At 43.4% G+C, this 270,613-nt stretch overlaps 42 protein-coding genes, 4 long non-coding RNA genes, 3 other non-coding genes and 2 pseudogenes across 67 annotated transcripts; 33 read left to right on the top strand and 18 right to left on the bottom strand.

Moving 5' to 3' along the window:
- Positions 1–326: 326 nt before the first annotated feature.
- LOC100839935 (rho GTPase-activating protein 2) lies at positions 327–3,538 on the top strand. The gene is made up of 5 exons (XM_003575786.4): positions 327–1,215; positions 1,966–2,086; positions 2,172–2,291; positions 2,454–2,684; positions 2,794–3,538. Exons 1-5 carry the CDS (start codon positions 851–853, stop codon positions 3,298–3,300), a joined length of 1,344 nt encoding a protein of 447 aa, XP_003575834.1. The 5' UTR covers positions 327–850; the 3' UTR covers positions 3,301–3,538.
- A 2,006-nt stretch (positions 3,539–5,544) lies between these two features.
- On the bottom strand, positions 5,545–9,284 carry LOC100838409 (VIN3-like protein 1). Its single transcript, XM_003575782.4, has 4 exons — positions 9,097–9,284; positions 7,908–8,547; positions 7,037–7,347; positions 5,545–6,940 (listed from the first exon to the last, which is right to left on the bottom strand). Exons 1-4 carry the CDS (start codon positions 9,137–9,139, stop codon positions 5,844–5,846), a joined length of 2,091 nt encoding a protein of 696 aa, XP_003575830.1. The 5' UTR covers positions 9,140–9,284; the 3' UTR covers positions 5,545–5,843.
- A 2,474-nt stretch (positions 9,285–11,758) lies between these two features.
- On the top strand, positions 11,759–15,171 carry LOC100836893 (syntaxin-132). The gene is made up of 13 exons (XM_003575778.4): positions 11,759–12,064; positions 12,540–12,656; positions 12,798–12,854; positions 13,206–13,254; positions 13,363–13,451; positions 13,589–13,662; positions 13,755–13,797; positions 14,052–14,112; positions 14,208–14,233; positions 14,324–14,401; positions 14,496–14,576; positions 14,663–14,728; positions 14,843–15,171. Exons 1-13 carry the CDS (start codon positions 12,047–12,049, stop codon positions 15,014–15,016), a joined length of 933 nt encoding a protein of 310 aa, XP_003575826.1. The 5' UTR covers positions 11,759–12,046; the 3' UTR covers positions 15,017–15,171.
- A 341-nt stretch (positions 15,172–15,512) lies between these two features.
- On the top strand, positions 15,513–19,734 carry LOC100836276 (phenylalanine--tRNA ligase, chloroplastic/mitochondrial). Its single transcript, XM_003575777.3, has 10 exons — positions 15,513–15,883; positions 16,333–16,526; positions 16,885–17,091; positions 17,173–17,290; positions 17,384–17,460; positions 17,544–17,723; positions 18,293–18,337; positions 18,779–18,883; positions 19,289–19,402; positions 19,487–19,734. Exons 1-10 carry the CDS (start codon positions 15,619–15,621, stop codon positions 19,535–19,537), a joined length of 1,356 nt encoding a protein of 451 aa, XP_003575825.1. The 5' UTR covers positions 15,513–15,618; the 3' UTR covers positions 19,538–19,734.
- Positions 19,735–19,972: 238 nt separating this feature from the next.
- On the bottom strand, positions 19,973–23,962 carry LOC100835040 (mitochondrial substrate carrier family protein ucpB). Of its 2 annotated transcripts, none has more exons than XM_003575775.4 (8): positions 23,526–23,962; positions 22,727–22,788; positions 22,323–22,559; positions 22,080–22,244; positions 21,920–21,969; positions 21,705–21,837; positions 21,108–21,145; positions 19,973–20,613 (listed from the first exon to the last, which is right to left on the bottom strand). In XM_003575775.4, exons 1-8 carry the CDS (start codon positions 23,647–23,649, stop codon positions 20,517–20,519), a joined length of 906 nt encoding a protein of 301 aa, XP_003575823.1. In that variant the 5' UTR covers positions 23,650–23,962; the 3' UTR covers positions 19,973–20,516. The 2 variants fall into 2 exon arrangements, with proteins under 2 accessions (XP_003575823.1, XP_010237212.1); XM_010238910.3 differs by having other exon boundaries at positions 22,727–22,811; positions 23,526–23,652.
- Positions 23,963–24,046: 84 nt separating this feature from the next.
- On the top strand, positions 24,047–24,118 carry TRNAP-AGG. The gene has a single exon. It is a non-coding gene; the product is annotated as a tRNA-Pro (tRNA).
- Positions 24,119–25,383: 1,265 nt separating this feature from the next.
- LOC100836274 lies at positions 25,384–26,421 on the bottom strand. The gene has a single exon (XM_010240618.1). The coding sequence runs from the start codon at positions 26,419–26,421 to the stop codon at positions 25,384–25,386; it is 1,038 nt and encodes a 345-aa protein (XP_010238920.1).
- A 3,537-nt stretch (positions 26,422–29,958) lies between these two features.
- On the top strand, positions 29,959–32,243 carry LOC100835963 (annotated as a pseudogene).
- Positions 32,244–33,226: 983 nt separating this feature from the next.
- LOC104584386 lies at positions 33,227–40,281 on the top strand (annotated as a pseudogene).
- On the bottom strand, positions 40,194–44,781 carry LOC100830448 (bifunctional 3-dehydroquinate dehydratase/shikimate dehydrogenase, chloroplastic). Of its 4 annotated transcripts, none has more exons than XM_010238907.3 (11): positions 44,427–44,780; positions 44,065–44,170; positions 43,262–43,480; positions 42,386–42,732; positions 42,184–42,247; positions 41,978–42,083; positions 41,756–41,896; positions 41,190–41,338; positions 40,937–41,099; positions 40,785–40,832; positions 40,194–40,554 (listed from the first exon to the last, which is right to left on the bottom strand). In XM_010238907.3, exons 1-10 carry the CDS (start codon positions 44,675–44,677, stop codon positions 40,789–40,791), a joined length of 1,590 nt encoding a protein of 529 aa, XP_010237209.1. In that variant the 5' UTR covers positions 44,678–44,780; the 3' UTR covers positions 40,194–40,554; positions 40,785–40,788. The 4 variants fall into 4 exon arrangements, with proteins under 4 accessions (XP_010237209.1, XP_010237208.1, XP_010237207.1 ...); XM_010238906.3 differs by having other exon boundaries at positions 42,386–42,741; positions 44,427–44,778; XM_010238905.3 differs by lacking the exon at positions 40,785–40,832 and having other exon boundaries at positions 40,196–40,554; positions 44,427–44,781.
- A 1,081-nt stretch (positions 44,782–45,862) lies between these two features.
- LOC100828014 lies at positions 45,863–47,477 on the bottom strand. Of its 2 annotated transcripts, XR_732082.3 has the most exons (3): positions 47,189–47,477; positions 46,150–46,532; positions 45,890–46,097 (listed from the first exon to the last, which is right to left on the bottom strand). XR_732082.3 is itself a non-coding variant. In XM_003575760.4 (2 exons), the coding sequence occupies exons 1-2, from the start codon at positions 47,444–47,446 to the stop codon at positions 46,263–46,265; spliced, it is 528 nt and encodes a 175-aa protein (XP_003575808.1). In that variant the 5' UTR covers positions 47,447–47,477; the 3' UTR covers positions 45,863–46,262. The 2 variants fall into 2 exon arrangements, 1 of the variants encoding a protein (XP_003575808.1); XM_003575760.4 differs by having other exon boundaries at positions 45,863–46,532.
- Positions 47,478–49,685: 2,208 nt separating this feature from the next.
- On the top strand, positions 49,686–52,893 carry LOC112268924. The gene is made up of 3 exons (XR_002960470.1): positions 49,686–49,915; positions 50,008–52,031; positions 52,409–52,893. It is a non-coding gene; the product is annotated as an uncharacterized LOC112268924 (long non-coding RNA).
- A 958-nt stretch (positions 52,894–53,851) lies between these two features.
- Positions 53,852–59,212, top strand: LOC100825534 (putative disease resistance protein RGA1). Its single transcript, XM_003575755.4, has 2 exons — positions 53,852–57,738; positions 58,743–59,212. The coding sequence occupies exons 1-2, from the start codon at positions 54,069–54,071 to the stop codon at positions 58,808–58,810; spliced, it is 3,738 nt and encodes a 1,245-aa protein (XP_003575803.1). The 5' UTR covers positions 53,852–54,068; the 3' UTR covers positions 58,811–59,212.
- A 3,474-nt stretch (positions 59,213–62,686) lies between these two features.
- LOC100823600 (acyl carrier protein 1, chloroplastic) lies at positions 62,687–65,783 on the bottom strand. The gene is made up of 4 exons (XM_003575749.4): positions 65,579–65,783; positions 63,816–63,926; positions 63,225–63,365; positions 62,687–63,134 (listed from the first exon to the last, which is right to left on the bottom strand). Exons 1-4 carry the CDS (start codon positions 65,645–65,647, stop codon positions 63,006–63,008), a joined length of 450 nt encoding a protein of 149 aa, XP_003575797.1. The 5' UTR covers positions 65,648–65,783; the 3' UTR covers positions 62,687–63,005.
- A 5,657-nt stretch (positions 65,784–71,440) lies between these two features.
- Positions 71,441–72,965, top strand: LOC104584385 (protein RTF1 homolog). Its single transcript, XM_010238904.3, has 2 exons — positions 71,441–71,592; positions 71,695–72,965. Exon 2 carries the CDS (start codon positions 71,732–71,734, stop codon positions 72,863–72,865), a length of 1,134 nt encoding a protein of 377 aa, XP_010237206.1. The 5' UTR covers positions 71,441–71,592; positions 71,695–71,731; the 3' UTR covers positions 72,866–72,965.
- Positions 72,966–78,797: 5,832 nt separating this feature from the next.
- LOC100821735 (protein RTF1 homolog) lies at positions 78,798–81,564 on the top strand. The gene is made up of 2 exons (XM_003575746.4): positions 78,798–78,931; positions 79,034–81,564. Exon 2 carries the CDS (start codon positions 79,074–79,076, stop codon positions 81,048–81,050), a length of 1,977 nt encoding a protein of 658 aa, XP_003575794.1. The 5' UTR covers positions 78,798–78,931; positions 79,034–79,073; the 3' UTR covers positions 81,051–81,564.
- A 339-nt stretch (positions 81,565–81,903) lies between these two features.
- LOC100846025 (probable 2,3-bisphosphoglycerate-independent phosphoglycerate mutase) lies at positions 81,904–84,919 on the bottom strand. The gene is made up of 5 exons (XM_003575740.4): positions 84,551–84,919; positions 84,019–84,164; positions 83,639–83,915; positions 82,822–83,094; positions 81,904–82,742 (listed from the first exon to the last, which is right to left on the bottom strand). The coding sequence occupies exons 1-5, from the start codon at positions 84,854–84,856 to the stop codon at positions 82,263–82,265; spliced, it is 1,482 nt and encodes a 493-aa protein (XP_003575788.1). The 5' UTR covers positions 84,857–84,919; the 3' UTR covers positions 81,904–82,262.
- Positions 84,920–95,715: 10,796 nt separating this feature from the next.
- LOC106866785 lies at positions 95,716–98,261 on the top strand. Of its 2 annotated transcripts, XM_024462878.1 has the most exons (5): positions 95,716–96,037; positions 96,761–97,057; positions 97,127–97,189; positions 97,313–97,369; positions 97,939–98,261. In XM_024462878.1, the coding sequence occupies exons 1-5, from the start codon at positions 95,954–95,956 to the stop codon at positions 98,038–98,040; spliced, it is 603 nt and encodes a 200-aa protein (XP_024318646.1). In that variant the 5' UTR covers positions 95,716–95,953; the 3' UTR covers positions 98,041–98,261. The 2 variants fall into 2 exon arrangements, with proteins under 2 accessions (XP_024318646.1, XP_024318645.1); XM_024462877.1 differs by having other exon boundaries at positions 95,716–97,057.
- Positions 98,262–108,257: 9,996 nt separating this feature from the next.
- On the top strand, positions 108,258–111,119 carry LOC112268923. The gene is made up of 3 exons (XR_002960464.1): positions 108,258–108,392; positions 108,967–109,416; positions 111,104–111,119. It is a non-coding gene; the product is annotated as an uncharacterized LOC112268923 (long non-coding RNA).
- Positions 111,120–115,920: 4,801 nt separating this feature from the next.
- Positions 115,921–121,483, top strand: LOC100843284. Its single transcript, XM_003575733.3, has 3 exons — positions 115,921–116,247; positions 116,515–116,735; positions 120,614–121,483. Exons 1-3 carry the CDS (start codon positions 116,052–116,054, stop codon positions 121,208–121,210), a joined length of 1,014 nt encoding a protein of 337 aa, XP_003575781.1. The 5' UTR covers positions 115,921–116,051; the 3' UTR covers positions 121,211–121,483.
- On the bottom strand, positions 117,568–119,198 carry LOC106866587. Its single transcript, XM_014901898.2, has 3 exons — positions 118,975–119,198; positions 118,301–118,420; positions 117,568–117,888 (listed from the first exon to the last, which is right to left on the bottom strand). The coding sequence occupies exons 1-3, from the start codon at positions 119,083–119,085 to the stop codon at positions 117,778–117,780; spliced, it is 342 nt and encodes a 113-aa protein (XP_014757384.1). The 5' UTR covers positions 119,086–119,198; the 3' UTR covers positions 117,568–117,777.
- LOC100835658 (G-type lectin S-receptor-like serine/threonine-protein kinase SD2-5) lies at positions 120,825–152,519 on the top strand. Of its 3 annotated transcripts, XM_024454690.1 has the most exons (5): positions 120,825–120,828; positions 122,516–122,522; positions 146,866–149,224; positions 149,788–149,892; positions 152,417–152,519. In XM_024454690.1, the coding sequence occupies exons 3-5, from the start codon at positions 146,892–146,894 to the stop codon at positions 152,502–152,504; spliced, it is 2,526 nt and encodes an 841-aa protein (XP_024310458.1). In that variant the 5' UTR covers positions 120,825–120,828; positions 122,516–122,522; positions 146,866–146,891; the 3' UTR covers positions 152,505–152,519. The 3 variants fall into 3 exon arrangements, with proteins under 3 accessions (XP_024310458.1, XP_014757256.2, XP_024310459.1); XM_014901770.2 differs by lacking the exons at positions 120,825–120,828; positions 122,516–122,522 and adding an exon at positions 146,438–146,665 and having other exon boundaries at positions 146,785–149,224; XM_024454691.1 differs by lacking the exons at positions 120,825–120,828; positions 122,516–122,522; positions 149,788–149,892; positions 152,417–152,519 and adding an exon at positions 146,439–146,665 and having other exon boundaries at positions 146,785–148,993; positions 149,097–149,264.
- On the bottom strand, positions 124,443–126,853 carry LOC104584383. Of its 3 annotated transcripts, none has more exons than XR_002960061.1 (3): positions 126,432–126,853; positions 125,389–126,269; positions 124,443–125,310 (listed from the first exon to the last, which is right to left on the bottom strand). It is a non-coding gene; the product is annotated as an uncharacterized LOC104584383 (long non-coding RNA). The 3 variants fall into 3 exon arrangements; XR_002960060.1 differs by having other exon boundaries at positions 125,411–126,269; positions 126,432–126,852; XR_732080.3 differs by having other exon boundaries at positions 125,486–126,269; positions 126,432–126,851.
- On the top strand, positions 130,096–132,391 carry LOC100842366. Its single transcript, XM_003575731.3, has 3 exons — positions 130,096–130,400; positions 130,614–130,837; positions 131,572–132,391. Exons 1-3 carry the CDS (start codon positions 130,175–130,177, stop codon positions 132,166–132,168), a joined length of 1,047 nt encoding a protein of 348 aa, XP_003575779.1. The 5' UTR covers positions 130,096–130,174; the 3' UTR covers positions 132,169–132,391.
- On the bottom strand, positions 132,256–134,086 carry LOC106866780. Its single transcript, XM_014902582.2, has 2 exons — positions 133,443–134,086; positions 132,256–133,330 (listed from the first exon to the last, which is right to left on the bottom strand). Exons 1-2 carry the CDS (start codon positions 133,599–133,601, stop codon positions 132,959–132,961), a joined length of 531 nt encoding a protein of 176 aa, XP_014758068.1. The 5' UTR covers positions 133,602–134,086; the 3' UTR covers positions 132,256–132,958.
- LOC100835349 (caffeoylshikimate esterase) lies at positions 135,311–136,584 on the bottom strand. The gene is made up of 2 exons (XM_024454692.1): positions 136,421–136,584; positions 135,311–136,339 (listed from the first exon to the last, which is right to left on the bottom strand). Exons 1-2 carry the CDS (start codon positions 136,548–136,550, stop codon positions 135,477–135,479), a joined length of 993 nt encoding a protein of 330 aa, XP_024310460.1. The 5' UTR covers positions 136,551–136,584; the 3' UTR covers positions 135,311–135,476.
- Positions 136,751–137,961, bottom strand: LOC106866797. Its single transcript, XM_014902608.2, has 2 exons — positions 137,625–137,961; positions 136,751–137,179 (listed from the first exon to the last, which is right to left on the bottom strand). Exons 1-2 carry the CDS (start codon positions 137,904–137,906, stop codon positions 137,063–137,065), a joined length of 399 nt encoding a protein of 132 aa, XP_014758094.1. The 5' UTR covers positions 137,907–137,961; the 3' UTR covers positions 136,751–137,062.
- MIR7784A (microRNA MIR7784a) lies at positions 140,559–140,681 on the bottom strand. Its single transcript, NR_127075.1, has one exon. It is a non-coding gene; the product is annotated as a microRNA MIR7784a (primary transcript).
- Positions 142,994–144,324, bottom strand: LOC100837808 (glycine-rich protein A3). Its single transcript, XM_003575723.4, has 2 exons — positions 143,975–144,324; positions 142,994–143,362 (listed from the first exon to the last, which is right to left on the bottom strand). The coding sequence occupies exons 1-2, from the start codon at positions 144,264–144,266 to the stop codon at positions 143,121–143,123; spliced, it is 534 nt and encodes a 177-aa protein (XP_003575771.1). The 5' UTR covers positions 144,267–144,324; the 3' UTR covers positions 142,994–143,120.
- Positions 150,899–152,755, bottom strand: LOC100834127 (stress response protein nst1). Its single transcript, XM_003575717.4, has 3 exons — positions 152,502–152,755; positions 151,523–151,629; positions 150,899–151,271 (listed from the first exon to the last, which is right to left on the bottom strand). The coding sequence occupies exons 1-3, from the start codon at positions 152,698–152,700 to the stop codon at positions 150,984–150,986; spliced, it is 594 nt and encodes a 197-aa protein (XP_003575765.1). The 5' UTR covers positions 152,701–152,755; the 3' UTR covers positions 150,899–150,983.
- Positions 152,756–153,475: 720 nt separating this feature from the next.
- On the top strand, positions 153,476–159,212 carry LOC100831973 (conserved oligomeric Golgi complex subunit 8). Its single transcript, XM_003575711.3, has 12 exons — positions 153,476–153,681; positions 153,793–153,945; positions 155,752–155,900; positions 156,076–156,153; positions 156,232–156,325; positions 156,513–156,587; positions 156,865–157,161; positions 157,274–157,341; positions 157,419–157,473; positions 157,867–158,005; positions 158,108–158,292; positions 158,488–159,212. The coding sequence occupies exons 1-12, from the start codon at positions 153,529–153,531 to the stop codon at positions 158,878–158,880; spliced, it is 1,839 nt and encodes a 612-aa protein (XP_003575759.1). The 5' UTR covers positions 153,476–153,528; the 3' UTR covers positions 158,881–159,212.
- A 3,111-nt stretch (positions 159,213–162,323) lies between these two features.
- Positions 162,324–164,190, top strand: LOC100829827. Its single transcript, XM_003575706.4, has 4 exons — positions 162,324–162,758; positions 162,899–163,079; positions 163,224–163,442; positions 163,631–164,190. The coding sequence occupies exons 1-4, from the start codon at positions 162,436–162,438 to the stop codon at positions 163,877–163,879; spliced, it is 972 nt and encodes a 323-aa protein (XP_003575754.1). The 5' UTR covers positions 162,324–162,435; the 3' UTR covers positions 163,880–164,190.
- A 1,771-nt stretch (positions 164,191–165,961) lies between these two features.
- Positions 165,962–170,826, top strand: LOC100828315 (E3 ubiquitin-protein ligase MIEL1). Its single transcript, XM_003575704.4, has 12 exons — positions 165,962–166,184; positions 166,445–166,532; positions 167,630–167,674; positions 167,763–167,795; positions 167,893–167,970; positions 168,048–168,091; positions 168,168–168,208; positions 169,056–169,138; positions 169,208–169,299; positions 169,421–169,490; positions 169,763–169,801; positions 170,148–170,826. Exons 1-12 carry the CDS (start codon positions 166,078–166,080, stop codon positions 170,319–170,321), a joined length of 894 nt encoding a protein of 297 aa, XP_003575752.1. The 5' UTR covers positions 165,962–166,077; the 3' UTR covers positions 170,322–170,826.
- Positions 170,827–173,343: 2,517 nt separating this feature from the next.
- Positions 173,344–178,724, top strand: LOC100835039 (DNA (cytosine-5)-methyltransferase DRM2). The gene is made up of 8 exons (XM_010238895.3): positions 173,344–173,588; positions 174,763–174,876; positions 174,969–175,077; positions 175,168–175,214; positions 175,309–175,467; positions 176,280–176,379; positions 176,470–176,561; positions 176,640–178,724. The coding sequence occupies exons 1-8, from the start codon at positions 173,583–173,585 to the stop codon at positions 177,777–177,779; spliced, it is 1,767 nt and encodes a 588-aa protein (XP_010237197.1). The 5' UTR covers positions 173,344–173,582; the 3' UTR covers positions 177,780–178,724.
- A 6,064-nt stretch (positions 178,725–184,788) lies between these two features.
- Positions 184,789–190,607, top strand: LOC100825229 (putative glutaredoxin-C14). Of its 2 annotated transcripts, none has more exons than XM_024462717.1 (2): positions 184,789–185,346; positions 190,020–190,607. In XM_024462717.1, the coding sequence occupies exons 1-2, from the start codon at positions 185,082–185,084 to the stop codon at positions 190,082–190,084; spliced, it is 330 nt and encodes a 109-aa protein (XP_024318485.1). In that variant the 5' UTR covers positions 184,789–185,081; the 3' UTR covers positions 190,085–190,607. The 2 variants fall into 2 exon arrangements, with proteins under 2 accessions (XP_024318485.1, XP_024318486.1); XM_024462718.1 differs by lacking the exon at positions 190,020–190,607 and adding an exon at positions 188,829–189,452.
- On the top strand, positions 186,890–191,730 carry LOC100822774. 3 transcript variants are annotated; one of them, XR_002965929.1, is made up of 4 exons: positions 186,890–188,235; positions 188,829–189,275; positions 190,953–191,015; positions 191,449–191,730. XR_002965929.1 is itself a non-coding variant. In XM_010238894.3 (2 exons), the coding sequence occupies exons 1-2, from the start codon at positions 187,636–187,638 to the stop codon at positions 189,186–189,188; spliced, it is 960 nt and encodes a 319-aa protein (XP_010237196.3). In that variant the 5' UTR covers positions 187,582–187,635; the 3' UTR covers positions 189,189–189,452. The 3 variants fall into 3 exon arrangements, 1 of the variants encoding a protein (XP_010237196.3); XR_002965928.1 differs by lacking the exon at positions 190,953–191,015; XM_010238894.3 differs by lacking the exons at positions 190,953–191,015; positions 191,449–191,730 and having other exon boundaries at positions 187,582–188,235; positions 188,829–189,452.
- A 3,763-nt stretch (positions 191,731–195,493) lies between these two features.
- On the top strand, positions 195,494–196,429 carry LOC100821839 (putative glutaredoxin-C14). Its single transcript, XM_003575691.4, has one exon. It carries the CDS (start codon positions 195,783–195,785, stop codon positions 196,092–196,094), a length of 312 nt encoding a protein of 103 aa, XP_003575739.1. The 5' UTR covers positions 195,494–195,782; the 3' UTR covers positions 196,095–196,429.
- Positions 196,430–206,833: 10,404 nt separating this feature from the next.
- On the top strand, positions 206,834–207,550 carry LOC100821530 (glutaredoxin-C15). Its single transcript, XM_003575690.4, has one exon. The coding sequence runs from the start codon at positions 206,945–206,947 to the stop codon at positions 207,257–207,259; it is 315 nt and encodes a 104-aa protein (XP_003575738.1). The 5' UTR covers positions 206,834–206,944; the 3' UTR covers positions 207,260–207,550.
- A 2,944-nt stretch (positions 207,551–210,494) lies between these two features.
- On the top strand, positions 210,495–211,233 carry LOC100846741 (putative glutaredoxin-C14). Its single transcript, XM_003575688.4, has one exon. It carries the CDS (start codon positions 210,644–210,646, stop codon positions 210,953–210,955), a length of 312 nt encoding a protein of 103 aa, XP_003575736.1. The 5' UTR covers positions 210,495–210,643; the 3' UTR covers positions 210,956–211,233.
- Positions 211,234–214,211: 2,978 nt separating this feature from the next.
- On the top strand, positions 214,212–215,165 carry LOC100845517 (putative glutaredoxin-C14). The gene has a single exon (XM_003575684.4). It carries the CDS (start codon positions 214,479–214,481, stop codon positions 214,791–214,793), a length of 315 nt encoding a protein of 104 aa, XP_003575732.1. The 5' UTR covers positions 214,212–214,478; the 3' UTR covers positions 214,794–215,165.
- Positions 215,166–218,967: 3,802 nt separating this feature from the next.
- Positions 218,968–219,988, top strand: LOC100844910 (glutaredoxin-C15). Its single transcript, XM_010238893.3, has one exon. It carries the CDS (start codon positions 219,096–219,098, stop codon positions 219,408–219,410), a length of 315 nt encoding a protein of 104 aa, XP_010237195.1. The 5' UTR covers positions 218,968–219,095; the 3' UTR covers positions 219,411–219,988.
- Positions 219,989–223,697: 3,709 nt separating this feature from the next.
- On the top strand, positions 223,698–229,860 carry LOC100835870 (acyl-CoA-binding domain-containing protein 6). 5 transcript variants are annotated; one of them, XM_024463239.1, is made up of 18 exons: positions 223,698–223,837; positions 223,913–224,091; positions 224,620–224,734; positions 225,231–225,300; positions 225,411–225,569; positions 225,681–225,758; positions 225,851–225,955; positions 226,102–226,168; positions 226,261–226,322; positions 226,403–226,542; positions 226,772–226,898; positions 226,994–227,108; positions 227,242–227,330; positions 227,659–227,742; positions 228,087–228,437; positions 228,511–228,957; positions 229,036–229,095; positions 229,524–229,860. In XM_024463239.1, exons 3-18 carry the CDS (start codon positions 224,688–224,690, stop codon positions 229,602–229,604), a joined length of 2,082 nt encoding a protein of 693 aa, XP_024319007.1. In that variant the 5' UTR covers positions 223,698–223,837; positions 223,913–224,091; positions 224,620–224,687; the 3' UTR covers positions 229,605–229,860. The 5 variants fall into 5 exon arrangements, with proteins under 5 accessions (XP_024319007.1, XP_010237192.1, XP_003575710.1 ...); XM_010238890.3 differs by having other exon boundaries at positions 223,913–224,141; XM_003575662.4 differs by lacking the exon at positions 223,698–223,837 and having other exon boundaries at positions 223,876–224,091.
- Positions 229,861–230,308: 448 nt separating this feature from the next.
- On the bottom strand, positions 230,309–237,908 carry LOC100832173 (golgin candidate 6). Its single transcript, XM_003575654.4, has 19 exons — positions 237,750–237,908; positions 237,563–237,638; positions 237,208–237,260; positions 236,940–237,067; positions 236,642–236,841; positions 236,477–236,550; positions 236,323–236,392; positions 235,749–235,802; positions 235,550–235,645; positions 235,402–235,452; positions 235,234–235,323; positions 234,995–235,108; positions 234,842–234,913; positions 234,544–234,729; positions 234,213–234,313; positions 233,920–233,968; positions 233,180–233,245; positions 231,871–232,629; positions 230,309–231,039 (listed from the first exon to the last, which is right to left on the bottom strand). Exons 2-19 carry the CDS (start codon positions 237,623–237,625, stop codon positions 230,464–230,466), a joined length of 2,802 nt encoding a protein of 933 aa, XP_003575702.1. The 5' UTR covers positions 237,626–237,638; positions 237,750–237,908; the 3' UTR covers positions 230,309–230,463.
- A 1,799-nt stretch (positions 237,909–239,707) lies between these two features.
- On the top strand, positions 239,708–242,463 carry LOC100842781 (lysine-specific demethylase 6B). The gene is made up of 3 exons (XM_003575677.4): positions 239,708–239,962; positions 241,668–241,795; positions 241,935–242,463. The coding sequence occupies exons 1-3, from the start codon at positions 239,782–239,784 to the stop codon at positions 242,220–242,222; spliced, it is 597 nt and encodes a 198-aa protein (XP_003575725.1). The 5' UTR covers positions 239,708–239,781; the 3' UTR covers positions 242,223–242,463.
- Positions 242,464–243,572: 1,109 nt separating this feature from the next.
- LOC100834733 (acyl-CoA-binding domain-containing protein 6) lies at positions 243,573–248,317 on the top strand. Its single transcript, XM_003575407.4, has 15 exons — positions 243,573–243,926; positions 244,285–244,470; positions 244,567–244,644; positions 244,851–244,961; positions 245,068–245,134; positions 245,219–245,280; positions 245,407–245,546; positions 245,853–245,979; positions 246,076–246,190; positions 246,317–246,405; positions 246,706–246,789; positions 246,860–247,009; positions 247,085–247,240; positions 247,762–247,821; positions 247,925–248,317. Exons 1-15 carry the CDS (start codon positions 243,921–243,923, stop codon positions 248,096–248,098), a joined length of 1,605 nt encoding a protein of 534 aa, XP_003575455.1. The 5' UTR covers positions 243,573–243,920; the 3' UTR covers positions 248,099–248,317.
- A 299-nt stretch (positions 248,318–248,616) lies between these two features.
- On the bottom strand, positions 248,617–252,474 carry LOC100838621 (tryptophan--tRNA ligase, cytoplasmic). The gene is made up of 11 exons (XM_003575670.4): positions 252,147–252,474; positions 251,938–252,057; positions 251,254–251,439; positions 251,090–251,141; positions 250,831–250,983; positions 250,430–250,522; positions 249,913–249,993; positions 249,667–249,738; positions 249,285–249,353; positions 249,067–249,177; positions 248,617–248,871 (listed from the first exon to the last, which is right to left on the bottom strand). The coding sequence occupies exons 1-11, from the start codon at positions 252,371–252,373 to the stop codon at positions 248,821–248,823; spliced, it is 1,215 nt and encodes a 404-aa protein (XP_003575718.1). The 5' UTR covers positions 252,374–252,474; the 3' UTR covers positions 248,617–248,820.
- Positions 252,475–252,631: 157 nt separating this feature from the next.
- Positions 252,632–253,873, top strand: LOC100840951 (riboflavin synthase). The gene has a single exon (XM_003575674.4). It carries the CDS (start codon positions 252,714–252,716, stop codon positions 253,587–253,589), a length of 876 nt encoding a protein of 291 aa, XP_003575722.1. The 5' UTR covers positions 252,632–252,713; the 3' UTR covers positions 253,590–253,873.
- Positions 253,874–255,245: 1,372 nt separating this feature from the next.
- Positions 255,246–255,316, top strand: TRNAG-CCC. The gene has a single exon. It is a non-coding gene; the product is annotated as a tRNA-Gly (tRNA).
- A 2,011-nt stretch (positions 255,317–257,327) lies between these two features.
- LOC112272446 lies at positions 257,328–258,751 on the top strand. The gene is made up of 2 exons (XR_002966230.1): positions 257,328–257,492; positions 258,704–258,751. It is a non-coding gene; the product is annotated as an uncharacterized LOC112272446 (long non-coding RNA).
- An 844-nt stretch (positions 258,752–259,595) lies between these two features.
- LOC100834035 (GPI ethanolamine phosphate transferase 3) lies at positions 259,596–265,257 on the top strand. 2 transcript variants are annotated; one of them, XR_002960168.1, is made up of 21 exons: positions 259,596–259,918; positions 260,020–260,054; positions 260,161–260,282; positions 260,457–260,546; positions 260,631–260,750; positions 260,854–260,937; positions 261,030–261,107; positions 261,227–261,352; positions 261,419–261,508; positions 261,824–261,859; positions 261,933–261,988; positions 262,074–262,221; positions 262,296–262,749; positions 262,847–262,938; positions 263,050–263,602; positions 263,739–263,871; positions 263,973–264,016; positions 264,095–264,136; positions 264,237–264,405; positions 264,684–264,767; positions 264,879–265,257. XR_002960168.1 is itself a non-coding variant. In XM_003575659.4 (20 exons), the coding sequence occupies exons 1-20, from the start codon at positions 259,674–259,676 to the stop codon at positions 264,972–264,974; spliced, it is 2,853 nt and encodes a 950-aa protein (XP_003575707.1). In that variant the 5' UTR covers positions 259,597–259,673; the 3' UTR covers positions 264,975–265,257. The 2 variants fall into 2 exon arrangements, 1 of the variants encoding a protein (XP_003575707.1); XM_003575659.4 differs by lacking the exon at positions 263,973–264,016 and having other exon boundaries at positions 259,597–259,918.
- Positions 265,258–265,419: 162 nt separating this feature from the next.
- Positions 265,420–270,118, bottom strand: LOC100830349 (respiratory burst oxidase homolog protein B-like). The gene is made up of 12 exons (XM_024454828.1): positions 269,511–270,118; positions 268,963–269,407; positions 268,634–268,793; positions 268,409–268,457; positions 268,192–268,305; positions 267,641–268,072; positions 267,168–267,554; positions 266,962–267,060; positions 266,748–266,863; positions 266,528–266,630; positions 266,354–266,427; positions 265,420–266,252 (listed from the first exon to the last, which is right to left on the bottom strand). The coding sequence occupies exons 2-12, from the start codon at positions 269,384–269,386 to the stop codon at positions 265,643–265,645; spliced, it is 2,568 nt and encodes an 855-aa protein (XP_024310596.1). The 5' UTR covers positions 269,387–269,407; positions 269,511–270,118; the 3' UTR covers positions 265,420–265,642.
- Positions 270,119–270,613: the final 495 nt, after the last annotated feature.

Genomic DNA, 270,613 nt, shown 5'->3' with positions numbered 1-270,613 from the left:
GAGATGATTGATGAGGTACTTAGCTATGACTAACAGAAAAAAAAAGTAGATCAAATATGCGGTTAGGAAGGGGGTGTAGGCAGTGGGGGTTGCACCACCTCCGCGTTGCACTCTCTGCCCACGGGCGAGCGGCCATGCCTCCACGGGGGTAGCAAAAGCTGGCTCGTTATCGTACGGTGGATATCCGATCAGGCGATGGATAAGGCTCACCATCTGACCATCAGTTCCCGGCTCTCCGTACCACCGTTGACCCGCAAACCAAAGCACTCGATGTTTTTTTTTTCTGGTGTGTTTTTTAAGCAAACGAAAATTCTCCCCTGCTATTAAATGTGACGTGGAAAAGGCGGAAGGCCGCTTTTCAGTTCCCTGCCCTGGCTGCTGCTGCGGCCGAAAAAGGCATCCTTCGGTCGGGTCGTCAGAGTTTGAATCCGGCTGATGCCTCCTTTTGCGTTTCGCCCCCTCTGAGTTCAAAACTATTTGCGTTTCTGCCCTCTGCGGTCCTCCTCCCCCTTCATTAATGCTTCTCTCTCCCCCTGAGCCCAGCCGACCGCCACAAGTTTTAAGAGAGAGAGGGGGAGAGAAAATAGGGGATTTTGCGCAGTTCCAACTTCCAAGAAGAAGTCGAGAGAGAGAGGCTTGAGCTTCGATCCGTGTGGTTGGAGTCGCGATTTCCAAGTGTAGACGAGGAAGGGAGCCGGCAAGGAGCTGGTGCAAGGAAGGGTGTTGTAGGATTTTAGAGGGTGGAGCCGTGGAGCTGGGTGGGGGGCGACGCCCATGTGCGCGAGCTCGGCTGCTGCGTGAGGAGGGGAGAGGTGGTGCTGGTGGTGGGAGCGGCCCAGGGGGAAAGGGGATGACGGGGGTGGTGGTGGTCTCGACGGGGTGCAAGGGCGGACGCGTGGGGAAGAAGAGGAGCGGCGGCGGGGAGGAGGAGGCGGAGGAGCAGGAGCGGCAGCAGCTCTCGGTGCTGGCGCTGCTGCTCGCGGCCGTGCGGCGGTCGGTGGTGGCGTGCCGGGTGGAGCGGGAGCCGGACCGCGTCACCGGCGGCGGCGGGTGGGGCGAGCACGACGAGGACGCGGCGGGGCTGGGGGAGATGGAGATTGGGTGGCCCACCGACGTGCGCCACGTCGCGCACGTCACCTTCGACCGCTTCCATGGCTTCCTCGGCCTCCCCGTCGAGTTCGAGGTGGAGATGCCTCCCCGCGTCCCCAGCGCCAGGTACCCTTCTTCTCTGTCCCGAATTAGGTCCCAACATTCTGGCGAAGAAGAAGAAAAAATTCCATGGAGCTTGCTGATTTGGGGCACTGTCTGTCTTCAGCAGCGCTGAGTTGTTGGCTGCTTGCTTCAAGTGGGATCTGCAGATGCTGTCAATTTTTTTTGTTACTGATTCCTCGCCTATTGAAGCAAACTTCACTTCCTGATAGATAGATCTAGAAAAGAGACAGGAGTTTCAGTTGGTTTTAATTCGACAGTTTGAACAACAGTAGATGCCTTTAATAGATTCCCTTATAAAACCCCAAGGATTTAACTGAGGTAAAATGTATTTTGGTCCTAGTAACGTAGGATTCACTCATGGGATGATAGAGCAACATTTTTGGAAATGTAGTTAGGATCTTTGATTTTTAGACAGCTATACTTTTTTCCGTTTCAGAATGTTTGTTGTCATAAATTCGCCCTCTGCTTGCTGCAAGTTCAGTATGCACATAGAATAATTTGGAAGTCTAAAACTTATATTTAAACGTGATTCTGTACAAGATTCTGTATGCAGATGGAATTAACTGAAGGACAAAAACTGATATTTTAAAGTCACTTTGTGGAATTAACTAAAAGACTAAAACTGGCATTTTTAAAGGTGACTTTGTCGAAGATTCAGTACGCAAATGTAATTTACTGACTTTGTACAAGATTTCTACATATGAACTGAATCACCGACAATGTTTGATCAAAGATGCTTATTATTTACTGCAGTGCGAGTGTTTTTGGCGTCTCAGCTGAATCGATGCAGTGCACCTACGATGGCAAGGGAAACTCGGTCCCCACGATACTGCTGCATATGCAGGAGAGGCTGTATGCTCAGGGAGGGTTAAAGGTGAGACAGTATGAGCTGGTGCATTTGTATTCCTGTAAGGCCCAAGGCACCATGAATTTACTCTCTTGGAGTTCTGCATTTTCAGGCTGAAGGGATCTTTCGCATAAACCCAGAGAATGACCAGGAAGAGCTTGTGAGGGACCAGCTGAACAAAGGAATTGTTCCTGAGGACATTGATGTTCACTGCTTGGCAAGCCTGATTAAGGTACATTTTGTCCACAACTCCTATCAAAATATGACACAATCATGGAACTGTGTTGAATGTGTGCTATCACGTCCCTGTTATCATAACCATTCACAAACAAATGTTAAATAAAGATTGTCGGTTTTACAAAGAACAGGATTATAACTTATATGCATTGGCCAGGCATGGTTCAGGGAACTTCCTGAAGGTGTGCTCGATAGCCTCTCCCCCGAGCAGGTGCTGCAATGCAATTCTGAAGAGGAATTCCTCGAGCTTGTGACGCTGCTACGCCCCACTCCGGCAGCTCTCCTCAATTGGGCTGTTGAGCTAATGTCTGATGTGGTGGAAGAGGAGGAGCTGAACAAGATGAATGCTAGAAACATAGCCATGGTGTTTGCCCCCAACATGACTCAGGTAATCTCCATTTCAGTATTCCTGCAGGGTGGCAGATGTCTGTACTTCCCTGACCTATGGCAAATTGTCAATCACGTCAGCCAATATTTACCCTTTTATTCTATGGTAGATGTCAGATCCTTTGACAGCCCTAATGCATGCTGTCCAAGTCATGAACTTCCTGAAGACATTGATCTTGAGGACGCTTCGAGAGCGTGAGGATGCAGCTACTGGAGATTACACTCCGTACTCGTCTCCAGCATCTTCTGGTCGGCATTCTGATGCTGATTACTATGGCAGCGAGAGAGAGATGATGGACAGAAGCTGTGAATTGAGTGATATGCATAGCCAAATTAGCAAGTCCGGGGGACAGGCAGATTATCTTGTGCGGTACAATACCTGTTTTGACAGCGAACAGGAAGCCGATCATGACATCACCGAAGCTGAAGAAGGGTTCCTGAATATGCTGGAAAGCCAACTTGAAGATGACAGACCAGAGGTAAGCACAAGCAAACAGTGTGAAATAAGCTCGGAGATTATGGCCATGGAGGATGTCCATCCTGAGCTGAAATCTGAAACTAAGGCAATGGAGGTCCTGGAGGATATACAAGAGGAAGAAGGCGCAGAGTTGAAATGATCAGAAGTCTGTATTTCTAGCAAGTTGATCCTGTGATTTACTCTCTAATGCATTGTTTTGTCAACATCTAGTTGAATGTACTGCTTGCTTGTAGTGTATGAAGTAAACATTGCTGATCCTTGGATATGGCCATGTGGGTCATTCATATCTGCCCTAGGACACCACCGAGATTCAATGATGTATGGTCAGTACTGTATGGAAATATCTCATTAGTGTGCAGTCAATGTTACTATGCCCGTGTCTAGTTTTGTACCTGCTGATACTTCCTTCGTTCAGAAATATAAATCGGATCGTGTAACGAAAAGATAAATTATTTAGTTTAATTAATACTCCTTTGTACGTCGGCCAAGCCTGCCTCCCTTCACCCGTTCCCTGATTTCTCATCTTCACAGACCACAGCCGTCCCTACTCGCTTCCCCCGTTCCCCGATTTCTCGTCTCCACAGACCACAGCCATCGTGCGCCTGCCCCCTCCCGACACCACCGCCCTCGCGGCCCTGTCTGCAATCCTCACGCCGCCCCATCCCTCCAGCGCAGAGACCAACTCTCTCGCCTGCTGCCGCCGTCACGGCTTTCCTCGTTACTCGGTGGCCGCCCCTCCTGTCCAGGAGCCAGCGCGTCGAGCGGCCCCTCCACCGCTGTCTCCTCCTCCGGCAAGTTCCTCGCGAGACAAATTAGCCCCTAGGACGTTCCATAGCCTGACTCCAGCCGCAATTTCTCCCAAACCGGATGGCACGCGGAGGCCCAGGCAGACACGGCGCAGGGCGGTCCGCTGCGGACGACGCGCGGCAGCCCCTGGCAGGAGCGGTGGCGGACGAAGGCGACGACGGGCGGGTCGAGCTTCCCAGTAGCTGGAGCGTCACATAGGGGTTTGGCGTCCTCGTACGCCTGGACGAGCCGCACCAGTGCATGGCCTTGGCATGTACAGCACACGCCTAAATCCGGGTACACACGAAACACATCGTCCCGAGTCCTTGCCTGCATGGCGGCACGGACGGTGACGAGGGAGATCAGATGGAGCGCGGCCACGAGATTGCGGAGCTCCGAGTTCTGGTGCACCTAGAGGCTGCCAAGCGGGGTCGCAGAGCAGAGGAAGCAGCAGCGAAGAGGGAGGAGCGCCGATGGGAGGAGGCGGTGGCACTGCACCAGCCATGGATTGTCGACGGCGCGAGGCGGTAGAGAGCGCCAGGAGATCGCGCAGGCAGAGCTGGGCGGAGATCTGGGCCAGCACGTCGTCCGGGAGCAACAGCATCAGTTTGCCACCGTCGTAGCCGGCTATGGACATCGAGGCATCTCGTTCGTGGGTTGGGGTGGCCGTTTGCTTCCTTTCTCCTTTTCTTTTCTTTTCTCAACCTCCAAAAAGCTTCAAGCTTAAATCCTACGGAGTATAAGGAGAAGAGCGAAAAGTGACGAGCTCAGCTGCTTTTTTTTCCATATCTCGAGCAACTGCGCGAACCCCTTTGGATACATCCTCCTTTGAATGTATCAGCTTGATACAACAAGTATTTATAATAGAGCTTGGTGTGTTAACGGATCAATGATGAATATTGTTTCGTTTATTTCAATTGAACGTCAAATTATGTTGTTGTTTTTATAAACATGAATTTTTGTGTGCATATGTTAAGAGTCCGTGGCAAAGCACGGGCATTGTACTATTAATACTAAAACATGTAGTACTCTCTTTCTCTACATTCACGCATCTCGAGATTAACTTACCATCCGTTTAGGTTGCATGGCATAAAAACTAAATCATTTGAAAACTTTTTTTAATACCAATTCCATGGCATAATTTTTGTGGCAGAATATTACTGATCTAATTAACGATCAAGCTTGAAGCCCGAAATATGTGCATATCCACAAAAAATCGACAAGGGAGTAATCTCTTATGGCTGTGATTTTACAGCTTTGACTAAAATATTGTCAATTTGTCATAGCAAGGTCAACGCCTGAACTTAAAGAGTAAAAATACGTCTTGTATTTCTGATGGAGTCGTGATGACTGCCAAAGGTGATGGTAACCAGACAATTAGTACTACAATATTTAGAAATAAAGATTGTACCAGTAACAGTCACAAGAAGATGGATTTGCATCTGCTTGTAACTTTTCATGAGATTGAATTCCGAACACCAGCAAGACTCAGTATCACAGTTGCAATGTCAAGACTCAGCTCTAAATACGTTGCTGAACAAAGAACACATTTTTGTTGTTAATGGGATCAAAGAAGCATGGAACTCGTATGCACGACTGCAATAACTCCCTGGTGCTTTTGATAGTAGCATAAACATCCAACTAACTGGATACAGACATCACTTTAGCATGGTAGACCTCAAAGCACAGAAGTACAAAATTAACTAAGCATACATTTATCAGCATTTAAAATTGGTATTACAAAGAAGTGGACAGTTAATTTCAATGTAAGAATATTATACTAGCAATTTCGGGTTTTCCAAGCCAGATTAGTGCCATCGCTTGAAACAAGTGTTACTTTTCCCCCTAGTAAGAATTGAGTACTATATTGGTGGTTTTGGTTTTCACCTATCTGGATTAATGCCATAGCTTAGTGCAGAAACCAGTTCTTGGCTTTTTACCGGCAACAACTTCTTCAAAGGAATCCAGGAGCTGCCCTGCCAAACTACTAGGGTCATCAAGGAGGGTGTGGATAAAGGTGAACACAACCCTCCGCTCCTGTTCCGTCGATCTCAGGCTAAACCAGGTTAGAAATTTCATTCTGAAACCCTTCTCGATGTGGCCAGAACATTCCAACCTTCGAATCATCTTCACACAGTACTCATAATTACCATCTAGTTGACCTAACCTATGGGAGAAGTGCCTCTGTGTGCCAATGACCAAATTGACATCCCCTGCACAGGTTTCCTGCTCCAAGTCTGATGTCTGCTTCCGACTTTGTGATCGGGATTCCATGGCAGGTGCTTCCCTGACATGCCCCTCGGTGCAGGTCACAAAATCACTACAACCAGTTGACTTTCTCATTCCATTCTTTCCTGAACTACACCCATTGTCATTCTGGAGGCACTCTGTTGGCATGATTACCTCGGCGTTTAGATCTGGAACTGAGGTTTCGTTAAGATCGAGTTTGCATGAAACGGCATGTTCAACTTGATCCTTGTCTGGCATCATTGAATCACTCTGATCACAAGAATCTTCAATCTCGTCTTTACAAAACTCGTTGAGGCAACCATCCTCCTCGGCACATGCTTTCTGCAGTACTCTACCCAGCTGGCGCACCTTGAAGCCTGACGGCATGCCAGTCTGACTCTTGACATCTCTCTTGGCAGTAGATGAGCAACCTTCTGTACCGTGCTCTATGTTCTTGTGAATAATCTCCACACTCCTGGTAAAGCACTTAGACTCGGAGTGGCCAAGTTCACCATCCTCAGTAAAAGAAATGATCCGAAAGGCATACTCTGTGCAGGGCTGCAGGTTGGAAATCAGTATCCTTCTTTGATCTTTGGGGAAAATGGCAGGCTCCCTAGTGGAAGGTGGTTCTCTGCTGTTCCAGTACCAGAGTTTGTAGCCTTTGATAGTATGATACAGTGAGGAAGCAGTTTCTTTCAGAACAACCACTAATGATGAAGCTTTTATATCTTCAAATCTAAACCTGCAGGCAGTAGGAAGTGTATCTGCACCATGACATGAAATTCGCAAGATTTGTGAAATTCGTAATCCCATATACACCACTAGAAAGAAGTAAAATTTACAAGATTGAAATCAATTACCAATTTGTTTAGTTTCTTCTTGAGAATTCGACCTCAGCCACTCATCTGCCTTCTCGATTGCTAGATTGCAAAGCTTCTGCACATCGGCACCAACAGGCAGACGGCCCACAATGCTACGGCCCATCTTAGAAGACATACCATCAAGCGGACCAACTTCAGTCTCCAGCTTTGCTTTTGCATCCACTACAATCTGATGCAGCTCTTTAAAACGAGTTGTGCCATCCAAAAGTCTATGACTCAGGTTTATGCGATAACAAAGAATATCAACCCGGCGAGCATCTTTAGCAACCACCAGCTGCCTTTTCCAGCACCTGCTCAAAATAACCCAAAGGTACCAAAAAACCGATCATCACTCTAACTCAGCTCTTGGTACAATGTTATGACTTATGAGGAATAACAACTTGATATATTCCATGGACTCAAAGACAATATATACACGTGTATGGGAAAGGAGAAAAGGTAGGAAACCTAACACAAAAACAAGCGAGAGTCATACTATGAGTAAATTATCAAAACTACAGAGCAAATTACAAAGGGAGAAGACGAGAAAAAGGTTCGCTATCAGCTCATGTACAGCAAGGTGACAAATGGGGTGACATCATGATAATCTAAGTACACAGTCATATTTCTGATGTATGTTTCAGGCAATATTTAAAAACAGGTTAACCGATGTTGGCGAACATCCATAATTAAATATTTAAAATCCAACAAGACCCAATAAAATGTTCCCAGGCTAACTGCGGGGAAAAGGAGAAAAATCGGCATCTCAACATTTCAAGCATTAGCTCATAAAACAAGGGAAATGCAACATACAAGAAAATATAATGTTAAAAAAAGTGCCAATGTACCAGTTAGATGCAAAATTACTCACCCAAGTATTCTAATAACCTTCCCGCATGCAGCACAGCAGTAGCTACCATCTAGGTGCATAGACTGCCCAAGATCAACGCACCCTGCCTTTCGGCACCGGAGTGCACACTCAATGTGGGAGGACGATTCACAGCAATCCCTATCGCCAGTCTCTGATGAGCAGACCAGCCAAAGGCTAGGATCTTTATCGTCATCGAAAAGATGACAAATACAACATGAACACCTCTTACAGAATGTATTATCTGAGGTGAGCACAGCTCTGCAAGCTGAATTATTGCATATCCAAGTGGAAGGAGGCCCTCTGGCTTCACTCTTGTTTAGTTGAAGACCGTGTGCCCCCTTTCTTGGCGGCTTTGTTAGACCCTGGATACCAATCAGGCTTGAAACATTGTTGTTATTCGAGGAGACCTTCCTGGAATCAATGTTCTTACATCTCTTTACAGTTGCTACTCTTGGAATTTCTTCCACCGACTTGCATTTCAATATGGTATACTGTTTCTTTTCTGTACTAACACTAGCATCGTTCGATTCTTGTCCAGGGAGAAAATTCAATGGTTCCTGGGCATTTTCTGAAACTGTGTTGCTGTCATCAGCATGTCTGATTTCTTCAGGTGTGCTCACATCACTAGAAGCATGTAAAGCTAGCATTGCAAAAAGACAAAACACATAAAAGCCATCAGTATGAACAGAAAACAACAAAAATGGACAACTAAACATCACCTACCTATGTACCAAGAATTAAATAATAATTGTAGATAACATGGTTACACTTGCTGAATACTTGAATATAAGCAAAGCTTAGCCTAACTCCCAGCAATTGAATAGCACGTATCAAGTTATCATGTGACGTGGTGATTAATTAAACCATTAAAGATGGAAAGTAACAACTACTAACTAGATACGCTACCACTTGGAAGAAATTCATGAGAAGAAAGCAAGCAAGGGATAAGAAGTATCCACTATCCATCCATGCTTGACCAAGTGTATGGTTTACCCCCAACACCCGCCCACTGAGATCGAGCTTGCGCACAAGGCGGCGGGAGAAGAAGGATCGGATCGAACCATTTACGGGTAGATGGACGGATTGACGGATTGGAGGGAATCAAAAAATGATTGGGGGTTTGATTGCTCGCTACAGAGAAGAAAGAAGGAAAGAAAATACCCAACGGAGCAAGGCAGGGGCGGCTCACCAGCAGCTGGGAATTCGGACGGATCTCCTCCGGTCGACGCCATCGCGGTGGAGGCCTGCCGCCGCCGCCTCGGGCGAACAGGAGGGGAGAGCGGATGGTTTACTTGGAAGCTCTCCGGCCGGCGTGCTCCGCTTTCTTGGGTGGGAGGAGAGGGTTTTGTTCCTCTTCCCAACTTGCACGAGAGCGACCAGAGGGGTTGGGCCGAGGCTTGGCCCAGGTAACTTCAGGGTTTTATTTTACAGCTTTTTTTAGCGTCAGCGCAAAAATGCTCTTTCTTATAGTTTTTGAATCCCTCGAAAAGAAGCTTCTCAAAAAAATATATGGACTCCTCTAAAATATATATATATATATATATATATATATATATATATATATATATATAACTATAAAGTGGCCTTGCCGGTTGGCCACCAGTTGGATTCGAGGGTGTCCGGTAAAAGATTATTACTCCGGTCCATAATTCTCGTTTCAAATTTGTCTAAAAATAGACGTGTGTATTTTTAAAAAGCGTCTAAATACATGTAATATTTCGACCAGAATTATGGACAGAGGGAGTATTTATTTGTCCGATTTGCCGCCATTAGCTCGTAGGATGCTAGTGGGTATTACGTATTTGCCCAGCAGGGCGCAGTTGGCTTGTAGGGTGATCGATGCGAACTGTGTCTTTTGTCGGTTTGAGTTTAGCGGGCTGGTTAGTCAACTTCTCATCTTTGTTTTCTCTCTTTCTTCTTCCTTTTCCGCTCTCACCCGTGATATCTTTTAGATCAAATAACATGGTTCTTTCTAGCTGAGACAAAAGAACGAATATTTAGAATGTGGGTTTTTCGTTAGCTATTAATGTAGTAAGATACAAATTAAACGTCAAAAGAAGAAGTTTCAAGTCCTCGCAAAAAGAAAAGAAGAAGAAGTTTCAAGAGTAAAAATTCAAAGATCCATTTCCTCGACAAAAAAAAAAAATCCAAGGAACCATAATCACTGAGGCCCTAGTAACAAAATCTTAATTTTTGAAAATCTTAGTAAATGACCATAACTTTTTGGACAAGATGTCACACAACTCAAATGTTCTTTCCCATAAAAAAAACTAGCATAGTCCGTATGGCAGTTCCGTCTGGCATTGGCATGTCACCCAACTCAAAATCGACGATGTCCCAAAGATTGGAATTCCTTTTGCACTCCGTATTTACTCAAGTTTTGATATGCTACATTTGTGCAAGGGCAAAGGCAAGCTAGCATAAAAATGGGATTTTGGAGAATATGTTTTGACCGAAATTTTGGAGAATACTTTTACGTTTAAAAACCTTAGATGTTGACCATGTTGCACATTACTACTCCCTCCGTCTCATAATTGGACTAAAACCATGAAACTAAAACCATGACAAGAATTATGGGACGGAATAAGTAGCAAAGAAGACAATGTGATCGACCATTGCTTGGTAGAGATAGAGTGGCTTATTAGTTGGTCAATGAATAGCATTTGCCGCCTTGGACGTACGTACTACGGCCCATGAATCTTTCCAACCAAGATTTTTCACCGTGTTTACGCGTTTCCATGTGTTCATCGATCGGCCAATTCGCGTGTTGTCTCTAGAATCAATGCGCTTCCTTTCCTTAGCCTCCAAGAATATTTCCAACATTGGAAATCCAGCTCCATTTCTCCATGCGTCGTAACCAGAAAAGAGAGATTAGATAAGAGTGACAAGACGACCGTTCTTAATCTCGTTTCATTAATTCACCGGCGGCCGGCCTTTGTCCGTTAATTGCCGTACGGGGTTGTTGGAAGTCTGGCCTGTCATGTCATGATCCATTTTAATTTATCGTGTTGAGCGAGTAGGCTACCTGCAGCTGAACTTTAATTAATCAACAATGTGGCGGCGAACGGGAGTACTGCTAGTTTGGAGCAAAACCTTTTTTTTAGGGATAGTTTGAAGCAAAACCTGGTCAAGTGTTCTTCATGTTTGACGAGATGCCTGGCTGGCTTTGCCTTTGTGCAAGAGACCTTTTCTTGTTGCTGTAAAAAAAGAACTTTTCTAGTTCAATCTGGACTCGTGATTTTCGCTTTTGTTACGTGTTTTTCTTCGTCACCTAAAATCACACATTGGTATAACACTAATTAATTAATTTTGCACTCTTTGAAAACATGCCGCTTTAGTACGTTGTTAGTGTAATTTCACATGTGGAGTGACGTGATAATCAATACTCCCTCCGTTTCATAATTCTTGTCGAAATATTATATGTATCTAAACGTTTTTTAAAATAGATTCGTTCATTTTGGGACAAATTTGAGACAAGAATTATGGAACAGAGAAAGTATTAGACAACGATTCAAAAACTTAGTTAGAACAATGACCACATTAAACAAACTTCGGGCAACTTACAAATACCTTTGGATTTTACTACTCCCTTCATTCCAAAATAAGTCATACGTTGGATATGGTGATTCCAAACAGAAAACTAAAAATTCATCTACTCCCTCCATCCAAAGATAACTGATGTTCTTTCTCCTCCAACGGCAGTTAAAAACCGGCCAGATCCATCTCTGTCACCAACCCAAAAGAAAACAAAACAAACTGAAAAAGAACATGAAAGCTAATCCATTTGGCACACGTACACTGATTCAACGAAACGCAACATCCATTGGTCACCCAAATGGTGTTTCGTGTTGTGCGGAGCCACAGCGGATGGCACAAAGTCTTTCTTCTCCTTCCAAGTTCCAATTCGACGCCAATAAACCCGTAATCAAACCCCCGACCAGTTCTCTGCTCGCCCGATTGTTTCTTCCCCTTCCCGGCGCGAACTTTCCTTCCTTCCTTCCGACCACCAAAATTTCCAGTTAAAAGTCCGCAGTTTCCCGATCCGCTCCCGCCCGCCAAAGAACCCGCGCATCCGCCTCCCTGACAAGGAAAAGCTTCTGGATTTTTCTTCCGCGGCGCGCTTCTCGCCGGCTGCCAGGATGCGCAACCTTCTGTCGGTATGATCACTCTGCCTGTCGTTATTCTGCGTGTTAAATCGGTGGTTTGGTGGGTAAAGACTAAAAGTTGAAGAGTTCTTGGTCTTGCGGTTGTGGTTTTCTTTATCCAACTTCGAGTCCTTGGAGGGTTTTGTCGAATTTGTTACGGCAGGACTTCGACTCTTTTTTCTTGTGAGCTTGTGGATTTGTTCGTGCTTGGATCGCTTCTGATAAACTCTGTCCCAATCAGATGTACTGCGGATTTCTGTTTATTTAGTTTTTTTTTTTAGATTTTTATTTTCTTGATAGTTAGTTGCTGTACTTTTTATGTTGAGATATGTATGATCTTCCGAAAAATGATTATCTTGCTGACACTTGGCACAATAAATTTCAAGCAAATTGTTCATGACTTCTTGCGTAAATTTTGGCACAAAAGCTTTTAATATCTCTGACTTAAGGAAAATGATTTCATATCTATATTCTCCAATTTCAACAGGATTCGTTTGAGATCAGCAAAGGGGAGCAAGCCCCCGGAAATGTGGATATTGAACTAGGTTTGCAGGGCGATACGGCGAGTTCCGCGCAGCCTGGTTTTAAAGGTTTCTTCGAACAGGTGCCTCTTTCCCCCCTTCTGTATTTCAAGTCTCTCTCCGTGATAACATAGCGCATATAATTTCTTGAAGTAGGCATTCCTGTAACATAATTTGCTTCAAAAATACTCTGGTGAGTAAATTTGTGTTATCATGACTTCCAGGTCAGGGAAATCGAGAAGCTGCTCGAAACATTGACAAAGCTACTGAAGGATCTTCAGGTGATCACCAATACCGAATTGGAGTTGCTGTTGTTGTTGAATTTACCCACGTGCACGTATTATGGCCTTTTCTAGGAATTAGGACGACAACAAACCTTTTAACAGTACTTCCGAATCTGCAGTTATTTATACTTCCAAGTGTTACATACCGTCATATGCCAATAATATAATATAATATAATATGTATAGAGTGCTGTTTTTTTTTACATTAGAGGGTGTATCTGGCTTCCATTGCATAAATGGAAATTAGATGATATTTAAATAATGTTATTTCCCCCTGTATCTGTTTTATTAAATCATTGTTTGTAGAATTATGGCCTTCATCTCTAACATTATTGGATCTTTATGTAGAACTCAAATGAGGAATCAAAAGTTGTAACTAAGCCTGCAACTATGAAAGGTACCATATGGAATTTTGGTTGTTCTCTTCAAACATGACAGGGCAAACATTTTTTTCCTTGCTACAGTTTGTCGCCATCATGGATACATTTTCTTTTCTGAATTACAGAGATCAAAAAGCGCATGGAGAAGGATGTTAACGAAGTGACAAAGGTTGCACGGCTAGCAAAATCAAAACTAGAGCAATTGAATAAAGAAGTGAGTTAATTTGCACTCTGCCTGGGATTTTTACCAAACATACACCAGAAGTGCGCATAGTAATCAAATTAGTATTGATTTGATGTGTGCTTTTTCACTATAAATAATCACATGCTCCTCAAATTTCCTTTTACCAGAATCTTGCAAACAGAGAAAAGCCAGGCTTTGGCAAGGGATCAGGTGTGGACCGATCGCGGACCACAACGACTGTGTATGTTCCTCCCATTATTATCTTGCTAGTTTTTCTCGTTCTTCTGTTCTAGTTTTCACATGACCAATTTCCGCTTGATAATCTCATTGCAGTGCATTGACTAAGAGATTGAGGGAGCGCATATCGGAGTTTCAGGTACAAATTTCATCAATCTGTGTACACACTCGACCTGCTAAACATGTTATCTTCTTGCTTATTAGTCATAAATGTTGATAAAAATATACAGTAGTTTGATAATGCTTATATTGGAAACTAAACAGAAGTATTGAATATTTGGTCTGATAAAACCTTGAAAAGAGCTTCAAAATGGCAGTTTGTACTACTTCCATAAGACCATGAATGCCTGTTTGTAAATGAACATTTGATTTTACAATGAAATATATTTTCAGGCGCTGAGAGAAGTAATCCAGACGGAGTACAAGGAAGTTGTGGAGCGGCGTGTTTTCACCGGTCGGTTGTCTTAAACTCTCAACATAGAATTATATATTCTGCTTATCAGTCTCACCTTATTTTGATCATTCATTCTGCAAATTCTTGATGGGCAGTAACTGGCGAGCGTGCTGATGAAGAGGTAAAAAGATCCATGTATCCTTTACTTCAAGCCACGGCGCTAAATGAATCCACATATTCTACGTTACTAACTTCATTTTGATATTTTCAGACAATTGACAGGCTGATAGAAACAGGCGACAGTGAGCAAATCTTCCAACGAGCTATTCAGGAGCAAGGCCGTGGAAGGGTGATAACTCTTCTCCCTCTGTCTTGTTCTAAACACTCAAAAGCCTAAGACTAGCAACAACACATGGTTTAACCTGAACTCCCCGGATTCGCAGGTGCTCGACACACTCCAAGAGATCCAGGAGCGGCACGACATAGTGAAAGAGATTGAGAAGAAGCTCCTTGAGCTGCAGCAGGTAATGGCTAATGGACGACGAACACTCTTCCAGAACTGAAAATTTCGAGGTTTGGCTTTAGCTCACCTGGTACTCCCTGAACGCAGGTTTTCCTTGACTTGTCTGTGCTGATCGAGGCTCAAGGCGATACCCTGAACAACATCGAGGCGCAGGTATACGGAAGACCGGCGCAGAATTTCTTCACATCCTCTTTGCAGTAGTGCTTGTTTCCGAGATTCCTTAATTAGATTCCTGACTTTGTGATCTTTGTCTCTGCTACTGCACAGGTTACCAATGCAGCCGACCATCTTCAGACGGGAACGAACCACCTCCAGAAGGCGAAGGTCCTGCTGAAGAGCAAGCGGAAATGGACATGCATCGCGATCATCCTCCTCCTGATCGTCGTCCTCATCGTCGTCCTCTCGTTGAAACCGTGGTCGTGGGGGAACAAAAATGCATGATGTCATCCTGGTCAGGTTGGCTTTGGTTGGTGATGTTTATTGTATATATAGTTCCAGCCGTGTATATGCCATGTGAATTTTTGGGGTGTGGACTCTGTTCCATTTTTGTGATTCCAATAATAACCATCACGCAGCTTGTGAGACAACTCCCACAATGTGTTTTTGTGAATTTACTCTGATTAAAAAAGAGCTTGGATTGGAATTAAAAAAGAACAACAGTTTCGAACTTCCTAGCTGCCCCTCACGCGCTGTGTGTGCTTGGGAACATGGCCCGCCCACGACGGCGACCCAGCTAGTTAGTGTGCTCTCCACTGCGCTCGAAGAACAGCAGTTCTGAAATAGCCGCCCCTCACGCGAGCTGTGTGCTTGGAATCTTAGCCCCACGCGACTGGGGCCAGGCTATCTCGACTGCACTCTGGCCACTGAGCTCTTGTAGCTAAGCGCAGGCGTCCATCTTTTTAAATCGGTAAAAACCATTGTAAACTGGCGGTGTGGTACTATTCTTCCTTAACCCCCTCTCCTCCTCCCCGTCTGCTGTCTTCATCCCCCTTTCGCTTTCCCTTCTCCGGCCCGAAGATCCGGCCAACGCCAACGCGGCAGCCATGCGCCCGCTTATCCGAACCGCCTGCCTCCGCGCTCGTGTCCGCGCCATGGCCACGCTTCCCACGCCCGCCGCCGCCGCCGCCTTCTCGTCCACCCGCACCCCTTCTTCCCCTTGCGCCTCTCAGAGCGCTCGTCGCCTCCTCCTTGCCGCTCGCTTCCTCCACTCCGGGCCGCCGCCGGCCGGGGCGAGGGCCCTCCGGACGTCCGCCGCGGCGGCGGCAGCGGCCCCTGTACAAGTGGGCGGCGTCAAGATCGCGCGGGAAGGTGAGTTCTCGGCTCCCATGGGGTTATCTGAGGAGGGTTTAGGATTTAGCAGCGGAGAGAGAGGTTCTTGGGAATGGTTGTTGTGGGCGCTTGCATTGCTGGCAGTCTCTGGCTTTTTTTTTTAACTTCAACAGGGGGTGAAACTAGTTTGATAGTTGGATTTTGCAGTTCTCATTGGCGTTGCATGGGGCGCAATCAGTATATGTGATGTGTGTGGGTCAGTGGGTGAAAGAAAAGTTTGGAGCCTTGGGTTCAAATCTACAAATTATCGCTTTTTTTGGTAGCTTCTCGGCAGTGTAATTGCTGCGTGCTTTAACTGGAAATGTTGCATCCCGAGATCGATTTGTGATTGATTGAGGTGCGCTAGGAATCGGTCCGAATTGGATCGCAGTGTGTCACATTCTGTGTTTAGTTAGTAGCCACTGATTTTTTTTCCATGTCCTTCCTAGATGTTGTGAAGGATGATGACCCGACGAACAATGTGCCGGACACGATTTTTTCCAAGATTGGTCTCCAGCTGCACAGGAGGGACAACCATCCTCTAGGAATTCTGAAGAATAGTATATATGATTACTTCGACAAAAGTTTCCCTGGGCAGTTTGTCAAATTCGATGACCTTTGCCCTCTTGTTTCTGTCAAGCAGGTATGGGTTGCCAATTAGTTTACTGCTTCTATTAGCTTGAATATATGTTTATAAGCTTAATGCTTGCCAAGAAGACCCTATGCAGCTATGGTAATACAGTAAGTATGGTAAATACAGGTCAACACTTGTGACTAAGTAAAAACAATTCTAATCATATGGTTCTGGCACTTGGGTTGGAAAAGAGTGGAAGGAAATGCTAAACATTGTCAAAGAGTTAAATTGCTGTTCCTTTTCCTCTTCTGGCATCCTCCCTTTCTAGTGAATGGTCACTTGTAATTGCCGTGTGCTTGCTCTCCAGATTCATACATCCTCGATTATTGTTGACTTCTTGCTGACCTTGAGTTGATGCTTGCTGCAGAATTTTGATGATGTTTTGGTCCCAGCTGACCATGTAAGCCGGAGTTACAATGACACATATTATGTTGATGCTGAAACAGTCTTGAGGTGTCATACTAGCGCTCATCAAGCAGAGCTGCTAAGAGAAGGACATACACACTTTCTTGTGATTGGAGATGTTTATCGTAGGGATTCTATTGATTCAACTCACTACCCTGTCTTCCATCAGGTAACTGTGTTTTGCCAGATTCACTTAAATGTATCTAAAGAAAGGTTTGTTATTAATTCTGATGATCTTTCACTCATACAGATGGAAGGCTTTCGTGTCTTCTCTCCAGCCGACTGGTCAGATTCCGGCATGGACGGGACAGCGTATGCAGCTACAGATCTGAAGAAAACACTGGAAGGCTTGGCAAGGCACTTATTTGGTAAAACACTCAAGGCCTGTTCCTTGTTATCAATGGAAATGATAAAATAGCTTCACATGCTAGCTAAAGAATAGGGAAATATGTTGTCTGCAGGTGCGGTGGAGATGCGATGGGTTGATACTTACTTCCCATTCACTAACCCATCCTTTGAACTCGAAATATATTTTCAGGTAGTTGTGGGTGAATTGAATTACATGTTACACAACTTATGTTGACATGATACCTGGTTTGAAGAATCTTTTCATGTATGCAGGGTGACTGGTTGGAAGTTTTGGGATGTGGAGTCACCGAGCAGGAAATTTTGAAAAGCAATGGTAGGACAGATCATGTTGCATGGGCATTTGGACTAGGCTTGGAGCGCCTAGCAATGGTTCTCTTTGAAATTCCAGATATTCGACTTTTCTGGTCAGATGATCAGCGGTTCACATCCCAGGTATTGCTACTATTGTTGGATTATTGGTTATCTCACTATTCGCATAATTCTATTTTATGTTTGCACATTTAACAAATAATGCAGAATCATAAATTGTATGGAAAGTAGTTGTTCATGTTGACTTGTTGAGGTTATATGGCCTTCTCACTCTCTCTGCAACCACCTTTTGATTCTTTTTGTTGTTGAGAGAGCCACTATTAATTCCTAGGATTACTAATTTACTACATTTATAAATTTTAACGGACCATTATTATTTAATAAACTTGAAGTTCTGATATAAGCAACTTATGCTTTCTATTGTTAAATAGAGTTTAACAACAACTTCTGTTTCCTGCTGTAGTTTATAAGTAATACGAGTAACTTGTTTCTAGGTTCTAACATAAGCTCACAATCCATGATACTTTTTTGGCTTACTTAGTATACCCTCGCTTTAGTGCTATTGCAGTATTTCTAAAGGATCTAGTTAGTTAACAAAACAAAATCTAGTTCATAGCTTTATTCTGACCTAACTTCTTCATATGTACTCTTATAAACTTTATAGCTAAGATGTGCATATTCTTGTTATTCAGTTCTCTAAAGGCAAACTTGGAATCAAGTTCAAGCCATTCTCGAAGGTATGTAAATTCAGTTACCATGTATATCTAATTATCTATGCATTCATCTGTTGATAGGGTAAATTGCTCCAGTATTGCCAGTGGTTATGCATCTTACTAAAGGCTAGAAATCACTATGATGCTGGATATATTTGCCGTCATCTGCTTTAGATCCTTTGTCGATGCAGGCATGCCTAGTGGAACATATTAAACCAAATCTCTGTACATGAATCACTTTAGTTTGGATCATCTAGCATTAGAAACTGCAGCTTACATTCTTTGTGCCATCCATCTATCGGGGAAATGTGGTCCAAATAAATTGCATCTGTTCATCCTATATGATTTGATTGATTGCCACAACTCATGTATATAAATTTGCAATAAGGTCAAGCATATCCACCCTGTTACTGATGTGAGTTTGTCTATTGATTTCTAGCTGACTCGTTTTCTCCTGCTGTACAGTTTCCACCTTGTTACAAGGATGTGAGTTTCTGGATAAATGATGAATTTACAGAAAACAATCTATGTGAGGTTGTCAGGGGAATTGCTGGAGATCTTGTAGAGGAGGTACTGGCTCGGTTATTTCAATGCATAGCTGTATATCAAATTTTTGTTAAGCACTTTGCCTTGGTTTCCTATATGTCTCTGTAAGCTTAGTGCCTGTCTACTGTGTTAGTGCCAGGTTTCTCTTGCATTATTATAGCTCCTTCTGCTAGTTATGGTATGTTATGCTTAGTTTATTTCCATGGGTCACAACTCGTTTCATTGTCCACAACTCCACATAACATGCATGCGGATTAGGCAAGCTCTTTCACTGTGACGTGATTATGTGGTTTAATCTCCTTATATTGGACTACTGGTATATATTGGTGATATTTTGGAGCCTAACCTTCTGTATCTAACATTATTAACTTGTGATATCGTGGAATTCGGTAGGTCCATAGCTCAAGCTAAACTGTTGTTCTTTTGCAGGTAAAACTAATCGATAATTTCACAAATAAGAAAGGCATGACTAGTCATTGCTACAGGATAGCCTATAGGTCAATGGAACGTTCGCTTACAGACGAGGAGATTAACGACATGCAGGTACGTGCAGCGACTTCCATGATATTACTTTAGATGCTATATTGGTTTGGTTGGGTTCTGATGATAACTTCAATTTGATTGCAGTGGAACGTCAGAGAAGAGGTTAAAAATAAATTGAAAGTTGAGCTGAGATAAAACAGAGCTAGCCCACATGTTCAACCAGGAACTAATTTTTGCCTGTCTTTGTATGTGTAAATTCATTGGTAAATGGTAAACATATTGATCTATGGAAAAAGTGGGGTCATTTTGTTCTTGTGTTGACCCACGTCTTCTTTGATAATCTGACAGATTGTTCATTGCCCCCCAGTATGGAGTCAAAATATTTTCTACCAGGACTTGCTTTTCTTACTTCGTTTGTACATAACGAGAACAAAAATATTTATATATGGGCATGCCCAGGTTGAGAACATATATTCATATACCATTTGTTATGTTTTTAAGTTGCAGTGGATTGTTCAATCGTCTGCACTCTGTACAAAGAGGAAATGTGCGTAGTCAAGAGGTATAAAGCTTTACAGTGCGGAGACTATACAAATGGATATATCTTGACTGAAACTATACGATTGAGTATTTGGGTCAAAGCCATACATTAATAATATTGTGATCTTTCATAAATGAAAAATCATGATATGGGTGCAACTGTCAACCTCAGAAGAAAAACAATCTGACGGACTGTAAGTCAGAAATAAGCTCATGCACAAGTGCAACGCAAACTCATCTATGCATAGAGAAACAATTTGTAACACTGAAATCTGTTTTCTCTTCACTGAACTTTGTTTGTGTAACAATGGGTGAGCTGACAAGAAAATATGAACTTGGAGCAAGTACAAGCAAACCATTTAGGCTGACAAATCTGGAAGGAGCTCTCAGTTCTGATGATCCCCATGAATTTTTCTTCGATGAGTTGATACTTTTGGTGTGCCTGGGTTGTCAGCAGACTCCGAGGTTCTGTCTTGTTTCTCGCCAACCCTTGCCTATCAAAGGAATGACCCTTGCTGCCATAGGAGCAGGATTTACTGAATGTGCAAAAAATGTCGATAATGGGTGGAGTAAAATATGCCCTCCAATCCAACTAACATATACTTGAACTGCACTTTGTCAATGTCAGGTGGTACTAAATAGCGGTCATTCCAGCAAGTCCGCGCAGCTTCTCACAGACGACGAAGGTGATTGCTGTTTGAGGACCTAATCTTGCGAAGGTGGCAAACCCACTGAAAAAATTGGAAGAGGCTGTTAGAAAATCACAGTGGAAGGGCTCAAGCAGAACCTCATGCAAATGGGTGAATTCAACAAGAATCAGCAGTAGCTGTAAAGCCCATAATAACAGTTAACAAGTTTCACCTAGATCCTGCAACTAAGTACTTCTGCAATACATCTGGATGCACAACCAAAACTTTAAATTTTATAACTTCCTATACTAATTTTTTTTGAAATTTGACAGGGATGCATAAAACTAGATAAATGATGCTTCCATGTAAAAAATATGATAAATAAAGCTTTCGACAGTTCCGAACAAAGAAAAAAAATGTAGCTGATATTCTTCAATACATACATTTCAACTGACATTTGACTAGCCACAATTTTCCATAAGTAGCATGGTAAAGTGTTATTTGTACGTTTTCGTGTCTGAAGACGTGCAAGTTAAAAAGAGAAGCAGATTCAAATACAATGTGGAAATTGTATATGTTACAAATGGAGCCCTCACCCTTTATAAAGTGATTTTACACCCTCTGTCCGCACAACCTGTGAATCAAGAGAGGAGTGTATATAAGATACATCAGCAACCAGGACAAAATTCAGATTAATCAACGTAAGTTTAAAAATATTTAGGTATTCAAAGCTCCAAATAAAAGAAATAGACATGGCATGGGGTCCTAGAAACTGAGCTTCATCTAGTGATTTGTGGGGATCACTTTTTATATTGCTGTTTTACATTTCTTGCCGCTTTATATTGATGTATTTCTCCTCTTCCAATATGCTCCTTTTTTTATCTTGTACCACTACTATCTAGTAACTGGAGAACTGTGTGATACCCAGTGGTGGGAGCGCAGTAGCGTCACTTGCGACCTAGGTTCGACTCCTGTGGGATGAATGAATTACTATCTCATTGTTTTGTGAATAACCTCGGTCTTGTTATTTTACTATCAAGTAACTGCACAACTTTTTTAGGTAAGTAATTGCACAATTTGGTTGTGCATGAAGCAGGAAATTTTTAGTTTTTCCCAGAACTAACTGATTCATACATGCAGGCACACAGCAAAACATAAGTTCACAGCTTAGGATTAAGGAAGAAGATAAATACCTGGTAAGCACAGTGGAAACCATTCCTGTATACTCTAGCACCTTTGGCCTCCCGTTGAAGCATTAATCTTGTTTTGATCATGTCAATCGGCGCTGTCACAAGTGTACCAGCTGTTCCAGCGATGCAACTCGACCTTTCAGGCACACAGGAAAATAGCTGTCAACTCATTTCATCGAAGTATAGACATGAAAATGTAGGAAGAGAATTCACAGTACATGAGATGTAATTGAAAACCTTCTTCAAGTCGTGTCCACTTCAGCAAGGCCTACAGTAAATAAAGAAGAAAAATAATAATCCAGAAGTGATGCACTGAAATATGCAGCAACTTCATTCCTTTCAAGCAGAAGATAGATAAAAAAAATGGTGCGTACGTGCCTGCTTGGTCTCGTCATAAGTTGCCATCTGTGATGCCGTGAGGCAGCCTGCTCTCGCCATTGCTGGGCCAACTCCCTTCCAAAGCGCTTTGAGCCCTTCTTCTGCTACAATTATCCTCATCACGCCGATTGTAGTAATTCTGCTTGTACTCATCTGTGACCTCACCTGTAGGATGTGCCCAGTCCAGATCAAGTCAAGAAACCTAGTCATACTTTGAATTCAGTAAACGTCACAATAGTATACCTTTAAAACCTCCATCGGATTCGTCAATGCAGTTGCTAGGGCACCAGCAACTATTCCGGATGCAGATTTGAAAGCAAAGTTTGTTGAACCAAATGCATAACTGCAGACATGTTTGCAGGGCTCATACAATCCTAATCGAAGGCCACCATAGATGAGTGATCTGGTCAATGCTGGTGAAATTCCCAGGTAGAGTGATCGAGGCCCTTCCCTTTCTATCATTTGCGTAAATATTGTCCCCTAACAAGTTTCGCAATAACAGGAGAAATAAAGCTAGCATCAAAATAGGTGATAGATGAGAAAACATAAAGCTAGCATCAAAAGAGGTGATAGATGAGAAAACATAAAGCTAGCATCAAAAGAGGTGATAGATGAGAAAACATTAGATGATGCAAGACAATGGGTACCATTCCAACTAAGTTTCCTTTTTGCCCAGCAAGCTGCATTTGGAGCCTAACTTTCATAACATCTGCAGGATGAAAATGACGGTACCTATATAAAAAGTCACTTATTGACCAGAGAAACAAAATACTCATAAAAGGAAGAACATTCTTTTGCCACACTAGCAGTATAGCTGAACATTTCAATGTTACACAAGTTAATCCGGTGAGGTTGTGACCTCAATTTTCAGTCCAGGTACTAGTTGTCAAATATCTCCAAAAATTTGCCGGTGCCACCTTGTAAGTCTCAGTCAAACATTTTACGTTTGTCGTAGATGACGGTTATCCATTACCGTCCAGATAAAAAGGATCATTTGTCGCATTCGTTTTTAAAAAAGAGGCACCAAACCACACTAAAATCAGAACGTCGAGAAAATGCGTTAATCTCTTAACTCCTTTCCCAGAATAAGCATAAATATGTTAAGAAAGACACACCAATAATCCTTCACCGCATCACCATACAGACCATCATCCATGAGCATACTCATTCCCATGGATGATATGCTGCTGTGGTCAGGAAATTATAACTGAAATACAAAACTCGTTTTTCCTGACATTTTTATTTTCTGCATGAAAAAAAACTCTAAGCTTCGGCCAGATTGCTGACTCATTACAAGGCCGTGCCGCCGCGGCACTTGGATTTCGCGTGCCAAATTCCATGGTACTACATGGGAGGGACAGGCGGATTTCAGACTCCCCGCGAGTTGCCAACCAAATCCAACGACCCAACCAGACCAAGTTCCTTGCAGGAAGCAGTTTAACTGACCGAGCGGGTGGGTGACGGCGGTGGCGACGGCGACGGCGGCGCCGCTGGTGCCGAACTGGTACAGCGCGTAAGGCGTCCCCTCCCGCGGCGCTGGCCGTGCGTCTCCGGACCTCGGCTGCGCCATCGCTCCCAGCCCCGCCCCGGGCCCGGGATCCCCCTCGCAGAGTGCGCGAAGGAAACGATGGAGGCGAAGCGGACGATGAGCTCGGCAAGATGGGACTTTGGGGACGAGGAAACGTGGGGATGGGATCAATATGAGGAACCGATGACGGAAAGTATTGATTTCACGGTGGCAAGAAGATTTGGCGGGGGCACAGCAAACGGAGAAGGATTTGGATCTCTGTTTTCCAGCGATTCCTGTTGCAGTTCCCAGGTGAACTGAAGAACTACAGCGGATTCAGAACACAGGACCATAATTCGTGCACTCGCAATCGCCACGTATCGTCGAATCAACTTGGGTGGTTGCATCGTGCATTAAAGACATATATTGAATATTTTAAGTTTAGATAGTTTGCATCGAAGGGCATTTGGTCTAGTGGTATGATTCTCGCTTAGGGTGCGAGAGGTCCCGAGTTCAATTCTCGGAATGCCCCTGTTTTTATTACTCCCTCCGTCCGGGTTTGTTAGGCCGATTTCCTCCGAAATTGAATTCGCATTTGTAAGGCCGTTCTCCACAGTCCCCGATCCGAGCAAAGCTCGTTAATTGAAGCGCTCCACGCGGCAACTGCTCGCGATTAATGCGGTCGCAAAACTCTCGTCCCGAAGCGTTTCTCTCCTCGCGGCTTCTGCCCGCTCTTTCTTCCTCGCCTCTCCCCCACGCGGCTCGCTGCTTCTTCTTCCTGTTTATCTCCGCCGCCTCTCTTCTCTTCTCTCTGCTTGAAGACAGACTCGGCTCGCTGCTTCTTCTTCTTCCTGCCTCGCTCTCCGCCGCCTCTCTCCCCTTCTCTTCCCCGGCTCGCAATCTCCCCGCTGCTGCTTCTTCCCACGGCTCGGCATCTCCCGCGTAGGTCGCCGGCGGCAGCCATGTCGTCATCTTCAAGTTCTCTCCCTGGATTAGAAGAGTGGACGGAGTCGGAGGCAGGATCGGACGCGAGCGGCGGGGTAGACGAGATTGACTATGATGCAGAGACAATAGACATGAACTCCACCGTGAATTCTGCTGCTCACACCGTCGACGGGGCCGGGGTAGACGATGAGGCAGAATCAGCGCCTCCGGTGGCTGCACACGCCGGCGACGGTAGGGTAGACGAGGCTGTTCCGGTTGCTGTGCTTGCTGTCAGCCAGGAGGCAGACGAGGCTGCTCCGGTTGCTGTGCTCACAGTCGTCCAGGAGGTAGACGAGGCTGCTCTGGATGCTGTGCTCGCCGTCGGCCAGGGGGTAGACGAAGAGGCTCGGGATGCTGTGCTCCCTTGCATAGTGGGGGCAGACGACAGGGCTCTAGTGGCTACTGATGTCGGCGGCGTGGTGTCCATGGCTGCCCGTGCAACGGAGAAGGCGGGCTGCTGTGGCCAAGATGTTGATTCAGCATCAGCATTGCAGGCTGCCGAGAATCAGCTTGCTTCCAGGTAAAAAGAAATTAGGAATGTGAACTCTATTGCTATGAAACTATCTTGATTGAGCATCAACATGGCCAAGAATCAGCTTGCTTTCAGATTTTATGTTTGAATTATGCTGTCAAACTTTGTTCTGTGAAGTTGGATTACTTGTGGCAAATTGTTGATTTCTAGAGCACTTTGGAGTTTGAGTGGATTTATTAGAAAAACTGCGAACAAACGTAACTGAACAAAGAGTACAATGATGTTGAAAACAAAAGATAACTGCCCCATGGACAATGAGGTTTTCATGATTCCATTACAACTCACGCACCCGTGCGAAGATATGCTATGGCAGCATCAACAAACTCACGCTCACATGAATATACTACTGGGAGTGCACCTCTACGTTGCATTGCCTTTTTCTTCAAATGAGGCACGCTGTAGTGTATTGTTCCTTTCTGTCGTATGATCTCTCGCATGCATGATTGATGAGTAAGAAATATTCTGTTTGAGCGCTCGGCAGGATACTCAGCGAATGCTTCCTCGACTTTGGAAATCATTTCATCTACGGTAGTCGGCATCTTCTTTTGGAACAATGCTTGAATAGCTGCAAAATAGCCAAGATCAAGAACATTTGTATCCGGTGAATTCGGTGGCTGAAAAACTATCCTAATGTCCCAGCCACCTGATGTTGCAGCCTCATTGACCTCTTGGTCATCGATCCGAACATGCGTCTTCGCATTATCTTGCTGGATAAAAATGGTGCCATGACGATCTTCTTGCGGCCACTTCTCCTTGATAGCCAGAATTACTTTAGTTATAAGGAACTCGCGGCTTTTAGACTGATCCACTGGGCATGACTTGATCTCGAGTGTACCTTTCCCCCTTCTCTTGCTACTTCTCTGAGCAGGAACTAACTCAACAAAAGGCCAAACGCCAACCTTTCCATCAAAAATCATTTCACCCGCACTGTTGAATCTAGGTCTTGAGACAGCAGTGAGAAACATGAACTTCTCTATCCATCCCTTGTTCTTGCAATGCCGAATGGGAATGGGTTCATTAGGTCCCAAGTAGCATTTCAGTCTAGTCTTCGTACGATAGTACCACTTCTCATCGATGTGCACTACATTGAACGCTGGTTTGAATGTTGGATCATGTGGCAAACTAGCTGGCTCCAAGTTACTCAATGCGTAAGCCACACGTGCCTTCAAGTTGTCTTCCGTAAGTGTGGGCTTCATGTCGCTGGAGTGGCGCCGAAATTCACCCTCTTTCAGTCTCTTCCAAACAGTGGTCTTCGTCATGAACAATTTATCGGCCAGATCTCTCAACGTTGTCCGATCTTTAATCGGAATAGCCTCCATAGCTGCTGTATCGATGTGGATCTTCTTTCTACCGCATCTTTTCTTTCTCTTGTTAACCACAGCATGAATTCCTCCTCCCTTTCTGGCATTGTCCCATATGCGCGTAAGGCACCTAGGCGCCACACCTGTGTTACGCGATACAGTTTTGGTGACTCCATGTTTCAGGTTGCGACGTCCTCCATTCAAGGCTAGCATCATGCCATACAAGGCACGTTTCTCATCGTCATCATAATGTTCTCTTATCCTACCAATTTGATCTGTTAAAAGAATTAAGCAGTGTGTTAGTGGAGTAAAAAAATTGAATATGTACATTCAAATGAACTCAAGTTTACTGATTTGATGGCTGAGAATTAATGAAATAAACATGAATGTGTGCACATATAGTATTGAGAGTCATAATCCAACGAGTAGCACATTATAGCTAAAATACTGATGTGTATACGATCAAATTTAGCTAAAATTTGCATGGATGCAGTAACATACTTAGATCCAGTCCGGTTGGCCCGGTTGCCCCCAAATCTCCTGCATGAAAAATCACGCATGTAACTCGAATAATCATGTAGTCAATCTACTGAAACAAATCACCAATTCATCTACTCGAAATATACTAATGGGAGAATTGGGTAAACTCACTCTGATCCGACGACGGGGCGCCGCCAGCTGCTGTGGACGACGGGGCGCGGCTTAAGCTTGCTGCTCTCGACGACGTGGAGCCGCCGGCTGTGCCGTGGCCGTGGCCACGTCCACGTCCAACGCTGACCCCTCCAGCTAGGCCGAGCCGTCGCTGCTGAGACTCTAAGGAGCCGTCGCGACCGCGACCGCGACCTCGACCGCCCTCGACGTCTATGCCCCGACCTCCACCATGTTGCCGGCGCTGAGCAGGCGCTCGAGACACGCCGCGACCGCGACCTTGACCGCCCTCGACGTCGATCCCCCGACCTCCACCGTGTTGCCGGCGCTGACCAGGCGTTCGAGACACGGTGCGACCGCGGCCAGCGCCGGGGTCGGCATTGCCCCTACCCATACCGCCCTCACGGTGACTGCGGCCTGCAAGACCGAGATGGCCGCGTCCCATAGCTGCACCAAGGATGACGCCACTGCCCTCCTCAACGTCGCCATGGCCAGCACCTCTCACTACAGAGAGTTCATCTGATTCCGATGGAAGATTTAAATCGAATGGTCTCATCGAGCAGAATTGGCAGGAGAGGAAGAATAGAGAAAGCTTGCAAGATTACAGGGATTGCCGGACTGCTTTTATAGGCAATTTGAATTGTTTCTAAACTGGCACGGACAGCGCGCGAAGCAAATTGCCGAAAATATGGTGCCCATATCACTTGCCGAAAATATGGCGCGATCAAATCGAATTTCCTTCAAAATTTCGCGTCCAAATCTGCTCGGCTTCGGCCACGATCCGCGTGACATATCAATCTACGGCCAAGATATGTTGCATGCGCGAAAACATGGAAACAACGGCAGTGATTAGCAATCGGTGGAGTAGTTGCCTAAAACAACGCCGAGTAGTCAAGGAAAAAGATCCGGAGCAGTTACTGAAGCGAGAAACGAGGAGGAGGCATTCCTTTCTCTCCCGATCGCCCCCTTGATCTCCGCACTACCTTGGTTAACGGGAATTTGCAAATCGGCCTAACAAACCCGGACGGAGGGAGTATGTTATTTCTTACTCTCCGTCCCATAAATAAAAAAGTGGTTTTTCTAGACATGTGTCCCAAATGTCAGTGGTTAATTTTTGCTTAAAATACGTTTAGATACATGTAATAAAAAGTCACTTAATATAAGACCAAGAGAATATATTTTTTTTTATTTTTCTCTTTCAGACCCGTCCACTCGCAAGTCTTAGTTTATTATTTATAAGACCGAAAAAGATCTTTGTTGAATCAGTTCTTATAATCTTTTGATATTTTTGCTTGATTTCATCCTGTTGACCTTGAAATAGTCGGCCATCCTCCTGTGCTTATGATATGCTTTGTTTTTCATCTTCACGGGCTTAGATTTCACTACTAGCATCCCATGTACTCCTTCCGATCCATAAAAACTTATTGATCATCATTCTCTGACTTTAGAGCAAGATAAATACTCTCTCCGTTCAACAAAAGATGTCTCAAATTTGTCAAAAGTTTGATGTATTTAGACATGATTTTAATGTATAGATGCATCCAAATTTAATCAAAGTTGAGACATCCTTTGTTGGACGGAGGAAGTATATGAATTTGTTGATCGAATTAGCACGTCAAAAGATCATGGTACTTTTTTTTGCCATCTAACATTTTTTGATTGCGTGAGTTGTGTCAACGTTTAATCATCAGTCTCTGACTTTGAGCAAGATAAATTCTTTACACAAACATACGTTGATCGAGTTAGCACGTCAAAAGATCACGATACATACATCCACTGTGAAGAATGTATGACGGTGACGGTAACTTTTTAGCAAGTCAAAACGTAAACTAAGTGAAAGTGATCCGAAAGCCACCACCTTAGATCTTTATAGGACTAAAAGATATAGAACATTCTTGTCATTGCTGCATACCTTATTTAATATCTATACTCGGTGAAATTTAGTGTTCCCAAAAGCCGCTAGTCTCATGGTATTGCTCATCTATGACTCATCAGCATCTTATTCGAGTCGTAACCAAGAAAAACATTCATCACATTTAGGTGCCAACTTTGAGTAGTCTCGTTTACTAAGTATATTACCACTCCAAAATATTCGGATAAGAAAAACAGGCAATATGGTAAGTTGCAGAAAGGAACAAAAAAAAGTATCTGGAAAAGAAAACCCAAAGAAAATGGAACCATAGAAGGCAGGACAACTATTCCCTTTAGAACTTTGCAAAACTACACCATAACTTGACTTGTGGGGTAGAGTTTTGGGAGATTATAAATATACTCTAAATACTCGAAAAATAAAAATGGAAAACTGGCCGATCTTTCGAAAAGACCAAAAGAAAAAAATCCCAAAGAAGGTGGAGCCGCAGATGTTTTGAAGGTCTTTTTGAGAGGCAAATGTTTCCCTTAACCTTTTGCCAAAAAGAGGCCAATGATGATTTTTACGTCAATTTTGTAATCAATTGTCATAAAATAATATTTGATATATGCATATAAAATTTACATCAACAAAAATATCCTCAATAGAATCCAATGTAACAAATTTCATCACAATAACTCATAATACTAGTTAATAGTTGATCAAAAATTGATGTACAGTTTCAAATTGGCAATGTATACCTGGAAAGACAGAGTACTCCATCCGTCTCATCTTATGTGCCGAAATATTACATGTATCTAGATGTATTTTAATATATACATACGTCTATTTTCAGACAAATTAGGGTCACTTAATATGGAACACAAGCAATATATTTTTCTTGGTTGGACAACACAGTTTAGAGTAAAAAATTGTGCTCAACAAAGAACAATGGGAACAAAAAGCTGATCGGAAGGTAAGATAAGAATTAAGAAGGCCCCAAGTTAAAACCCTACCCAACATGGCCTAAAAAAAAACTACCCAGCACAACAGACACCCCCGCTCCGGTTGGCAGCCGCTTCCCTGAGACGGCGAGCAGGGTTTGAGCCCTCCACTGCCGCCGTCTTCGTCTCCGTCCAGCTGAAGTCGTCGCCGTTTCTTGATTCTACCCCGAGGAAACACCTCTAGGTTATATCCCCTATCCTTCTTCAGCATTTTTTTTGTCCTGGGGTTTTCCCCTTCCTTTCCTTTCGATTTGTATCCTTGATTTAGATGAAACGAGTATCCTGATCAAGTTGGTTACTTCTGTGAATAAAGTGAACCTCTATCTTGTAGAAAACGTTGAGCGAATAGACAGATATGGCTTTCTATTCCGCTTGATTGTCCGTGAGATTAGATTGGTGCCTCCAAACGTTTCAGTTCAGCCGACGGGAGTTAACAGTATCTACAGAGTTTTATTTTGTTTTACAGACTTGCACCAGTTCCAGATATTTTGTTCCTACATTCGTTCTTTCTTCAATTTCCCATGATTCCAGGTGCCCTAGTGACCAGGGTTTTATTTTGTTTTCTTGTTGCTCGTGCGTTTCTTGGCTGTTAGCTCTGTGATTAAGAGGTATGACTTCTTGGCTTGTTAGTACTAAAATCTGATTGGCTTCATGTGCTTCAGGAATTGGATACATTTACTTCTCTGTCAATGTAGAAAAGTAAACCTTTTAATTTCAGAGTATCTTTTGTTAAACCAAATAGTTTTGGTTCTATTCATGCAATTTACCCAGAAGTAACAAGGGTGAAATTTTATGGTTTGTTTGTGATCAGTCAGATACCCATATCTGTGTTACCTTGTAGCTCTTATTTCTAATTTGTTTGTTTGTGGATCTCTTCTTTCTTAATTGTTCAAGCAGTTTCAGAATTTTATGATGATAGTTCAGTTACATCTGCTTTTTGCCTTTACCTTCATAAGTTTGATACTAATATCGTTAATTTCAGCTCAGCGCTATTTGTACCTGTTGAACTCTGAGATTACCCAACTAGCCTAGCTGCATTTCTCGATGGAAGATCTCCCAGAGGCACTGTTGGTAGAGATCATCAATAGGATTACCCGGACAAGCGATCTGAATTCTCTTTCCCTTGTGTCAAAGCAGTTCTACACCATTGAGGCATGTCAAAGGAGTGCTATCCATGTCGGTTGCGGCCTTTGCCCTGCCAGAGAAGCATTGACATCACTCTGCTCCCGTTTCCCTAATTTATGGAAAGTAGATATTGATTACTCTGGTTGGAAGAATTTTCATGGGGATCAGTTGGACAACAACGGGCTCAGCATGATTTCATCTTGCTGCTTGTCACTGACTGAACTAACATTAAGATTCTGTTCACACATAATGATTCTGGTCTTGGTTGTGTAGCTTATTGCAAGAAATTGGTATCCCTCAGACTTAACTCTGTACCAGAAATAACGTCAAGTGGGCTTCTGTCTGTGGCAGTTGGTTGCAAGAGTCTATCTGGTCTCTTCCTTAATAACTGTGAGAAAATAGGAAGTGTGGAGTGGCTGGAGCACCTTGGCCAGAATGGGTCGTTGGTAGACCTTGTAGTAAACAATTGCAATGGAATTAGCCAGTATGACTTCCTAAAGTTTGGTCCAGGATGGCTGAAGCTCCGGAAGTTTGATTTTGAGGTCAAGGGTGGATTCTGGGCAGTTTATAAGTGTTTTGTGGATCCCGGATTTGATCCCCTGTACAATGCTCACAACCCGAGTAGATATGATTTCTTCTGTGAGAGCTTGAAGGATTTGAGGTTGGCCTGTTTTGAAACTGGGACAGAAGTAGGACTTCGTTTTCTCTTTGGGAAGTGCAAGGCATTGGAGAAGTTGCGCATTCAGTATGTTCATGGTCTAAATGACAACGACCTGATTGTGTTATCTGTGAGCTGCCGTAACCTTAAAAGCATCTCACTTTTGCTCACACCTATGTTCTATCACCATCAATTCAGGACAGCATTTACTGACAACGGCCTTAAGGCTCTAGCAGTCAATTGTCCTATGCTTGAGTCTGTTGAACTCACATTTGCAGGTTGCGAGGCAAGTTATCCAACAGAAATAGGCTTCACACAGAAGGGCCTTGTGGTGCTCGTTCAGTCTTGCCCGATTCGTGTTCTCATCCTAAATGGTGCCAACTTCTTCAATGACGACGGGATGACAGCCCTCTCATCTGCGCCATTCCTGGAGACATTTGAGCTTGTGGATTGCATGGCAGTAACTGATGCTGGTTTGTGTTTCATTGCACGTACCCCATTTCTGGTTAATCTCATGATTCGGATCTGCGAAGGTGTGACTGGGATCTCTCATTGAAGGCTATGATCATGAATCCCTAGACTGCGAAGGTGGCCGAGCTTGCACGTGCAAAGAAGTTCGAGTCTATGATCATTGAAGGCTACGGGATCTCTCAGCAGGCTATGCAGGGGGCTGCCAGGTCAGTTCAATACTCCGTTGAGTCTGCACGCCCGGGCGAACTAAAAAGAATGTGCTAATGCTGTGGATGAAATGGCCCTACAAAGAAGATACGCGCATCCTCGCTCTTGCTTGGACTTTTGGGAAAGCATTATATAGGCTAGAGAAACCACTAGCGTGTTGTAGCTGCTTCTTTGTGTAATAACTACAACTTGTAAGTCTGAAGAGTTTTGCGCTTTCTCAGCGATCCATGTCCGCCTTTTGCTCAAATTCAAATTGTCCGAGTAGGTTGGATGGTTTTGCTTCCCAAATGGAGTTCTGGCTGTCTATGCAATCTTGTGTAATATACTGCTGGACATTTCGAAACTTATAATGCGTATTTTGTTGCATGGAAATTAATATGACGATATCTCTAGTGTTGATCAAATTATTCACGTGAGCCCATATTGTTTATGATTGAAGTTGAAAAATAGTTTTCATGCTTGTCAAACTAAACTTGAAATGACGCCTTGTATATCAGTAGGACAGTATAAAATGCATATAATGATGATTAATAAAGCAGAACAAAAATCAAATCAGTTTACGTTCAATATATTAGTTCTAATCATATGACATGCTCTGCAAGCATGCAATCATTAAGCCGTGTCTTATTTCTTATACGGAGTACTATATATGTTTCAAGTATGCTTAAAAGTTTTGCTTTTGTTCCTTGACATCATGCTATGCAGGGTGATTTATCCAATTCCATCTCTGTCCGAAAGTACCTGTTTTGATCGAATTTGAATATGCTTGGTCGCTAGTTTGTGATTGCCTTTGTTCCCCCCACTTATTTTGTCAACTGATGATTTAATTGTGGACAAACAAACCTTTTCATATATGAACATGTGCTCCTTTTCGAAAGGAAAAAAAAAACACTTGTGATTCTGTCCGGATAGAAGTGTGGATTGAAATTCGATACAGTTTACTGAGAAAAACCTTTTTTTGGAAAGGTGTTCGAGAACAGAGGTTGAGACTTCAGGAGACTCCGCATCCTCCGCCGCCGCCTCGCCAATGTCCGGCCTCCGCATCCTCCGCCGCTCCTCCTCCTCCTCCTCCGCCGCCGCCTCCCCAACGTCCGGCCTCCGCATCCTCCGCCGCCGCCGCTCCTCCACGTCGACCACGCCAACGTCCGGCCTCCGCCGCTCCTCCTCCACCACGCCAATGTCCTGCCTTCAGCTCCTCCCCCTCTCCTCTTCCACCAAAGTCTCCCCCTCGTCCTCCACTTCGCCGCCCGCACGCTGCTGGGATCCCAAGGTTGCGTTTTCCGCGGCCATAGCGCGCGTCCGCGCGGGGACGTTCAGCCCGGACGACGCACACCGCCTGTTCGACGAATTGCTGCGGCAGGACACTCCGGTCCAGGGTCGCCCCTTCAACGGCTTCCTCGCTGCCCTTGCCCGTGCGCCGGATCCAGGCCCCGCCCTCGCTATCGCCTTCTTCAACCGCATATGCCGAGCAGAAGCCGGCCCACGGCTCGCGCCTCTCACGGTCCACACCTACGGCGTCCTCATGGACTGCTGCTGCTGCCGCGCGTCGCCCGGACCTAGGGCCTGCCTTCTTCGCCCGCCTCCTCAGGGCAGGCCTGCAAGCGGAGGGGACAGTGATGGCCAACACCTTCCTCAAGTGCCTCTGCTGCGCGAAACGGACAGATGAGGCTCTCAGCATTCTGCTTCTTCGGATGTCCGATCTGGGCTGTGTGCCGAATGCCATCTCTTACAACACAGTTATTAAGAGCTTATGTGATGATAGCAGGAGCCAGCAGGCACTCGACCTACTCCCGAGGATGGCATACAGCTCGATCATTGATGGGCTGTGCAGGGCCAGAGCAATGGACAAGGTAGAGTTGGTCCTCCGGCAGATGGTTGATAACGGTATTCAACCGAATAAAAAGACATAATACCATCATCCATGGATATTCCCGTTTGGGCCGGTGGAAAGAGGCAGGTAAAATGTTCAGAAAAATGACAGGCGAGGGTGTCATACCAGATATTGTAACTTTCAACTCGTTGATGGACTCCCTTTGCAAGCATGGAAAAAGCAAAGAAGCTGCAGAAATTTTTCATTCAATGATCACCAAGGGCCACAAGCCAGATGTCATCTCATACTCTGTTCTGCTACACGGGTATGCTACCGAAGGAAGATTTGTTGATATGACCACTCTCTTTAATTCAATGGCAAGCAATGGGATTGTAGCCGACCGCCATTGTTTCAACATATTAATTGATGCACGTGCTAAATGTGGAATGATGGATGAAGCTCTTCTCATATTTACTGAAATGAGGGGACAAGGAGTGAGTCCAAATGTATTCACCTATGCAACTGTAATAGCTGCACTTTGTAGAATGGGTAGGCTGGCTGATGCGATGGAAAAATTCAGTCAGATGATTTCTATCGGAGTAGAACCAAACACAGTTGTTTATAACTCCCTAATTCAGGGTTTTTGTACACAAGGTGATTTGGTAAAAGTGAAGGAATTGGTTTCTGAAATGATGAACAAAGGTATTTCTCGTCCTAACATTATGTTCTTCAGTTCAATAATACAAAAACTATGCAGCGAAGGAAGGGTTAAGGATGCACAGGATATCTTCAACTTGGTGATACACATAGGTGAAAGGCCTGATATTTTTACATTCACTTCACTGATTGACAGATATTGCTTAGTCGGCAAAACGGAAAAGGCATTCGGAGTACTAGATGTCATGGTATCAGCTGGCATTGAGCCTGATGTTGTTACATATAGTACACTTGTTAATGGCTATTGTAAAAATGGAAGGATCGATGATGGGTTGATGCTATTCAGAGAAATGTTGCCGAAGGGAGTCAAACCTACAACTGTGACATATAACCTCGTACTGGATGGGTTATTTCATGCTGGGAGAAGTGCTGCTGCGAAGAAAATGTTCCATGAGATGATCGAAAGTGGAACAACCGTGGGCATTGACACATACAGGATACTTCTTCAAGGACTTTGTAGAAACGATTGCATCAACGAAGCAATCACCCTGTTTCAGAAATTGGGTGCAACGAATCTGAAATTTGATATTGCAATACTCAATACCATGATTAATGCATTGTTCAAGGTCAAAAGAAGAGAAGAAGCTAAAGATTTGTTTGCTGCAATATCAACCAGTGGGTTGGTACCAAATGCTTCTACTTACGGAGCAATGATAAGAAATCTTATAGAAGAAGGATCAATGGAAGAAGCTGACACTATCTTTTCATCAATGGAGAAGAGTGGTTGCGCTCCCAGCTCTCGTCTTCTAAATGATATCATCAGGAGGTTATTACAAAAAGGTGAGATAGTCAAGGCCGGATATTACTTGTCTAAAGTCGATGGCACTATCATCTCACTTGAAGCATCAACTACTTCGTTGTTGTTGTCTCTCTTTTCAAGTAAAAGGAAAAGTCGGGAACAAATAAAATTTCTCCCTGCAAAGTACCAATTTTTTGATGGGGTCAGCTGATGCACTAGACCCAGCTGTTAAGACTAGGCACGGTTCGGAGCTCCCTCTCAACGTTGTGATCATGTGTCTCTTGAGTGCACTCTCCTAGATCGAGCTTGCTGATGGTTCCACCACGGTGTTTTGCTCCAATGCGTGACTGCTGGGGATACATCTTATTACATCGCTCCTAATCAGTATGCCGTGTACGTTACACAAGGAAAATCCGGTGCACGTAGCGTTTATTAACGGCAAATAGATTGCAGATGTTTGGGAGCATATCACGGCGGATATCGTCCCTGAGTTTATTGAGCTCTTCCTTTGGGTGGAGTGGTGGACTCCGTCTCGCTAGGCCTTGATGTGCCGATGGTATAGTTTGGAACCCAAGTTTACATGTTTGCTCTTTGGCTAAATTGGCATATGATGCACAGTTCTACAGTGACGTCGAGATACCATTTGTGTTCATCATTTGCAACTGCGGGGCTTCGGAGGAAATTAAGTTCTTTGCTTGGTTTTCACTCAACACAAGGTGCTTAACGCGTAAAAATTTGGTGTGTCAGGGGATGAAAGTAATTTCTAGTTCCCCCTTTGCAAGCGGCAAGAGGGAAACCCGATTTGCTAAGGTTATCTTGGAGTGTAACGTGCCTAAGCTCAAGGGATTCCGCACGAATCCTGTTAAAGTATAAGTGGATTGCCTGGTCCTTTCCATCAGATCAGTCTTTTGGTTGCGTTGGCTAGTGCATGAAGCTCTTCATGGTATCAAGAGCCAAGAGGTCTTGAGTTCGAGACCCAGTTGCCGCAATTAAATTGCGACGCACTTTCGATCCACGTTTAGGCCTGCGAGAACCACACGTGAGAGGGAGTGTTAAAGTATAAGTGGATTGCCTGGTCCTTTCCATCAGATTTGTCTTTTGGTTGCGTTGGCTAGCGCATGAAGCTCTTCAAACCCCATCCACATGATCTACATGGCGTATGTTCCCACACACCAAACTGCTGACTCTCGCTGTCCAGATAATTGAGTAGCTATTTCGCTACCATGCATCAGCCAGTCTGCGCACCTCAGGCAATGAAATCATCAAGGGCCTCCTCCCACTCCATGTTGCGATCAAGAACACTTGCTTGCATAAGTATCTGGAGGACAATCTATTAACGGACAAAAAGTTCAGTCATGACAATGTTGACCTCATCTACAAGCTTAACGGACAAGAAGTTCAGTCATGACAATGTTGACCTCATCTACAAGCTCATCTATCTTCTTTGCGGTCCTCAGATGGTTTGTAAATTCCTCGCAACTCCAATTTCCACTTTGGTTATATAGAAAGAATAAAAAGAATATTTTATCTCATTAGATATCTCAATCTACTGCTATAATAATTTTTGAGACCTGCATTTCAGAATTGTTTCCCTGTGTTAGTTTGTACTCCCTCTGATCCTAAATTGTTGACTCAAATTTACCCAAATATGGATGTATCTATTTTTAAAAAGCGTCTGGATACATGTAATATTTCGACAACAATTTAGGATCGGAGGGAGTATTTTTATGTATGTGCAATACTCAGGGGACAAGTTTTTATTTTTAATTAAGAGGAAACAAGTTGTGAGTTTCTAGCTTTCTATGTGGTTACAATTTTTTTTATTAGTTTTTTATTTGATTATCTTTTGTTGCTTATTTGAAATCAACCAGTACCATGTTAATTGTGTTCTACTTCGGTGGATTTGGCAGGTTGTCATCTTAGACATGGCTAGAATGTTCTCAAATTACACAGATAATGTAGTTGATGAGCTTTGGAATTATATCAAGGATGGGGAGATTGTCCGCACAGGTATTTTGCTCCTTGCAGCTCAACAGGAATTACAAAAGTTTTAGGCTACTTATGATCTTTGAGACTGACATGTGGTTTCTTTGGTCACTAGCGCCACATATTGATAGATAGGTAGCCTGAACTCTGAATCTTACATATCCCATATGTGGTGTTGAAGGAATTTGTACATTTCCCTAAGAGATTGTGTTGTTGCTTCGACAGGAAACAGAGGGTGGTATTGAGTGAAGAAGTGGATACGCTTTTCTGAACAGTCAAATGCAGTAGAAGAAAGGACACCAAAGTCTTTTTTTCTAGGGATCAACACTCCCAGGTCTTTAGTGCTTCTGCCTGGTCACTATCCTTGACACGGCGCATAAGGTTAGTCTAGAAACACAAAATGAAAACTTCTCGCTTCATATAATGTTCCGCGTTATTTGTGATTTGTAAAAAAAAGGGCCAGCTTTGGCCGCAGGTTTGAAGAAAGAAAAGTTTTGGCTTATATTCAAATCTTCCTTCTCCTCTGTAAGATTGACTCTGCATCTCTTGTGTAGCCATGGCGCCCAAACACCACATCAAACCAAGCATTGGTCTTCATATCTGTTCTACCAAGTTTCGGACTTACGTCGTGTAATAAGCTGATGCACAGCGTGTTCGGTTTAATGTCCAAATTGACCCCACTTGTGGTAAACTGTAGTTGTGCTTGATGACATTATGATGTGGATGTCTGTGTAATTGGTTTCAATTTGGCATCTTACCTCATACAGAAATATTAGATAGGGTAGACATTGTGCATCTAGCTGTGGTGTAGACAAGGTAGCAGAGTGAAGAAACTGCATCCAAATATCCAATATATGTACCTTGTGATGAGATATTTGAGCTGACACAGGGGCCAAATCCCATTGCTTTTTTTTATATAAAACAGCCATGGTGTGCTATTTATTGCCAAAAAATAGTCAAGAGAATCGACCGACAAGTACAGAGTAAAACACAGAAAAGATTTAGATGCAATGCTGGTAGTTTTGAGACTCTAGTTGTAAGGATGAACTAGTCATTGTGGTTGGGTAAAATATCAAATATGCGTTTGTGGTTTCATGAGCTTCATATGTTGCTACATCTGCTACAAGTATTTTTGGATATCTCTGTTCTTAGGTTTGAAGATGAGAATTGGGTGGTCAATTTGTATTGTGAAGGTGTTGATCCAGTGCAAAGAACAATAGCAAGGTCTGATATGCGTTATCTCAGATTTGTGTAATTGATTGTCGTGTACTATGTGAAAGAAGAAGGAATAGGTTTATCCGGAATGGAATCATTGGAGAGCGACGAGAAAATACCTGTAATGTTGATTAAGTATGACAATGCAAAAATTGTCAACATGGCCATAATAAGGAGATTCTTGCCAAGTACTTGTTCAATGTCCCCTCAAGTTGTTCCAATACAAGAGAAGGAGAAAAAAAAGAAGCAACCGATTTTTTCAGATTTGCTAACTTAACATAGTGTGCATGTTGGCAACATGGTTCGTAAGGACAAGGGAAAAACCATTGCAAGTGATAATGTTGAAGGAGTTCCGGTGGTGTGTCTTGCAAGTGAAACAGAATCTGACGAGGGAAGCATTGAGGAAATTGTAGACACTGATGGCTTTCAGGGAGATGCTCCGATTGGGCATTATGAGGGGGGCATGGAGGTTCCTGGCATCTTTGAACTTGTAGAAGAGCCCGTTCAAGTTGTTTGTTCACTTCGTTGCACACTTGCACCTTCCAAAAAGCCATGGCAGCTAGGAGATTAAAGCCAGAAAAGGAGCTAGTTTACTCTTATGTTTGCACTTAACTAAATTCACGTAAATCAGCCCAAGATTCAGCATTTCAGGCCGTGTTCAACTACTTATTTGGCTGCTGGGTTTTGCTGTTATCCGTTCACAAACTATAATATCATGGAGTAGTTTTGGAGACAGCTGTGAACTGCTGTTCCTCCTGAAATTTTTATGCTGCCGAATATATACCAATCATCCATGTTTTGAATATTTGACCTGTTCATACGGAGAACCAACAATAGCAGGTCATTTGTGATTTGTCTGTTTTGCTTTTTGATTGAAAACCAATTGACATGGCATACATTTTGTAGTATGACATCCCTCTGACGAGGTAGAGAATCTTTCTTTACAAACTTGAATGTGACAAGGGTTATTTTCTTAATTTTGTACTGCGCTTTTGCATCTGTGTCTACTGAATTTTGGTTACAAAGTTGAATGTGAACAAGGGTTATTTTCTCTCTTTCCCTTTCTCTTTGATTGCACATCATCGTCTAGCCTCAAGGTCGAAAATGCATAATGAGTACGATATAACTTCGGATGCTGTCTTTTGTTTTCTTTTTTTGAAGCTATAGCTGCAATCTCTTCCCATTTGGGAATAATCTATATTCACATAAATGACATGAGAAAATCTTACAATAAGCTGTAGCATGACAAAAGGGAAGCATATCTGCTAGGACAATGGAACATGGCAAAGTGGTATTATTAATCTGCTTGGCAAAGTGGAACATGGCAAATCGGATCTGCTGTAACATGCTTGATACCAACAGCTGCATATTATCAATATATTATTATCAACTTCTCATGCAGAGTGGTGTAGGGTCTTGATCCAATATATATTCTACAAGCTCACGCAATCTGGCAAGCAAGCCTCCTTGCTGTTCTTTGACGCACTCATTTGGGCAAACAAACACTTGAGGCAATATGGCTATACAATGCAAAGTTTCAACCGAGGCCATCTCATAATCTACATAAACTGACCGCTTAATCCAAATCCAAAAAATACACGAAAAACTGCAGATATGGATGCATCTCTCACAAACGAGGCTTCGGTACTGCGCCCTGGGTTCTCTTTGCGGTGCAAGGATTCTCCAAAGAATTTGCCAGTGCTCGGAATTCATTATCAACCACTGAAAATAAGGGAAGAGTTATTTCAATATTTTCCTTTATACTCTGGAGAACTAAAACTATGGCCAAGCAAGTCTAGGTCCCAAAAGATATCTAGCCAGAACTGAAAGGTAGGGTCTTGCACCCATTCTGGTATCTAACTGGAAATCTAGGAAAGATGCAAAAAGATAATGGCACTGGACTAATTTTTTAAAACTTATGATGGAAAAGGAAGGTTGCATTTTGAACAAACCTTATCATGTCTTTGTCAGAACAATATCACGCATCAAGCTATCTGGAGCTGTATGACGGGTCATAGGAGAAATGATGTAAGACGTACTACTAGGCGAATTCTTGGGTAATGCAGGAAAAAGAGAGCAGGAAAAAGAGGGCAGAAAGAGGTACCTGGCGTGCCCGTGAAATGCTCAAATTGACCCATTGCTTGCCTTATGAACATCTCCAAACCACTAACAACTGTGGCTCCGCATTCCGCAGCTTCCCTGAGAAGTCTAGTCTCTTTCGGTGTGTAAACCGCATCGAAGACAACAGCATACGACTTCAGTGCTTGCTGCAAAATTATATCGCTGTTACATGAAACTAGAAAAGGCGGGAGATATTGATTACGGTTAAGACCGAGCAAAACAGGCAAGTTTAAGACCTTGGATAAAGGAGTGTCATTAACATTTGGATGCATTCCAATGGCTGTCGTGTTTGCAAGAACCATCCCTTCCTCCGGATGGTAATTTTCCAACTCCGACAGAGTCAAAGCAGGCCCGCCAATTAAGTTGGCAAGTTCTTGAGCACGTGCTGGTAAGTACAAAAATCATTGAACTCACAAGATAATGTTTTTATCTCAAGGAAGCAATTACCAAGAGAAGTTTCAGAACAAAAACATGGTACCTAACTTAAATAGAACATGATGAAGTGAAATTTTGAATTAACTTGCATTAGTCTTCAAGCTAGGGTGGCCAATAATTCTGGACATGGAAAGGTCAAAGGTTTTGAGGTTTGGGCTGCATGCCTTCTTTTTGTCGTGTAAGGGTTTCCAAAGTGAATGCTTACTTTTGACTCTTTTGAGAAACAATGCGGCTAGAACAATAAAAATGTAATTACACATTTGTATGGTTGCCTAAAAGATGACGTGTTGCAAGGACTAAACATGAAAAGCGATGTGATTAAATTATTTTATTCAGTAGCACAAGAGGCTCCAGAAGAAGTGCGTACCAAAAGTACGGTTTGCTATTACCACTCTTGCTCCCTTCTCTTTTGCACCATAAGCAAGTGCTTTCCCTGCACCACCAGCCCCTATAACAACGAAAAGCCTTCCAGCCAGCGGTGAGGCAGTGGAGTGCGTTGATTGTGATGCTGCAAATTGGTTCAACATGCACTTACAATTTAATACTAATCGCCAATATACATTCATATAAAGTAGTGGCAAATAGAAACCTCTTATTCCATCCTCAATAGCAGAAATTGCACCAACATAGTCAGTATTGTAGCCTACAAGTTTTCCATCAGATCTTCTAACGATTGTGTTAACAGCTCCAATGTCCTGCAAATAGTGCCATACTTCCAAATGTTACTATGGGTATTTTTAAGGGCTAAAACTATCTAATAAATGGAGTAGCAGAGGATATGAAGGGTGGAATTACCCTGGCAATAGGATCAACCTCGTCACAGCACCTAACTGCTGCTTCCTTATGGGGAATTGTGCAACTAAAATCCAATTAATTGGATGCAAATAATTAAGAGTTAATGTCTGATAGCATGGAGGAATAGAGTATTTGATTGCATAAGTGTATAAAAAATATAACAGATTGCCTCTCACTGAGAGTAGATACTAAGATCGGGTACCTGAAGCCAGCAAAGTCTGGTGAAGAGTAGGTAGTAAGAAATCTAGCCAAGTCATCCACCAAAAATGGAACATACACAGCATCCATACCCACCGATCTGAAAGCTTCATTATGCAAAATTGGGCTTTTACTGTGGCCGACGGGCTTTCCAATAATACCGAACACCCTAGTATCTGGGCCTATCTGCCTAATGTTGTACACATTAATCAAGTCTGCGGCAGTTGGTTGTGCAGGTGCAGATTCTTTTCCTTTTGCAAGAGAACCAAAAGTAAGGTATCCGCCAAATTTTGGGCAAAGAACCCGAGAAATAAAACCTCTGTCATTCATCACCAGTCCTATGATTGGCACCTGCTTTTCCTAATTCATTATTCAAATACAAGATAATGTGAACTAGGAATCATGCTAAAGCACCTGAGCAAGAAAATGTGGAGTCATGGACATCACCAAATAGCATGATATCTTTCTCAAGTGTGAGAGAGCCCCTGAATCGATATATGGGCATAGAAGGTGCATTCCTAGTCTATCTTGTGTTAATGTTGCTACACCACAGTGCACTATCACTAACAAAATATACTAACAGTAGCAATATTCAGACAGGATGATCTAAATTTGTTGCGTATGAGAAATCATCGCACCCATACTCTATGTAAAATTGAGAGAGCCTTACGAGTGTAAAGAATCTTCAACAGATCTACTAAAGCAGATTTTGCATCGCCAACATTATCCTTTTTAAGCTTATTCCAAGGGATTATCACTAGATTGCATGCCAAATGAGGTATATACAGAACTGTATGGACTAATACTATTAAACAAAAAAAGTAGCAAGAGGTAACACTAGTGGACACAGAGCTTGCATAGAATCAGACATAAAACTCACTTGGCAGTGTACAAGTATTTGAAACATCCTTGACACATCAACAATTTCAGTAGCAGTGGTTGCAATTTTCACTATATCAGCTCCTGTTGCTTGTATCTGAGCCAACAAACTTCCAAGCTCTTCTGCTGATGGAGTATTATCATAGTTATGGGATGAAACGATGAGCTTACATTTTTCAGGTTTCTTTCCGGACATGAATTTCATAAATTTGTCAGCGACCTGCACAATAACAAGATTATGCTAAGAAGCTGCAAACTGCTTCATAGCCTCCTAGGTTCAAAAGACAGTATTATAACATTCATGATAAACAAGGGTTCATCTTACCCCAAGTCTCTAAAGTTAGGAACTTGGTAGCGGAATTTTAAACTGGTACATGCATACTACCTCCGTTCCCAAATATAAGACGTTCTAGCTTTGTCCTAATCTAAACTTCTTAAAGTTTGACAATGTTTACAGGAAAGTACATTAATATTTACGATATCGAGTAAGTATTATATGAAGATATATATCATAAAGGATTTAATAAAACTACTTTGGAGTTGTAGATTTTTTATAAAGTTGGTCAAACTTTGACTTAGCAGAAATCTAGAACATCTTACAAAAAGGAACGGAGGAAGCACCTTATGGTGAAGTCTTAAATGTATAATTAACCATCATAGCAACAATAGGCACAATAGCCTGAAGTAAATATGCTAATTGCAGTAGAATAAAGAAGATCTACTTGCGTACTACTAGTGAAGGATAGTGTTGTGATTCAATTATCCAAGAGAAAGAGAAAAAAAAAAGGTTTTCACAGCACTAACCTTAAGCTCAATATCGACATACTCAGCTCCCAGTTCCATTGCTAATTGTAGTGCCTCGAATCGCGGTTCATCATCACCATCGTACTCGCCTCCTTCCCACTTGGGCCTATCAAATCAATAGTAAACAACATACATTTAGCTTTGAACGACGCAAAAGATCAAATTGTTACTGCATTTTCCTGTGACGATACAAGGCCGAGTTAAAATCCCCCCAAAAGAAAGATTATTCAGTTAAACCCCGGCAATCCGGCATAACACGAGGCCACAATTCCCAACCCAATCCCGATAGGAATCCACAGAGAAGCTCTGTGCCATCTCAGGCCTCTCCTCGAACCCCGAGGGGGGCGGCCGCGAAAGCCCACCTGTAGGTGACGAGGGCGGGGAGCGCGCGGGGCTTGGCGAGGAGCGCGGGCAGGTCCCTGCGCGGCGCGAACCCGGAGAGCCGGTCGAGCCGGAGCTCCGCCACGTCGGCGCCGAGCGCGGCGGCGGCGGCCACCTCCGCCGCCATCTCCCGCGGCGCCCGCGCCGTCGCCGGCACGCAGAGCAGCGTCCGCGCCCGCGCCACCGCCGCCGCCGGAGGGACCACCGCCGACACCGACATCGCCGCCGCCATCGTCGTCGGAGGAGGAGGAAGAGGAGACCGGCGGCTTTTCCGGTGGTTGGTGAGAAGAAGGGAAGGGGATGTGTGCTCAGCGTGATGTTGGACGCCTTCGTTCTTGGAGCTGGGCCGGCGGCTGGTGGTGACTTGGGTGGTTGGTGGACATTGATCTGACGTGGCGTGCCACGCCACGTCGGAGCAGGCCGTGTCCTACGTGGAGGGGATGCCATGTACACGCTGGATGAAGAACGGTCCACGTGGGTCCCACACTGAATGGCATAGCTCGCAGTGAAGACGAGAGAGACTTGTTGCACAAAAATGAATCCATGCAACATCTGGTTTCTGAGTGTGGTGCATGGCGTGCACTACAGAGTTTATAGATGCGAAGTTTTACCACAGGCCGCTTGTGCGGTTGTGCCTACATGGCTCATGGAAATAGTCATGATATATAAAGTTTACTTCTGTGAAGAGAGAAAAATATTTTTTTCCAGCGCATCCACAATTTGTTGCAAAGATTGTCCACAAACAATAAAGGAAGCGGCTCTTGTGGGCTGTTCATATGCGTTGTGAGAGGTTACCACTTACCATGAGCCTAAAAGCTCAAGGATAGCCCACGAGGAATTTAAAACTTTACTTTCTTTTTTGTAAAAGTTATACACAAAGTAGTTAAGGATGAATTAGTTTTTGCTTATATGTGTACGTTCGCTTATGGACTACACAGAGCATAGATTCGGATATACTGGTTCGCTTATGGTCTACTTGGTGAGAAGCATTTTATGGACAAATCTGGCCTTAAACATTGGAGAAGCCCTGATTGCTTATGGGTTGTTCTACAAATGTTTATGATTCCTTAAGGTTTTGCTACATGGGACTCACGAACAACCCTTTTACATGCCATAGCTTCTATCACAAGCAGGGACACACATCTAAATAGTCACAATGTTCTGGGAAATATTAATATATAAAGTTGCTTTTGCTATAAGTTGGGACCTCCTACATGTCTAGTTGGTATAGCTATATATCTAGAGGATGATTATGCCAAGAAAATACCTTGTGTTAGGAATAGGGCCTTTTTTAGGAAATGCCAGGTGTTCTGCCGTTCATTGTTCATATTGGACGGAAAGGAGCTAGGTCAAAAATATATACGGAAAGGAAAACAATAGCCAAAATGAAAAACCAACAAGGAGAAACACCGTGATATTTCCAGGTTGTTTTCACTTCTCAGTGTCATCAGGATAAGCACTCTGTGGCTTGGATTCAGGTTGGTATACACTACTGCTTAGCATTCAGTTTCACAAACAGACAACGTCAGGTAATTAACAAACTCATTTTGGGTCAGTTTGTCCTTGGCAGGTATACTTACAATATCAGAATTACACCATTCCATTTCACAAAGCAAGCAGATTGCGCACCCATGAACGTACGTCGGATCAACCTCGGTCCACTAAGCACGATGATGTGTATGCTAGGGCCAATCAGATCCGAACCTCGGTCCACTAAGCACGATGATGTGTATGCTAGGGCCAATCAGATCCGAGCACCCGCATCCCAATTGACTAAAACAAGCTTCGGTTCAGAGCATTGCATTGTCTTTCAGTGATCACTCACCAGATGATGAATCCATCCTCTGTGTTATCAACCGAACCGCAGCATTGGCAGCCGAGAACGCCCCGTGGAAGCTCTCCTGGTACGACAGTTCCTGCAAATCTCCGACCATCTTCAGCAGGATCTCCCCCAGATCAGACTGTTTCGTCGTCAGGGACTCATGGTACGATCTCGCGGCGGTGTTGCTGATGTCCACATTGGCTGGCTCGGGGCAGTACTCGTCGTCGAGCCACTTGTGCAGTGTCACTCTAAGCCATTCGGATTCCTGGCAAGGGGTAGAAATTGGAGGTGTCCTCTTCAGTCAGTGATTGTACAAGTGCCATATATATATCAATCAACAAGCATAGCGATCCATATAAACAGACGCAAGGGAAAGATAATATAGTTGTATACTGTACTACGACACAACATATTTGGAGCTGCACAATAAATAGTTTTCTCTTTCTGCAGTTCAAAAAACAAATACACGATCTACCTATACAACAAAGCATTCGAGATACGGAGTAGTAATCTTCACTTGTGTGCCTATCGCAAAATTTCAGGAACAAGCTCATGACCACCGTGTTAAGTGCTGATTTCTTCGAACCCGACAGTGCGATACTCGAGCTTCTACTTAAGTTGTGAATTCAGAGACCTCAAGCTACAGATAAGTGTACATCACTCAAACAGAGGATAAAATAGGAGCACTATATGCTTAGCATTCTACTAAGTACAAGACTACAAAGTAATGCAACTACTCTGACATACTGTACCATGGACTGATGGACATCTCTCCAAAACGCATCAAATTTGAACCTGAGATTAGCCTGTTCAACCCTAGGTTGGTGTGCAAGAACTGGAGCACGACCACATACTCAATCAGCACACAGCTGCTGCTACAGGACTACAGGGGCGAAGAGAGGTGAAATATTGGGACCAGACCTGCGCTGCTCCTGCAGGCGTGAGCCAGGAATCGGGCACCCTCAGCTCCTGCACATGGTTGTCCTGCTCCCCTCGGCTGGCGGCGGCACGAGCAGCCTGGGGAAGGGGCAGCTGTGGCGAGGAGGCGCAGATGGAGGTGGAAGCCGAGAACGGGGAAGGGGTGACGGGGAGAGCGAAGAAAGCTTGCGCCTTCGAGGGAGAGGAGGAAGCGAGGCCATGGAGCAGGAGAGGGGCAGAGGATGAGGTAGAAGATGCCATTTTCCCCTTTCTTTTTCGTTTTTCTTTATTCTCCTTTTTAGAGAGGTCGTTGTGTTGTGCTCTTTCGAGGACGATTTTCCAATTTTTCCATCCCAAATTCTTTTGTCTCAAAAATAAAGTTGATTTTCCTTTTGAGGGAATAAAAAAAAAGTTGATGTGTGTTTTCAGTGTGTTAGAGCATCACCGGTAGACTAACTAAATGTGAGCCCATAAATCTTCACATGAGGACTCACTACTCCCTAGTATAGATTCCCTCCTCAAATTTGTCATCTCCCTAGCAGACTACCCAAATCTCACCTCCTATAATTCATTCATCCATATTTTATTCATATAAAAACTCTATATTTCAAACGACTTGACTTGAAATTATATATTTGGAATGTTTATAATTTAAATCAAATAGTTTTATTTTAATATTCATTTAAGTAAATAAACTATAGTATTATAATTTAATTATCAAACGGCTATATTTCCGACGGCTATATTTCCAAACGGCTATATTCTCAACGGCTATATTTTCAAACGGCTATATTTCCAATGGATATATTTCTTGGTCTACATATATGTGGAGCTCTGAAGCCATTGTCCGTTCACTCTCTACCACATCTCTCAGTCTCATCTCACAAAAATGAGTCGTAGCTTACTTTGGTAATACGTGAGTTCGTTGGATGAGAAGGAGGAGGAGCAGGAGCAGGAGCATGAAGACGACGGCCATGAACTAATGGTTGCTACGGCGGCCATAGTTCTCGACGCGAACACGCGGTTCAATGCTCGACGCCATCGCGGTTCAGTGCCGTGTCATCAGGTAATTAACCGTGATACGTCAGCTGGGCATGCTAGATTATTCGAAGACTACTTCGCGCAGCATCCTGTCTATGGCCCCTCATATTTTCGCCGAAGGTAAGCAATGCGTACATATGGTTTTTACTTGCATTTATATTGTTCCTCTAGTGTTCAACTAATTACCTTTGTTTTCGTAGGTTTCAAATGTCTCGACCGTTGTTTTTTTGCATAGTGAAAGCTGTGCAGGAACACAATACCTATTTTGTGCAGAAAAGAAATGCTGCCAGAAAACTTGGGTTATCATCTCTTCAGAAGGCTACCGCAGTGTTCCGAATGTTGACTTATGTTGTAACAGCGGATGCTACAGATGAGTACGTTCGGATTGGAGGAAGTACCGCTTTGAAAAGTATGAAAGCATTTGTTAGAGCTATTGTTGAAGTTTTCGGAGATGAGTATCTTAGATCTCCAAATGAAGCCGATACCGCTAGATTGCTTGCAATTGGAGAGAGCAGAGGGTTCCCTGAAATGCTAGGGAGCATCGACTGCATGCATTAGGGGTGGAAAAATTTCCCTTCATCATGGCAAGGTATGCATATTGGCCATGTGCATGAGCCCACAATCATTCTAGAAGTTGTTGCTTCACAAGATCTTTGGATTTGGTATGCCTTCTTTGGTTTACCTGGATCTCTTAATGACATCAATGTTCTTCACCGTTCCCCGATCTTCGCAAGGCTAGCAAAAGGGCAAGCTCCAGAAGTTAATTTTACAGTAAATGGTAACAATTATACAATAGGGTACTGCCTTGCCGATGGCATATACCGGCAATGGGCAACATTGGTGAAGACAATACCCTCTCCACTAGGGCAGAAGAATAAATATTTTGCAAAGTGTAAAGAAGCGCATAGAAAGGATAGCCACCGGCGTGCACGAGCTGGTGGAGGCGGCAGTCAGGGCGCGCGACGGAGACGCGGGTCCGCAGCCGCCTTCCGCACACGGATGTCCCTGACGCGCACGAGTTGGTGGAGGCGACCAAGAGCGGCGGCGGGCGTGGGCGAGATCCGAAGGGCGGCGGCAAGATCCGGATCAGGCAAGGGGTGGGGGTGAGATTCACAGGAGAGTAGGAGGAGCGAGGAGGGCTCTTTTTTTTATGCGGTACGTGTTTTTTCTGCGCTTGAGGACTGCAGAAGCCGGGACTAAAAGACGCGTGGGTACCGTGGTGGCAGATTCGTAATTTTGGTGAAGTGACGTACCGCGACGGCCGTACCATCACCACCAACTCCAATTTAATATATTGGTATAGATATGAATATATGTATTTATTAAATTACATCTAGATAAATGTATTATTTAGACACTTAATACGAGACGAAGAAACTATTAAATATCACACAAAAATACAAAATATTCCTAATAAGTGCCGTAGCTTACATCTAAGTATCTAACGGCCAACCTGCACCAAGAGCCCCACGCGTCCTCCTATGCAAAGGCTCCGCGATTCGTGTTCTTCTCTCAAGTTCGCAACGCCGCCGCCGGTTTTCCCTTTCTCCTTCTCGCATGACGCACACCGGCCCCAGCTTCTTCCTTCTCGACTCCATGGCTAGCCGGCGGACGGCCGTTCCCAGAGCCGCTAGGGGATCTCCTGCTCGGTCGTCCGTGCTGCCGCCGCCCGACATGCCCTAGCGCCAGGTAACCAACCCATCTCGGTCACGTACTCAACTCGCGTGCCGTTGCCCTCCTCTAGCGCTTCTTCTCCTGAACGCCCCTGTACCTTACCGCAGCTAGCCATATCCTGACGTCAATGGCTGGGGCTCCTTGTGGTGATCTTCCATTGCAAGCCTTCCATGTTCCCTCAATCAAGGGACTAATTACTGTTTGTGTGGATGCACTGCTGATGTGCTGCAGTATCATCAGAGGAGAGAAGCCTGCAAGTGTTTCATCAGAAAATTCTTTGACGATATAACTTTTTTTCTACGATAATACAATTGTTAATTCCTTGCATTGTTTGATCAAAAGCATGGTATAATAAGTTCTCCTTAGCAAACATGGGCGTTTCCTTCTATTGAACATTGGCACAAAGGACAATCTTGCCATGTAAATTAACTAAAGCAGCAAACGTTCGTTGCGAAAAATTCAGGTTCTGGGGCCAAATGCATTATAATTACATTTTTACCATAGCAGTATAGCATCATGGGATTGTAAATGATATATGTATCACATTCATTTAGGTGCTCTCCAGATAAGGCTCAACCACTGCTTGCTGTGTGGATTAGAGTTAGCCTTTTCATCAATTCTCATCCAATGGATAAAATATACATATCCATATAGGCAGAATTGGGTCAGATGGCATGAAACCATTGACTAGAGCGAGAATAAACTGCAGCATCGATCCGATGGACTGAATCACACTTGCAGTGGTGATGTGTGTAGATTAATTACATGAGAAGTAAAACAAAACAGGTCCTAAGAACTGAAGTGCTGTTGGCTACTATACCATGACTTGAATATATATTTTTCCTCTATTATTGCAGCACATTGGCTTTCACACACACCATTATGAATATAAATCACTTTGGACATGTCTATTTCCGAAAGGATATGCCATATATACAAATGTGGTGCTGGACATTTTGTTCTATCCCTTATGTCAACCGGCCTTTAATTAAGTATCTTAACCCACATGTTTCAGTCCATTATGCTGATAGACTTTATTTCTCTCTTCTGAGCGTTGCTAAAACAGGTGGTGCTTGGATTTGTACTTTAATTATGCTTACCGAAATGATATCATACACAATCAACACATAAAATTATAAATTTGTATATGTCTTAATGTCAAACATTACAATCATTAGTGCATAAATGATAAGATGTTATTCAATTTCCATCCTTAAACAAGACATTTCCTGTGCTTGTGATATTTTATATGATAATATTTGCAACTTATTTCTGATTATAATATGTAAATATCTATGAAATCATAAATTAATATGGTAACATTTGCAACTTATTTCTGATTACACTATAAATATTTTTGAAACCATAAATTTATTTCCAAACACTTTCAACACATTAAAAATGACGCCCTCGCATTTGTGAGGCCATTATGCTAGTTGTATTAATTTGAGCCAATACAAGATATAAAATTTATTATTTATACATCTCTTTCTTATTACTGCTCCTCTCTATTCTTCCCTTGTCACATAAGCATGCGTGCAAGAGTTGTGTGTTAAGCAATTAATTATCTCTCTTATATTTCCATCTCTTCTCCTCCACATCGCATTAGATTTTGCTCGGCTGCCATGAGCTATACATAACGATGACATGGTCTTATTGGTTTATTTATCCACTCTTGTGTCCTAATAAACTAAAAACACAGACAAATCCACCCACCCACCCAGCCGTCCTGATTTTTGATGCACATTCCTCGCAAAAATCCAGCCTACCTGCTACTTGTATTTTACTTCAAGTGGGTGATTTTTTAATTGCAAAGGCATTCTAATCAGTTGAGATTTCTCCGGACACTTTTATAATTTTTTTATTACAGTATATGGTACTACTAATATAATTTTGCAAGGTTTTGGATACCGGACTGAACATTTTTACCGTGGAGGGCGGTAAACGCGGTTACCACGGTAATCAAAAGTTTACAGATGAGTTGATTTGCAGGGTCTTAGATGAGTTTTCTCATTTTTGTACCGTGCTACGCCTCCATCTACGCCTGATGCTGCTTGTGCATCGCTCGTCAGCCTCCTGCACTTGTTCACCACCAGTCCACCACCCTGCGCTTTCCTCTGCCTCGCTGCAGGTAAGGCTTGCGGAGGATAAAGAAAATTTCCATTTCCGCGTTGCCCTTGCTCTCTCCCGATTCGACCCCAAAGTTGGAAAATACTGCTCCCTCCGTTTCATAAAGATTGACACGGTTTTGAACTATCTTTATGAAACGGAGGGAGTACAAGCATTTTTCCGTAGTAAGACCATTCAGTGGTATAGATGAATCTGATCCTTTGATCGATAAATATGGACGGTCCGTTTATTAGATGTACCGTGAAAGTTTTTTTTCTCCTGTATGTTAGATGCTGTGAGTAACCGTAATTGGCCGAGTTTGTGATCGGCCCCTGGTGTTTCTTTTTAGATGGAAATGATTGCATTAGCATTACTTGACCGTGCCGAGCTGAATCGCAGGCCTTGCACAACCTGGCCATACGGTTTGTGGTTCGTGAACCATCTTTGCACGGCTACCGCGAGGGCATCCGCAACCTTATTACAGGGATGATTACAAAGACTAAAGGAACATTAAGTAAATTTAAGGCTTCGATCTCTCAGAACAGGACACCACACAGTGCAAGATCATGAGAATCTTCATCGACAGCTTTAACGAGCAGCAGGGCATCAGACTCCACCTGAATTGTTGAGCTGCCGTCAGAGCATGCAAACCTGCCTCAGCTTCGTCCTGAATACCCCCGATCTCGAAGGTCCGTCGAAACAACCATCAGTATTGATTCTGAGCACTTGAGGGTGAAGCCTTATCGTCTCTTTTTTTTTTCTTGCGGGGAAACTGATCGTTTTTTTACTTCCTAAAAAATCCTGAAACTCCCCCACATGACGCATTATGCAATAGATAATCTCATTGGTGTCAGGCCCTTTTGCCCTCAGCGTTACATTTGTTCCTCACATCCCACCACACCCAAAGCAAAATGATACAGGTCATTTTCTCCTTACTGTCCAGCCCAAGCACCTGACCAAGCAATATCTCTTGCGCATCGTTGCACTGCATGAGGTTCGGCCGAACTCCCTCTAGCTTCATGGCACGCCACACTTGCCGTACTTCCTTGCATCTGAAGAACTGCAGACTGCATCTGAGTCTCACAATCGACACCCCTTTTCTCCAGACAAACTGATGCAGGGCAGGGCAACTTCCAGATATTATTCCAGTCGAACTGGAGAGCAGCAGCAGTACCAGAATCTCCTGCTTCACCTCCCCGAGACAGATCTCGACTCAGTTTGTAGGCCGATTTAACTGAAAATTGTCCTTTAGTATCATAGTGCCACGCCCAAATATCTTCCATGTCTTCACGGATCGGCAAAGCGGGAATAAGCTCGGCATCTTCTGCCCAGAACAAATCGCGCACCAACTGCTCGTCCCACATGCCAGTCACCGGATCGATGAGATCGGACACTTCTGTCAAGCACAATGTTAACGCCTCGGCGTGATTGGTTGCTGCGTCCACTGCCACGGCACCCAGGGTTCAGCCAAATCAGGATAGATGAACCGTCGCTCCATTCTTGAGCTGTTCAATTCCCTTCAGGCGTACATCAAATATTTCCTCTGTCTAAGAAAGGATGTCTCAACTTTGACTTAAATTTGAATACATCCATACACTAAGTCATGTCTAGATACATTCAAATTTTGACAAACTTGAGATATCTTTTGTTGGACGGAGGAAGTACTTTGTGGATCAGTACAGGGTGATAGAGAGCACAATTAGCAGACATAAATCAACTACATCAACCACTCTCCTACGTGAAGGAGTAGGCGTACATAAAGTACTTTATCGATCAACCACTCCCCATAAAGCAGTGTGATACCCGCTGTCCTGGAATCTGACGCATTATAAATTTAGTAACACGTATGATTGCCTCCGCGTGAGAACTAAAATATGTTACGATGGACATTTGAACCTTTTTCATGTCGCCGGCCATTGGGGAATGGTGATAAACAAAACTCACCAATCAAAATCCCTCAGACGGTCAACACGCTCCCATCCATCTCTTCTCAAGCTCTTTCCCATCGGAGCTGTGCTTCACCACTGTGTTCTCCGTGTGCTCTGTTGCGAAAGCAACCATGGCTGAGTTTGTGATCGGGCCACTGATCTCCTTGCTGAAGGGGAAGGCCTCCAGCTACCTTCTAAACCAGTATAAGGTGATGAAAGGCATGGAGGAGCAGCGTGGGAAGCTAGAGCGCCAGCTGCAAGCCATCCTTGGCATCATCAAAGATGCTGAGATGGGATCTTCCAGACAAGAAGTAAGCGTATGGCTCAAAGCTCTCAAGAAGGTTTCCCATGAGGCGATTGACGTCTTCGATGAGTTCAAGTACGAGGCTCTCCGGCGTGAGGCCAAGAAGAAGGGGCAGTACACCACTCTCGGGTTTGATACTGTAAAGCTCTTCCCTTCTCATAACCCAATTGTGTTCCGTCACAGGATGGGCAAGAAGCTGCAGAGGATTGTGCGGACAGTTGGGGAGCTTGTCGCAGAAATGAACGCCTTTGGGTTCAAACAACTGCAGCAAGCACCGCCGTCCAAACTGTGGCGGATCACAGATTCCATCATGAAGGACTCCGAAAAGGATATTGTTATCAGATCTAGAGATGATGAGAAGAAGAAGATTGTGAGGATATTGATAGATCGAGCTAGCGATGAGGATCTTATGGTCCTTCCCGTTGTTGGAATGGGAGGGCTGGGCAAGACCACCTTTGCGCAGCTTATCTACGATGACCCTGAAATCAAGAAGTATTTCCAATTCCGGAGGTGGTGCTGTGTTTCAGATGATTTTGACGTTGCTAGGATTGCAAGCGACCTCTGTCAGACCAAGGAGGAAAATCGTGAAAAGGCATTACAGGACCTTCAGAAAATTGTAGCTGGAAAGAGGTACCTCATTGTGTTGGATGATGTATGGGATCAGGATGCTGATAAATGGGAAAAGCTGAAGACATGCCTTAAGCAAGGTGGCAAGGGCAGTGTAGTACTCACAACAACTCGTAAACCAGAAGTAGCTCGAGTTATGGCTGCAGGTGAGGCTGTCCATCATCTGGAGAAGCTGGAGCACAAGTATATAAAGGAAATGATCCAGAGTAGAGCATTCAGTTCGAAAAATCCCAACACTGACGAGCTTGGTGATATTGTTAATATGGTTGTGGACAGATGTCATGGCTATCCTTTAGCTGCCAAAGCATTTGGCTCTATGCTGAGTACCAAGACTAGCATGCAAGAATGGAAGGATGTATTAACCAAAAGCAACATTTGCAATGAGAAGACTGAAATTTTACCTATACTCAAGCTCAGCTATGACGACTTACCATCACACATGAAGCAGTGCTTTGCCTTTTGTGCTCTGTTCCCCAAAAATCATGAGATTGATGTGGAAGATTTAATCCGGTTATGGATGGCAAATGACTTCATATCCCCGCAGGATGAGGACCGTCTTGAGAGGGAGTATGTAGAAATTTTTGAGGAGCTAGCATGGCGGTCGTTCTTTCAAGATGTGAACCAAACCTCTCCAATAGGGACTCATGGTAAGAGAGAGCAGCTCCGTCACAGGACAACATGCAAGATACATGATCTTATGCATGACATTGCTCTATCTGTTATGGGAGAAGAATGTGTCACTATAGTTGCTGGTTATGATCGCAAAAGGTTGTTTTCAGGCTCTTCTCGCCACATATTCGCAGAATACTATAAAATTGGCAGTGATTTCGATACTTTTTTGAAGAAACAATCTCCAACTCTCCAGACACTGCTGTATGTTGATTCTAATAGACCGATGCCATGTTTATCAAAGTTCAGTTCTCTGCGAGCATTACAACCTTTGATATTGAAAGAACTTCCGTTCAGGCCTAGGCACGTGCAACACCTGAGGTATTTGAACTTCTCAAGAAACATGGAGATTGAAGAACTTCCTGAGGAAATAAGCATATTATATAATCTACAGACTCTAAATCTTTCTCATTGCAACGATCTTCGTCGACTTCCAAAGGGTATGAAGTATATGGCAAGTCTCCGGCACCTCTATACTAATGGATGCCAATCACTGGAATGCATGCCCCCGGACCTTGGGCAGCTGGCTTCTCTACAGACTATGACATATTTTGTGGTGGGTGCTAAACCTGGTTGCAGTACTGTCAAAGAACTGCAGAACTTAAACCTTCATGGTGAATTAGAGTTATGCGGTCTACAATACGTATCTGAAGAGGATGCAGAAGCAGCGACACTTGGAATGAAAGAGAAACTTACACATTTATCTCTTGAATGGAGTGGTGACCACCATGAGGAACCATTTCCAGATTGTCATAAGAAGGTGTTAGATGCTCTTAAGCCTCATGATGGACTGTTGATGCTTAGGATTGTTTCCTACAAAGGCACTGGATTACCAAGATGGGCGACAAATCTTACCGTTCTAAAGAATTTGGTCGAGCTCCATTTGGTTTGCTGTACAATGTGTGAAGAATTTCCTTTATTTTGTCATTTGAGGGCACTTCAAGTTCTTCATTTGAGAAGGCTGGATAAATTGCAATACTTATGCAAGGACACAGTATCTGCAAGGTTCCCAGAATTAAGAGAACTCCAGTTACACGATTTGGAGAGGTTGGAGAGATGGGTGCTTGCGGAAGGAACAGAAGAGGAAGAGCTAACGTTTCCTCTGCTGCGGCACCTTGAAATTAAGAACTGCCCAAAACTGACAACTCTGCCTGAAGCACCCAAACTCCAGGTTTTAAAGGTAGCAGAAGTCAAAGAACACCTATCATTATTAATTGTGAAATCAGGATACATGTTTTCTTTGTCCGAGTTAGAAATGTCTGTCAGTGACACGAAAGCAGTACCAGCATCGCAGGATTTGCAGCTCTGTCAGGATGTTGAAGCAACCCTTTCAGAAATGATTTTGTCTGGTTGTGACTTTTTCTTCCCGTCAAGTCCACCTCAACCACCAATTGGGATTTGGAATTGCTTTGGACAACTTATAATTTTGGCAATCAAATCATGCGATACGCTTATCTACTGGCCTGATCAAGTGTTTGGAAGTTTGGTATCGTTGAAGCAGCTTCGCGTTGCTAGTTGCAGTAAGTTAATTGGCCCAACACCGCTGAAACAAGACCCAACTCAACTGAGATATCAGCTCCTGCCACATCTGAGAAATCTAAGCATATTTGACTGTGGAAGGTTAAGAGAGCTCTTCATTCTCCCCCCATCTCTCACATACATTGCTATTCTGAACTGCAGTAACCTTGAGTTCATATTGGCAAAGGAGGATGCAGAGTTGGAACACCTTGATAGATTCACACCGTCTGAACACTGCAACGACCTCGTATCCACAAGCATGCCAAAGCAGTTTCCCTTACCAAGGCTGGAATGTCTAGCCATCTGCTCTTGTCATAAAATGGAAGCACTCCTGTATCTACCACCGTCACTCGAGCACTTGCAAATTCAATCATGTCATAACCTTCATACCGTGTCAGGGCAGCTGGATGGACTCATGGGTTTATACGTTGCGAACTGCAATAAGCTTGAGTCACTGGATTCTGCTGGAGACTCGCCATTACTGGAAGACCTCAACGTTAAGCATTGCAAACGGCTGGCGTCCTTATCAATTGGTCTCTATCGTTACTCACAATTTCGTACCTTTGCAATTGAATATTGTCCAGCTATGAATATGAAGCCCATTTATGAACGCCAACAGCAGGTTGGTAGCCTTGAACACCGGTGGAATATGTCACGTGCTCATTCAAGCGATCCAGCTGAAGGTACCTTCCGATTTCCACTCCTGTTTTTCTATCAGCACGTCATGTATTTTAGTCTTACAGAAATGTGTTTCAATGGTTGATTACGTAAAATACGATGTAAGTCCTAAGTTTTTGAGCCATTCTACAGTACCTTGTAATTAATATGAACCGTCAGTTTTTTTAATCTAAGGGCTCAAATCAACTATTACTCCCTAACACTCCACGTTTGATGAACGGAGTATCAACGCAAAACTAGATGGAGTATCAAGGTACAAGGGTACAAACGTAATTAGTCCGATACTGAGAAAAAGAAAAGACGTCACAGGGATCGGTGGGAGAGCGGCGGCGGCGGCCGCTGCGAAGACGGCGCCGGCGAGCAGCGACGGCCGCTGTAGGAGGACGTCGGCAGATGCTGCGACGAGGGCGGGAGCACGCTGGAGGAGGGCAGAGAGGAGGGCGGCGGCAGCGAGGGCGGCGCCGGCGCTGGAGGAGGGAGGCGGAGGAAGACTGCGCCGGCGAGGGCCGTGCCGGCGCTGGAGGAAGGCGCCGGCGGCCGGGCGGCGCTGGCGCTGGAGGAGGGAGGCCGCGTCAAGGGCGGCGCCAGCGCGGGAGGAGGGCAGCCGCGGCCGGCGGCGCCGGTGCTGGAGGATGGTGCCCGCGGCGTGGGCGGCAGCACGAGGGGGCGCGAGCGGGATCGATCAGGAAACAAGGAAAGGAGTAATTGATTCTTTTAACGTGAAAAGACTATAACACCATTGAAGTATTGGGTACCGTAAAAAATGTCTTTTTTTAACGGATTCTTTTTATGTATCTGAGACCACAAATGCATTTTTTTTTTCGTCCCCTAGCTTGTTAAGGACAGGGATGAGACAATTTTGGTCGTATAGAAATAATTCTCTTGTATACACGGTTCACGCTCATATGTGTAACCCAGTCTTGTTAATTTCTCAGGTTCTGTAGATTTGACTTTGGTGTACTCCAGCTAATTTACATATGGATATTCTGATATGGTTTTCCATCTGCAGGGCCCAAGTGGAGGGATCCAAAATCTTGGAAGTATGCTATTCCTGGACATCGTTACCAACGTTATTGATTTCCTAAGTGAGATTTGGATACCATGAAGGTCACAAAGATAATTCTCACATCTTGAATTATCACGCAAATGCATTGATCTTGGTTTGTGCTTCTTTGTTGCGCTGATTACTTCGGGGATAGTTGATCATCAATTTTCCTTATCCTCTTCAAGTTAAACATCTTCCTTAGTTTTTATGGATTGCATGTTGGCATGAGTAAGGGTTGAAGACTTCAAGTTTCGTCAATATGAATTCCAAGCTGCAATACTGGAGGTCTTGTTAAGGTCCATTATTTTGAACATGCGTGTCCTGGAATAATTTACTTTATCAGTTGCACAGCTGCTCTTGTAGTTTGCAGAGTTGTAATCACGTGATTCAGTTCAGCATATACTGTTTGTTATACTACTATTATCTCTTTCTTTGGTTTTTTTTTTTGGAACGGGTAGGCGCACTGCGTTTTTATTAAGAAGAGAGCAATAAATATTTACAGAGAGGTGACGTTACTACTATACAAGGGGAAAACGCACAAAACCCCGTGACAACGCAAAAACAACGCCTAGTCTGGTTCAAGGGCAAGGCTAGCGGCCGGGAGGCCGAAAGCCAAACGACGTTGTGTAATGTCCTCAAAGGCGAGGTGGGCGACCTCGACGTAAGTGAGGCGCGCGAGGTTGAAAATGCGGCGATTGCGCTCCTTCCAGGCATTCCACCAGATATAAATTGGGTGGCCACTCATCCTCCTCTTAGCAGCCTTGTCGTCGTGGGGAAGGGAGGCGTCCCACCACTCGTCAATGGAGCCAAAAGGCGTCGTTGGGGCAGTACCCTCACCCGTCCAGGCCCTAAGTAGGCGCCCCACACCTTTGGTAAACGGGCATTTCATGCATAAATGAAGGGCGGTCTCCGGGGCGCCCAAGCAAAGCTGGCATGTTGGATCATGAAGCCAGCCCCGGATGGCGAGTCTATCGGCTGTGAGGATACGGTTCTGAAGCAGGAGCCAGGCGAAGACACAACATTTGGGCTCAGTGTCAGCCTCCCAAATCTTGGAGGATGTAAAACGCAGGAAGGAGCCATGGAATTGCGCCCGGTAGGCGGAGCGGCAGGAGTACGCGCCATCCATGGTCCAGGTCCAGGTGACGGAGTCCGGTCTTTGGGGGTCAAGGAGGGTGGAACCAACAATCCTGGCCAGATCCAGGAACTCCCTGAGATGCTCTAGCGAGGAGAGGCGACTTAACCCACGGATCCAGTTATCATTGAGCATTTCCTTAGACACCGATCTGTTCTTGCGGGTCGCAATCTTGAAGAGCTCCGGAGCGCGGGAGCAGAAGGCCCCATAGCCCGACCAATCGTCAAGCCAGAATTGGGCCGTGTTGCCGTCGCCCACCGTGATGCGAGTGGAGGCCTGGAACAGGGCCATGTCCGAGCTGTCGCAGGGTAGAGGGGATCCCACCCACGGTCTGTCAGGGTCGTTCCATCGAAGCCACAGCCATCGGAGCCTGATAGCCCGCCCAAAACGCTCAATGTCAGCAATACCCAGCCCGCCCAAGCACTTCGGCCTACACACTGTTTTCCAGTTGACAAGCGAGTGGCCACCGCCCGCTGTCTCGCTGTCATCACCTTTCCAGATGAACCCCCTGGAGATTCTGTCCAGCTTGCCGCGAACCCATTTCGGAAGGTTGATCATAGAAAGATGGTAGGTCACCGTGGATGACAGGACCGCCTTAGCGAGAGTGACGCGGCCGGCACGGGAGAGGTTTTTGCCCTTCCAACCCTTGAGGCGACCTCCAACCTTATCGATGAGGGGTTGGAAGTCAATCTTGCGAAGCTTGCGGAAGTGGAGGGGAATACCGAGGTACTTGCCTGAGAAGTTGGCGATCCTCACAGGGAAGTCGGCCAAAACATTTGCTAGGTCGATTCCTTCGCATCTAATCGGGAAGGCTTCAGACTTGGACACGTTCGTGATGAGGCCGCTAGCCTCGCCAAAGAGTTGCAAGAGTGCTGAAATGGTGACGATCTCTTCCTTCTGGGGGTTGGCGAAAATGCCAATGTCGTCAGCGCACAAGGAGATTCTACAACGGACCGAGCGAGCACCCACGGGCAGAAGAAGACCACACTCCTCGGCTCGGCGCAAGATGACTTGGAGAGGGTCAATGGCCAAGATGAAGAGCAGCGGGGAAAGGGGGTCCCCTTGACGCAGGCCGCGTCGGTGAAGAAAAGGGGTCCCCGAAGAGACGTTGAGGAGCACGCGCGATGAGGCCGAGGCAAACGAGAGACAGATCCAATCCCTCCATCTCTGCCCAAACCCAAGTCGCTCGAGCACCTGAAGGAGGAAAGCCCAGTCCACGGAGTCGAACGCCTCGGAAATGTCTAATTTAAGGAAGAGACTTGGCGTATGAGAGCGGTGCAGGGCCTTGATGGAGTTTTGGACCCAAAAAAAGTTGTCGTGGATGCAGCGTTTTTTAATGAAGGCGCTCTGACAGTTGGAGGCAAGGGATCCCAACTCCAGGGCCAGCCGCAGGGCAAGGATCTTCGAGAAAATCTTGGACATGCTGTGGATCAGGCTGATGGGTCTGTAGTCGCCGACCCGCGCAGCATCAGGCTTCTTGGCGAGCAGAACAATGTTGGCAGAGTTGAGGAGGTGCATGCAGTCTCCCCGCAGGTCGGCCATCCTCGTAATGGCCACTACCACATCGCCCTTGATGGTCTCCCAGCAGGATTTGAAGAAGGCGTCAATGAAACCGTCAGGGCCGGGAGCCTTGACCGAGGGGATGGAAAACACGGCCTCCCCGATCTCCGTCTCCGTGAAATCAGCGTCAAGGGAGGACAAGTCGGCGGGGAGATACCCCAGCGAATCCCAGTCTAGCGACACTGTTCTCGCGGAGGCTTCCCCGAGGTGGCCCCGGAAGTGAGAGTGCAAGTCAATTTCCTTGTCGGCCTGTTCTTTGGTCTTCCCTAGCAACTGTCAGTAGAGTCGACCAGATCTTCTTAAGACAGACAAACTATCCACTATATACTCCATGCTAAATTAGTCCATATTCTAGATTAAGAATTTGCTTGTGTATACAATTTATGTTTTGAATATTCAAGCATTGGGTTTAAAGCAAGAATGATACTTAGGGTTCTGTGGAAAAACTAATGCTATCACATTGTGATTAGCGTTTGCATGGCTATAAGCAGTACTCTTTAATGCCTTCCTATTTTGTCTTAGAAATTCTATAACGTAGATTAATTTAGCATGGAGGATGTACATCCGAACTTCTGGTTGACATCTTATGGTGTTTTCGTTCTGCATAAAAACAGATGTAAACTCATTTCCTTTTTAAAAGGGAGAACAATTGTTGTGAAATATTGCAATGGCTAGGCGCACACTGTAAAACGGAGAGGATGGGGCACAATCAGGCCCGCGAGACGGATTACAAGCTATCAGTTTAAACTAGGGTTTATAACTACCTACTCCCTGATACTAGGGTTTATAACTAGTCTAACAGATCACGGCTAGGATGTGATTTACATATTTCAATAGCCGCCCTCATTCTCAGCCGCAGGGAGGGACGAGGTTGAGATTGCGCGAAAAACGAACAAGCGACGGCAGGGAAGACGAAGCAGCGCAGGCTAGAGGTATCGGGATCGAGACAGACTGCTCGTGGGCTTCATACTTGGCCCAACTATGAGCGGGCTGCTCGTAGGCTGCGAACTCGCCAACTCGGACGGGATCGAGACAGACTGCTCCTGGGCTTCAAATTTGGCCAAACTACGGGCGGACTGCTCGTAGACTGCAAACTCGGACATATTCAGGGGATTAATTTGTTGAATGGTCTAATTTCAAGCTGAAACTCGGCTTCTGCCAATTATTCTAAACAAAACCTGATTTAGACATCATGTAACAGCTGTATAATTTCTCAGAAATCTGAAAACCCAGAAGCGACTCACTGTAGGTTCATTATTTTCTCTATAGTACTCGTCACATATAAATTCGAGGTCCAAGACATGGTCCTAACTTGCTCCATGAAGCCTCTGGACAATTAATCTTAGCAACAGAAACAACAACACAAAATCATGGGAGGATGAAGAAAGAACAAATGGGTAAATGAACATACAACATGGCCTGAATGCAATCTTGGACACAGAATGTTTTTTCGCCCCAGATGCATTGAAAAATCACAAGTCCGCAGATCCAGGAAGCATCTTTTCCTTTCTAAAGGGGCCATCGAATCAAGGTGCCTACGCAGTTTTCTCTGCCACGAGCTTCTCGATGAGGTTCGCTGCATCCTGCACGGTCGCAATGTCCTGCGCGCTTGTTTCGTCGACGGTGATGTTGAATTCTTCCTCAAGGCCCATCACAATCTCAACCTGCAAGAGACAATCAGCGTTATTGCTCCATGAAGCCTCCATGAAGACATGGTCCAACTTGCTCCATGAATGGTGTTGCTTTGAGACTACCGTATCGAGTGAGTCAGCACCGAGCTCAGAGAATTTTGAGTCTGCTGTCACAGCAGTGCCATCAGGGACTGCCAGCTGCTTCTTGACTATCGCACAAACCTTGTCGACTGTCTCTTTCTTGGCCTGCGTCTCTTGCTTAGCCTGCTCAAGAAACAAATGTACATCATTGACCTTGTCTAAGGAACTTTTTTTTGCTTCATTTACAGTATCTAGCCAGACATTTGAGAAATGCATTTAATGTTGATGAGTGTACATCAGAGAAGGCACTGCAGAAGTTATTAGCCATGTTGAATGAACTAGTTGCTTGGCCCTCAAACCACAAGAGAACCATGTGGAGACTTGCCCATCTTTGGTCCTTTGAAAAAAAATGTTTGATGCTTTAATTACTGCTAATGCACACAATCCACTCACCTATTTAGTCTCAACTTGTTTTATATCTTAATAAATTAATATGTTAAGATACAATTAACACAGGATTTCTTTTGGGTATCTACAGAGGTTCAGAAAAATGATACATATACCAGAAATACATGGGACTAACTTGTAGTATTTACAGAACCACTGTGAATGACAGAGATCAAATGTGCATACCGAGCAGCAAATCTTAAACCGAAGCGGACTTGGAACTGAACGAATCGACACAAAGCTCATCCTCTGGCTGCTGAAGGAAACCAAGCTCTGACACGAAATTACATTAATCACCTGAAATGGATCAATAAATTGTCTGCATAACTGAATTGTTCACATGCACAGATCACAGAACAAGATAGTGCTACAGTACTGCAGCAAGAAAGTATGAATGGCAATCAAATTAATAATGCTCAGTTGATCACGCAAACACAAGTTTGTGTGAATGCCTTGAAACAAGATTGATATAGGGGATGTACTGCACTAACTTTTTCTTCGGACTCATAGGCCATAGGCTCATACCGTTGATGAATCAAACATCGGATTTGGCAGGTAAACTCATTTTTTAATAATGCTAAGCGCATTTACGTTCTAAATCTGAAAAGGAAAATTGACCCATTGAAAGATAAAGCAGCCAATGTGACACAATGACACAATGAAGCTGATTAAGCTCACAGATTTTAAATTTCTCCACAAGAACTCTTATTTTCTTATTTTCTGTAAAGCATGTTCCTGGCGAGAACAAAGTATCCATAACGGCGGTAGCAACTGGAACATGGGAGCCACCCATCACCAAGTATGGGGTCTCAAATATTTAAGTTTTTTTACACTTGCTTACATTGTACACTGATATATACAAGTGACTTGAACAAATTAGAGGCAAGCTGTAGACCAAAAAGGAACGCAATACTACCGCCTTTCAGATATCAAGTGTACTGCCTCCTGGCTGCCAACTAGAACTGGAAACTTTCAAGAATTAACTTGGTCCAGGATTTTGAATTCAAGCAGGACACTACAATACACAGGGACCACAGTGCAACCATATGTCAACCAAATTTCTCAAACTCTTGGCCTAACGTCAAATCAGTCATGTTGAACCCAAAAATACATCTGGAAGTGAAATCCGTTGATGCTGAACACTCCAGGTCAGGCTGGACGAACATGGCAGTATACACTTGTAACAAGAAAGGTCGGCATTTTCTATTCAGTTAACGCATCAACATCAATGTGGAGAGCAAAACATTGGTAAAGAATTGTTAATTTACTTCGGCAAGATCTGAAGCATGCGAGGCACTTGGGTAGCTCCAAGAGGTTTGCATCTTCTCAACCAGGGTACACTAGAATATTAAATTCTAAATCCTAAAATAAGCCCTGCTGAGCCATCGCGATCCAGTTGAGACACCGGTTACGTTAATCGCAGCGGCTTTGGAATCTTTGCAGTTTGTACTAAAATAAACAAAATTGTCAACATCTGTTCATCAATATAGTACTGACAAGTTTCGATATGCACATACACAAGTTTCCACACCAACCCAATGTTAATTTAGGTCATAGGTTATGGATCCAACCTTTTGCACCAATTCTAAGCATACTTATACCAGTTTAAATGAACCTAATTATCTGAATATATGAATATGCTGACTGGACGCATGGACTCATCTTATGCTGTGTTCAACACGTACTAACTATAGACATTTTTTCAAAAATTAATATGACAAACTGCAGACATAAGATGTCCTCCATCAAGCAGAGGAGGAACCTCGCCAAGGAATTAAGAAAAAAGGCAGCATATGCTACTGGGCGAACTATTGAATTGAACCAATAAAGCATCCACCCATCCAGCTGAATGGACCAAAAACACAGAAGAACCGCCTAAGACCTCACAAATCGCAAACTAAAAGCAAGCAAATGACCAAATCTGTGACAAGACAGTCCAAGAACGGCACCTGGCTGGAGAGCCGCCGGCGCACGGCGGACGGCGAGAAGGAGGAGACGGCGGCGAGGGAGTGCGCCATGGGTTGGCTTTGGCTGGCCGAGCTGCTCGCTGGAATTGGGGGGCGGTGGGAAGAGGCTGTGGCTGGTAGGTGAGAGTGGTAACGCTGCTTGGGAGGTCTGTTCTTGGCTCAGCTTAGCTACCAACCAATGGTGGCAATTATAGTGTCGAAAGGAGATAAAATAGATAAGCTTGGGATATGTGTCCAAAACACCCGTTGATGCACTTTGCTCAAAGAGAAAACATGGAAGGAAGAAAAATCAAGGGCATTATTAAGGATTTCTCAATTCGTAAAGATGGGACATAAATATGACATTTCATTTGACATCAAAAAAAAAGTGAGAAAAGCAAGTTTGGCTACAATTAATTACCCATTAACTTAACTATAAACAACAACGAAATCTGTCCCACAATTAGTATACTCCACAACGCTGCCGGACTCATCCGTCGTCCATCGTTTGTAGCTATCGGATCGGCGTTAGTTCTTTCTGTTGTCTGTCTAGCAAACTGAAATCGGACTTGGTACTTGCCACAAAAGTGCAACTGACCCCCGCGTCGCCCTCCTCCGGCGACACGGGGAACCCCACCTCCCCGACCTAGCTAGGGCCGCCTCCTTCTCTCCTCCGCCTCGCCGCCACCAGAGGGAGCGTCGGCGAAGCCGCGCGCGTCCGGGGATGGTGGCGGCGGGGCGCTATCTCCTCTCACATGGCGCGAGGTGGCGGCGCGGGTTGGCGGTGTAATGTGCAGACGGGTGGCGCGGGATCCGGCGCGGTCTGCAGCGGGCGGCGCCGGCGGCATGGTGGGTCACCGGATCCATGGAGGGGGCGGCAAGATCCGGTGTGGGCCCCTCTCCTGCGGCGGGGCATCAGGGCCGGGGCGCCCGATTTGCGCTCTCCGGTGGCGGAGGCGCTGGTTCCTTCGCCTGTTTGGCCGGATCCGTCCATGGCGGCGCTCTCTGCGGTCTGCGTGGACGGATCTGGCGCGGGAGCGTCCTGGCGAGGTGGTTCGTTGCGGACCCGATCTGGGCCTGACGGGCCTGGCCATGCTGCCCTGTTCCACTGATTGTGTGGCCAGGATGGCGTGGTCTGATCCGGTGCGTGCGACAGTTGCGGCGCCCTGGCCGGTGTCCGGTGGTGGTTTGGCGCGTGGCGTTCGGCGAGGTTCGCCGGCGCTCGCGGTAGTGAGGTGGCCTCTGGTCAGACTCGGCTATTCGCTCCTGTCCATGGTGGTTTTGGCGGCTGCGGGGGAAAACCCTGCATCGACGTGGTCGGTGCCGACGACGACGGCGTCCTCGGACGTCGCTTCCTTCTTGAAGGCGTCGTTGCGCAGCTCCGCCACTTACCACCCTTCGCAAACGAGGTGACTTCGAGCGAAAGCTCTGATCCGGTTTCCGGGTCGGGTAACGGCGACGTCCTCGGACGCCGCGCCCTTCTTGGAGGCATTGCCTTTGGAGACCTTGTTTGGCGGCGGAGTTTGCTTGCTCTGGTCCTGGCCAGGGAGGACAACTCCGTGCTACACGGGCTTGCCGATGCGCGAGCCGTTCCCGTCGGGGCAACCTCTTCTGGCTCCAGTCGTCGAAGAAGACCCACTCTGCCTACCTTCTTCTGGCGCAAGGAGCCGTTCCCTGTTCGGCGTCGTTGGAGCGAAGGAGGTCTTCGTCTTTGCGGTAGCGGCTTGTTTTTTCGGTTCCTGTGTATGCTCTTTGTTAGGGTTTTCCGCACGGCTTTCCTTGAATAAGCCGTGCATTTGTATCGGTTTTTGGGCCCGGTTTCCCTCATAAACTGGGCCAACTCTATTCTTCTAATCGAATCGCGGGGATCGACCGTTGCGTCCTCAAAAAAAAATCAGACTCTTGGTAAAAAAAAAGTGAAATCAGACTCTACTATCGCCATGAGATCCAGGCGTCGCACAAGTGGGTCCATAGGACTCACGGATTACAGCCCGAGTCACAGAAGGACTCAAATAAATGGAAAACTTACATCCGAGTCCGAGAACATGCATCTTGCTCCCAGGCAAAGCAACTAACACGCGTCCAACACTAACAATCGGGCTAACACATGTCCTAGTTTTCTTCGTCCTTTCACAGACCAAGACTTGCACCTCTGAAGAGCAGGGCATGCCGTCGGTCGCCACCAGCGAGCAGGAGAACCATTGGAACGAACGGCCTCCGAAGAACTCGAAGGAAGGAGGGGCAGGCAAAGCCAATGATCTTGGATGAGCTCTTGCTTCGTCCACCGCTAAGGGCCCGAGACAGGGCAAGAAACAACGCCCCTAGAATGGGCAACAACCTCCGGCCGAAGAACAATGCAAGGCCATCTTTTCCACACAACAAGAGCCTTCTCCCGGAACCGCCTGGCGGGCCTCTGAAGGGGAGGTTGAGGGGAGCAAGTGCCAACCAAGGAATGGATCTGATGGCCAAGGCTGGTCCTGCTCCGATCCATATGAGGTGAATAGGAAGAACATCACCGGAGCACAGAAGAGAAGGGACCATGGGATTCAGAAAGATTTCATGCCCCGCACTCCAACCAGCCCGCATGAACTCCAAGGAGATGATGTCGGTAAGATCACCTCAAGATCTTCGGGGAGGAAGATTTTTATGGAAAGTATCCAGCAGATCAAACATGCAGGGAACAAAGAAGAAAATAGAGGCAACTGCAGATCTGACGCCGGAGATTATGGCAAGCAAAACAAGGACAGCCAGATCTGAGTGGAGGCTTTTATTTAGGGGGGGGGGGGGGGGGGTCATAGGATGAAACCGAATTCCAGCAACCCAAGCCGAGAAATCCGGCCAAGGCTGCGGCAACTCGAAAGTTTCTTCTGAGATTCCGCCGAGGCCTCTTCTCCCTTCTCCACCAGAATCGGTCCACAACGACAAGTCCCTAAGACTACAAGGATAATATACATAACAAGCACAAGGGCCGACCCAACCTCCACTCCCCTCCCTCTCCGGCTGGCCAGGCCGCCGGTGAGGAGGAGGAGAGGAGGCAGCAAAGGGGGAGCTCGGTGCTGTAGCAGTAGGGAGGGGGGGGGGGGATGAGCTCCCGAGGCCACTCCTGGCCTGAATATATGTTTATATGTTGTGAGATCTATTAAAACGTATCTAGATCCCTCTCTCGTGCCTAATCGTGCCAGGCGGTTGATTTTTCACGCGAAAAATCTGGTGTGGGCCCCACTCCTTCCTTATTCTCTCTCTTTCTTTAACCCTTCATTCTTTCCTCCTCCTAACGCTTCTCCTTCCCTCACACTCCCGAGTGGCAGGTGCAACGAACCGAAGCCGGTGGCGCCACGGCGATGGCACGGGTGAATCAAGACCAAGCTAGAGATGGCGACGCTGCTGCGCGGCGACGATGGTGGAGGCGAGGAGGTGATGGAAGAAAGAGGTAAGCCCCAAGAATTTGACTTAGGGTTAGGGGGAAGGGGGCTGGCCGGCGTCGGAGAAGATGACGACGTTCCCAGGCTTAGATGGATGGCCGGTGTGGTGGCGGACCGGCGGCAAGGGCGGCTGGAGCATGGCGGGGCGGTGAGGCGTCACGGGAGCGTACCGGCCGCAGGTGGCGGGAGACCCCTGTTTGAGCCAGCCCTGGCCGGCGGGTCAACGGTGGCGGCTTAGCTCCTTCACTGGTAATTTGACCGCCCGGGGCACATGACCGCCAGATAGCTCTGCCCAAAACATATGGAGTATATGTCCTAGATCTTCCAACGCATCAAAGATATCCAAGCGATGACCCCCTTGATCCGGTGCCGCAAATGCAAGATTTAGGTTGTGTTTCTCATGATCCAAAAGGGCACCAATAATATCCAAGTCTCCTTGTGTTTGATCTAACATGCAAAGATCTAGGTCACAAATAATACAAGATTTCCCTAACATCGCAGGAGCAAATCGATGCAGCAGCCAAGCTGCGGTGGCGGGCGTGACAAGCCCATCACGGATGAAGGTCATCACTGATGAAGGTCATCACTGATGAACCATCATGAGTAACGGGCCTCTCGCCCCCGTCACTGATGAACCCTCATCAGTAACTGGCACGGAAAGCCCGCCACTAACGGTCACATATGAAAAATTGTAAAAATCACAAAAACGCACATCAGTGGCGGGCTTTACATCTGTGCCCGCCACTGATGACCACTTGCGCGGCTTGGGCCCAACCCATTTGCGGCCCAAACTGTCCATTCTATATAAGCAACTCCCCCAAACACTAGACTTCATTCCCCTCCTCCTCTCAGCCGCCTCTCTCTCTCTCTCTCTCTGCTCCGAGCGCCCCTCCTCCCCCTTCTCTTCTCCACTGGCCCGAGCGCCTCCCCCCTTCTCTTCTTCTCCACTGGCCGCGAGCGCCCTAATCCCCACCCAATTCTCCCCCTGGCGCCTCCCTTCTCTATCCTTCCTTTCTCTCCCGAACTCCCTCGTGGCCTCCCCACTCACCCAAACAGCGAACTCCCTCCTCTCCCTCGTCTCTCCTCCCCTGCCATCCTACATCACGCTGACCATGGATCCGAGGAGGGCATCACCGGATCCGCCTCCGTGCGCCATGGATCCGAGGAGGCACCACCAGATCCGCCTCCCTGCGCCATGGATCCGAGGAGGGCACCATCGGCCGCCACACCACCTACACTAGCGGATCCGGCAGCCACCTCTCGCGGTAAGTTCTCTCTTCCTCTCTCCTTCTCTCTAACTTTCCCTCTCTAACTCTCTCCCTCGCAGGTGACGTGGTGGCCATCTCCGCCGGATCCGGTTCCCCCAACCACGCGAGCCACCGGTTCCCCCTCTCCCTCTCTCGGTTAATCTGTCCCTCTCTCAGATTTCTCTCTCCCTCTCTCGGATTTCTCCCTCTAACTCGCTTTCTATTTGGTTTTCTCTGAGAGGAGGAGCTCGTCGGAGAGCAGAGGAGAGGAGAGGAGGAGGAGCTCGTCGTCGTTGGAGAGGAGAGGAGGAGGAGCTCGTCGTGGTCGGATCGGTTTTAGTTTTAGGTTCATTTTCATTAGTTTGGATCTGTAATGCTTCTGTGATTTTTTTGATCGTATGAATTCTCATTCTGGCGACGGGAACGGTTACTTTTTTCATTCTATGAATTCTCGTTCCGGCTGGCGATTGGAACGGGTGGGGTGCCTGCGAAAGTGGGTGCTTTTTTTTAAAAATCGTGAAAAAGTTTTTAGTGTCGGTTGTGGTGTTGTTGCCCGTTACTGATGTATAACGGTTGCCCGCCAGTGATGCTACCCACATCACTGGCAAGAAGTTACTGACGGGCGACCCGCCCGTTAGTGATGGACTTTTTCGACCGACACTAATAAGCGTTTCTGTAGTAGTGGAGCCGCATAGGCCTTAATCTATTGACGCACCATGAGATCTAATGCACGGAGTGTTCGATCTGGGGCACGTCAGCAACATATGAGTTTCAATAAGAGATGCATCTATGAGATTAAAGTCATGATGTCCTTGTGATTCGGTCACACAAGACACAACTCAGCCATTACCAACCGAAATGACGTGGACCTCATCATAGGTTGTGTCCTAAGACGAGAACGATGAACATTCTAAATACACGGGCATGCTGATAGACGGATCTATGTGTGTGTTGTTGTCAGGAGTTATCTCTCTCGCTAGCTCCGACCAGGACTCTAATGAAGCCACGGAAGAACGATCAAATCCACTTAAGAAATTTTTGTTTTTGGCATACTCTCCTGTTTTTTTAGGAAATATCCTCTCCTGTTAGTTGAAAGTGGATCGGAGTATACTTTTTTTTAACATAATAAAACCCCCTAATAAATATATTCCTAATTAAGTTACATGGGCTGGAACAAGAAAAATAAAGAGGCAGCATAAAACGGGGCCAGTCGAGTTCTTAGGTTCCGCAAAGCCCAACAACAGAGAGGAGAGCTTCCTTTTCGTCTTCCCATCTCGTTCTCGACGGTTGTCTACCATCGAACCCTCTCCGCCGCCACACCCGTTCTTCGTTTCGTCGAAGCTCCAAGGTGACCCAGATCTTTCTCCCCCTCCAATCCATCCACTTTTCTACCCTCTGGAGTTCTCACATCAGTTGATTTACCATCAATTTTCTGGATTTGTTCGTGCAGGGGTTGTTGAGCGAGGAGGAGGAGCGACCTCGGCGAGATGCCGGATCCCAACCTGGACGATCTGGTTACCAAGACGGGCTCACCGACCATGCGTAGGGCTGGAAGCCCCCCGAGCGATGGTAGCAATGATGGAGACAACAGGGGGAGGATGAATGACCATGGGGGCATTGCTGATGATGCCCGGGAGGATGAGTTTGATGAATCGCCGAGTAGGCTTGTCCCTCTCAAGTTCGACGACATCAAGAGTATAACCCTTCGGAGGACAAAGCTGGTGAGATGGTTCATGGAGCCCTTCTTTGAGGACCTGGTATCTGGGTGCTTTGTGCGGATTGGCATTGGGAAGACAAAATCAGGCCCCAAGTACAGGCTATGCACAGTTAGGAACGTGGACGCCAGCGACCCAGATCGGCAATACAAGCTGGGCAGCTACACAACATGCAAGTATCTCAATGCTGTGTGGGATAATGAAGCTAATGCTGCTCGGTGGCAGATGACCCAGGTGTCTGACTCCCCTGTTCTTGAAGAAGAGTTCAAGGAGTGGCTGCAAGACGCTGAAAAGAATGGTGTGCGCATACCAACCCGGCAGCAAGTGCTTGAGAAGAAAGAAGCCATTGAAAAGCAGATGCTGCGTGAGAAGAAATCGGCTGTCAGACGTCCAATGAATGTTGCTGCTGAGAAGACAGGTTATGCGAGGTTGGAGGCTGGAGAGGCTGGTTATGATCCTTGGCAGGAGCTCTATGTCTCCACGAATGGGAAGAAGCGGGAAGCCAGCAGCATCGACCTTGAGGCATCTGGCCACAGCGAGGCAGCATCACGTGCGGTCCGGCCGAGGGAAAGGACCAACTCCAAGGGTGATGCCCAGCGTGACGACTCCAACCTCGCATTCAAAGACACGATCAAGAAGATTCTGGCCTACGAGGAGGCGAGGAGGGAGAAGTTCCAACAAAAGGAGGAACAAATGAACAACTACCTCGCCATCGAGGAGGCCAATGCGGCGGCAAGGATCAAGGAAGCCGAGGCCGCTATGCTCGTCGAGGAGACAAGGATCATGACCGCCGACTTGAGCCTCCTAGACCCAGAGAGGCGATCTTGGTTCGACGCCAGGAGGAAGATGATACAAGACCGAGATGCGCCCTCGCAGGATCGAGATGCAGCCTCGCCATCTAGTTGATCGCCCTCATTTCGTGCCAAATCCGGGATTTTTTTGTTTTAACGAACTATGTTTGTCTGCCGGTTAGGTCTAAACATTCAAATGTTGATTTGCTTGCTAATTTGGCCATGGATTGGCCGCAATTGTTGCCGGTGGGAAAATAATAGGGATCAGCTGCGCACAGGGGTGGCATTTGAATTCGGGTGCCAATTATGGGTCGCCCGAAATGAATAGCAGCGTTGGGGAGGTGGGCGACCCAGACGGACCAAGGCCCGGCACGAACGCGATTTGCGTCCGGCCCGCGACCCAAACGGACCACTTTGGTTTATATTACCTGTTACAATGGACATAAGGGTTCACAAAACGAGAAAATGAAACCCTATTGCCAAATCAATCATGTACACCATCCGATCCATAATAAGTGTCTTAGATTTATTACAAAGTTAGTACAAAGTTGTACTAAGTCTCAGGCAATTGTTACGGATCCGAGGGAGTATTAACTATTGTTTTCAATTTTTAAATCTAGTAAACCAATGCTTAATGACACATGTTGATTTCACACATAAATATCTCTGACTATATTTTATTTATATAACAATAAAAACACGAATAAGGTTTTCATACAAACGATCTTATGAATCGTATAAATATTGATATTTATATTTATCTTTTGTATTTAGTTAGATCTAATGACTCAAACATGAATAGACAACATCAACCCCAAATTATTCAAGCATTAACTACATTTAGCTATTTCCTGTTTTTAAGTATAGCCAACCAATGATTTTAAATAGCCCGTGAAATGCTTGATGACACATTGATTTCTTGGGCAATGCTCGACGACACATTGATTTGATTTCATGAATTAACAAGCTAAGTCACGTGTAGAATTATGAATTCACCCCCCTCATCTTCCACAACCCTATGACGCAATCACTTCGCAGTGTCTCACTTGATATGACATGCTAAGGATATCTCCAATAGCTTATTGGTTAAAATGTCCATGTCATCCACTAACAATAGATGATACTGATAATTCATTGGATTCTATCTTAGGCCCCCCTTCTTTTGGGCTTCTAGGCACCAGGTAGCTGAAGGCCAAAAGAAGGCAAAACTTCTACCCGGCTCTTTCTAGAAGCCTCTCCAAAACGTAGTGCAAATTAGGCCGTGGGGAGAAACTGGTCAGTTTCCTGGACTTCTCTGTGAGCACAAATCCATTTTACCCCCATGGCGAACTGATATTAGACTGAAAATGCCACTGCCGAGTTCCGCCGGAAAAAAAACCTGACCCCCTAGCGCTCGTCCTCCTCTTCCGTGATGCCGCCGCCCCACCTCCTCCCTCGGAACCGCCGGCCGCCACCCTGCAGCTTCCGCATCTCCCTTGCAAACGATGCCCTCTCTTGGCTGGATCTCGTCGCCCCAAGACCAGGAGCTCCTCGCCGGTTCTTCTTGGAGTCCGTCGCCGGCCCTTACTGCCTCGTAGGACTGACCTCGCCGACCCACAAGAAAGGTGAGCAAATCAACCTTTTCTTTGGCTAATGGTTGGTGTGAATGGTGGATGTATGGATAAATGCTGGATTTGCTTGTGTATTGTTTTGCATTTTATGGATTTGCTTGTGTATTGTTTTGCATGTTGCATAAAGAGATTTTGGCTACTGATTTTGGTCATTTTGCTTATTATGCAAATGATATATGAGTAGATTTTGTTGTGGTTGTAAGGCAGCAAGGAATGGAACTAAATGGGAAATGGAAGCTATATGGGATCTTGTAGCTCATAGAGTTTTTCTTGACGTGTGCATCGAAGAAATGAAAACTAATAACCGTCCAACTCTTTGTTTGAATGCCGTTGGGTATGCCAATTTGATATCCAAGTTCAACCAGCGTACGAAGGAAACTATGACCGCAAACAAATGAAAAGTAGATGTGAGACACTAAAAAGGGATTACAATACATGGAAACAATTGACCCAACATGCATCTGGTTTAGGAAGAGATCCCAACACCCATACCATTGCGGCTAGCAACGACCGGTGGGAAAGTGAGATAAATGTATTCTCTTTTTCATCTCATTTCCATTCCTTGTGATTTTTCCAAAACCTATGGAATGTCAAACTGATGTGCTGCTGTTTAGGAATGCTCCACTTCAAGATGAGAAGAAGATGGCCATTACTTTGATAAGCATTGTGTGACAAATGAGCTTGTTAGGGTGCCAACTCGATCAGCTCGTGTTGGACCATCTCAAGATGCAAACGTTGTGACGGGTTGACGGCAACGAGGAATATTGGTTGTGAGAGGAAACAAATAAATTTTGAAGCTGAATTTAAAATATAGTGTTACAAAAACCGGATGCACGATCAAAGATGACACCGAGGCACGATATTTGTTAACGAGATACGGCCGAGCCTACATCCCCGGGGCATGACTACGGATGCATAATACCGCAACACCGGCCACCCTGGGTGCCGCTGGTTCCCCCTGCGAGCCTATTGCTATTATGTTGTCATGATCTCTTTGGGCTACCCCACGGTGCCTTTATATATTAGACCCAGGTTACACGTGTTCGACTCCAACACCTAACCCTCTGCTAATTCCAAGTCCAACCGTAACCCTACTCGTACACATATTCGACATATATCTCAACAAACTTCACCTTGGCGAATATGTCCCTCGCCACCTTGAAGCCGTCATGCACGAACCTCCGTGTACCTTGGACTTGAAACATCAATCATGAGCTCCACTGCTACTTCCTTGACATCACATGACTCCACCTGCAACCGTAGTCCCTTCCTTTTCATTAACAGTCAATGCTCCCGCGAAAAATAAGTTCCTCCACACTCCCGCCTTGTGTTCCTAACTTCCCGGAGTATCCGTTCAACGCCATCACACACCGATCATGAAGTCACCATATTCGACAACACCGATGTATCGTCACCCTGGTTGCTTCTTCCTTGATCTATGTGAAAGTCGAACAACTCACATGTTAGGTGCCACACATAAGAGTTACCCGAATTCATCATCCTCGCTATCGTTGACTGCCCGCATGAAATTTGAAGGAATTTCGCCGTCACCCTTGAGTCACCTTGAGTCAAATTCACGGTTGTCTCATCCTTTTTTCTGGATAGTCTTCTACACACAGCTACAACACTCCGGCTCCTACTGCATACCGTCACCTGCACTTTGCCATGTGCACCGAACGTCACAGAATATACGGCCATGTGCTCTCTAAGCCTTTGACAATCCGGACTTTCCAAACACACTTTCTCAGATTCCCCATGGCTGACTCTTGTCCATCACTTCAGACCGTCCTGATAGACCCAATCACCAACTTGAACCTGGTACTCGCCAACACTGCTTCAGCACCCCTGCACACATGTCAAACCACTGTTTGACCGCATATGCCCTGGTCTGTTGCTGTGTCCCGTGTTTAGCGCACACCTCGCCGCTATTACCGCGTCGAGCATCCGCAATCTTGGCCAAGATCTACCGCGTAGCTAACCCACACCATCTCGGACCCCACTGCAGATCCATCAGTCATACCCGACCGATGCCGAGTTCCACGCCTCCTTCCAGGCCCTGAGCTCTAGCCTGGATCCACGTGCCTCTCGCCTTCCCTGCTGATATAAGCTTCGACTCTTCGCGACCTTACATCGTAGCCTCCCCATCAGCCCGAGTGGAATCTTTCGTCGGATCCTTTCTCCCCTTCAACATGACTCCTTGGTATATGATCAGTCCACCCTGCGCCTTGCCGACTTCAAGTTCCCGTGTGTACACCTTCTTGAATCAACCCGCACACTACATGTCGAAGCACGCACCCCTCAGGCATGCGCCACGTGTTGCCATGCCACAGAATTCGGAGACCATCAGCCCTCACGTCCTACGTCATTGTCGCCGATCTTCACCGTCTTCTGTTTCGACCGACATCCCCGTCGATCCGTCAGATTGTCGTCTGACCCTAGCCGAACTTGTCCGACTGCAACCGTGCTCCACCTTGCGTCTGCCATCCTAATACCAAGTGTATGGCTCGATGCCTTGTAGATACACGATCCTCACGACTCGCTCCAGGCTACTCCAAGCTTTATGCGCGTGTCGTCTCTCGTCGCCTGAAGCCATGCTGCACGCACCCAACGTCCTGCCAAAGCTCCTGACAAATCAACACTAGCCTGCTCTCCAGAAAAAGTCCTGAGATCCCTTCACCTCCGTAGTCCTTTTTTTTCTTCCTGCGAAACACCACGCTCGAAAAAAATATGATCTGTGCAACGAATGAACTTGACCTCTGTCTCTAGCCTGCAGCTGGCTCTCCGTGGTCTGTACCTTGCTTTGCCCAACGCTTGCTTAGCAGCTCCGTGGATTACTTATCTGAGTCATCCTGCACTTCCTTTTTCGTGTCCTACTCGGGCTCCGGTCTGCCCCTGTTGCACCGCAATTGGCAGAAAAAAATAAAACCGTCGACCACGAGCGCCTGCACCTAGCACAAGTCGGCCTGGAATCCGTCCTCAGCCCAGCACCGAAGCTCCTGTCGGCCTCTGCCCGTGCAACACACGCGCCTGACCGGACGCTGCACCTAGCCTCCTTGTCCTCTCCCTGTTGGAATCGGACCCGATGCCAGCTGCAAATCTCCTGGCCAAGCACGGCACGCCCTGCTGCCTTCTGCGCTTACAAGTCCGTCGGCCAGCTGAGTGCCTCAGCACCTCCGCCAAACGCGCATACACAGCCTTACAGCCAGCTGAAACACCTGCCACAAGCTAGCACCGTACCTTCTCTTCTGAAACTAGAATCCGAGCCGAAGTCCAGCGGGAAAATTTCCTGGCCAAGCTGAACACATCACGTAGCCTCCCATTTCCCTAATTGGAACTCGTCAGCTACACGTGATGGCCTGCAGCAGCCCTCTTCTTTTCTTTTCTTTTTCTTCCTTTGGGTTCCGAGTAGTACTGCTGGCCCTGCTTACGTGCTTGCGATTCTTTTTTCTCTGCCGCGTTTGCTCTTTGTTTTGCCGTCCTAGGACCTTGACTCAGACTTCCAATCCATCTGTCGCAGCCTCGTCCAACGAGTTAATTCCGGTGTCTGTCACCTGCTGCGGACGTCGGCATTTTGTAACAGTCGCATCCTTGTGCAAATTATATGCACAAATCTGTGTTGCACCCTGGTCAATTGCATCGTCGACATAACTCGTCCACCGTGCCACAATGCCGTCCTGTGCTACACCGATCAACCGCTATATACCGCGATGCATCCTGCCCCGATCTATCCGGTCGCACTTGCGTCTGGTCGTCGGTCTGATTGCAAACCAAAGCCGTCGTTCGATCTGCGACGTCTTCCCGGCCACTGTGTCGGCCCGATCACCACGCCTGGTCGATCCTTGCCAACTGCAGCCCATCGAACGGTTTAGGCCGCCTGAAGTGTCCGACTCCACCGATCGGAGTTCCGATCACCGCCATGCTCCACGTTGCGCCGAATCGGAGGTTCCTGGCACCCGTCGATCATGATCCTCGCACCTCCAACAAGATGTTCCGCATCCTCCAACCTTGCTGCTGATACCACTTGGTACAAAATCCGGATGCACGATCAAAGATGACACCGAGGCACGATATTTGTTAATGAGGTTCGGCAGAAGCCTACATCTCCGGGGCATGACTACGGGCGCTCCTCCCCCCATAATACCGCAATACCGGCCACCCTGGGTGCCGGTTCCCACTGCGAGCCCATTGCTATTATGTTGTCATGATCTCTTTGGGATATCCCGCGGTGCCTTTATATATTAGGCCAGGGTTACACGTGTTCGACTCCAACACCTAACCCTCCGCTAATTCCAAGTCCAACTATAACCCTACCCGTACACATATTCGACACATATCTCAACATATAGCAATAATGTTTTCGTAATCCTTACTTTCATGTTAAATGGGCTGGACTAGGAAAAAAGAGAGGCAGCATAAAACGGACGGCCCAGCATAGCCGTCGATTTCTTAGGTTCTGCAAAGCCCAACAACAGAGAGCAGATCTTCCTTTTCGTCTTCCCATCTCGTTGTCGACGGTGTCATCGAACCCTCTCCGCCGCCACACCTGTTCTTCCTTCCATCGAAGCTCCAAGGTGACTCAGATCTTTCTTCCTCGTCCAATCCATCCACTCTGCTACCCTCTGGAGTTCTCAATCAGTTGATTTACCATAAATTTTCTGGATTTGTTCGTGCAGGGGTTGTTGAGCGAGGAGGAGGAGGAGCGACCTCGGCGAGATGCCGGATCCTAACCTGGACGATCTGCTCCTGCAGGCCGCGGGGCGGACCGTGGGCAAGGGAAGCCAGTCCCGGCCGTCGAACCAGCGCTGGCAGCAGCGCGGGCGCCGCGCGGGGGGCCCCTACTCCGGCGGGAGCGGCTCCGACGACGGCGACTCCGACTCGGACGCCGCGCCGAGCTACCCGAGGAAGAGGCAACCGTCGGGGTCGCAGGTGCCGCTCAAAAAGCGCCACCAGACGGAGAAGGGCGGCGGCGGCGGAGGGTACGACGACGACGGCGACCTCGATGACGAGGCGAGGCGGTGCGGGGGTGAGGACTCCGACAGCGCGCCGTCCGTCGGGAGCGACCTGTACAAGGACGAGGACGACAAGGAGCAGCTGGAGAACATGACTGAGCTGCAGAGGGAGATGATCCTGGCCGAGCGGAGCACCAGGATCGACGAATACAAGCTCAAGAAGAAGCTGGCGCGGACTGCCACCACCTCCAAGACGGAGGCACGCAAGGACAGCCCTCCCCCGCCGCTCAGCAGGTCGCGGTCCTCCACCAGGACCGACAGGTCCGCCACCAAGAGCGCCCTTGACGAGCTTCGGGCCAAGCGGATGAGGCAGCAGGATCCGGAGGGGTACCGCAACAGGTTCAAGGATTTGGTTACCAAGACCGGCTCACCAACCAGGCGTAGAGCTGGAAGCCCCCCGAGTGATGGTAGCAATGATGGAGACAATAGAGGGAGGATGAATGACCATGGGGGTATTGCTGATGATGCCCGGGAGGATGAGTTTGATGAATCGCCGAGTAGGCTCGTCCCTCTCAAGTTCGATGACGTCAAGAGTATAACCCTTAGGAGGACAAAGCTGGTGAAATGGTTCATGGAGCCCTTCTTTGAGGACCTCGTATCTGGGTGCTTTGTGCGGATTGGGATTGGGAAGACAAAATCAGGCCCCAAGTACAGGCTGTGCATCGTTAGGAATGTGGACGCCAGCGACCCAGATAGGCAATACAAGCTGGATAGCTACACAACATGCAAGTATCTCAATGTTGTATGGGATAATGAAGCTAATGCTGCTCGGTGGCAGATGACTCAGGTGTCTGACTCCCCTGTTCTTGAAGAAGAGTTCAAGGAGTGGCTGCAAGAGGCTGAAAAGAATGGTGTGCGCATACCAACCCGGCAGGAAGTGCTTGAGAAAAAAGAGGCCATTCAAAAGGCATATACATTTGTGTATTCAGCGGCTACTGTAAAGCAGATGCTGCGTGAGAAGAAATCAGCTGTGAGACGTCCAATGAATGTTGCTGCTGAGAAGGATAGGCTGAGGGATCAGTTGGAGATGGCCCTGGTTCGGAGGGATGAAGTAGAAGCAGAAAGGATCCGTGCAAGGCTGAATCAGCTGCAGAAGATTGCTCAACCAATGTCAAACAATGAGAAGGCAGCAAAGTTGGAGGAGATGAACAGGAAGAATCGTGCTGAGAACTTCAAGACTGCATCAGAAATGAAGGCTGTCAATACAAGTCTGAAGGCTGGAGAGGCTGGTTATGATCCTTTTTCAAGGAGGTGGACAAGATCGAGAAACTATTATGCGGCAAAGCCCGAAGGAGAAGCAGAAGGAGATAATGCTGAAGCTGCCAATGGAAATGGTGATAGTGCAATTGCTAGCACCAAAGATGTGAAGGGCGCTGTGCAAGTTGGATCGACAGTCACAGCTTCAGCTCTAGTTGCAGCAGCTGAAGCTGGGAAACTAGTTGATACCAATGCACCTTTGGATCTCGGGACAGAAACAAATTCACTCCATAATTTTGAGCTTCCCATATCATTATCTGTTCTGGAAGAGTATGGCGGGCCCAAAGGTCTGTTCGAAGGCTACATGGCAAGGAAGCAGAAGATAGAAGCAACGATGGGGTACAAGATCCCTGACAACGACGGAAGGAGGCATGCTTTAACTCTATCGGTGAGCGACTACAAAAGGCGACGGGGTCTCCTCTAAAGGATATGCTGCTCGATTCATCTATCTGTCCTCTCGGAAGCAAAACTTGTGCATCGCTGTGAAAGCGTATGAACCATTGGCCGTTTAGCCTTACTTTCTCAGAACTAATACGGGAGACAAGCACATTGCACATTATTTTCATTAATATATAAACCTGTTTGACTGATCATATTTTCTTGGGGAGTGACCTTTTATGTTATGTTCTTGAGGGTAATGACATTTCATGTTTATATTTGGGTAGTGTATCAGTTCTTCAAATTTTACTTTTTGATGCTCTTGAATTAAAACAGGGAATAGTGTCATGTGGAAGTGTTCTGTTTCTGTGTATTTGCCATCTTCCTCTTCTGGGAGAATATATAAGTGTTTGTTAGTCTGCAAGTTGTGGTACATTAGTTCCAATGCTGTTTTTTTAATGTACTTCTGAGCTGGTGTTGATGATATTCTTGCTTGGTGTTGTGCTTCCTGTAAGGCTCAAAGCAATTGTAACTCCCAGAGATATTGAGATTTCTATAGACGTGCAATGACTTCCTTTTAGATTTTTGGTCTTTTTCGAAGTAAACATTGTACTTCCTCCGTCCAACAAAAGATATCTCAAGTTTATCAAGATTAGGATGTATTTAGACATAACTTAGTGTATAGATGCATTCAAATTTGGTCAAAGTGTCGAGACATCCTTTGTTGGACGAAGGAACTAACAAATTTCATCTTCAATTTCACAGTTACAATACCTCTGAATCTGTAACAAATTTCATCTTCAATTTCACAGTTACAACACCTCTGAATCTCTGATTCAGCGTTGCCACGTTGAGCGCGTTCTTTTTACAGGACGGAAGATAGTGGCGGATTCTTCTTGTCACGCTACAACATTTTACTAGACATTGCTGATTCTTCTTGTCACGCTACAAAGTTTACTGGACATTGCTGCCTCATTTACACTGGAAGCACATCAAATTCTGTAAAACACTAAGTATCAAATCCAAAGTTTCATAAGTTGGATTCCTCACAAACGGAATGTAGAAAAATGCTTCCCCAGGTTCCGGGCACAGGGTCATTATTGCCTTTTCACTTTGCACGCATGGTCAGGAGTCAGGACTAACATGGTAGCCTTTATTCATATCAGATTAAGCTGTTTATGCTATGTTTCTCCATTTTCCATTATTACAAAGCTTCAGTGTCAAAAGATCGAATACACGGTTAGCACTTGAACCGGCATCAGTCGTTCTTCGCTTTCATGAACTTCTTGATGATGCCCATCATCTCACTTCCAGGGAATCGCCCAAGGCAGCCCCTTGCAGCAGCGATCTCGGTGTACTCATACACAGTGTCACCGCTAAAAGCTTTACAGTGATCATGCTTACGTTCTGCTAATTCTGTATTATCAGTTAAGTCTTCTCCAGATTTAACCGAAGGGAGCGGGAAATCGTCTAGTGGGGTACTCATCACATTGTCCTCCCCAAAGGCTCCCACAAAATCTCTCAGTCGGCATATCGCAAACGGGACAGGTTCGAAGCTATGGTCCCCATACTCAACAGGTGTAGAGTGATCTCCAGTGACACAGATGAAGTACTGGTAGTGCCCCGACTTCTCTGCTTCCCACAGGAGCCTTGCAAGCTGGCCAATAGCCTGGTCGACAGCTTCCAGACCTCGTACCTTTAACTTGACAGCCTTGTCATGGCCAGCATCGTCAATAGCCTGCATTAAAATTGTAATCAGAACTATCAGCATCACATGTTCAATGCCAGTTTAAAGAGAGCCTGGGTTGTATTTTAACCTTGATGTGTAAGAACCCGAAGTCATATCCATTTTCCCTTCCGGCCTTATATTCATCCTCCCCAGGTACAAAAACACGAGGTGGTGTCTCCAGCGGGGCAGAGAGTGCCTTGGCTATAGCTTTAGCTTTGGAAGTTAACAGAGTTCGATAATCTCCAGTTGCTCCAGGTGCTTCAAGGATATCAATGCCCAACGACAGCCCCAGCCCGGCTATGATCTTGGTCGGAGCTACCATGCATGGAGCAAGTCCATGCTTGGTTTCGAAGGCAGGTACCTAGTGTAGCCACATGGCACTTCATTATCAAGGAAGTTGCAGTAGGGACAAAACTTGTTGGAGCTTAAACATGGATTCTTGTGATTTATTAGATCCGAACCTCTTATGCTTGCAGGAAGTAACTTTCATACAGAATTGGGGAGCCAATGCAGAATTGCAGATATTGACCAAAAGTACATTCCTAGTATATATACAAGATTCTAAATTGATGCTTACAAATATATATAACTGCAATGTCTTGCTTCAAGGCCATCAGTGCACTAAGGTCTAACTAGGGTTGATAACCCCAGAAGTATAAGTTCTGTATAAAAATCGAACATAGCAAGATGGTCTAAGCTTAAGTTCCTAAAATTCCAAAAAAAGGAACTTGAGAATCAGATCTGGATTATGCCCATCTTCATGGCATTGGAAACCACAATACATGTAAGCAAGAACACTGTACACATTTCTCCGGACCTATCTCTCATATTGATATTGCAGTCTCCAGAGAGTTGCAAAAATGAACAATTAGTGAACATAAGAGACTAATATTGGGTCCACTAACCTCAATCCGGATACCACAGCCTCGCAATAGCACAACATTGGCAATGTTCTTCCCCTCGGCTGCACGCTTCGCGTTGATGGGTTGAGAAACCAATATACGTGTGATCTCCTTAGAGAGCTCATTGACCACAGCTGCAGTGTTTTTAGCTTCTTCTGAATCATCCAAAGGTTCAGCCTTTAGATGCAAGCGGTTGTCCTTCAGTGGATCGGTCCCAGAAATGTTCCCACTCAGCCTTGGTCCTTTCACAACCACACCACATCTGTGCTCAGTGGCGTACCTGCAGAGAAGAGGCGTCAATCACAGTATACTCAGTGGCGTACCATGGTAATAATCCGAAACAATAAGAACGCATCAATATGCAGTCTGAATAGGTGATGCACCTGACTCTCACTTCATATTCAGGAAACGATGGGAGCTTCATCCCATCTAATGCAGCACACAGGATTGGGCCTTCCTCCTCAAAATGCCTATCTGCCCTTCTGCTGACAATGACCCCCGTGCTCTCATCCAATGTAGCAAAGTTCGACTGCGTGCGATTTGTGCACATAATTCAGCAAAGAGAAACAGTTCATATCATCAATTCATACATACTGTTTACTGCAAGATCTAATGACCTACAGGCTATTATTAACAAAGAGAAATATGGGTGTAAGATCTAATGAAAAAGGTCTCCAACTTCATAAAGCAGGTACAAGATCATTCCATGATCTGAGCCATTAGCAACTACTCCGTACTAACCAGCTAGGAATACTCTATGACATAAACTAACTAATGAGTCCCGCGCAAAAAAAAAAAAAAAACTAACTAATGAAAAACACAGAAGCACAAAGGAGATACTTCAAAAATAATTTTAAGGCTGATCTGCTACTGAAAGAAGCAAGAACTGCATTGAAGCGTCGCTAGAACCCGGACCTTGAAGGCGATGTCGCCGGGGGCCATGGCGAGGCCGGCGCCCATGGACTCGAACGCGCCGCGGCCGCGGTAGTAGACGCGGGGGTCGTACCCGAGGAGGGAGAGGTGCGCCGTGTCGCTGCCGCAGGCGAGCCCTGGCTCCACGGGGTCCATGAGCCCGGCCACCCCCGCCGACGCCACCGCGTCCAGCCGCGGCGCCGCCGCCGCCTCCAGCGGCGTCCGCCCCCCAATCGACGGGATGGTCACGTCCCCGATCCCGTCCACCAGCACGAACGCCACCCTGCTCGCCCCCGCTGCCGCCGACATCGCCGCCGCCGCAAAGGTGCCTTCCCTCTTCTATTCTCTTTTGCTTTCCCCTTCTCTCCTTTGCTGCTGCTCTGCGGCGAGCAGCTTAGCGACGACCGACGAGAGCGAAGCCTGGTTGGGTCGGACCAGGTTCGGGTCGGTTCAGTTCGGTCGGACCCGGACCAGGGTCCGACCGTCCCGGTCGGTTCGCTCGATCCAAGGGCCGACCGAGCCCGAGCGCCTCCGCCCCAAATCTGCAAACGCTTGGCGCTCGCTTCGCCTCCGGCTCCTCCCAACCCCCGCTCGCCGCCGGCGATCGCCGTGGATCCTGCGCCGAGCGCCGGAGATCTCCCCACGCCGCCGTACCGCTACTCCTCCCGCGTCTCCCTGTGCCTCTGGCCCGCTCTGTTCTGGCTCCTCTGCTCGCGGAATTTCGCATGTGACGAGTGGGGTCGCGCGGGGGAGGAGGTGCCGCCGGCGAAGGAGCCTGCAGCGGCGGCGGCCCACCTGTTGGCACGGAGATTTTTCGCTCCTGATTTTTTTTGTGGGCATTTTTCGAGGGCTCGGCGTCCTCCAGGAGCTCGGCTGTGCAGGTGAGACGCCTGTAAATTCGAAAGGAAATTTCCTGTGGGGGAGGATTTTACCGAATCAATTCGTGAAGTTTTAGTTGTGACTCGAATCTCAAATTTTGTCTGTTGTAGTGAAAGCGCTGACTTGTGAACTATTTCGGAAATTTGATCTCAGATTTTCAAATGCATTTGTGGTGTAGTGGAGAGATCATAATAGCTGCGTGTATAGTCAGAGTGTCACATTGTATTGGGCGCTTTACCTGTTAGTTCTGCACTTATTGCTGTTTGAAACGAAATATTTAAGGGTACTCTGATCTGATTATCTGAATTTAGGAGAGGACATAATGGTGGGGAGAACAAACTTGGAGTGGCCGAATGGGGGCACATTTTATGTCTTATTTTTGTTAAATTTGCCGCAATGTGAGCTACTGGAACTTATGAGATACGGTAACAAACGCTCGTGGGTTCTTTTTCACAGTTTCAGTCTGAATTCTCAGGGAGTGTGATAAGATTGAAGCCACACATCAAAATGGAACTTATGTAAACACTGGCTGGCAAATCCTCCAAGAGGAGAAGTCTTGCCAAAGTTTTATGAGTGACCTTAGAGTTAATAGTACGAGATGCATAGTGGAATGTTGCAAATTGCAAATCCCATGGTGGTACTTAGAGACCTGGAGTTTGAATTGTAAGCATGCGCACGTGGTTATTTATTTATTTTGGTTTCAGTTTCATATTTAGGATTACAATTAAAAAAAATATTAGCATATGATTGACCAGTTGAATTGTGGACATCAGCTAAATGAGAGCAGGTGTATAATCAAACTGCATATTTGGATTAGCTAATGCATCAAAAGCTTTCTTTTAACATGATATCACCCATTGCCAAATTCCAAACTGAGATGTTTGAATCAAATATTAACTTTAACTGATATCCTGTACGTTTGGCTGCAATGTAGGTTGCTGTTCCAAAATGGTTTGCATGTCTGGACATTTTAAAATGGCTTCTGTGTTGAAGCTTGTAATGATGGAAAATCATACTATGCCAGGTAAACGATAACAAATGTATTAGCTGCTTACCCTGAGCTTTCATTTAGTTTATTCATAAGATTTAGTTAGAGGATCCTTGAAACCTATATCCACAAGAGTAAGACCAACAATATGGATTTATAAAGTTGGTGATGCACTATCTAAGTCATGTTGCATTTTAAAGTATCTAAGTCATGTTGCATTTAAAGCTATTTTCTTAGTTCCAATACTATTGATTTATTTATCTATGTAATATGGACATTGACATGACATTAATAGTTCAATATCATTTTCATGTTAATAAATACCTATAACTTGTGTAACTACTGTGTTACATTATCTCAGTTTAAAGGTAGTGTATTTACTTCAGACACTCCCATCATCTGGGCAGTTGAAATGCCACTTTTTTATATCAGATTTGGACAACTAATTTCTGATTGTTTGTCTTCCATTTCCTGGAATTTTTACCCATAGCTCTTTTGAGGGAATAAAATGAAACTTCTTTGTTGGTAAAAAGTATAACATTTGTAACATCTGGGTATTTGAGAATGCAAATAACATCCAGCCCCTCCCCTGTCTTTTTGCCAGATGAGGCAATCAATGAGAAGAGTTCTTCACATATCCTACAAAAGCAACTTCTTGGTGCACATGAACCAAATTTACTTGATGAAGATGGTATGTTCTTCCTCTTTCTGGAACCTACAGATCACAATCACTTTCTGTAGGACTTCAGAAGTGCTCATTACCAAATCATATAATATATGTGGAAAATCATATTTACAACACAAACGTACTCATTACCATATTTATTTTAGCTAGAAAGCTAACATGCATTAAATCATGAGCTGTAAACCAGAATTTACGAGGTAGTTAGTAGGCAGTTTTTATTTATTTTTATACATGCAATTAAATTGACAATTGTTATAGGAGAGATTAGGGGGCAAGGTTCCAACTAAAATTCTCCACGATTAAATCTCAAGATTAAAATCATAAATATTATGAGTGGCAAGGATTGTGCAGATCAAACCCTAACTCGTGCTTTTGATATTGGTATAGGTATATAGATGTTTACTTTGTAACAGACAGTGCTATTATTTCATAGTTACCATTGTAAAGTTTACCAGATGATGCCACCATTTATCATTTAGCTATGTGCAGATATGCATATATTTGGATCAAAACCTATGGCGGACCCACTCGAGCTGGTAACTTTTGATGAACCTACATTGTATGATTCTCCCTTTCTGCCGCTTCCAATTTGAGCTGACATCTTATATTGAAGGTCCACTGTAATACATGCACGAAGCCAATTAAGGCCAGCGAGTATGCACCTCATGCAGGTATTATACTACACGTTACAGTAAACATTATCTTTGTGTAAGCTCGATCTGAATTAATTCTGATGTGCTTGAAACATCGACACAATCATAATTTAACATGAATCCAGGTTAGTCAATACATAAACTACATAATTCGCAATGTGAATGCAAAAGGCCTGGCCCAAGATGTTACCTTTTCATTGTTTGACTTCATCAATGAGTATTTGAGTACTGGCACAAAATTATTGAAGGCATATTATTCATTTATTGGAAGATGCCTTACCTGCATGACAGTGTATCTTGTTCTTAGAGCAGGAGTGACAGAGTGTGTTTGCTATTTGGTACATTTGCCACATTACCATTTCATTATTGATTGCACAACTCGCCGATAGTCTTAATCAACATTCTATTGTATTCTGAAGTCACTCATTTGTTTTCTTAACATGGAGCTATATTCGTGTTATGTGTGCTATTACTAGATTACTTCAAATCGGACATGCAGCTATATACTAAAATTTAAATCTTTAACGGGGTTTTTTGCCTATTTTTTGTTCGAACTCCTTATTACTCATTTGATGGGTGTGATTTGCAATCAGTTACAATTTCCTTCTTCATTCCTTAAGAGGGGAGTCCATGGAGTAGATCTCGAACTTCATACACATTTATTTTGACTTCTGCAGAGCGATGTAGCTCAGGAAAAGTAAACCCAAACGTTTCAATGGGTGTATATGATGATGCCGATCCTAAGAATCCTCCAAAGAAGGGCAGAAAAATAAAGCTGTCAAGCAATGGAAGTATCCCTATTAATAGTTTATGGAAAACAGCTTGATATTCTTGTTTATTTACTTCAAATATTGATATAGTGCATGATACTAGATGCATTCTCTACATGGGATGTTTTTCCTTTATATCCATTCCTTTAACTAGATTCCTGTTGAAAGTTTTGCTGCCTTGACCTCTGATAGATCAAAAAGAACACACAAAAGTGGAAGCGAAGTCTCAATCTCAAAACAGGAACACCGTCAACGATTTTGAGCTGAACAACGGAAATGCGACCAAACCTTTAGATTGCACTGCTGATCCAAGTAAGTGACACTCCTTTGTAATTCAATGTTACTACAAATCTGACGTGTCATTTATTATGTTTTCTTTGTTGTTAATTACTTTATGAAACATTTGTAAGTTGTATGTAATCCTTTAATGATGTATTAGTATTGCCACTACCAACAACATGTTTAGTTAGCACTAGTTTGTGCTCCTAATGGTACAAGTTACTTGGCCTGTTTTTGTATACATTTGCGATACGACAATCTAAGTCTAGAGAAGTGGATAGTACAGAGGTGGCTGAAATGGTTGACTACTGCATCTGTTTCAGTGAAAACATATAAGTCGCGGCTTCACTGCCAGGATAGATGTTTCAATTGGTAGCCATATGATGATTGTGGGACCAACTTTTTGTTGTTTTTTAGTCATGCTATGGCTTATTTTATTCTTTTTATTTATATAGGGCTGAAAATATTTGCTGATAATGCAGCTTCTACCAATGCACCTGAAAGTTGCTTTAGAGGTACAAAGTCTATGCTTCCCCCTAATGAGTTCTGGTTTTGTGTTGCTTATGTTTTCACATGCACAGGCTTGTAGGTGTGCTAATGGATATTCTTTTGTGGCAAAATTTCCTGTTAAACACTGACTTGGTTGGAGTTTACAGAAACCACAATTTAAAAGTTGATATTTCTCTGATTGACACTACAATTGTGGTCATTTCCTGGAACAAATCGAACCATTTAAAATATTATATTTTGAAGGCGCGTGTACGGTTCTATATGCCATTCCAGAGGGATAAAATAAGTGGGAGATACTAGAGAAGATACATAATTGGTGAAGACAGATAAGCTCGTCTGACTTCCAAGTGCAAACAAGACTTCTCGTCCCACTTCTCTATCCTAAATTGAAAATAATAATATTTTGATAACTCCGGTGTGTTTTGGAAAATGAGATGATTTTACAGGGTCCATCAGCAAATTGTTGATTTTGTGCTGTCTCAGCAAATGCCAATGCAGTGTAGTGTCTGAGCGAATTCTGCATATATTTTTCTTCTGGGGTTCAAGCTAAGAAATGCAGCAGCATGTTTCTTAGTTGTAATCAGACATAGTTTAATCATCTCTATCTGAGCTCCTACACTGATGCGCATCCCACAGCTTTTTCCTTGTGGCGTTTTGAGTTTCAAATTTTGTTCTTGGGGTACTTTACAAATATAGAGCATACTTAAGGATTTCGGATTGTATGTGATCAATTCTGCTTTGATCATCACATGAAGTTATGTTTAATATTTTTTCCAGTAGTATTTTGTCGATCCTGGAAATCTTCAAATTGTTAGAAAGGTGCGCATTACAAAATATACTTGAAATATGTGAGACTTCCATGGGAAATCAAGAGTAGTTGGCCTGTCACCTCCACAACTTGTACATGCTAAACAAGTTGACAAAATATTCATGGAAAACCTAGGATTCGGATACAGTACAGTTTCTTGTTCTGGTTCTATAATATTTCACATTGGTTCGGGTGTAAAACTTGCAACATTGGCGAGTTGATGGCACCAATAACCTGGCCAATGCGAAGCTTAAGGCTAACATTTCCACTCAGTTTGTACATATTAAAATGTTTGAATTGTGCTTTTCTAAAAGGAGAGCCTGCTCTCACAATTCCCTCTTCATCCACCGAAACAACCGAAAGTTGACTGCATATTTTTATAGAGTAGTGATTGAATGTCTGATCTTCAGCAATGTCGGTGTACTTCCATTTTTTCCAAATCCTTTCCTCCTTTCATCATAGTATTTTCATTTTTCTTTTTACTGTTAGTTCTTATCAGATGGTAATTTGATTTCCTCATTTAATTTGTATCAGATGTGCCAGCTCCCCTAGCAACAAAAATATATCATTCACAGGGCAACTATCGGCTTCGGTTGGAGCTTGGACAGCTTTACCGTGAATCATGTGCAGAGCAGTCACACAGCTACGCAACTAATACAACTATAAACTCGTCACAGGATAATGGGTTGAAATTATGTGATAGTTCAGCATTACATGGCGCTCAGAAGAGCCTTGTTCCTCAAATAAAGGTTTGATGCCCCCTCCTTGTGAGCATTGGTACGATATCTTAACCTTCTCTTACTGAATGAAGCATATTCCTGTAATGCTTCTCAGTATCTGGATCAGCTACCTGCAAGCACATCAGAATTGTGCTCAGGAGTCTCTCAGCAACTATTAGCAAGTGGGCCAAACCGTCTACAGGCAACCAAATCTCAGAGAGCTGACACTCAAGTATCTGCAGTTAGAAATGAATTGGCAAGAGGCAGAGGCAACAAGGCGGCAGCTCCGTCTTCAAAAAGCACAGGTTGGAATCAGGTGTTTCACTCCTTTCTTTTTCCCTTAAAAACAATTCTTCTCTATATTATGGTGCTGAACGAGTAATTAATTTGCTCCTTGCTATTCTGTTGTACATCTTTTGTTTATGCTGAAATGAATATATGAAGAGGTATTTAGGGGAGAGATGAACATCATATAATTCGTCATCCAAATTTACATGGGGATAATTTCAGGCATTAGTTTTGGTACAGTTCTTCAACAACTAAAGCAATTAAACTACAGTTCTTCAATAATTTAGGCCTTAAAGAAAGCACTAAAGTACTCCCTCGGATACTAAATTCTTGTCGTGGTTTAGTTCAAATTTGTGCTTCAGTTCTGATCTAAACTGAGAGCAATTCATCTTTAGTCTTCGTCACTGCAAGTCTGCAAGAATGTGTGATTTAATTTTACTGGAACGCTTTTGCACCTGTACCTTGTGTGATGACCGTGGAGAAGCAAAAGGTGTTCTTGTATAATCTAACTTCTTGGTATCTCTTTTCTAGGCAAAAAGAAGACTCAAAAGCAGGCTCAGCAGCAACCTGCGATTAAGTCCTCAGTAGAGTAGCCCATTGATTGGTATTTGCTTGGACATTATTTTCCAGTAATTGGACAGGTTACACAGTTTGCTAACCTTAGATCCATTTAGCAGGTAGTTCATTGGTATAGCGGCTCCATCAGTAAAAAGTAGTATTTAATTTGTTCTTCCGACATGAAATTCGTTCTAGCCAGGATAATTTTTCAACCGAACGATCTGAATACAAGGTCATTTTGGTAAGTATGGATCTCTGGGAATCAGGCTAAACAAGTTGACAAATGACAAGTATCCTTGCATGTATATATCTCTTGATTTGATCTCATCTGTTTTTTCAGGCCCGTTGACTCTTGGTACAAGCTAACAACCCCCTTGTTGTTCTGCATCTGGTGATGGAACTTCATGTAGATATCGCACCTGCAAAGTCTTATCTATGTGCTCCCCTTATTATAAATGTAATGATAAATATTTCCAAGAACAGTGCTCCCTTATTCTAAATGCAATGATAAATATTTTCCAGAACAGCAGAAGCAAGTTCCTTCTAGTGAAATTAGCATCTGTTGTTGACATTACTCGTGTTTTGTGCTAAAAAAAGGGGTGTTTATATGTCGCCCAGGTTTTGCATGTAATAGGACAGTAGAGTACCTGGTTAGGCGAACGCGTCGTATCACGTCCTCTGTGTCTTTCCGTTTCTTTCTCTCCTCGATGGCTAGTTGAGACACGGGCTGTCACAAGAACTACAAAAAGTAACAAAACTGTGGAAGAACAAACAAAACTATGGATTCAATGACTGGATAATATCATATATCCATTTTTATCCTAATTTGCAAACAGATGTGGCGGCCAACTCGTCTTCCTCAAGACCGTTCAAATTATAGGAAGCTCTTGAATTTGGAGTTTCAATTTTCACCATCAGTTAGACAAAGTAAGAAATATTTTGAATTCAATGGTATAATTTTTGTGACACATAACCTACATTTTGTTGGTCAAAGTGAATAACTGATGGTCAAATTTTAAGCTTGAAATGCATGGGTGTCTTATAATTTCGAACTGCTCTTAGTTTTAACCACTTTCTGTTTTGTTACTGGTTTTCCTTCTTTCCCTCATTTTGGTCTATGCACTCGTCCATAGATGTATTCCTATTCCATGTATCTTTGCTCCTAGCCACCACATATTAGAGAAAAGTATTATTTTTTCTCCTCAATTGGCAGCAAAGTATCGAAACTGTCCACTCGACTCGAAATCATACATACTTGGTCCCTCAATTCGAAATGGTGTGTGCTTAGTCTCTCAATTGGCAAAACCGGATATTTTTTGTCCCTCTCTCAAATTTGAATGGTTTTGACTCGAGATGCCCCCTGGATTTTCTGCAAAGGATGCCTCAATGGTGTCCAGTTCCTCTCAGAAATGGTCCATGAACACAAAATTGTATACACTTGGTCTCTTAGCTATGCATCGTGGCATCCGACGTGAAAAATTCTAAGGAAAAAAATACACCACATGGAGTAAAAAACAGTCAAAACCGCCCAAAACCGAGAGAGGGACTAAAACTATTTGGTTTTGCCATTTCAGGGATTAAATTTATACGATTTTGAGTTGAGGTACCATTTCTAGACTTTGATGCTAATTGAAGGACCAAAAATATACTTCTCTCCACATATTATTATTGAGTCTCTAGTCTCGACGCTGATTTTTTTTTTTGAAAATGAAAGTTTTATGGATCTCAACGCTAGCTATACAACCATTAGAGTAGTGACATCATTGAAACAAAAGTAATTAAAACAACCACCCAACCATGTTAGGTTCTTCAGATCGTTCCAAAGGTTCGGCAACGGAAACTGTGGCTCCAGGACACTGGTCATTAGGAGCACGTGCATGAAGACTTCCTCGTTGTCATCGACAAGATCATCGGCTTGTTCAGGCGGCGGTAATAGTCATCCAATGGTGCAGTGATCTTGATGTAATTTTTATTATCTTTTGAGATGTTGTACTTATGGTGAACCTTTATACTAACAGATTTGTGTCCGTTTCGACCATTTCACAAAGATTTTTTTTTCTAAAAGATCCAATCAACCCACCACAGAATTAAAGCAAAGGATTAGGGTTTAGAATTTGCATGCGAGAAGAAATATTTCATTAATTATAACATCATATCTGCGTAGCCACATCGACAAGCAAAGTGATGTGCGATGCTCCCACAAATATTAGCGCTCTCATCTTTTGGTGCCTCGCAATTAACCACTTTCCAAACATGTTGGTACTGCTAGACGGTAAAGATTAGATGCAACCTTAGATGACAAACTATACAAAACGGGAGAAATGACAATCAAAGAACAAATAACTAAGAAATATTGTTTACTACCTGCCGATTCCTTTTCAAAAGATGGTCCTTGAGAAAATGATACATTTGCCATAAGTCCATATTACAACCCTAAACACCGTTTAAATTACCCCTCTAAACTCTAATACTGGTTAGAACACAACCTCGAACTATTCGTCCCGTCTAAATTACCCCCTAAACTCCAATACGAGCTAGAACACAACCTCGAACCATTCATACTGTTTAAATTACCCCCCTCACCCAGTCGAAAGATGTCTTTTGTATACGTGATAAATTTTGACCGAGTCAACTTACATGTTCCAGTCCAGAAAATTCTAAAAAAATGCAGAAAATAAAAAAATTATGTTCTTATTAGCCTTTCAGCTTCATTGGGCAAACGGTTGGTAGAAAATTGGCATATTTTGTTTGAGGCCCAAATTTTGAATTCAAAAATAAAGATTCGCAGAATTTTTTGAAAAAGTTACAGAAAATCATAAATATTATCAGTAACCTACTGTTACAATTTTAGCGCATTTTGACTAAGGATTGATGAGAAAATGTGGCAGTCGATCAACTCGACAAACCTGCCATGTGTGCGAAAAACCATCTCTTGCCTACTTGTGTGGGGTAATTTGAACGGTATGAATAGTTGGAGGTAGTGGCGTAGCCAGCTAATTAAAATTTCCAGGATGGTCTAGTAGTAAAAATATTCAAAAAAATTCACTTATTTTGATCTTTTAATATTTTTATCTATGTCATATAGATGATTGGTAAATCTCAGTTAGTTAAGAGTTGTAAGTTGGTTGGAGGTTGGAGGTTGTGTTGGCGGTATTGGAGCCCGGGTGGTAATTTAAACTCCGTGGTTAGTTAAGAGTTGTAATATGGACTTATCTCCAGAACTCTCTGCCATACGCTAAAAAAAACATCAGCAAAACCCGCAGCAAGCAACTGTAGATGATAGAAGATCTGCTTCATGATTTGTGTTTTTAGGGAGCTAATATCGTGTTGCCGAAAAGCAGTTAAGAAGTTGTGCTCCAGCTCGGTCAAATGCATAAGCTACCTACTCCTTCCTTGCCAATTTAAATGTCGCCTTAGAAAAAACTCTAATATACTCGAGTTAGTAACTTAGAGTAGTAATATGTGCATGTTACTATGCCAAACCTCCCGGTGCCGCGATTTACACCCAGGGTACTGTCCACGCACGTGTCCACGCAAGTTTTAATCCTCTGGCACCTAGTAATTAGCAATCTCTCTCTCCTCACATCCCTCCCGTTTTCCTCTCTCTTTCTCTCTCGCATTCCTCTGATCTCCTGATCTCCGCGCCGCCACCGCCTCCAGGCGCAAGGCCTCCGCTGCCGTGCAGGACGCGGTCTCAGGAACCTCTGCCGCCGCCGCCGCCGCGTGCCGCTGTCTCTGGATCCTCCTTAGCCGCTGCTCCGCGCCGCCGGCGGCGGCACAATAGCGCTACCGCCCGCCGGCCCGCCGGCCCTGCGCCATGAGGTTCCGCAAGATCCAGTCAAGGCGCCAGACCTCCGCCGCCGACCAGCGCCACCCCCGTGCGCCGCCGTCTCGGCCTCCGCCGGCCCCCCTCCCCCTTCGCGGTCTCGGCGTCCGCCTCCGCCCCCGCGCGACCCCGTCTCTGCCTCCGCCCCCGTCCTCGCGCGGCGCCGTCTCGGTCTCCTCCGCCACCGCAGCCGGCCGTAAGCTGGGCCACCCCTTATCTCCTAGATTTCTTCGGCCCCATCCCCATCGCACGGATCGTGTTTGTGATTTGATTTTGCTATTTCCATAGTACCTTGATCTATTTCCATTAATTAGCTCTACTAGGAATCTAATTTTTCCCGACAGGGAATATAAATAGCCGACAGGTTTCAGTGAACCGTCGGCCTTTTCACCCATAGCAGACTGTCTATTAAATCCCCTGCAGCTGAAGTCATCCACTCAACTATGAGTCCTAAATACCGACGGTTTTCTGCAATTCCCGACGGGCAACAAAATGCACACATTTATAAGATGTGTTACCCGACTGTGGTGAGTATTAGCTGACAGTGGAAGAGTAGCACTCCGTTATTTGACTAAATAGCCGACGGTTGAAGGTGACACACTCGGCTATTTAGCTAGATAACCGACAGTTAGGGTGGAACACTTGGTTATTTGTCTAGTTAACCGACGGGTTCACCAACCACTAGGGCATTTGATTTTATAGCTGACAGTGGAAGAGTAGCACTCGGTTATTGGACTACATAGTCGACAGTTGAGGGTGACACACTCAGCTATTTGTCTAGATAACCGACAGTTAGGGTGGAACACTCGGTTATTTCTCTAGTTAACCGACGGGTTCACCAACCACTAGGGCATTTGACTTCATAGCTGACAGTGAAAGAGTAGCACTCGGTTATTGGACTACGTAGCCAACGGTTGAAGGTGACACACTCGGCTATTTAGCTACATAACCGACAGTTAGGGTGGAACACTTGGTTATTTGGTTCATGAGTCCTGACTATTGCAATATTTAGTTTGCATGTTCGTTGGGAGAAAATCATAGAGAATCTAGAAGCACTCTTTCTTTTGCGACTCGCCATACTTATTTTTATCCATTAATTTAGTTATATGGTAAATTATGCTATGCCAATTCCATTTATCATTACTGTTTTTCCAATTAATCATGTTACTAACATAACAATGTTCTCTGGTATTAAAAAAAACACAGCTATGTTCAATACACTAACTTACAGAATATTTTCCTTTGGAAAGGAACGATTTGAGACTGGAATGGAAAATACTTACAGGGAAAATTGGCAAGAGGAGCATCCAAAATTGGATGGATCCATCATTTATGAAACAACAGTAAAAATGCCACATGGCAGGCTTGGAATTGCCAATGAGGCATTTAACAAAATCGACAAATCTATTATTAAGTCAACAAGTATCAAGGTACCACGGCCTGTAGAATGTGGTACCAATGAGCTTGAGTGGCGCCGTCTGGAGAATGAAAATCGTCATCAGCGGCAGGACAACAAGAAGATGCGATGCATGGAACATGTTCTACGGGTAAATTCATTACATTTTCAAATCTGAGCATGGAACAATGGAATTGTGCTTATGTGTTCATGTTTATAGAATCTTGGGTCAGACCGAGGACTGGACTTTGATGGCTTAATGGAGGAAGCAGAACATGAATATGTAAGTTTAGCACATAATCAACCGTCGGCGACACACTATTGATGAGTTTGAATGGAGAAATTTTAATTATGAAGTAATTTCAGTTGTTCTGTTGTTGACTATTCCTTTTGTGCTTGTGTACAGGACAATTCAGATCCAGAATATTTGTATAGAGATGATAATGATGATGGAACTGAACCGGTAAGAGTAGTTGAACACTGTTTTAGATATTTAGAGTAATATAAAAGTCCCAGAAGGCAACTAAGTAATCCAGCAACTTCACAGAAGTGAGAAAAAAGTGCATTTCTTTTAGAAATTAATTAACTGTACGTGTGTTTCAGTGTTAAAAGGAAAGCTTCCTTTGCAAAAGTTGTTGTACTACAACTTTAGCACTATAGCTACTAAGACATGCATGTCCACTCCAGTCCACACATACAGAGAAATAAAAGAGAGATGCATGCAGTAGATTTAATTTGCATTGCTAGAGATAACAAGCTAGTAAAAGTGATATTTACAACTTAGTCGATCTGGTGCACCAAGGACCTTTTGAATGGTTACATGCATGAATATTTGCTCTGTACAGTTATTTTCTCAGCCTTCAAGTACGAAAAAACAGAGCTGGGCACACCATAATGTGACTCTCTCTCTCTCTCTCAAATGTGCAAACAACAAATTTCTCATCACTATATATCATGTATATCTTCTATATTTCCAGACATGGTATTACCATGAATATTTTATTTCTTACAACTGGTATTTACATTTCTTAGGGCACTGGAAGCAGAAATGGAGGTGGTGGTGAGGATGGCACTGGAGGCGGGGCTGATGATGGAGATTTCTTAGACTTCTTGGACGAAGATGGCGCAAACTGATCTTATCACGGTCCATCTTGCAAAGGGATCGATGTTTCAAGCTCTTCAGGATGAACTGTTGTTTAATCAGCTACCTTATCACATTTCCACATTGTCAAGACAGACGATTGAAGATTCTATGTAGTTTTTCATGATGGAACCAACTCTCATTAGACTTGTGAGACATATGTACTTCGGTTATTTGGGCTTCAATTATATCTTTTGCTCAATTTGAAATGTGACTAGAAGTGAGCCTATTTGTACACTACGCCTCTAGGATGCATGTATTATAATGTCATGAAATTTAATCGTTGATGGTAGTTTCTTAGCTCTCAGTTATCCATAAACCAACAGGGATAAAACTCTCAGTTATAATTAACACCGACAGGAGTGCAAACCTCTCGGTTATAACTTAGACCGATGGCAGTACATACCTCTCGGTAATAACATAAACCAACGCAGTACATACCTCTCGGGAATAACATAAATCGACGGTAGTACAAACCTCTCGATAATAACATAAACCGACGGTACGACAAACCTCTCGGGTATTACCTAGACCGACGTTAGAATAAACCACTCGGTTATACTTAATGCCGACGGTATTAGAATATACTCAGATATAACATAAACCGATGGTGCACATACACTGTCGGCTATACACATGCCCTACCGTACACTCGGGTATTTATGATAACTCTCGGCTATTGCAATGACCGACAGTGCCCACTCGGCGTGGACAAGAGCATTGTTGTTTTGGTTTTGGATCCGGCGGTGTTTCTTTGAATAAGGAGTACATATTCTTTGTTTGATGGATTTTAATGTGAATTTTAGTGATGTACATCAAATTGAGAAGGTACTTGTCGTGCATTTATTTTTGCATGGATTGATTTTTGTGTATGTATTGACAATGGCTGATTTATGTAATTGAAACGACGAGGTACAAGGTACTAACATGATGTACTAACTTTAATTACCATGATAGTGATGTACTTATTTTGATGTGTCTTTGTGTACATTTAACATGTACCGTATTTTTGAATTAAACAATGGCTGATTTTTACTATCATACACGACAATACATTTAGTAGAATTTTTACTAAAAAAATGTTTATGTACCATCGTCTAGTGTACGTGTACATGTACCTGTCGTACTGTAATACGTACCAACTAGTCAAATTAATACAAAAGATATAGGTGGCCCTCTAAAATTATTGTACAAAAGAAACATATATATTAGAGAAAAAAATGCTTGGTCTTTACGTGAGACCGTGAGTGACTAACACAAAAGAGAGAGAAGAAAGATAAAAAATTGACTGACGCAAAGGAGAGAGAAGAAAGAAAAAGGTAAATGCAAAAATGTGTGACCTGACACAAGCAGTGCCTTTCCTGTTAATTAACTCTCTCTAATATAACACAGAGTAAATTAATTTGGTGGCCCCGGGTAAACGAGTGGCTATGAAGCTAGGGGTAGATCACGTTAGCGTTACCGCCTCCGCTTTAATGTTACTACTCTAAGTTACTCACCACTATGACCAGCCTTAGTATATGCCCAGTGTGTGCCTGCCTATCTGCCCCTAACACGTTAAAGAGCACATCATAGCTAACTAGCTAGAGCCCAGCATTTTTCCACACGTGATTGACTACTAGAAATCTAAGATAAGCCGGCGGTTGTATTAAATGGCCGACAGACCGTCGGTAATTATAATGATAGCCGACAGTTGTTTGCATAGTCGACCGTTCGATGGAACCACTCGGCTATTGATTGCTATAGCCGACGGTTTTAGTCATACCCGAGAGTTTATCTATGCCCGTCGGCTATTCTACCTGACTGGTCGACGGTTTTTGAACTACGGTCGGTTATCATATTAAATGGCCGACGGTTGTAGTCATACCCGAGAGTTTCTTTGTGCCCGTCGGCTATTCTACCTGAATGGCCAACAGAATTGTAATTTTCCAACATCTTATTGGGGACATGCGGTTTTACATGTCGCGGAATTAATACAAATTCGTCCAACTGCATACCATACGGCCTCCCCGTTGCAGTTAGTACGTGGAAATCAACCAAATATTTCCCATCTGTGACAATTCGGTTGCGCTGTATACGTACCAATATCACCACCGCAGCGTACATCAATGGTCCCCCATAGAAAACTGGGGATATATGTAGGCTACAATTCACCGTCAATTATAAAGTACCTAGAGCCTCTAACAGGAGACTTATTCACGGCCCCATACGCTGATAGTATTTTTGATGAGGGCAATTTTCCAGCATTAGCGGGAGATAAGAATCACAATGAATGCCGGGAAATAGATTGGAATGTCAAAGGCATTCATTCCCTTGATCCACGTACAAATGAATATGAATCTGAAGTTCAGAGAATTATCAATTTGCAGCTTATTGCAAATAATCTGCCTGATGCATTTACTGACTATAAAGGTGTCACTAAATCATATGTTCCCGCAATGAATGTGCCAGAAAGAGTGGAGAAAATTAATAAAACCACTCAACCACCCAAGAAGGGTAGGACTCTGGACACAAAAGACAAAACTTCACAGAAGCATCCGCGGAAAACAAGGAATTCTCCAATAGTAAATGCAATTCAACCACGACTTGATGCTCAACCTACTGTTGAGAGACACCAAATGGATGTTCAACATTCAGAGCCCAGCACATATGAGCACGGAAAAATAAACGCTGGGACACCGAAACACATTGACTCAATTAGTATGGGAAATCATAACGAGTCAGAAGATATTAATAAAATTTCCACAAATTATATTGATTCAGGAGAATCATACAATAGAAAGACTACAATAGTTGACATTTATTTTTCACCCAAACTTGCGAAAAGCCTTGAATTGGATCCAGAACCTAAGTCCATGGCAGAGTGCTTAAGCGCTCCGACTGGTCCAAATGGAAGGCTGCAATTGATGATGAATTGCGCTCGCTCACAAAAAGAGGTGTATTTACTTCAGTAATACCTACTCCTCAAAATGTTTTCCCAGTGGGATCAAAATGGGTTTTCGTTCGTAAAAGAAATGAAAACAATGAGGTGGTGAGATACAAAGCGAGGCTTGTTGCACAAGGTTTTACGCAGAGACCTGACATCGATTATGATGACACCTACTCTCCTGTTGCAACTTGAGCATATTCCCTCTAGAATACTAGTACACCAGTCAGCTTATATCCAAAAGTTACTTGAAAAATTCAATATGGATAAATCATATCCTTCAAAAACACCTATGGTCGTTCGATCTCTTGATAGAGAAAAAGACCCATTCAGACCTAAAGGCGATGATGAAGAGATATTGGGACCTGAATTTCCATATCTCAGTGCTATTGGTGCACTCATGTACTTAGCAAATTGCACTAGACCCGATATATCATTTGTGGTCAATCTACTAGCGGCCGCGTCTGTTCGGGAGATTTGCACACGAGGACGTCCGGCGGTTTGCACGTAGGCAACCGTCCGATGCTAATTACAAGATAATGGTTAAACTAATTAATTTCGAACATACGAACGAAAAAAATTCAGGCGGGGGGAGGTGCCCCCCCCCCCCCCCCCCCCTCCCGACTTACATGTAGCTTTGCTGGCCCGTGCTTACTTGTATTATACTAGATGGATAATCGCGCTTCGCAGCGAGACACTTCTGATACATGAGTGTAGACCGTTTCTTTGGTTGCTATCTCCTATTCTCTTGGTAATAGGGTCATTCAAGAAATATGAACTGAAGGATTTTTCTCGAACAACACACTAAAGCTAGTATTAGTTATATTCAACCTCATTAAAGGGCACAAGATTTCTTTGGTAACTTTTGTTCCACAAATCTTAAAACTGGAGTATTAGATTAAACAGCTTTAGTTTTTGGTCTAAATGACCACTCCCAGGTCCGGGACAACTGAAGAAGAGGCTGTAAGGTAGCAAATCCAAAATGTATTCACATGAGCATCTGACAAATATGACGGGTTCATTTCAGACTAATCTGTGCCACCAAACCGAGGTAATTATCTAGCAGAGCCGACTCTATGAACGTCCTAGTCCGACAACACACAACACTAAAACGGGAATTCATCAAATGTTGATAATTTAGTCCTATCAAGTTTTCGCGTCAACACTGCCGTTGACAGACATGCTGCACTAACTTGCATATATTTCCTGCAGAACATCCATAAGTAGAAGGCAACCATTGCGAAGATTAGTAAAGAAATATCAGGACAAAAGAGACTGCAGTCCAAATGCCTCTTCAATTAAAGCATATCATGCAAGTACTGATGGTCCTGAATATATCTATGCTGCTGTGGGAGAAGAAGAGGACGATGAAAGAGTACCGGGAGGGAGGTGGCTGAGGGACGCGGCGGAGGAGGAGGCCACGAGATGGAGGCAAGAGGCTTCTGGAACACACCCGAACGGCCGAACCCAACGACAAACAAAAGAAAAAGCCCACCAGGCAACAAACTTGACGGCCCATAGAAACCACAGCCCAGACGCGGAAACAAAAAAGATATCGAACGACATGGCAGCTTCAAGCAACGGGGGATTTCTCCGCCCTTTAGTAGAGAGAAAGATGTTGCATCCATGTCTGTCTCATCATACTATATATTTTATCCATGTATACGCAGCAGATTAGGGTACGTAGGTACTCCTTCCGTTTCATAAAGATTGACGTGGCTTTGAACTAGATCTAGTTCATGCTATTCCTGCATTCTGCCGCATCAATGCTACTCCCATTCTGCCGCAGGAGTAGCATTGATGCATGCATGTGTGACCAAAACACGTCTTGGTTCATCAGGTGCCGTCTGCTTCGCTAATGGCCGTCATCGGAAGAAGTGTATTTTTTCCCTAGAGCAAGACAAAAGGTACAATTGAGGGGACTGGGCTCATACGCGATTATATTACTAAATATTATAAAAGTTTGTTTGGACTGCCCGTGGATAACGATTCCTCCTTAGATGAGGCGGAACGTTTTGACCTTCCGCGGGGTGAGTGCGGCTGAAAATGCAGCTTTGGTTGCTCTGTTCTCGGAAGAGGAGGTCCGAGCTGCAGTCTTTCAGATGGAACATAATAAGTCCCCTGGACCGAATGGCTTCCCTGCGGAATTTTTTCAGGTGTTCTGGGATGTCATCAAATCGGATTTGATGGCTTTGTTCCAAGCACTATCCCGTGGGGAGCTCCAGGTGTTGAAGTTCAATTTTGGTGAAATTATTTTGCTACACAAGGTTAAGGATGCAAGTCGGATTCAACAATTTCGGCCAATTTGCCTTCTTAATGTGGTGTTCAAGATTTTCACCAAAGTGGCTAATAACCGTTTCAACAGTGTTGCAAACATGGTCATCCGTCCATCCCAAACCGCTTTTATACAAGGTCGGAATATTTTGGATGGGGTGGTCATTCTTCATGAAACGATACACGAAATGCACCGTAAGAAATTGAGTGGGGTAATTCTCAAAATCGATTTTGAAAGGCGTATGACAAAGTTAAGTGGCTGTTCCTGTTGCAAACTCTGAGAATGAAAGGTTTTTCTTCGTAGTGGTGTAATTGGGTGGAGAGCTTCATCTCGGGTGGAAGTGTTGCAATAAAGGTCAACAAATGTCGTGGGTCACTTTTTCCAAACAAAGAAAGGACTTAGACAGGGGGATCCACTCTCTCTGGTTCTTTTCAATGTGGTTGCAGATATGTTATCGGTCCTCATTGGGCGGGCTCGCGCCGATGGTCAAATCAATGGTGTTGTGCCTCATCTTGTTGATGATGGCTTATCAATAATTCAGTATGACACTATCGTCTTTCTTTACCGAGACTTGCCAGTGAACTATAGTGAAACAGATAATAAAGCTTCTGTACCAACTTTACTACATATTGGTGGAAACGTAAACAAAGATATAAACAACACACAGTACAGTACAATGATTAAGTACAGGGCGGCATGAGTACAAGCAGCACGCAAACATAGCAGCACACCAAGTCTCCAAGACTCGATAATCCAGAAAAAAGAAATCATCATCTCACGGTCCACCATTCTTCAGCTTGGCATCCTCTCATATCAATCTCTTCGAGCACGCTCTAGAGCTTGGGGTCTTCGTAGTCCTTGATGATCAATGAAGCTCCGGCATCCAGAAGCGACTACTCTGGGTTCTTGGTTAGCACGGCGACGACGGGCACTCCTGCGGCGACTAAGCCACACAAGTCAAGTTTTTATGAGATAGATGGTAAATTTTCATTGCCAGCATGAGAAAGACCAAACAGAGCACATAACATATACGTCATGAAACCCACTCGTCTGAGGCTCTGTTTGCAGAATATCAAAATGGAGAACTTTCCGTCAGACAAATTTGTTCCAGATTAAAAAAAAATATCAAGAACTTCCGACAATACACAAACAGAAATTATAAGAAGTGCTATTGATTAAGAAGCCGCGCTGAGATGAAAGAGAAAAGGGACTGAAGATTATCAGACATATGTAGTCCCAGTCTGGTTATTATTAACACATGCATATAATAGGCAAATTAAAGTAGAAAGATATAATAGAAATCTGAGTGACTGCCCCACAGACATGAAAAGGTGAGTTAATATCTGTTGCGAGCAACCAATTCATCCAATCAAACTGAATTTGCCAACACAAATCTCGTGGTGAGCAGTGTGATGTCAATATCAGTTGTTGACAGAAATGCAATAGAAAAGAGAAAGGTACAACCGTTTCAAATAAAGCTATCAAGTCATGAGCTTCTAAAAACAGTATTTTATCATTCAGATGATGGTAATGTTAAGCAGTAAACAGTAAAGAAATCTGAGTGACAGCCCGCGCCCACCGCCTCCGCCATTAGCTTGGGGGGGGGGGGGGGGGGATGGAGTCGGGTTAGGGTTACAATATCGACCCATATGGCCCGGTCGGTCTGTGCCACGCTGGAGGACACGGTGGCCCGACATGTGAGCCTAAACGGTCAGAAACATGTTTATTCGCTAGCGACGGTGGGGTAAACTGAAACCGGTGGTTTTTAGCAACCAAAACAAAAACTGGTACCAAGTTGAAGCCGAGCCACTAATGTGGTAGTTTTCTGTAATTTACTCAAACATCAACACATAGAATGTCAAGTAAGCATATACTATGAAAACATATATCACGATGATTTACTAAAACTAATTTAGAGTCATAAATGTGGGTAGATTTTTCTATAAACTTGATCAAAGTTTGAGAAATTTCACTTAACCAAAGATAGAACTTCTTAAATTTAAAAATTTAAAAATTGCAAGGAGTGGCACATTTTTTTTTAGGAACGTGGCACATTTTTTACAAACTGAGTTCAAGAAGTTTACGTCGTATTGTAGAAAGAAGTGAGAAGCGCTGTATAAAATAAGAAAAGGGACCCAATGCGAAGGAGGAGTGATTAATGGGGAAATTTTCGAATATTGGTCGACTATAAGTGCTTTTGCGACTTTGCGTATTGGTGAGTCGGCTTGTGGACCTCCACGAGGACCCTTTGTTTCGTGATGAACGGCTTGGATTCGGCCCACAACGCGACGTCCAGGATACGTTTCCGCTCTTTGCACCGTCTACCGTCTAGAAAGTGTGTTTAGATCAAAAGCTCTTTAAGATCAAGTACTGTATTTACTACTGCTGCAAAGAGCTGCTGTCAAAAAAAAAAAATTACTACAGGAGCACGTGCACCGGCTCTCAAGGCGGAGCTCCCGCAACTGTTGAGCATAACGGGAAAGGGTTTAGAGCAACGCGAGTGGGGGAGGGGATCCCGTTTTCCGAATTCCCGCCCAAAGAGCCATCCGCTGGATCCGTTATTGAAGTCTCGGCCGACTCTCCTTTCCGCCCGCCTCCCCCCGTCCCATTCGATTCGACCCCCTCCGAAACCCTCGGGCTCGCCGCCGACGCGCAGCTTCATCACCGCCGTCGAGGCTCCACCCACCCTGCAGCCAAGCTTCACTCGGTCGCCCGTACGTATCCGCCGGAGAGCTCCATGAATCCACGCAGCCCGATCAACTCGCCGCCCCGCCCCCTCCTGTCCTAGCCCAAGCATCGGAGGTTCGAAACCCTCTCGGGCTCGCCGCCGTCGAGCCTCCACCCACCCTGCGCGCAGGCCAGCTCCACCGGCCCGTATCCGCCGCGCCGGAGAGCTCCGTCAGTCCACGCCCGATCAACTCGACGCCCACGCCCCCGTCCGAACCGAAGCACCGCAAGTTCGGAACCCTCGGGCTCGCCACCGAGAAGCGGCTTTCGCGAGACGAGACCCCCCCCCCCCCCCCCACCGCGGCCATCGGGTTCCCCCTGCAGAGCTTCATCTGTTCTCCTTCGACACCGACCTGGTTGAGGTATTTTGCTGCGTCATGCGCTTCTCTCGGTTGCCTTTGCCGTGCAGCGTCTTGTCCCACACATGGCCGAACGGGCTCCTCAAAATCACCTGTGAATCTTGGCCCGCCGGGTTCCTATGATGCCCTACTTTAAATTGTTGCATTCTGGCGACGAGTTAGCCAGTACGTATGTAGGAAGGGAAGCTGGGACCCATCCTTTCACGGATTTGCGCTTCATGAGGCTATGGAGAAGGATTTCAGTCCTTTAGGACGAATTTGTTCTGACCCAGCACTGAACATCGCTTTGCGGTGCATTGAGTGTCTGGGAATGACTGTTCAGTTACAAACGTGTCGTATCTGGTGCAAACTTAAGCAGGAATCCTTTGGAGCAACTGCATGATGCACATCCATACCCACCTATGAAAGACACCAAAATAGGCAATGTATGTGCTAGGAGTACTTATTAGCACTGGTGGTTTGCCAACACTTGGCTCAATCAAACCCAACAAAAAAATTCTTTCAATGTCCATTAAGTACCATTACACAAACGTCCGTACTGCAAACATTTTGGGTGTTGAGGTCTGCAAATAGCTCTCGTAAAACTCCATCTCACCACTCAGATTTATGCCCTTCCGTTCCATTTTTGTAGATAATGGAAAGCTTTATTGTCTTCCGGCCTCTGCATTAAAATGCATACAAATTAGTGGCCATCCATTCCAGTGTACATGCCATTAATTTAAAAGCAGCTGGGTATCTCCTTGTCACCTTATTCACAGCAAGGCATATCCCATTTCCATTCCACTTGTTAGATTACGGATAACTTTATTGTCTTCCGGCCATTGCACATCAAAAGAATGCATACAAATTAGTGGCTTTCCACTCCAGTGTGGTGTTACCTTATCGCTTTATTCACAGCAAGATATATTGATTCCATTTCTTTTTCGTTACCTCCTGATCAATTAAGTGAATATGGGTACGAAAGGTCCCGCAAATATAGAACTACACTGGCAACCAGCATCATTATTTTGGTAACTTCCCCAGGTTTGATTATGGAACATGTGGCAGTCTCCAATCAAAAATGGTGCTGGAGAGGCTGCAGACAAGTCATCATACTGCATAAAAATTTGTGGCTTTCCACTCAGTGTATATGCCATTCATTCAAAAGCAGCATGGTGTTACCTTATCACCTTATTCACAGCAAGATATATCGATTTCATTTCTTTTCGTCACCTCCTGATCAATTAAGTGAATAGGGGTACGAAAGGTCCTGCAAATATAGAACTACACTGGCAACCGGCATCATTGTTTTGGTAACTTCCCCAGGTTTGATTATGGAACATGTGGCAGTCTCCAATAAAAAATGGTGCTAAAGAGGCTGCAGACGAGTCATCATACTGCATATATGTATTGAGCCTTGAGTGAAGCATAATGCTTGTACCTCTATGCCATTTTTCCTTATCTTCCCACTAAAGATGACATAATGGCAGCATATTATTGCATTTTTTTTTATGTATTATTGTATTTAAAAGCATTATATTTTATAATTATGATTTTGCAGGCTCAAGGAAATTGGAGAAGTAATTAATTGTGACATCTGCACTTATACATGGAGGTACCTAACACTACAGCTCATATATATTAGTGTCACTAATATGTATGTTTCATATGTGTGTTTAAGGTGTAGAATGTGGGCTTACCAATAAAAAATATATACTAATCTGAAATCAATTTATATGTGCAGAACATACCGGTTCGGAACATAGACTTGACATATTTGACTAGCGAAGCTTACGATAACCTCATCGATGAAATAAGAGCTCTATTTGTGATCAGAGCTGACTATACCTACAGAGGTGTTCCTGTAACCACAAATGAGGAAGGCTTCCATATCATCTCTTTGGACCACGATGGATATCCATCAGTTTTGTTAGTGATTGACCAAAAGAATGGTTATCTGATTGGCTTTCGGGACAGCAGGGGTCAGTGGTACCGCTTTTCTGATCAGGGTGCATTCCCTGCTCATGCAGAAGTAATTCGTCACATGACGTCAAGCTACTTTAGCCTCGTCGATGATTGGTAAGTTATTTTCATATTACCGAAGTACAGCATGTTGGCACTTGGCCACTTCCTACTAAAGTCCATGGAATCGGAGTTATTGTTCTTTTCTAATCAACGGCTTGCTGCTTTTAATTGATCAAGTGAGCATATATCAAAATGGAAAATGTAATGACGTATAAAAGAAATCTGACAAACTCAGGTCGGAGATGACAAACAAGTGAAAGAGAAAGTGTGAAAAGGGAGTGAGGGAACACCGAACGCGCAAAATTGAGTCATTAGAATGACTGACTAGTGGCTGTAGAGAAACTGAAAACTGGACAGTCGCCTCTGTTTCAAAAAAAAAAAGCTGGACAGACTTGAAAAGGGTGGAATTTGATCACTAGTGTCCCAATTAAATTACAACTAACTTGAAATCTTGCTTTCCAACCTTGCACCAGGTCTTCACTTCTACTAATGAAAAATGCGTTCCTTCTTTTTCTTACAGGGTGGTTATTTCCTCTTTTTCGTTTGCGCAAATACAGGGTTCCGTTTGATGCAATTTAAAGGATTAGACTGGTTAGGAAAATCTAATGAACAGTGTGGAATTTTGCAGGCAAGATGTTGCTGTGTGACCACAATCTGCATTGGATGCATATCACATACTGCGAAACTTCAATAACCGTCAGATCCAACGGCGGGAACTCAGAAGAGGGCCTTAGTACGGCTCATCATAATGCTATGTGAAGCTGTACGGTTAAGGACAGTGAGAACTTTGGTATCCCGACGAATGGCCTTGTTCACTAATGCACCTATAGACCCTCTCACACGTAAAAAGATCAGAAGCTGGTCCCTCATGTCTGGCTTTGCTGGACATTGTTGGAGGCGAGAGCATGACGAAATCAACGGGTATGAGCAGAGCGAGCTCGATAAACTTGCTCAATGTCAAGTGTTCAGTCCAGAAGAAGTTGCCGGTGATCCTAATGGGGAACTGATGCTCATTCTCTACAGTAAGGTTCATTTCGGAGGGATTGAGTAGCCTGACTGGCAAGTGTGCAGATATAAGGTAAGCTAACTCAGTCATCCCTAGCAAAAGTGCCTTCAATTAAGATAACCATAATATAATATAAGCCTAGGGTCTCAAGAAATCAAAACTGCATATCTGTATAATTCATATCTATACTTCTTGTTTTTTTCCTTTACCCTGTTTTTTTGTCTATTTAATTTATATTGGTGATTGATTTCTTCTTCTCTGATTATAACTTGATGTCCTAATTTTATGACCATGATTTCTGTGGAAAGAAAGATACTATTGAATCAGATGAGGTAACTTGATCTCGTCTTCCTGTGCCATTGTTGATAAGGCTTGTGCAGCCTCCGTTCTTTTTTCTTTTTCTTTTGCACTTTCCACAAAAGGACCAGTTAGTGGTAATCCGTCTTCTAAAATGTATCTTCATATGTGCAAGAAATATAATAATATGCCAATCAACCCTATATCTTTTCAAGATAATTATGAGTTCAACAAGTTTGCTACATTGGTCTGCATGCAGTCCATATCTGTGTATTAATTCGTTAGTGCAGTTGAACCTAGGTTAAAAAATACTCATCTCTTCGCAATTTATAGTAAAACTTTGAGATCCGGAGGCTGGAGAGTGAAGAACAGGAAATCCTTGCACGTGAAGTTGATTGGTACGCACCCGCAAAAAAAAGAGTTTATTGGTACGATGGGAAAGCTATAGTGGTTCTCTCTATGTTTAATTTAGCTGGTTCGGCAAGAGAATCTGCTCCATTCCTCTGGTCCATGGAATGTGCACGAATTAAGCATAAGTATTAGCCAGCACAAGGAACTCACCATGAATCCTATCCACTACTAGCTGATTTTTATCGGTCCAAGATAATCGGCCATATTGGAGACAGCGAGTGATAGCACAATTGCTAGATTCTCAGATGCTAAAGCAGTCTTGAATCTGTATCTCTGCATGCAAACCTGAATGTGCACTGCGAGGAGCAGGCTGATCAGAGTCTGAATGAATAGTGGATAGAACATTAGTTTAGTGTACTGAATGTGAATATCTGTGCTTGTGGGTATACTAGGAGCATTTGCTTGAATAGTGATCCCCATTACAACTTTGCTTGACTCTTTGATGGAAGCATCAGAATAACATACGTAGCACTATTTAAATCGGCGTTGCTAGTCATACTGAACACTAGTCAGTACAAAATGTAGTATGCATTCTCCTTTTTGTTGTGTATTTAACATTTCAGTTTACAATAATGATATACTCTTCTTTTTATTTCATGAATACAATGATACCCAATTGCTCATGATTACCTTGCAATGTTCATTATCTGTTCAAGCAGGCTTCAATTTCTTTGACATGACTTTTTTTATGAGAAAGATATCTCAAGAATCACAAAAGTGAAAGAAAATATTACCTCCAGAAAGATTGTTCATATGCATCCTCCTTTTTGTTGTGCATTTAATCTCTCATTTTCTGCAGTTGTTCCTCTTTATTTTCACGACTTACCTTGCAATGTTTACTGCTCAATGTACAACTTTCTAATTATTATTTTCCAGCAATGACACAACTCAATTTCTTTTATACAAACTTTTGACGTGAAATAATGTAACAAGACACCATAGAATGGAAAAGAAGAATTTACCTCTAGAAAGATTGTGAATATGCATTCACCTTTTGTTGTGTATTTATTCTTTCATTTCTCTGTAATGATGACATTCTGTTTGTTTTCAGAATACAATCAGTCAATCACACACTCCTCATGACTTGCCTTGCAATGTTCACTAACTGTTCAAGGTACAGACCAATTTGTTTTATACAAATTTTGACATGAAATAATTTCACTAAGAAATGGTAAAAATAGATAATAAGAATTTGCCTCTAGAAAGATCATCAATATGCGTTCTCCTTTTTGTTCTGTATTTAACCTTGCATTTTATGTTTCGGTGATATTCTCTCTTTCGGTCTTTCCAGAAACACAGTGACACTTCTGCCTTCATGACCTACCCTGCAATGTCTACTAACTGTCAAGGCACGTCGCCATTTCTTTTAGACATTTCTACATGGAATTATGTGCCATACACATACCAGTGGTATTCTGGAAAAAGAACGCCAATGGGCTGATACTCTGTCTCTGACATTATTTGCAGCACAATGAATGAGTTGGTTCCAGAAGTTCAACAGCTCTTATGAGAGCTCCACGGCCAGGAAATAGTTTCCCGTATGCGCAGTATGTTCTTGCGTCAAATCTGTATCAATAAGAGAGGGCAAACTCTTATGTCTTGGTAACTGAATTTAGCAGCCCTGTTTCTTCTTTTTATCAGTGTAGAGTTACAAATTACTGCTTCATTAGATTTCAAAAAGCAAAATTAGACACAGGCAAAAGCCGAACCCTTAGAGCTTATTACTGAACTTGTAGCTGTTATAGCCTCTTGGATTGATAACTCTTTGTACTTAGTCTACTTACATATGTCTGCCCCAGGTAATGTTTTCATGTCATACATGAGTCGTCACTCCTGAGGGAGCATATCCCACATGCAACTACCTGCAAGCATTGCATGTTTACTTTGGCAACTGAGAGTCTGAAAGCAAGCATGCTTGCTTGATTCAAACCATCTTGCTTTAAAAGCCAATATTGATGTACTTCCTCCGTCCAACAAAAGATGTCTCAAATTTGTTAAAATTTAGATGTATCTAGACATGACTTAGTGTATAGATGCATTCGCCTCTGAGGCGGATGTCTTTAATCACATCCCAGTCCACACAGCTAAGTTGATGAGAGCGATCGGTGCCGAGGCGGATGCGTGGACCCGTGCGGGACTTCTAAACGGACAGGAATTCGTGTCGTTACCTAGCGAGTGGAGAGATAACGGATAGACGTCTTGTTCCGTCCAATATGGGCTTGTAGCTGCTTTGCAGCAAACTCTATTCCTCCTTTAAATCGAATGGGTGTATTCTTGAAAAAAAAGTATAGATGCATTCAAATTTGGTCAAAATTAAGACATCTTTTGTTGGACGGAGAGAGTAACTTCATTTTGTTGCGCCAAATATAATTTGTGAGCGTGTTTCGTTTCTAAAAGTGTTCACTTCTCTCTCTCCTCCCGAGCCCCATGCAACTGGATGTAACTTTTGTTGAATTAGATTTAACATCTGAGATGTTGGCCTCTTATTAGATGCTATTTCTGACTTTTTTTGAGTGTAAATTTGTTTCGCAAGATATTGTGGCTAGGGAGGAAGAAAGATGTTGCAAGAGCATCTCCAACAGCATACCCATATTTAGGTGATATATCCAAAAACTGTCAATATGTGTATTTTGACCTAAAAAATAGATCCAGCAACATATCCATATTTGTTCGATACCCAAAAAATACGAGTAACTATCCACATTTTGTTCCTCAGTAACCAAATATGGGTATCCACAGCCAGAATACCCAAACGACCAAAAGCCACGCGGGAACCCCAGTTGCCAGCTTCCAGACTGTTCAGGACCGAAGCCCATGCGGTGTGCTCGCCGGAGTCTTGCCGGAGTGGCTTGCCAGTGCGTTTGGGGCCTGGCCCAAAGTGGAAGCCTACAGAGGGCAATTATGAAACCCGGGGATCGCCGAAGAAGGAGATCGGGAGGGGGCGGCGCATGGTCGGAGTCGAGGAAGAATGGCATGGCAGCGGCGATTCCAGGCACTGTGAGTCAATTCATTCGGCTAGAACGTTCACAGCGAACGGCAAGGTGGCATCGCTTGGTGCGGAAGTTGGCCGCGACGGCGCAAGGCGGGGACGCGCATGAACGCCATTCCCCGTCGAATCCACTCGCCACCGACGGGGTCCTGCTCGACGCCGTGGTCCTCGCGCAGGTCGACGAGCTGCTGCTTCTATTCCTTGACGCCGGCGTGCTCCTCACCTCGTGCGACGTGGTCGCCATCCTCTGCGCCGTGTGCGCGCATGGCCGTCGTCGCCTCAAATGACAAGCAGCAGGACTCGAGGTCCAGGTTTCTTCCTTGCGTTCCCTCTGTCTGGGCCTCGGGTGCGCCGCCTGTTGTTCCTCTTTGTTCGGCGGCGAGGTTGGCGGTGGTAGTTGAGCTGCTGGGTCTTCGATCTGTGACAGTTCTCTTGTTGGTGCCGGTGAGTTTTGGTCGGGTTCGAATTGCTTTTTTTTTTTGAAAAATTAGGCATTTTCGATGAACCTATAATTCAGAAAATCATGCCATAAATCATGTAGCAAATTATATCATGCGAACTAAACAAACTAAACAGCAACGCACAGCGATAAAACTCATCTAATTCCACAACATGAACAATATAACTACTGATTAAAATTAACAAGAAAAAGAGCAGATTACGTACGGTATGTTGCCCTTCTCCTGATTTGGTTGTTCTTTGTTGATGAATCTGTTGAGCCGCGTCGATGTTCACGCTAGCTGCAGCTGCCGCCTTGGCAACCGCGTGGGCAGCCGCCCCTGCCTGCGCTTGCATTTGAGCAGCAGCAACCACCTATTGTTCGATCCAATGCTTCTAAGCCTGAGCCTGAGCGTTAGCGGCAGCCAAAGCCGTTGCGTTGTTGGTGGTGTCGGCCATTAGTGATGACAAAGCCGACGAAGTAGGAACGTGACGAGTGGATCGGAGGGAGTACTTTTCTGATAGTTTTAGATGTAATTGTGACGTTAAAAGTTACATCTACTTGTGAACTTGGACAAAGAAAAAAAAAATGTGTGTGGAGTTACTTTTCAAGCTACTAGGATTAGTTGTACTTTTTTCTACGTGATCCGTTATTCGATTGGATGTAGTTGTGTAGTCAATAGATGTAATTATGTGTGCACACGATTAGTTCTCTTACTGAGATGTAGCTTTTTTAGTTAGTCTGATTTTTTTTCTTCTGTGACTTAACTTTTGAAGCATGGCCGGTGACATTGAACTGCGATGCTCTGCTTGTGGTTATAATTGAACTACCTGAAGGCTAACATGCATTTCTTGCTCCTTGCTTATTACATGTAATATATATATGATTTTCGGTGGATGTAGTTTTTTAATTGTTAGAAGTACTTCTTTCGATCCTAAATTTTTGTCGTGGTTTTAGTTGAAGGGGTAACTTTTTGGTTAAGTTCAAGTTTGGGTCATGTGCAGTTATTGTTAGCTACTTAAAGTGTAAAAAAGTTCCAAGCACAACAGCGGAGTGTTTTTCATACATAAAGGCATATATCGTAAACTATAATTCTTCTTACTTGAGACATACCAGATTCTGAATTTTACATCCTAAATCCTAATACTCTGTATTATGTTCTAGAATGATCGTAAATTAAGTTTTGTTATTCTCTCTGCAGAATCTATATCTCAGCGTTACTAATTTTGGGGACCTGTTTTGTTCGCCAGGTTTCAAGCCAGGTGGATGTACAAAGCTGGATGGGTTGTAGAGCTATGCAGAGTTTTGTATGGATGTAGGAGGCGCGTGGAATTAGTTCTTTACTCGTGCAATCCGTGCTTTTATGCTAACGTTTATATGTGAAATAAAAATCCAGCTGTAGCAAAATTTGGAGATGTACGTGTTCATTTTTTCGATTGAAGTAAATTTTGTTGCTGCTGAGAAATGTTGTGAGCACCGGAGGAAGAAAAGCCGGGCACGGACGTGTATATCATGTGCGTACGGCAAAACGACAAAGAAAATCAGTGCCCGCAAGAGCCCGTGGGAGCAGTTGCGGGAAAGCACAGGGCTGCAGTGGACGGAGTTTCCTAATCCGGTCCTGTCCGGATGTTAGAAGGGGGCACCGCGGAGAGCTAGAAGGTGCGCGCACACCGCATTGAGCTACCTTTTATGAGTAAAATGTATCAAAAGTTCTAATTCTTTCGTAAAAGTTCTAAGTTAGTCATAATTTTTTGAAATTGCACGTTTGAGTCTCAATTGTTTCATAAGTGATCCATTGCATGTACTATGGTGGTTCGGACGCGTGTTTCCTGCCGACGTGGTTATTTCACCTGTCAGATGCCAAGGTGGACAATTTTTTGCAAAAAAATTCTGCCTCATTCCTTTCTCTGACATGTGGCCCTCAAATAGCCACGAGGAGAGGGGGCATGGGGAAGAAAAAGAAGGAGCCAGGGAGTTTTTTGCAAAAAAATGTTCACCTATGCACCTGACATGTGGGTCCTAATAACCACGTCAGCAGGAGGCACGCGTCCGAATCACCATAGGTCCTGCGCTGAATCACTTATGAAATAATTGAGATTCAGATGTGCAGTTTCAAATAATTATGACTAACTCAGAATTTTTAGAAAAAAATTAAGACCTCTAATGCATTTTACTTTATTTTTATTTAAAAAACAGCCCGGACGGGTCTAACCGGGCACGTAGGGCTTTCAGGCCTCGAGCCAGGCACAAAACTAGGCCGGACCGGGCTTTTTCTCCATCTAAGGCCCGTAGGTCGGCTCGGCACAGCACTAAACCATTCCAGGTCGACACGGGCCGCATTTCGGGCTGACTCGGGCCGTTCCTGGCCCATTTTGTGCCCGGGCCGGCCGGATGGGCAGCATTATATATAGCCAGCATTACTGGGCTATGAGTCGCCTTGAACGACCCGTGTGCACTTGGCCCGGTTTGCCCGTCGCGTTGTAAGGGAAAATATCCCCACAGTGCCTAACCTTAAGTCCAAGCGGCGGCGGCGGCGGCGGCGGCGGAGAGACCACGGGAAGAATAGGGAGGATGTTGGATACGGCAGGTATCGAGAAGATTACGGGTCAGAAGAGGTTGGCGGCAGAGCAGGAGGAGGGGAACGAGGAGCCCAAGAGATCCCGCGAGGACGAAGCAGAAGAGGAATGGATGCTCCGCCGGCTTGCCAACTTTCGCCTAGACTGGACAGAGACATGGTCCGATCATTTCGGCGATGTCGAGAAAAGAAGTTCGTAATCTCATCCATTATCTTCGATTATCCCTTGAGTTTTGCATTTTGCTAAGCCCGAGCCTGATGATTTTTAATTTCGTAATCGAGAAATTTTGTGTATTACTCCCTCCGATCCATAATGAGCGTGGAGGGAGTAGGTTTTTGTTACCCTTCTCAAATTCGTGTTCCGACTAAGTCTGACACTATGCAAAAGCAAAAGTTAAATACTCCCTAGATATTATAAATTTGGATACCGCAACTATGAGTTGATTTTTATGGATGCAGCTGAGGCGCCACCCATGCGGTTCAGTCAAGATCCTGTGCCGAGCTATGCCAAGCTTGAAGACGCGCTACAGATATTCTCCGTCAGTGTGCTCGAGCTGAAGGGTACAATGTGCTGGCCGATAGATGTTTTTGGCTTCATTGCTACGCGTGACTCGTTGCACCGGAACCGCAATTATATCTTTGAGCGCACGAGAGACGAATGCCAGACGCTCACTGCAGAGGTACCTCCTCATTGGTCTAAGAAATTGTAATTTTACATTCAAAGTTGTCAATTCCTGGAACTATTTAGGATAGAGTGAATCGGATGTTCATGTGATAGTCTGAATTCTCAACTTGTACTGCAGATAAATTAGAGAGCAGGCCAAAATTAGAGTCCTGCAGATTGGCAGTGGACTAAAAATTGCAGATTTGCAGAATAGTTTTGTGTGCTAAAGTCCCTAAAAGGCTAAAACTCTTACAGCTCGTTTGGCACCCATGCTTTCATTTCATTTGGCAGAAATGAAATAAAATCCAAATTTTGATAGGATTTCATTTGGTTGAATTTGAATTCCGGGTTCAAAAATCATGTTTGTCTACCACATGGATTTGTAGGATGAGAGACAATTCCAAAGAAATGATGGTTTTTAGAGAGGAATTGGGGTTAGTTATAGTGTGATTCCATGGAATTGGAGATTGAATTCCTGAGGGCAATTCCGTGCCAGCCAAACAAGCTGAAATCTGAAATCCCAAATGAATTCCAGAATTCTAAACCCAAATGATGGGATCCAAACGAGCTGTTATAGCATTAAGTTTCTTCCAACCTTTTAAGGGCTTTTGTGGTTATCTAAACACAAAAATAGAAAGTAATCACTCCTTCTGTCCAGAAAAGGATGTCGCATCCTTCCACCCCTCCAGTGTAATTGAATTTTTCCAAAAGATCCCTCAAATTGAAATTCGTTTGAAATTCGGGCTGGAAATTGAAATTCAAATTGAAATCCAAACTGAAATCTTCACCCAGAAGCAAGCGGAGCTCCCGCCGGCCCGCTGCCCTCGCGTCGCCGAAGGCAGGCGGAGCTCCCGCCGGCCTCCCGCCAGAGCCGGCAATCCAATCTCACGGAGCGCATGAGATCCATCGCGGATGCCTGCCTCCCCAACTCACTGCCCATCCACCTGCTCCGGCCAGTAGGTCGCCGCCCCACCACCGCACCGCCCCCGGCATCTCCAGGTTGGCGGCCTCTGCTCCAGGCCAGGGAGCTCCCGCGGCCGTCCCTCTGCTCCAAGTCGTCAGCGCTGATCCAGGCGAGCTCTAGGCGAGGAAGCTCCTGTGGCCGTCCCTGGCTTGGCCAGCGCCTCAAGTGCCTCCTGCGCCCGCGCCTCCGCCTCACCACCCTCCGCCTAGATTAGAATTAGGATTAAAAAAGGAAGCAATCTCAGGATTAGAATTAGGAAGGGAGCAATCTCAGAATTAGAAGAAGGAAAGGAGCAATCTCAGGATTAGAAGAAGGAAGGGAGTAATCTGAGGATTAGAAAAGGAAGGTAGCAATCTATTTCTACCGAAAATAAAAGCTCAGCCCTACAATTACATCATAATTTTTTCCCAAGTTTGAAATTACTATTGCTCCATCATTGTTAATATTTCCATTGTATGGTGTCTTAATCACATGAATGTTAAACCAAAGTGTCAAAATGCAAAATGAGATTGTAGTCGATAGAAATTCAATCCTATAAATCAAATTATTGAAGCTAGTCGATAGAAATTCAGTCATACACTATAGAATGGAAACTGAAGAAGGAAAGTGCAGAATACTTGAGAATGACAGAAGAAGGGCCAAGGCTCCGAGGAGTAGTGGCATTTGTCAAGAACTTCAACTGAATCAAAACATCTGAACCTGAACCTCAAACTGCAGAGTATATCCCTTTCATGTACCTGAACCAGAACTGAATCAAAACATGGCATGGCACAGAGATTACAATAAACCAAGGGCAGAAGTTGGATGGCAAGGGAAATTTTGAGCTAGAATAAAACAAGTTTCAGAAGCCAAAGTTAATGAGATACACAGGCCATGTGTCCTTGATCACACAGGCCAATGAGCTACTGTACTGTTATTTCAAATTTTGTTGCAATCAGTCCTTTCAAGAATTGAACAATCTTTCGATTTTTTATATGTTCATGTGTAACAGACATGTAGGCCTTCAAATTATAAATGCTTCAGTTTTATTTGCCTTACTTTCTTTTCTAAAGCAAAATAACAGATCATGTTATGGAATAAGGCCATATGTAACCTTTAAAAGCAAGTATGTTCAGTTAACAATTAATGGATAACAAATCAGCAAATTTCTCCTGCACTAAAATAAAAAGCAAAATATGTTTTTGCCCAATAAACATTCAGTGCAAACTGATTATCAGCTCAATAAACATTCAGTCCAATCAGGAATGTGTACAAAGACAAAGGACAATTTATGAGTACAATAGGTATTTACCTTAAATGATGAGAATGAGATCATTCTCAACATTTCAGTATAAGTCATTCCACGGCCATCATCGATTACAGACAAGACATGAACTTTTCCTTCTTCTTTCTTTGAGAACATAGTTTGGATGGAAATGTCCAACCTTGCAGAAGGATAAAGGAGAATAAACAACAAATAAGCTGCAATAAAATAACAGGAATAGCTCCAATTTGGCTTCTAACCTTGCATCAAAATCGAAGGGGTTGTTGTTACCTCGGCGATCTTGCAGACCATGATGTGGCCCTCCGTACCCCATGCGTCGGCGCGGCCGGCGGCCAACAGCGGGACGAGGAACAGCGGAGGCGGTGCAATCTTCCCGGCCTCTCCCTCTGCTCTGCTCGCACCGCAGCACCAGCCCATCGTCGGAAAAATCAAATCTTGGACAGAGGAGGGGGAGCAGCCCGGTGGAGCTAGACGGCGAAGGGGGAGTAGCGAGGACGAGCTATCCGTCGGGCGAGGGGAGCATCGCCGGGGATCTGCGGCGTGCGAGCACTGCGAGGAAGAACCCGCGAGGAGGAAGATGAGCGTGCGAGGACTGAACGTTATGTCGGGAATTTCTCAAGGGGGTTTTTGCAAATTTGACCGCGCGACATCCTTTTCTGGACAGAGGGAGTATTTGAAATGATAGGACCAAAACTTAAACTAAAGAGTGGTTATATATATGAAGTGATCATGCTGGCATATCAAGTGTGGATTCGATAGTCAATTGTCACCATGCAAGGATATGTAAAAAGCTTTTTTGTTTTACAATTTAGGAACTTGGCTACCAAGACTCTGAATTTGTACCATTTTGTCTATCAAACTCTAAATCTTTGGATTGCTAGATCACACACTACAAAATGTGGCACTTTGATGGAACACGCTGCACCCTTAATTTGGCTTGGAAGGAGAGAGGGAAAGGGAAGGGAGGGAGAGGGTCTGTTTTGCCATTGCGTGTACAAAGAAGGCATAAAAATCACAGCATCGTGCCATAGCATGCATCAGGTCCAGTAGTACATATGCTGGACATATCAAAAACACGCTGTATGCCCTAGACTCAATTCTACTGTGCTTTCGGATAATAATTCAAGTGTTAATCTGGATAATATTCAAGGTTGAATTCTGAGTCAAGAGGTGCATGATCTTGTGCTTGGTTTCATGGCTGTAAGTGTAGCAAGACCTATTTGTTGCTGATCTTGTAATGTGTGGCAATGTAGCATGGATTGCACATTTTAAACTATTGTCAAAAATGTTTAACCCATTTTTTTTGTAGAACATATTTAATTTCACCAACAGAACGTGTGCAGTTGTCAAAATATTGTAGGGGCATGTTATCGGACTGCACCAATAAGTGAACAACTGACATTTTACATGTTCTCCTAGGCCGGATATTATCATTATAATAGTAGGTGCGATGTGATTTGGCCTAATTGACAGTTTGGATCGTGTATTTGGCAAAGCTGCAACTTTAGATATGCCTAATTTTTCATTGCCAAGTGTGCTGTGCTACATTCTCATCCAACAAACTGTGGAAGACTCGCCGACCTCTTACAGTGGCAGTTAGATAAGTTGCAGATGGTATATCATATATCTAATATTCCTGTCTCGATCATGTAATGTTTGTTTGCAGCATTCATCTCTGGTCCTCACTGGCCCATGCCGTGCAATCCTATTGGATGACCCTATCGCAATCGAGGTTGAGCTAAGAGTGAAGGGGACAAGGCCCTCTGAAGATAAGGTGTTGAGCGCGCAAATCTTTGAGTATAACTGCATCACTTGGATAGGTAAAGCCGGCTCTCTCCTGAAGGACATGGCTCCAGACCTGCGCTGCACGCTGGAGTTCAGGTATGCACATCTCCAAATGGCACTGGAGGCGGCAATAAAAGTCTGGATTTCTGAAGGGTTGACTGATTTCTATGGGAAGTTCGTCGCTCGTACAGCCAGTATCGACGAGAACGTCACGCTACTCGACTCTAGGGACGGAATGGTGTCTGTCTCGGATGATGGGCTTGTTGAGTTTTCACGTGATGTTGTATTCGTAGAAGGACGTGATGGCCATGGGAAGCTGATCGTCGGTGTTCAGGCAAGGCAAAGCGGCGACGATGAGGCCAGCAGCGTTTGCAAAGAGGTCACCTTTGTCCCGGCAAGATCTGGTGAGAGCCATGGCATCTTTGATGTGGGGTTTTGCAAGATGAGCATTGTGGTTGCATGGTCGCTGCTGTTTTGATGTGAAAATGTCTATGCAAACTGTTTTTCTTGTTTTGTTGATAATTAAAATGTTAATCTGGTGTGAGTATTGGTAGTAGATGTGACTAGCTAGCTCTTACTTCGTACAAACTGTTCGTACGCATGTCTCAGGCTGCTTCATTTCAAGAATTATGCAAGTCTAGTGCTTGATGTTGCTGGGATGACATGAAATGTTTTGCTCTAGCTATATGTTAATTATCCATACATTGTGTGTTAAAACTAGTGCATTCTATTAAACTCCATCCGGATACTACACCATTGTGTGCACCTTTTTGCAAGTAAATTATTGGTGATTAAATGATCTCTTGAGTCATGTCATCATTTCCTTCAGGAGATTTTTCCTGAATTATCATTTCCTCGATTTGACCATCTTGATTCTTTGCTCCCTTTCGCTTTTGAGGATTTTTATCTTTGGAACCCAATGGTCTACCTCGTTTCATAGTAGGTTTTGATTCATTTGCGGTAGATGCTTGCCTATGTTGGACATCTATTCTTTCAGGAGCATTAGCAGCTAGAATATATGACTTTGTCACTCTTTTTAAGTCTGTAAAAGTGTCTGGCAAGTTATTCGCTAAGCTCTGTAATTGAATTATCCTTTGAACTTCTTGCTCACATTGGTTTGTACGAGGATCAAAGTGAGATAGTGATAATTCATTCCAGCTAATTTCTTTATTTAGCTGCTTATCCCCTCCCCCTGTTGTTGGGAAAATTGACTCATCAAAATGTCAAACAGCAAATCTTGCTGTAAATACATCTCCTTGATGGTTCAAGATATTTTATTATAGAAGGGGACTCATATCCCACATATATTCCCAACCTTCTTTGGGGTCCCATCTTTGTGCGCTTTGGTGGAGCAATTGGGAGGACATACACCGCACGTCCAAAAATTCTTAGATGGAAAATATCGTGCTCTTTGCGAAAAACCAATTGTAGAGGGGAAGAACTATGGTAACTTGTTGGCCTGATGCGAATTAATGCCGCTGCATGCAAAATAGCATGTCTCCAAGAAGAAATTGGGAGTTTTGACTTCATAAGTAATGGTCCTATTAATTGAAGACGTTTAATAAATGATTCTGCAAGACCATTCTATGTATGAACATGTGCAACCGGATGTTCAACACTTATTCCAATCGACATGCAATATTCACTGAAACTATTTGATGTAAATTCACCGGCATTATCCAAGCGTATAGCTTTGATCGGATTATCTGGAAACTGAGATCTTAACTTGATTATTTGAGCCAACAGTCGCGCAAACACTAGATTGCGAGTTGATAGTAAGGAGACGTGTGGCCATCTAGTTGATGCATCAATTAAAACCATAAAGTATCTAAATGGTCCACTTGGTGGATGAATTGGTCCACATATATCTCTTGTATGTGCTCTAGAAAAGCGAGGGACTGATGTCCAATTTTAACCGGTGATGGGCGCACAATCAATTTCCCTTGAGAGCATGCGATGCATGGAAAGTCATTCGATTGGAGAATCTTTTCCTCCTTTAGTTTATGCCGCATGAACTATTAATAACTTTTCGCATCATTACTGATCCGGGATGGCCTAGCCGGTCATGCCATGTAATAAAATTGCTATGGTTGGTGAACTTCGGTTCCACCACCATATATGACTTTCTTTTTGAGACTTGTATAGTATAAACCAGAAGATAATTCTGGTAATTTCTCCAACACATACTTTTTCCCCGATGATATCTTTGTAATGTTGAGGTACTCCACACTATCCTCACACATAGTCTCTATATGATAGCCATTTCGGCGTTTATCTTTAAAGCTCAACAAATTTCTATGAGACTTTGGGGAATAAAGTGCTTCGTTTATGTCTACCTTTGTCCCACAAGGTAACATTTGTGGCTCTTCCAGAGCCCTCTACCAATTTAGCACTTCCAGATATAGTATGAACAACTGCATCTTGTAATGTATGATAGGAAAAATGCATTTTACTCTTCAATATGGTATGTGTTGTTGCACTGTCTATAAGGCATATCTCTTCTTCCTTCAGAAGATCTTGAGCCAAAGAATTTTCCATATATACTTCAAAAGAAACATGTACCAATAAATACTAGTTTATTAGAATAAATTTATTAAATACCAAACAGTTAAATGCAGTAGTACTAAACACAAAGATATGGATTTATTTTGTAGCAAAAGAAGTTACAACATACTTAACTCTTATTCTAATTAAGACATATTTATTCTTATATGGAATAGGAGGTTACAAATATAAATTATTCTTGAATGAAGAAATCAGAAACATCCAAGTGGGCAGCATCATTGTTGCCATGTTCTCCATTATCTGCCATGCCAGGAACATCATCATTGCTATTTGCAAAATTTGTCTCTATATGTTTCCCTTTCTTCTCAATTGATTGTTGATAGAGATCAACAAGGTACTTTGGTGTACGGCAGTTACGTGCCCAATGGGATATTCCACCACAGCGATGGCATGCATTTTTTGTTTCATCAATTTCGCCTTCATATTTATCTCCCCTTTCTTGTATTTCATGAGGTCTAGCTGTGTTCTTGAAGCGAACACTATAATTTCCTCTCCCGCAACCTCGTCCATATTCATAGCCACGACCACGACCACGACCATGTCCTCTATTTTGGTAATCATATTTTGTCGCATTCGATTCAGGAAATGGACTGGAACCACTTGGACGTGACTCATGATTTTTCATCAAAAGCTCATCGCTTTAGGGAGGATAATTGATTTATGATGATCAAATCTTTCTTTTAGTTTGTTCCTAAGAACAAGGGGATCCTTATCAATAAGGTATTCGGCCTTTAGACCTTCATGGAGGTGGCGAATAATGAAAATCAAAGCCTTAGCTTTATCTTGGCTAGATGCATTATTTTTTTCTTTGATCGCATCACCAAGCCCATGGGCACTCAGGTGAGTTTCAGCATCTAGCACCCATGACAAGTAATTCTTGCCCGCAATATCCAGAGTCATGAAATCAATCTTGGCAAGATTCAACATGGTAAACTACCAAATATATAGATTGCAAAATTCAAACAATCGTGCAAGAACAAAATATAGAAACAAATACAAATGATAATGTCTTACCACAAAAATAACATTATGATCAATGTAAAGTTTCTTACCTAGGTCTTGATAGCTTTAGAGACAGTCGTGTTGATAACGTGTTATAAAATAACTACTTGTAATGTAAAGGAATGTATAGAATGGAGAGAGTGAGAGATGAAATTGGAATTTCTTATATCTCATTCCAATACATAAGCTCTCATATACATAGTCATACATGTGAGATGGAGTTACAAGAATTGATACTATGAGAGTTACTCCATTGAATTAGAAGGTTATGTCTTTGATGGTATATGGGTTATGGACATCCACACTAATATTTCATAACAGAGGGAAGAGACTGCCTGGGGAGGGAGATATTTTGGAGCTAATTGGCAACGGAAGGCTGAGACAGAAAAGGAAACGGCGCAGAAAGAAAAAAGGAAAGGAGAGCGCGCGTGGTCGGCTTTTCGTCTGCGCGCCGCGGACGAGCGTTAGAGAGGTGTTTCGGTTTTCTCTTCTACTCCCTCTGTTCGTAAAAGGATGTCGCATCCTTCCTCCCCTGCAGTTCAATTTAATTTTGCTAAAGAAAAAAACCTAAACATCCGGAACATTTGAAATTTGGGCTTCAAATTGAAATTCAATCTGAAATCAAAATTCAAATCTTCCCGTCGTGCTACCCTCCGTTGTCGTCGCGGTGCCCTCCGTCGTCGTCCTGCTGCGATCCAATCTCGCGCCGCGGGCCTCGCGCATGCAGTCCAATCTCGCGGGCGCGCAGGAGCTCGCGATCGCCTGCATCGCGGACGCAGAGGAGCTCGCGGACGCGGAGTACCTGGCGGGCGGCCGGCCGGCCAGTTTGCTAGCGCCGTCAGTCTCCCCCGCCTCCGCAGCTCCCTCGCCATCTGCCAGCGAGGAAGGAGGTCGTCGCCGAGGCCTGCGCGCCGGATCGATGGTCCGGCTGAAATAAAAACTTGATTGATTGTTTTGGTACTTCTCTGCTGCCGAACAACTTACCGTAGACAGATTGCTCAAGAAGAACACCTGCAATTTGACCAATGAGAATTGTGCTCAGTTAGGTCCTAACTAGAAGAACACCTGCAATCCAGGTAGTGTTTTGACCTAGAGATCACGAGGAGAATACATGAATTGTGTTCCTCATACTCAGCAGCAATAAGATTCAGAGATTAGCACCAAGACAGGAGTTAGACAGCAGCACCTGCAGTTCATAATCTTCTGCTCCTGAACTGAAACCAACAATACAGTGCAGTTCATAATCTTCAGAGCACCTGCAGTTCATACTCAGAAGCAACAAGATTCAGACCTTAGCAAGATAACAATCAGCTCAGGCAGGTCATCTATTCAGTTCAGAAACAAGATTCGGTCATCTATTCAGTTCAGAAACCACAGTTAGCAAGATAACAATCAGCTCAGGTCACTTACTCACCTGGAGTACTGTACTGTACTGTACTTATTTCAATCAAATTCTGAAGACTTGAAGTCAAACAAATTCTGAAATTATTTCAGTTAATAGTTCTAATGTAACCAAACACTATTTTGTTGTGAAAAAATTTCAGTCAACAGTTCAAAGTTGAATTTGCTTGCTGAGTTTCAGTTATTAGTTCACAGTTGAGTTTCAGTTAACAGTTAATTGAAAGAATTTCAATGTATTGTATTGCTCAGGTGTTCTGAAGGTTACTGAGTATAACTTGATGTTCTGTTTGGATGGTGATGGAAATATCAGTACCTACTGAGTATAAACATCTGTGGAACAACATTATATGTTGCTCTAATTCTGCAGTAAAATAGTTGAGTAAAATAACCATACAAACTGTCACCCTTGAGTACAGAATAGGCCACACTTTACAAATTATTGTCTTTGACATGCATGTCATGCTGAATTTTCAGCTTCGGATTGCAACAGATCAAGGACGGTTTCCCTGCAATATTTAGCAATTATAGCACCAATATGAAGCTACTCCCTCGGTCCCTCCGTCCAGCATCTGAAAAAATACAAGTTCTGCAAGTTCAGCTCCAATATTCAGAAGTTCAGCAATTATAGCAGCAATATTAAACTACAGCACCAATATTCAGAAATTCAGAAAACACTTGCAAAACATCAGAGATTCAAAAATTGAGAAACAGGGAGGCTTGTCTTTCTTTACCTATGCTGCAAGGAGGGAGCATGACCATTGTTTAGAGGTTGCCATCAGCACCACAACAGCATGTCATCAGCCTCGGCCGCAGCAGTTGCGGGGCGGAGGGAGTCGGCGCGCTGGGAAGCACCATATCTCGCGCTGCAGCACCAGCTCTCGCCTCCCTCATCCCCATTCCAAGAAAAACCAAATCTTTGGACGGCGGAGGGGGAGCAGCCCGGGGGAGCTGGACGGCGGAACGGGAGAAGCCCGGTGGAGCTAGACGGCGGAGGGGGAGTGTCGAGGGCAGCTCGCCTTCGGACCTATACGGCAGAGGGGAGCGGCGGCGGCGTGCGGCAAGGAAGAAGAGAGCGGGAGGACTGCCTGTTAGTTCTGGAATTCTCCGAGCTTTCTTTTGCAAAATAACCGGCGCGACATCCTTTTCTACACGGAGTGAGTATCAGATTTTCCCGGACAGCATACCGGCTCAATCCTCTTTCAAGTCCACTCGACTTGATCTGAACCGCTTACCTGCCCGATCAATTCCCTGTCCACCGAACTTGACCGGAAACAAGTCGCTTTTTACGAATAAATACATTCATTTTTAGACAAATTCGAGATAAGAATTATGGAACGAAGAAAGGACAACCAAAACAGTAGATATACGTATGGTTTTGATCAAGTCGAAGTCGAGACGGATTGAGAATTGGATCAGGCAGGTAAAATTGGTTGGGTGGACCGGGTAGAAGAGAAAACACCATGAAACTTTACTCCTTCGCTTTAACTTGCAGCCAACTGCTATGTTAGACTGACTAATAGCCAGTAGGATGCCCGTGCGTTGCTAGGAACAAAAGAAAAGACTTTCAAATGCATTGGTCGGTGATTCTACTTCATGAACACGTGCAAAATTAAGCATGGTGCTCTCACGTTGCGATTTGATGTGTGAAAACTGATATACCTCTCTACTTAACCCTCTCTCTACTCGTTTGCATTGATTCTATTCTTTCTTTTTCTAGCATCTATCTTTCTTCATCCAACCTTATTCTTTCACTCGCTTTGTCCCTCTTCATTTGATCATTCTGCATCTCAGTAGCTTTGTTCTAGTCGAGAGACACCTCCAAGGCTCTAAACCACCCTAGTATTCATGCCCTCCCAAATTTCAATGTGCGCGCATTGAATATCCTAATTCCAAAAAGGAAGGCGCACATTTTTTCCTCCTACATTTTTTTTTGCGAGTTCCAAAAAGTAAGCCAGGGTCTCGTTTCTTTGGCCGATCTGGCCAAAGCGCCCCTGATTTCTAGCACCCACCTCCTCAACCATGATCGCGTATTTAGCAAGGCTACAACTTTAGATCCATTGTCAAGTGTGGTGCATTCTTCTTATCCAACAAACTGTGGAAGACTTGCCATCATTTGATAGTTCCGTGCCTTATAGCAGTTAGATAAGTGGCAGATGGTATATCTTATACTCCATCCGATCCATAATAAGTGTCATCCAATCTGTACTAAGTTAGTACAGAATTTGTACTAAGTGGGCGACACTTATTATTAATAGGAGGGAGTATGTAATATTCCTGTCTCAAATCATGTTGGTCTTTTGCAGCATTCATCTCTTGTCCTTACTGGCCCATGCCGTGCAATCCTATTGCATGACCCTGTCGCAATCGAGATTGAGCTAAGAGTGAAGGGGACAAGGCCCTCTGAAGATAAGGTGTTGAGCGCTCAAATCTTTGATTATAACTGCATCTCTCGGAGAGGCAAAGCCGGCTCTCTCCTGAAGGACATGTCCCCAGATCTGCGCTGCACGCTGGTGTTCAGGTTTGCACATCTCCAAATGGCACTGGAGGCGGCAATTAACATCTGGATCTCTGAAGGGTCAACTGATTTCTATGGGAACTTCGTCGCTCGTACAGCCAGTATCAACGAGAACGTCGTGCTGCTCGACTCTAGGGACAGAATGGTGTCTGTCTCAGATGATGGGCTCTTTGAGTTTTCACGCAGTGTTGTATTCGTAAAAGGATGTGATGGTCGTGGAGAGCTGATCGTCGGTGTTCAGGCAAGGCCAAGTGGTGATGATGAGGCCAGCAGCGTTTGCAATGAGGTGATCACCTTTGTCCCGGCAACATCTGGTGAGAGTCAGAGTTGTGGTCGCATGGTCGCTGCTGGTTTGATGTGAAAAGGTCTATGCAAACTGATTTTCCTTGTTTTTTCGATAATATAAAATATTAATTTGGTGTTAGTATTGGTAGTAGATGTGACTAGCTAGCTCTTACTTCGTACTAACAGTTGCACCTAGGCATGTCTCAACTGTATTTATTTATTTTGACACCGGATGTCTCAAGTGCTTCAATACAAGGATTAAGCAAGTCTAGTGCTTTCTGTTGCTGGGATGGCTCGAAATGTTCTGCTCTTCGTTGGATATGTTAAATATGTATACATTATGTGTTAAAATTATGCATCCTATTAAACTCAATCATCCGGATAGTACCATTGTCTGCACGTTTTTGCCAAGTAAATTGTTGACGATTAAATGATTTGGATAATAAGTAAATACGTTTGAAAGTCTAGAAGGGAGTGAAGTAGAAATTATGCTGCACGAAAAAAAGATGATTGTGAAATGTTTGTTGACAGGTTACCACTTTGCTTAGAACTTGTACATTTTGAATTTATGAATATTGGTTCAGAACTATGGTACTTCAAATTCTCAGAAGATGGTTTAAAAATAAATTTTGAATTCCACAACTTCCAAGTGTAAAGCTTGTGTCTCTGAACTATACATAATTTCTAGATAATTTCGAATTATGTACTATAAATATGTTGACTTGTTTTGAAGTTGTTGAGAAGTTCAGACAACACAACTGGAGTACCTTTGTTCCGTTAGAGGCCAACCAAATGTTTTCATATAATTATATTCTTTGGATTAAGGAACGCACGCTCCAGATTTTATTAATGAAATCAATATTACAAGAATCAAGGTGTGAACAATGTAACAGATACGGAGAAGTTTATTTTTCAGTTTACGAAATTTACGGTATTGTAACAAAGATGGGGATAAATTCTTTTCTTCCGAGATTTTCTTCGTGCGTTTTCAGGCTATATAAACATGGGGTAGAGAAAATTGTCTCTACATTATTTAGCCCACATGAACATTAAAAAAATTATTATGACTAAAATTATTCAAAAAGAGGAGCTCTCCTAGGAGAAATAGTTAGTTGATAAGGACATCCGCAAAAGTTCACTCTTAAACGACTATTATTTGAAATTTGGTGATGTAGAGGAAAGAGAAATATGAAAGCAAAGAGAACTGACCTTAAAGAAAAATCGACTAAGAATCAGTTAAGAATTAACCTATTTACCATTGTAATCGTTGCATTTAGTGTTAACAAATTATTTATAGTAAATATAAAAACACAATCTATTGTATGTGTCATTTAGTTGTCGACTCTAGATGGAATGAAAAATCAATATTTACTCTACTATTGCTAATGCCCTAAGTTTTCAATAACCCGCCTAGAAACCCATATATTGGGTCGGAAACTCACGGGAGTTCTATTTTCTGTTTCCTCCCCTCATTCTCATTTTTAAAAATTTAAATTGAAACAGATGAATTTGAAATTTTATCGGGTACAAAACAAAGAGAACACCTGTCTTATCTTTCACTTAATTAAAGGGAAAAAAAAGCTGTCGAAAGAATTGTTGAAGGGGGAAAAAATCCTCACGAGAACGGTGGGTGCCCAACCCTAAGTCTCAGCGGGGCGGCGGCAGCGGCAGAAGATGCCGGAGACCGCGGGAGGAATCGGGAGGGTGGTGGATACGGCGGGTATGGAGACGGTTACGGGTCACACGAGGTTGGCGGCGGAGCAGGAGGAGGTGAACGAGGAGCCCAAGAGGTCCCGCGAGGACGAAGCAGAGGAGGAATGGATGCTCCGCCGGCTCGCCAACTTTCGCCACGACTGGACACGGGCATGGTCCGAGTATTTCGGCGATGTCGAGAAAAGAAGTTCGTATTCTCATCCATGATCTTCGATTATCCCTTTAAGTTTTACATTTTGCTAAGCGCGAGCCAGACGATTTCACCCAAAAAAAAACGACAATTTTGCATCAAGTTTTTAGCTTTTGTGTTACCCCTCACAGATTCTTGTTCCGGTTGAAAAGTCCCTGGAAATTAGGAATTTGGATACCGCAACTATAAATTTGATTTTTATGGTTGCAGTTGAGGCGCCACCCATGAGGTTCAGTCAGGAGCCTGCGCCGAGCTACGCCAAGCTCCTAGACGCGCTACAGATTTTCTCCGTCGGTGTGCTGGAGCTGAAGGGTACAATGTGCTGCTGGCCGATAGATGTGTTTGGCTTCATCGCCATGCGTGACTCGTTGTACCAGAACCGCAATTATATCTTTGAGCGCACGAGAGAAGATTGCCAGACGCTCACTGCAGAGGTACCTCCTCTCTTCAGGCACTCCCCCTCTATTGTTTTCCCTTCAGTGTCACTGAATTTTGCATTTTGTTTTCCTGTGTGTGTCTGTGTGAGTGCTCCACAAAATTGTAATTTTACATTCAATGTTATCAATTCTTGGAACTATTTAGGTTAGCTGAATTGGATGTCCATGTGATACTCTGAAGTCTGAACAGTTTTGTGTGTTAAAGTCCCTAAAATTCTTATAGCATTAAGTTTCTTCCAACATTCTAAGGTGATCAACAATTCGTTTACCAAAAATTAAACTAGAGTGTTGATAACTTGATATATATAAAAAGGAGACCATGCTGGCATATCAAGTGTGGATTCGATAGTCAATTGCCACCATGCAAGGACATCTAAAAAGGTGTGTTGTATTACAATTTAGGAACTTGGCTACCCAAAGACACTAAATTTGTACCATTTTGTCTGTCAAACTCTAAATCTTTGGATTTGCTAGATCACACATTTGAAAATGTGGCTCTTTGATAGAACACACTGCACCATTATTGTAATATTATTTGGCACTTTGACAGAACACACTGTTTTCCAAAAGTTAAACTAAAGTCTTCATATCTAAAGTGTACCCTTATAAGATATATCTAAATGCCGCTGTGGAAGACTTGCCCTCCTTCAACAGTGGCAGTTAGATAAGTGGTAGATGGTATATCTTATATCAAATATTCCTGTCGCAAATCATGTAATGGTTGTTTGCAGCATTCATCTCTGGTCCTTACAGGCCCATGCCGTGCAATCCTATTGTATGATCCCGTCGCTATCGAGATTGAGCTAAGAGTGAAGGGGACAAGGCCCTCTGAAGATAAGGTGTTGAGCGCTCAAATCTTTGATTATAACTGCATCAGTCAGAGGGGTAAAGCCGGCTCTCTCCTGAAGGACATGGCCCCAGATCTGTGCTGCACGCTGGAGTTCAGGTATGCACATCTCCAAATGGCACTGGAGGCGGCAATAAAAGTCTGGATTTCTGAAGGGTTGACTGATTTCTATGGGAAGTTCGTCGCTCGTACAGCCAGTATCGACGAGAACGTCACGCTACTCGACTCTAGGGACGGAATGGTGTCTGTCTCGGATGATGGGCTTGTTGAGTTTTCACGTGATGTTGTATTCGTAGAAGGACGTGATGGCCATGGGAAGCTGATCGTCGGTGTTCAGGCAAGGCAAAGCGGCGACGATGAGGCCAGCAGCGTTTGCAAAGAGGTCACCTTTGTCCCGGCAAGATCTGGTGAGAGCCATGGCATCTTTGATGTGGGGTTTTGCAAGATGAGCATTGTGGTTGCATGGTCGCTGCTGTTTTGATGTGAAAATGTCTATGCAAACTGTTTTTCTTGTTTTGTTGATAATCTAAAATGTTAATCTGGTGTGAGTATTGGTAGTAGATGTGACTAGCTAGCTCTTACTTCGTACAAACTGTTCGTACGCATGTCTCAGGCTGCTTCATTTCAAGAATTATGCAAGTCTAGTGCTTGATGTTGCTGGGATGACATGAAATGTTTTGCTCTAGCTATATGTTAATTATCCATACATTGTGTGTTAAAACTAGTGCATTCTATTAAACTCCATCCGGATACTACACCATTGTGTGCACCTTTTTGATAGTAAATTATTGGTGATTAAATGATCTTGGATACGTTTTCAAAGTCTAGAAGGGAGTGAAATTAGAAATTATGCTGGACGAAGAAAAAATGATTATGAACTACAGTGCCTTTGTACAGTTGGAAAGGCAACCAAATGTTTTCATGGAGATCTATTTTTTGGATTACGGAGCACACGCTACCGTTTTCAGCTGATTCAGAAAAATGAAAATTCCAGAAACATGCACGCTCTATTTTTGTTCGTTGCGTTGCCTCTCCTTTTTATGTTTCAGTTGCGGTGCAATCGAAACAGAAGATCAAACATGGACTGCTGAATCAGAAGAATAAAAATGAAAATGACTCTGAGTGATTCAACACTTTCCATAGCTTTTGTTGATCATCCGCCTATCTAATTCTACTCCATCGTCAATGGATTAGACGACGGACGGAATGTAATTCTAAAGAGACCGCAAAAAGGTTAGTGGTAGCTCAGAATCGAATCGAGCATCCACGGATCAGGGCAGCCACTCGATGCCGGCGATGTCCGCCTTGATGCCCTCCACGACCTCCGGCGGCGCGGCGTCCGCGGTGACCGTGATGACCTGCTGCCCTCCCGTGACGGTGGCCGCCAGGACCTCCACCCCGCGCCCCTCGAACGCCTCCAGCACGCGCCTCAGCCCGCCTCCGCCTCCGCCGCCCGCCGGAGCCGGAGCAGGAGGCAGCCGCACGGCGAAGCAGACCGCGTCCCGGGACGCCACCTCGGCGCGTGGGCGCGGCGCGGGGTCAGACTCAGAGCGCAGCGCCCTGTAGGCCTCGAGCACCGCCGCCGTGTCCTCCAGCACCTTCACCTGCGCCAACGCCGCCTCCAGCACCTCCACCTTGCTCGCCTGCACGCACACGCCGAATCAATCGGACCAAATTCGCCATTGCCGAGAAACAAGGAGGTCGGGCAGAGAGCAGGGGAAGAAGAAGTGAAGAACAGAGGACGAGCGTGCGTACCCGAGAGGGGATGCCGGGGAGCAGCGCGGCCAGCTCCGCGTAGAGCTCGGACGCGGGCCGCCCGCGCTGCTGCGGCCTCCGGGGAGCCCGCGCCTCGGCGTCCGCGCCCGGAGATTCTGCGTCGGCGAGGGACGGCTTCGGTGGACGGCCTCCAGCCATGGCAGAGAGCCCTGGTCCTCCTGGATTCTAGCTAGCTCGGAACAAGTGGTGATGGATGAGAAGCTGCGGCCGGGTTGGGATTTTGCTTTGCAGAGGGAGAACCGGAGAAGCGATGCCTTGTAGGCGAAGAAAGAGTTTTGCAGAGCCATGTGAGGGGGCAGCTGGAGCTGTTGGGTTGGCGGTGACAGCGGGGCGGCCGAGAATGGCAACTGCGGCCATGGCCGGGCAGGGCGCGGAGACCGAAGGAATTCCCCTGTTTTGGTTTGGGTATGCTGGTCAGCGGCAGGGTCTTGGTCAGCGACAGGGTCTTCGGAAGAGACAGGACCGAAAGATCACGTGGCTCTTTTCATCTTCTTCTCTTTTTCTCTTTTTTGACTCTTTGTTGTCTTTCTCGATAAACTTTGCCCTGACATGCATATTTCTGACCCGACCATTGCTACGATTTAATGGCGTGTCAAACTGGTTCCGTGTAATCCAGTCATAGCAGTAGCACCACTATCCTTATTACTGTAGCATTTGTTCGAGTAGACGCAACAAATGCTACTTCGATTCATAATAAAGTAGCCAGGGATTTAGTACGAAGTCAGTACAAATTTGTCCGACATTTGAGAAATCTAACTCGGCATCTTGCAAGACCATATTATTTGAGTTAAATTGAATTTGCACGCTCTAGACTCACGCCACTAAATCAATTGGATGGAAAGCCTATTTTCACCGAATCAATGAATTAGGCGGGGGCTTTCCAAAGACGGATGATCCAATCCTGCTTGGAAGAATTTTACCATTAGCCATTACTACATTTTTCTACAGTTTTTCGTGGTTAATTCATAAGAACAGGTTCTTCATCAATGACAGACGATCCCATAGAGGGCTTTCCTCCTCAAACAAATGCCCCTCCTCTGATCTAACAGAAACCGTGTCCCATGTACGGGAAGTTGTGCCTGACCTGTGAGGCTCTCAGGGGGGCATGACAAGGTGCAATCCACGATCATTATCTCTTTTATCCGGAACTTTTGGAAAGGAAAAACGTTATGATCTTCAACAAAGACGTCGATGGCCTCCACATTAAGGTTCAACGATGCGCAAACAAAGTCTTCCTTTGGGTCTCCAGATGTAACTCTCAGTTTCTAAAACTCTTGTTAACGAATTGGCCTTTCATGTTGTCTCACCTCCCGTGAGTATTGTAATTTCTTTTTTACCTGTTGCATATTCCACTCATCCCATAAAAATCTTGTATGTGACCTTGGCTACTTTGTATAAAATGTGATGCAGGCTGGCATTTGCTTCGTTGTAGTTTTTTCAAAAAATAAAAAATCAATGAAAAGTCATGAGGAGGTATCAAGCAAACGAGATTTTTTAAACTTACGCATCACACATTCTATCACATTTATCCATGGGACTTAGTCTACATTGATATGAGAGCATAATTATCACAAAAATCACGTGTCTCTTCACCTATGGGTCCCACCGCTTCATCCTTCCTCTAAAGCCACCAAGCCATCCAAACCTATCGGCCCTCGTGATATTTGCTCACCACGAGTCCACTCTTTTTTCTTAATCTAACTGTCATGTGATTAGTAGATAGAGCCAGCATATCCCGGCTTGCCATATCTCTCTCACCTATAAACACATTTACCTCTCTCATCTTGCCATTGAAAAAAAAAATGAGAGAGGAGCCGTAGCATCGAGTGTACTAAAAATTGATGAAGTATGTCAAACTGACAACCTTTTGTAACTTCTCATAGAAATATCAACACCTATATATGCAATTACCTACTCCATAAAAAAAACCTATATATGCAATTGTAGGAGTACTGGAGTAGCAGCAGCACGAGCAGCGCTAACCCAGCGATAATAAAAAAAAGTTGGACTAAACTAAGCAACCGTAGATCCAGACACGGCCGGCGACGAAGAAGACGATCTGTGGTCGAGCCAGTCGACGATGTCAGCAAACACGGCATCGATATTCTCCTGCAACTCACCCGACGTGAGCGCGTGCCACATCCCAGGGTAGAGCCTCAACGTCTTGTCCTCGCTCGCGGCGGTGCGGTAGAGCAAGGCGCTGACGGCGGGGTCGGTGACGGCGTCGGCGCCGCCATGGACGACGAGGAACGGCAGCGACACGAGCGGGAGCACCTCCTTCTCTACGCGAACGCTGGCTGCCAGCATCTGGTGCGCCGTCCCCAGGCGCGGCCGGCCCTTGTAGCACCACGGGTTCCGCCGGATCTCCGCCCGCTTCGCCGCCGTCCGGTACGCCGCGTCGATGACGTCCTTGGTCGGCACGATCTTCCACTTGGGGACGAGGGTCGCGATGGCTTCCAGGATGCGGATGACGGGCCGCGGCGGCTTCATCCCGTCGGCGATCTTGCACATGGGGGCGACGAGGACGGCGCCGGACCAGTAGGACGGGCGGGACCGGTGGAGCAGCAGCGCCACCGCGCCGCCCATGGATTCGCCGAGGAGGAACCGGGGGAGAGGAGCAGGAGAGGGGCAATCATCTGGATCTGCATTTGAATTTGAATTTGGAGGGTTGTTGTTGTTGTTGCGGGCGGCGGCGGAGATGACGGAGGTGAAGAAGGCGTCGCAGTCGGCGACGAGGGCGTCGATGGAGGGGACGTAGCCGCGGAGGCCGTCGGAGCGTCCGTGGCCCTCGTAGTCCATGCCGTAGACGGCGTACCCCGCCGACGCCAGCCGCTCCCCCGTGCCGCGCATCGTCACGCTGCACTCCACCGCGTACCCTGCCATTGCCAGTAATCGCCAATGCAAATTCATTCATTCGTTAACACTACAGAGTAAAGACGAAGACGGAGGTAGAATACCGTGGCAGATGAAGACGAGGGCCTTGATGGGCTGCCGGGGATTTGCGGGGAGCCATCGGCAGGTGAAGAGCCGCATCCCGCGGGCGTTCTTGATGTACCCTTCCGAGTACGAGTACGAGTACTCCATCATCTGTCGATCTGTACAAGATCCATCTCATGCCAGGCCGGAGACGTGTATATATACGGTATTCTATCGTACAAGGTGCAGACTGTGGCGCACGCCTTTTCTTTTTTTTTGCCTTTTGTTATCAAGCATACGTCCATATCTGCAGCGCACGTTTTCTTTTTTCGTTTTAAAAGGAGGATAACCCCCATATCTACACGTGCATGCCACATCAAATACAAATTCAATTTATTTGCCATGCATATGTATGTACCAACAATTTATTAATATTTGTTCCCGACTTATTACCAGCATTCATTGGTTAGTTATCCATACATATCCAGCCGTCGGGGATAGTACTGGAGTGCACATATTTAGAAGAAGCTTTCCTTCCACATTATTGGAAACTCATTTCCGCCTCTTGTGTTTTCCATGAATGAAGCCTACGCCTCCGAAGAACTTGCCACGCTTGAACTTGCCGCCATAGTGTCCTCCATGGTGCTTCTTGAACTTGCCACCGTAGCGAAGGCATCCAGCAGCTACTGCAGGGCGATGTGGGTAGTATCCACCGTGGTGATGGCCGCCGCCATGGCTCCAGCGATGCGCGCCATAGGCAACTGCTGCTGCACCGCGGACAACGAACATTGCTCCGTGGCCTGCATGTATGTATATATACATGTCCATGATCGATCGATCCATGCTTGACACATTAACACTTCCTCTGTTTCTAAAATAGATGTTCTAACTTGGTCGAATTAACTTTGTCTTATGTCAAACTTTTTCAAATTTAACAAAGTTTATAAAAAAACCTATCTACAACTCTTAAAGTAATTATATTGAATCGTCATGACATAACATTTTCATGGGATACTTATTTGATAATATAAATGTGCATGTTAGCTACTTCCTCCGTTCCATAATTCTTGTCGAAATATTACATGTATCTGGACGTTTAAAAAAAATACATACATCCTTTTTTTGGTAAATTTGAGACATGAAAGTTATGAAATGAAGGGAGTAGTATATATTTTTATAAACATTAACAAGTTTGACTTAAAACAAAGCCTGAACATCCTGTATTTATTTAGGAACGGAGATTACCATGATAGCCGGTTCTGCCGTAGTCATGATGGTGTGGATAAGTAGAGGCAGCATAGGACTGACCATGTCCATTGATCCATACCCATAACCTTGGTTTGGAAGGTAACAAGAAGGGGGGCACCCATGTACTCCTGGTGGAGGATATGCGATCGGAGGGCACGAGTAGTACGCGGCAGCAGGGTCGTAGGATCCATGGCCGCCTATTCCTCTGCTGTCATGATGGACGTCAGCAATGTTGTCGTTGGTGTTGGTGCAGCTCAGCTCCTTGTTACCCCCTCCCATGGCTATGGTCTGATCGTGCTAGCTAGTTAGGCTAGCTCACCATCCATCTGCCAGTATACTCTTCAATTTATAGCCTTAAGAACTTAGCTATGCAGCTGGGCTTGACACGTGCTTTTTTTGGTACACTCCACACTAATTAGTATAAGCATCTGCTTTGATTTTCCTTTTTCGACCGACCGGATAGAATCACTGGCTTAGCCTTTTGCTTTCGATGGACGGAGCAAATTAACTGCATGCGGATCAGAGCTGGGCTTTATCTTGTGCTGCGTGGGATAATGGGATTCGATTTAATCCATGGATCGTGCAATTCATATTTCATATATATCACCTGCATGCCAGAGAGTGTATTATTATATGTGCATGCGGAATCTATTCCAGTTACCATATAAAAAGCGCTGGTGCCAGTGAGGGCAGGCCGGAGTGGAGAAGATGCTCCAATTCTTTCTTGTTCTAAGGTAATGCATTGCTGCATCAGAGTTTAGCCTCAACTGTTATTGGATATATCTCGAGGCCAAGAGCTTCTTGTAATTTTTCTTTTTACTCTTGTTTGCATGCTTAGTTCCTCGGCGGATATCACAGAAGAATTTTTTGGTCTTTCTCTTCGATTCATCAGTAAGTCACTTGAATCGATCAACTCCAGAAATATTTCACCTACGAAAATACCCCTCTCCCTGCCAACCGCCGAGCTATAACTTTATCCTTTTTCACTGGAGTCGTTTATGTGATCAATCCTCGGTTTTGTTCGAGTTACACTCCCTCGACTTGCGAAGGCCCCCTAGAAAGGGTGATAGGCCTACTTTTGCTTTGAGCTTTATTCTCTCAAGGAAAACAACCAAACCGCGTGATTTATATATCTAGCCTAAACTTACCAGCGGTTCTCCTTGGACACGTGTCAGATAGTTATGACTTGCTCTCCCACAGGGCCTCCGAACTCCTTCTAAGGGTGTCACTTAAAGCGATTGCGACCTGAGGATCTCTCCGAGTAGGATTCTTGGACCTGTCTTACTTAGGGGAATTTCTCCCTAAGAAGGAACTTGCCACATTGTTACATTGACACTTTCTTTCCTATATAGGGGAATTTAATTCAGCCCTAGATGCTGCCTGGACCGTCTAGCTGAGATCGAAGCCAGGCAACGGAGGAATAGGTGATCTCTACCGACATCTATATTCAAATTTGTTTTATTAAATCTGTCATAACATATATTTTATAGTATGTTTATTTTATATTGTGGACATTAGTAGATTTTTCTACAAATTTGATAGAACATCTTATATTTAGAGACGAAGGTGGTACATCATAATTTATTTATTTTTGTGTTTAAAGGACTATCAGATCTAGATTTTAGATCGAAGCCGGGTAACGGAGGAATTGGTGATTTCTTTCTTCGATCAAGACATTACATCAAGGGCAATCTGTGTAGTTGATGATTTTATTCCGGTGTGCGTATATTTGCTCTAGTGTTCAGCCAGCGGACAGAGAGAAACCAACCAAAAATTTGCACCTTCTTCGGTACGTTTGACATGGATACGATATCAAATTTGTAGTATGAGGCTTGAGGGGGCATGAGAGCTGAGTAGGCACCCTGCGAGGAGAAGGGCTTCCTATCGGCCAAAGCTCCGGTTGACTCCCCCCCGATCTAGCGCCATCTTGGTAACCAACCACGTGTCCCTTCATTCTCTTTAATCATCTTTCCTTTTTTTTAATTCTCTCTCGTTTACTCCCTAATTAACTGCACCTTTCCTTTATCTCTCGTCTCGTCTCTCTCTCCCCCTCGCAGCCTCTCCCTCGCAGCCCACCTAACCTCCCCACGACGCTGCCGTGCACCTCTAGGCGTGCTCAGGCTCAAGGCGGGCGCCGCCCTTGCGTGCCTCGGCGGCCGCCGCCCCTGCGGGCCGTCGCGGACGCCAGCCCCTCCTCCAGCGCGGCAGACGAGCCGCCCTCCTGCGTCCTCTTCCACCATGGCCGTCGTGCTGGGCTCCCATTCCTCCCCTGTGGCGGCTCCCTCCACTGCGCTGTTCACGTTTGGAGCAGCAGATTTCCACGTCTCTCGATCTGATTCTCTTTCTGCATCTCTCGATCTGATTTTTTGTCCCGGTACATGATGTTCCTGCTGTGATTTTTTTTTGAATTGAGATTTTTTCTTGCATCTCAGTGCTTTAGGTATCTTCTAAAATTTATTTGATCTATGTACTATTATTTGTTTCTTGGTGATTTTGTCAAGATATGATGATGTACTTAATAATTGTCGAGGTACAAGTGATGTATCATGGTACATGACGAGGTACTGTGATTGTGATTGTGATTGTGATTGATGAGGTACTTACGAAGGATTTTCTATCTCCTGTGATTATGCTTTGTTGAATTCGATTACATATGTACTTACGTACTTGGTTTTGTTGAATTTAAATTTGAATTCGAGTTCTTCTCTTCGATCCCTTCTCTCTATCTCTTTGATCCATCGGATTGTTATGATGTAAGATTGATGAGGTATCTGCGATGTAGCTTAATGTATTTGTCATGTAACTTGATGTATCCGTGAGGTACCTTGATGTACTTGTCATGTAACTTGATGTATCTGTGACGTACCTTGATGTACTTGTCATGTAACTTGATGTACTCGTCATGTACTGTGTTTTTTCTGAATAAATGTGATGTACCATACGATGTACTCGTCTCATAAGTCTATGTACACGAGGTACTTAAAAACTAATAAGATACATGTGATGTACCATACGTTGTACTCGTCTTATAAGTTCATGTACACGGGGTATTTGAAAACTGATAAAATGCAATTAATTATCATAATCTACTAAATATGTACTTAAAAACATGTCATGTACCATAATGTACTTGAAAATAGGACAGAGATGCAGAGAACGAGAGAACAATGTACTTGAGGACAGAGATGCAGAGAACGAGAGAACTAGAGAAAAATAAAGAGTCGTCAGTAAAAAAATAAGTGCTTGCCGCAAGTACTAATTTCCCTACTAATCTCTCTGTAGTATAGGACAAAATAAATTAATTTGGTGGCCCTGAGGTGAAACATGTGGCTGTGAAGATGGTGCTAGATAGCTCCGGAGTCACCGTCTCCGCATTACTTCCTATCGAGCAATTGTCCGAGATCCGGTCCAAGAGCTGAGGAGAAAACCTGCAACAGAGCAACTTCGGTCAACATTGGTCAGAACATGGAGAACAAAAAAGAAAAGAAGAAGAAGAAGACAAGTTGGGCTCTTGTCGGTACGGACAACGAATTTGACTGTTTATTTCTTAGATTTTTAAAAAAAATCTTGATATACGTGTTGATTGTAAAAATAAATAAAAATGAGAACATGTGAAAGCTTATACGTCCTCGCGACATTTGCATCGCCATTCGTGAGATGCATTCTGAGCCTCGGTTGCCTTGCCCCTGCCAAACTTTTGCTGAGACGATGAAACGAAAAGAGCCTCTGTGGTATTTTGGTCTTGTCTCTTCCAAAGACCCTGCCGCTGACCAGCAAGACCAAAACCAAAACAGGGGAGGTGATTTCTTTGGTCTCCGCGCCCTGCCCGGCCATGGCCGCCCCGCTGTGACCGGCCAACCAAAAAGCTCTCGCTCCCCACCCAACAGCAGCTCAACGCCGAGCTGGCCGTGCTTCTCCCCGAGGCATTCCCTCTCGAGTACACACGTCCTCTGCTTCTACTCTGCACTCACTGCAGCGGAAGCCATGGAAAGTGTTGAAACAGTCCTTTTTATTTTTTTATTCCTAATCATTTTTATTCATGTTAATCTTGTGTTTTGATTGCAGCAATTGATTTGCGGTGGACGAAAAAAAAAGAGAGGCAAAGGAAGAACAAACATAGAACGTGCATGTTTCTGGAATTTTGTTTTATGTGCACCGTCTGCCGCATGCCTCATTTTGTTTCATCAATGTTCTCTCCGATGCTCTCGACTCTTCTGGCTGTCTAGCCAACTCCTGCTGTTATAAAAAAATGTACTCCCTCCGTGCCGAAAAGATTGGCATGACCGGTCGTTTTGCAAAAACAGCCCTGCATTTGTTCGAACGTACCCGCAACCCTCTCGTATAATCAATTCGTCTCAATACCTGCTCGTCTCCTCCCTTATCTCCTCGTCACCGCCGCCCGATACTCCGCGTCTCCTCGTCTCTGCTCGGCTCCACCCCTCTGCCACTCGCCTCCGCCGAGCTCCTCCATCTCTCATCTTTTGCCCGCATCTTCCCCTCCCCTGTGCTGCTCTCCCCTTGCCAAAGAATCGCCGGCAATGAAGTTGGCTTTGATTTGCCAAGAATCCCCGGATCCAGCGTCGGCGAGGCCGGATCCGATTTCGCGGGACGCCATGGTGTCTGGGGAAGGCGGGGGCGTCGAGTGCGGCGCCAAGCACGAGCTCGCCATGATCCGCCACCGCCGCCGCAGCAGCAGCAGCCCGAGGAGGAGAAGCAGCAGCGGAAGGGGGAGGAGTGGGCGCTCGCGGCCTTCTGTGGCTGGATGCAGCTCGGCGAGAAGAACGCCATGCTCGGCCGACGAGTCCATCGCCTGCTATGCGAAGGGGTTCGAGATCCAGATGGGCGTGCTTGGCTAGCGCGATCCCCGCGTCGCCTAGACCTGCAAGTCGGTTTCCGTGATTTGGATCTGCGGCTGTAGCTCTCCTCTGATCTGTGTGTTTTGAATTTTCGGCTATAGCTCCTCTCTAGGATTGTGATTTGATTTTGCGGATGTAGCTCGTCTGTGAGATCGTCTAATTTGCCTTTCGGCTGTACCTCCTCTCTGATTGTGTAATCTGAAATTGCTGAGATCATAAAGTGTAATTGTAATCAATTGTTGGACTTAATTGGAAATGTGAATTGTGAAGGCCTCCGCGCCAGCCTTTTCGGCACGTAGGGAGTAATAGCTAGACTACAATAAAGCGGTGCATCGGCGATCTTTATGCTTAATTCACTTCCATTCTCTTTTTGCTCTTGGAACGCTAGAGGTCTTGGGGACAGTGATAAGTGTGGCGATGCTTTTCCCAAAACATAGATCCTTCCTTCCTCGGCACCTTGATTTAGTCGAGTCATTGCCGTCCACCGGTTCCCAACTTAGATCGCATGCATATTCCCAAATTATTCCCAACATTCATTCATCAGTTTATTCATAGCTATCCAGCCGTTGGGTACAATGGATTATGGAGGTACAAAGACTAGGAGAAGCTTTCCCATTATTGGTCTAGGTAGCTGCTTCTATTTCCACCTCTTGTGTTTCCCATGGAGGAAGCCTACACCTCCGAAGAACTTGCCACGCTTGAACTTGCCACCATAGTGTCCTCCATGGTGCTTCTTGAACTTGCCACCGTAATGATGATATCCAGCTGCCCCATGGCGATATGGGTAGTATCCACCCTGATGATGGCCGCCATGGCTCAAGTGATGCACGCCATAGGCAGCTGCTGCTGCACCGCCGGCAACGTACAAAGCACCATGGCCTGCATGTATACACACACATACTTGCATGCTCAACCCCAAGTTGGAATAAAACAATAGAAGTGCATCTCACCTTTTACCCACTCTAATAAAATTTGTCATATTTTTTTACCCACTCCATTAACTTGTGACATGGTTTTATCCTTTTAAAATTTCCTGTCATCCTAAAGTGGTGCCACATGTCAGGCCTCTGGCGGGGTTGCCTCCAGAGCGGAGGACTTCGGATCAAGATTTAAAATTTTGACAATCCTACTTTTTTAATGCAACTGAAATTTGAAAAAACAATAACAATTTCTTTTACCAAACTTAAATTCGAGGATGCAATATAGAGTGGTCCCACGTGTCACCAACTAGGTAGTTTGGTCAATATAATACATAAACTGAATTTTAAAACTTTCTTATTTTTTGTGACTTTTCAAATTTCAGGGTTGCCAAAGTTTTAAACCTTGATAGGAAGCGTATTCCGAAATATGCGTAAAATTGTGTCATAAGTTTCTTAGAGTGGGGTGAAACGAAGGATTTCTTTCCCTAAAATGAAACTTAGAAGGGGTAAAAAGTGAAGTTCACTCAAATAATAATTCTACTCATCCATCATCAATCCACGGTTGACCTACCATGATAGCCGGTACTGCTGCCGTAGGCGTGATGCTGTGGATAAGAAGAGTGATAGGCCTGGCCATGTCCATATCCATGGCCATATCCATATCCTTGAGAAGGAGGGTAATAAGATGGGGGGCATCCATGAACTGCTGGTGGAGGATAAGCGATGGGAGGGGAGGAGTAGTAGGCGGCAGCAGGGTCATAGTATCCATGGCGGCCTAATCCTCTGCTATTGGTGTCCTGATGATGATCAGTAGTATTGTCGTTGGTGTTGGTGGAGCTCAGCTCCTTGCTACCACCTCCCATGGAGATATGTATGTATGGTAGTGCCTACTAGCTCATCGTCCATCTGCCCGGTACACTCTTCTATTTATAGCCTTATTGGGTGCTTACTGTAGCTTGCCACTGGCCGGAGACGGACACGTGCTTGGTACAATCAACAATAATTGGTATTAGCATCTACTTTCTTGTTTTATTAAGTGATTCAAATTTATCCGAATATGAATTTATTTATGCATAAAAAACGTCTAGATACAAGTAATATAAAATCATTTAATATGGTACGGAGGACGGAGGGGTATCTATTTTGATTTCCTTTTTCGACCGACCGGATCGAATCGCTGGTGGCTGGGCTTTTGCTTTCAATGGACGGAGCAAGTTAACTGCGTGCAGGGAGAGCTACTGAGCTTTTATCTTGTGCTGCGTCTGCGTGGGATAATGGGGTTTGATACTTCGATTTGATTCTCCGTTTAATTAATTCATATCCATATATCCCCACTCCCCAGTCTATATATATTTCCTCCTCATGCATGTCTCGTCTTAATTATTATTCCATCATTACCTCCTCAAGTGCTGCCGTGGAATCTATTCCGGCCCGTTTTAGCTTTCAGGACGGAGAGAGTGTAGTGGATTAACTCAATCCGAGTATACATAGTTTCTCATAATATGATTTAATGAAACCATCATAATACTTTTTCTCAGTCATTAGTTTACTCCAAAGTAAAAGATCAACAAGACAAAAAAAAACATATAGTATTCAATGTTGCTTAACTAACAATATATACACTCCCTCGGTTCATTTTTATAAGATGCTCTAGCTATGTCATAAGTCAAACTTTTTAAAATTTGGTCAAGTTTATAGAAATGTAAACCAAAATCTGTAACTCTAAATTAGCTTTACGAAATCCGTCATGATATACGTATTTGATATTGTAAGCACTAGAACATTTTTCTGTACACTTTATTTTTCTGAATGAACCATCAATCTTCCCGAAATTCCTGCACTACTAATTTATATAAATCCCTTTATTTTCAAGAGGAATCATTAATAGCTACTTTTGACACGATATGAAGTGTGTAAACTAAAATGGACAATCAATCTTTTTTTAATCTATTGACATACTCCCTCTGATTCTAAATTCTTGACTCAAATTTGCCCAAATATGGATGTATCTATTTTCAAAAAGTGTCTAGATACATGTAATATTTCGACAACAATTTAGGATCGGGGGGAGTAATTTATATAAATCCATGTATTAATAGTTACTTTTGACACAATTAGAAGTTGTTTTGGACAACGACAAAGTCAATCTCTCTAACTTGGCTGCTGATATTTACATCGGATGCAAGAAACTGTTCGCATGAATTTATCTCAAATGGCATACCCCTTTATGACAAAATATCGGGCGAAAACCACACTTTCGGTGCAAACTTCATACTAATCATATTTAGAAGTTTCAAAAAATTCCGACAAAAATATAGTATGCTGAAGGTGTGATGTTCTACAAACCAGCAAAAATTTCAGATTAAAACTCAATTGCATTTAAAGAGACAAAAAAAAGCGATATGCAAATGGATAGTGCCAAACAGTGAATAACCACTGTTCATGTTAAAAAAATCCCTGCAGATAAACGCAATTGAGTTTGGACTTGAAATTTTACAAATATGTAAAACATCACTTCCCTAGCATATGCAGTTTTTTCTAGAATATTGTAAACGTTTTAAGATGGTTTCCAATGAGTTTACCCAGTAAAGTTGGTTTTCATGGATACGCGACGCCCCTTTATATAGCAAAACAATTATGATAAAAGGGAAAACATGTTTTTCTTCTTATTTTCCGCAATTTGTTTTGGCTTCTGTTAGGTGTAGGTTATAGATTCAAATTTAAAATGCCCAGCAATTCTAGGGCACCACCCTGTGCAGTCTTCAATAGATGGTCGATCCAGACTACCCTGATCTAGTCCTCTTGAGCATCTTCTCCCGATCCCAAGTTCGTTTACAAGTTGGAGACCAGAAATCAACGTGAGGCTGAAAGTGAGTAGCTCAGGCATCAACCTTCGAAAATTGAAAGTCAAAGAGAACAAAATAGGACACAACTAACTTCCACTGAGAGTTGAGAAGCAGTCAAAGAGAACAACGACCAGCCACTAAAAGGCACGGGCTGCACAAGTTAATCACGGTACGTTGCCGTTGATGGCTGACCAAAGAATAATGCCGTTGATGGCTACCTTTGGACTTCTTCATATATTAGTGGTTCTATATATCTCTTCAGCGTATCCTGTCCATGGCCTTCCTGCATCGAAGAAACTGTGTAATGTATCAGGATTCAGGAGTATGACGCTTCTTCAATCATGGCAATCAAATAGTGGATTACGCAACAACTCTGCTTTCTTTCATGTTCTAGAGAAGCACCAATCTTTCACACGGTACGTCCTGCGATCCAATTGACATTCTCAGATGCCTTGTTTCATCTCAATGTTCCTTGGCGCTTCGTAGTTTCCAAAGTTTACACTCTTATAGTTACGATGTCTCTTCTGCCTGTCAGTTTTCATACACCAGAGTTGAGATGACAAATAATACCTCAGACAGAGGAAGCGGACCAGGATCCAGTTGCTGGATGCACAAGCTCTTCCTGGTCACAAGTACAACAAGATGATCAAGCAGTATTTTAACATGGTGATGGCCATCATTTTCCTTCTTGCCTTCCCTATCCTGCCCACAGTTGTTGCCTACCTCTCCACGGCAGCTCCCTCAAATCACTGGAAAATCTCCAGTATGCAAAGCAGACTAAACATGGCAGGAAGTTCCAGTGCCCTTGTCATACTCGAGAGTGGCAGTAGCTCATATAGAATTTACTTTGGATTCTACACCACGGATGGGCATGCATTCACTCTCTCTGTGTTACTTTTGGGGCCCGAGAATCCAGTCATCTGGTCAGCCAACCCTGATAGTCCTGTAAGCCAGGACGCCACCTTGAACTTCACCAAAGAAGGTAACCTGCTGCTCAACGACGTCAATGGCACTGTGATCTGGTCCACAGGCACAAAGAACAAGTCAATTGCCGGCATGCGGCTAGATGCTTCAGGAAACCTTGTGCTGTTTCATCAGAACAGCTCCTCTGTCTGGCAGACGCTTGACCACCCGACAGATACGTTAGTACTGGGACAATCACTCTGTAGGGGCATGAACCTCAGCGTAAAACCTTCCAAAACAAAATGGCCATCTGCTCGGGTTTATCTTTCTGCAGAGTTGGGAGGGCTGCAGTATTCATACCAACCAGCAGCCTATTCACAATTATTCAGTACAACTACTAGTGAGACATCAAATTGCTATAGATTTGTCAATGGCAGCTTTGGGTTCCCAAATCAGGTCTTCTCACTGCCACTAGCAAGATCTTCACAATTCATGCAGTACATGCGGTTAGAGTCAGATGGGCATTTGAGGCTTTATGAGATGCAGGGCTACTCAAACCCACGGCTGCTGTTTGATGTATTAAGCATGGCCATGAACTTTTGTGATTACCCATTGGCCTGTGGTGATTATGGTGTTTGCAGTCATGGACAGTGTTCTTGTCCTAGTTTGAGCTACTTTAGGTCCGAAAATGAACGGCATCCAGATGCTGGATGCGTGCACTTAACCACCATCTCTTGCAACCATGCGCACGACCACCAGTTGCTACCACTCAGCAACATTTCTTACTTCAGTAACAGCATGTTCCGGTCATTAGCCACTCCAAGTCCATCAGAACAGGTCTGCAAGCAAACTTGCTTGATGGATTGCTCTTGCAAGGTTGCCCTTTTCCAGAATTATGGTTACACTGATGATGGTTACTGCTTGTTGTTATCAGAGCAGAAGCTAATTTCTCTGGCAGAAGGTTCGCCGTTCCGCTTTTCAGCATACATTAAGATACAAGGCAATCGATCAAGAGGAAGGAAGATCAGAACTATAGTCGGCTCAATAATTGCAAGTTTCTCTGCACTTGCAATCTTATGCTCTGCTGCCATATGGAAAAAGTGCAAGAAAGAGGAAGAACAGCTCTTTGATAGCATACCTGGGACACCAAAGCGTTTCTCCTTTCACGAGTTGAAGTTAGCTACTGGCAACTTCTCTCTGAAGCTTGGGGCTGGTGGCTTTGGGTCAGTCTTCAAAGGCAAGATAGGCAGGGAAACAATTGCCGTCAAACGTTTGGAAGGTGTTGAACAAGGAACGGAGGAGTTCTTAGCAGAGGTCATGACAATTGGCAAAATACATCACAATGATCTCGTCAGGTTGATTGGATTTTGTGCCGAGAAATCGCACAGGCTTCTCGTCTATGAGTTCATGTGCAACGGTTCACTGGATAAATGGATCTTTCATGCATGTTCAGTTTTCACTCTGTCTTGGAAAACTAGACGTAAGATCATAATGGCCACTGCGAGGGCTCTGTCATACCTCCATGAAGAATGCAAGGAAAAGATTGCCCATTTGGACATCAAGCCACAGAATATTCTCCTTGATGACAGGTTTAATGCAAAGCTCTCTGATTTTGGATTGTCCAAAATGATAAACAGGGACCAGAGCAAAATTATGACTCGGATGCGGGGAACACGTGGATATCTAGCACCCGAATGGCTGGGCTCAAAAATTACTGAGAAGGCTGACATCTACAGCTTTGGGATTGTGGTGGTGGAAATTATCTGTGGCAGAGAGAATTTGGATGAATCGCAGCCCGAGGAGAGCATCCACCTTATAAGCATGCTCGAAGAGAAGGCAAGGTCTGGTCAGCTCAAAGATTTAGTGGACAGTGCCAGCAATGATATTCAATTTCATATGGAGGAGGTCATGGAAGTGATGAGGCTTGCAATGTGGTGCTTGCAGGTTGATAGCAACAGAAGGCCCTTGATGTCAACGGTCGCAAAGGTGTTGGAGGGCGTGACGAGCTTGGAGGCTACACCAGACTACAGCTTTGTCCCTAGTTTTGCACCAAACCATGCTGGTGTTGCAGGGTCAAGTTCTTCCTATGTTCCACCTGATTCACATTTATCAGGGCCTAGATGAAAGCTTATTTCTGTTTAGGTTTTCTTTGACCCGTATCTGCTTTTGCATCCTTCAATTTTCACATTTTTGTCAAGAATTTGGTGATCATCAATTCATCATCTACAGCTCATAAAATTTATAGAGCAAATCTTAAGGAAACATCTTAAGAAATGAAGGCAACACAGATGATGAGATAATTTGTTCTTTGCCACAGGTTCACAATAATAAGTGAGGCTTTGCAATGCAAATAATGATGATTTTACCTGTATTGCATCTATTAGCATAGCACTCACATTCGACATCAACAAGAATTTAGGATGTACTCTTGGACCTTGTTTGGAACCAATTGTACAAAAAAAAATCATATGTGTTTTCCTGGTAGTTTGTTTTAGCTTCTTCCGCATGCAGAATAGGCTGTGTTTGACATTGCAGTGGATGCTCATAATTCCGTCTGCCCCACCCACTTATGCTTATTTTATTGTTTGGCTAACCAATTTTTTCCTATTTCCATGTGTATTTTTCCTATGTTCAGCGCCACACAGTTTAGCAACCACAAACCAAGGCTTAGCTACTGGATAATGGATTTCTGGATCATGTGCACTCAGAAGAAAGAAGAAAAGAATATATGCTTGTGGCCGTGAGTACTTGTGATTTCAAATCGTGCACTTGTTTATCTCGAACAAAATTTATTTTTTGTAGATGTGCAACATGTTTGAAAAATATGCCTTACAAACCGATCCATGCTTCATTTGTTTTTTTCGAGAAGATGTTCTTCTTGAATTGAGATTTGAGAAAACACACATCTATGAAAGTGTGCCGTAGCCATTACTAAATGCAATTCTTTTCTTCTCTTCTCTATCTAACAAATTAGCATTAGGTCATATTATTTGGGAGTTTTGGTTTGTCACATTATCTTTGCATTGATCAGATTGGTACATAAACCTTCTTCTGTTAGACAATTATGTCATCACATTCTTACCAAGTACTGTAACATGGTGATTTTGTGATGGCGAGAACAAAGTGCAAGGGATGTTGAGATTTGTCTGACAAAGTAGATAAATTTCCCAATCAAGCAAGAAAACGTCAACAAAGTCCATTATCCTGTAAGAATGACCCACGTAGCTCGGGGCCATCGCAATTGTACGGCATTGGCACCCTCGAGCACCCACGGCACAGCGACAGCATAACAGCATCGCCCCGATTGAAGGGCGTGGATAGACGGATTATTCATCAGTATATTTTAAATGGAGGACAACCAACCTTAGTATAACATATACGATGGATGTACAACACCTCGTCATAAAACTGTTCAGATACGGGTCAAAGAAAACGTAAACAGTAGATGTCACTAACCCTACATTGTGTCGACAATAAATATTTACGTCAATTGCCCAGTTCTACTCACTTGTATATTCTGCATTCATTTCTCTTTTCTTAATCTGCAAAGACGGGCAGTGTATGAACGGGAAGGAAGCATAAATCTCAGACTACGGACTGATGTCATGGCTCAATAAATCCAATGATTTTATAACTCTTTTGCAACTACCGATTGCATGGTATGAATGCACTGAGGAAAAATCGAATGGAGATGATCAAAACTAAATATGCATTGCCAAGATGTATAAACTGAAGAAACAAAAGCCAAATAAAACAAACTTATCACTGCATTGAACTAGATTTTTATTGCAATTGTGGCATTAGTCATAGAACATATCAATTTATCACCACTCACTTGTTTGAGCTTTCCAGTGCAGTCTCCAAGAGATGCTCGATCCTGTATTTCATCACTGGCTGCCCTGATCGCGTCCTCTTAAACATCTTCTCTCTCAGCTCCTTCCGCTTTGCTTCGGACTTCTCTCGCTCCTCCTTCTTTGCCTGGATTATCGCATCCCGCTCCTTCTTTGCCTTCTCATCCTCCAAACGCTTTTTCTCGTACTCTACTTTCAAGCTTTGTGAAGTGCGCTTCTTCCTCTTATCATGTGTCTTTGGCTCATCCTCTGCATCAACATCTCCTTCCTATAAATGTAAATTGGATCAAGACGTGGAGCCTACCTGTTAACTTTGTAAAACTAATAATGAACAATTTAGAGTTCTGACAAGTATTGGATGTGGTCTTGTCCTATAAAAACTGTCCACATGTCTTTCTATTATAAAAATAAAGTAAAAATAATGCATAAGCCCATCAAAAGTTCAACCTCAACATACTATCAGCATTGGTCGAATTATCGCTTAAAAGGCAAAACAGTCTTGGTATTGAAGAAAATTACCTCACAGGTTGGAACTTGTGGAGTATAGTTTGACTGATTTTGTTGCTTCCTTGACCTTTTGTACTTGCTAATCAATTTAGCATTCCTGTAGAACTCTTTCTGCTTCTCTGAAGATGAGAATAATGATGATTAATACACAAACAATTATGTAGAAACTTGGACTTCTACTACAACACAAACCAGACGACACAGGAATCAGCACATATCATAGAGACATATGATTCGAAATGGACAGAAATTGTTTGACAGACAAGTCAAAACTACATGGCAGGTTCCAGCAACAGATCCTGTATTAAGCAGCAATTACAAGCATGATGTTTAGTGTTCCATTATTAGGTAATGCACACTCCGTTTTGGTAATACATAAGTTGTAAGAGAATATGAACAGCTGTCACAGTAAATTTAATTTCCCATGAGTAAATTATCCAGAATAAAAACTTGAGGTAAGGACTAAGGAGTACAGTTCTAGTCTAGTCACAATACATCGCTGAGCATGAACAACTTTTTCCTTCCCCTAATTCATCAATATATCTGAAGCACACAGTTCATATAAACCTTAATTTACCTCCTCCCCAGTGTCATCGGATTATTAATTAGTTAAACACTGAGCTTTAATCAAAGTGCCATGACCAAACTAAGCTAACTGGGCACATAAAAAGTTCAGGGGACAAAATCAGAAGATAATATCGGCTATCATCGAATTCCTAAACAACAGATTTACTCATAGTCCCAACAGGGCAAGGTAACGCAGATGCTATATGTTAACTATAAAATTACTATTGGCGCTCCAAATTAACCCAAGCTCTCGAGCATTTTGGGGTACGAAATCTTGTCCCGTAATCCAGAAGGGGAAATAACTCACGCTGTACGTTTTTTACAAGCTTGTTCTTGCAGATTAGAAGCCAACCAAGCCAATTTGAGCAAGAGACAGAGAAGCTGCGTGTGGTTCTGCACCCGCAAGAAGGCAGTAGTTACTCACTGATGAGCGCCGGGTTGTAGCCGGTGTTCCTGGACTTGGCGTTGGCGAAGGCCGCAAGGGAGAGCGCCCCGCCGCTGCCTCCCAGCCGCTGCTCGTTCCGCTTCTTCCCGCCCCACCTTCCGTTCCCCTTTTTGAACCCTCCGCCGCCTCCGCTGCTGCCGGCCGCCGCCGCGTCGTCGCGTGGTGGTGGGCGTTTCATGGTGGGCTACTGACTCGTCTGCTTAATCGAACCCTAGAGCCAATTGCCCGAAGGAAGAAGACGAGTTATCCGACGCTCTTTTGGGCCAGCTACAGGCCTACAAGGCCAACGTGATAAATTTGTTGGGCTTTTTTATTTTCTGAGTTTTTTTCTCCAAGAAAAAAATTCGTATTTTCTGCAATTTTTTAGTTTCCAGAGAACTTTTCTGCGAATGAACCATCAATTCTTCTCAGAATTCCTGCATTAATAGTTGACATAGATCCCTGTTTCTCAAACTTTTGATACAGGATGTAAATTGAAACATTTCCTCTGGTCTTCTAAAAGTCGGTGTCTTCGAGAAGGATAGAGTCGAACTTCAACTCACAAATACTCTCTCCATCCCAAAATTAACTGACGTTGATTTGCATAGTAGCAGCTACCATCAATCAACAAACTCACATGCACTCATTGCAAACTTATCCCTGAAAACTAACCTTGCTACGACCAACTTAAGACAGATTGCAATTTGTCACAAAAAAGTGTGATGGACAAATAGTCACCATAAGCGTAAACACATTTGGCACAAAATACCCAGGTTATATGGTCGGTGATTAATGTATTTAGCCGATTTCCTTTCTTACTGTAGTCGGCAGGAGTTAGTTTCGAGCAATTAATGTTTACTCAAGTCTCAAAGTGTGTCAAAAAAACAAACATATTCGGTATGTGAAATTCTTGAAGTTTTGAGGACTAATTTGCAAAGATAAACAAAACCCCGAGGGCCTCAACCGCTAAAAATCCCCAACCTCCTTCTCCACTCTCTTCTTCCTCTCCCTCCAGATCTCGCTCGCCATGGACCTCCTCGACGCGGGCCAACGCCACTCGCTCGAACCTTCCTCCGCGGGCGCCGACATGGACGGCGCCTCCGTGCTCCCGCTCTCCGGAGCCGCCTACCAGCCCTACGTCTCCGAGCTCCTCTCCTTCTCCATCGAGCGCCTCCACAAGGTACGCCCGCGCGACCATGGCCGCCGCTTCCGGCGCCCCCATAATCCTTACCATGATCCATGGTGTCTGTGACCTCTTCATGTGTTGGTGGTGGCGTTCGTGTTGGCGCAGGAGCCGGAGCTGCTGCGGGTGGACGGGGAGCGGGTGCGGCGGCAGATGCAGGAGGTGGCCGTGGAGAACTACGCCGCCTTCATTGCCGCCTCCGAGGCGCTCTCCTTCGTGCGGGGGCAGCTCGAAGGGTTTGACAAGCACCTCGAGGCACTGGTAATGTCAGCTGATCTCAGCTCGTAGCAGCCTTTACTTCACCCCTTTCTAGTGCCCCTTAGCATAAAAAACATGTGTTGCTTTATGTGGATGCGTAAGTAGATCTCAACATAATTCATGCGAAAATTGAATAATGCTGGGTAGAGTGATCGGTGAATGATGCAATTTGAGGTGGGGTGATCAAGGAATCTAGCTAGTAGATCTCGTCTTGATCTTGCAAACAGAAATGGGGGTGTGTACTTTTTCTTGTTTTCTCGTCTGGTAATGAGAGTTTGCTGTGACTTGTGCTAGTTACTTGAGAGGCGTGATGAGATAAGTTTGCTTGCTGTTGATTCCTTGCCTGTCAGTTTTCAGCCAGTGCTGATTCTGACTCTCAATCGTTGCCATTAGATGTCTGTTAGGAGTGCATCAGGTACGAACTGCCCTTACAATTTTACTAGGTATGCCAGCAATGTTAGCTTCCCAAGCTCAAATGCACAAGGATCCTTCATGGGATCAAGGGGTCAATCATATAAGATATTCTTTGATCCGAGTCCAACTTAGCAAACAAGCCTAGTAACTCACTTACGGGAATTTGTGAACGGTATTGGGTAGACTAAGGAGTTAAGTGAACTGTATTCTACTTCAGGGGGTTAAGTGAACAAGTGAGATACTCCGGGGACTAAAATGGACTTCTTTCTTTTCCTAGATATGCTACAAATGTTAGTTTCCCAAGATCAAGTGCACAAGGATCCATCCTCGTGGGATGACGGGGTTTATATAAGATTTACTGTTCTTTTACTTCCAAGGGTATCTCATGTCAGTTTGATACATTCTCTGATTGATATTGTTTGTTAGGACTAAGGAGCATGTCGAAAAAAGTGATGTTTCAGTAATTTGTCCCTTCACTTTCTGCTGCTGAGCTCATTGCTGCACTGTGCAATTCCCATAGATTTGTTTGTCAGGACTAAGGAGGATGTCGAAAAAAATCATTTCGACATCAGCTGTACATAACTCGCAGGTCTCTTTTTCATAGTCACTTACTCACTTTTAGTGCTAGACATCAGACACTGGTGCATGCTTTCTGTCTGCTAACATCAGCTGCATGTACAGTAGATCTCACCATTACATGCAGTTTATTCCCCCCTTAGAAGTTAGAAACTGCATGGAAATGCATCCCTGCGTTTTGCTTGCGAGTGGAATTGACTCCAATTTTAAACATCAACATTTAGCTTAAGGTGTTCTTTTGGCTGTAAATGTTGGCTTGCTGCTCTCTTGCGCACTTCATAATTTTGACCGGATCGTTGCAGACTTGCAGTATGTTCTAATCTTCTCCCCTAAACTGTTCGCTATTTATATGTTTCTCCTGTGATTGATTTCAACTTTAGTTGTATGACCACATTTATATGCACTGCAAAAAGAATTTGATCTAGTCCACATATAGATTCGGTGATGTTATGCGTCACCTTGCTCTGAAAACCAACACAATCTGTTTATTTGTTTGATCAGTGTTTCTCATTAATACTGCAAAGTGGAAATTAGAAAAGTGATGTTTATTTCAAACTTCCAACAGTGGAAGGTGAATTAATCACCTCTTCCTTGTTATGTACTCCCTCCGATCCATATTAATTGTCTCAAATTTGCCCAAATATGGATGTATCTATGCCTAAAAAGCGTCTAGATACATGTAATATTTCGACAACTAAGATGGATCGGAGGGAGTAGTTTTTACTTCATTCCAGTGTGATATTACATTTGTACGTGATCAAGGTCATGTTCGAAGTAGGAAATGGAATGTTTGACAAAATTATTTTCTTACTTATGTAGGTAGAGGAGATACCGAATTTAACATCTGGTTGCACCGAGTTTGTCGAGTCTGCGCATCAAATTTTGGAAGAGAGGAAGCTCAATCAGACATTACTAGCCAACCACAGTACCTTGCTTGACTTGCTTGAAATCCCACAACTTATGGACACGTACGTGACATGTTCTCTTATTATTTCCTTGAGTTGACTGGTGTTGTTGATATGTCATTTGGTCTTTGCTTAATTTGTATAGACTATAGACCCATGCTCTTGTTCTATACTACATAGCTTCAGGTGTTGTATGAAAATGATGAATCGTGTGTAACAATAAAGCTACTGTACACAGATGCATACGGAATGGGAACTATGATGAGGCACTTGATCTAGAAGCTTTTGTTACTAAAGTCTCGAAGTTGCACCCTGAGTAAGTCATGTAACATATACTTGATGTATGTGGACCCTGTCATTGAATATCATTGACCATTTACTGTTTCAATTGAAGTTTACCTGTCATCCAAGGATTAGCTGCTGAAGTCAAGAAGACAATACAATCACTAATTTCACAGCTGCTCCAGAAACTGAGATCAAATATTCAGGTGATGATGCCGAGATTTTACTTTCTTGTCTTCGGTGCAGTTGACTGATATACATATTATATTTCGATGCTGTGGTATATGTATTGCCTTGTGTTCAATATTTGTTATATCTTGCGCCAAATTGTTTAATCTGCCTACTCTATTCAGCACATATGTATCTAAGTCGGGTCCATTTTATTGCCAACAGTTGCCCGAATGCCTCCGTATTGTTGCACATCTGCGTCGGATAGGAGTGTTCAGTGAATCAGAATTACGCTTACAGGTATTCTGAATCTGTCATGTGATTTTGATTCATCTGTTTCAACTTACAAGAGATACTGCTTTTGCATTCAGATTTGACATGTATGAGTAATCTTTTTGGTTAACATGTCTCCCAAGTGACCAAGTATAGGTTGTACATCTGTTGTAGAATCTAGATTTCTATGAATATTGCAGACATTTTAATTATGATGTTGCACTATTTTATTTTTCTTAATTCATAAGAGCAGTCAGAATAAAATTTGTTTGTCTTCGCCTCCTAACTCTGATATAACTTATAGTTCCTGAGATGCAGGGAAGCTTGGCTTTCTGGGATTCTTGATGATCTGGACCAAAGAAATGCATATGATTATCTAAAAGGCATGGTGAGTTGCCACAGGACACATCTATTTGATGTCGTCAATCAATATCGAGCGATATTCAACAATGATAAATCTGGAAGTGAAGAGAACTGTGATGGTGGGCTGCTTTTCAGCTGGGCAATGCACCAAATCAGTAATCACCTCACTACCCTTCAAATTATGTTGCCAAATATAACAGAAGGCGGATCCCTGTCAAACATTCTTGAGCAGTGCATTGTGAGCATCTACTTTCGCTTAATTTTCTTGTTGAGTAGCAGTTCTTAGATAAGAGATTTAGCACAAATGGTTCAAATCTTATTTAAATTTTGATTACTTGATTATCTTGCAGTATTGTGCAATGGGTCTTGGGTTGGTTGGACTGGATTTCCGTGGCCTGCTTCCACCAATTTTTGAAAGGTAATTGGTATTTAATTTAATTTTATTGTTTTTGCTGGGAAGAGGTTGTGTTAGCTGATGTTATCTGCTTCTTGCAGTGCGGTTTTAAATTTGTTCTCAAAGAATATGAGCACGGCTGTCGAGAATTTCCAGGTAACATATTTATGTACTATGTGCTATTTTGGACTTGCGGTTTGTTCATGTCTACATAAACATAAAAGGGTTCATGTTGCTCTGCAGCTCGCTCTTTTGAATTACTAGCACAGCACCCTGCGTTACAGTGGATTAAAAATAGTGATGCATGTTTAATATATTATTATACACATCTTTTGTGCCAAATTAAACCATCTATAATTCACTCTCATCTCAAGTATGTATGTCAAACTCAATATGTGAATATGTGATGGCAGTAAGGTGACGGACCGCCACCTATTGACATCTTTATAGGAGTAAAGATACCTTGTAATTGTCTCCACTCTTTCTGCTACAAATACTATCGCAGCGCCGTATTAAATTAGTATCACTAATATTTTATTACCATTCTAGGTTGTTTTGGATTCACATCGTTGGGTTCCGATGCCATCTATTGGCTTTGTCACAAATGGAGTTGTGGATGATGCTTCCGATGATGTGACACCGCCCTCTGTTTTAATGGAACATCCACCACTCGCAGTGTTCGTTAATGGTAAGTTTTAGTGGTGTCACAAATTAACTTCTATTCATTTACTGTAATGCATTCAGTGTGTATACAAGTTGACATGTCCTTGTTTCAAACTGTTGGATGCAGGTGTTTCAGCAGCAATGAATGAGCTAAAGCCATGTGCACCATTAAGCTTGAAGCATGTCCTTGCTCAGGAGGTGGTGAAAGGATTACAATCAATTTCCGACTCCCTAGTTAGATACAATGCAATGCGAATGCTGCGTGGAAATGAATCCTCCCTTTTCCTTTCGCTTTGCCAGGCATTTATTGAGGTAAGGTTAGCTTCCTATGATAAAGCACCATGTATGGAAGTGACAAAAAAGGGTACCTCTGGAGAAGGGAGAAAACAGAAAGTGCTTAAGGCCTCAAACTCAACGAATCTAACATACAGTCATTAACGTTCTCTCTCGACTCAGGGAAGTCTAACTCAGGGAAGTCTAACGTACAAATTTGCCATCTCATCGCAGGTCGCATATCCTTATTGTGCTGCATGTTTTGGACGATGCTACCCCAATGGAGCAGTATTGATCACAGAGTGCCGGAGCACATTTGACGCGGTCAGCCAGCTGTTGACCGTACCTGTAAGGTCAATTTCTGGGATTAGCAGCGTCGATCGAAGGCAATCAGGCGGCATCGAAAGAAGGCGGTCTGGAGGCATCGAGCGAAAGCAGTCAGGGGGCGTTGAAAGAAGGCAATCGGGAGGCATCGAAAGAACGCAGTCCATTGAGAGCGCGGGGACTGCAGTCTCCATGAACGGGATCCTACCTGATGGCCCCGAGCCAGTGGTATCTGAGGATGCCAGAAGCACTACTGCACCGGCTCGGGCTGACACACAAACTGTCCCACCAGCACACACATAGCTTGGACCGGACAATTGAATCTGCCCAAGTTCGCCGTGAGGCCTGGTTATCTTCAAGCAGCACGTATGGAGACGTTGCTGCAAGATTATGTTGGTAGAAAATCTTGTTATTCTTTTTGCTCCTGGTCTTACATTACAATGTACACAAGACCATTGGAATTTTAGTTGTTCCTCACTAGCCCATACCTAGACGCTGCAGATTGTTGATTGTTCCGAACTGACAATTATAGTTGATAACACCAGGCGAGTGCGCTACATTGATGACTGCGCTTGTCCTGATGGAGGATCGATTTGTAACTATCTGGACCAGTTTCGTCGTGGAAAAACATTAAAGAAAAAGAAGAGAAGAGTCGTGGCAGGACTGCAAGCAAATCTGCAAATGGATCTCATCTCCTGAATAAACAAGGGCGAGGCACGTCAGTGATGAAAAATATGGAGGGTAGATCTGAAAAGTTTTAAAGAGCCATTAAATGCTGTAGCAACGATTTTTTATTTTCTTTGTAAGAGTCTCTTCTTAGTTTTTTTTCCATTTTTGAGAGAGGAGAGTCTCTGATTAGTATTAAAAGCAAGTGGGTTGCAGAACCCACAAATTACAACCCCATACAAGTATACAACTATTGAAGGACACAAAGAAATTAAAAAAATTTACAACCAGACCCAAGGACACAAGCCTTTCATTTGGCCCAACAAGGACCACGCGTCAAACAGCCAACCGTCACCACTCACCAGCTAACAAGTAGATCTTCGGAATCAAATGCCTCCACGAACACCAGAGGGAGAAGACGTTGACGACGCCATCTGCGTCAACAACCATAAAGAGAACACCAAAGCCCCTGAAATGGACAGCAGCCACCATGCAGGGTCATAGGAAGGCCCCCTGTCTTGGCATCGATGATTTCTCATCGCTGAACCGCCGAGCGGGCCTCCGATCTCGAGGTTGAGAGGAACATCGCCGGTGACGAAGGCCGGTCCTGCTCCGGTGCAATGAAATGAAATTAAGAGCATCACTAGAAAAAAGAAGAGGGGTGACCACCCCCAACCAACCTACATTCCTAGCATTTCTTGGTACTGAATTATAAGTCGGTTGATTCAGTGCGAATTTGTGTTTCTTACTCCTATATACCACTAAATTAGCATGAGAATGAGCCATTGCAGGGCCAAGGAGCTACTTAATCTAACGGGTGGGACGTATACCGGTCGGGAAGGAGGTAATCGGACGGACAAATTAACACTTTTTTTAGACAGACAAATTAACACTTTTGCTAAACTAGTGTGTACTTGAGATCTCACCCAAAAAAGGAGAGATCTCACCAACCGCGGACCGACTAAAATATGTTGTCCCGACAAGTCGCCATATCGGCAAAAATCTATGCTATCAAATCGAACAAAGACCGGCCGACGGTCATGTGGATCTCAAGTTAACAATGGCTTTAAACAACGAAAGATGCTACACGAAAAACAATATCCTCAAAAAATTTACTAGTACTAAGATGCTTCACGCAGTCACGTTGCTTAATTTGCACATAGAGATGCCTTGGTTTTTACAAGGAATGCACATGTGCTAGATCATTATCTGACCAACAAAATATACTCCGTATATATAGAGAGAGACTATTATACATAAAAGTAATACTCCCTCCGTCCAACAAAAAATGTCTAAGTTTGTCAAAATTTGGATGGATCTAAACATGACTTAATGTATAGATGCATTCAAATTTAGTCAAAATTGAGACATTCTTTGTTGAACGGAAAAATATGTTTTTAAATTTGTTTCGAAAGAAGGTTTTAATGGTATATTTTCCTGCATATACTCAAATTCTATTGATCAGATTGTTGAGCTGAGAATACGCGTGCGTCTTATATGCTAAAATTGAGGGGGTACTGTCTCTCTTCTTCTCAGAAAAACGAATGCGTCGATGATATCAAAGGAATGTCTTAATTATGTATTCTTCACTCGCAATACAAAAGAACATATGAGGACGCAAATCATTGTAAGTGTAAACTCTCTCTCTCTCTCTCAATATAAAGATGTACTCCCTCCGATCCTAAATTGTTGTCGAAATATTACATGTATCTAGACGCTTTTTAAAAATAGATACATTCATATTTGGGCAAATTTGAGTCAAGAATTTAGAATCAGAAGGAGTATTATATTTTACCTTATGTTTCTACGTTAGGCATATATTTCACTAACATGGTTACTTTGTTAGGCCGTGTTTCGCATTAAGGTGGATTATGATAATCCGGATTTTCCAACCAACTTCTGGCTATTTTTTCGTTTGGCTAACCAACTTTTTCTTGTTTTCGTGTGTATTTTTTCACATCAGTTCTAAAATAAAATAAGTTCAGCACAACGCAGTTCAACAATGCCAAACTGAGCCTAAATACATGGTTTATGCGGCTTACAATTGATGCCATTGGATTCTTATTGAAAAAAAATGTCTATGACTGTGATTTTGTACCACATCAAACCATATATCAAAAGAGTAAATGTTGATCATATAAAACATTACCTCAGTTATATGTCTTTTGGACATGCAGGGCCGACAAGATGTTGTGATGGAATCCTAAAACCGAACTAAACCCAAATAGACCGAATTGAATTGTCGGTCTATTCGGGTATCGGGTTCGGTTCTTTTTTATCTTAATCAGGTTTCAGGTTCAGGTTTCAACATCGAAAACCTGAATAGACCATATAAACTGAAATTTATGTGAAATCCTTAAGCACGCGAGCAATTGAGCCTAGTTCACTATCATGTATATTGTTGCATGCATTCTCAGCTAGTTATGATTGGCTGATTGTGTATTTATTATGTATTATTGCTGTATTTTTTCGTGATTACTTCATTAGTTTGTTGTGTTTAATCTAACATTCGTGTTAAAAAATCGAAGGGCAATAAGGATCTTCATATATTCCGGTCTATTCGGGGACCGAATAGACTGAACCGAGTTAAATTGTCAATTTGGGTTCAGTTCTTGTTTTTCTCTTTTCTCATTTTTTGGAACCCGAAATACCCAAACACCAAATAGACCGAACCAAAAAGACCAAATGCCCAGGCCTAGATGAGAGAGGGTGAAACAAATAATATTCCATACTTATAAACACATTCGTTCTCAAAATTAGTGATGAAAGTACGAATAGAGTTTGATGATCCAGTGACCATGATCATTACAATATCACCATGTGCTCAGTGCCGTCACATAGTATATAGTAGCAACAACCGCGCAGATGATGAATTTGCAGATCGACCGGCCAACTTTTGATTAAACATAAGCTTGTCATGATGCACGGGGCATGTAAAAGCAAGCAACAGCAGATGATGAATTTGCCAGACCGAAAGACTTTAACTAGTCTTGTTTAAACTTGCCATGAGATGCATGCAAAGATGACAATACAGGTACTACTATATATTCCAAGTGTAGATAAGAACAGTCTGCTGGAGTTGATGTATGCTATAAATAGCCCTTTGCCACACATCAATTCTCACACAGCGCAGGGCAGGGTCGACTACACTTGTTGATCTCCTCTCCAAATTAAACTTGACCCATACTCCAAATGGCCAACCCTTCCTATTTGGAGATGAGCCCCTTGGGCGTCCTTGTCAGGAGCACCGAGTTCAAGCTTCGGAACCTCTACTTGTCCCACGTCGATTCACCAGCTTCAGCAGCACCAAACACAAACAGGTCCAAATTGTTGGGTGTGGGTGTAGATATTAGCATTGGGCTGGGCTCCAAGACCAAGAATGCTGCCGTAGTTCATGATTTGGCGGTGTACGATGGCGTTGGCCCTGATAAGAAGCTAGTGGCCCGGGCACAGGGCCTGCGTGCTTCCGCTGGTAACTGGCACAATTCCTTCTCCATGGTGTTCGAGGACGAAAGGTGAATTGGGTACATGTTATCATTCTTAGTTCTTTTGGTACACGTATCCTACGATCCATAAAAAATGTCGTCCACTTAGTACAAAATTTTAGATGGGAGGAAGTATTATTTAACGTTTGCGAATAGTACGGGCACTGCAGGTTGAAAGGATCGACGCTCGAGATAATGGGAGCATCCGTTGACAAGGAAGGCGAGTGGGCTATCGTGGGGGGCACCGGTGTGTTTGCAATGGCACAGGGTATCGTCGTTAGGAAGATTCATGACAAGGATGCTGCAAAAGATACCGTGGAGCTAACTATTACCGGGTTATGCACCAAGAAGGTAACATGACATGAGGATCATATCGATCTGATAAGATAATTAATTCGATCGACCCAACAACATTGTTTCCAACAAATCACTGAAATATATACTTCCTCTGTCCCGAACAAGTGACATTATATATAATTGCATATGCACTTGCAGGTTGTCCCAGCTACTGATCTGACCAAGAACGGGCCGTGGGGTGGAAACGAAGGCTTTCCTCGTGACACCAAAGAGAAGCCGATGCGTCTGGAAAGCGTGACCATCCACTACGAGGGTCTCATAGATTCCTTCCAGTTCTCTTACACGGACCAATCTGGGAACAAGCAGACCGAAGGCCCTTGGGGCGCTGGCGGACCAGTGGGTGCCACCACTGAAACGGTGCGTGTAGTGTACACCGTTAATTTCTCAATTTATAGCACTACAATACTCGCTCCGATTCATATTAATTGTCTCAAATTTGCTCAAACACGCATGCATCTATGCTAAAAAGCGTCTAGATGCATGTAATACTTCGACAACTATGAACCAATCAATTTAATGTTTTCTTTTTCTCTGCACGTATGCAGATTATCTTGGGCCCTTCGGAGTTCGTCAAGGAAGTGAGCGGGACCTACGGCAGCACGTTCAACACCACTAACGTGAAATCCCTCATGCTGGTCACCAACGTCAAGTCCTACGGGCCCTTCGGGAACCCAAACTACGATAACGTGCAGGGGACCCCTTTCAGGTTCACGGCGGAGGACGGCAGCGCCGTCGTGGGCTTCTTCGGCCGTTCCGACAGGTTTCTCCACTCGTTCGGCGTTTACACGCTCTAGATCATTATTTTTGATTTTTCCAGCGTCGTCGGCGCATCGTACGTGTGTTTTGTGTGGATTTTCATATTTCCCTTCGTTTTGCTTTCCAACGAATGATTTATTTAAGACAAGTGTGTGTGAGTACGTCCGTGCTGCGACACGTGTTTCATCCTGTTTTTTTTCTTCTGCACTGATTGTGCCGCGAGTGTTTATATATTAACCCTCCTGTTGTATTCTTCTTTCTTCTTTTGTGTGAGAAATAGACCTTCCTTAAGGTTGCATTGTTTTCTGATCTTGGGAGTTAAAATGATATAGCTAAAAATGGATGCTGAGCATTGTTTTCTTGATTGAGAACATGGAGATGATATGGATGCTGATGAGCATCTCCGTATGCACCACGCCCTGCTCCGTGTGTTGATCGGTGTACACACAAGAATCCCATCTCCTTAATGTGTATCTGCACTGCACAACGCACACTATCGAAATCTTTTTTAACTTTTTTAATTGTTCATCATTAGCCCATACCTAGATGATGTTATTGTGTAAACCGCTGTTGCAAACCGATAACAAGTTGATAACGTGAAGCGGGTGCGCTACATCTGTTGACTGCAGAGTTTAGGAACAAGTCATCCATTGCTGTATGTGCTTCTTCGCCGGAAATATTGGAAAAAGAAAAGGAGGCGGAAGTGTGCAAGCAAATGATCCATCTCATCTGGGGAATGATAAAGAACGGCGACCGGAGGAAGATGAAGAAATGGTGATGGGATCGTGCTGACTGCATCTGGTGGCGTGCCGGCGGCCATGTGCGCGTCTCTCTCGTCCCGTTATCTTTCCTTGACGAGTTTGACGCCATCCAACCAACAAATCCCCACAGCCACAGGGATGCGGTATGGAGCAGGACTCGCTTGCTACCGTGACAACAGTGTTTTGCACCAGAATTCCTCTGTCCCATACGGAATTTGCACGAACGGGATCCTCTGATAGCTTTTTCGATGGAAAATCCACCGTTTTTAAACGGTCTGAAGACTAAAAGTGAGTGTGGAGTGTGTGATGTTGATAAATCGGCAGACCGTCGGTGTTATCTGGTCACAGCAAAAAAAAAAAGGCTCGTTGGGTAAATTGGTTTTGATTATGCGTTGAATCATGTCTCTCTCTTCTCCTATGTGCCCGTGGACTGATTCTTTATTTACCAAAGTGCAAAAATAAGATTACATTACTAGCTATTTTTTACTTGAAACTGCATCTAAATTTATATCCCTACTACTGATCCAAAGAAACTTGGCCATCAAACTGGCTAAATCCAACGTCACGTGTTGCTCCAACGATTGTTGCATTACACATTTGAAGTACCTCCAAAATGACGGAAACGCGGTGATAACAAATCACCGCAATTAGGAGTATTTTCTTAGTTAACAACTATGGAAACTCTTGATTAATTACAAATGAACCCATCAATTGAAAATTACTTTAATTGTTCAACAATTTATCTCATTGATAAAAATTTAATGCATTAGTGGACACTTCTTTTTTGTAAAGAGCCGATATAGTTGGCGGGCAACCTTCTAAGTAAATAATTTTCAACCGGTGTGAATGCGTCTGTTCTGATCAGGCGAGCTGTTGCGGTCCTGACCCAAACGATGTTTTCCCGCCGCCCCGCCCTGCCTCATCCGCCACCACAGTCGGTCTGATGTCGTCCTGACTGTTCCTTTAAGACCAGGAAACTGGTGGTCTTCTATAGCGCCCTCCACCCTGACCTGGTTTCGTTGGGGCTTACCTCTTCACCGTCATCTTCCTAGCCTCTTCCATCGCCGCCGATGCGGCTCAGCCCGACTCCTTCGCCGTCGTTGGCACGTGATTTCGCTCGGCTTATACAGTCATTAATAAATTATTGAAAAGTAGACGGGGCTAAGATTTGACCTGATTTAACCATTCTTCGATTTCAGTCGTATATAGTCTGCAATTTTTTCCGTACAAAATATCGGAATTCTCTCCCCACAATTTATGTGCTCAGGAAGGGGACAGTTAGCAGTTAAGGCAGTGGGCCCAGCTGCAGCTTCGTGACGCCCTTTCCCCTTCCGGACCAATAAAAGGCCTATCTCCGGCGCCCGGCGGCCTCCTCCTACCCATCGTGCCATTTGACCCCTAGGCCCCTTCCGTTACTCATTTCTACAACCCTACCATCCACCCCCCCTCTCTCTCTCGCGCCGCCGCCGCCGGGTATGGCCATGGGAGGAGCGCAGTTCCACGCTGACGAGGGCGTCGTCGCCTGCAAGGTGGCCGGCGACGGGCACCAAAACCGGCGCGACGTGGGGAAGATGGAGCACGGGTGAGGCAGCATCCTCTCTCGCCCTTTTTTTTTTGTTTTGTTTCGTGTGCTGCGGGTTCGTGATTTGGGGATCAGAATTTGCCCGGATCCGCGTGGTTGCCCTCTGGGGCGTTCCTCTAGGGATTTCGCTATCGCTCCTTCCCTTGGCTCTAGGGTTTCCTTCCTTCTCTCGTTTCGTTTAGGGTTTCGTGATCCGTCTCTGGTTTTCCTCACGCAGCGGGCGATCCCGCCCCGCCTTTTGTTTTTGTCATACTGTGCAGGTGCGAGCACTACCGGCGGAGGTGTAAGATCGTGGCGCCGTGCTGCAACCAGGTGTTCTCCTGCCGCCATTGCCACGACGAAGCCACGGTACGGGTTGTTCTAGCATGAGATTTTTTTTCCGCTCACCATTTTTATTTTATATTCTTGTAAACCTGTGCCTTGTCATTCCCCTTTAGTTTTCACAACGGGGATAATAACAGTCGTTGTTGCTAGCAAAGCAAGGATGCAGGGAACTTGCTCGTCCACTTAGAAGGCAACTCACTCATGGCCGTGTAATTAGCACCACTTGCTCCCTGTAGAGGTTCACTGCGGGTGCTAAGCAATTAGCTAGTGCACTAGCACTATAGCCTACTTTTGTTTGTAGCAAGCGAAATGAGATGCATGATTAGTTCAATCGTTCATGCCAAGTTGGAGGCTTAATTGAGTCCCCCGGAAATACCTCCTCACCCAAGCATCAAGTCTTTCATGGCAGCCTGAATCTAGTTTAGTATGGATCTACAATTGTGTTAGTTTCAAATCTGGATTTTGTTTATTTTGATACTTTCGGACAGCTTGCTTGGTTGAAACTTGTGCATGATAAGATTTCAATGACTGGTATTAATATGTGAGCGCTTTAGGGTATCGGCAAAAGAACATGTGGAAACGTAAGTTAGCCCTCTTAATAGATCTAAATGTAACTTAGCAACATTGAGCTTGATAACTCCTTCCTTCCCAATTTATAGGTTGCATTAGATTTTTCCCAGTTTATAAGTGTAAACTGGTGGGATGCGGCATTAATTTCGCGGTTCAAAATGCATCCGCTTTAGCGTGCGCTAGCGAGCCGGTGATTTGATGAGTCTGCTACGTCCAGTGACCTAGCACACGAGCGCCCTTTCTCCCTATGTCCAAGGTTACAACTATTGCAAGCCATGTGAGAATCGAAGTGATGGCGGACGGATCTCACTTAATTAGCATTAATACCACCTCTGTTATGGGAAAAACTTAAAAATCTAATATGACCTATAAATTGGGAAGGAGGGTGTACTTCTCAATCATTTGAGAACAATTACAAATATTGGAGTTTTAATACTTTCCATTGGAAAAATGAATATGCTAGATGTTGATAGTTTGCAAAGAGCAGCTAACGAACATCAAACTGCATCTATTGAATTCAACTGGCTTTTGATGCATCGTCTTCATTGTAGGCTTTGGGTGATCGGCATAATATATCTCGCCAGGATGTTGCAAAAGTACAACTCTCAACCTTCCTTTTTTATACAGTTTATAGACTTCAGTAGGTTCAGAAATCACGAACACTGATTTCCTTCTTTACTGCAGGTAATATGTGTTCTCTGTGATACCAAACAACCGGTACGACTTAAATGCTAGTACTTGGTACTCATGTCAAGTAGGATGTGATTGTGCTTGAACTGAAACTTTAAGCTGTGGAACTTCATTTTCTCTTTAGGTGTCACAAGTGTGCATAAGCTGTGGAGTCAATATGGGAGAATACTTCTGTGATATATGCAAGTTTTATGATGATGAAGTAGGTCTCATCTTGTTTCCTTTGGCTATGTAGTTTGTGTGGTTCCTATCGGCTGATGCATTTATCTTTTGCTACAGACAGTGAAAGGCCAGTACCATTGCCATGCTTGTGGCATATGCAGGTGAGCAGGAAACAATATCTTTCACCTTTAGCTTACTAAGCAAAGTTCTAATTCTGTATCTACTCAATTTAACCAGGGTTGGTGGCAGGGATAACTACTTCCACTGTGCAAAGTGTGGTATGCTTTAATCATACTGGCTTTGTGTTAACTGTCGTTCCAGACTCATGACAATGCCATGATAATTTCTTCTGTTTTAACTTATTGTTTTGTAAATACAATGGTTTTGCCCTGATAGTCACGTGGAGTTTGACAAGATACTCTAATGATCATATCTGTATATAATTAATGAGTTCGCCGTCTAGTCTTGCTCATGTAATTACTAGGTTCTAGAAAATAGCAATGAAGAAAGTGCTTGTGCTATAAGTTTTTTTGATCGGATTGTGCTATAAGTCTTTAACTGAGGAAATCAAAATAGAGTTCCATAAACTTGGCAGGTCGGAACAGTTTAGTCCGTAAACGTGTAAACCGTGCATTTGACATCCTAAACTTGGCAAACAGGAACACTTTTAGTCCAAATTGCGTTTTATTAGTCAAATGTGCCACATGGTGGCTGACGTGGCACGTGGCTATTAGGAAAGTTCTGTCTTTCCCAAATCGCTAGCATTAGAGTCCTCAAGCTTGTTTGACGTGGGTACAAGAGTTCGGAACACAGATTTTGCAAAAAACGAAACATTCTCAAGTGTTTCTCCTTTTCATCTGATGAGCTCGTCGATGTCATTGGCTAGCTCGCTAGTTAATGATTTGGATAAGAGCGGGGAATTACTATAGCTCGAATGAGGAAACAAAGACAGAAGGAGGCCTGGACCGCAGTAAAAGTAGGAAAGCTTTAGGAGGTTATTTTTAAAAAAATAGAGCAACAAGTTTGCTGAAAACCCCATTTGAACTTTCCTAAGTGCCAAGCATCTTGTACGCTGCTGTTACACTCTTGTTAATAGGCACTTGTTTATTTTTTCTGCAAAAATAGGCTCTTGTTACGCTGTTTCGCTGCGTGATAACCATCAGTGTGTGGAGGACTCAATGAGACAGAATTGCCCTATCTGTTATGAGGTAATATTGCTAACTTGTACTGTTTCACTTGGAACTATTGAGATGCTAAAAGTAAAACTTCCTGTGCAGTATCTATTTGATTCACTAAAAGGAACAAGAGTTCTTGACTGTGGACATACAATGCACATGGACTGTTTTGCTGAGATGGTGGACCATAATAAGTAAATCCTTTTACTCGTTTTGACATGGATATATCTTTGTAGTCAGTTATTCATTTTTTTTAAAACCTCCCTGAGGTGGTGGCATTTGTGGTAACTACTTGTTGGCTTTTGGATGCTACAGATACACATGTCCGATATGCTCGAAGACAGCTCTTGACATGACACTTCACTGGGACATGTTGGATCGAGAGGTATCATCACATTTATGTTCGACATTTTAGTAATTACAGCTTTGCATCAGAAGGTGTGCAAGAAATGAGTTGAGACTATCAGAGCATAGCAAAACTTAGTTCTATCAGGAAAAAAGTCTGTTGGAGATGAGATATGGATAGAATGAAATTAGCAGTCACTCCACAAATGTTCATCATATTCTAACTGTCATGCATTGATGCTCTGGGCGGCTCTTAATATTTTGACATACTTTAGAGCTTACTTGAATAACGGATGGTTTTTTCTTTTGTAGATTGAAGCAACATTAATGCCTCAGGTGTACCGTTACAAGGTATCTCTTCTGACTGAACTATGCACTGCAACACACATAGCTTCCATTGTGACCATTCAAAATCACCTTCACTCTGTTTTACCAAAACACAACAAAAGGCATTTTCACTAGCAATACTATCAGAACCAACCTGGGAATGTTTTATCTGCTGCTTACTAGAGTATAGAAAAATGTCTATTTCACATAAATAAGCATCCAAGGGGGAAGCCCCAATTGTTCATTATATTGTGTTTCTAATCTATCTGAGGTAACCTTTGAAGAGATGAGAGTCCATCATCATGCAAAGACTCATACATTAGTCAGACTTGGGCTAACCAGTACTTCGTCCTTGTGCTAAAATTTTCAGGTTTGGGTTCTTTGCAATGATTGCAACCAAGTCTCAAAAGTGGGCTTCCATGTGATTGGCCACAAGTGCGGCCACTGCAGCTCATACAACACTCGATCGACATCGCGGCCTGCAGATTCATCGGGGAGCAGTTCGCCATTGATGACAGACTCCTCTGAAAACAACAACCTGTAGAGAATACTTCGTGCTGGTGTAACATGTGGTCTGCGCAACCAATGCCAGAACCACACATAGAAGCATTGTTTCGTGGCATTGCCTGCCTAAAATCAGCTCCATACCCCTCGGCCCTTGCCGCTTTACCATTCTATCAAGATTCAATTCATGGTTTGAACCGCCAGCTACTAGCACATTACTGGACCCATGACTTTATATATAACTGTGGGTGAAGCCCTCAGCATGTTATATTCTGCAGGAGATTAATATTGATACTATAGTAATCCCATAGAAACTGGTTATGCTGCTCAGTCTGTGAAATACCTGATTGTTAGTTGGTGTGTGAGCGACAGATTTGATAATATGGCTCGCTTTAGTTTGCATTTTTATCACCTTGTGTCATTGACAGGTGGACCCAGACCCTCACCTTTCAATGACATAAGATGGGGTGTTTTATCAAAGTGCAAACTAAAGTGTGGCATATGAAGATGTGTTTATTCCTAGAGGTTGAAGAAAATACCATTTATTTGTGGCATCAGGATGGTTTGATCAGAGGTCTGCAACACCATACTGGTAGGCATTACGGTATGTTTGGATTGTGACCAAACGCCTTGCCAATTTTAATTTGGTTCTTGTTTGGATGAAAGTAAAATTTTGGCAAGCCAATGGCTCACTAATTCTAGTTTATTTTCTTAGCCAAAGTTGGTCAACTCATGAGCAAGATAAACATCAACCAATATTTTGGCAACTAAATTTTTGGCATGGCATTTGTGGGTTCAAAACAGCCATGTAGTAACTGTGTGATATCTTCCTTGGCATCTCTACGCATCAGATAGCCGACGATGGTGATCGTGACAAGGGTGCAAAGCAGAAGCAGCTAAATCTACAGAACAGAAATGCAGGCAAGTTGGACTGTCTGCAGAAGCCTATAGATAACGGAGCGTGACGAGAGACTGAGAGCACAGTGGATGCAATTCTGAACCACAATTTTCAGCTTGCTTTGGTTAGCAAGGAGCAATGCCAAGGGCATGTGGGCTTCATCGTCGCTGCAAGAATTTGCAAGGCATGGCTGATCGCTTCGCAGTTGCACTGACGGCGGCCGCTTCATGCAATCCTCGTTTTTATAACAAATGCAAGCGAATCAATACTTGCAACATATCATAATCATGATGGCGTATGTATATGATCCGATTTTTCCTAGGTAAGATGAATCCACTTTTGTCACATTTTTTTTGGTCATTGTTGTCACGTTAGGTTTTGCTTGGAGTTCACAGTAGATTGGAACATTTGGTACGAAACGTTATATGAGGAAAAAGAGAGAGGTGATCTTCAGCAGGTTTCCAGACGGCTAGGGTTTCTACGTGCCCTTCGCCGGTCGTCTCGTATCCGATGGTCTTCCTGGCCTTGCGGTGCCGTGTATCTCGGCCGCTAGCCAGAAATTTTTTCCATTTCTTGTTTTAGCTTTTTCAGTGTCTTCTTCGAGATGGCGAGGCGGCCGCTCTGTCCTCGCTCCGATGGTTCCCCTCGCACGCCCGGAGTGCGCATGGAGCTGTCTGTTCAGGGAATCCCTTGAGATCCAGTCGGTTTTCTAGGTTTCTAACGACGCGTTCCTTGGTGCCGTTTCAGGTCTGGCTTCTCCAATCTGCAGTTCTCATCTCTGTCAATGGTTGCTGCTCAGGTGTGTGTGTTTGTTCTCTACGGGCTTAGCACGATGACTTCCCTCCGTCAACTACGACAAGTTCCACTTAAGTAAGTTTTGTTCGCTTCCAATAATGGAAGGGCGCTCGGCTTCAGCTCATTCCAGTGCTTGTCGCCGCTGCTTGTTGGTCTGTAAGACCTATTTGTAAATTTGGATTATTTCTTTTAGGGCTATTTGATTTGTAGTTTGGTGATTATTATAGATGGTCTAACCTTTCAATCTAGAATTGATTTGCTAAATGATAGGCGACGGCTTAGCCAAACTTCTAGTCCCAACAAATTGATGTTCATTGTTCTTATCAAACAATTGGGACAACCATGTCTCTTCTAATTTGTTACTAAAAAAAACTAAAGTCTATGACTTTTATATTGTAAGATACGATCTTGACCACTTAATAGTACTATTATTTGTCACAATACTCTCTTCGTGCTACAACCACCATTCCAAAATAATATACCAAAATTTACTCCATAAGTTAAGTACTTTTGAATACAAACACAATGATGTTAACTTTATATCATAAAAAAGATATATGGTGGACAAATTATTGGTCAAAATCTTGAAATATTTTGGAATCATGATGCTCACAATTATACTTAAGGGTTTCCCTACAGTCTTTCCATCAAAAAAAATATCTTCAAATATGTTTTATATTTTGAAATGAAGAGAATAAACCGCAAGTCGTATAAATTTTGTTGGCCTTCAAACTTGTAAAGTTGAAACGCTCTTATAGCAAAAGACAAGTAAAAAACCAATGTCTACCATGCCAAATCAAGATCGCTATAAATTATTCCCTCCGATACATAATGAGTATCTTAGATTTAGTACTCCCTCCGATTCATATTAATTATCTCAAATTTGTCCAGATATGGATGTATATATGACTAAAAAACATTTAGATACATGTAATATTTCGACAATTAATAAGAATCGGAGGGAGTACTAATTTAGTTAAAAAATGTACTAAATCCGGATGGAGTATCTTTTTGTAGACTATTAATTTCATACGAAAAAAATATTAATTTCTATTACTACAAGTAACTATTAAAGTTTGACAGTCAACAAAATTTATTTCATAGCAAATAATATCTTAAAACAAAACTGATTCCTACCAACCATCTCCACAGTTATGGCAAGAAAGAGCGGTGGAAAATGTCGACACATCTTCCACCCTCTCTCCTCCCACTTGCCCTGCCCAGGGATTTGCGCTGCGCACAAGAAATCTGCGGCCGTTCTTGTGTGCAGCGCAAACACGCACGCTAGAAAGCTCTGTCCGGCTCCGATGACACCCGTTTCTCTTCGGGCGACCACTTCCCGCACTAAACGAACACAGTCTCTCCCTCGCACCGAATCCTGAAAGCCGGGACCCACCAAGCACAGCCTCGCATCGGCGGAAGCCTCTGTGTCTTCCCCGTCCCCTTCCCCTCGTCTAAAGGGGGGCAACGACCGCCGTCGGGCAGCCATTCCCCTCGCCTCCAGCTCCGCCTCGCCCACGCTGCTGCTCTTCCGAGTGCTCTTGGGGGCGCGGACGAGGGCGCCCGCGCGAGGGGGAAGAGGCAGTGAGAGAAGGAGGCGCGTCGACAATGGTGGTAAAGCTCTCCTCTCCCTCCATCCTCTGTGTCTGCCGCCGTTTCATTTAGATCATAGGGTCTCGGTTCTTGAATTCGCACCTGTGCCCCCTGTTCCAGTGAAGCTCAGACCTCGTTTTAGTTCTTCTTCGCTCAGACCTCCGTCCCCGATTTGGTCCGCATGTGGGGTTTTTGGGCAAGAAACTGGGTCGATGGTTTGTGGATCGAAAAATACCCCCTCCCCCCCTCTCCTCGATGCGTTCTAGACACTTTAGATGAATCCGCAGTGTTGATCTCGCCATATAGCACTGGTCAGACTTGATGCTGCATTGGGCTGGTTACTCATGCTTTGGGATCACTTTGCTTTCGTTTCTGCATTTTTTGTACTGTACTTCGATCATGTGTTAGGATTTACTAATTACATGGTTTTAGTTTATGCAATGGTCCACTTTTATGGCTCAAAATTCTTACTTCTGTTGGACAGTTCATGCATTTGAGCATCATGGTTCTCTTTATACCTTCTGGTGCCTTAGTTTTATATCTTTTAACCATGTTTTCTCAACCTCTTCCGATACTTAGCTTGGATAAGGATAATTGCTTGGATTTTTTTCTTAAGCTTGAAGTTGTACTTGTGTTTTTTGTTCGTATGGACTTGCATTGTTGATCCATTTGATATAAGCGTCATCAAGCCACGTTGCAGTAATGCCTGTCTGGTTAGTCTTAATCCAGGTGACATAATGGGCAAACCTGTTCAATCTAACCACCATTTTATATTTACCAACCTGCTCGCTTGCCTCCCTTCAAATTCTGTTATGCTTGTTATGCATAATCTCTTGTAACGATCCCAGAGAACTATATTCCTGACATGTCAAAGCTGGCACACTTAAGTTAGTTAGACGCGTCGATACCTGGAAATTCAAGTTTCTAACTGTACTGGTATATATCTTGTTGTGACAGGAATGGAGGGGTTAAAAAATATATGTTTTTATCTTCTTTCTCCTTGATATGTTCTATACTCTAGAATTGAATGCGACTGTGCTGATTTTGCGATACAGATTTTTATTGTGATACCATGTGGTGGTTATGGGCTTGTGGGGCAAAGAATTTTTGTGCTTGCTTTATTTTCTTTTCTATACCGCATTTGCTGTGAGCTTGCTTTCAATATTGATTGAAATGTGCTCAACTCATGCCACAGGACTGTATTAGCGATAGCGACGATAGTGCCAAGTTTGAGTGGGAAAGTGATAATGAGGCTGAGCCCTCGTCAGCTCCAGTGTTGAGGAACTTTGATGCTCCTGGCCCGTCCACGGTATGGCAAGTAGTAAATGATATAAAATCATATCTTTCAGTACATAAGCTATTCAGGACATAATGTTTGTTTGTTCATGCAACTGTCTAAAGGATGCTAATGGGTGGGCTAATGGGGATGCACCGTCTACTTCTTTAGTTGAGGAATATGTGGGAATGGGTTTCCCAAAGGAGATGGTCCTGAAGGCTATCAAGGAGATTGGTAATACTAAAGTGATCAATTTTCATTTATTTGTTCTTGTTTGTGTTTGCACTTTGCACCTTCTGTTTCAACCGATGCTTTTGCTTTCAGGGCATAATGATGCAAACGCATTGCTCGAACTTCTCCTCACGTACAAGGTATTTGTCATGTGCTTGTATTACTGAGTTTATTTTACATGCTCTGCGCATGGTGGGAAGGACTGGAAGTTACAATCGCTCATGTGAAATGCAGGTACTAGGTGAGGACCCTACAGTGGGTAACTGCTCTACTTTGGGCTGTGCACCCCAGAGTGTTGAAGATGACGATGATGGTGATCTTGATTCTGAAGACTGGGATGACGAAGATGATGCTGATGGTGGGGAGCCCAATTTTGATAGTTCTGGTGATGAGGTAGATGATTCTGTATCCTCAGCTTGATAATTGGGAATTCTTTGATTATATGTAAGACGATATATGGGAATTCTGCCTTGTTGGTCTGTTTAATTTGTTTTTAGTAGCTGGTATGAAATAACTCTGGGTTATTTCAACTGAAGGGTGGTTTCTTAGTTTAAGCCCTCGAATTTTGTTCATAAGAGACATTTTGATTGGATAATTTTGTATGCTGCGAATGGGAAATCCGGAGCTACACAATCAACAATCACTTTCACGATTTATGTGATCATGATGATTCAGCAAATTTAGTTCTATTTAAGCACCACTCATTTTCTTTTTAGCTATGCATTTCAATATTTATTACAAGACTTTGAGTTAAAATGCTAAGAGTAAATCATATTGCTAGTGTAGGTAGCTATGCCAAGTGTAAGCCATGAGCCATATGTATTACTCCCTCTGATCCATAATAAGTGTCTCAGCTTTAGTACAACTTTGTACTAAGTTAGTACAAAATCTGAGACACTTATTATGGATCGAAGGGAGTACTATATTATTGTCATTCCCAAACATTGGAGAATGACAAGTTGAGTTCCTAAGTTATCTCATTGATTTAATTCTTGATCATTTCTTTCTCTTGTTTCTTGGGTAGTCCATGCTATTCATTTCTTGAGCAGTAATGTGCCGTAGCCTCCCTTATTTTCCTTGCCTCGTATCGTAGGCATCACTGCAGTTTTATGTCACTATTTATGTGTAGCCATTCAGTTATCATAAACGACAGTGAGATGTAGCAAATGCATCCTAATATGTGTTGCTGCTGTGTTTTTGTGTAGGATTTTCTACAAGAGATGTCAGAGCACGACAAGAAGATCAAGTCCTTAGTGGATATGGGCTTTCCTGAAGATGAATCAAATATGGCTATTGTTAGATGTGGTCTGCCTCTATTATGGATTATTACTTTATTAATCATGCTTTGATGGAAACTGCATCTTATGCTGTATATTTTTCATTGAATTTTTCTAGGTGTGGATGCCGCTCTCACTGTATTAGTTGATTCGATCTATGCATCACAGGCTGCAGGGGATTGTAATTCTAGGAACTCATCTCATCATGAGGTATTGATTATACATTTGAATAAGAAAACTGTTCATTCTTTTATTTGATGCAATGACATGAGATTTGTGTATATGCAGGTGTGTGATTCCTTTGGAGGGAGAAGAAACAAAAAAAAGAGGAAGCAATATGGAGGTGGAGCACAAGGAAATCGACCTTCTGAGTGCCATGAAGAACTTATGCCTCTCCCTAATCCGATGGTTGGGTTTAGTCTGCCTACTGCAAGGCTACCTTCAGTCAGTAGAAGGCTTCCCAAACAAGCTACTGGACCTCCTTTTTTCTATTATGAAAATGTGGCCCTAGCTCCAAAAGGCGTGTGGACAATTATTTCAAGAAACCTATATGACATCGCGCCAGAGTTTGTGGATTCTAAGTACATGTGTGCAACTGCCAGGAAAAGAGGTTACGTCCATAATCTGCCAATTGAGAACAGGTCACCTCTCCTTCCCCTCCCTCCAAAGACCATATTTGAGGCCTTCCCTCATTATAAGAAGTGGTGGCCTTCATGGGACCCAAGAAGACAGCTCAACTGCGTGCAGACATGTGTGTCAAGTGCTAAGTTGACAGAGCGGATCCAATGTGCTCTTGCAAGGTCAGGCGATCCACCACCTCTACATGTGCAGAAATATGTCATGCATGAGTGTAGGAAATGGAATCTTGTCTGGGTTGGCAAGAACAAGGTCGCTCCTTTGGAGCCTGATGAGATGGAATACCTACTTGGTTACCCAAGGGACCACACAAGGGGAATCGGCAAGACAGCGAGGTACAAATGTCTTGGCAATTCATTCCAAGTTGATACGGTTGCTTACCATTTGTCAGTTCTGAGGGACATATTTCCCAATGGCCTGAATGTGCTCTCTTTGTTCACCGGTATTGGAGGAGGAGAGGTAGCTCTCCACAGACTTGGTATCCACATGAAGACAGTTGTTTCTGTAGAGATTTCTGAAGTGAATAGGAGGATTTTGAGGGGTTGGTGGGATCAGACTCAGACAGGCACATTGATTGAGATTCCTGACGTGCAGTCTTTCACTAGTGATAAAATTAGATCATTCATTCGAAGATTTGGCGGCTTTGACTTGATTATCGGGGGAAGCCCATGCAACAACCTTGCCGGCAGCAACCGCCACCACCGAGATGGCTTGGAGGGCGAACACTCTTCTCTGTTCTACCACTACCCCAGGATTCTGGATACTGTCAAGGATGTTATGGCGGGGATGTAGCCTAATTATCGAAGTGCCTGTTTTATCATTTAGTAGTTATCTTTAGTAACAACAACTTGATCTAAAGTTCAAACACTGGGTTCATGAGGATGTTTATCTGGGAGACAGATCACATGAACCTTTAGCAATATAATTTGTTGTTGTTCTTGTTAACTCATTTAGAATATTCTCATCTTTATTTGAAGAAAGTGTACCTGGTCCCTTCAGCTCTTTTCAGGGTCTAATTTCATTCTCAACTCCAAACTTGTTTACCTGACATCACCAACTCTCAGAAACAGGTACTAAATGTGAGTCTGGATTATTTTTTTCATTAGCCTGATTTATACTGATGTATGTGAACTGAGAAAAGAGCAAGAAGCTCAGAGTCAAAACAAATAACTGAGGAGAAGATGCATGAGCATAGTTCAAAGAAGGGTTTTCTGCCGGGAGGCGCTTTGGATGATATGTTCGACTGCAGTAGATTTATGTCGTGCCATTTTCAACTCAGAAGGTGGGCTGCGGCTTCGGAGTTGATCAAAAGGAACAAATCCCAATTTGATGAACACTAACATGACCACGTGGTCTGATTGTTCAAGATGGCAGATTATATTATTTTTTTTCAGTACTTCGCGACCGTGATATACTTGCAATGTTGCTCTAATGTAATACTGCAGTTCCAGTACAAAGGATACTTGTGACAACATTTTGGATTTTTGAAGTATCATCTTTCAATGAATTCCTTTTCTGGTGATTTCACTGGAGTAACTAAAACATGGGAAGATTTGATACCGCTGCAGTTCCTGTTGACTGAAAAAAGGTGAAGTCATGAGAATGTTGCTTGGTTGCTGCTCCAGAATGCATTACTTTTTGCCATTGGGTTTCATATCTATTTGCTAGCAACTTGTAAAGCAAACTTGTATTTGTTAGCTTTTCTGTGGGTATATATACAGCGACAACTGAGAATTATCTGTTTCAGGTCTGTAGTTCATTAAGATTGGGTGTGGGTTCTGAATTTGTGACAGTGCCTGGTAGGTTGCATGCCTGCCTGGTGCCTTGTACATTTATGTATCTTTCTTTTGGTTCCAGGTTCCACCATTTGTTTAGGGAGGCAATGGAAAGATTTGGATTTTGCCAGACATAATTTTTAGTGAGCAATCTAGCAGGTTAATCTTGGATATATTGATTCATAGTTGAATTGTAGAATAGCAAGTTCCTGTTCAAAGCAACTGTCATGGTTTGAGATATATTTTTAGGTCCCTTAGATTCATAATTGCTACTACTGCTTTTTAACTGTACCATTAGTTGTGCTATTTAGTTGATCAAATCTCCAATTGTCACAGGGACTGCTAGGACTTCCCTTGCTGTGATGATAGATCCTCAGAAACTTCAAGCGCAATTTTATAAGACAAAGAGTAAGTTTAGTTTTGGTCACTTTCTTCCTTCTAATTTGTAGGAACATGCCTTGTTCTTCTATGGAAATTACTGTTGAACCTAGTAGTCAGGTCAAAAGTCGAAGCTTGTCTCATATAGTGATTCACTAATATCCAAATTCTAATCAGTGATAGACCAACAAATCTCGCCATGTACAAGCCTTACATTGTGCCTTGCTTGTTCCGTTGAGCTGGACATGGCATACAACTGTTTGAATTGTAGAAATTGCTATAGTGAAACCAAACATTGCTGAATTTGCACATTGCGTAAGTACACAATATTATGAGTGGAGTTTTTGCCCGGTCAGGCACTCGAGTGACAATCAGGTCCAGCGGGATGCATGAAGTAATAACTTATTATTATTATTATTATTATTATTATTATTATTATTATTATTATTTTCCAAACGATGAGTGCATCTAGTACTAGTGGGTGCCAGATCGTATATATATGTACAGACTTAGTGGGCTGTAGTTTGTTGGCTGGACCATTAATTGGACATGTAGGAATTCTAACTTATTTGAATAGGCTATTAATCAGGTAGGAATTCATGATGCTTTTCTGTTCGATCACCTCGTCACTACACTGCAAAGAGGCCCAGAAGGTTACCGATGGTGGACAGCCTCAACATGGACCTGATTGTTCCATCTACAGGGTAAGCAGGTCTCCTCTGTTACATTCAGCATGACCCATTCTGGGCTAAAAGAAATTGATGTTCTTGTCGTTGCAGGTTGGGTGATGTCGAGAAGGAAGGTCTGTGGCCAAACCCCTCTGGTTGTGCAGCATTGGAGGAGCTTCAATCTGCTACCCCTTATTAGGAGGCAGGCTTGAAGAGCCGGTCCACTAGTTGGTCCATGCTACGTGAGAGGTCCTTGCCCGATGGCTGCGCAGGGGACTCCTGTAGGGTGGAGGTCAGTGGAGGGAGCAGAGGCCTCATAGGTTGCCAGGTATTTCACCCACGACACATTGACGAATGCATATTTCTATGCTAGGTTTTTTTACGTACACCCATATTTCTATGCCAGTTAGTTCTGTTTGATACTCTCTCTCATGATTGTGGCAACTGGCAAGTGGCAACCCATCAGTTTTTCCTGCTTGCTATTTGATTTCTGTACTCATTAACGTACATTACGTGGATTGCATTATATTTTGGGATGAGTTAGGCATGGAGATGATAGATTGATGCAGGAAGCTGGTATCATCTTTTGAAATCTGGATCAATTCTCCAACCCGTGATTTTGCTGGGGAGAGTTCTGGTGTTGTGTTTATGCAGTAGGTAATTTCGATCACTTAATGTTTAATTAATGGTTTCTGATCTGTTCTGCTGAAGACCAAGGACCAAAACTAAAGTCTGTCAACAGTCGAGCCATTGATAATTAACCTTTTCCTTCTGTTTGAGCGAACCTCTTTTTTCCGCGCAGACCTTGATATATAGAAACCGGCTCTTATAGACATTTGTAACTCTGTATTCTTATTGAATCTGCATTTCCCCTGCTGTTTCAGTCAAAAAAGAAATGTAAACATTGTGCATGTAAATCAATATGTCATATAAAAAGAGATGTGTGGATAACATAGTTCAAGGGCATTCTTTCTTTTAAAAGGGGCATTCTTCATCTAATAGGCGTCAACTTCTGCCTCCAGTGTGCAAATTGGATTACATCCTTAAAAATGGGTAGGATGCAAGTGAAAGGTTAGGATTAGATGAGACCACTAGTTAAACATGCCTGGTTTTGTTTCCAGGCAAAGCATCTCTCATCCTTATCAAAGAATAAACTGGCACAGCCTGGTCTTCCACTTTCACCAGTGGCATATGATCCTCTTAAGTGTCAGCACAACAAGGTTGGCATATAGCAGCAATGTAGGGCTATAGATTAGGTCTTGTGATGCACATATCAAAGAATCATAATTAAGCACACACAGTATTATTTATTTATCTGAACACATACTACTCAAATGTACGCTGTCACACATCTTGTACTTAAGAGAAGATGAGGAAATCGAGATAAAAAAAGCCCTTAGCTATGTCTGCGACAAGGACTAAAAATGTACGCACAATGTAGTGGCTAGAACTGGTCCAAGTACACGTCCTGTTAAACTCATGCAAACATCATAGTTTCTGTTGTTTTGTAGTGAAGTGCAGCATAGATTTGATCAGAAGAGGTAAACTACACATTGTTCTTTCTAGTAAATTACAGCATGTATTTTATGTTAAGAGGTAGCCTACACATCACTCGTGTAGGAGCCAAGGCCAGCCCTTGAGAAGGTGAGGAGCCAAGAATTAATGAAGAACCATGTGATTCTTGAGGAGCTATGGAGATTGCTCTACAGAACACTAGCTTTATTTTCCAGGTGAAGAGTATCATGGCAGATCTAGATAAGCATGTCTCTATCAAGATATGTATCCATCCTTATGTGCTTGGACGTGCCAGGCTGTTTGCGTCATGCATCAAAACAGGAGAAAAATATATAAAAGAGGATGAGATAATATATACTTACTTTTTTGCAGATGCCTGCAACACCCTACATGTAGCAACTGTGTGGTGCCACCACAAGCAGCATTTCTTTCTATCTGAACTTTCCTTGCTTCAGCAGAGTTTTGTTCTAGGATAGATTCGGTGAGGATGTCAAATAGAAAACTAGGACTGCACGGTCGTCGGCATCGTGGCGCCTCATATCTAATATGCCAGGCCAACGATGATGACAGTGATGGAGGATCACAAAGCAGAAACTACTAAATCTGCAGAGGGAAAGCAGGCAAGTTGGACAGATTCTGTGCCTACAGATACGGGTAGTGTGGGTAATGAGACCTCCATGGATGCTATTCTGAACAAGTGGTGACATAGCCGGTTGCCAGAATTTAGATACCAGATCAGTACAGTAGGTGGTTTCCCTACAAGCAAAGCATTCTCCGTACTATATGGGCATCTCGCATCGTTGTCGACACGTTTCTTGTCGTCGCCCACATGTTTTTGGTGGCAACACCTCGTGCAAGGTTGTTCATCAATATCTGCAACGACGTACTGAACTATTAGCAATTGATCCTGATGGAGTATGCATGTATAGTATGGTATGTGATTTTGATTTTCCTCAGTGAAGTGATTGTGAGTATCTTCACTGTTATGCTTTAGTTCCTTCTTCTTTTTTCTCGTTGGATATGACCAAAGGATAAAAAGAAGAGAGAAATCTTAATAAACCTGCCTTGTAACTTCATGATGAAATCTCCCCATTGACTTGACCTTCATGATAATATGAGTACATACACCTCAGATGATGAGTTTCACAGACCTTCTCTTCCCGAATTCAACCTGGTGCACTAACTGGTCTTAACATTATCGGGGAAATCTATTTTCACCCATTAATTAGTACTTTTTACTGCAAAACGATACCCCTCAATAATTTGTTATATATTTGTTTGAGAAACATGGCATTTGGCTCCCGGGATCTATGGATCCCAATTTTTGGGGGAAAAGAAAAATCATATTTTTAAGTTTTAAAAAATTCTGAATTTTTTCTCCAGGTTTACATAGATGGAAACTATACACTTACAAACTTTCGTGAAGAAACATGTTAATTTGTGATCAGTAAAAAAATAACAAATTTGTATGTTTCAAATAGGTCTACATTTTACTATTAGAGATTTACAAATTTGTTAAAAAAATTACAGATCGCAAATTAAGGCAGTATAGATTTCATCAATGTTTACACTAGATCCTTTTTTCAGAATTTTTTAAAACTTAGAAATATAATTTTCATTTTTCTCAAATAGTGCGATCTCGGAAGCCAACACTGTTTGTTCGCTGAGCACTGCCCTTTCGTTAAGTCAGAAAAAAGATACCATTAGAGCCCACGCTAACTAGTCCCAAATGTGGGGTGACACCATTGTATACTGGTTGTCAGGTGGCCTAATAAACTCCACAATACCTCAAAAGTCATGAATTGGCATCTCTCGTCAGGTAAGTCTTATATTGTTGAAATGTCTATGTTCGTTACCTTCCGGACTACATATAAAGTAGAAGAAGGAGAGTGAAACACCTCTTGGTGTAGTAGTGTAGTTGTGAGTGCATGACTCCATCCACCAGGGTTTAAATCCTGGTGTTCAGGATTATGCTGCATGAGTCTCCCTTACAGTCTTTCTATAAAAAGTATAAAGGAGATGAAAACTACTAACTGAATCCTATTAGAGACAAGTGCACAACTGCGCATTACCCATCTGAAGTCGGGTTTGAGCCTAATGTTCAATTCACCCTCTGTAATACTGCTTGTACATAAAGCACCCCTAAACTCGAAAGAAAGTTGGTGACACAAAAGCGCCAATTTTTAAGATGACAAAGTGTTTACATATGTGGAAGAGAAAATCATAACAGCAGCAGATACAGAAGCAATAATTAGGGATTGGAATCAAAGGTAAAAATAAATGGAAAGTATTATTGAAAGAATATAAAAATAGAGAAACCATAACAAATTGGACATGAGAAGAAATAGGAATAAAACAATACCAGTAAAATGAAGATAATGACAAAATTTTAAAAAGTAAGATTTTGAAATCTTTTACTGAAAAATGTAATTAGATGATATTAACCCAATGATAGTATGTTACCTCATTTAAGAATTCACGTTACCTATTTAATAAGTTTATTTCATATTTTACCTCTCTAACATGGGACATCTACTTCGTAGGTCAATCTAATTTGTCAAGACCATGGGCAGTCACAAAATACTAGGAACTAATTTTAGGATTTTCCATACTAATTAACTTTAAAATATCATATATATCCCCTGTTTTAACTCCAAATTCAATGATATTTACATAAAAAAATCATAGGGTTATAGCATACGTTAGTTTTAAATATATTCTTTTCCCCAAACCTCCTACTTATATTCTACATTAATTATATACACAAATTTGGGTTTGGTATGTAATAAAATTGAATCTAATGTAATTTGAAGTCCTCCACAACTTTAGTTCAATTTCAGTTATAGTTGCCCCTCCAAAAAAATTCTAAAACTATTCTGCAATATACTAAAAAAATGTCAAATTAATTACCAGATTATTGTTACGATTGAATTTTACATAACTAAAAATATTTTAGTAATCAATTTAACTTTAATCCGATCTTTCATCCTCAACAAAATCCTCAAATTATATAAACCAAATTTTATGGCAAGGAATTCTAAATTACACCAAAGGAATTTATTTGAACTTTTAATTCAAATTTAAATAAAATTTGCACAATGAATGTGGAATATTGAACACAGATTAACCAGCCAAATCCATTCAAAACCAAGAATCACGATGCATGCCCATAGGCATACATATGAGATATGCCCTCTAGGTCAACACAAAAGTTATTCAAATATTCTTTGGTCCCCTATTGATCAAAAGACGGCTTCAGGGCATTATATATCCAAATTGATCTCTTGCATGCATATATACCAATCTGCTTTCACGATTAATTCTATTCTCGTCGATCCAAGTCAAAGCCTTGCTTTGTATGCATGCATGGTCCTAGCTACGTAGGAAAAGCTTTCACAATTTTTCCAGAAACATGCAAAGTACAACACACATACTGGTTTGTTCCAAACACTTCCTACCTGCACTTGTTACATATTCCAGCTTCCGCAAAAAAAAAGAATAAAAGGATACATATATTCCAAATTGTGAAGGAAATCCTAGTATAGATTTTCAACACCTTTTGTATAGCTCTATAAAAAGGAATTAAGCCGCAAGTTGTGAAGGAAACCATCCAAGTTTCTTGCACAATCATATCTCACTAGCAAGAACTAGAAATAGCTACCCAAAGGTTAGCTCTAGGGTATTTCAAAGTTCCCTACAATCAAAACACACTTATAGATCGAGTTTCGCACACAATTGAACATTAGAAGGCAGATCGAATGGACCGCGTGATGAAGCTGGCGTCGGAGCGGGCAGTGGTGATCTTCACCCTGAGCTCCTGTTGCATGTGCCACACTGTGTCGTGCCTCTTCTGCGACCTCGGGGTCAATGCTCTAGTGCACGAGTTAGACAATGACCCTAGGGGAAAGGAGATGGAGAGAGCCCTCCTCAAGCTTCTCGGCAAGGGCCCGCCTGTCCCGGTAGAGTTCGGCGGCGGGAAGCTAGTCGGTGGGACGAGCAAGATCATGTCTCTGCATCTCGGTGGTGAGCTCGTACCTATGCTAGTTAACAAATATATGTGCACATTTCAAGTGTACAACTTTTCATAGTTGCATTGCTCTAGCTAAATGACACGAAGTAATGAAAATGCCAGAGTACGTGCATGCACATTCGCGTTATTGTATGCCCATGAGACACATATACATCTGGTCTTGCCGCAATTGAAGAATTATTGCAATCAAGTATGTGCGTGTCACTATCAATCTTACCGATCCTAATATATGATCTTTCAAGGATGCCAACCAAGGTTGAGACCCTGGCTACTTGTCCACGACAGATTTAACACTAAGGCCAGAAAGCCTTCCGCATAAAACCCTACTTTTATATGCATCCTAGCCTAGGTGGCCACCTCATACATCCATATGTCGATGGCTGGTCATTGAGTGGTAGGTCTTGTGTTCATCCTGCAAATGAGAGTCACGCGGATATATAGAGTCGGCGATCAACGTTGAAGACAAGAAAGATGGCGATATATCTAGGTATAGACGGAGGTGGATGCCTTGACGTAAAGTCAATGAAAGGTGGACGACCGCTTTACGTCAGGGAACTTACTTCCGATTTAGACCCCCTCGGCCCTTGCGGAAGAGTAACGGCTCTACATTTATCTTACTTTGTTAAATTGCAAGGTAATACAAGAACACATAATAGCCATAGTAAGGTAAAACAAAAGAAGATAATAGTCATGAACATCAAATACTCATGTACTAGCAGCCAATCGAGCCTTTGAAAATACTTCCTCCGATCCATAATAAGGAGTTTTAGTACACAATTGTATTATATTTGTACTAAACTTCAACACTTATTATGGATCGGAGGGAGTATGAACCAAAAAAGTTTTTTTAAGAAACAATGATACAAAATCAAAGAGCACAATCATGGGAATCCTATATTTTATTTGTTAGTTGCCTTAGGTGTGGAATTTGTTGCCTATGTGTGGGATTCATTGGCTCTTGCGATCCATATGGAGAAAAAGGATGTCTAGTTGTGAATGAGGGGATGAACCATCCAAACTGTAATTAATAGATATTAAATATAGAGTATATAGATATAAATGTGATATTAAATAGTACAAGAATTATCCTCAAACATTAACTTGGATACAAACCAACGCATGTTTTCTTTGACAGGCAGAACAACAACAAAAGAAAACTACACTTTTATACTCACTCTTTCCCATGTTAAGTAAGTGACTCAAATTTGTCTAAATATGAATGTATCTAAATATAGAGTATATAGATATAAAGTGATATTAAATAGTACAAGAATTATCCTCAAACATTAACTTGGATACAAACCAACGCATGTTTTCTTTGACAGGCAGAACAACAACAAAAGAAAGCTACTTCTCCCGATCCTAAATTGTTGCCGAAATATTACATGTATCTAGACTTTTTTAAGTATAGATACGTTCATATTTGGGCAAATTTGAGTCAAGAATTTAGGATCAGAGGGAGTATATTTTTATACTCCCTTCGTCTCATATTAAGTGACTCAAATTTAAATATGAATGTATCTATGCTAAGAAGCGTCTGGATACATGTAATAGAAAGTATGGGACGGAGGGAGTACTGGCTGCTGTAATACTAAGGCTGGTCATAGTGGGAGTAACAAATGTGGTAACATAAGTGCCAACTAACCAAATTTGGTGATGTGGCATCTTATTAATGAGGAGAGAAAAGTTTGTGATAATTAGATATGTTACCATAACATCACACAAACCAAAGTAAGATGAGTCTACAACCTAATAAATGACACAATGCATGACACCATATATATATATATTACTAGTTTACTACCCACTATGGAGGTAGTAACTTAGGTAGTGTTTGGTTCTATAGCGAGGTGGAATGGAACGGAACGGTTCTATTCTTATAGGAATGGAATGTAATGGAACGGTTTTACTTTTCTATATCCTAAGAATCAAACATTTAGATCACTGGTTCTATTTGGAACCAACTCATTCTTACATTTTTGAGGAATGAGATGGTTGGCATATTGAAGGAATATTTCCTTTTGAGATCATCCTTAACTTTTGGAACCAAACACAGGAATCATCTTTTCTGTGTTCTAAGAACCCAACACGAAAATCATCTTAACTTTTGAAACCTTAACTTTTGAAACCATTCCATTACACTCCGGTTCGTGTTCTCAGCCAAACACTGCCTCTTCAAAGTAACAAATACAGTACTACCGAAGAAAAGTTACTTCGTAGATCTCTTCTCAAAGCGGCACTCCCCGTCGCCGGCGGCCGCCAGAACCTAGTCTGTCCAGCCAATGCCGGCGGCACCGGCCGCCGCCTCCTGGCGCCGGCATGCCTCCTCCACGCCCAGAGCCCTCCTCTTCCTCTTCCCGGCTCTCATCCTCCTCCTCCTGGTCCTCTCCAGAGCCCCAGATCTCACCTTCTCCCCCACCACTCCCGCCGCCGCCCCACCCCGCCCCCTCCTCTCCGCCCCCTTCGACTGCTACGCCTCGCCGCAGGCCTCGCCGGTCTTCGCCGGCCTCGTGGAGGGCGTGCCCCGCCCCTTCTTCTACTCCCTCGCCGACATGGGCTCCCTCCCCGACCGCCCGCACAGGAACATCGCCCGCCTCCTCAAGGGCAAGCGCTTCCGCAAGCCCGACATCTCCGAGACCATCCAACAGCTGCTCGGGGGGAAGCTTTCCGGTGAAGGCGGGGTGGTGGTCGACGTGGGCGCCAATGTCGGGATGGCGGCTTTCGCGGCGGCCGTCATGGGCTTCCGGGTCGTCGCTTTCGAGCCCGTCTTCGAGAATCTGCAGCGCATTTGCGATGGAGTGTACCTCAACAGGGTGCAGGACAAGTTGGTGGTGTATCATGCTGCGGCTTCTGATCGACTTGGGAACATCACAATGCATAAGGTATTTAGAGGATCCTGTATGCTTCGGGTTGCTCTAATTGCAATTTTCATGCATCCTAGTAGTAACAATTAACAAGGCCATTGCATCATTCTTGGAAGGATCATGGACTGACCACATAAATACATGTCAAGTATATAGACTTAATAAGTCTGAATGTTTCCTGTTCCTTAACAGTTTAGTTTTCCATTGATTTACTTCCTAATTGGAGCGTTTATAAATGGAAATTGCTTTGTTCTTTGAGTTGAGTAATAAATAGCCATATTTTTTTTATACTAAGCGAGTGACCAGATATGGCACTTTTGAGTTCAGAAATGGAAATTTCTAGCTAGTTGCAGTGAAACTCATTCTGGCTAAGGTTCTAATTTCCTGATTTGCCTGTTGCTCTTTTGCTAATGCCGTCAAATTTTCAAATTATCATGCAAACATACATGACATAAATAAAATCACACAAACATGCCCCAATTTACAAATTGGACTTGTTCGTTCATATGAGAGTCACACTCTGGAATCTCAGATTGCTTTCTCTGATTCAGATAATACTTTTATTGTGCTTACTCGACAGCTGCCTTAATGTGAGTGTTCTGATAATGTAGGTTATTGGACGACTTGACAACAGTGCTATATCTGCAACTGGTGCAAAGTTAGCATTCAAATCTAATGAAGAAATTGCTGTCGAAGTTGCTACAATCCCATTGGACGAAGTCATTTCGGATACTGAGCGAGTGGTTATGATCAAAATTGATGTTCAAGGTTGGGAATACCATGTTCTGAGAGGTGCATCAAAGTTGCTCTCAAGGAGGAAAGGTGAAGCTCCCTACCTTATATATGAAGAAGATGAGCGCCTACTGCAGGCGAGCAACAGTAGTGCACAAGAGATAAGGGCATTTCTTGGTAATGTTGGTTACAATCACTGTACGCGGCGTGGCACGGATGCTCACTGCACAAAAGAATAGACAGATGATTTTTGTGTGGTACTTCGACGCTCCTAAGCTGAGGATTGTATATGAACATTTTAACAGTCAGATAGGATATGCTGAACTGTAAGTTTCCCCTTATCCCAGGCAGCAGATCAGAGGTTCAGATACTTCATGCATATCGTTTTTTCCCAAATTCAATGTGCCCTTTCGGTTCTTTTAGGCTAGTATGTTGATTGCTGGATCGTGTAACATCACATGTTATAGATGCTTCGTAATGACATTTTGGCACATGCTTGTTCCGATTAACTCTATGTTTGTACTGTCAGTCTGAAACTCTGAATGGAGATCCTCTAAGTAATGAAACTTCAATGATTATGATCTAAGATCAATGATTCAATGCTAATTCTAAGCATCCTTAATCATATGGAACTTTTAAGGATTTAGGGTGTGTTTGGTTCTTGCCCATCTATGCCCTATCGATTTTTGCCAACCATTGGCTAGCCAAAAAATTGGTTGAGGATTTCTTGCCCCTTGGTTTGCCAAAAAGTTTGCAAGATGTGTGAAGAGGGATGTGACATGGTTGGCAAGATTCTTTTGGCTACCAAATGTTTGGATACCAACCAAACAAAGACCAAAATAATGTAGGTTGCCAATTTTTTGGTAGGGCAAATTTAGGCATGAACGAAACACACTCTTAACTCCTTTTTTTGGTGTTTGAGGATCTGCGAACCTCTATTGTCCCACTGACATATGGGTTAAATTATCTTGTTTTTTGTTTCTTTTGCTCTTTTGAAGCATGTACATATATTTTGTTTGAAGGTGAATAACCATCAATTTTATTCCATCTATGTTATGTGCTTCTCATAGCCATAAGGCTTGGATACGGTGGAGTTTCTTGCTGGCAGGTTATCAAGAACAATCTCCTCCAGTGAATTGAATGTGACCCGATGACCTGTCATTGCCATGGCCCAGTGTGGACAGTTGGACACCAGTCATAGGAACAAAATCAGATCAATTGACAGGACAAATGGCAAAAGCAACTTAGAAATAGCCAAAAGATCGATGAACCCTCCATGTAAACAACATTTGTAAGTTCTGTAAGAAAATCTGAAAAGAAAGGTGTGTATAACATAGAAACCACCCTTTTGTAAGAACTCCAAGAGCAAGAAAACCTTTTTTTTTATAAGTCAGTTGTGAAAAAAATGTCATATCCAGGCTAGGTAATATTTTACAAGTAACCAATGAAATTTCTCAATCAAACTCATTAGCACTTGGAAGATACGGAGTATGGAATTGAGAGACATCAAAATCGATAGTAATGACATATTGTAGTAATTTTTTTCATTCCTTTGCAATGGTGATGTACTTGAAATGTTGCTCTAGTTAGATCTCTTGTAGTGTTACTTATGGGCTCCATCATTAATTTGACCTTTTTGAAGTATATCTTTCAATTAATCCTGTTTTCTGGTGAGTTCATCAGAGTAACTAAAACATGGGAAGATTTGGCATATTGAACCCTGTTCAAAATTTTCCTTTGCAGTTCCTGTTGACTGAAAAAAGATAAGTCGTGAGGGTGTAGCTTGATTGCTACTCCAGAATGCATTCTATTTGCCAGTGGCTTTCAATATCTATTAGCCAGCTACTTGTAAAGGAAACTTTTATTGCTTTGCTATGCATATTTTTGTACACTGACAACTGAGAACTGTTTATTAGTTCCGACTAGTTATAGCGGCTGGTATGTTCTGAGCATTTCAGAATTTCAGCATTTAATTTTTGGATATATCTTTCCTTTGTTTCCAGAATTTCAGCATTTGCTTGGTGACGCAATGGAAAAAATTCTGATTTTGACAGACATAATCCTTAGTGAGAATTCTATCAACTTAATTCATTTTTGGACATATTGATTCATAGTTGAACTGTAGAATAGTGGGTTCCTGTTCAAAGCAATTGTCATGGTTTGAAATATAATCTCAGGTCACATTGATGAGTTCATAGCTCTATCCTAGCTAGTTTTGGTCGATACTCTATTTCTCGCAATTGTGGTAACACATCAGTTTTTTCGGCTTTCTATTTGGTTTATGTATTCTAACGTACAAAATGAGGACTGCATTGTATTTTGAGATGAGTTAGGTGGGGGAGATGATATATTAATGCAGGAAGCTGATATGATCTTAGTTGATCTTTGCACCTATCCTTTAACCTGTAGTTTGCTGGGGAGAGCAATTTGTTTAACAGAAATTGCCAGTTGAGCCTTCTCAGCCCTCCATCTCTCTTACACTTGGTAGCTTTGTCACAGGATGGCATATCCGGTCAGGGCCGCACATGCTTGCTGGAGTGCTTATCCCATGGCTGCAGGAATTGCTCGGAGCCAGATCAAGCAGAACTTTGCCCCAATGTCAATAAGTAATCTCTATGTTTATTAGGTGTACTTTTTTTTTTCCTTTCCAGCATGTACAATATGGTGTAATTATATCAAATATTGTATGATTTCTTAGATGAGATAGAAATGCAAATATGGAAATTTGAAATGACAGTGTAAATATGGCTTTCTTGATCCACATTGTTTTTTGCTTCTTTGCGGGAGTGTTCCCGACCAGTTATATATCTTTTCAGTTTATTGCTAATTTGTGAGCCCTTTTCTTGTTGCTAATTAAGTGAGACTTCTTGTTACATATATCGCGGTTCTTGTCAGGCCACATACTGATAGGTGGATGCTCAATTTTCTGCAGGTTAGTTCCACAGATTTCATTATCTAAAAACAATCCATAGATTTAATAGGAGCAGCAGCTATCTCTTCTTCATTTTTGCCAGCTGCAACATACATCAGGGTTTAGGGATTTAGCAACGTATCCCATGGAAGCAGGTGCGTAGTTAATTTACAAGCCTCCAACTCTGTAATCTTGGTGTTGTATCAGTTGTAAAATCAAGATGGGATGACAGACACGAAAACTGTACTCAAATTAGCTCCAAGAAGAGAGAGACAGACATGAATAATAGTGAAGGCCCGAATGAGAATCTCAGAATTTCCTGAGAAGGTAGGAAGCATGCAACCATTGAGACTCCCTGGAGCAAGAGCAACCTAAACAGCACCCTCCACCCCTGCTCTCCACTAATATCAAATGCACTGCACAATAGGGATGCAGCTTCTAGACCATTTCGAGGCAAAAATGTAACAATTTTTACATGAGTAAAAAGGAAACCCGGGATTGTTTTGAAAAGGAAAAAGAAAACACTGCAATAATCAGAAATTCCAAGGCAGAAAAATGAAAATAGTTTCTGGAAACATAAAAATGCTCCAAAATTAATTTCTACAGACGTGGATATTCGAACAAGGCAAACAAATGACACTTAGGAAAAAAAATATGTCAGAAATATTCTGAAAACTTGGAAATTTAAGCAAACTCGAACATTCTTGTAAATTCACCATATTTTTTGAATTTCTTGGTTTTATATTTCTCAATTATTTAAGGGCTTCCCCTAATTTTTTCTAATCTTATAAATAGTGTCACTATAAAAAAGCCTTTGTTTTATCCTACATGATGTTTCTCTTTTCAACTCTAAACTTATTTGATTCTCTGCTTGATGAACCTTTGTTTCTACAAACTAAAATAAGTCAATAGCCAAGGGATCGAAAACTTTTTCGTTTTTTCTTCCTGAATGAACCTTTTTTTTTCTTCTGTGCAAACCTCGACACTCAAAATGTTACTGTTCTGGTTTGGAAGGCCAGGGACCAAAACAATAGTTGGTCAATGTTTTTTGAACAAAATTGTAAGGGAGACACCTAAAGTATAAATAGGAAACTAAATTGGCATACATAACTGAGGGGTCAAAAACTTGTTCAGTTTTCTGCTTGAACGAACCTCTTCTCCTTCTGTGCGAACCTCGACACTCAATCTGCTCTTGCAAACATTTGTAACTCTGTCTGAGTGTCTCTTATTGAAATATGCATTGCTCTTTCTGTCTCGTTAAAAAAAAGAATATAATTCCTCTTACTGAATGTGGTTAACATGCTTCTTCACATGTCTCCGAACCAATATATCACATCAAGAAAGGATTCTCGGAACATGAAAAATGTGGGGATAACATAGCTCAGGGGCATCATTCACCTAGTAGGCGTCAACTTCTACCGTCAGCTAGTGTGCAAATTGGATTAAATCCTTAAAAAATGGATTTTATGCGTGTCAAAGGTTCGGATCAGATTAGGGTTTCAGATGATTACTTAGAAGGCATCGCTCTCATCCTTATCAAAGAATAAACTTGAATTGCTTGGTCTTCCACTTTCACTAATGGCACAAGATCCTCTTAGGTGTCGGCATATTGCAGCAATGTAGCTAGGTTAGGTCTTGTCTTGCACTTCCACGTGTCGAAGAATCATAATTAAGCACACACAGTACTGCTTCGAACAAATACTGCTCAAATGTTAAAAAAATGTTAGCTATGTCCACGGCAAATTGAATTCCAAATATAGGGATCGAATAATGCAGTGGCCAGAACCGCTCCAAATACCCGCAATGTGTCTCGGTACTTTAGAGGTATCTCAACCAACTGCCGTTGGACGTGACTTTGTGATTCGCGCCCCGTGCATCCAACTGCCATGATTTTTAAAAGCATTTAATGTTTAAAGATTCGTGCACAAAGGGTACATCTGACGGTTACCTTGATAGGTGCAGATCACCTCTGCTTTGCATGTACACTTGTTGTTACACTCATCAAACATCAGAATATTTTGTTCTTGTGTAATGAAGTGCAGTACAAGATTTGATCTGAGGAGGTAAACACCAAACAATGTTCTTGCAGGAGCCAAGGCTAGCCCTTGAGAAGGTGAGGAGCCAAGAATTGCTGAAGAACCATCAGATTCCTGAGGAGCTATGGGATTGCTCTACACAACACTGGCATGCATTTTCTTTCCAGGTGAAGAGTATAATGGCAGATCTAGAGGATAAGCATGTCTCTATCGAGATAGATATCCCATTCTGGTCTGCGTCATGCATCAAAACAGGCGGAAAAGATACACAAAAGATGAGATGATATATATCTTGCAGAAACATTCTGCAGATGCCTGCAACGCCATACATGTTAGCAACTGTGTGGTGCCACACGCAGCATCTCTTTCTCTCAACTTTCCTTGTCTCAGCAGAGCTCTTTTGTAGGATGGATTCGGTGAGGATGTTGAAAGGAATTCACGGATTGCGCTGTGGTCGGCATCGCGGCGCCTCATATCTGGTACGGCCAGGCCAACGATTATGACGGCGATCGGGTTCGCAAAGCAGAAGCAGCAGCTAAATCTGCAGAGGAAAAGCAGGCAAGTTGGGCAGATTCTGTGCGTGCCTAGAGATTAGGGCAGTGTGGGTGATGAGAGCTCCATGGATGGATGCTCAGGATTTAGAAACCAGATCAGCTAGCTGGTAAGAATCGGTTCCTTACAAGCAAAGCGTTCGCCGTACTGTATGGGCATTCCACTTCGTTGTCGACACCGCCTTTTGGTGGCTGAGTAGCATTTTTGAGGCTGGTAGAGAGTGCAGGATTTCACCGTTCCAAGTTCGTAGCAATTTATACTGAATTATTAGCAATTTATACTGATGGGATATGTATGGTACTATGCGATTTTGCTTTTCCCAGTATGATTGTGAGCAGCTTCTCTCCTAGCATGCTTTAATTATTTTCTTTCTCTCCTTGCATATGACCGAAGAATCAAGAATAAAGAAGAGACAACTCTTACAAATCCGCCGTGTAATTTTATAATGAAATCTCCAATTGAGTCGAACTTCATGATAATATGAGTACACCTCAGATGATCAGATTCATAAACCAGAGCTTCTTCCCTTCCCTGATTTCAACCTTGTGTACTGATTGATCTTTATCTTACACTAGGTCACGTAGAATCAGAATATGTGTGTCATTGACCTCCATTAGTTGAAATTAATTAGTATGTTCGACCTCCGAATTGAATAAGTCGACTTTAAGTTCTCCTTGTTTGTCTGTACAGCTAGCACACAGCTTGACCAGACAAATCCATTTCAAAACAAGAATCATTCTACTCATAGGTACACACACAATGCAATATTTCGCTCTAGGCAAGCACAAATATTATTCCAATATTCTTTGGGCCCCTGTTGATTAAAAATAAACGGCTTCAGGCTACAGCAATCTGCTTAAGGGATTGATTTTATTCTCATCGATCCAGGTCAAAGCCTTGCTATGTATGCATATGCTGTGCATGCATGGTCCTAGATTGTACTTGTAGGAGCTTTCCCAATTTTTCGAGAAACATCCAAATTAGGTACACCTGCATGTATACATGTTAAAGATAGCTTGCCACAACCACACCATGCACACTGATCTGTCCAATCACTCACTTCATGATCTTGCTTGCACTGGATACACATTCCAACTTGTGAAGAGACCCTAGTATAGATATCAACACCTTTTGTAGCTCTATAAAAGGAAGCGCGCCTCCCCTTTGTGCTATCAAACCATCCAAGTCTCCATATATTCCCAGAAGATCAACTATAGAGCAACTCAAAGGCTCTTGGGCATTTCAAAGTCAATTTCCTCCAATCCACTCAAGGCAAGCTAGCGTGCAGAGATTAATTTCCACACAAACATTGTACATTACAAGGCAGATCATCAATGGACCGCGTGATGAAGCTAGCGTCGGAGCGGGCTGTGGTGGTTTTTACCCTGAGCTCCTGCTGCATGTGCCACACTGTGTCGCGCCTCTTCTGCGACCTTGGGGTGAATGCTCTAGTGCATGAGCTAGATCAGGACCCTAAAGGCAAGGAGATGGAGAAAGCGCTCCTCAAGCTCCTCGGGAGAGGTCCATCTGTCCCGGCAGTGTTCATTGGTGGGAAGCTGGTCGGTGGGACGAACAAGGTCATGTCTCTGCATCTTGGCGGCGAGCTGGTCCCTATGCTGAGAAATGCAGGTGCCCTCTGGCTGTAGACCCATGGACCGGAACACCGGTTTATAGAGACCCTACTCTGAGGTCTCTTCAAAAATAAATTGAGGTGGAAGAATGTGGCGATTTCAATTTTCCTAGAACATCATATATAATGGCCTAGTTTGCGTTGAGCAGGTTTTTTCAATCCTGTTTTGACAATGACAAGGTTTTATCTAGCTCACTAGTAGTGAGCAGTGGGGTGCATGGTTTATGCATGGCTTCCTCTTGTGTAATCCCTTTTTTATGTTTAATTTCTGTTGTAGCTCCCGGCGATGTGTGCATGTCTCATTTTCCCACGAGCTAGTTAATAAATATATGTCCTCATGTCTACTATCAATGCTTTGTGCACATTTCAAATTTACAATGTTTCATAGTTGCATTGATCATATAATATATATCATAGTTGGCAGTTAACACTCAGTAACAGAAGTGTCTGTGTACGGATACATGCACATCAATTCGATGTGCCCATAGAAAATTATTGCACTGAAATGAACTTAGCTTAAAGCTGCGCGCATATAAAAAATTATACACTATATTAATATGGTCTTTCAAAGGTGCAAGACAAGGTTAACTAAGATCTCTTCTTCTTTTCAAGAATGCAACGGGTGCATCTTCAATTAAAGAAGGACTTGGCCAGAAGGCTAGTTACAACGCTGCATAGCAGCTACAACGCAACGAGGTGGCTAAAAACAACAAAAATCGACTTGGCATCAAGCAACCCACTCACCAAAGCAGCCGAAAACGATAAACCACCACTAAGAAGCCTGCATTCTCCCAGCGTACCACCTCCTCTCAAATGTTCAGGAGCACCCGTTGGACTGAAGGAGAAGCCCCATTGAAGACCACGTCGTTCCGGTGTCGCCAAATGGTCCGTAGCACAAGCGTAACCACCGTCTGATATAGTCCTTGGCCACACCATGAGGGCAGATGTGGAAGAGAGGTTGAGGAAAAAACAAGAGATGGTTTCTTCTGGAAGATACCGCCAAGACACGGGTAACAAGACTAGAAAAGAGGATGACAGTGGGCCTGTTAGAAAAGAGAAAAGTATAAAATAAAACAATCCATATATAGTAGAGGAGAGGTGAGATTAGGATAGAGAGAAAAGTGATGACATGGACCAATGTATCTGTGTCCCCTGTTGAAGATGCCCTTATTATTTTCTGAGTTTGGTTATTCTCTCTCGTCTATGTATCAGCCTTAGTAATGGATTGTTGAAGATGGGCCTCCACGGTGTGCCAAAAGCCAAACCGGCCAGGTAAGCATCATTTGGCATCGGAGTTAAATTTGGCTTTGTGCTCCAGTGTGAGAGATGCCTAATTTACTGACAAGAGGGACCCATTATAAATTAAATATTATTTCTTTCTTTCTTGTCTCTTCTTCCTCACGAAGTCACGAATGCAGCATCTTGAACGCCTCTGGCCTCTGCCCAGCCGTCCAGCGCCTCCGCCCAGACCACCTCACAGTGCCTCTGTCCAAACCACGTCACAACGCCTCCGCTCAGCCTCTGGGCCGCCGCCACCTCCACCCGGCGCTCCCGCCCGGCGAGCGCCATCGCCTCCGCGCCCAGCCCAGCCCTCCGGGCCGCCGCCGCTTCCACCCGACGGCTCCGCCCCGCCCAGCCCTCTGGGCCCTGACGGCACACCTGGTGGCCTCGCCTGGCGAGCGCCGCCACCTCGTGCGGATTTGCCACTGCTCTTCCCCAACCGCCGATTATTGTATTGATGAAAAATAATTTGGCATCGGATCACCTTCGTGCTCCGGTTCCCTCTTTCGGCAATTTGGCAACGCCTCTGCAGTGTTGTTTGCCGGTGCCAAAAGCCAAATTTGGTATTTGTCACCTCATTTTGGCACACACTGTGGAGGCCCTAAGCCAAATTAGGGTGTATTTTCTTGGTCTAGACATACATGGTGGGCCTAGGACGGTTAGAGTAAAACAAATAAAGTATATTATACACAGGAGGCTTGCTTTGGGACATCCTCCTTCTCAAACTTAAAATGATACAAATGTCTTTTCACTAGCCAGAATGGGTCATTGGTGCACGAACTCCAGTGGTTGTTCCAGCGGAACAAAAAAATCACAGCCATTGGAGGTCGTTGGAGGAATCCCCAACGAACACTAGTGGCGGTGAATGTGGTCGCACGACAGTCACCGACACTGGTGCTCCTAGCACCAGTGGCTGTGCTTGTCCACGGCCACTAGTGCTCTTTAGGGATTCCCCCCCCCCCATTACCAGTGGCGGGCCGCGTATGAGAACAGCCACTAGTGCTCCACCATCAGTGGCTGTGCGCATCCACGGCCACTGGTGCTCCATGGGCATTCCCCAAGTGGTTACCAATGGCTTTTCTAAGCTCAAGGGTCTCCGGGAGTCACCAGTGGCGGGTCCTACCTATAAACCGGCCACTGATGGGGGTCACTAGTGGCTGGTTTTTCAGCCCGCCACTGATAGGGGGTCACTAGTGGCTGGTTTGTTAGCCAAGAACCGCCACTAGTGACCCCCACGAAGACCGCTGAAAATTGGAAAAATCATAACTAATTCATAAAAAATCGAAACGAGGTGATTCTTTTTGCTGAATTCTTAGTTTCTATTCCTTAATGTGCTGGAACAATAATATGACATGTTTTTGCTCAGAAAAATGATTTTCCTATTTTTCAATGCAAAAAATGAATTATTTTGTGAAACAAGTACAACTTTTATGGTTTGAAATGGCACCTATACAATTTTCACACAAATTAGAACATATTTATTTGGCTGTGTCCAAAGTTTTGAATTTTCTATCTTTATTGATACTTTTCCCCATTTAAATGAATTTCTAGCGTTTTCCCAAAAGTAATTCAAATTTGAACTGCAAGTGCGTGATAGCATGTTACAAAAAAAAATCATTTTAAGGTCCCAAGTAATAATTTGGTAAGATTCACAAAGGGTGTTGAAATATTCAACACCTTGCTATGGAAAGATTTGCCGACAATTTTCACCTCATATTGCAGAAATTCTAGTAATATGAATACAATGTCAAAAAAGTCAATTCTTTGGCATGGAGTCTTTTTATGTGTACTAGTTTCCATGAAAATTGATAAATTTGAATTTTGATAACAATTCAAAAAACTCGTTCACAAAATGGACTATGAGGTATGAATGTTTATAAGGTTCAAGCCAAATAACCAAAGTCACGACCATTCTTATATCATAGTTCATGATAACGAATCCAATTTTTGCACAGAGGTGCATCTTTTCATGTCAAACAATATTTCCAAAGAGTTTACAAATTAAATACAAGTATTTCATACTGAAAATGAAAAAACAAAACAAATCAAGCTCAACAGTGGCTGTGTTTTTAGCAAAACCCGCCACTGATGGTATTTTGAGAACAAACCACAATCCACAATCCACAATAGTCTATTTGCTTGTCTCTGATTGGCTAAGGGCTGGAGGATCGGATCGATGAGGTGGCAGTGGGTTGCGGTGCGGTCCTAATCTTTTCTTTTCTCCCGGCCCCTCTCTCACCCTCCCTCTCTCTCGTCCGTGACCCCTTAATCCCCTAGCAGCCCTCTCCTTCACCTCCTCCTCCCTAGCAGCCCTCCTCCTCCTCATACACGAGCTCCTCCTCCACCTCCTCTCCCTGCGCCATGGACAGGGCCGGATCCAACTCCAGTCGTGTTGAGATATGTGTCGAATATGTGTACGAGTAGGGTTACAGTTGGACTTGGAATTAGCGGAGGGTTAGGTGTTGGAGTCAAACACGTGTAACCCGGGCCAAATATATAAAGGCACCGCGGGTAGCCTGAAGAGATCATGACAACATAATAGCAATAGGCTCATAGGGGGAGCCGGCGGCTTGTGCCGGCGCCCAGAGTGGCCGGTATTTCGGTATTATGGGGGGAGGAACGCCCGTAGTCATGCATGCCCCGGGGATGTAGACTTCGGCCGAACCTCGTTAACAAATATCGTGCCTCGATGTCATCCTTGATCGTGCATCCGCCGGATTTCGTAACAAGTGGTATCAGAGCGAGGTGGAGGGGATGCGGGAGATCTTGTGGGAGGTGCGAGGATCATGCTCGACGGGCGCTGCGGAACGTCCAATGCGGTGCAAGGTGGAGCATGGCGGCGATCGGATTTCCGATCGGTGGAGTCGATCACTTCAGGCGGCCTGAACCGTTCAATGGGCTGCAGTTGGCAAGGATCGACCAGGCGTGGTGATCGGGCTGACACAGTGGCCGAGAAGACGTCGCGGATCGGATGACGGCATCGGCTCGCGATCAGACCGGCGACGAGACGCAAGGGTGACCGGATAGATCAGAGCGGGATGCATTGCGGTATTGCGGTGGATCGGGTGTGGCACAGGACGGCATGGTGGCACGGTGGACGAGTTGTGTCGACAATGCAGGTGGCCAGGGTGCAACCCGGATTTGTGCATATAATTTGCAAAGGGTGCAACTGTTACAAATCGCCGGCGTCGGCGGCAGGTGACAGGCACGGGAGTTAACTCGTCGGACGAAGCTGCGGCAACTAATTGGATTGGAAATCTGAGTCGAGTCAAGAGTATACGTGTCAAGCGGTGAGACCCAGCAGGCGCAGCACTGCACAAGCAAATCTTGGAGGTCGGAGGAGCAGTGGCTAGCTGAGTACTAATCGGTTTCCAAATTAAGAAAAAGAAAGAAGGGCTTGCATGCAGCCAGGCCATCACGTGGGGTGGGATTTGATCAATTTCTAAGTTAATCAAGGAAAGGGTCAAGGCCAGTACAACCACGTGAGTCTCGGGGCTGGTCGGCTTTGAAGGAATAAAGAAAGGAAAAGTACTAGGAGGCCAAGACATTAGGTGCATGCAGGTTGTCACGTCCTTCCTTGGCTAGCGGTGCCTCGGTTTTGAAGAAAAAAAAGGTCGTTTCAGCAGGGCTCTGGTTGGATTGAGAAAAAAAAATCGCATGCAGGCAGTAGCAGGCGTTTTTTCGAGCGCAGATGTTTTGCGAAGAGAAAAAAGGATCGCATACGGAAAATACGGAAGTGAAGGATCTCATGAGTTTCTCTGAAGAGCAGACTAGTTTTGGTTTCTCAGGAGCTTTGGCAGGACGTTGGGTGCGTGCAGCGTGGCTTCAGGCGACGAGAGACAGTGCGCGTATAAGGCTAGGAGTAGCCTGGAGCGTGTCGTGTGGATCGTGTGTCTACAAGGCGTTGAGCAATACACTTGGTGTTGGGATGGCACGACGCAAGGTGGAGTACGGTTACAGTCGGACAAGTTCGGCTGGGATCAGACGACAGTCTGGCGGATCGATAGGGATGTCGGTCGGAACAGAAGAGGACAGAAGATTGGCGACAACGACGTAGGAGCGTGAGGGCTGATGGTGTCCGAATTCTGTGGCGTGGCAACTTGTGGCGCATGCCTGAAGGATGCATGGAACTCGACATCGGTCGGGTACGACTGATGGATCTGCAGTGGGGCCTAAGGTGGTGTGGGTATGCTACCCGGTAGATCTTGGCCAAGATTTCGGATGCTCGACGCGGTAATAGTGGCGAGGTGTGCGGTAAGCACGGGACATGGCAACAGACCAAGGCATATGCGGTCAGACAGTGGCTTGACATGTGTGCAGGGGTGCTGAAGCAGTGTTGGCGAGTACCAGGTTCAAGTTGGTGACTGGGTCTATCAGGACGGTCTGAAGTGATGGACAAGAGTCGGCCATGGGGAATCTGAGAAAGTGTTTTTTTTTTGGAAAGTCTGGATTGTCAAAGGCTTAGAGAGCACATGGCCGTATATTCTATGATGTTCGTGACGGGATGCAGAAGGAGGCGGAGTGCTATAGCCGTGGGACATGTAGAAGACTATCCGAAAAGGATGAGACAACTGTGAATTTGACTCAACATGACTCAAGGGCGACGGCGAAATTCCTTCAAGTTTCATGAGGACAGTCAACGATAGCGAGGATGATGAGTTCAGGTAACTCTTATATGTGGTAGCTAACATGTGAGTTGTTCAAATTTTCACATAGATCAAGGAAGAGGGAACCGGGGTGACGATACATCGGTGTTGTCGAATATGGTGACTTTATGATCGGTGTGTGATGGTGTTGAACGGATACTCCGGGAAGTTAAGAACACAAGGCAGGAGTTTGGAGAACTTATTTTTGTCGGGAGGATTGACTATTAATGAATAAAAGGAAGGGACTACGGTTGCATGTGGAGTTATGTGATGTCAAGGAAGTAGCAGTGGAGCTCATGATTGATGTTTTCAAGTCCAAGGTACACGGAGGTTCGTACATGATGGCTTCAAGGTGGTGAAGGACATATTCGCTAAGGTGGAGTTTGTTGAGATATGTGTCGAATATGTATATGAGTAGAGCTACAGTTGGACTTGGAATTAGCGGAGGGTTAGGTGTTGGAGTCGAACACGTGTAACCCGAGCCTAATATATAAAGGCACCGCGGGTAGCCCGAACAGATCATGACAACATAATAGCAATAGGCTCACAGGGGGAGCCGACGGCTTGTGCCGGCGCGCAGGGTGGCTGGTATTTCGATATTATGGGAGGAGGAGCGCCCGTAGTCATGCCCCGGGAATGTAGGCTTCGGTCGAACCTCGTTAACAAATATCGTGCCTCGGTGTCATCCTTGATTGTGCATCCGCCGGATTTCGTAACAGGTCGCCGGGGATCCGGCCGCCCTCCTCCTCCCCGAGGCAGTCCTCCTCCCCTCCGGTCTCCCTGCTCCATGGACGGGGCCGGTCGCCGCGGATCCGGCCGCCCTCCTCCTCCCCGAGCCCGTCCTCCTCCCCTCCGGTCTACCTGTGCCATGGACGGTGCCGGATCCGGCGCTGGTCGCCGCGGATCCGGCCGCCATCTGTCCTGCGCCGACAGATCCGGCCGCCCACCGCTGCCTCTAGGTGTATCTCTCTCTCTCTCTCTCATTCTCTCTAGTATCTTCCTCTCTCTCTCTCATTCCTGCAGACGCGAGCTCACCACCGTGGACGAGGAGGACCAGCGGCGGTGCTTGCTGGAGGGCTGCAGCGGTCGCACTTGGAGGGCTCGAACGGTGGCGGCGGGCTTGAGTTCTTGGAGTGGCCGCGATTTGATTTTTTTTTGTTCATCTCAAGATTTGTCAATTACGGATTTGGTGGTTTATGGAGGAGATCTGTGATTTGATGATTTGATTTGAGAATTGTTGATTCATCTGTGTATTTGCTCCGCAGTCGTCGGCGATGTGCAATGTCGTATTGCAGGCCCGTGTGGCCTGCTTTTTTTTTAATTCATCAAAATATTGACAGTGGCGGTGGTACCGACCGGTCACTGTTGCCTCGTACCACCAGTGGCGGTGGCACTGACCGGCCACTGTTGCCTAACACCACCAGTGGCGGCGGAACCGGCGGGCCAATGTTGCCTCACACCACCACGGTGTTGTGCACGGCCACTGGTGGTTCGTAGCACTAGTGGCGCAATGTGCTATTCTGTAGGAGTGTTTCTCCACTTCCTCCATCACGTCTCCTTCCCCCAACCCCGCGCTCGAGTCATGCCTCGCGGAGGATCCCTTCGTCACCTTCTCCCTCCTCCACGCATACTTCCGCCTCAGCGCCACAGAACCTGATCTACAGCTGCATCGCACACGTCTTCGTGCTCCAGCATCAGGTCATGATGCTCCAGGCCCAGCTGGCCTCGCTGCATCGGCAGCCTGCTCGAGCGCCTGCCTGCACTGTCTGGCTGCACGGCCACAATAAGGGCAGCCACCTGAACTGAAGAGAACCCCAACAGTAGCACACATGTAGTACCAATCAGTGAGACTAGAGATTGATTTGATGGGAAAAATTAGAAGAATGTGGTTAGGATAGAAACGGGACTGAGAGAGGCGAGGTGAGGAGCAGGGGCGCCGTGGCAGGCAAAGAGCAGGCGGTTCAGAGGGAGAGAGAAAGCCAGTACGGGCCGAGAGGGTGCGGAGAGAGGATTATAAATTCTAAATTGACCACCGTGCCCTTTTACCGAAGAGGTAAACCGTCTTTGTGTTTGAGTTTGGAGGAGAAGGGTGTACCAACTACCAAATCAGAAGTCTGTAGACTAACTACCTAAATATTCAAAAACCTAAATAATGGCCATGCATATCTCTCTCACTCACTAGCTCTTCCTCTATCTCTCTAGACATGATCTTTGGCATCTCATTTTTCAAAATAATTGTAAGCTTATCTTACTGACCAGATCGAAACATGGACACATCAATGTTCGTTTAACTGGGTATATATGTGCAGGTAACATGATCGAGTGCTCGATGGATATAAAAGCTAGCATCGGATATCTCTATCGATCTAATCTTGCAATCGATCGGTCTCGGGTCGCGGCATCACATGCACTGTATGTATCGTATAGAGTGTAGACTACCCGGCCTTGAGCTGTCGATCTGGTGAGGTAAGCGACGAGGCAACGACCTTCTCTCCATACGAAAAAGCAGATCGATGCCTCTATAGCCACTTGCATTCGTGTGACTCGCTACTTTAATTATCTTTTCATCTGCATGCATCAATGCCTTTAACATATTCCATCACCACAAATAGAAATCCATGGATATTTAGATAAGATCGATCAAGGTATCTGGACAGCCGTGGACTGTTGGGTGCCACATTGTTAGCATATCGATGCTTATTATATTATTTTTTTGCATAGTACGTAGCACATATGTATGCATGTAGCTAGAATCATTTTTTCTTTTCTTTAATTTTTTTTATTTTGTTCTCTTGTTTTGTAGAATCATATTGATTTTGCACTGTACGAACCGCGATTGTAAGTACAGTTCGATCGATATATGTACGCTTCAACTTTTTGGAGTGAGAAAATTTCATATTTACCGCGCAGATTTTGTCTATAGATTTTCAAATTACCATTCAAACTTTCCGGCTTGCCAATCCACCATTAATTTTTTGCAAATTAATCACCACCATCAGTTCACCGCCAAGTTGCCGATGAGAAGATGATTATAACCCCTAGCTATCTGGTTATTTTATCTCTATGATGTACTCGTTTTAAGAATAAATTTCATTTCATCACAGATTTCGGCCTGAAAGTAGCACAAAAATTCAAAATTAATGTAAACAGAAAACATACAATTTCAGCCTGAAGGGAAATTTCAGCAGCATATCCCCTTATTTAGCCTAACATCACAAATTTCAGAAAAATAAATTCAGCAGAGTACCCAAATTCATAATTAACAATATAGAAACGGTAGGCCTCTTTTTTTTTTCTCACCCGGTGCATGTATACCGAGGTTATTTGGGTGAATACGTATAAAATCTGACAACATTTCTAATCTGTAATCAGTCAACCACTGGTCAACTGACAATAGTGGTTAATTCCTATGTAGTGCATGCAAAATTCTGGATGGTAAATATATAATTTCCGATCCTCTTTCGGAGGAAATCATCGTCACTGATATAATTTTTCTGTTTCCCACGGTTCAATTGTTGAATATTGGCAGCTGTAGTTGCAATTCATGAATTTTAAAATTAAATGTAATTAACTTGGTCGCAAACTAGTACTGGATACTCAGGTCACATACCAAGAGGGAAGTTAAGTTAAACAGTGATTGATTTAAAACTCCAAACCTGGGGGTCTTCAAAAACGGTTTTCTTGTACGGTGTGTAAGTGGTGTTGTCTGTTGAGTGTGCGTTCTTGTAGTTCAAAAATGGCCACCAATTCTTGCTCTTTTGAACTAACTAAACAGCACAAGTGGAGAAGAGGCCACTTGTGGTTGCACTAGCGTTAATTTAATTAAGCTGTCGGAGCTGAGTTGGCAATTTTGTTCCAACATGCTAAGGTGAAATCTCATTTACCACACATAACAAAAACATAGTTACCAGGTACAATCGATCAATGCCATGTTGATAATACAAGGACTGGAAAAAAAAATACCTTGTGAATAAAACACTGAATGTAGGTAAACTAAAATTAACTCATTGACATACATATTGGCATCCAATGCGTATTCCAATTTATTTGAAAAGGATGGGTGATCGATCTTTCAAGCTTTAGTGTCATTCCATTTATTTTGAGTGGTTTGGCATCTAAACTATTCCCACAATATCTTACTAGGCCCTATCCTTAAAGTTGTCTTAGAACGTTATCCTTCATGCACGCATGTATGCTAGCTGAACAGAACAGAAAACAGAAAACAATAGCTACGATTATATACCATCACCGACGGGTATCAAGGATAACGTGTTTTATAGTAGTGCATGCATACATATACATGTAATAATTTATAAGTTCCTATTTCCATATGAGTGAAATGACAGGCCTACTGTTAATCAAAATGGTTATGAAAATATTAACGTGTCAACTACAAAACTTCATCCAGAAATATATTTTTTTTGTATGCAAGTATGACACAAATGGTCATACTTAATTATGTCTGCAGATTTTACATTCCACAAAGTTATAGCATGCACAATAGAGTAATGAATTGAATTTTTGTAACATGCATCTAAAATTCATCGGTGCCTAAAATTAAGGCATGGGAAATGCACTTTAAAATTGAGGGTACGTAAATTAAAATGATGCCTTTTCATCTGCTAAGTTTAATCACAATGAGAACAAGGTAGTCCCATTCAAGAAAAGAAAAGAAAAGGAGGACAAGGTATAGTTAAAGGAACAAGGTGCCACACGCTGCTCATTTTGCGCGCGCAACCTACACGTCGCAGATTCTTGTGCCCACCCACGCACGATTGCAAATCTCTCCCTAGCTCTCTTGTCTCATGAGCACTATAAAAGGGGGCTCAGACCAGATAACCAGACCACACGACCAAACACACATTTCAGCTACAAATTAACACCATTTCATTCGTACCATCCAGTTATCCAGACAAGAACACCTTCCAATACTAGATCGATGGATAGGGTGACAAAGCTGTCGTCTGAAAAGGCGGTGGTGATCTTCACGGCGAGCGAGTACCCGATGTGCCACACGGTGACCAGCCTCTTCTCCGACCTCGGTGTGGCGGTGGCGGAGCACGAGCTGGACAAGGACCCCCGCGGCCGTGAAATGGAGCGGGACCTCGCACGCCGCCTCGGAGGCCGCTCGCCGCCAGTCCCCGCCGTCTTCATCGGCGGCAAGCTCGTCGGCTCCACCGACAAGATCATGTCACTGCACCTTGGTGGCAAGCTCGTGCCCATGCTCAAGGCTGCCGGGGCCATATGGCTCTGAGAACGGCATGCATATCAGTCGGTTCATCGGATTCTGCATTTAGTAAATTTTGCACTACTTCAAAAGATGAGCATATCGATCATACAGTTGGATCGAAGAGGGCGAGCACAAGAAGTTTTGTATTGCCGCTAGCCATAACCATAAGAGTACCGTGTGTTCTCTAAGGGATGACATACATTCAAGGTGTCTTCGAATGATAAATATATTTGGTTTCCTGTTCCAACTGTTTTTTTAGATGATGTACTACCTTGGTCACAAAATTCAGAAATCCAGAGAACTACCGTGCGATGAGTCCTAAGGTTTCACGCACCGGTTCACCATTTTCTTCCATGGGGGGATGAGATTGGCGGAGGTAACCGAAAATACATTTATCCAAGGGGTTTTCTTATCAAATTTTAAATTCATTTTTAGAAAGATAATTATGTATTGCATTTCGCAGATGAAACCATAGCATACTTAAACTGAAACAAATAAAAAGAGAATCTTTTACCATTAAACCCATTTCTGGGGGCATTGGGATTACTTGGCGGAATAAAAAATGCCACCTTGTAACCAAAACCCTGATAAGTCTTCTACCTTCATACCTTCCTAGTCTTGTGTGTATCTCCCATTTTGGATCTTTTTCCTTGGTGTCTTCGTTGGGATGTGTCTAATCAGCCTTCCCTATCTCCTCGGAGTCTTTCACTAATCAGATAGACGGAAACTATCCGGTTCGCATCAGTAGCTCACCAGCCATACTCGAACGTACATTTAAGGATTAAGTCATGTATCATCTTCTCCATGTAAAAGCTAGGTGATTATCTAAGGCGGGTGGTGCTCCCTAATTAAGTTGGCAGCTGGCATTAGGAGTCAGTTATCACGGTGCATCAGATTGTTGCTGACAATGCCTTGCTCAGCACTGTGATCACGTCGAACAAGATGGGTGTGTGCGGGCATGGGATGATTGACAGCACGCGACTTTGCAGAAACTGATCTAGTTTTGGATCCGTTAACAATCTTATTGTTTCTGTTAGGTACACCCTTGACCTTAATTTCACTAACTAAATCCGGAAATTTCAACATATGTGCATATATATTATTCCCATTTTAAAGGTCTTTTTGGAGGTTGGCTTTTCTGGTGAACCCTTGGTCTTATCTTCGCTGCATGGACCCCCTGTCAACCTCAACACCAGTCTCGTACGAGTGTCGTCTCTCTTTCTTGAAGACGTTTTCTTTGAGTATGTATACGGACTTCCTACGTCGTCGTTTGTTGCCTCTAGCAACACTTGTGATAATTCAACTTACAAGTGTATGAAGCTTCCATCTGAAAAGCAAATCATCTAATAGGTAGGATCCGATGAATTTATTAAGCGTACACTGATTGCTAATTACAAGTGCCTACTTTTGGGCAATTTTGATTCCAGGTTATTAAGCGTACACTGATTTTTCTTAATTCAATCGATTTTATTTGAAGAAATTATCACAGCGTGCATTTCTTTGCCAAAGAGGGTCGAAGGGAAGCGAAAAATTTGGTCTTTGGAAATAATTATGAATATCATCAGAATCTGATGATATATGTACATATTTGACCAAAGTTTGATTTTTGCTTGAATTTGAAGTGAAATTTCGAGTCACAAATATGAAGGGGCCTCGATAATATGTATCATCAAAATTGATATTCTGATAAACAGTCCTATCAAAGATTAAAGAATAAACTTACATGCTAGGTCGTCTTTTCTGCTTTGAGAAATGGCATAAGATCCTCTTAGGTGTCGGCACATCAAGGCATCCATATAGCAGGAATTAATGTAGCAGCTAGGAGCCTATAGCTAGGATAGGCCTTGTGATGCACATGTGAAAGTATAAATCATAAGTACACCCTATCAACATCTGTATTTCTACTTTTAGAGAGAAGACGATAATTAACACCCGGAATAGTATGTCTAAATCGAAGAAGTATTCCTCTTTTGCAGCAAGGAAGAACAGAAGATTTGATCTTAGCTAGCTAGGTACCACATATATGAATTCTAGTTGCAGAGCCAAGAGCCTAGCTAACTTCCTAAGACTACCCCTTGAGAAGGTGAGGAGCCAAGAATTAGTGAAGAATTAGTGATAAGATTCTAGAGCAATGGAGATTGCTCTACTCTCGCGCTCTTTATTTCTTGCTAGATCGAATACCAGATTCCTCTTTTCTTTTCATACAGAAAATGCATCTTTTTCTGCCTGTGCCAGTGTGTTGGCGTCATGTCTTAAAAACCAAAAAAAAGGAAGGAAAAAAGGTCCAATTGACAATCTATATCTCACTTTCTGCAGATGCTTGCAACATCACACCGGCTGCAAGTGTCCCATAGGATCTCTTGTTCAGAATTTTTACAGGAAGATTTCGATGAGGATGGGGAGAAAAGGCAAGGATTAGTCTGTCATCAGATCGTTTGGCATCGGGCCGCAGATGATGTGTGGCTCGAAAAAAGCAGGAAGTTTTGGATATGTTCTGTTCCTGCAGATAAGTGTTTGTGATGAGCTAAGTGGATGCTATTCTAAAACTGAGGCGACTCATCGCCGGTTCCTCCGAGGGCAGCTCGATATATCAGCTGGTCGGTGCGGAATCGGTTCCTGGCAACGCATATGGCCGTACCGTACTGTATTGATCGGCATTCCTCATCGACTCATCGTTGTCATCACTGACACATTTGTTTCTTAGTACGTGCTAATAGCTCATCACCATGGCATCAAATTTTTTTTAACTTGGTATATATATGTTTTTGAGAGCTGAAGTACTCTATGAAAACATTTTCCTATCAAAATTCCCCATGTTATCATGGAGGAGAAATCACGAAGCTAATCTACCCCTGCTGTTTTAGTAATCATCAAACAAATGTTTCGAGGAAGTGTAACTCTGAGCAACTTTTACATGAATTCAAATATTTGTTTAAATTTGTCCGGTAACCATTCGGTAAAATTTCGGTTAATGTGGTAACCGCGTTTACTGCCACCCCACCCCTAGCTCGGTAAAAAACGCAGTCTGGTAGCAAAAACCTTGCACAGGACTAAAGAAGCCAAATCCATGTAAAGGGGAGATTGCCTTCTCATAGACATATATCTGAGATTCCTCTATATAGGTCGACACAAGAAAATATTCCAAAATTCTCTGGGTCCTGTTGGAACTAAAGTCAGGTGTACTATCTGGATTGGTCTCATGCATACCAGCGCCCTTTCAACAAATATTTGTGACTCTATAAAAGGAAATCACTCCCATGCTACTAAAACCATCCCAAATTTCCTTCCATATACAATTAAGCACACTAGCAACAGCTAAGTACTCACAAGGTCTCTACCTAGCATCTAGCAGCAAGCTCATATTAACTACTTGCCTTGAGGTTCGAGCACGCATACTAGACCACATAGATGGACAGTGTTATGAAGATGGCGTCGGAGCGGGCAGTGGTGATCTTCACCTTGAGCTCCTGCTGCATGTGCCACACTGTGACCCGTCTCTTTCGTGACCTTGGGGTCAATGCCTTTGTGCATGAACTGGACCAAGATCCCAAGGGCAAGGAGATAGAGAGGGCGCTCCTCAAGCTCCTCGGGAAGGGGCCACCTGTGCCGGTAGTGTTCATTGGCGGGAAGCTTGTCGGTGGAACTAACAAGATAATGTCCCTTCACCTTGGTGGCGAGCTGGTCCCTATGTTACGGAATGTAGGTGCATTGTGGCTGTAGAGATGTCATAATACACCCGAGTTAGAGAAAGACCTAACTCTGATACCTATTGGCGAAATAAAATTGCCAAAAGAGCATTGATCCAATACATGTTTTGCGTAGAATAACTTAATGTCCTTGTATGTCAAGACAGGTCTTTTCAATTCTGTATCCGACAATTATAAACAGTTATATCGAGACTTGACATGATCTCATAGGTGTATCCATCTATCTAAGCGTGCTAGTATTGAATATGTGTACTTAAACTTGAGTCAACTACAAATGAAACGACATTTGCATGTTGCATTTAGAAATAAGTTTGAATATATGTAATTTTATTGGCACCCTTAGCATTGTTGCTTAACGATTCATATTGGTTACTTGAATTGTTTCTTTGTATACACATTGATCACAGTGTACAGATCAGAAAGATTGCATATAATAATTTTGTACACTGTGATGGAGAGATATTTGCGGCGGCACTACAAATGTGCCGGTATTGATGATCACCTGCGATGTATTGATGAATCTAGCTACTAGCATTTGGTGACTGCTTGATTTTGCTTTTAAATTTATTTCTAGATCGCATACCGACAAATAGAAGCATCACATATATCTTACCAATATAAAAAAATTACAAGTCAGAGTCTAAATCAAACTAGCTATCTTAACCGTCCAATCCAATCTAATCTAAGTCCAGTGATTAAGCTGATTATCTGAAAAAAATTCTTAATTGCACATTTAATATCTTAATAGCTATATATTTTTTATTTTTTTAGTCATGTCTCATGTCATGATGCCATAGTTGTTGACCCCTCTTCATAAGATCGATTCATTGCTAGCAGCTGTTGTATTATGTTTTAAGATATTGGAAGTTTGCTTGAGCTTTCAAGTTTGAAATAGACGACCTCCCAATCTGGTGGCCGTGGCACTATTTTAGAAGACACAATGCAGTTTATATGTTAGGCAAAATGTATGTTGCACTTGCTAGTGGATATATAGGTATGATTGTGCAAGCCTTTAACCATTTGCTAAAATATTTTTCATTTTGTTTAAAGATCGTTCAAGCCTTTAACCATTGCTAAAATATAATCTTGATACCAGGGCACCATGGAGCTCCAATTTGGTGAATGCAGAAGGATTCACTGAATTTTAGGGATCTGATGAGTCATGAAACTTTTAATTACACATGACTGGTATTCTTTTTGTTAAATTTCAAGCAATTAAAGGTTCTCCTCTCATGCTTATCATAGAATGTACACGATAGATCTCCCACTTCAGAAATGGAATAAGATCCTCTTAGGTGCCGCCACATCAAGGCATATATGGTAGCAATTGATATAGCTAGCTAGGTTAGGTCTTGTCTTGCACATGTTGGAGGATATCATAAGCACGCAAAGTTCTGTTCAAATGTTGTACTACACCACACGTACCTCTGTAATTCTACTTCGGAGAAAATAACACCACCTAAAAAGTAGGTATAAATTTAAAAGTTGGCTAATCTCGGACAATTTCAACTGGTCTTACAAAATTCAGTGGCTTGAAAATGCCATTCAGACAATTACTAATTAATTCAGAATTTCTTAGCGCACTGTGAGATGCATGCAGCAAGATTTGATCTGAAGAGTTAGCTATGCATTCTACTTGCAGGAGCCAAAGGGTGCCCCTTGAGAAGGCGAGGAGCCAGTTAAAAATTCATGAAGAAACATAAAATTCTCGAACATCGAAGATTGCTCTACAGAAACACTAGTTTTTTTTTCTCTCATTGTGAGATTTCTTCTCTTTATCTTTCGAGGTGACAACTATGAAGGCAGATGTAGAGGACAAGATAGCATATCTCTATCCTAGAATATATCCTTCTCTCCGGCCGTGTGCCACAGCGCATGCGTCATGCAATATTAGAAATGGAGAAAAAGAAGGAAAAATCATCTGATAGCTAGCTAGTATCTTACTTTCTACAGATGCTTGCAACATCATACAGGTAGCACCCATGCCACAGGTCCACAGCATCCACTTTTCCATGAAGAATTCGGTATTTCGGTGAGGATGTTGATCCAAGGAAAAGGCGGGGAGCCATGGATTGTACCGTCATTGGATCGTGGCAACGCGGCGCCTCATATTTCATAAGTCCATGTCGACAACGACGATGACGATGATGATGTGGTTAGCAAAGCAGAAGAGAAGCAGGCAACTTGGCCAGATTCTGTATCCATGCATATAGATAAGTGATGCGATCGAGAAGAACTGTGTGGTTGCTATTCTGAAACTGAGGCGACTCGGCACCGGTTCCTCAGAAACCAGCTTGGAATCGGTTCTTGGCAAAGCAGTGGCCGTACCATACTGGTTGTTTTGGGCCAGGTCACAATCGTTGCCAAGACATGGTTCTTGTCGTCATTGAGACGTTTTCTGCAGAATTGTGCTAGTAAGTACTTTGTGGTACCGAGTTTCAGGGCTAAGCAGAATGCATGAGTTGCCACACCACTAATTGAAATTTTGCAATACATGTCTTGGTTCTGAATTGCAGCAGGTGAAATCAGTACTGTCCTAGCATTTCAATTTTTATCACTGAATTTTTCAATCAATTAATTTTGATTTGTATGAGTAAATTCCCTCTACCTGTTATTGTGGTTACAAGATATTGACATATTTGGGTTTTGTGCATTTCCATCATAGGGACCATTTTAATAACAAGCTATATGTGTTTTTTGCATGACATTTTTACATGTCCCTGGACCCCGGCCCTTATAGTGAACAAACCAAGAATGTACAATCTCGAAGTAAAACATTATCTTGTTATTTTTTTCTAAAACTGGTGGTATATAATTAGGTAAAGTACTGATCTAACAAAATTTTGGAGGATCAGTGCTCTTGCCATCCATGGTTCCTTGAAACTGTAGCAAAAGCTTAATCGGCCAAATCATCTAAGCATGTGTCCGAGAGGACCTTGCCCATATATAGTTGAATGTATCAGATTCCCTCTAGGTCAACCAAATAAAGTATTCCAATATTCTTTGGGCCATATTGAACAAAAGATGGTTCGATGCATGATCCAGATTGATCTCTCCATGCATACGAAGGCATTTTAGCATAAAAGTGGGGCAGTGGGCAGGGTCTTTTAGAGTTTGGACCCAAAACCATCTACATGCCCTTCAACTAATTATTCTATAAATTCTAGTCCATCTAATTAAAGTCAAAGATCATTTGCTAGCTATCTATAGACCTATGACAGCTTACAGGTTCATTCTGACATTTAAGTATGATAATGTGTTAAAGTTAGCCAGGTCACGCGTGTTCCAAACACTTCTTGACGTTACTTCTATTATTGGGTCTCAACCCGTTAAGGGGATACTACCTATAAAAGGAAGCCAAACCCAGTGCTACCAAACCATCCCAAGTCCAATTCCACAAACAAGCTCATACTAGCTACTCATAAGCTCACCCAACAACACACAATTCCAATTCTTCTTCCCTCATCACTTCGAAGACAAGCTCTCGGTTGAAGCTCGATCAAACACATACAATAACAGATTAGTCAGCCAGGCAGATGGACCGTGTGATGAAGCTTGCATCAGAGCGTGCGGTGGTGGTCTTCACCCTGAGTTCTTGCTGCATGTGCCACACCGTGGAACGCCTCTTCAGTGAGCAGCTCGGGGTCAATGCCCTGGTGCACGAGCTCGACAAAGATCCGAGGGGCAAGGAGATGGAGAGGGCACTTCTCAAGATGCTCGGGAGGGGGCCAGCAGTGCCAGCAGTGTTCATCGGCGGGAAGCTTGTCGGAGGGACCAACAAGGTCATGTCCCTTCACCTTGGTGGCGAGCTAGTCCCCATGCTGAAGCATGCAGGTGCTCTCTGGCTATAGAGTTCTAGCTGAACAAATTAACACATGAATAACATGCGCGCGGTGGAAGAGTGTGAAGTATAAGAAAATTTTCCTGGAATAACCTAAATTAATGGCCTAGCTAGTGTGCATCAAGGGCAGGTTTTTTCAATCCTGTCTCCATGACATAATTAATATGGTTCTAGCTACCTCGCTATTGTAGTTAATTAGTGAGGGATGTGTGCATTGTTGACGTAGTACTATCATCCATTGTGATGCAATTGTTCTATCTTACATCGATGTATGCATAATTCGCTCGCCCTTTTTCCATGAGATATATAATGATTATGTGTGTCTGTGAGTCGGTAATCAATGAGATATAAATGAGTATATTATATGTAAACTGTTGGGTTACATATGTAGTTAAATTGTCATCTCCACTATATATGGGAATTGAAGTTTATTCTAATTATTTGCTATGCCATGCTTTACACTGCTATTTGTTTCGTTGGATGGTTAAGTCTACACGCACGCGATACATATATATAAATCAACAAAAAGTATATAACAGTCACAGGAACACACATGGTCGATCGACATGTACTACAATACGGTCCGCAAATTAAATGTAACTCGAGCTGCTAATTTCTGTTGTAAAATATTTGTAGAAACCAACAAAATTACAATATTATGAATAATTTTTATCAGTCTAAATATTTGACAGGGTATTTGCAGTCAAAGTTTCAAACTGTGCCTGGTATTCCCGTGTGTGTCCAACTATATATATGATCCCATGCAGATTATATTATATTCAGAAGCTGGCTGGAGAAACTCTGTTCCAAAACAGGGCCAGACAAAAACTGAGCTCGCTACGTGAAAAATAAGTTGTTTCATGTATGGTGCTCTTCAGAGACCATTGTAATTAATAACTGCAAATAATCTATACGTACAAGTCAAATGAACTATTTTTCTCCTATAAGGATCAAATATGTTTTTTCATAACTATATACATGATTTAACTCAACTTGTTTCTTGATTTTTGTTTTAAAGATAAAAGGAGCTACCAGAATATATAGCTCTTCATATTCCAAGAACGAAAAAAAAACCATGTCCTTCACCTTCAATGAGGTTAATTTGGAAAGAAAAAAGATTGCACCCCTTGCTCTCTACGAGTAAATGAAAAGGCAAAGTTGGAGAGACCAATGGTTGTTCATCACAAATTAAAACAAACATTATGATATCACAAAAGGTGATTAGTGAAGTCGAGATGATTTAAAGTGCACCCAAATAATGGAAAGGTGCATCTTTATGGCAAGGTTGAAAGAAGTACTATAATAATAATTATATGGCCACTAACTATAATTAATACAATATGATATATGTGAGCAGGATAATAGTTAAGATGTATTTACATTGAATACTAAAATTGGAAATGTATTTGATTGGATAATAATCAAATTTATTTATTTATTTAGGTCCCCTAATTAAGCATTTACATAGTTTAACTTCAAACTTAGTTATTTGTCACGCCAAGTTATAGTTTCAACTATCTATAGATAGGTACATGCATGTTAATTTGGATATAACTTAAATTCATGTTTATGTATATACATGGCTAGCTTGATGTCAATTCATGTTACTTATGCAACTAATTAAGATAATAGACATGGATATAAAGATAAGCGATATACATGCATGAATGAATGGGATATTGCACGCGAACTTGGATTGCAGCATTCGTGTGCACTGTATATAAACTCTAAGCTGTCGACCCGGTAAGGGGTGTGATGAGCAGTCGCAGGAGAGAAAAGAGCGATACATTGATGCCTCTAGCTACCTGCTTGCATTTGGTGACTTTACCTTTTCCATCCTAATGCATCAATGGCTTTATCTACATATTCCAAAACCACAAATATGGAAATGCATGGAAATATGGATAAGATCGAGCAAAGGTAGCCCTTTGCCAAAGGCGTGGCATGTTGGGTGCCACATTGCGAGCATATGATATATTATAGGTCGGTTCTTATACATCATATTTACAAGGACTATCCTAATGCATTTGGCATGATCACTTTAGTTTTGACTTTGTTTATTTCGTTTTCTTTTCTTTAATGTGGAATCAGATTTGTGTGCCCTGTACGTACATGTGATGATATCGACATAAAGGCAGTACATATATTCGAGACATGTCGTTGTGCAACGTGTTGTACATTTGATTGCTTCTAGTTTATATAGATCTTTTTCGACTTTTCGTCTAGCGTCACTGTTGTGGGTTTTGGTTTTCCGCGGTTACAGAAATGTGCACAAGAATATTATGAATTCCCTGTAACTTAACTAACATTTTATCACATACTCTCTCCTTTTCATAAAGGTTGGCGTATTTTATTTCGTTAAGACAAGGTTTTGACCAAGAATTACTCTATTAATATGTAACCACGATATAAAATCTTGATTATTAGAAAGAACTTTTAAAGATGAGTATATTGATATAAATTTTATGTATGTAAAAACACATGTAATAGAGTTATCATTAGTCAAAGTTTTGTCTTAACGAAACAAAATACGCCAACCTTTATGAAATGGAGCGAGTATTCAACACAGGAAGCACAATAAATCAATTGAAGGACAGGCAACTATATATATAAATAGTCGTTGCAGAGCTTTATTAATGAAGGTCAAGGTGAAATTTTGTTCACTACGTACATACTGATTTCAGGAGATTTGTTGCCCACCAGAAACAAATGTGTCCCTGAATTAATTCGTGCTAGCTAGAGAAATCAACCTCTTTTCATTTATTTTATATATGTAAGCATACGTACCCACTAGAACGTACGTACTATTAATCTGATAATTATAACAAATCCACTTGCTTTATTGAAAAAGATATCAGCTGAGTAAGCCATTTAGATATGTAGTAGAATCCAATGCTGTAGTATGTGGACCAGGACATGAAAAAGATTGGGGGATCTGCCAAGCTTTGGTGTGATTCCAGATTTTTTTTTCGGTGATTGGCATCCAAAATATTCCCACTTTATCTTGCTATCCCTCATCCAGTATGCACATCTGCTTCTTTATCAAAATGGACACATGCATGCATATGTCAATGTAGAAGTATTATATTATATGTACATGCATATATAATGTTTCATGTACATATAATGCACAGAGAGGAGGACTTATCTGCAACTGCAGTGCCATATAACCAAGACTATTTTCTATGAAAAAGTCCATTTGGTCGCTCGATCAATTTCAACGGTGGACATTATATTCTTCGTTGCCATTGAAATTTCACCTCAGTAAAAGGCATTTTGACAAATCTGAACTGTCTAGATTTGCATCTCTCACCTCAATGAACGTGGTTTTTACAATGCCGTGGCGGACTATTAATTTGCACACATATATGGCAGCTGCCCGGTCATTCAAAAATATTGGAAGAGCTATGGAATTTAATAATATTGAAAAGGCTTCTTTTTCAACAAAGAAGATACTTCTCATCGTGTATACTTTTCGGCAAATTTTCTGGAATTTTTAATCTTCAAGAGTTTATTTATTTATTTGATATTCTGCTTCTTTTAAATTAACACAATTCTGTTTTTTTATTAAAATTCTAAGTACGATTTTTTCGTTATAAAGTTTATAATTTGGTTTTCCTCCATTTTTTCCTTCAAATTACCTTATACTACTTCACAAAAGAATTAGAAAAATATAAATATTTCAAAAATGTTTCCTATATAGTATTATTAAAAAATTGAAGGTATAACGTTTCAGAAATATTCAAGAAAAAAAATGGGAATTGGATCAGACTGAAAAACCTTACTTTCCAAAGTTATTAGTTTTTCATTTTGAGGTTCAGTAATAAAAAAATTAGGGATGTTATTCTCTATATTTTTGTAATTAATTTTCCTCTGATTAGGTTGAGATTCCAAAAATAAATACTGATTGTTATTTTTCATTTCTCCTGATTCTTCCAATTGCTTATGTCGGCTGGGCTGCCACGCGCATCTATGAAACCTTGGCCATGTCATCCACTAAACAGCCTTAATTACAGCGCGAGGGGGAGAATCGATTCCAGATGATCAACAAGGCCAACGAGGGCATATATCCACAAAGGTAAAATCTCTCTCACACAGGCAGGGAGGGGTTGCATTGTCATCAGTAGTAGTATTAAGTCCCAGCTAAAAACACACACAGAGAGACAGACGTGCACTATAAAAAGAAGGCACCGCGCCTCCATTAACCACAAGTCCACACCACAACAACACAACAAACACCTGAGCGTGCAAAACTAGTTACCAAGTGTAGTACACACACTAGCTAGCCAGATCCACCAAGAAGAAGAAGATCATGGAGAGAGTGACGAAGCTATCCTCCGAAAAGGCGGTGGTGATCTTCACGGCGAGCGAGTACCCGATGTGCCACACGGTGACCAGCCTCTTCTCCGACCTCGGCGTGGCGGCGGCGGAGCACGAGCTGGACAAGGACCCCCGGGGCCGCGAGATGGAGCGGGACCTCGCACGCCGCCTCGGAGGCCGCGCGCCGCCCGTCCCCGCCGTCTTCATCGGCGGCAAGCTCGTCGGGTCAACCGACAGGGTCATGTCGCTCCACCTTGGTGGCAAGCTTGTGCCCATGCTCAAGGCCGCCGGGGCCATCTGGCTCTGACAACCAATCTAGCTAGCTGTTGCTAGTAAATTTTGCATCCATGCGTGTGTGCGTAAGAGAAATGTGTGCGTGAGGTTAATTCGGCTAAGTTCGATCCTCAGGTGAGAGAGATCGAGAGAATAGATAATTTCCCAAGAAGGCGAGAGTATGAGAAGTTTTTTTTCTCTGCAGCTAGCCATAATTATTAAGGAATATGATAAATCTAAGTAATCTTTCAAGGAAAAGTTGACTTGTTTTCTGTTTCCAACTATTTTTTGGACAACGGTGTACTATTACATGCATGGCAACTATTACTAGTACCTCCGTTCCTATAAGAAGTCGTATCAATGTAATATCAAGCTAACAGAATTCTCTTTTTGTCAATCGGTGGGTGACATGGCAACTCCGAGCGCCAAAGCCATCCACTTGTCACAGATCCTGCTTTGTGGGGGATGAGGGACCTTTAGTGTGCAGTTTCGATAATTCGGGGAGAAGAGTATATATATGAAACAAAATAGAGATCATTTGCATACTTTTCATCAAGTTGGGGGCGAAAAATGTGTATGAAACACAAATAGAGACCATCTGTGTATTTTTCATCAAGTTGGAAACGAAAAAATATACTTTTATCTCTTCCCGGTGTACCATTCAAAATGCTTAAACTCTCACCACGACCCTACCTTCCCAACTTGATCATCTTGTTACCCGCCGCCTTCTCCACAGTTGATCTAGTTGGCATGTGGGTGACTCGTAGATAGCGAGTCATCACACCTTCCGCCTCCTGCACCCTGGAGAATCGGCATCGGCATGCGAGGCTGACTTCTATTTTACAATGAAGTCATTAGATGACTTCAACGTAAAAATCTAGCTAGTAGTTTGGGGTTCCTCTTATGATATTGGTTTATTGTGTGCTTTCATTTTCAATGTTGTTCATAGCAATATGTAAGCAGTTTGTACCATAAAGAGACTCCCACATCGATTTATATAACGTGTCTTCGTTTTTAGACTTTTGCGCTGTGCACTTAGCAAACCAAAATTTGCTGAATAATTATACAAGACCCGTTCGTTCTTTTATTTAAACCCAACAGCAAAAGTAAAAGAAAAAGGAGGTCCAAACCAGAGGCTTTGGTTTAACTTGGGCTTCTCTCCTGAAAGGATTCCCCTCAGAAACAGCTGCCTTGTTTGAGCCGGCCCAAGGTGTAGACCAGCCCAATACGAAGTGTCTCATCTTATGGCCCAACCGTGTAGGATGAGAAGTGCGAGCTGCCCATACTCAACAGCTTTCTGTTTTGATTCTAACAAAAACAGCTTTCTGTTTTTTTGCCTTGTGTTTTCTAAAAAAAACAGAAGCTGCCAAACAGATTGGGCACAAGACGGTTTTTTTTCTTTTCATGATCTGATGCGGTTATATATTTTGAACTGGCATCCATTGTATAAAATAACTGTTTGGAGAATCCTTTCTAGCCTGTAGTACGTGCGTGTTTGAGTGTTTCTGTACTACTACTAGCGGCAGATTCTGGTGGTCATGCACCATGTGAGAAAATCACTGGTCGAGATACATACAAAAGAAATCAAATAAAAGTCATAACAAGATTCACATGGCAAAATGGACACTGCTGATAAAAAATGTGGCTGAATCGATCAGAACCTTCTTCTATGCAAGCATTGGATCGAACTCGAAGTGGTCCAAATTAAGCTGCCAAAAACAGGTGAGCTAGAAGTTCAGCCAGTATCATGCATATCGTTCTCAAGTAACATGGGAACACCAAACATGCAACTACACCTAAACTTGGAGACCATGTGGGTTGGCATCTTGGGTCTATCTGGGATACACTGCCTGAAACCAAACCAGAGATTTATTTCTGGCCAATGCAAACGATCAGATGAGCCAACAAACACTTCAATTTAATTGTAGCCTTGTATATTTGTATGGAGAAACTTCACGGTACCTTGGCACTCCCCTAGGGTGGTGTGGAGTACCATCTAAAACCAACCGTTGATACCCAAGGGTATTATGGACTTTTTATAGTTTATTTTATCTGTATTGCTTAACCTAAAAGCCAGCCTAGTTTCTGAAAACAGCCGCCACCACGAGCAACTATGTGATGGATTATCAATCAGGCCTCATCGTAGTCGATCAAAAGTTCCTGAAGAATGTTTCCATGAATTTTGGTTCTCTCAGCACCTAGCCAATTCAATCCACGCATCTTTTTCTCCGCCCAGCATGGAAAGAACTCACGCAACTATCGATCAGATCAAATGTGTGTAGATCAATCCATCCGACGGAGATCTACACTAAATTGAAGGGATAACTCTGAGTAGTCAAGAAATTTTGATCGACAGTGGAACACATATGCAAGACGTACTATTGATGATCGACGGTGCAACACAAAATTCAGATAAATAGGCATTGTCAATGCAAGAAGCTCAGCCCTGACAAGAAGCGGATCGACGGCCGACTAGCGCCAGCCATGCCAACGGATGACCTGCGTAATGCACTGCCATGTGCAGCTCCAGCGCCGGAGCTGCCATCCCGAGAAGAACATACGTGTTGATTAGGATTAATCTAGGGTTCTTCAATGGATCGTGAAGGGTCGACATAATTTATCTCCTTTATTTATTTGTTTGACATCGAGGGGCATTATAGTTTGAGTTTTATTGTTAAGCACGCACCAGATTATTTCCTAAGTGACCTACACGTAGAAGCAGAAAATTTAATCGGTTTGTTGATTACGTTTTTACCCCTGATATCAAGGTATTCCTTAGATTTTAGAGCTTGTACGCCATAAGACTTGTGTTGGAGTACCAAATAAAACTGGCCATTAGATTGAGATGGATAGACGGTCCCTATTATTTCGGGTACCGTAAAAGAGCTCATTTGAGCCTAGACGGTGTAATTAAATGATAATGGTCCATCAACCAACCGGTGGCTTGACTCGTCTGCGCCGTCCGATGTTTGATGGACGGTGCGAGGTCCGTTAGATGCAATGGGGGCACAGCAGAGCATCGTTGGCGCCAGATGGGAGCTGTCCCTGGATACTGTTCTTGCTATGCTAATTAAAGTCATCCTTGGCGGCTCTGGGCCATGCACGGTGTCGTGGCTCTCGCATGCCATCATTCTGTTTTCTCCTTAACTGCCCTCTCGCTGATTGTCGTTGAGGCCGTTTGACGTATTTTTTTAGTCACTGTTTTGATATTTGAGGTGTTGATGTTACCCAAAAATCCAAATCACTAGTACGTGAAGTTTTTTTAATTTGATAAAAAATGAAGTGTTCTGTGAGGAAAAACTAGGGACAATCCCCTCTAAACTCTTCCTATCAAATAATAAATTAAGATTTATAGTGTTTTTTAATTTGAAATTGATAATACGATATAAAACATTTCAAAAACTCTATTACCAAACAAGCCCTGACGGGTTTTCTTTTTACCCGTCTACAATGACTAGACGATTAAGTCAAAATTACAACCTTATAGGTCTTTTCTTAACATGGTAAAGATAGGAATCACATCGGTAATGGATTTCTCTAAACAATTCGTCTATGGTACGGGCTTATATCAGCTAGTTTTAAATTCCAACCGTCACTAATCTGGAGCTGCCAATAAAATCCATCCAATGGCTATATAAGCTAAGTAAACATTTGATCTGTAGTTAGATCCATCGGAGTCTCTTGTGTTCTCGAAAATGGATCCCCTGACGTACTGAACGGCAGTAACATGTTGTCACGGCTACACTTCTTTGCATTTGGACAAGGTAAACTGAGTAGGTTTTTAATAATGGTATGGGCTATCCCCCTCGAGAGTAGAAAATTTAAGATCGCTCGACGTCCAAAAACCACGTAGCAGACCGTAAAACCGCGGCTCCATCTGCCGAAGATACGTATCTTCCAGAAAAAAAAAAGAACTAACGAAGACAGGAAACGACGAACGAGTAAAATGGGGACAAAAATGTCACTTTGTACTAGCAGGCCAAGCCAAAAATGGATCACAACAGATAGGGACAAAAAAAATATTAGAGTATTATTTTCAGGTAATCCTCTTCCCGTAACTTTGTTCGTGACATCTTTTTTCTTACCGTATTAAAAAATCTTGCCAGATTTCGGTGCATGAAAGCACAAATCTGCGTTGCACTGGATTGGTACAGCAGCTCTCTCCCTCTCTCTCATCCAAGGATTGAATGCGGCCGTCGGTTCCCACTACAGTACGCTCCAAGAGAAGGCTCACGGAAACCGTCCTTTCTGAAAGAAGAAGGATATTTATCTCCAGAGATTTCATTTCAAATGTGGTACTCCATAGTACTAGTATTGTTGCATTTTGAGCGAAAAAGTATCGATATTGACCAGCCCTTGAAGATGTGATTTTCCACTAATAAATATATCTTCAATCTACCGAGATCCTCCCGGGTCTAGAAGAAGAAGAAGAAGCTGGGATGGATCAGTGAGCTCAAAAAGGTGACTGTTCCTCCTTTCCTTTTCCCCGGGTCAAGAGAAGAGAAAAAGCCTGACGTTGCAGATCAACCTTTTCAGTTCTCGCACGGTCCGTGGTAGTGTAGGCCTGAGCATCTGACCCAGCAGGACCAGCCAGCTTCGGCTGCTTCTCCGGAGCCGTTTCCCCCTCCCAGTCCCAGTCCCGGTCCCAGACTACGCCAGTCGTCCCCAGTGGATCCTCCTCGTTCCCCTGCAGATTTTGCTTCCTTCAGCACCGGGTGCGTCTTCGTTTCCTCTGCCAATCTATCCATCCCTCGGTGACGAATTTGTACGTTTTGGTTGAGCAAATTTGTTCTTTTTTGGGGGAATTTATTACCTTGCCGGCGTCTCTCTTCGGCTTCTCTGAATCTCTCGCTATTTCTGTTCGATGTATGTGCCAAACAGCAATGCGCCTTCTTCCTCTTCTTCTTCTTGGTTTCTTGCCAATTTATCTTCTTCTTCTTTCCGTTCTTGTTTTACCCCATTTCTTCTTCTTCTTCTTTACGGAATTTTTTTCTACTCCGTTTCTGGTGCGATTTATTTTTCTTGGTGAGGCAATTCTCCCCCCCAAGGAAAAGAATTGCCCGGTTTTACTATTATTATATCCCGAGGGAGTTCTTCTAATCTCATCCTCTTCTTCTTGGTCTCATCTAGCTCCCCTGATTTCCGCCATGATTCAGTGTGCGCTAGCCCTGACCTACTCCACCAACTCCCCCCCAATTCGCCACGCTTTCTTTAACTAATTCCTTGCATTGACTTGCTTGCAGGTGAGAGGGCATGAGGATGTGCAGTCCGTTGGTCTGCTTTTGAGAGGAGAATTGGGGGAGAAAGCTCAATGCCAAACATGTTTGGTTTCTCACGACGCCGGATCAAGCTTGGAAGGTGGAAAAAAAAAAGATGTGTTAGATACCAACGCAGCTTTTATTTTTGGTCAATTTATTTTGCCCCTTGACCTGATTTGGTTCATCACAAATTGCTTGTTTTGGTTGCTTTAATGGGTTTTACATGTGACATTTTGGATGGATGAATTTTGGTGAGAAGTTTGTTCTTTTCATGGACTGTACTACTCCAAGTCACTTATTTCCGCACGGAGGGAGTATTACTTTTAGGGAAGCAATATTGGTAAAGTTTGGTGAAATGCAATCTAAATTTGTGGAGCCATATAGATTTGTGATGCACGGGTCAGCCTGCGCACTGTCTAGTACTTCTTGTGCTTGACTAGAGTCAAAATTTGCATTTGGGTGACGAATGTGGTTGCTATAATTAGTCCTATTTACCATTTCCTGTGCTTGCTCTGTTATTTGTCATGACCGTACCTCTTTCAAGAATAACTAGACTTAAATTAAAAGGGGGAGTGATGATTTCAAGATTTATGCAGGTCAAAGGGCCACCAGAGTGATCCTTTGCACGGTTCTAGGACCCCTGGCCGGCATCTCAGCCTGACCAATGTGAGGACCTTTGTGCCTAGAGTGCTCTATGTTTTTCCTCAAAAAGGAGTGCTATATGTTAATTTCTATTTGTAGTACATTTTTATGGTAAGCACCTCGGTTTGTTTCAGGGGGGTGACCCAATTACAACATCGGTGAGCGGCCGTGCAGATGACCTTGCTTACCTCTGCTCGTCTGATTCATTTGATCTTGATGCCCGTGCATTGGATAGCTCGGAGAATTGGGCAGTGTTGTCCACAGAGGGAGATAAACCCAATCCTCGTTTCGCTGTAAGGAACCACTTAACTTATGAAGTCTAACTAGGACTCACAGCCCTCATCAGAATGTCAATGTGTGTGCCCTATCGACTTTCATTCCATTCTTTGTTTTTAATTAAACAGCATGCAGCAGCCATCGTGGGTAGCAAGATGGTAGTGTTTGGTGGCGATTCTGGTCATGGCTTTTTGGATGATACAAAGGTAATTAAATTTTTGTGTGTTGTCGGCAACCCGGCGTTAGGAAATGTCATGTTGTTCACTTGGTAACAGTATGTATCTTCTATAATCATCAGATACTGAATTTAGAGAAGCTTCAATGGGATTCTGCAGCTCCTAAAGTCCGTCCATCGCCAAGTGGACGTTCTTTGAAGTTGCCAGCCTGCAAAGGTCATTGTCTGGTATACTTCTTCTAGCTCACTACCGTTGCTGTTATTCTCACTACTCTAGCTAGTACTTAGAACATATTAGCTTTACCGAATTAGCTAGGACTCTAGCCTGCAAAGTGACTTGATAGAGAAAGAGTCTGAGGTCTTTTGTTGTACAGGTTCCATGGAGGAATAGCGTTATTCTTGTGGGAGGTAAAACCGAGCCTGCTTCTGATCGTTTATCAGGTTCTCATACTACTTGGTTCTCCAAAGCTCTTGGCTTTATATGATGTCAACCTCCTCTGTCAGATAGGTTACACAACTTGTGTTTGCTGCAGTGTGGACTTTCAATATGGAAACGGAGATTTGGTCACTTATGGAAGCTAAGGGAGATATTCCTGTAAGTATTAGGTATTTAGACTATACTTCGGTTTAAATATTTATTTCACTGACAGCATTGTCTTCTGATGCTGGTTTTAGGTGGCTCGAAGTGGCCACACAGTGATCAGAGCAGGTGGTGCGCTGATACTTTTTGGTGGTGAGGACACAAAAGGAAAGAAACGACATGATCTACACATGTTCGATCTGAAGTCATTGACATGGCTTCCTTTGAACTATAAGTATGTCAGCCTTCTGAATTCCAAAGAATAAGTCATCCTTCTGAATTCACAAAGAATAAGTCATCCTTCCTGAATTCTGAAGAATCGTGTAAGAGGGAAGAGGAAATTCTTCATTAGTTAGTGGTCATTAGTAATAATTTGTCAATGCCAAATAGTCCTCGTCTAGAAGCATTCGAGTTATTGGATTGCTCTTTGAATTTAACATTCACCCTTTATACGATCATTGTAGAGGTTCCGGACCTTCTCCAAGATCCAATCACATCGCTGCATTATATGATGATAGGATCCTTTTAATATTTGGAGGCCACTCAAAATCCAAGACCTTAAATGATCTATTTTCTTTAGATTTTGAGACAGTAAGTTTCATAAGGTTCCTTGATTACCTTATCACTTATATCCTTCTGTAGGTTCTGCATGTTAATGGTTACTTAAATGTCGATCTTCTTGTCAGATGGTATGGTCAAGAGTAAAGACACATGGTTCTCACCCATCGCCTCGAGCAGGTTGTAGTGGAGCTCTATGTGGAACTAAGTGGTACATTGCTGGTGGTGGAAGCAAGAAAAAGTGTATGTTCAAAGCTTTCAATTTATGCATATAGCATTTAGAAGATGTAATTTATATTTGCAAAGTACATGCATTCTTAGAAGACTCCCTGGCCCCGGGTATGTGACAACTTCTAACAAGATAACAAATTTTCAGGGCATGCGGAAACCTGGGTTTTTGATGTTCTAGAATCGAAGTGGTCTGTCCATGCAGTACCTCCCAGTTCCTCGATTACTACAAAGAAAGTAAGTCATTTGATACTTGCCTCTTACAATTCTGATTGTGTCTTCAGTTCAAAAAAAAAATCTGATCGTGTTTGGTCGAACTGATATTGAAGTATAGAAATAAATATTCATATTTATGTTGTGTGTTCTTGTATTCTTGGATTCTTGCTCATCATAGTCAATTTATCTTTGAGACCAAAACATCCTGCATAAAGGAAGAAAAAGAAAATCATGTCCACAGTGTGTCAGTGTCGTTCTAGTGTATAATACTTCTGCAGTCCCACTAGTTACCAACTTAACGTATTATCTCATTGTATCTGATTGTTAATGTGTAAAAAATATCATGCAGGGCTTCAGCATGGTTCCTTTGTACCACAGGGACAAGCTTGTTCTTGTTGCTTTTGGAGGAAACAAACAAGATCCATCCGACAAGGTGAAAGGACCAAACTTTTACTAAAGATCATTTCCGTGTGTCACTTTGACAAGTTACATTTCATTTTGAACAAAAATTAGCAAAGCACGTACTTCTCCTGATGGTCTAAAGGCTTTCAAAAAGTAGTTATATCACCATTATAGTTCTGATTTTTATTTTATAGCAAAATTTGACTTCTATTTAGTTCCTTGAGTATATTTGGCAGTTTACTTCCTAATTCCTGAACCATGTATACTTGTTTCATCTATGTCACTTGCCTGCACCTGAATATATTGAAGCTAGCTGTTCAGATGTTTTTTATTTCAGCTTGGGATGAATAACTAACCATGTCTGATTATCTGAAGGTTGAAGTATTGGTGGTGCTGCAAAACGAGCATTCTTTTAGCTGGCGATCTGCCCCAGATGCAGACCCTTTGATGTATGAATATTCTCCAAGCACCAAAGAGCTTGCCGGTCATCTCAACAAATGTGCTCCTTTGTATTCTAATAGTTCTGTTGCAAGGCATAGTCTAACTTCGACAATAGAGCGCCCACCTAGAGGAGACTCCTTGTCGCAGCATGCAGCTTTGGGCACTTCACTCCACAGGCAGTACCGTCAAGTAGAGGAGTGCAGCTTAGCTCAAAAGCTTCAGAAATCAATCGATGATGACAAATACGATGATGTCGATGATTGGGCTTCATGTCAAACGAGCACCGTAAGAAACACACCTTCAAGTCACTATACAAGCATATGCTTTGTTGCCATACGTAGCTGATTGTTTCTTGCAGCCCAAAGAGCATCAGAACAAGAGGACAGGAGCTGATTTTCTGATTGACAAGGCCAGTATTGTAGCCCTAAAGGAAGAAAATTCGGAGACTGAAGGACCAACTGGGAGAAGGGTAGCCAGAAGCTCTTCAGACATCAGCCATCTGTACAACTCAAAAATAACTGATTTGATCAGAAGAAACGCCGCGCTCGAAGACCAGCTTGCAGCTGCTCTGGCAAGCAAAGACCAGGCAGAGAAGAACTTGTCTTTGGTCATCAACAGTAGGGAACAATTGGAGAAGAGACTTGCCAACAAGGGAAAGGAAGCTGAGTTGCTAAAGGAGAAGATATCAGGCTTAGAGTTGGCACAAGAGGAGTCCAACAACATCTCTAACACCGTTCACGCTGACAATGTGCGCCTCGAGCGGGAAGTAGCGTTCCTGAAGGCCATCACGGATGAGACCCAAAAGGCAAGGACTTAACTTAATATGATCTCTTAATGATTTGGAAGTCTTTGTTTCTGTTCTGAGTTTGTTTTGCCCCTGTAGGAGTTGCATTCTACTCGCAGAGTTTTAGCAGGAGAGCAGTCACGGGCATTCCAGCTCCAGGTATTTGAGACTTAATTTGGTTAATATTGTAGAAATGTACTTCTGGTGCTTCTTTGACCAACTTAGGTTTCCAGGATGCGTCAGACTTTTATTCATCATTATGTGAAAAATCCCCCCAAATCATCTCTTCCATACGAATCCCAGATGCTATGAACCAAAAATACAGTATAATATTTCAGCCTACTATGGACCTGAACTTTGACGTTGTATAGGAGGCTGCAATACAAATGAACTCTTTTCCTGAACACTCATGATCATCCACAGCATTCGATGCTTGTGCGGTGCGTAAGGCCCATTACTCTAGTGCTCAACGCATCTCAGACAGTTCGCCAATTCGGACAGCGGGGAATAGTTGCTGCTACTTAATTTCTTCAGATCTCATGTTTACTGCTCAATCAACTTGACCTGCGGGACCTGTTTTCAATCAGGTTGAGGTGTTCCATCTGAAGCAACGGCTGCAGCTAGTGGAAGGAAGAGCGGGGACACCAAGGAAACCTCATCCTTCGTAGGAAAAGGAAAAACTGTGGCTAGTTCATCATTGTATACTTGCACCTATGAACTAGAGTGTTTGTGGGTTTTGTAACATTGGCTTGTATATCAATTTTATAGCGAGTGCATACCAGTATATGTGAACATAGGTTCTCTTTTCTGAACCATGGGTTGCATGAATTGGTACCAAATTGTAGTTTGCAGAGATTTTGTAGACAATTGGTGGTTTGAGACCAACTGTCTATATTCTGGAGTGATTTGCTATAGCAACTGCCACCAGACTATTGTTTTTCTTAGTTCAAAAGAAAAAAACTGGCACCTCTATTATAGCACTTAAAACTGCATCGTTATACTTTATCACTTTGGATATATACTTAATTAATTGTGACAACGTACTCCAAAGTGAATTGTATGAAAAGGAACCCACTGTAATATAGGTTTAAATGATATACCCTCTCCTACCATTTTTACAACGATATACTCATTTTGTAGCATTTAGTACTGGGGTAATAGAGTATATTAAATGATATAGTACTCCGTATAATACACGCATACAAATAGGCATACGAAGTGTGGGAGCATATACTAGCTTTTACCTTTGATTAAATCCAAGTAGCTCCTAAGTTGGCGCTTAAGTTGCTGTCATCCACATTGGCCAGTTACTTGACGTGATAAATTTAATCAAAGAACCAAATTAAACTACAAGGCAAACAGCAGCTTAGACTTGTCATCCACAAATAACTGAGAAATTAATTATCACCTCTGTGTTGTCTACACAATCCACATTGCACTGTACAATTGTTATCACCAGTCCACAACATCATGATTGAATAAATGAAGCTAAGTTACAGCAGGGGATGACCGCATTACAGAAACACATCATTTTTCATCATCCTCATCTTCATCATCATCATCCTCATCATTGTCATCCGGTAAGGCAGCATCGTCGCCGATACCTTGCAGCAGGGTGTCCACATCTTCACCAAGCTCTGCCAGCCTTGCACTCAGCTTCTCAACCTTAGTTTGTTCCTGGCCAAGGCAGACAAGTAGGTCACCCAGTTCTACCTCGCTTTCCTTCTCTGCCTCTTCCTTTGCTTGCGCTTTTATTGCTTCCACGTCCGGATAAGGTACACTGCCTCCCTGCCGCAAGGTTTTCGCCTCGGCATCAAGGCGGTAGTTGGCCTGCTCCAGACTATTGTAAGCATCTGCCAAACTCTTGAGATCAGACTCCAGTTTTACTGCGAGGTTTCGTTGGTTACTAGCTTCAGCTTCAATCTGAGCCTTTTCGGTTTTAAGCACCTCTATTCGTCGTGCTGCTCCCTCCAATTCTTGTTTGAGAGCTTCAATTTGAACCCTTTCTCGGCCACTGCTTGATCTCTCAGAAGAATCTGAAGTGGTACCACCACCAGTTCTCACTAGATCTTCTGCTAACATTGCATTTCGACCTAGCAAGTCCTGAAAAATTGTAATCAATAATAGCATGTTACTTATCTAGTACAGTATTCTTGAAACCGTAGCAACCATGAACTGCCAGTAACCAGTTTCCCAGATCTGACCAGTTACTTCTAAACTGATCAATCTATGAACTAGGATTTATGGCGCTTTGCACCAACATAGAATTACAATGACATAAGCATGTTGCATGAAATATTTTATGCTAGAGTTTACTGCTACCGTGGTTTGCAGGAAACCAGCTTGTTTTCAGTCAGATCTCAGCAACGCTGCTGAGTCAAGCAGCTGATTGGCCACCTTACTGGGCTCACTGAGAACTGAAAAAAGTTAAATGTGAGGGGTGATTGGTTGGAGCCCACAGCTTGCAGTAACTTGCCCATAGGCTAGCAGCTGATTGGCCACCTTACTGGACTCACTGAGAACTGAAAAAAGTTAAATGTGAGGGGTGATTGGTTGGAGCCCACAGCATGCAATAACTTGCCACATAGGCTAGTGTGGTCACTGCCACAACTATGGCTTAGCCTTGTGGCCCATGTGTGACACTAACTTTGTTTAGCTAAGCTTGAGCGTGTGGCTCAATTTTTCATGGCCACAATTTAGCCAAAAAGGTTTGGCATGCTTGGTAATTTTTAGGTTTCAACCAAACATGCAAACAGGCCCCTACGGTTTAAAACTGCCAACAGAACCTCAATATTGGCTAACTGACAGGATATTTCTGATCGACAAACAATGTTGCCTCATGTACACTATTTTCTGGAATTGTGCCAAAGCAGTTTTCTATAATGCACACTTGCACAGTGAATTGGAAATTAATGTAGTAAATAGGGAACTGACCTGCATCTCATTGCATTGCTTCTCAACAAATGACTTCAGCCGCTTGATATACTCTCCATCAATCTCCCCATTCTTCTGCTCCAACTCACCAGGTAGAACTGCGGTTGCAGTCTTTGTTCGACTAAAGATATCCATTATATTCTCTCTAATATCGGACTCAAGCTTATTGAGGAAACTAACGAATTGTGAATCAAAAATTTCAGAGAGGACTGGATGTTGGTCGCCTTTATTTGTTTCCTCCTCTTCAATTTCTTGGAAATCAGACATACTATTTGCACTAGACCGTGAAAGCTGCTTGTGGTGCTGCTGCCCTGATGGTAGGTGCAGAAAGCTTTTACGTAACTCATCGAACCTCAAAAAGTATGTGGTAAGCCCAATCTTTTGACTTATAGCATCTGCAACAGCGAAGGCATCTCGGCCCTTCTCACGGCTTGCATTGTTAAGGACACAAGCACCTAAAACCACAGCAGCTAATCCACGAACGCAACCTGTGTTGCGTTTATTTGAAGCAAGCTCGATTATGTAGTTCAGATGTACTGCTGATTCCAAAAGGCAATTTACACCATTTGCACAGTCCGCAAGCCATATGATGAGTAGCCGGAGAATAACAGGCTGAATATATGATTCTTCTGATTGACTGCTTTGGTCATTCTCTCCCTCTGTTAAAGCTGCAAGGGATAAACATGTAACAATTCGATGCAAGAGCGGCTCAGTGCGTCCCAAGGATGGCGTAGGTGTTTCAAGCTGAATTTGCAATACCTGAAAAAAATATTATTAGAAAGCCAACCATTAAAGCTGTGCATCTGTTTTATATATCAGTACTCCCTCCGTCCATACAAATCCAAGTAACTTATTTCCGGACGGAGGGAGTAGTAATTCACAAAAATAGGCACTGGAGACTTCTCATAAACAAGAGTGCAGAACATAAGCATGGAACCGATGCCAGAATAACAACATCCATGATAGACTCAATCATTTTGTAGATAATCTCATCAAATAGAGGAAAGGAAACCATATCATTGGACCAGTGCACAATGGTCTAAGTAGATATTATTTTAATACTCCCTCCGTCCAACAAAGCATGTCTCAACTTTGACTAAATTTGAATGCATCTATACACTAAGTCATGTCTAGATACATCTAAATTTTGACAAACTTGAGACATCTTTTGTTGGACGGAGGGAGTAATTAATATGCTCAATTTGGACAACTGGAGTTGGTAACTCAAATTCAGTTCTCAGTCATTGGGCAGTTGCTTCTCCAGCCAGGTAAGAATTAACAGAAAATGAGAAGTTGCAAGGGCACATACACGATCTTTGCATTGCAAATTGTCCTTGATTACGTGAGTAAGAACACTAGATGCTCTGCAACATGCCTGCATATTTTAAGATCAAATGTCAGATTTTAAAATAAAAGGCGGGAAGGACAACTGCAGGTATGAATCACATGACATCTTGAACAATCAAGTTCTTGATTCTAAACTACACAAGGAGACTTCCTTAGAACACAACTAATGAAGACTTAAAATTACATCATATATAAATATTAATACTCCCTCCGGTGGGAATTACTCCCTCCGTTCCATAATTCTTGTCGAAATCTTACATGTATCTAGACACCTTTTAGGAATAGATACATCCTTTTTGGGCAAATTTGAGACAAGAATTATGGAACGGAGGGAGTACTTGTCGGATTATTACATGTATATAGACGCCTTTTACACATAGATACATCCGAATTTGGGCAAATTTGAGACAAGTAATACCGGTCGGAGGGAGTAATAGAAAAAAACTGGAACTATATGTCACAGCATGCAGGTTATTGGTAACACACAGACAAAAAAAAAGTTATATATCAAATTTGAAGACGAGAACAGCGGCTGAATGTTAGCAAGGTCAAACAGCAAAATTTAGTATGGCACTGCTGATGGTTTTCAAAAGAACTAGCAGCAGAGGGCATTAGTTTAGTAACCATCAACCATATGGATCTAAATTTGAAGAGAGATATTTTCCCCTGTGTTAAACGGTGCCTTAGATTAGAAGACATTACCTCCATATCTCCATTAACATCACTTGACACCAGAGCTTGCAGAAGTACACTGTCATTACAACGGCAATATAAGTGAAAGGTGAAATTTTATGAATGATGGAGTTCAGACCACAGAAAACATCATGTGCGAAAGCAGCAGCAGCAGCAGCCATAGTGTTACAGAATTACGGAACTTATTACCTCTACTATAGTAGGTATAGGTGGTCTCAGCAGTAAATTATGACATAGTTATAGCAAAAAGATAATGCTGCATGTAATATTAACTGTAACAGAAGAAAGGCCCACAGACTAACCTTCCAAATGGCATGTCAACAGAAGCACCATGGGTTGCAGGGCCTTGGTTTGGATGTGGAGCAATAGTTGATGCTAGTAACGCCTGGCCATTGGGATTTTTCTGTTCCAAAAATAGCAAATTATTAATTATCATGTCCTTGAATCAAATATACCCAAAAAGACAAAATAAATAAATAGCAGATGCAGTAGCCAATAGTTTCACTTCAGATCCTGGAATAAAAAATCTGATCAAAATGCTGAATGTAATTGATACTAAATATCACATCTAATTATCCCCTTGCTACATGTTTCTGATTATTGAAGCCAGCAAAAATATCAGGAAAAGACCACCTCACAGAAACACTTGAAGACATAATCAGCAGCAACAAACTCCTGAGCTATGGAGGTTCGTAAGATTATAGCTAAGATCGCATTCAGTGCCGGCTGAAGATGAGGTTCTTCTCCAACTTGCTTGTTTGCAAGAGAATCAAGATTTTGAGGATTTCTTAATACCAAACTGCCAATACACCGCAGAGCCTAGAAAAAAAAATAGTGGTCAGCGATGAACAAGTATATCCAAAATACAAGAACTTAGAAAATTTGTTAATGTATATAATTAAATTGTAGCTCAATGTTATAAGGGACTCACCGTGCAGCGCAGAGCTACAGGGGCCCACTGACTCTCAACGCCCAACAATAGAAGATGGTCCAGAATATTTTTCTGCCATTTTTGGTAAAATCAATATGATGAAGCTTACTTCCATGTTGTCGATTAGAAAAAGCTAAATGGAAAAAAGGATACCTGAGCTAGTGCAGTTTGATTGTTGATCTTGCTAGTATCTTTACCTTGTTCACCAGGTGGGCCTCCCATCAAAAGCAGTTCAACAGTATGTAAAGCACCGAGAAGATTTACCGTCTAAAGAGATAGAGTTTTAACTTGAGTTAAGTATTGAATACAGACTTTTTGGGTCAAACAGAACTGGACATACAATCAGAGCAATTTATCTGTGAGGTTAGATAGGTGTTTTGATAACAGTTTACCTTTTGTTGGGTAAAATTGAATGCGCTGCCTCTCCTAATCTTTAGTATTGATATCAATGGGTCAAAGCCTATTGTCTCTTTCAAAAGCATCTGATATTAGCACAAAGTAATGGTCAATATTTTTTGATGAATTTAACACTTCAAAAGGATTTTTTGATAGTAGCAAACCTGGTTGGACGCATTGGTCCGTATTAAATTATTTAAGAGTTCAAGGCAATCCTGCTCCAAGGAAAAGAAGAGATTAGCACCTTCAAAGTTTTATACAAAAAAAACTTTCAGATGGAAACTGACCCAACAGGTTTACATGATAGATCACCTGAACAACAACACCTCCATCAGAGTATCCTTCCTCTCTGATAATGCTAAATAGCTTTTCAAATGCACCCTCGAATACAACAATTTTTTGAATTTCCTGAACGTGTGAATTAACAGGCATTTCATATATGAAGGTAGGTTGGAGTTAATACTTGCATGCAACAGAATAAATAAATGAACCAAGAATATGAGAGAGTAACCTCTGCATCCCGGGTCAGATAAGTAAGAAGTAACAGTGCTTCATTCCTTATGACCTTCAAGATAAATCAAAGATACCCATATGAGCTGTATAACCAGGAAAGTAAATTAGCAACAAAATATTAAAAGAACGTGATAAATTGACGATGCTGGATTGCTGGGAACTCAACAGTAACTTATCATGAATCATGAATGCACCCGGTAGAAAGTAATATCATCGTTAAGAACTGCAACTTTCAAGTGATAACACCATACTGAAGTATACAATAGACAATGTGCTGCTGGAGTAGAACAATACTATCTAGTAAAGTAATTTCTTTGTGACAGCACCTTCAGAAGAACGGATACAGGTCCAGATCGGCTTGATTGTACATTTCTACTTCATGTTATAAGTCAAAGTAATGCTGCTAACTGATTGCACACATTCTCATCATAAACACTTTCCACATGCATTAGACTATTCCAACATGGATAACTACAGAGATACAAAATTAATATGTAACACGACAGATATGTCATTAATAACATGTGTGCTTCCTCTGAGGAAGGGGGGAGAGGGGGTTATTGTTAAAAAACCTCACGATCCATAAGCATGTCCATCAAAACTGTTATACCACGAGGAATTAACAGAATTGCCTCCTGTAATCTGAAATGACAATAGAAAGAAAAGGAGTTTAATAGGTTCAAAATATAGTGATTGCATCTCAGCAAAAAAGGACTTACTGTGCACCTTTTCAGCGAGTTTGTAAGTAGAGCTGTTAATAGCTGGATTGTATAATACCGCACATAGAAATCTTCCTCTGTCTTCAAACCAAACAGTAGGGAGAAACAAATCATGACAAATGGATCAGGTTAAAGGAGTTGTGTACCATAAATGCAAAGAATATAAACTCACCAGCAAACTCAACAGAAGAGAAATATTCTCTGTTTCTCGAGAAAGCAAATCAGAGTTCATTGATGCCGGTTGAACCTCAGTTTTAGGTCCCTGTGACGTCTCAATAGGAGTCAGTGCGCTCACAAGGGTTTCCAGGGCACCTCTGACAAGCTCAACATCCTCACGATCTTCTTTCAGAATGTTGAGAAGGACAGGGAAGCCTGTTTTGAAATTAGCAAGAAAGCATGGCACATCAGTCATACATAGCTAGCAAAAGCGGCGTATAACAGATATCAAGGCCCCAAGAAAAATGAGATACCCATAGCTCCAAATGACATCTGAGCCGAGCGGCTCTCTGCCACAAGGGACTGCAGCTCAGTCATGGCAGACCTCCTATCATCGGGTATCGTGCCATTGCTTATGCGGTCTAGGAATCTCTCGACATAGCTGTACAGCACAGAATGCAGTCAGAAGGTCAGTCGCTAAGAGTGTCATGCGTCAAACAGGCGCTAATCTTTCCAGGCAAGACTAAGCTTACCAGCAAGATTACAAAAGTGAACTAAAAGTCGTGCCAGTTGCCAACCTACCTATCTTCCTTGGACTCGGACCTCTCGTTGCCGAAGACGAATCCCCCAATTCCCTGCGAGACAGCACCAACACAACACAACACGGAGGTGAATAAAACATCAAACTGGGTCGGCCGACTTGTCGCCTGAAAGCATCACTGTGGCCCGACTAGAGTAGAGTACTACTAGCTCCGACGGAAACGGCGCATTCCGTTTCTGAAAATCCACAACTCCCTAGGAGACTAGAAGGCTAAAACACGTCCTTCCACGACTCGTCTGGCTCCGACCTAGGGTGGAGTGGGGTCGGCGGCGCAGAGGAAAGGGGCGGGCGGTTCGGGACGGGTTCGATTGAGAATGGGGAGAGGGGGGTGGGCACCTGCATGATGTTTTTCCCGGCGTTTCCGGCGAAGCCCCGCAGGTTGATCGACCGGGAGTCCATGGATCGCGAGCGCCTGCGTGGGAGCAGCGAGGGAGCAGTTAAGCCGGATCGTAGACGGCGAAGAAGGCTCGGTAGCAGACACAGTGCGTATGCTTGAGAGGGCGGGGGGTGGGGGGGCGCTGACCTGGGGGAGACCACCGTGGCGGTGGCGGCGACGGCGGCGGGGGAGGAAGAGGAGATCGGGGGAGTTGGACGGGACGGGGAAGCAAAGCCAGGGAGGAAGGGGGGCAGGCTGGATGAAGTCGGGGGTCACGGAGGATTTTGGTTTTTGCTTAATTCCCTTGGTCAGATGACGTGGCGTGCTTATGGCTCCTGTTTAGCTGAATCACGATCCACCTGAAACTGCACGTTCAGGGCAAGTGCTTGAGTGAGTCTTAGAACTTCTTCATTTTCAAACAACAACAACAACAAAGTCTTAGGGCATGCCCTGCTTATATTGGCAATGAAGACAGTTCTTTCTTACGTGTTTCGCATCGTCATCAGGAGAAAAAGGAAAAAACATGCTCGCTCTTTTTTTTACGTGCACGACGTATTAAGTTTTGTTAGGCCAAGATTTTGATAAATAAATAAAAATTGTTTTTATGCTTTTGTGACATGAAATTTACATCACTAGATTCGTTCTCAGAATAGTTATTGATAGTTTTGATTTTGTATTATGTAGATCATATTAGTAAAGCATTCTTGGTCAAAGTCTTGTCAAAAGGAGATTTTATATGCCTTGCATAGAATAAGGACATGCTATTATGCAATACATTATCTCTTAGCAACGTCTCCTGCAAGCATCTAACTAGAAAACAATTGGGATGATTAAAAATTTAAAAGTAATTAAGAAAACAGGTGACAAGGAGATGACATTTCATGTAAACTAGATTAAAAAAATTGTCCCTATTTACATTACATGTAACATAAACGCTTGGATGAGAAAAAAACATATCTTAACTAATGAAACATAAACGCTTCTCTATCATCTCTCTGATGAGAAAAACATATTTTTACCAATTGTGCATGTTAAAAAAGAAAAACTTGGTCCCTTTTCTTTAACATATTAGGCGTAGTCCAAAGTCTCTTTGATTCGACAGTTGAGTGTGAGTGCTAACAAGATTTTGAACACTTTAGGCAAGCTAGCACTTGACTCGTTACATTCTTATTACAAGCATAGTAGTTCAAAATGAGAGACTAGGGTTAACATCCGACTACTTTGGAGACTGATCATGTTGAGGAAGACAGAAAGTATCACACTCTATCCCCTTGGAGTCCAGCTTAGGCAAGGCGTAGAAAATGGATATCTCATGTGGCAAAGCATGATAACCCTAGCCCCTTGGCCTAGCTAGCTTACTATGTGGCACCACTCCTTTCCGATTGGACTAGTAAAATCGATGTTGCATGTGGAAAGGCCCTGCACTTGTCTAGTGCTTTAGCGCCACCAGTCGTTTTTGTCCTGGCTAGTAAATAATGAGAATGTAACTGATTTGAAGAGTCTGTATGGAATAGTACAATTGCAAGCATCAGTTTTGTAGACGAAACTCCTTAGAATGGATGGTGACCACACGAGACCATGTAGAGAAAGAGTTTATGCATGAGACAGAGCAACGAGGACGGAACTCTTGTTTATAACAAGAAGATGTGCAATTGCAATTGGGATGTCCTTCGAATTCATGCAAAAAAAGTACAAGTCATTAATGTTTAAAACATTGTGTTTATTTCACCATAATTGGTAAACTCAGATGTTCTACATCCTGATGTAACCTTCAAGTTATCCAATGTTCATCATCTCCAAACAATTCTTGCAGATTATCTTGTTGCAAAGCTGGCTAGGATATCTATGATAGCTAGCCCAACCATTAATGTCAAGCCATACTTTATCAAGAGAAAGCAACATTTTTTTTATAACTCAGCAAAAAGAAACATAGTGCCAACATAAAAAAAGAGTTGGCATCACATCACTGTTTTTTTAATAAACATCACAATTGTACATGCCGATTAACTAATTTTTTTGACAAAATGCACTCGCTGTCGCTTGCGAAGTAAAAGCCCGGTAACCGTATATGGGCTGAAAAGCCTCCACGCCTTAAAACTGGAAACAGCCGACGAAGCTCGCCACGCGTGGCCACCCCCGCGGAGCCAGCCACCGCTCGCTTTCTCGCCGGCGCCGACACATGGGCCAGGCCCTGCGCCGCGCGTCGGGGCGCCTGAGGCCCCCTCCCCCACCTCCGCCCCCGGCGAGGCCCCCGCCCGCTCACCCACCTCCGCCCCCACCGCCACGGGCTTCGTCGGCGGCCACTGGCGCCGGCGCCGGCGGAAGCCTTCCCCAGGACCGACTCGACGTGTCACAGGACGGTACGGCGGCTCCTGCTTTTCCTTGGATCTCGCTTACCATTCCGGTACTGGCTGCTGGTTCTTGATGCGGTGTAGCTCTCGCCGGCTAGCTGCTGGGTAACTCCTTGATGCCGTGTAGCTTTGTTCCTGGTAGTTGACGCCCCGGGTTTCCGTGGGTTATTTGATCTGGCAGAAATGCTCTGGTTTTCTGTTTACGATGGGCTGTGACTGTTACTGGTTATGTAGAAGCTAGTGATTCTTGATGCTTTTTAGGTGTCAGCTCCGGCATACTGTTGAATTGGAATATTACATGTTTAATTTAAGCACGCAATTTGATACTGTTTTATCTAATGAAGTCGTAGCCATGTGAATTATGAAAATTATGTGCCCAGCGGATGGGGCGAACTGAAACCAATTATGACAGTTTAGCATGGGTCGAATTGACTTAAGATCAGTCTATGCCTACCCTTTCAGCTAGTTTTAGAATTTGTACTCCACATAAACTTGTTGCGTGATAACACTTTTTAAGAAATACTAGATATGTTTGTAACTTTGTGTGGCGTGTTTGCTGAGTGCAGCATGCGACGAAATGATACATCACAAACCAGTATTATTGATCACATAATTTTATAAGTTTTTGTGCTTGATGGATTTTACTGCCAAGAGTCAATTTTGAATCAGCTTACCACTCAATAAAAACATTGCTCTGTCAAGAGCACTGCACTTTTTGTGAGCTGGAACCTGCATGGGTTTTTATTACCCTGGGTTCAACAAGGTTTAACTACCCACAAATGAGTAAATTATTTCTAGAATTAATTATTTGACTTGGTAGGTTGTGAATCTGATATATAAAATTATAATCGTCAGGAAGATGATTTCTCCAACACAGCACATTCCTCCGTTAGTAGGCACTGCATCTCTGTGATGTCTTACCACCTTGGAGTTAACTAGAGTTTACTAATTTCAACTTCTGGTACTTAAGTCCTACAGATGCATAATTGAATTCTGTAAAAACATATTTATTGGTTTTTTTGGTATGTATCCTACATATCAAAATTCTAATTGCATTAAAGGTGAGCCTCTTCTCCAAATCAACACCATTGTGTGCTCAAACATTGGAGATTTGCCGTGGAAGTGTTCTTTGAGCCAAAAAGTATAGTTTTCATTACGTTCCTTGATTTGTTATTTTGACAACATTTACTTCAAGTCAGTGTTTCAATGCTAAGTTATAATCACATGTTGGTGTCAGTGTGAGTCAAGACTAGGAAGTTGGAGCACTACAGAGCTCAGAGCGATAAGAACAGCCTCTTATATGATAGGCTCCTTGATATTTGAGCTGGTTTGGCAGTACGTGTTGATCCTGTTGTAATTTTCTTGTCCATGAGAACTGATGGAAAATGTTACGAAGCATTGTCAAGAACGAGTAAATCTTGGTGTGGTGTTATACATATTCCTTACTGTTCTTGATATTGCCTGGTCAATGACCTGATGCCCCATAAGAGCAGTGGTGTCTTTACTTAGGTCCACTGGAACTATTACTAAGTTGTTCTTTCTAAATACATTTTAGGGATAAGTCGATGTCTTGATTTTGACAAAGTTGCAGTGCACACTTTATCAATGTTTACTGAAGTATTCTTACGTTGCAGCAGGTTTCAAGTTGCTGTGGTCATTGGTTCCATTTATCAGTTTGTGGTTTATTAATTTATGTTTTGAAAATGCGCTGCAGATGCCACAACATCAACAAAAGATGTCAATGGTGTACTTGTGGAGCGTGATCCAAGTTATGATGACATGCTTAAGCACATGGTTGGGAGAATTACCACTAAGCCTGGAGGAAAGCCAGAGATGGGTGAAGTAAGTCCTCTGATGCCATAATTCCATGACTTTATTTGATTTCATAATTCTATAAATAACCATATTTAAAAATCAGCATATTTAAGTTTGGATTTCCCTTCATCTTGGTCAAAATGTAATCAGAGGCTTGTGTTTGCAGGCTTCCGTCGTAGAGCGATATAACAGGCCACTTCCAAAGGTCAGAACATCCGAACCCGAGCCCGGGCAAGGCGGGCACAGGCAACTACCTCCAGGAACCCTGAATGTTGGGCACATCCAAGAGATCATTCAACTGTACCAAGGGAATTCTGATGGTCACAACGGTCCGATGAGTGTGGATGAGATAGCCTCGAGGTTCAGAGTCAAAGCCTCCGTGGTCCAAGGAATCGTGCAGTTTGTCTCACTGCCGCAGGACAAAAACGTCGAAAAGAGAGACGAGCATCGTTAGTTTTGAGAGTAATCTTGCGGGCTTCCTAACATAGTGACGTTGTTCATGTTCCCAAATGAGTTACTTAGAGAACTGTTGAAAAGACTCGAGCTCTTTTCATAGGTTTATTTCTTCTCTTTGTTGTTGTTGCTGTGTTGAGCTGAGATGACGATCTGAACTTGAAATGGTACATGCCTTGTTACTTAAATAATGGTCTTTTGATTCAAAGGATTTGGTTCCTTTGGACTTATTTTTGCTCTTATAAGGATCATTTAATCAGTGAGAGGGTGCATTTCGCATGAAAATTTCCACATACTCCAACCTCTTCCAAAGAGAATAGTTTTTTGGATTTTGTTTTTAGAACACTGACTACAGGATGGACGCACCCTGCTGAAACCGAAGATTGGAGATGATAGATGATATTTGTTCTGCTGCACAGGGCATATATACGGCTGACTAACAATGACACTGTTCTAAACTATACTTCAAAGATGATGGATGATGCGCACTACTGAATTTTGCAACCGATTTCTTATGACAAAATGCACAAATTTGAGAGACTCTAAAACAAATGTTTGAGTCCAGGCAGAAAGAGCCACAAGGTGCCTTCCACCAATTTGACATGGAACTTGTCCTTACAGCAGTTATTTACTCCCTCCGTCTCATATTAAGTGACAAAATATTACATGTATCTACACGTTTTTTAAATATAGTTACATCCATATTTGGACAAAGTTGAGTCACTTAATATGGGACGGAGAGAGTATTCAGTAAATTTGTATCTGCTTTTTGAACACACATCAAAATGGTTGAAGAGATATTCAGCATGGGCAGATACATTCTTTCCTGCAACAACTTCTCTTATCTAGATGTAGTTCAGCCAAAACAACAACAAGAATTTAGGATCGGAGAGAGTACAATACGGACATGTAGTTCGATTTTTCAGGTTGAACATCACTTCTCTTGTATAGATGTAGAGAATGAAAGGAAAGCTGAATACTTAATCCAAACACAATGTGAAAATGTGCTTATCACATAAGTACTTAAACTGGCAAAAATTATGAGACAGAAATGCCACAACTCACCTGAATATGTAATAGAAGGTTAAACTTCAACAAAAATACCAAGTATGGACAGCTTCCTTAGTTTGCTCAATGCGGAGCTAAGTTGCTTTATTTCTGGTTGCATCCAATTTTTTTTTTTGAAGTTACTTCGGAGTAACATTTTTTTAATACAGTATGTGCTTTATTTGACATCACGTTCCTGCTATGGAATCTATATTCAATTTTTTTAAAAATGTAGGAGTAAGTCGCATCTTTAACGTGAATATCAAGACGCGGGCAAGCATAAAAGATGAGCCAAAGCTTCCGTCGCAATGCACCCCTTCGATTCGATCTCGATCTCGGTCGAGCATCCGCACGAATCACGAGGCACGCCGCTCCCCTCGTCGCCTCCCATTTCGCGGGTCGCCGGAGGTAGGCAAAGGCAAGCAGCGGCCAGCCACTCTCCCATCGGATCTCGAGCCTTCTTCCCCAAGCTACAGCCGCCACCCTGCCTCCGTCCAGATCCGGTACCATCCGGAAGCCCCCACGAGCCGCGGCTCTCCCCGCCTCCTCTAGATCCCGACGACCGGGAGGACGTGAGCGGGGGATCCACGGGCGCTCGGGAACGAAACACGGCGAGCTATAGCCCTCTTCGATCAAGTACCATCCGCGCGGGATGCCGGTGAGTTACTTGTCGAGGGTAGTACTAGTACGTGGGTGATTGCTGCGGTTTTCGCTCTGCCCCATGCGAGCTCGTGATCCCAATTCCCAAGTTTAGTCGCGTCTCAGCTCAGGAGTCTAGTGGAGAGAGCGCTTGCGCTAATTGCTGGGATCATTTTGTTGCGAGGTGTCTTACTCTTAGATGTTTGCAGACGCGGGATATGTTGATTAGTATCAGGCATGCTGTGTGTTCCATGAATTCGATAGGTTCCGACATTGTGCTGGTTTTGTGCTGGCATTTGGGAGCATCTCTGCATCTGGATGTGTAATCATCGCTGTTTTTTTTTATCTCTTGTCATATCTTTTCCCTATCTTGTTAGAGTGCAAAAGAACCACTGCCTATTAAGTCCGAAGAGCCGAAATTAGTAGTGGTGGAGAAGGAGAACGGGAAGATGCTTGATATTCAGGACAAGGAAGTTACCATGGAAGGCCTCTGCTCCGTAACTGCTTATGATCAGTGGACGCCGCTCTCCGTCTCCGGACAGCCTCCGAAACCGCGATACAAGGTCCTTATTTGTTGGTCACCTAAGTACACCTTGATTTTACGCTGGCCTGTTTTCTCTTGCTGTTTCTGACATGCTAGCTGCAACTATATTCTGTAGCATGGAGCTGCTGTTGTTCAGGAAAAGTCGTACGTCTTTGGCGGAAATCACAATGGCCGGTACCTTGGCGACATTCAGGTAAACTAGCCATCATGATTCGCGATAAGCTGTGTCTTTAAATATTGTACTTGTATTCCTGGTAATTGAATTTCGAGCGAGGAATTTTTACTATCACCTTGAGTTGACACCTTGAATTTCTTAGCTTTTAACCTTGTGACTTAACCTCTGGTCCTATATTTCTGACAATGATGTGTCATAACAATGGATTCCTTCTTGGATTAAAGGTCCTGGATATCAAAAGTTTGTCATGGTCAAAGCTGGAAGGTAAAATTCAGTCAGGACCTTCAGAAACAGCCGAAACAGTTTCAGTTGCTCCTTGTGCTGGTCATTCACTGGTAATCATCAAACACCTTCTGTAGTTTTTTGTGTGGAAATGGTATACTTCCCAATAGTTATAAGTTATAACTTTGTCAGGCTGCATCTGTCTTCTAATCCCTGTAGATTCCATACGGAAACAAGATCCTGTCACTTGCAGGATACACCAGGGAACCTACAGAAAATATCAGTGGTTAGCCTAATTCATCACTCATTTATTTATTTTTCATTTCTTATTGTGCAAGATCCCTTTTTTTATTCAACGTACTTGTACCAGTAAAGGAGTTTGATCCACAAACCTGCACTTGGTCTACCTTACGTACTTATGGGAAGTCACCGGTATGTATGTTTAATCTGTATGTATATTGCTCAAAAGCATCTCTAGCTTCCTCCTCTATTACCTGAAGCTTTCTTCTCCATTTTTTTGTCACTATATGTCTCATGATACTTTGCCTTTTTGTTTAGAGCTCACGTGGTGGTCAATCAGTGACTCTTGTTGGGGACACTTTAGTCGTGTTTGGAGGTGAAGGTGATGGGAGGTCTCTTCTGAATGACTTGCATGTTCTTGATCTCGAGAGCATGACTTGGGATGAATTTGAGAGCACGTGAGTTCTCTGGACTTGGTTTGTTTGATCTAAACAAAAACTAAGCTATTTGTTAAAACTGCATAGAAGTTCTTTTGTTTCAATGGATTTAATTTTGGTAGTCCTTATTAAGTGGGATCCTTACATATATATGTGGAGAGCAAAAATTCGAAGTGATGTCAAAATCTACAGCACGTGTCACTTGTATTTGCCAAATTATATTTTGTTTAGGGCCTGAAATGAAACTAGCAGCGATGCACTAACAGGCTCTGCTCTGAGGTGAAGGATTGATATCTGACTATTGAAAATTATTTTGTTTCATGACAGAGGCACTCCCCCTTCTCCAAGATCAGAGCATGCTGCTGCATGCTATGCAGACCAGTATCTATTGATATTTGGTGGTGGATCTCATTCTACATGTTTCAGTGATCTATATCTCCTTGACATGCAAACAGTGAGATTTGATTATTCTCTCTAGAGCTGGTATTTTGTTGCCTCATGAATCATGATTCATGAATACTAAATGTCGTCATCCGACTGTTAATTGCAGATGGAATGGTCAAGACCAGAGCAGCACGGTATTACTCCAGAACCAAGAGCAGGGCATGCTGGCATAACGTTTGGGGATAACTGGTTTATTACTGGTGGTGGCAATAGTAAGAAAGGTAAGGTTGAAATATTGTGACTTTTTACGTTGATGCAATCAACCATTTTCCGCGGTTTGGTCACAATGTACCTCCCTATTCATCTTAATTGGTGTGGCTGTGTAACATGTGCCTAATGCACTGCAGGTGTTTCGGAAACACTAGTACTTAACATGTCTACATTGGTATGGTCAGTTGTTACTAGTCTTGAAGGCCGTGCACCCCCTACAAGTGAGGTTAGATGTTTTATTTGTGTTTTTTAAGGAAACATTGATTATCATTTTGCATAACATTGTTTATGTTCTGCAGTCATTTGGAAACTCTGACAGTTTGGATAAATAAACGATATATCCTTTCCTTTTAGAAGTTCATCATATTTCAGTTAGGTTCATGAAAACAATGTTATACGTGTTAAGAATCTCATAACAGTGAGCTTCATATTGTCGTACCACCAACTATAGTAATCTTGTTTAATTGCGATACTTGGGTGTTATGGACCCAAGCTGTCACTGATCTTATAAGCTCCTTTACCACAGGGCTCGAGTTTAGTACTTCACACAATCAATGGGGAACATTTTCTGTTGTCATTTGGAGGATACAGTGGACGTTACAGTAATGAGGCATGTTTCTCCATCATTACGTTAGTTTCTTTATATCTTTATGGTTAGCTGAATAATTCTTTTTCTCTAGGTTTATGCTCTGAAGACAAGTCTGACACCAAGTGTGCCATCTCCAGATATTAATGAACTTGAGACAGATGATGGCATGACTCCATTGTCTGCAGCAGCAAATTCTAGCAGGGGGCCTATATTCGAAATTGAAGAACTTCAAGATGTAAAGGTAAGATCTCGAGGGCATGGTTTCTTGATGGCACCAAGGTCTGTATTCACAATGTTTTTTTATCTTCCATTCCAGAATAACAAGAGAGGAGATACCAACAAAACATTGGTGCAAGCAGTTAAGCGTGAGAAGACCCAGGTAGAAGAAAGACTTGAACAAGAAAAGCTGCAGAGCTTCCACCTGAAGAAGGAACTAACTGATATGGAGAACAGAAATGTGGAGCTTACTAAGGCAAGCTATATCATTCTCACTTAATTGTTCAGAAAAAGACATGTATTCCTTTGTTGTGCTTCCATTGTTTGGCTAAAGTTGCCCCTCGACTTGTATCTATTTCCATCATACTTATCCCAAAAGAAGATGAAATTACCGCCATAAAGAAAATTTTGGAATAGTTTTCTTGTATTCTTATGTTAGGAGTAAACCTAGATAAAAATAATTTTTTGGAATAGTTTTCTTGTGTTCTATGCACTACTGAATACATCACAGAAAATTCATCTCAAATCGCTATACAGTTCTGAAACTGTTGGTTGTCATTGCAGCAGTATTCTTTCATATGTTTATGCTTGAATTGGTGTCTCAAAGGTCAAGTCTCGCTGTATTGAACCTCAGCACCTCGCAGTGAAAACATATACACATACGAGAACTAGAATTACGTGAAAACAAATAGCATCAACTGTGCGTGTTACTATGCTCTTACTTTGAAGAAGAATTTCCCCTGATAAAGTTGAGTTGCTGTGATGTCTGCTATGCAGGAACTACACTCAGTTCGTGATCAACTTTCTGATGAAGAAGCGAGGGCTTCCAAACTCGAGGTGGGGAAAAGAAAAATAGGAGTTGTCACTTGTACTCTTTCCTCACTATTCTCCTGGTATTGAAATGATGATAACAATTCTTTTTCCTTTGCTGAATTGGCAGAATGAAATTTTAGAGATTCAACAACGGCTGCAGAAGATGTTGGCCCTAGAAAAGGAGTTTGAGTCACTTCGGCGTGAAACGGATGATGAGTCTGATTCAGCTTCAGGCAGCAACAAGAGGACCGGTGGTGTGGGGTTCCGGAGGTGGTATGGAAGCACACAGGAGGAGAGTTGAAGGAGTGGACCTCTATGTAGCGTCGCATTCTTTCAGTTTTGTTCGTTTATGAGCATATTCTTTTCTGGTGAATACATTACAAACATTTAGATGAAAAGCTTGAAATTCATTTTGCTGAAGAACAGAATGATAGCAAATTACAGTCCATCATGATCGAATGTACCAAGAATTTCATAAAGTTCAAAGGTTTCTATTATCCGAGGTACTTTTTTAGTTTCATTTGCAACTGCTGTTTTGTTTCTTGTTTGTTCATGGCATCACAATGAATTTACCCGTTGTGACCGTGCAAGTTTTCTCCAATTGAACATCATTGTTCATCTCGTACTGATACACTGATACACTAAAGGATGCTTGTAGCTTGTCTCCAGGCACTGCTATGTTGTTAAGTCATTGACCCAACAAAATACTACTCCGTCCCATATTAAATGACTCAAAATTGCCCAAATATGGATCTATCTATGCCTAAAAAGCATTTAGATAAATGTAATAGAAAGTCATTTAATATGGGACAGAGGGAGTAACTGCGAGCCGAATCCGTACGTTCTCTGATTCCCACAAATAAAAATCTTTTACATTGAGCAGGCTTGAAAAGAAACTTGTCATATACTGATTTTGCAAAATCAAGTGGCCACTTTACATGATGAGTGGCCAGGTTCACATTTAATGAAGACAACAAAATGCTGCCCCCACAATGTAACTAAAATGGCCTTCCCGCCCTTTGCTCAGCCGAACATGTTGGGAAGAGGCCGCACAGCCATGAACGCATCAACCATCTGCACAAACAGGAAATCATTAAATAAAACCCGTTGCTAAGGCTTGATACATCTTTTTCAAGCATTTCATTATGAATATATTTGTAGGTTGATTGTATCTGTGTTTTTTGCGTGTGTTCGTGAGTGTGTCTACGCGCTCACTACTATGTAAGGAATCCAGTGTATGCGTGAGCACAAATTATATATATTGCATACCTCCTCGGTCACTTGAGCTCGAGCTCTTTGGTGTCTTGCAACCATCTCAGATAAAACCATAACAAGCCGCTGCTTCACTTCACCGGTAAGCATCCTTCCTTCCTTGTACTCCTGGTGTTGATTTTCAGAACATTATTACAATTTAATTAGGGCAAATAAGTAGATGAAACATAGCAAAAGCAATACTTTTTTATGTGTAGTATAATTTGCAATGTTACCTTCTTTATATGCTTGAGCTCATCATCGTCTTCGAGGAAGAAGTTTAGGTACTTAATTGGGACATCCACCTGAATACCGCAATGGCAACTCACTGACTGGTTTTGTCTTACTGAAGGACACGGCACATAACAGGAATGTTGCAGGATACAGTTCATACGTTTTGGCATTAAATTACCTCTTTAATTTAAGTTTGCATTTGAAGCAAATGCATGTCAGAAAATACTGTATAGTACAGGCATCGGAGAAGTAAAAAAAAGCACATGTTGAATAGTACAGGTATCAGAGAAGAAAATGGTGTACAGTGCAGGTATCAGAAAAAGCTACCTGCGCTAATTTGTTATTCAGTAAAAATTGCTCAAGAACAACAGGGAAAGGGCTTACCTCAAGGTTAGCTCCAAGTTTTCTATGGAGTTCTATCGAGTCCTGACCACCTGAGAAGGCATACTTGTTCACCTGGAAAATGATGGGAAAGTAAACTGTAAGTGAATTAAAAAGTAGACCAGGCTTTGTCTTCATTTCATGCTTGGCTAGATATAGCAAGCATTCATATAGCTAGATATAGCAAGCATTCAAAATAGTGATTGTCAGCAAATATTTTTCTGATACAAAACGAAGTTCAGTACAGACCTTTGCCTTTATTTCTTTAGTACTATCTGTCACATATATCGCAGAATTTGGATCACTAGCTGACATTTTTGTGTTCTCCCCCTGTAAATGAGAAAATAAGCAGGTGCAATGACCTTACAGTTAGTGTCATTAATAACAGAAGTAACAAAAAGTGCTGAACAGAAGAAATGCACATGGGCTCCATAAATAATGTTACAGTCTCATCAAGTTCAAAAAGCTAGTATGACAAAATTAAAATACTATGGACCTGGGTTTCTGATAATGAGTTGCACTGCACTTTTACCAGAAAAAACTTATTTTGTTTGCACTGGCTAACACATTTATAAATATGGGATACACATGATTATTTTGCTATATAATAATAATTGGGTGTGGTTAAATGTCTCATTTCACGTCATCAACATAGCATGAGATATGCATTATACCTGCATGCATAAACCTGTTTTTGTGGACATTTTGAACTATGGAGCAAAGACAGAAAGTTCTAAACCCATGCTCTTCACCAAAATAAATTTACCTGAAGAGCAGGGAAAAATCTTGACTCAATCAGTGATGGCTTCTGATAACCTATTCTTGGAGCAACGTCACGGGTCATCCTGAAATAAGGATCCTGGAAGAATAAAAAATGAACCAAATGAGGGACTGAAGCTCGTGAAACCAATCACGAATACCTACCGATAGTTCAGTATCTTTATCGAAATTACTGAGATGCTTTCATGATAAATTTGCTTTGGGTAAGCATATCCATATTTTGCACGGTGGTACGAACATATATTAATTAAATTTAAATAATTGCATAACATTAGTTCTGATCAGTGCTGCCAGATGTATGATAACTTATATATATGCCAGCAAGCATATATATATATATAACCAGTTATGTTGGACAAGGTTAGTGTACCAAAAATATGTTTATACCTGATCTATTGCACATGGTATCAGGCACCGTAGTTGGTCATTGCCAGAAAATAGGTGGGGAAAGGAAGAAGGAAATGATGGAACTGCTTGCACGGGAGGAAAGCTAATCTTTCCTATGTGATCCTCAGGAGCGAATCCAAATATTCCTACAGCCTGTTATTCAAGAGCAAATTAAATTAGCAAAAGATAATGCTGCAAGGAAGCAACTAAGCACTCTATAATGTCAAGAGGTAATTTTCTTCTAAATTGTATGGCTCACTTTATTATATGTGACACATCTGGCAACTTTCGCCATATTTTCGTAAAAGGCACTGCAAGAAAAGGAAAGATGGTTATTATTTTTTTCATATAATAAACTAAGCCAAGATTGAGGTCATAATGTGAAATATCAATCAGCGCTAACAATAAGAATTGTAAACTTACCCTCCAACGAAATTAAAATCAGTGAAAATGAAAGTCCTTTCAAAATCAAATCCACATGCTATAATGTCTTTTGCATTTTCACGAGCAAGCCTTTTAGTTTCCTCAACAGTCAAGTTTTTCCAGAAGAACTTCTCGTCATCAGTTAGCTGTATTACTAGAGGGACCTTGAAAGCATCCTGCAAATATCTGAAGAAAGATCATTATGGTTAATCGGCATTGTCCGTGGTTACTTACAAAATCAGAACTGAGACTACAGTGCAAGGTTCTTAGATTGTAGAGTTTAAACAAGACTACGAAATGCAGCAAACTCATGCGGCGGTGTTTCTTTTACGGGTATAAGGTAAATAATCTCAACATGTTAATGTTTAAAAAATGTTTTAACAAGCAAATTCCCAAGGCAGTTTTGATCTGATAGCTTCTCCGCAAGTTCAGAAACTTGTTACTCTGTTGATTCACCACATAAACTACTACAAGACAAGGTATTGCCTCCAAACCGAGAACAAATAGATTTCACAAGATCTGTGTGCTGGTTTGGTGACTGATCGAGTAAAAATTTCACACGTCCAATGGAGGCACAATGGGCTGTTCTAGCGGAAAAACATACGCTACTCCCATGCCGCTTCAACCGAAGCAGCATTGCCCAGATAAACAACACAGTGTACAGTGAATCAACAGTTTTCTTACTTGGTGAACATGAAAGGGACGAGGTGGCCGAGGTGCAGCGCCTCGGACGAGGGCCCCCTCCCCGTGTAGAGGTAGAATTTCTCCCCCTTCTCGTACAGGTCCAGTATCTCGTTCAAATCGCTGGAAAACACACAAAAAGATCCCGAAAATAGTCAGCAATTCCACCCCCTCCGCCTGAAGAAGCAAAGGCAAGGGTTTTCCAACGGCACCGGTGGGCGAAGAAGAGTCCGCGGCGGAGGAACCGGTGCGGGGTGCGGCCGGTGAGCCGCGCGATGCGGTCGATGAGCGCGGCGTCCAGGCGCTGGCAGCCGAACTGGTCGACCAGCTTGTCGTAGTCGATGCCGCCCTTCCCCGCCGACACCTCCCACGGGTTCACCACCTGCTCCTGCTCCACCGCCTCCTCCTTCTTCTCAACCTCCGGCGCCGCGGAAGCCATAGCTAGATCGCCGGAGCTGGGCGGCGGCGGCAGGGATTGGAGCTAAACCTCGGATTTGCTTCTCCTCCCTCTAGCTGACTGGCGGGACCCGAACGTCAGAACTGAGTCGCGGGCGTTTGTGTTCTGCGGGTTTGGGTTCCGGGTCGAGACTTCTTTTTAGCGGCCATCGTGCCCGATCCGAAGAGCTCAACTGCTCTGCTCAAGCATGTGTCGTTTACGTATTCCAGGAAATACGCTATTATGGGGGTGATACGCACAGCTGCCTGTATAGTCTAGCTCACGCCGACGCCAACTAACCCCATCCTAAATCTTCACCAATCCAGGCGAGAAGGATCTCGCCATGGCGCCGCCGACCACCGCCGCCGCAGCCATGGCCGCCGTCCGCTGCCACCCGCAGATCCTCCGCAGGGGCCTTCCCCCCGCTTCAACCAAGCTCCCCTTCGCCTCCCGGGTTACGACCTCCACGCCGCTCCGCGTCCCGCCGCTGCGCTTCTCGCTCTCCCCTGTCCCAAAGACCATCTCCTCCTCGTCCTCCCACATCCCTGTACGCTCCCTCTTCACCGGGATCGTGGAGGAGGTCGGCCGCGTGCGCCGCATCGGCCCGCCGTCCACGCCTTCTGGGGGTGGGGGTGGTGGCGACGCTCCCGGCGTTGACCTAGAGGTCGAGACCAGGAACCTCCTCGCCGGGACGCAGCTGGGCGACAGCGTCGCCGTCGACGGGACCTGCCTCACCGTGGCGGCCATCGACGCCGCGGCCTCCACCCTCACCTTCGGCGTCGCGCCGGAGACCCTCCGATGCACGTCCCTCGGCGACCGCGTCACGGGCGACGACGTCAACCTCGAGCGCGCGCTCACCCCGGCGTCCCGCATGGGCGGCCACTTCGTGCAGGGCCACGTCGACGGCACCGGCGAGATCGCCGCGTTCCGGCCCGAGGGAGACTCTGTCTGGGTCACCGTGCGTGCTCCCCCGGAGATCCTGCGCCTGCTCGTGCCCAAGGGGTTCGTCGCCGTGGACGGAACCAGCCTCACCGTCGTCAATGTGGATGAGGAGGCTGGGTGGTTTGACTTCATGCTCGTGCGCTACACCCAGGACAACGTCGTGCTGCCGAAGAAGAAGGTCGGGGACAAGGTGAATCTTGAGGCTGATATACTGGGGAAGTATGTCGAGAAGCTCCTCGCCGGGAGGTTGCAGGCTACACCCAAGGCGGATTCTTGAGCTCTTCATTATGGACTGATGAAGTATCGCCATTTATCGATATTGTTGCAATGTATTCTAGTATGTTCATCAATAATTGTACATTTTGCGCAAGTGAGTGAGACTTCCTTCCCTGCAAGGGGTAGTTTTCATGTAACAGCTAGAGCATTTCCAACAAAAGGAGAAGCTTTTTTCTGGTCTTTGTGAGCTGTAACAAGAAGTCAATGAGCAGGATTTGTTTATAAGTTCATTACATGAGGCAAGCATTTCTGGGATAAAGATGAAACTATCACTTGTTTACAGTTTGTCCTTGATCATCGCATGATTTATATGGGTTGAAAGCTAGTATCTATGAATATGGCACACCCTCGTGTCTGCCATTGCATTTAAGATGTGTTTTACCTGAGAAGAAGGCATTCTATCTTTCTGTAATCGTCACATGATTTTCTGCTGCCCTTTAGAGCAATTCATACAATATATTATCAGTATACACTTGTAGATTTTCTTTTTCTCTTTGGATATAAGTTTATCTTGTGTAATGTAAACACTGAATTGGATTTTAGTGTAGGCTGGCATTGGTAGTACTGGTCTCTGCTTGCTTACTATCATTTCCAATCAAGAATACACATTATATGATTATCCATGTGTTTCTCTTTTTTAAACATGGAGTGTAGGGTGAGCTGGCTTTTCTGTATGCTGGTAATTCTTACTCTCTGAATGTGGAGGAGTTGCTTTTCTAGAGTTTGGGTTAGTTTCTTATGGTGAAAATCGGATAAAAGTTGGCAAAAATTCCAATTGAGCGTGTTTGTTTGTAGAAAGCACTATTGCAAAGGTTGTTTCATTTTCTACTTGGTAATGAGGGATTCTATCTTGTGCTATGGCTCTGCAGCACCTGAGGAAAAGTTATATCCTTAACTTGTGAACTGTCCAGAGAGAATTACATTCACTTGTTCAGATTGCTGGTGGAGTAATAGCTGTTAAACAGTTCGATATTCTATGCCAGAGGACACATGTAGTCGGTAATGTATCGCCAATGTTTAAGCATGCCGCGATGTTGTAGAACATAATGACCACTACAAGTAAAGCAGGCTAGCTTTCAAAGAGCAGTATGATGAGATCACTTAACATAGCAGCTGACGCATTCATGTATCTTCTCTCCCACTCTGACCGGATCTTCCAATTTGTTTGTGTTGTGCAGGGAGGAAGAAGGCAGGTGGAGTTTGATGATGCCTGCCTGTGCCAACTTGGTCTGGATCCCCTACAAACTGAGATGAAGAGGGAATTCCACAGACATCAACCAACTAACTTATACCGGCTATATATTTTGTGATAATGCGACGTGAATCACATATTTGAGCAGTAGCCTGGCAACCCCTGACTCCATGTAATGTGCCTCCCAACTGTTCAATCGAAGGATAACTGAAGAGAGCTGTACAGTGTCTATTGTCATTTATTGGCTTCTTCTTTGAGAGCTTTGTTCCAGATTTGCTGCAGGTAGGTGTTAAGACAGGAAGGGTTTTCCTGGACTCAAAGTACTTGTCAGCGAAGAGCCGAATACGGGCACCTCGGCATGTAGATTGGACCACTATTTTCGTGGCAAAAAAATATTATTATTGTAGCCTGATTACGTCGTATTATTTCCTAGAAAAATGGTAGAACGTAAATCACAAACAAATAGCGCATCTGGTGTAGTGGTATCATAGTACCCTCCCACGGTACTGACCAGGGTTCGATTCCCTGGATGCGCAATTTTTGTTTCCGTTTTTCACATAATCTTTTTTCATCTGTTAAAATTTATCGATTTTGATTCACTTGTGTATATGTAAAGGTGAAGACAGTCACCAGTTATTTTTCCATAATCTTTTCTCGGCTGTTAAATATATATCGATTTGATTCATTTGTGGCGAAGACAGCGAACCTGGTGACATAGGCTACAAATTTCTCGAGAATTGTTCTTGGTTCTCGGTGTCCAACCTTTTATTTCAGCAGAAGTGTTATCTTTTATGGTTAAACGTGATTGGCATCTGATTTTGAATAGAATTTTTTTAAAATATAAAATGATCTACCGTTTCAATCCCAAATTAGTACTACTTCAGCCCCCAAAAATGTACTAACGTCTATAGTATCAAATAAGTTTATACTATGGAAAATATATATAGACATATTTTAATATTTTATAGAGTAAGTATGAGATAAACCTTGATCTCTTAATCTCCGAAATCAGGATCCCGACCTTGTTAATCCCGGTCAATTCTGATCTTAAAGCTGCTTGGCACACCAGGAAAATGATGATCCCGGTCTTCGTGCTTATTCTCTCTTTCTATTATTTCTTTCGCTTTGTGCTCTCAACGGGGCCTAACTGAATGACGTGCATGTTGTGATGTATGCGTCCTTGGCACGTATTCGTTAAATGATTCAATTCAAGAAGGTTATCATAGGCGACCATTGAGATAGCAATTGAGATTAGAAAAAAAAAGGACGAAATAAAAGGTGATGGGGAAGGGGATGAATATGGGTATGATAGTAGGTTCGAAATGTCAGCGAAAGTCACGAGAAAATCCCGGTCAGGATCGTATCCTCCTAATGTGCCAAACAATTTAAAAGGTAAGGATTTATCGGGAATAATAAGACAAGAGTTCCAATTTCAAGGATTAGGAAGTTAACATTCATCTTAGACTTTCAGATTGGGTTGAAAATGGAATTTTTCTCTTTAATAAAACTAATTTAAAGTAATTGTTTTTAGATTTTTCAATAAATTTGGTCAAAACTTTAAGAATTCGGAGTTAAGACAAAACCAGAATATCTTGTACTCCCTCTGTCCCGAATTAACAAACATGAATTTGTATAAATTTTTATAGAAATGCACGTCAGTTAATTCAGAACGGAAGAAATATCGTTATATTCCTTAATTCTCAGTTACATCAGTCCATCTACGTCAAATTCAAACAAATTACCATCGCTGCCACTGCGTCCTCGCCTCACTTCCCTACCCCAGAAGAAAAAAAAACCTTCACCCGATCCAAACCCCTCCTTCCCCCGCGCCGCCCTCCCATCTCACCCGCAACCGCCGCCATCCCCATCTCCGTCCATCCCGACCGACGGCGGGCGTCCTCCCCCATCAGCCCTCGTCGCACCGCCCTCCCATCTTCCCCGCAACCGCCGCCATCCCCATCTCACCCGGATCCGCCCGCCGCCTGTACGGCTGTACCGCTCGTACCAGGAGCCTCGTCGCCGGCATCCTCGCCGGTCTTCTCCTCGCGCCGCCTGCTTCCCACCTTCCCGGATCCAGGAGCTCGTCGTCGGCATCCTCACCCTCCCCTCCGTCCACCTCCTCCTCCTCCCCGATCTCCCCCAGGTCCGCCTCCCCTAGATTTGCTGCCCCCTCCCTGCATCCCTCCGGTCGCGGCAGGATCTGTAGACGAGGTCGCCACCCTGCTGTCTAGGAGAGCGCCGCCGATCCGATCAGAGCTCGAGCACTGGTTCTCTCTATTTTTGCCATTGTCTCCATGTGTTCTTGCCACTGTTTTGGTCATTTTTCTACTTCGTATGTAAAAATGAGATGATGAAGGATTCTAGTGTTTATTGTTTGCTTCGTAAAAATTATATGGTGAATTTTGTTCATGCTATCTATCTGCAAACAATGTGCATTTTTGTTTCCTTAAAGTGTACACAGTGTTTATATATGATCTTGTTGATCCTATTACCAATCTAATATTTGGCTTTGTTATAGACCCATCATATGCTGGTCAAGTAAGTTAACAAAGCATTTGGTCAAGTAAGTTGACTTCTCATATGTGATCTCATCTTCTGACTGTACAGCCTGAAATTCTAATACAACGGCATCCATGCAGCGATGATGGATATGTGAAATCAGTGGCCGAGTTAATTGAGAAGGAGGTATCAATTTTTACAAATTCTGAAGAGGTTTGTGCATTCCTTTCTCCCTCCTTTTGTTTCGCTTTTACTATTTTCTGTTTATCAAATGACTTTCTATTCGATTTTTGGTAAAGTAGAAGGTAACAACTGTTACAGATGTAACATGATCTTAGTGTTAGGCATCCTGTGACATATCTCTTTTCAAAAAAATTGCAATCCGGCAACTTTGGGAAATCATTTATTCATTACGGTTTTATTGGATTTTGCAAGATCTGTGCTGCCTGTGTGTGTACATTCATCTGGCTTGAAGGTTTAGGTTATTAGGTTTCCTATCAGGCGTCCAGTCACAAGACTTAGCATTGTCTTTTCATTTGAAATTTCTACATGACTTAAGAAACCTTGCATGAGATACTACTTTCTGCGTGTGTTGTAGATGGGAGAATTGACTCTTTTTAAGAGAAATGGTTCCAGTTTTGCCTTGACTCAGTACATTAATCATGGCACAAGACTTATTTACATGGCAGACAATATGCATCTACTTCCATCTTGAATATGAAAAAGATAATGTTGTTCTGGTGATACCTCAATACCTCAAAAGAACACGCGCCATCAAGTGTGAAATTCTCTGGAGCTTGCTTCAAGGTTTCATGTGATATTCAACGATGCATATTTGCACCGGATGCATCAAGCTCTTGTGCCTTAGCTTATTTTACAGTCTATTTTCCTGAAAAGCAAATCTCTTGTGTTGATACACCAAGCCAGTAAATATCTTGTGCCTTTTCTGGCAGCAGATAGCGCTCATCCAACTCAAGTGAGAAGGATTGTCTATACTATATGCCTAGAGATAACACTGTATTCCCTCCAAGACTGATGGTTTGTTCCAGCTGCAGGGTTGAAGTATTCTTGATCACTGACATGGTCTGCTGAAGTATTATAGAGAAAAAGGAGACCTCTAATATGATTTGCTGAGCCATGAGTTTTATTGAACGCGACTAATAGAAGAATTGGAGGTTTGTTCAGCTGGCCAGAGCAGAAAAACATAATTAGTCTTCTAAAACAACAATGTGGATGAAGTACATGTGTATTAGCCTCCTGATCATTTCTTTTATTTGTTCATTGCGTCAAGGATAGTTTTGTTTTTTGTAGTCATACAACTGTGTTTTCGTTGTATTTTTGTATGAATCATCCTTGCTCATTGTGTAGTATTATTTTTCATTAGAGAAGGTTTTGAGTTTTCTCTTCTATTTCATTTCCTGTAGCAACGCATGTAGTGCTGGCGGAAGGAGATGGGGCTGAGTCAATATAAAGGAAGAAAGGAAGATGTTATGAAGTAGAATGACAATGAAGTGAATCGATGTTGGAGAAAGAGAGGGAATAGAGTGCTATTGTGAACCAAACTGTAAGGATGTCGCAAGTCTTCTGGTTGTTGTACCATGGCTTCTTAATGTATGTTTTTTCTCCATCGCAATGCACGGTACCCACCCGTGTCATTCACAAGAACTGTTATTAGGTTGACTGTTTTCGTAAGACTGCAAATTAAGCATGTACTCCCTCCGTTCCAAAATTCTTGTCGTGGTTTTAGTACAAATTTGAACTAAAACCATGACAAGAATTTAGGAACAGAGGTAGTACATTACTTCATATTTAAGCAAAGGCTGGCTATATTGAATTAACTTATGTACCTTGAATAGGAGAGTAGCTCCAAATTTCGTTTGTACCTATTTTGAAAGATTGTATTGTTTTGATATTTGATCATGGAATGGAATCCATCTTTACCATATAAAAGAAACAATATATAGTGTGAAAATATTTTTCTGCGGTCTAACCAAAAGTCCTTTGTGCAATGACTTAATTTTTTTTGCGTATTTTTTGGATCCTTTTGAATTTCAAAAGCTACAACTCACACAAAAAACTTTTCTGTACATACGAAATTGTTTTCATCTGTTCATAGAAACACATTGTGTTTTACTCGTATTTTGTTTTTCCGTTGCAACGCACGGACACTAGTTTAAAAACATGTTTGTACCAGGATTTGGCAGTGGAGCAGGTTTTCATGCAATTGAGAAGTGGAGTCAAGAATTTGGAGGAATACCGCGTGTTCCCGTCCTCATCGTCCATCGCAAAATCAAGGGCCTACACGCATCCTCTCTGACGCGACATTCTGACCCGAAGCAAAGCACAACGGTATCCAGAATTTCAGATCCGACCCGACGATCCGTGTCGGAGTCGATGGCGGCGCCGGCGAGCCGCCGCCGCCGCGAACCTTCTTCCCGCTCGTGGCCGCTTCTGTTCGTCGCCATCCTCGCCGTCCACTCGGTGGCCATCTACCTCTTCACCCGTGGCTTCCTCCTCACCCGCACCGAGCTCGACGTCCACAGCCACCGGGACGACCGCACCGGCGTCTCCCCCGGGTGCTCCTCCTGGCCCCGGCCAGCCGTAGACCGCCTCGTCATCGTGGTCCTCGACGCCCTCAGGTACGGTACCGCCGTACCGGCCACCTTGGCTAGCCAGCTAGCCTGGCGTTCACACTAACCAGGTCTGATCCTGAGCAAAAAATTTTTGTGTGATCTTACAGGTTCGATTTCGTGGCACCGAGCACATTCTTTCCAGGTGTGTTAGCATTAATCATGTGTTGTTCTTACGACGCAGTGAGGACACTACGAGCGAGCTTGGTAATTGGTAGTAACTGTTAACTGACCCTGAGATTTTGCTGCAGAGAAGCAGCCATGGATGGACAAGTTGCAGGTCCTGCAGAAGCTGGCTGCTGAGGAGAAGAACTCTGCCAGGATCTTTAAAGCGCTAGCCGACCCGCCAACCACCAGCCTTCAACGTCTGAAGGTGATGAGTACTGTTTGTGTGTATATTTGATCTCATGGTAATACATTCAGCACTGATGTTACACTGAGAAACTGTCGTTACCTTGTGCACACCTAAATGCAGTACACAATGGTTGTAACTTTGTGTATTTAATTAAGTGGGCTCAACATTCTTGCTACAAAACTCAATGCTCAGGCTCTCACCACGGGTGGTCTCCCTACCTTTATCGATGTCGGCAACAGCTTTGGAGCGCCAGCAATAGTAGAAGACAACATAATGCACCAGGTTCTTTGCTCCTTACATTCACCATTAGTAAAATAGTTAATGATGAGGTTATGCGTTAACTTTTGTTCCTTTGCGCTCAATCAGCTGGTAAAAAATGGAAAGAGGGTAGTCATGATGGGAGATGATACATGGACACAGTTATACCCAGAGCACTTCAACAAGTCATTCCCGTACCCTTCTTTTAATGTTAAAGATCTTGATACGGTAGGTCATCTTATCAGTACCATTCTTGTCCTTATTGTGCGATGAGCTATTTTTTTCCTTCCATTTAATTATGTGGAATCACCCATCAAATTATATTTATCAGGTAGACAATGGTGTTATTGAGCACTTGCTTCCATCATTACGTGAAAATGATTGGGATGTTCTTATTGCACATTTCCTTGGTGTGGTAAGTTGATATGCGTTCACTTTGGCACTGGCTTACACATTTTATCCTTTTCCTTTGTTAAATTCGAAGCATGTGAGATCAACTTTCTTTAGGACCATGCAGGACATATATTCGGTGTTGACTCTACCCCAATGATCCAAAAGTTGGAGCAATACAATAAAATCCTAGAGGTCAGTGCCTCATGCATAATATGTATGATCTGTTTTTTGTACTAACTGTTTACTGAAGATATGATCTTACGTGATCCTAAATTCAGACTCTCAAACTTCCCTCTATTGTACCCATGTAGGATGTAATTGACACGTTGAAAAGTCTATCAACACCTGGTGGTCCCCATGAAAATACTTTACTTCTTGTAATGGGTGATCATGGCCAAACCCTTAACGGTGATCATGGAGGGGGAACTTCTGAAGAGGTGATCCGTGTTTATTTTTTCTGGTGCTAAGTACAGAACTATCAGAACTAACGCAGTACCTTGCAGGTTGAAACATCGCTTTTCGCATGGAGTTCAAAGACACCACCTGATGCTGTGTTGTCCGTTCTTGGTGCAAATTCATGCAATTTTGATCTGGTACCTATCATTTTAATGATAAATTGAGTGATCTTCTCATTTATGCGAATAAAAGGATCCAATAATTATAGCCAACATCTTGCTTGGTCATATTATCACCTGGAATGTATATTTTGTATAGGAAATATCTAAAAATGCGATCACCTTTGGACACATTTTGAAAGAAGCAGTGCTGGGGATATTTGCTTCATAGCCTTAATTTATTAGCTATTTGAAATTTTCTTTCGTGGTAGTCAGCTTCTATTTGTGCATGTAGCAACATGAATACTTATAACTTGATTTTTTTTCCTTTATGCTGATGGTTTATCGTTCTAGTATGGGGCAGAAGTGTGCATCAGCACTATGCAGCAGGTCAGTTCTAATTGCACTCTCTCATGTGGATCTTCTGTTTTATCAATTTTGCTTAGTTTTCTCTTGGTTTCAGCTTGATTTTGCAGCAACTGTATCAGCACTACTCGGTGTACCTTTTCCTTTTGGAAGGTGCGTAAACTTAACATGGTGCTTATTCCATGTCTTCAGTTCTGTGTTACTGCTCTGTTTTGAAATATGTCTATTGTCTATCTAGCATTGGACGTGTGAACCCTGAATTGTATGCTTTGAGTGCTGGAACATGGGATGATCAAAAGATGGGCGTCGATGCTTGTACACCGCAGAATGACCTAGAAGCATGGAAAAGGAGATATGCTGAAGCTCTTTGTGTAAATAGTTGGCAGGTAACATGAACTGCATCTGCAGACAGGTTGATTTGCTACTATTCCCACCTTTGATCTTTATCTTCTCCTTGTAGGTAAAGAGATACATTGATCAATATTCTGGCAGTTCTATTATTGGATTTTCAGCCGAATATCTGCACCATGTTGCAGAGCTGTATTCGAAAGCTCAGGCAAACTGGTCAGTGGCTCTGAGGTCTACATGTCCATCAGAAACAGCTGAAGAAGAATTTAAAGCGAGCTCAAGTTCTCCTTTGCAGTTGCAAATTGATGCATACTCTGACTTCTTGGAAAGCTTTGCAAAGCTTGCTCGCTCTGCATGGACAGAGTTTGATTTATGGTCGATGGGCATCGGTCTTTTACTTATGATACTGTCAGTTATCACTCAGGCATGTGTACTTGTGAAGCTGAATACTATATGTCAACCATCAGATCAGGAAAGTACTAGTTCAAGAGCCATTCCAAAATTATCATTTGCTTTTATGTTGGTCGCGATTCGAGCAGCAAGTATACTATCCAACAGCTATATATGTGAGTTCATCAGATATACTAATCTCACTATACATTTTGAATTTACTTGGTATATTGGTATATCTACTATTCGTGAACTCGTTTTCTTGTCATGCAGTGGCAGAAGGTAGAGTTGCGAACTTTCTTTTGGCTACGAGTTGCATTGCCGGTGTGTGGCACTCAGCCACAAAAGGAAACTTCAGCATTGAAGTTAATATTCCTGTTGTATTAAATTCTGTTTGAATTTTCCCATGTTCATTTGAAATTCTTGTTTTACTGTTAGTTGTATCAATATTCTGACATACCTTTTTTAATTAACAGGAGTTTGTTTTTCTTCTTCTGAATATTTTTGCACGATTTGGAATTGAGTTTGGGATGTCAAAACAAATTGCTGGGCCAACAGTTACAAAAGACCACCCAGTGAGCATTATTTTGGACATGTTTGGTTCCAGTTTCTGCAATGGTCTCATGGATATATTCCCCATCATATCTCTTGCCTTGGTGGCCTACATTGTATTGAAGTTCATTACCTATGCAATCTATCAGAGATTCTTAAAGTACTTTATTATGTCTGGAACCATCTTGAGCTATATATTTATAGCAAATCATTGGGCTTCTGAAAGTACTTTGTTCTTTCATAGTAAAGCTATTCGAGATATTGGAATAAGTTTAGCTCCTCGTTTTGTTTATGCTATTGGAGGTTTTTCACTGGCAATATCTGCACTCTGTCGATTGTTTGGCGCAATTGATACTTTGAGGTTGAACGAAAGGATAACTAGTTTATCAGCAGCCATGTTGTGTTCATGGAGCCCGACTATCTTGATCTTGTTGGGAAGGCAAGGTTCTTTTGTGGCTTTAATTTGCATCACTGGAGGTACTGTGCAAGCCATTCTATTCTTAGACACTTCTCAGAATTTGGCATCTATTGCTTTAGGCACAACTTGAGTCTTTTTAACCTTTTATCCTCATTAGCAAGCATAGTATCTGAAATTTCATTAACCATTTTGCAGCTTGGTGTATAATAATGCTACAGCAGAAATATCAGAAAGACTTGAAACTTGACATAATTGGTGTCGCTAACCCAGTATCGGTAACACAGTGGAGCCTTTTTGCAGTTTGTCTATTTTATCTGACTGGTCACTGGTAAGATACTTTGATGGTTTGATGCATTTTAGCCTTTCTTCTACTTTGATTATAACTCTATGTTTATGATTATATTTTTTTTCATGTACTATGTTTACTAGTCCAAGAGATAATGCATGCCCACTTTTCTCTACTGGTATATGGGGTAGGGAGCTTTGAGCTTATGGTTAAGGTGATTAGATGGGGTTTTAATTCATTGTTGCTAATATAGAATACATTTTAGGTGTACCTTTGACGGCCTCCGCTATGGTGCTGCCTTCGTTGGGTGAGTGTAATTATATTCCATGTAACACTGTTTTAGACTGCAAGAAAAAATACCTTACATTATAATATAGTGATGTTTGTCGCAATTCTTAAATTCACAGGTTTGATCATTTCCATATTATCCGCCAAGGGCTTCTTCTTTCCATTGATACCTTTGGTGTTTCTCACATCCTTCCAGTTCTCAGTCTACCATTTATTGCCGTGCATTGTTATAATAAGGCATCCAAGAAAAGCAAAGTGAAGGATGTCACTACCAACATTCTAATACAGGTACTGAAGAAAATTCTGTTCTGCTTTTCTGGTAGTAATTCAGTAGGTGAATGTTTTCTTTTAAAAAAAGGTTGCATGTTTATGAAAATTAATATGCACAACCAGTATTTACCTTTGTAGGCACTACATTGTTTCACTAAAAACACTCATCTGGATCTCCCTACAATACTGAAAAATAGTAAATCATGCATTGTGAAACTCCTTTTATCGATCTAGATATTGTCTGTTTATTTTCTTGTTGATCCACATGACATCTGATCTTTATGTGTCAAACTCAGGTCCATTTGATGTATGGTCTAATTACAGCTATCGCTACAACACTTACAATCATATGTGTGACTATTCAAAGGCGCCACTTGATGGTAATTTGTAGACCCATTCCTACCCAACAATAGTTGCTGCTTTGAGTATCTCTGCTTCGTGGTTGTTATTGCTGATTCTACGTGACAGTATTTGTCTTTCAAACTTTGCAGGTTTGGGGTTTGTTTGCACCAAAATATGTATTTGACGCTATCGGACTACTCCTGACAGATTTCCTAATATGTCTGGCATCTCTCTTCTACAGCTGATGTTGCATCCCCCCCCCCCCCCCCCCCCCTAGTTACAGATGCTATACCTTTTCTTAGTTCATTACAACTAGTGCCGATCTTTCAATGTTCCAGTCACTGGTGTAAAATCATGTACATTGAATTAGATTTACAGAGCATTCATGGTTTGGTAATGAGCAAGCAGAAATGATAGTTCAAGTTCCCCAAATGTTTTGTCCTTTGAATCCACAAAGATGCATAATCTTGAGTGTGGTTCCACAAATATTTATTTTAATTTTGTTATAGTGTAGTCAGGTTAATATCATGTGGTCATCATAATCTTGAGTTGTAACATTGAAAACTAGGTCGATCAAATTCGAGACCCTAAACTATATTTTGTAGCCGTTTTTCTTCCATCAACTAATGGTACAACTTGTGAAAATTAGACCTTTCGAATCATCGGCCATAATACATAAACAAATGTTTAGATCTGCAAGACAAAAATGATACTATAGATTTAGCATCAAAATACTTTCATGTCATTATAATCATCACAACTTTCACCAACACCTAGAGTAGAAGAAGAAAGAGTCAAATGATGTCAAACTGACAGCAAGAAGCCAACAAGTGTACCATAAAAGAACTTTGAAATACTACATTGTCTATATATGTACATTCCTCCTCCCCTGCATTGCTTTTGCAGATCCATCTCAGAAGTTCTCCTTGTGGAAGACGAACTTGGTGCTTGTCCGGTGTGAGAAGTCCTGCGACAGCTGCCGCAGCTCCGGCGTCACCCTTTGGTCACCGCAGTAGAAGACCCCCACACGCTGGCCCTGATGATCGCAGGCGACGCGCTTGAAGACGTCCCGCCAACACGGGCGTGCAAAGTGCGTCCGGATGCGGGTCCCTGAAACGATGTCAACGCCGCTCTTGGCGTGGTGGAGCGCCTGCAGCATCACCACCAGTGCTGACCGGGCGTCTCCTTCCTCGTACACGCTCGTGCAGTGGTTGTGCAGCTCCACCACAGCAGAGGCAGCGTCCCGCTCCGCCACCTCGTTCATCACGCCGCGGAACCACTCAAAGGACCCTTCCTCCCGCGTGCACCAGTAGAAGTACACCCGCTTTGTCATGAACACCTTGTCGTCGTTGTCAGAGGCATGACTGGGCTGTTCCTGCTTCTGGATATTGTTGAGGACATCCTTGACGATGCTGATGAGCGGCGTGGCGCCGATGCCGAGGCCGACGAGGAGGAGCACGTCGTACTTGCGGTAGTCCTGTGCTGGCGCGCCATATGGACCGTCGATCAGCAGCCTTGGGAACCTGATGAACAGAATCCACAGAATCAAAACATGATGAGTGAATTGATGGATGTGGACAGAAAATTCAGAACATGCAGGGAATCAAGGACAGCAAATACAGACCTGGCATGGTGCTCCATGGACATGAAGTCAGCCCTCAGGAGCCCGCTCTGCCCCACTGCTGGAGGCTTGCAGATCTGCGAAAAACGCCGGCAACAATTAGTGTTATCAACAAAATTCTGCATGCGCACTGTGGAGAATCTTCCCAGATTCCGGTGGTTCGATTCTTATGCTTGCCTGGGAGAAGAGGGCTCTGAATCTGGACGTCCAGTCGCCCCGGCACCGAATGTGCATGCTGAGGTAGTCGTCACCGGGAGCCGAGGTAATGGTGAAGGGGTGCCTGCAAGACCACCACCAACAGCAGTAAGCATGTCATTATGTCAACTCTGGTATTTGACGCCTTAGTCCTGCATTTGACAAATAATGAAGCCATGATGAGATGATCCGGTTGGCTCACCACTCAAAGGGCGAGACCTCGCCACAGTTGACGTAGATGTACTGCCCGCTCTTGTATTTGAAGCCATGGGGCTTGCTCATGTGGATAGCTATCACATTGCCTGGGTACACCGCGACCTGCAAGATTTCACAAGAACAATCAGAATTCAGTACAATATCTGCATTTCAATTGCGCGAAAGAAGACATCGATATTTCAAGATTGTCTGGATCTTACCTTCTCGATCCTAACTGTGGTGAAGCCGTGAGACCTAAGCGCTCGAAGGATGCGCTCACTGGCGTACAGCAAGACGGGGATGGCAAGGTACATCCATGTCTGAAATTGCAGAAGTTTACCCAAGATAGTCCATATCAGAAGTTCACCTGAACCCAATAAGGCAATAACTTTATATTGTCTATGCCCAGGCTGGATGGATAACCCACCGTCTGCTTGTACCATGTCCGATTGATGTAGAGGCTGACGCCATGGACGACAAAGGCGATGTAAACGAAGACAAAGAGGTGGTGCGAGTACCAGAACATGTTGAACCCGCTGAGCCTCCTGAGCGGGTTGCTTTCGCCCATTTTGCTCCGGCGGAACCGTGGGTGCGCCAGCGTGTAGGCAATGGCCATCAGCACCACCATGATCACACCGGTGATGCCCTCCACGCCCCTGACGAACCACCAGTAGTCTGGGATCCTCGTTTGCCCGAAGTAGCGCTTCATTGGCTCATACGCCTCGTCGCTGGCATGGAGCAGGCGCGGGAAGTCGCACGTCAGGTGTGTTACCGCGTGCAGCGCCACGCCAACAGCCATGCCTGCCGCGACAACCTAACCAATGATCATCAGAGAAACATGATCATCATTGCTTCCATTTCCATGGAATGGATGGCTCAAGTGTTTAAGTCATGTCCTACCTTGTGGAAGTTGAGGTTGTCATTGAACGGCACAGCGGCGCCGAGCCTGGTTCGGGACCGGAGCCAGGTGATGGTATTGCGGCACACTGGGAGGAGGATGACGGCCATGTTGAACTTGGTGGTCTCGGCGCCGCCCTTGGCGACGCAAACACAATAGCCCATGACATTGAACGTCGGGTGGCGCCGGTAGGCAATGAATTTCCAGGTGAAGAGGACGGCGTTGATTGCCAGCCACAATGCCATGACCCAGACACGCTTCCAGTTGTCCTCCAAGAAGTAGCGCGCCGCCGTGAGCCCACGCCGGAGCGGGTTCTGGTCCCGTGATGGCTCGAGCCTCTGGCTGATGAGCTGGCTGATGTTGGAGCTGTGGGCCGCCAGGCTCGTCGGTGCCTGGGAAGGGGGCAGTAGCAGCAGTGACTCCAGGGTTGCAATCTGTTGATTTTTTCAAGACAAAGATTGAGATGCCATGACAATGAACAATGTCAGTGACACTGAAATATAGGATTCTTTCACATACAAATTGCTCATAAATGAGGTGTGAAAGGATGGACCTCGATGTAGCCAAGCTGGTTGGGGTCAAGCTCTTCCATGATCAAGGAGCTGTACTCCTCGACGCGCTCGAGGATCTTGGTGAGCTTGTTCGCGGAGGCCGTCAGAGTAAGGACCTGACAAAGCAAGAGATTCAGATGCCTGTTTGCTGAGCAAAGAAGATATACAACCAGTACTTTGCATGATATTTTTGCTTTTACGTTTCATTTCTCATCTCACCTCTCTAAGCTCCTCTTCCGTGATCCGACCATCTGCATTCTTGTCAACCCTGCAACAAGTTCAGCGTCAATTTCAAACATCAAACATAACTGGAGATTGCAAGATTCACTGTCAAATTTGGTCCACACTGCTCCACATTTCAGTCCACGGCAGGTTTCATCTGTGAATGTATGCACTTCATAAAGAAAAAAGGAATTGGATTTTCAGAATGAATCTAACTCATACATGTCAAAGAAAGTCTGGAGCTTGGCATCAAAGCCTGGATCCGAGAGCTGCTCCCAGAACTCCCGGAGTTCATCTTTGGTCAGCACCTGAGCCATGATCCCTCTTCGCCGTGCAAGCGCGTCGAACATCTGCGCCGCGAATTCCTCGGACCCGACCATCCCTTCAGCACAGATTTTTGGGAAGATCATTTCAGAATTGTAGCAGCAGTAGTGCACAGTGCTTACTGACTGAGCATTCAGGCTTGTTCTAAACCTGAAGCTTCAGAGAGACGCGTGCAGTTCGTGAAGGAATGGGCAAAGCTGGAAGTAAGTGAGTGAGTGAGAGCTCACCGATGCACTGGCCGAAGCGTGACCGTAGGAGGAGGCCGTCAACGGCGAGGCGATCGAACCGCTTCTCCACCTCCGGCCAGCCCTGCGTCACCATGCTCTGGTTCAGGAACTGGAGGCCCCTCAGCGCCCGCGCCGCGCCGGTCATGCTCCTCTCCAGCCGGCGCTGGCCCACGGAGGACGCCGGCCTCTGCTCAGCCTTCAGCCTCGACGATAAGCCGCCCGGGCCGGGTATCGGCATCGTCGGCTTCTCTCCCAGGAGCGCTGCCTCTGCCGACGACATGTCGCCACTCTGGATGGTCACCGCAGCGTCATCGCCCCTGACGTCGAGCGTGACCTCCACGTACTCATTCTCCTCCTTGAACCGCGTGCTCCGCCGGCTCGCGCTCTTGCCCTCGCCATTGCCGTTCAAGGCCTGCCTCTCCATGCCCACCGCCGTGGATTAGTACTGGCAAAAGCATCGTCAAGAAACATCAGCACCGATCAAGGTCAGCAACTTGCAAAACTCAAACTAACCATATATGCATAAGTAAATTGTGCCTTCAACTCACCTCGAGCAGCAGCACCTGGCTGGCTTGATGTCTCCCAGAATTTGCCAAGAAATCTGAAATTCTGATCAATGGTGAGTGTTTTGGGAGCCAAGAATGTGCAGGAGGATATCATTCTATATATATGCAGAGCAAGGGCACATGACTGGAAGCGGTTAGTTTGATTTGATTGGGACACAGTTGTGGTCTACTAGATACAGAGGCTTTGCTGTTCTTGGCCACCAACTACTACTAGCAATTTTTTAAGGCTGGCTGCGAAACAGCAGGGCAAGGGCACGCGGTGCATGGAACTTACTGAATACAGTGGGCGCCCCCAAATTCTCAAGGCCGCCGCTGGTTACGGACGCTTTGGCCTACGAAACCAGTGAAGCTGCCCCTTTATTTTAACAACGGACTTACCTTTATCTGAGGCCCCATGTAGTTACAAGTCCCCAGAACTTTCAGGGAAGTGAGTCTGATTCTCGTGGGGAATTCTTGCATGTTGCAAATGCTTGAAGCCCTCTTTTATTTTTCAAACTTTCGGAGCTCCCGTCTTTTGAACATGTTTTTAGTTCGGGTACACTGAGGAAAGATCCGGTTAGTAAACATCTCCCGCGTGTCATTTTTGTGGGATATTAATTTGAATATATCACGATAAAAATAATGATCAAAATATGTCTCTGGTCCGTATCATTTTTTTTTTGGCCGTGCTGCCCGTGCGGATGTTCATGATACATTAGGCTAGACAACCGTGAGACATAAGCCATTTTGAACATAAGATCCAGTTTTAAAGATCCTCAAGCTGCGAACTCGACAGTGAAAATGACTAGTAATTTGGACATTTCTCAAACCCTATAGCAGGTAGAAAATCATGCGATACATGTTTGCCTCGTCATCGGAGATCGGACTAACCAAGCGCAAAGTTAAAGCAACAAAGAGAAGAGAGTTTTATACTAGTCCAAGTGCCAGGGTTTGTCGATGCAGGGGAATTCACAGGATTTCAGCACAGCCGGAATGCTGGATGTGGTTGAGCACGCAGAGACGCACGTTATCTTGCAGGGAAAACAAGGGAAGAACGAGTGAGAAGAAACCACTGGCCGCCTCTCGTCTCTCCCGGCCGGTTTCGA

The sequence above is a fragment of the Brachypodium distachyon genome, chromosome 4, assembly GCF_000005505.3.
Source record: "Brachypodium distachyon strain Bd21 chromosome 4, Brachypodium_distachyon_v3.0, whole genome shotgun sequence".
Classification (NCBI taxonomy): domain Eukaryota; kingdom Viridiplantae; phylum Streptophyta; class Magnoliopsida; order Poales; family Poaceae; genus Brachypodium; species Brachypodium distachyon.
This window is presented reverse-complemented; position numbering and strand designations above follow the sequence as displayed.

Excerpts from the sequence above, each read along its gene's own strand:
- LOC106866785 (XM_024462877.1), top strand. The coding sequence starts at position 96,617 with ATGGTAAATTATGCTATGCCAATTCCATTTATCATTACTGTTTTTCCA. Across the intron at positions 97,190-97,312 it reads AGGAAGCAGAACATGAATAT|GACAATTCAGATCCAGAATA; the intron begins GTAAGTTTAGCA and ends GCTTGTGTACAG. Across the intron at positions 97,370-97,938 it reads ATGATGATGGAACTGAACCG|GGCACTGGAAGCAGAAATGG; the intron begins GTAAGAGTAGTT and ends TACATTTCTTAG.
- LOC104584385 (XM_010238904.3), top strand. The coding sequence starts at position 71,732 with ATGCCGGATCCCAACCTGGACGATCTGGTTACCAAGACGGGCTCACCG.
- LOC100835349 (XM_024454692.1), bottom strand. The coding sequence starts at position 136,550 with ATGATGGAGTACTCGTACTCGTACTCGGAAGGGTACATCAAGAACGCC. Across the intron at positions 136,340-136,420 it reads CCTCGTCTTCATCTGCCACG|GGTACGCGGTGGAGTGCAGC; the intron begins GTATTCTACCTC and ends TGGCAATGGCAG.
- LOC100844910 (XM_010238893.3), top strand. The coding sequence starts at position 219,096 with ATGGAGAGAGTGACGAAGCTATCCTCCGAAAAGGCGGTGGTGATCTTC.
- LOC100846741 (XM_003575688.4), top strand. The coding sequence starts at position 210,644 with ATGGACAGTGTTATGAAGATGGCGTCGGAGCGGGCAGTGGTGATCTTC.
- LOC100829827 (XM_003575706.4), top strand. The coding sequence starts at position 162,436 with ATGGCCAACCCTTCCTATTTGGAGATGAGCCCCTTGGGCGTCCTTGTC. Across the intron at positions 163,080-163,223 it reads CCGGGTTATGCACCAAGAAG|GTTGTCCCAGCTACTGATCT; the intron begins GTAACATGACAT and ends ATGCACTTGCAG. Across the intron at positions 163,443-163,630 it reads TGGGTGCCACCACTGAAACG|ATTATCTTGGGCCCTTCGGA; the intron begins GTGCGTGTAGTG and ends GCACGTATGCAG.
- LOC100831973 (XM_003575711.3), top strand. The coding sequence starts at position 153,529 with ATGGACCTCCTCGACGCGGGCCAACGCCACTCGCTCGAACCTTCCTCC. Across the intron at positions 153,946-155,751 it reads ACAAGCACCTCGAGGCACTG|GTAGAGGAGATACCGAATTT; the intron begins GTAATGTCAGCT and ends TTACTTATGTAG. Across the intron at positions 157,474-157,866 it reads CGGCTGTCGAGAATTTCCAG|GTTGTTTTGGATTCACATCG; the intron begins GTAACATATTTA and ends TTACCATTCTAG.
- LOC100822774 (XM_010238894.3), top strand. The coding sequence starts at position 187,636 with ATGCCGGCGGCACCGGCCGCCGCCTCCTGGCGCCGGCATGCCTCCTCC. Across the intron at positions 188,236-188,828 it reads GGAACATCACAATGCATAAG|GTTATTGGACGACTTGACAA; the intron begins GTATTTAGAGGA and ends CTGATAATGTAG.
- LOC100835040 (XM_003575775.4), bottom strand. The coding sequence starts at position 23,649 with ATGGCGCAGCCGAGGTCCGGAGACGCACGGCCAGCGCCGCGGGAGGGG. Across the intron at positions 22,560-22,726 it reads AAGGAAACTTAGTTGGAATG|GGGACAATATTTACGCAAAT; the intron begins GTACCCATTGTC and ends GAAACTTGTTAG. Across the intron at positions 22,245-22,322 it reads ATCCGATGGAGGTTTTAAAG|GTGAGGTCACAGATGAGTAC; the intron begins GTATACTATTGT and ends CACATCCTACAG.
- LOC100821735 (XM_003575746.4), top strand. The coding sequence starts at position 79,074 with ATGCCGGATCCTAACCTGGACGATCTGCTCCTGCAGGCCGCGGGGCGG.
- LOC100834733 (XM_003575407.4), top strand. Across the intron at positions 244,471-244,566 it reads CTCCGAAACCGCGATACAAG|CATGGAGCTGCTGTTGTTCA; the intron begins GTCCTTATTTGT and ends TATATTCTGTAG. Across the intron at positions 246,191-246,316 it reads TGGTGGCAATAGTAAGAAAG|GTGTTTCGGAAACACTAGTA; the intron begins GTAAGGTTGAAA and ends AATGCACTGCAG.
- LOC100834035 (XM_003575659.4), top strand. The coding sequence starts at position 259,674 with ATGGCGGCGCCGGCGAGCCGCCGCCGCCGCGAACCTTCTTCCCGCTCG. Across the intron at positions 260,055-260,160 it reads ACCGAGCACATTCTTTCCAG|AGAAGCAGCCATGGATGGAC; the intron begins GTGTGTTAGCAT and ends ATTTTGCTGCAG. Across the intron at positions 260,283-260,456 it reads CCAGCCTTCAACGTCTGAAG|GCTCTCACCACGGGTGGTCT; the intron begins GTGATGAGTACT and ends CTCAATGCTCAG.
- LOC100835039 (XM_010238895.3), top strand. Across the intron at positions 174,877-174,968 it reads ATGCTCCTGGCCCGTCCACG|GATGCTAATGGGTGGGCTAA; the intron begins GTATGGCAAGTA and ends AACTGTCTAAAG. Across the intron at positions 176,562-176,639 it reads GGAACTCATCTCATCATGAG|GTGTGTGATTCCTTTGGAGG; the intron begins GTATTGATTATA and ends GTGTATATGCAG.
- LOC100846025 (XM_003575740.4), bottom strand. The coding sequence starts at position 84,856 with ATGTCGGCGGCAGCGGGGGCGAGCAGGGTGGCGTTCGTGCTGGTGGAC. Across the intron at positions 84,165-84,550 it reads CCGGCGACATCGCCTTCAAG|TCGAACTTTGCTACATTGGA; the intron begins GTCCGGGTTCTA and ends AATCGCACGCAG. Across the intron at positions 83,916-84,018 it reads GAATATGAAGTGAGAGTCAG|GTACGCCACTGAGCACAGAT; the intron begins GTGCATCACCTA and ends TCTTCTCTGCAG.
- LOC100845517 (XM_003575684.4), top strand. The coding sequence starts at position 214,479 with ATGGACCGTGTGATGAAGCTTGCATCAGAGCGTGCGGTGGTGGTCTTC.
- LOC100823600 (XM_003575749.4), bottom strand. The coding sequence starts at position 65,647 with ATGGCGCACTCCCTCGCCGCCGTCTCCTCCTTCTCGCCGTCCGCCGTG. Across the intron at positions 63,927-65,578 it reads GCCGGCGGCTCTCCAGCCAG|GTGATTAATGTAATTTCGTG; the intron begins GTGCCGTTCTTG and ends GATCCATTTCAG. Across the intron at positions 63,135-63,224 it reads GTGCTGACTCACTCGATACG|GTTGAGATTGTGATGGGCCT; the intron begins GTAGTCTCAAAG and ends TGTCTCTTGCAG.
- LOC106866797 (XM_014902608.2), bottom strand. The coding sequence starts at position 137,906 with ATGGGAGGGGGTAACAAGGAGCTGAGCTGCACCAACACCAACGACAAC. Across the intron at positions 137,180-137,624 it reads CGGCAGAACCGGCTATCATG|GCCACGGAGCAATGTTCGTT; the intron begins GTAATCTCCGTT and ends ACATACATGCAG.
- LOC100835870 (XM_024463239.1), top strand. The coding sequence starts at position 224,688 with ATGCCAAACATGTTTGGTTTCTCACGACGCCGGATCAAGCTTGGAAG. Across the intron at positions 226,323-226,402 it reads AAGCTAAGGGAGATATTCCT|GTGGCTCGAAGTGGCCACAC; the intron begins GTAAGTATTAGG and ends TGCTGGTTTTAG. Across the intron at positions 227,331-227,658 it reads CCTCGATTACTACAAAGAAA|GGCTTCAGCATGGTTCCTTT; the intron begins GTAAGTCATTTG and ends AATATCATGCAG.
- LOC100836893 (XM_003575778.4), top strand. Across the intron at positions 13,452-13,588 it reads TAGAGCAATTGAATAAAGAA|AATCTTGCAAACAGAGAAAA; the intron begins GTGAGTTAATTT and ends TCCTTTTACCAG. Across the intron at positions 14,577-14,662 it reads AGCTCCTTGAGCTGCAGCAG|GTTTTCCTTGACTTGTCTGT; the intron begins GTAATGGCTAAT and ends CCCTGAACGCAG.
- LOC100828014 (XM_003575760.4), bottom strand. The coding sequence starts at position 47,446 with ATGGCATCTTCTACCTCATCCTCTGCCCCTCTCCTGCTCCATGGCCTC. Across the intron at positions 46,533-47,188 it reads CGCCTGCAGGAGCAGCGCAG|GAATCCGAATGGCTTAGAGT; the intron begins GTCTGGTCCCAA and ends ACCCCTTGCCAG.
- LOC100830349 (XM_024454828.1), bottom strand. The coding sequence starts at position 269,386 with ATGGAGAGGCAGGCCTTGAACGGCAATGGCGAGGGCAAGAGCGCGAGC. Across the intron at positions 268,073-268,191 it reads ACCAGCTTGGCTACATCGAG|ATTGCAACCCTGGAGTCACT; the intron begins GTCCATCCTTTC and ends AAAAATCAACAG. Across the intron at positions 267,555-267,640 it reads ACAACCTCAACTTCCACAAG|GTTGTCGCGGCAGGCATGGC; the intron begins GTAGGACATGAC and ends ATCATTGGTTAG.
- LOC100838409 (XM_003575782.4), bottom strand. The coding sequence starts at position 9,139 with ATGGCGTCGACCGGAGGAGATCCGTCCGAATTCCCAGCTGCTG. Across the intron at positions 8,548-9,096 it reads GTCCGAATTCCCAGCTGCTG|CTTTACATGCTTCTAGTGAT; the intron begins GTGAGCCGCCCC and ends TTGCAATGCTAG. Across the intron at positions 7,348-7,907 it reads AAGGTTATTAGAATACTTGG|GTGCTGGAAAAGGCAGCTGG; the intron begins GTGAGTAATTTT and ends TATTTTGAGCAG.
- LOC100843284 (XM_003575733.3), top strand. The coding sequence starts at position 116,052 with ATGTTGGATACGGCAGGTATCGAGAAGATTACGGGTCAGAAGAGGTTG. Across the intron at positions 116,248-116,514 it reads CGGCGATGTCGAGAAAAGAA|CTGAGGCGCCACCCATGCGG; the intron begins GTTCGTAATCTC and ends TTATGGATGCAG. Across the intron at positions 116,736-120,613 it reads GCCAGACGCTCACTGCAGAG|CATTCATCTCTGGTCCTCAC; the intron begins GTACCTCCTCAT and ends GTTTGTTTGCAG.
- LOC100828315 (XM_003575704.4), top strand. The coding sequence starts at position 166,078 with ATGGCCATGGGAGGAGCGCAGTTCCACGCTGACGAGGGCGTCGTCGCC. Across the intron at positions 167,796-167,892 it reads TCTGTGATACCAAACAACCG|GTGTCACAAGTGTGCATAAG; the intron begins GTACGACTTAAA and ends TTTTCTCTTTAG. Across the intron at positions 169,802-170,147 it reads CTCAGGTGTACCGTTACAAG|GTTTGGGTTCTTTGCAATGA; the intron begins GTATCTCTTCTG and ends TAAAATTTTCAG.
- LOC100839935 (XM_003575786.4), top strand. The coding sequence starts at position 851 with ATGACGGGGGTGGTGGTGGTCTCGACGGGGTGCAAGGGCGGACGCGTG. Across the intron at positions 2,087-2,171 it reads ATGCTCAGGGAGGGTTAAAG|GCTGAAGGGATCTTTCGCAT; the intron begins GTGAGACAGTAT and ends CTGCATTTTCAG. Across the intron at positions 2,685-2,793 it reads TTGCCCCCAACATGACTCAG|ATGTCAGATCCTTTGACAGC; the intron begins GTAATCTCCATT and ends ATTCTATGGTAG.
- LOC100832173 (XM_003575654.4), bottom strand. The coding sequence starts at position 237,625 with ATGGACTCCCGGTCGATCAACCTGCGGGGCTTCGCCGGAAACGCCGGG. Across the intron at positions 237,068-237,207 it reads TCCGAGTCCAAGGAAGATAG|CTATGTCGAGAGATTCCTAG; the intron begins GTAGGTTGGCAA and ends TGTGCTGTACAG. Across the intron at positions 232,630-233,179 it reads ATTTGCAATGCAAAGATCGT|GTATTGCAAATTCAGCTTGA; the intron begins GTATGTGCCCTT and ends TATTTTTTTCAG.
- LOC100838621 (XM_003575670.4), bottom strand. The coding sequence starts at position 252,373 with ATGGCTTCCGCGGCGCCGGAGGTTGAGAAGAAGGAGGAGGCGGTGGAG. Across the intron at positions 251,440-251,937 it reads GTCCCTTTCATGTTCACCAA|ATATTTGCAGGATGCTTTCA; the intron begins GTAAGAAAACTG and ends ATCTTTCTTCAG. Across the intron at positions 248,872-249,066 it reads GAGCTCAAGTGACCGAGGAG|ATGGTTGATGCGTTCATGGC; the intron begins GTATGCAATATA and ends CTGTTTGTGCAG.
- LOC100821530 (XM_003575690.4), top strand. The coding sequence starts at position 206,945 with ATGGATAGGGTGACAAAGCTGTCGTCTGAAAAGGCGGTGGTGATCTTC.
- LOC100836274 (XM_010240618.1), bottom strand. The coding sequence starts at position 26,421 with ATGGAGGCTATTCCGATTAAAGATCGGACAACGTTGAGAGATCTGGCC.
- LOC100834127 (XM_003575717.4), bottom strand. The coding sequence starts at position 152,700 with ATGAAACGCCCACCACCACGCGACGACGCGGCGGCGGCCGGCAGCAGC. Across the intron at positions 151,630-152,501 it reads CTACAACCCGGCGCTCATCA|AGAAGCAGAAAGAGTTCTAC; the intron begins GTGAGTAACTAC and ends TCTCATCTTCAG. Across the intron at positions 151,272-151,522 it reads CACAAGTTCCAACCTGTGAG|GAAGGAGATGTTGATGCAGA; the intron begins GTAATTTTCTTC and ends TTACATTTATAG.
- LOC100837808 (XM_003575723.4), bottom strand. The coding sequence starts at position 144,266 with ATGGGAGGTGGTAGCAAGGAGCTGAGCTCCACCAACACCAACGACAAT. Across the intron at positions 143,363-143,974 it reads CAGCAGTACCGGCTATCATG|GCCATGGTGCTTTGTACGTT; the intron begins GTAGGTCAACCG and ends GTATACATGCAG.
- LOC106866587 (XM_014901898.2), bottom strand. The coding sequence starts at position 119,085 with ATGTTCTCAAAGAAAGAAGAAGGAAAAGTTCATGTCTTGTCTGTAATC. Across the intron at positions 118,421-118,974 it reads TCTCATTCTCATCATTTAAG|GTACATGAAAGGGATATACT; the intron begins GTAAATACCTAT and ends GTTCTGGTTCAG. Across the intron at positions 117,889-118,300 it reads CCTTCTTCTGTCATTCTCAA|GCGGAGGGTGGTGAGGCGGA; the intron begins GTATTCTGCACT and ends ATTCTAATCTAG.
- LOC100821839 (XM_003575691.4), top strand. The coding sequence starts at position 195,783 with ATGGACCGCGTGATGAAGCTAGCGTCGGAGCGGGCTGTGGTGGTTTTT.
- LOC100825534 (XM_003575755.4), top strand. The coding sequence starts at position 54,069 with ATGGCTGAGTTTGTGATCGGGCCACTGATCTCCTTGCTGAAGGGGAAG. Across the intron at positions 57,739-58,742 it reads TTCAAGCGATCCAGCTGAAG|GGCCCAAGTGGAGGGATCCA; the intron begins GTACCTTCCGAT and ends TTCCATCTGCAG.
- LOC100840951 (XM_003575674.4), top strand. The coding sequence starts at position 252,714 with ATGGCGCCGCCGACCACCGCCGCCGCAGCCATGGCCGCCGTCCGCTGC.
- LOC106866780 (XM_014902582.2), bottom strand. The coding sequence starts at position 133,601 with ATGGCTGGAGGCCGTCCACCGAAGCCGTCCCTCGCCGACGCAGAATCT. Across the intron at positions 133,331-133,442 it reads TCCCCGGCATCCCCTCTCGG|GCGAGCAAGGTGGAGGTGCT; the intron begins GTACGCACGCTC and ends GTGTGCGTGCAG.
- LOC100830448 (XM_003575765.4), bottom strand. The coding sequence starts at position 44,677 with ATGGCGGCGGCGATGTCGGTGTCGGCGGTGGTCCCTCCGGCGGCGGCG. Across the intron at positions 42,084-42,183 it reads AGGTTGATCCTATTGCCAGG|GACATTGGAGCTGTTAACAC; the intron begins GTAATTCCACCC and ends CACTATTTGCAG. Across the intron at positions 41,339-41,755 it reads AATAGCAAACCGTACTTTTG|CACGTGCTCAAGAACTTGCC; the intron begins GTACGCACTTCT and ends TGTACTTACCAG.
- LOC100835658 (XM_024454690.1), top strand. The coding sequence starts at position 146,892 with ATGATCAAGCAGTATTTTAACATGGTGATGGCCATCATTTTCCTTCTT. Across the intron at positions 149,225-149,787 it reads AACCATGCTGGTGTTGCAGG|CGCCACACAGTTTAGCAACC; the intron begins GTCAAGTTCTTC and ends TCCTATGTTCAG. Across the intron at positions 149,893-152,416 it reads AAGAATATATGCTTGTGGCC|ATTAGAAGCCAACCAAGCCA; the intron begins GTGAGTACTTGT and ends TTGTTCTTGCAG.
- LOC100836276 (XM_003575777.3), top strand. The coding sequence starts at position 15,619 with ATGCGCCCGCTTATCCGAACCGCCTGCCTCCGCGCTCGTGTCCGCGCC. Across the intron at positions 17,724-18,292 it reads ATCAGCGGTTCACATCCCAG|TTCTCTAAAGGCAAACTTGG; the intron begins GTATTGCTACTA and ends CTTGTTATTCAG. Across the intron at positions 18,884-19,288 it reads CTGGAGATCTTGTAGAGGAG|GTAAAACTAATCGATAATTT; the intron begins GTACTGGCTCGG and ends GTTCTTTTGCAG.
- LOC100842366 (XM_003575731.3), top strand. The coding sequence starts at position 130,175 with ATGCCGGAGACCGCGGGAGGAATCGGGAGGGTGGTGGATACGGCGGGT. Across the intron at positions 130,401-130,613 it reads CGGCGATGTCGAGAAAAGAA|TTGAGGCGCCACCCATGAGG; the intron begins GTTCGTATTCTC and ends TTATGGTTGCAG. Across the intron at positions 130,838-131,571 it reads GCCAGACGCTCACTGCAGAG|CATTCATCTCTGGTCCTTAC; the intron begins GTACCTCCTCTC and ends GGTTGTTTGCAG.
- LOC100825229 (XM_024462717.1), top strand. The coding sequence starts at position 185,082 with ATGGACCGCGTGATGAAGCTGGCGTCGGAGCGGGCAGTGGTGATCTTC. Across the intron at positions 185,347-190,019 it reads CATGTCTCTGCATCTCGGTG|CCATAAGGCTTGGATACGGT; the intron begins GTGAGCTCGTAC and ends TGCTTCTCATAG.
- LOC100842781 (XM_003575677.4), top strand. The coding sequence starts at position 239,782 with ATGGGCCAGGCCCTGCGCCGCGCGTCGGGGCGCCTGAGGCCCCCTCCC. Across the intron at positions 239,963-241,667 it reads ACTCGACGTGTCACAGGACG|ATGCCACAACATCAACAAAA; the intron begins GTACGGCGGCTC and ends AATGCGCTGCAG. Across the intron at positions 241,796-241,934 it reads GAAAGCCAGAGATGGGTGAA|GCTTCCGTCGTAGAGCGATA; the intron begins GTAAGTCCTCTG and ends TTGTGTTTGCAG.